Source organism: Kogia breviceps, chromosome 19 (assembly GCF_026419965.1).
Source record: "Kogia breviceps isolate mKogBre1 chromosome 19, mKogBre1 haplotype 1, whole genome shotgun sequence".
Lineage (NCBI taxonomy): Eukaryota > Metazoa > Chordata > Mammalia > Artiodactyla > Physeteridae > Kogia > Kogia breviceps.
In genome coordinates this window covers 12,833,149-13,057,088 of record NC_081328.1, presented here as the reverse complement: position 1 = coordinate 13,057,088, position 223,940 = coordinate 12,833,149, and the positions used below count along the sequence as shown (strand labels likewise).

Genomic DNA, 223,940 nt, shown 5'->3' with positions numbered 1-223,940 from the left:
GTAGGGGGCTGCTCTGTCAGCTGGGGGCTAGCGGAGACCGAGAGGACCACTTTCGCCTGACTTTCATATAGGCATTCGGTGATGTTTTGTGTTGGCTTTCAACTTCTCCTGAGTACACTGTATGTCTTTACCTCCTTGGAAGGTAGGAACTTCATCCTAAATGTCCACTCTGTCCCCCTCGGGGCCTGCACTGTGCTGGACACAGGTGTCCGATGCTACCCCAAAGACCACCTCTATCTCTTGGAACTTTCAGGCTGCTGCCGCCCCCCCCCCCCCCCCCCCCCCGCCTACTGGAGCTGAAGTTGCCCTCTGGTCCACGTGTGGCAGGCTGGAAATGCCGGGAAACCAACCCCCCCAGGACCCATCAGCCAATGCTTCTGGGGAGTATAACACCCCAGCTCCCTCACCCTGTGCGGGGATAATACTGAGTGTTTCCCTGTGGGATTGAGGCCCTGTTGCCCACCCGGTATGGAAGCTGGTTTAATAGTGTCCCTGGATTGGCCGTCTCCCCTTCCCTGCATCCTCTCCATTGAGATAATCTACTTGCAGTGCAGTCTTTGTCTGCTTCTGGAAGAACCCAAACTAAGGCAGCACGTGGCCCTCACTCAATATTTGTGGAAAGGAAGACTATTAACTTAGAACAAGTAGTTTTGTAGGGCCCTTTTAATGCTCCAGAACTTTGCTTGAAATGCTGTCTGGGGGATTAGAGGAGGCCCATATTGATAAGAGAAGCAATATTCCTTTTGAGACTTTCCATAATAACCTCCCAAAGATGACGTTCTGGAACTCACTTATTTTGAAGGCCACATAGGGCAGGGAGTATATTTCATTTTTTTTTTAAAAAAAGGCCTTAGGGAATTCGGGGCATTTTCCTTGGGCTTCTGAAAGCATACTGTGTGAGGAATTTTACCGATGAAATTAGTTTAAAATTTAGAATTGATACAATCTACACACTTTCGCATTTTTTGTGGGTGGGGGAGATTATAGACATCTAATTGTGATGGGAAATTGAATAACAAAGAGATGCCAGCTTATGTGAGAAAAAAAGGACATTCGGAAAAGAATTTTGTTCATTAACTTGCTTCCACCCTAAGGAAGGAGCCGTGGCTTACGGGTCCTCGAGCAGCGTTTTGGTGGAAGGTGAGTTGAGCTCAACACACCAGACACAGGCTTCCTTCAGAGGTAGGTCTGATTTCCTTTTATTTTCATTCTTCTCTTTTTAACACATAACTGTGTGGTAAGGATAAATGATAAGCTGTCCGTGTCACAGGTGGGCTTTCACTCAAGTCAGGTGGAGGAACTTCGGGATAAGGTCTCCTTCAAAGCAGGGCTGCCGGCCGCCGCTGCCGCCCTCTGGTCAGAGAGGTAGGCTGCGTTCTCTGGGGCCTCCTCGTCACCGGGGTTCAGAGTGGAAGCCCTTCAGGGCCCAAAGCCGGTACCGCTTCCTCCGGTTCCGCTGGTAAATGCGAATCCTTTCCTCTTCTGCCTCTGGCTCGGCGAGAACGCCATCCCAACGCAGACTTTCGTTGATCTGGTCGGAAAGGGTCTCTTCTATTTCGGCAAAGCGGGGGAGACATACGGCAGAGGAGTAAGAGGGGGTGAGCTTGCTTTCATCCCTGTCCTGTCCGTGCTCTGGCCCCAGGCCATGATCTTTGCTGGGACTTAAAATGTCACGGAAGGATGGAGACAGCTGCTGAGTCTTCAGGCCTCGACCCCGATGTGTATCTGCTGAGCAGACGGTAGTGTTAGCGTTTGTGATGTCTGCCCTCAGCCTGCTCGGGGGTGATGCCCAAACCACTAAAGATGTGAGGGGGGACCTGGAGGCCCCTCCTCACCTGGGGCCTCAGGTGGCCAAGCCCACCAGCCCCGTCCACATCCACTGCCTACATGCCTTGGGTGGTCATTTTGGGGAGGGAGGAACCATTTATTGAGCGCGTACTATGAGCCAGGTCCTCTGGGTAAAGGCTGTCAGCCCTATTTTCCAGGTGAGCAAACAGACTCCCAAAGTTTCAGTCAGTCGCCGATGTCACAAAGCAGGTAGCAGAGCCAGGAGGTGAACACACACCCGACTGCCAGGGCCCTGTCCTTTCCACGCTGCCCCCCACCTCACCCACCCACATGCTCACCAAGGTACCGCCCAGTTCTGGGAGCCTATGACTTACCCCTATTCTAGACACTTTATGATGGAAGAAATGAAGAACAACAGAAAAGCTTCCTAAATCTGACTGTGGAAAGCATTCTGCCAAGCCAGGAAATACTTTTTCTGTGTGGCTTATACTGATTTTTAAAAATATTAACAGCCCTTCTGAATTATATAACATGCATATACAATACTACAACTTGTGATTCTTTAATCAGCTCATCCTATTTCTTTGGGAGAGAAGAATCTTCCTCCTCCCACCAAAAAAAAAAAAAAAAAAGAGAGAGAAGAAAATAAAAAAAAATCCTCTCTTGGCATTCCTATACCTTCCTACTCCCTGAAAATTATTTGGTGCCCCCTGCTGACAGTATGAGGTACATGCCACTGTAATCTTTAGAGGCAGAAGCTAAGCTAAAAGGATAAGAAATTTCCTCATTTGGTTTGGCAGATACACATGGAGCTTATTGACCTAAACTCCAGAATTGTTTTCTTGCCTTTTTCTTATGATCCCAGCTGGAGAAGTAATTATAATCTGCGCGTCGCGCCTTCTGCCTTCAGCTTGTCAGGGGAGCTGGTTCTGCATAAAGAGGGCCAGGACCCAGAACCGTGAACCCAGGACTAGTCGTGCTGGAGGTCAGGGCAGCTGTGCCAGGGTCGGAGAGAGCCACCTCCCTGACAGGCAAGAGCCACCGAGGTGAACCACACAAGGACAGTGGAGACCTACAGCTCCCGTGGACGGGTGCGTTCTAGGCCACTGCTGCGCTCTCTCCACAAACGGGTGCTCAGGGCTTTTGTCGAGCTGCCAGGGCGTTCCGTGAGGGGAGCTCGCTGAGCCATAGGGCTCTGTGCTTTTGTGGCAGCTGTTAGTGGGTGTACGTCTGTGAAGTGTCCACAGGAGGGCCTGGAGTGAGAACCCCACGTGTATGGTCATACGTGTACTGGAGAGGTCTAGGCATGTGAGTATGTAGCAGAGTGTCTGCTTGTCTGTGCAGACTGTGAATGCGTGTGCCTGCTGGGCTATCTGTGCTTTAGCTTTATTTGGTGATTATATTGACAGAAGGGGGTGTTGTTGAGGGTGTCAGGGATTATAAGAGTGTGTAGCAGTGACTGGTGTGATGGTGTTTGTGTGCAGTCGAAGGGTGGCCTTGGTAGATGAGGGTGGTCTGTACAGGGAGCATACTTTATATGCACATCCTGGGTGTCTACATAGCAACCAGAGGCAGGTGCCCGTAACAGATGAGGGTGAAAGGAGGGTGTCCAGGCGGAAGGCAGGAGCCTGTGATTCTGTGTATGGGTGAGAGCATCTGTCACTAGTGCCTTAGTATCTGTGGATGGGGACAGTCTCTGTGTGAGGATGGGGCATCTCTGTAGGAGGGCTTGAGATTTCTTTGGGGAAGGTATAGATGTTCAGGATTTTAAGCTTGGACTGAGGGATGAGGAAGATGAGTGAGTGTCTGTGTAAAGCTAGGAGTCACAGTGTGGGGCTGGGAGGCTCTGTGGCGTGAGAATTCTTGACGCAGGATTTGGAGTCTCTGCGGACATGGATGGTCTTTGTGCGGACGGCTGGATCATCATCGTGCGGAGAGAGGGAGGACCTCTGATTGGGACTGGCGAGTTTCTGGGCTTAAGGTCCCCAAGTAGGTGGGGGTCTCAGGGGTGGGGTGGGTGTCCTCGGAGAAGAATCTCAGGTATGGGAGCTGAGGCAGACGCGCTAGCTGCTTCTCTTACCGTCCCCTTTCCCAGACCCCTTGGTCTTCCTCTTCTTCTTTTTCTTCTTCACCTTCCGTTTGGTCAGTTCTGAGGCGCAGCCCGAGATGGGGAGCAGTCTGGACCCCTGCGAGGCCGCCGTGCAGCCCTCTCGCTCCTCCTCTTCCTCCTCCTCCTCCTCGCCATCCCCCGACGCCCCGCCCCCACCGCCGCAGTCCATCCGCCCGCGGGGCCGCCCCCCGCGCCTGGGGCAGAACGAGACCCGCTGCGGCTGAGCCGGAGGTTCCGTGCACAGAGGGTCAGGCTAAGGCCAGGCTAGGGCCAGGCTAAGGCCAGGCTAGGGCCACGCGTCTCCACGGCGACCGCCGCACACCGCGCGCGTGCGCAATCCGCAGGCTGCTGCCCCGGAGCCGCTGGCGGAGGAGATGTGCGCATGAACATTTCATCCTGCGCGCTTGCTAGTTGGCGGTGATAAGAGGAAGAGTGGATACTGAGATTCTGAATGCTCGTGTTGACACTCATTTTCCACTCCTGTGCCCTTTTATTATTTATTTATTTTTAACTCATTTATTTATCTAACTATCTATTTATTTATTTAGGCTGCCTCCCGCCTTAGTTGTGGCAAGCAGGGGCTTCGTTGAGGCATGAGGGCTCTTCGTTGCGGCACGAGGGCTTCTCTCTAGTTGTAGCACGCGGGTTCCAGAGCGCGTGGGCCCTGTAGTTTGCAGCACGTGGGCTCTCTAGTTGAGGCACGCGAGCTCAATAGTTGCGGCCCGCAGGCTTAGTTGCATCCCCGTGGCATGTGGGATCTTAGTTCCCTGACCAGGGATCGAACCCGCGTCCCCTGAATTGTAAGGTGGATTCTTTACCACTGGACCACCAAGGAAGTCCCCTGTGCCCTTTTAAATGCTGTGTGTTCTCTCCTAAATTTTTATCTCCCGAGTTCCAACCTCATATGTCTATCCTGGCCTTTTAAGCCCACTGTGTCCAAACTCATTTCTCCATCATTCTTCATCTCTGTGAACAAAAACAGCTGGTCAGTCCAGAGCCCTGGCAGTCTTCCTTACCCCCACTCTCTCCCTGTACCCTCACCTAGGCTGGGGCTGACCACCGTGTCTGGGACGTGAACTTCTGCACCCCGTTCCTAAATGGTCTCTGCTTCCAAATCCACATAGCTGCTAGGAGGCACTTTTCTTTTTTAATAATTGTATTTATTTTTGGCTGCATTGAGTCCTTGTTGTTGCGTGCGGGCTTTCTCTAGTTGCGACAAGCAGCGGCTACTCTTTGTTGCGGTGCACCAGCTTCTCATTGTGGTGTCTTCTCTTGTTGTGGAGCACGGGCTCTAGGGGCGCGCGGGCTTCAGTAGTTGTGTTAGCCAAAGACTTGCTCCTGGAGACCTGAGCCTCCTGCTAAGACATCTGATGTTTGAGTACCCTGAGGCCACCATGCTGTGAGGCAGCCCAAACTAGACCACATGGAGAGACCCCCAGACTATGTAAAAGGAGAGAGAGATGCCCCAGCTGCTGCAGCCCCCACTTTTCCACCTGCAGCCATAGTCTGACTATAACAGCAGGAGAGACTCCCAAGCCAGCCCCACCAAGCCAAGCCCTTCCTGAATTCCTGACTCAAAGAAACTGTGAGAAATAATAAAATGATTGTAATTGTTTAAGTTACTAAGTTTTGGGGTGATAAGTTATGGAGCAATAGATAACTGAAACATCAGTCTTTGATTTTAGCCATTCTAGTGTGTATGAAGTATTTCCCTGCAGTTTTAAGTGCCATGTCCCTGATGACTAATGATGTCGAGCACTTGGTAAACTATTTATTGGCCATTTGTGTAACTTAGTTTGTAAAGTGTCTGTTCAAGTCTTCTCCCATTTTGTCATTGGGATATTTATATTTTTATTGTTGATTTGTAAAAGCTCTTTACATGTCTTGGATATAAATCCTTTGTCACATATATTGCTGCAGAGATTTTTTTTTCCAGGTCTGTAGCTTGTCAATTCATTTTCTTAGTGGTGTCTTGTGATAAGCAGAATTTTTATATTCTGATGAAGCCATTTTATGTTTTTTTCTTTTTGTATACTGGCCAAGGAATCTTTCCCTACTCCGAGATCACAAAGGTACTCTTCTGTTTTCTTCGAGAAACTTTATGGTTCTGGGTTAGGTCCACCGTCCATCAGTAACTCATCTTGTGAATAAAGTCAGATAGGGATCGAGATTCATTCTTTTTCCAAATGGATTTCCAGCTGTTCTAGAAATTTTCATAGAAAAGACATTTGTCGTTGTCCGAATGCGGGTTGGAAAAGAATTTCCAGACACAAGGCAGAATGTAAAGAAGATAGAATTTATAAGAGGGAAAGGTCGCTGCCAGAACAATGGGCCGACTTCCTCGTAGTCTGGTGGAGTCAAGCCTGAACATGTGCTACCGATCAATTTTTAGAGCCAGAAAATGAAAGAACGGTCCGAGGTGAAAATTTTGTTTCCTGATTGGTCGAGGCACATATACCTTCCGTCTATAGGGTGGGAGTGAGACAGGGCAGATGCCTTTCCTTATTTGGGACAGGTTCCGTTGCCCAGGGGGGCGTCACCCAGGTGGACTCAGGAATTTCGTAAAAATCGCAACATGGTAGGGAGGGCGAGTGAGAGTCCGGTGGGGGTGTAACGCCGACACGTTTTCAGGCAGGGTCGTCCTTTGTCCTTGGAGCGCCATTGTCAACATTCCTTTCCCACTGACTTGACTTGGCACTTTGGTAGAAGATCAACTACTTGTATATGTGTGACTCTATTTCTGGGCTCTATTCTGTTCCATTGATCTATTTGTCTTTCCTTACAGCAGTACTACAGTGTCCTGATTATTGCAGCTTTATAGTAAGTCTTGATATTAAATAATGTTAAATCCTCCAGCTTTGTTCTTTTTGAAGACTGTTTGGACTCCTCTAGAGCCTTTGCTTTTCCATATACATTTTCAAATCATCTTGTCTGTTTTCTTCAAAATAGCCGGCTGGGATTTTGATGGGAATGGCATCAAATCTGTACATTTGGGCACTCTTAGTACTCAGCGAGGATCGTCATTAGTGCTGATCCATACACAGGCACGCGTGAACACATTGCTCTGTAAAAGACTTTTCTGTTCTTCTATTTTCCTCCGTCTCTCACCTCCTGTCAAGCTCCCTAAAGTATCCCCTACAGCTCTGCCCACAGCGACTGCTTGTAATCTGCCCCTTGACTGTCTGCTTTTGTCCCTGGGAGCTAAGCGAAATGTAAATCACAGAGGTCCTTTGTGCAGGTGACCACCTGCTAATGGAGATGTCTGGGTTTTGCTTTCCAGAGACCCTACCCTGCTAACCCTGGTGCTCCAGACGGGTGCTTCCAAAGACCGGCTGCCCTCCGTTTCCAGGAAAGGCTGGCCTGTCTTCCCTCTCAGCTGGTCCTCTTTGCCTGGATGCTTATCTGGCAGGAGGCAGCTTGGCCACTTCTCTTCCCGATCTTCGTGAAGGTTGCATCAAGGTTATGTTGAACCAGCCAATCAGCTTCGAGAGACAAAATTCACATCCAGCAAAGGAATACATTTTTGGGAATAATCAGAAAAATCCCTTGCAAGTACAGAGAGAGAGGGCCAGTATATGCCTGTTTGATAGATGAGGAAACAGAGAGATGCAGAGTGACTTGCTCACCTCTCAATGCCCATTAGCCTCCCAGCTGGGCCTGGAGTCCACCTTCCCAGTTTTACACATCTAGCATATTGCAGGAAAACAGTTGACTTTACAAAGATGTTCACTGACCAACAGAAGAGTTGATAGTGTTTTCATGGTTTGTTTCAGCTTCCTTGTTTGTACTTTCTCTCTGTGGTTTCAGTGGCTGTCATAGTTACGAGCTGGTAGGAGCTAAGGTTTCTTTCTCTGCAAGGATCAGGTTGTCCCCTTTGGCCAGTGCTGACGTAGGCACGCTTGGGTGGAGCTTGCAGCTTTGTCCCTCCCTGATGCCTGCTCAGCCTTGGTGCCCCCAGCTGGCTGGGCTGTTGGTTCCAGCTCTTTGCTCTTTCCTGCCCACTTTCTCCATGCTGTCCGTTCCTTCCCCAAGGTAGACGGGCAGTGTCCACTCTTTAGCATCACCAGCCTTAGACTTGGGCAAGTGGGGTCCCTGCCTTGGGCCTTGTGCTTCACAGGACACTGCTCTGACTCTCCCCCCACGACTATATCCTTCCCTAAGGGACAGGAAGTCTGTGGAATCAAGGGGTCCTTCCCACCCAGCACCTCACATTCCTCCTCCAACTTGTGGCCCAGAGTCTGAGTACCTGGCACCTTGGAATTTCTTGCCCATATGACCCCTGCCTGCTTGTAGGGGTCCGGGCCTCACTCCTGAGTCCATCCTCCTGAGTAGCCCTAGGCCAAGGGAAGCATAGGTGGAAACTCAATAGGCAGGCTGAGGTGTCCAGACCTATGTATTCAAGGGCCTCCTCAGTGCAGGATGGAGCTGGGTGTCGGAAGAGGAGGGGACAGGCCATGGGCTGGGTGCAGAACCTCAAAGAGCCAGAAATTCTAAATTTAAATCTGGTCTTCCAGACTGGTATGAAGGTCTGTTTGTCAAGGTAGAAAGATAGTATTTATTTTATTTAACAGTCTGTCAATTTATTTTACCACTCTTCATATTTAGACATATGGTAATGTGGGCCTCCATCTACTTTTGCCCTGGGCTTTGCAACTGTTGAGAGCAGGCTTGCTCTTTATTTTTCCTCCTTTTATAAGTCACTCCAACTGCTTCCTGATTTTCACTTCGTACCTCATGGTAACTTAAAAAAAAGGAAAAGAAAAATCCTACAACCTGTTAAGTAAATCACATTATAGCCATATGGCAGACTACTTGGGAGTTTCTAAAACAGAATGAGGCAGCCTGGGTTAGGCTGATTTGGGACAAAGGCAAAGAGAGTGTCCTTGGAGAAGAAGTAGAGCAGTGTGAAGGGGTGGCTAACACCTACTACCCTCTCCTCACTCCCCTCCAACCACGCTGACCCACTGACAGCCTAGCTGTTTCTCCTGCACATCCAAACATCTCAGCCCAGGTCTTTGACTTCCTGCTCCCTCCCTCTGAATACTCTTACTCTAGATGTCCTGCCTTCATCCTGAAGGGTAGAAGAATATGTCACCCCCAAATATGCCTCTTTACACAGGGTCTGGGTGCTTTTCGGATATGATGGTCTGTTCCTCACGTCTGGGCCGTTTCTGCTTGTCTCTTCATATGACAAACCCCAGGAAGCTGGGACCCACACAGGCAATTCTGTTTGTACAGCCCCTTCCCCACACCATCTGTAGGTAAGTGCTACGCTGATGAGGATGCTGGAGCCTCTCTTGGGACTTTAGTTTCCTTCGGAACGTTCGTTGATTGTTCTACATCTTGGCGCCCAGTCTACTTCCAGAACTCAAAGATCTAAATTGCTGCCCCCATGTTTGCCTTTGTGGGCTGCTATTTATATCTCTTTTTTTTTTTTTTTTGGTACACGGACCTCTCACTGCTGTGGCCTCTCCTGTTGCGGAGCACAGGCTCCGGACGCGCAGGCTCAGCGGCCATGGCTCACGGGCCCAGCCACTCCGCGGCATGTGAGATCTTCCCGGACCGGGGCACGAACCCGTGTCCCCTGCATCGGCAGGCGGACTCTCAACCACTGCGCCACCAGGGAAGCCCTGTGGGCTGCTATTTAACTCTGAGTCCTGGACGCCTGTTGGTTCTGAGGTGATGAGGGAGCCCCAAGGCTCCGACTCACCAGGAACGTTTCTAGGAAGTGTTAAAGAAAAACAATGCCGGATAATAATTAATGGCGGTAAAGACAGATTTTATTCAGTACTACTGCAGCAGGGGAAAGAGAATTCTTTAGAACAGAACCGAGCTTGGTGCTGATCTATGTAGAGGGCACTTGGCCTTTAAAGGGAGAGTAAGGGAGTAGGGAAGGGGAGTGAGTGAGGAATCAAGCAGGGTCAAGACAGTGAAAAATTACAAAAAGCAAGTAAGTGGTCAATGTCAGTATGATTAGGGCCATCTTAGTCTGGTGACTGGCACTCAACCAAGATACCTGCCTAAAGAGATTGAGACACAGGGGCATAGTTCAGAGGAATAGCTCCCAGGTCCATGAGAAAGACACTCCTGGGTTCCAGGAGGTACACATACATCTCAAAGGCACAGAGAAAGGATTTACAATAAGTTTTCAAAATAAATGCTCTAAGGAAATGGAGGCCAGGAGCCTGTCAGCAGGCGTTGGCTGGAACAAATGGTAAATTCCCTTGGCAGACGAGCTTTCTCAGACAGAAACTCAAGAGGGAGGGAGGGGCCGGGTCATTGCAGGGACACCATGGCCTTAGACTGCTAGAAGCCGGGCTAGATTTTTTTTTTTTCAAGTCTCTGTGTGTGGGAGAGTGGACGAAATCATTTGTGTTGGGAGTTGCAGTTCTCACAGGCCAAGGTTGAGGCCTAGTTGAGAAGTGGGCTCAGAGGTACCCGATGGAAGTTTGGTCAAGGAAAGAGCCTTTGTCAAATGGAAGGTGGAAGTCAATGAGGTCATCCCTGTAGTTTGGGAAGCCAAGAGTGAGGGTTTCTGGGTCTTCCTCCTGATTAGGTGGCCAGAGGGTGGCAGCCAATGTGGTCCTGGATCACTACAGACACCCAGAAATCCTCAGGCTCTTGGGGGTGTCCTGCCACCTAACTTGTCCACACCGCCTGCTCCCCATCTCCAATCTTCTGAAAATGCCATAGGAGACATACAGAAGGGCTGTGGTTTACTGGACCAAAAGAACACCACATGCCTTGAAGTAAGAAGAGAGTTGGAGCTTTAATCACTAATTTGTGCCAGTGTGTCTCTGGGCACATAAGCACGTCTATAACCTGAGGACATGAATGTCTATGCCACAGATTATTACACCGATCAGTGGCACTTGGAAATATATAAAACTCTATAATGAGGATGTATTTTATTCATAAAGTGTTCCATTAGCAAGCAGTCCCATCTGTGGGAATGAATCTGTGTAAGCCAATATCTATTTACCTTTGTCTCTTAGACTCAATTGAAAAGAGGCATGTCTTCTTTACACACACACAAATAGATTGCTGATTCTCTCTACTCCTTGATGGTGCCTCAGAATTCAACGATACGAGACTGGAAATGATTGGCCAGCTGTAATCCACATCCTTGGCCAGGTGCCCGGGACCCTTCTCCCACTGGTCACTACCTACCACTCTGGGCTCATTTTCTGCTCTGCCTCACCATTCACCACTCCCAACCTTTCAGTATCCCCTTTCTTGCCTTCTCTGTGCCTTTGCACCTGCTGCTCCTTCTACCTGAAATGTCCTTCCCTATCTGGCCCACCTGACAAACTCCTAGTCCTTTGGGAGGCTGAACAAGGGTTTTCTCTGAAAAGCCGGATCTGAGCCCTGCCACACTGTAGTTCACTCCTCTCTGTTTCTTTCGTATCTTATGTAGCCACAGGGGTAAGGTGGCATAATGGCCCTGCTACTACCTGCTGTATGACCTTGGGAAAATTAAGGTGTTTATGTCTCAACTATCATAGCAGTAAAGTAGAGATAAACAATGTCCTACTTCCATGGCACCTGTCTACCATGAAATCAGAACACAATAGGCAGCATGTTACAGCCTGCACGCCATTGTCCAGAGATGATTTCTTTTAAAATTTATTTATTTTATTTATTTGTTTTTGGCTGCGTTGGGTCTTCATCGCTGCGCGCAGGCTTTCTCTAGTTGCAGCGAGCGGGGTCTACTCTTCGTTGCGGTGCACAGGCTTCTCATCGCTGTGGCTTCTCTTGTTGTGGAGCACGGGCTCTAGGCACACAGGCTTCAGTAGTTGCGGCACACGAGCTCAGTAGTTGTGGCTCGTGGGCTCAGTAGTTGTGGCGCACGGGCTTAGTTGCTCCGCGGCATGTGGGATCTTCCCAGACCAGGGCTTGAACCCATGTCCCCTGCATTGGCAGGCGGATTCTTAACCACTGCGCCACCAGGGAAGTCCCCGAGACGATGTCTTTATGTTTCTGTTTTCCCAGTTGAACTATGAGGTTCTTGAAGACCCAGTATTTTACCCATCTTCCTCACGTAGCAGATTTCAATGGTCCTCCAAGTCACACACCCGCTGTGGTCGCAGGAACACTGGGCCTTTTTGGCAGCACGGGGGCGGGGGTGGAATTTGCAGAAGCAACCAAAGAAAATTTGGGAAAGAACTCTTAATAACTAGGATGTCAGCTGGGGCTCCTCCAAGCCTGCTTTGAAATCAAAGCAGGACTCATCCATAATGTGAAGCACTTACTCTCTTAAGGCTCCCTGCCTTGGGCCCTGTCCTTGCTGTTGTGTGAGGACACTTTCTTTAAAAAACTCAACACTTTCTTTGAGTTGTCCACCAACATCAACTCACACAAAAGTGTCAGCGAGTTGAGTAGACTCCACTGAGGGTTTTGTAGGGGAGCTACCCATTTTTTCTTCTGCAATATCTAATCTGCCATTAATCCTATTCAGTGTGTTTTTCATCTCAGACATTGTAGTTTTCATGTCCAGAAGTTCACTTTGGGTCTTTTATTTAAAAAAACAAACAAACAAACAAACCTTCCATATCTGTACCTAATGTATTCAAGCCTTCCTCTAGCTTCTGGAACATATAACTGTTTCAGTGCCTTTGCTTATTCTATCATCTGTGTCATGTCTGAGTCAGTTTAAATTAATTGAGTTTGTTCCTCTTTATGAGTTGTGTTTTCCTTCTTTTTTTGTGTTCTGGTGATTTTTTGTTGGATGCCAGACTCTGTGAATTTTACCTTGTTATATTTCTGAATTCCTATAAACATCCTTGAACTTGGTTGTGGCAGTTAACTTCCTTGGAAAGAGTTTTTATCCTTTCCAATCTTGAATTTCAGCTTTCTTAAGTGGGACCAGAAACTGGATTTCTGGATTTAGTTTAAGGTTAATTTTTCTCTAGCCTCAAAGCAAGACCTTTCTTGGTATTCTAACTAGTGGCCCCTGAAGTGTCATGTTTTCCACGTTGGCTCTTGGGAACAGGCATTATTCCAGCCTTGTGTGAGCGCCAAGCACTATTCCCACTAATCCTTTTGGGTGGTTCATCCCCCAGCCTCGCATAATTTTCTCACACACATGTGCTGAGCAGTACTCACTGAATACTTGAGGGGCAACTTCCGCAGATCTCTAGATTTCTCTCTGTCTGTGTATCTCTCTCCTCTCTAGTCCTCTGCCCTGAGAATTCTAACTGGTTTCATTTCCCCGGAATCCAGCTCTGTCTCCTCCATTCAGGTAGATTTCTCCTTCTCTGAACCATGGTCTGGAAACTCTCCAGCCAGTGCGCTGAGCAGTGCAGGCTTCACCTTGCTGTTTCCTCTCTCCCAGGGATCACTTTGCTTTGTTGCCTGATGTCCAATGTCTTGAGTATTGTTGTTTCATATATTTTGTCTGATATTTTAGTGGTTTCAGGCCTGAAGCTAACTCTGGTCCCTGTTACTCCATCTTGAACGAAGCAGAAGTCAGGGTAAAAATATTATTATTTGATTGTGTAATGCATTTGTTGAACAAATTCAACTTGACGATGTCAATCCAGGAAATACCCTTGTTTTTCTCAAGGGAGGAAGTAGGAGAGCTCTCTTCTCTCCCTCCCTTATCTTTTTCCTGCTTTGATCTCCGGATTAGGGCATTCGAGGGTTTCTCCAGGAGCCCCTATGTGATGCATTCTCTTGCTTCCCTCTAAGAACCTGCCTCCCAAGCAACATCCTGCAGCTTCAGACAGCTAGGGGTCCCTTGTCCCGCCAGCCACTTTCTTGGACAGGAACTTCTTCAAGACCAAACACAGCTCTCTTCCACAGTTTCCTCTTGGCCTCTCCCCGGCCTAATAGTGGAAATGCAGGCCTACCTACCCTATCCTGTTTGTCTCACTACTGTAAGCACAGAGCAGTTTCCTGCCCTCCCCTCCATAATTCTCTAGGCTAAAAAGATACACCAGGCTCTGGATCAGTGGTTCTCAATGACGGGGGGTGGAAGATAGGAGGGTGGACCCCCCCCACCCAACCCGGGGATAAGTGACAAGGTCTGGAGGCATTTTTGTTTGTCATGACTGGGGAGTGGGTGGCTAAGGAAGCCACTCCATATCCTACGAAGCACAGGACAGCACCCCCGGCCAACAGCATAGGATTAACTGGCCCAAATGTCAACAGAGCTATGGTTGAGTGACCCTCTTCTAGGTTCATGTTGGCCCCCAAAGTCCAGGAGGCAGAGTCAACTCCCCTAAACTTCTTCTCTCACCATACTCTGCTCCTGGAGCTACCGAGAGCCACCAGCTCAGCCAGCGTCCTCCTGAGGAGCGAGATGCTCCCCTCATAGGCACCCTTGATTTCTAGAAGGGGTTTTCTGTTTTTGTCGTCCGTCATCCCGTAAATCCATCTGAAGAAAGAGGAGACGTGAGCTTATTTGGACCAAGTTGCAAAAAGAGAGGAGAGGAGGCCATTCTGAATTTGGCTGCCGAGGTGGTGCAGGTAGGGTGCTCTTCCTCAGGCTATGGGAAGAGGAGTTGGTCCAAAGAAAGGGCCTCAGCAGCAGACTCCTGCCATGACATTGGACTGAGAGGCTGTGCAGCAGCTCGTGGCTGCTCGAGGGCGGTATGTACCTGTGTGTGTCGGTGTGTGCCCACGTGTGGAATCGTGTGTCCCTCTGCAGTGAGCATGACAGACCCAACACCAAGAGGATGAGGAGGTTATGGTGGAGGGCGTCGGGGGAGAAATGGGCCCGGACCAGTGTACTGCCTTGCGGGCCAAGGGAATGAACACTGGGCCAGGAGAGCAGGAAATGGCTTTTTCAGCGAGCTGGGAGGCTGTGTCTGCTCTCCCCTGTGAGTCACCCCCGGGGCATGGGGCAGAGCCCGACAAAATGCTGTTTTGTTACTGTCACTGGGACAATGTGGTGAGGCCTGGGGAAACGACAGTTCAGTGAAATGAGTGCGAATCCCCAGTCTAGCCAGAGCCTGGCACAGAGCAGAGGACAAGCACTGCTTTGCTGAAAGCTTTGATACTAAAGGGATGAAGGCTAGCGGGGTTCACTTTTTCTGAGCCCCAAAGAGGTACAGCTTCAGCCAGGAAGAGGTGCTACAGGGAGGCCACTTCAGGTCAGTGTAGAGATCTTTCTCCCGTGGTCAGCAGTCCAAAGAGAGGCTAGGTCCCCCCAGAGGTGGTGAGCGCTGTGTCACGGGCTGTGCAAACGGTGGTGTGAGCGACTCCTGCCTGCAGGGGCGGCTGTAGGGCAGGTAGGTGGCCTAGAGCCTGTAGAATCCCTACAGCCTTGAGGTTTCAGGCTGAGTGAGGTGATGATGGTGATGAAGGTCATGCTAATGACTGAGCCCCTCCAGTGAGCCAGGCCTCGAATCGGGGGCTTCTCCTACATGATCTCATTCAGTCCTCCCAGTGGGACTATCACATCCCTTTTGCACATAAAGAAACTGAGGCTTAGCCACCAGCTACACTGGCGAAGTAAAATTTAAATGAAATAAAATTAAATGAAATTTAAAAGTTCATCCCATGTGACGGGTGGCTAGGGGACAGCATGGCAGTACGACATTTCCATACTGGCAGAAAGTTTACTGGACAGTGGTCGCTTAGAGAGATGTGCTCACCTACCCAGGATCATCTCTCCCATGGGCAAGATCCAGAGCCCAAACGGAGGTCTGACCCAGGTGCTGGTGGAGGCTGCTGTGTGAGTCTGGAAACCAGGACTTCCAGATCTGGTCATCACTCAGCAACTGGTCCTGGAGTTATCTCAGGAAATCAGTTCATAAACAGGTTTTGGGTCGAATCGTTTTCCTGATAGAGAATGAAGGGTAACAGGGCTCTAGCACTGCCCCTCCAAGCTTCGCGCTCCCACCCCACCTGCATACAAAGCCAGGCACCGCGGCTCCGAGTGGGTGGAAGTGGAGAATGTGGCAGATGTTCTTGAAACCGGGGAGCCAAGACACAGGGCTGATGGGTCTTTTTTGTGGCCGGTTTCCTTTAGTGACTGAGCCAAGTTGCCACAGCTTGTCCGGCGTCCGTCAGTGGAGCGTTCATTTATTCAACAAATACACGTTGAGCTGCAGCAGTTGCCCGGTCCTGTTTCAGGCCCCAGAAGTCATACCTGCCCTGTTTTTGCACCTTGGGCGGTTAGAATGGCTCATTTGGGGGCTTGGGGACTTGGAGCTGCTTAGGGAACAGACAGTGATGTTCGTTACCCAGAAACAAGAAGGGGCCGTTGAGACTGGTTCGGCGGCGAGGACAGTCACCCAGAAGGTTCCTGGCCTACAGGGTGATCTCAGGCCGGTCCTCCGCCGGAGGCCTCAGGTCCCGGGCCGGGAGGGGCGGGGCGGGGTGGGGCGGGGCGGGGCGGGGCGAGTCGAGCGCCGGGTTCCCGCGGCCGCCGCCAGAGGGCAGTCAGGGAGCGTGCCGGAGGCCGGCCGGACCGCGGGTGAGTCTGGCGCCCCGGGGGCGGCCCCCGTTTCGGGGCCCGGTCTGCGAGCGCCGGGGCGTGCGTTCGGCTCGGTGGCGGGGACCGCGGGGGAGCGTGGGGCGGCCCTGGAGCGGCGGGTGGGTCCGGGGAGCTGTTGCGCGCGGGGTGGGAACGAGCCTGGGGGGCGCGGGGCGCGCGCAGGGCCCGAGCCGCGTTCCCTCCCGCCGTGCCCGCCGCCCGCCGCCCGCCTGGCCTGGAGCCCGGGGCTGGTCTCGAGAGGCTCGGGGCAGCGCCTGGGCCCGGCCCCTGGAGCGCCTGGTGCTCAGCGTCTGGCCCTTGGCCTGTCTGGGGCCCTCGGGGGGTGGGGGGCGTCGTGCGCCCGCGTTGGGGAGGCCGCGAGGAGCGAGTGGGCGGCCGAGAGCGGCGCGGACTGTGGGCGGCGCTGGGGAGAGCGCTTCAGGCGAGCGCGTCAACAAGCGCGGTATTTACCGACCACCCGCGGGGCGCGCACGTGCGCGGGAGGGGCCCCGCGGGGACTGCGCGCACCACCTCTCCGCGCTCGGCCTGGCCTTCGGTGAGGATCCCAAGCCCCAGATGGTGGGCCTGGGCCCTGGCCATCGGGGCTTTCGCTCCCAGTTAGGTGGTCAGGAGTGGGAATCTTGGTGCGCAGGAGGGTGTGAGGAGGGCGGGATTGAGGTAGCTCTCGCTGGCCAGACAGGATTCCTCACCCTGAGCACCTTTCAGCCTGAGAATCGTGCCCCGGGTTTGTTTTCCAGTCTCCCCAAACCCTGCTCCCAGCATTCGGGCCAGGCTCTGTTTTTCTCAGCCGAAGGTTTGGAGGAAGTGTAGAAATCCATCGAGGGGGGCCCCCTGCCTTCAGGATGAAGCCTCAGGGCTCACACTGGTGCCTGTGACACCTGCGCTGTGGGTGTGGAAGCCCCCTTTCTTGGGCTGCAGCGAGGGCTCTTCTGGGAAGTCTGGGAATTTTGTCCCCTGCTTGGGACTCAGAAGGCTGAAGACCTGATTTTCCTACCTGCGTGGTCTGTGACATGCCCACCGCTGGAGGTGGCCCTGGGGAGAGGTGTGATGCGGGAGGTGGGCACATATCCTCTGTGAGTTCAGGGCTGGAGGGGGGCAGTGATCAGGCTCCATCTGTGCAGCTGCCTGAGAACCTTTGATCCCCCAGCATTTGGAGGTCTGGGGGAGTCAGAGTGTCCCGGGACACCCTGTTAAGAGCATTGGCCGAGCCGGGGCTGCAGTCTAGTCTCTTCCCCCCCCCCCCCCACACACACACCTTCAGAGATTGTGCCCGTCTCCGGGTGCCCCTCCATCCTCCTGCCTCTGACGTCCACTTGGCCTCCCATCTCTTGGGGGGGAAAACCCATGCACTGGAGCAGAAAGCTTCGTTTCCTCTTTTCTCTCACTGTCACATTTTCCCGGCAAGGGCTCTGCACCTGCTGCCTGCCTCTTGGCTCCATGCCTCCCCTCTTACTCCTGCGCAGCCTGGGCTGCTGTCCCCACCACGTTGCTGAAGCTGCTTCCCTGAAAGTCAGCTTGTTTCCAAACACCGATTTTTTTTGTCGGCCTCATCCTGCTGCCAAGTTCTTCTGCCCAGGAAGCAGGCCCCTCTTTGCAGCCTTCTATGCTGTGATTTCTCTCCTCATTTTGTTCTTGTTTCTCCATCATTTCTTCTCCTCTTCTGATGCCCCTTCCCTCTTTTCTGGGATGTTTTGTGAGGCCCCGTGTTTATCTTCTCCAAGAACTTGCTTCGGGATCCCTCAGGGAACCCCCCACCACCACCATTCTAGCTCTAGTCCTGGCTCCTTGGATGCCCAGTGACACCCCAAACTCACCATGTCCTCCTTACTCCCCAGCAGTGGGTTTCCTTCCCTTGTGTCACACTCACTTTTCCCTGAAGCGTCTCGCCTCTCTCTGCCCCTTTGTGACCAGGCTACTGTTCCAGGCCTTGAATGTCTCAGGCAGGAGGTCAGAGGCCCCTTCGCTGGCCTGATGCCAGAATCCCTTCCAGCTCCCACAGTCCATCTGGCATGTCACCTCTACACCAATGGTCTCTGGATGACTATTGCTTTTACCCTGTTGCTGAGCCTTCTCCCCTAGGAAATCTTCAGAGGCTCCTGGTCTCCTTCCACACGAAGCTCAGCTCCTCCACCTCCTGTAGCTCCTCAGTCGTGTGGCCTCACCCTCCAGAGCCACTTTGTCTTTGTTGCTGCGTGCGGGCTTTCTCTAGTTGTGGCGAGTGGGGGCTACTCTTCGTTGCGGTGCATGGGCTTCTCATCGCGGTGGCTTCTCTTGTTGTGGAGCACGGGCTGTAGCCACGCGGGCTTCAGTAGTTGTGGCACGCAGGCTTCAGTAGTTGTGGCACATGGGCTCAGTAGTTGTGGCTCACGGGGTCTAGAGCCCAGGCTCAGTAGTTGTGGCACACGGGCTTAGTTGTTCCGCGGCATATAGGATCTTCCCAGACCAGGGCTCAAACCTGTGTCCCCTACATTGGCAGGCGGATTCTTAACCACTGCGCCACCAGGGAAGCCCCTGTACCAGGTCTTAGTTGTGGCAGGTGGGCTCCTTAGTTGCGGTTCACCGGCTCCTTAGTTGTGGCATGCAAACTCTTAGTAGAGGCATGCAAGTGAGATCTAGTTTCCTGACTAGGGATCGAACCCACGTCCGCTGCATTGGAAGGTGGATTCTTAACCACTGTGCCACCAGGGAAGTCCCCTTTAGGACACTTTTAAATGCTTTTTCTTGTAAACAAAATCAACCCTATCCCCAAACAGTACCACCTTCAACTAATTTTCCTTAGGAGCTATCCTCCTCTTCCCTCCACAGGTCACTATCATACAAAAATGAGTTCCTGCTATGAAATACAGTTGCCACGGCAACCAGTAATGCGAGGCCTGGAGTCTTGCTCCTAGGTCTCTGCACCGTATGCTTCTAGGGGCTTTTTCCATCTTTGTCGCCTAAAAAAATGAAATACTCCATTTGACTCTCCTTTTGCGGGGACATTTAAAACATTTGTTTTTTTCAGGCAGCGATTTCTGGGCACTGTTAACACCCCAGCAGCTTGTCACCAGGCTGCTGGCACACCATTAATAATGACCCTGAATGGTGCCTCTGGTTTAGGTCACATTTTGAATGAAATCCAGTGCCCTGTGGGTAAAAGGACAGTAGCTGTGGCCTCCACGCAGCCTTGATGGCTGGAAAGACAGAGAGAAAGAGCATGGTCTGGTGGAACAGAGAACCTGAGAACAGAGAACAGAAAAAGAAAAGGCTTTTTAGAACAGTTGTGTGGTTTTTTTGTTTTTTTTTTTTGGCTGCACCACGCGGCGTGTAGGATCTTAGTTCCCCGACCAGGGATCGAACCTGTGCCCCCTGCAGTGGAAGCATGGAGTCCTAACCACTGGACTGCCAGGGAATTAGGGAGGGCTCTTTGGTACAGCTTCGTTCCAGTTGGAGGTAGTGAAATTGTTTGTCTTTAGTTGCTGTCTCCTCCTGTGTGAGAGCCTTGCTCAGCTATCCTGGCAGAGGCCACCCAGAACAGGGTGCCTCAGGGGTGAGAGAGACAAGGTGCCTTTGGCCATAATCATAGCTATAACTCTGATGGGTGCTTATTTTGTGCAGCCCTTATTCCTTTATTTAATCCTCAACCAAATGAAGGTAGAAGTACTATTGTTTCCCCCATTTTACAGGTAAGGAAAATGATGCACAGAGAGGTTAAGTGCTTGCCCAAGGACACAGAGCAAGTAGGTGGTAGAGTTGGGCTTTAGTACTAGGAAGTCTGACTCCTGTGGCCAATGCTCTTTACTTGGTACCACGTAGATAGTGGAAAGACTGCGTTTAAAGAATGAGGGTGAATTGGAGAGATAGAGCAGGTTGGCTTTCTCAAGATTTGATTTAAAGCAGTCGTTTTCAACTTTTTATAGCTTATGAGAGGCAAAAGGCTGCAGTGAAAAGGCATGCACTAGAGTGTTCCCAGCAGCACTATTTTTAATAGCCGCAAAACTGAAAATCACCCAGCATCCTTTGGCAGTAGAATGGACAAATACAGTGGGGAGAATACATGCAATAGAACACTGTACCACAGAGCAGTCTGCAGCCACACGGAACATCATGGAGGCATCATGCAGACACCACTGAGCAAAGTAGCCAGACGAAAAAGAGCATGTACTGTAGGATTCCATTTATATAACGTGCAAAAAAGGCAGAATGAGTATAAGGTGTTAGAAGTCAGAGTAGTAGTTCCCAGGGGCACAAGGAAGGCTTCTGGGAGGCTGGTGATGTTCGGTTTCTCTATCTGGGTGTTGGTCACATACATGTGCTCATATTTTCAAAATTCACCAATTTTAGTATGTGTACTTGTGTGTGTGTGATACTTCAATAAAATTTACTGAAATAGAGAAAAAGGCAGCAGTGACCCTCAACCCAGGACATGAATACTGACGCTCCACTCCCTTCTAGGGGCCACACACTTGACACTATACCCGGAATCTTAGATTTCTTGTGAGAGGTGGGAGGTGACATGAGGGTAGGCACCCAGGTTCTGGGGCAGACGGCTCTGGGGATGTGGGAGCAGGGCCAGGGTCAGCTCTGGTTTTCTCCCATCCCCATCTACTCTGGGGGGTTTGGGGAGAGCTTGCTAAGCTCGGAGGGGGCTGGTCGGGTTCTGCCCATGAAGCAGCCCTTTTCTCCCTGCCGTGAGGCCTGGGGGTAAAGAGGTGACGTGGATCGTCTTCTGCTGGTCGGCGGGGTGTCAGGTTGGCCTGGAGAAACCGCGGAATGTGGCTGGTGTTGCCACCCTCTGCACAGACATTCTCACCCCTCCAGCAGCCTGCAAAACATCAGCGTTTCAAGGACTGCGCCCGCCTGGAAAGTGAGCGGCATTCACGGGGAGATCAGCTCCTCCTTTCACCTGGCAGTTATGTGCTGCTAAAAATACTGGAGCACCTTATGTAAGACCCCAGTTACGTCGTTAGCACCTTATGTAAAGCACTTAGTACACCGCAGACAATTAATCGGTCAGGTGTTTCGGTGACCTTGGGGGGCATCACAGAGTTGGCGGTTGGCTTGCCTGGTGAGGAGGGTGAACGATCGTCCATATCCAGGCCTGCCTGACTCACTGGGCTGCACTCACACCTAATTTACGTGTTGATGCTTTTTTTTTTTTTCCCAATGTGTTGACTGCATTTTCCTCTTTAGGCCCAGCCCATCCGAGCAGTTGAGTTGATGCCAGAGTTTGTACAGTTTCTTCTTGCTCAGCCCTCATCCCCTTCTCATTTACTGGTAGAGCATCTTCTGATTCACAGAAGCTTAGAAGGGCCTCCTCCCCATTCAAGAGGTCCCCTTCGTGAGTGGCCAGGAGGGTGGCCACCGGCTTCAGTGCTGCCAGTGACCGGGGCAGCCCATCTCATGGTTGGATGATGATTGAACAGTTATGGAGAGCAATGGAACAAAACCAAGGTGCAGAATATGCTAGGTAGGCTGAAATGCTGAGCTGAAACTGACAAGAAGGCATTTCACAGGGATCGGGTTTTTAAAGCCATGGGATCTGAGGCTAGGACAGCAATTTGGCAGGACCTGTCAAATTAAAAAGCATCTGCCCTACATCATAAGGATTCTACTTCCCGGGGTCTGCCCTAAAGGAAACCTGGCATGTGTGCAGAGGTGGAAAGTTCTGGGACAACCTTTGTGGCAGTTTGCAGTCCATGGTGAAAAACTCTACACAGTTTGAATGTCTGCTGGTGGTGGAATAGCACCCACTACATCAGCTCACATTTTCATACCTGGGAGTCCTATGCAGCTTTGAGAAAGAATTAGTTGGATCTCTCTATAATAATAATGATTGAATCTCTCAGATTATAAGGTGAAGAAAGCAAGTTTCCAAGTGATGAATACATTATGATGCCTTTCATAGAAATGTTTTCACGTAGTCCTTCATACTTTATATGAATACAAATATAAGGAACACATACCTACATGTAAAAATATAAAAAGGTCTAGAAAAAGGCATTCCAAACTTATAATAGCTATTATCTCCAGGGAAGGGGAAAGGGCATCAGGATTGTGTGTGTTTTGGGGGGGGATCAAAGAGAAATTTAGCCTTCTCTGTGATATTTAAACTTTTAAAAATAATTTCATTGATGTATAATTTATATACCTCAAATACGTCATTCATTTTAAGTATACAATCTGTTTTAAATTTTTAAAAGGAAAAGTAATTACATAATTTAAAATTAATGTCTAATTTAACCCCCTTCCTCATACAAGAAGCCTTCTTCCATCTATGCCTGAGTCATGGATGGACCGTGACACGAAGCTCACTGTATGGTGTTTTGCATTTAGGGGCAGCTCATAGAGGTAGAAATTATTCCCTCTTTTGAGCTGAGATCTTGAGACCTGTCTCTGTCACTTTGCTTCTGGGTCTGTCCCTTTCGATCCATCTCAAATAAGTCTGTTTTCCTTGGGGCAGGATTTTCACTGGTGCAAGATCCCCATCATGCCTGCCTCCTCCAGGGAGAAGGACTTGCTTCTTTCAGGGGTTCCTTGTAGAGTCTATAGGGTGATATGGATCACACTCCAGGCCGTGCTGGGCACCTGGCCCATCAAACATCCTCCTAAAGTTTTGCAGAACTGGACCCTATGCCCACGATGTTGCTTGAACATGACATAACACTTTTTAGAAGTAACGGTAATTTTTTTGAATCTTAAAAGTAATTCATATTCAGTATGGAAAATTTAGAAAATACACAAAAACACAAAGGAGAAAGTAAATATCTGTGATTCTCAGCCTCCAGAGATAACCATGTTTCCTGTTTAAAAATTTAGATTATTCTATATGAATGATTTTATTTTATTTTTTTAAAGTAAAAATTTATTGAATTTGTTATAATACTGCTTCTGTTTTATGTTTTGGGGTTTTTTTTGGGGGGGGTCACAAGGCATATGGGATCTTAACTCTCTGACCAGGGATTGAACCTGCACCCCCTGCAATGGAAGGTGAAGTCTTAACTACTGGACGGCCAGGGAAATCCCTGAATGATTTTATAACCTATATTTTATTTAACATTTATTTATCCATAAGAATAGTGACTGACAAATTTGTAATACATTTTTTCTCAGTTCAGTGTTTGTTTTTCTATTATTATTATTATTAAACATAGAGAAGTTTCTAATGTTTATGTGGTATTGTGAACTGAATGTTTGTGTTCTCCTGAATGCATATGTTGAAGCCCTAATTCCAAGATTTGGATAATATTTGGAGGTGGAATATTTGGGAGGTATTTAGGGTAAGATGAGGCCCTAGTGCCTTATAAGAAGAGATGGCCAAGAGCTCTCTCTCTCTCTCTCTCTTTCTGTCTTCACACATGCACTGAGGAAAGGCCATGTGGACACACAGCAAGAAGGCTGCTATCTACAGGCCAGGAAGAGAGCCCTCACCAGGAACTGAATTGACTGACACCTTGATCTTGAACTTCCAGCCTCCAGAACTGAGAGGAATAAATTTCTGTTTTTTAAGACTCCTAGGGCTTCCCTGGTGGCGCAGTGGTTGAGAGTCTGCCTGCCGATGCAGGGGATACAGGTTCGTGCCCTGGTCCGGGAGGATCCCACGTGCCGCGGAGCGGCTGGGCCCGTGAGCCATGGCCGCTGGGCCTGTGCGTCCGGAGCCTGTGCTCCGCAACGGGAGAGGCCACAGCAGTGAGAGGCTCGCGTACCGCAAAAAAAAAAGACTCCTAGTCTATGGTATTTTGTTTTCTCAGCCCCAGCAGACTGATCCATGTGGTTAAGTCTATCAGTCCTTTCATTTTGTGATTTCTTCCTTTGCTTTTGGGTTTGAAAGGTCTTCCTCACCTCAAGTTCAGATAAATATTCACCTATATTTTCTTCTCGTTCTTTATTTGGTGTCAGGTTTTCCACTCAGCTCTCTCTTTTACATTCAACTCTAATCCTACCAAAATTTATTTTGGTTTATGGTATAAGATTAGAGCCTGCTTTTATTTCTTCTCAAATTCCGCCAGTTCTTTTAGTTCAATTTCTTTTCCTACCAACTACATTTGAAATTGAAATTTAATTTTTTTGGACTATTCAATTGACCCTTGAACAACATGGGTTTGAACTCTATGGGTCTACTTAATACATGGATTTTTTTTCACTAAATAAGTACTACAGGTCTACACAATCTGTTGTTAGTTGAATCTGAGGATGTGGAACCACAGATATAGAGGGCTGACTATAAAGTTATGCAGGAATTTTCAGTTACGAGGGGGTTGATGCCCTTGACCCTCCCCCACCATGTTTAGCGTCAACTGTACATTACAACCGTGTTGCTCAAAATTCAAAAAGGCAAAACATGAGAGTCTCCCTCCCCCCTCTCCCTTAGCCTCCCAGGTCCAGTAACCTGTGTTACTAGGTTAATAGATTTTGGTCTTGGACTAGATTTCCTTCACCCTTCCCCCGACTGACTCTAAATGGTAGCTTTATTACTGTGCACAAACATAGGAGCTTCCAGGTTTTCTCTTTTTTCATTAACTGATCTCTTTTTCTTCCACTATCACATTTTTAAAATTATGACTTTATAAATTTAACCCCTGGCCATGCAGATTCTTTCTCAACTCTTCTTTGGTTAATGCTTGCCCATTTAGTCATTCTTCTCTATGATATTTATAATCATTTTATAGCTCTTCTGCACATATCATTAGAATCTAATTTGGAATAACAATAAATTTCTAAAATAATAATGATATTGAGTTTTCCTCTGTAGAAATGTGGTCTGTCCCTTACTGATTCGTGTCTTCCTTCCTGTCATTCTCTTTTTTTATAGCACCCACTTAAGTATCATAGATTTCTTTATGAGTGTTGTGAACATTTCTTGTTTGTCCCTAGGTGTTTTATGTTTTTTGTTGCTAGGGAATAGGATCATTTCCCTCCAGTCTTACCTTTAACTGGATATTGTTGGAATACAAGAAAGTATTTGATTTAAAAATTATTGTGAAATAGATATATATGCATATAAAACAAATATGTACAGTTTAAAGAAGAGTAACAAAGCAGACATATGCCCAGCCGAATGAAGAAACAAGAGTATCAACAGCCCTTTAGAAATTGTTTTTATGCCTCTCCTTAGGTGGGTTTTCCTCTCTCCTCATCCCCAGGGGATACACTAACCTGAATTCTGTTATCATTATTAGCCTGCTGTTCTCTATAACTTTACCATGTAGGTTTATGTCTTTAAACAATATGTTTTAAAATTTTGTATACTTTTGAACTTTTATAGATGGAGTCACACTGTATTCCATTTTTTAATAGATCCATTTGCGTTTGTGGTTTTTTTTTTTGGCTGCATTGGGTCTTAGTTGTGGCACACAAGATCTTTGTTGTGGTGTGTGGGCTTCTCTCTAGTTGTGGCACGTGGGCTCCAGAGCACGTGAGCTCTGTGGTTTGCGGCACTCGGGCTCTCTAGTTGAGGCGTGGGGGCTTAGTTGCCCCGCAGCACATGGGATGTTAGTTCCCCTACAAACCCGTGTCCCCTGCGATGGAAGGTGGATTCTTTACCACTGAACCACCAGGGACGTCCTTGTTTTTATTCAATAGTTTATTTACTATAAACTTCACCATTTCTAAGTATATAATTCAATGGTTCTTAGTATATTCACAAGATTGTACAACCATTACCACGAACTAGTCCCAGAACATTTTCATCACCCCAAAAAGAAGCCTGTATCTTTGCATTCACTCCCCTTATTCTCCCAACAACCTCCTCAGCCCTAGGAAACCACCTATTTTTTGTCTCTATGGATTTGCTTATTCTAGACATTTCATGTAAGTAGAATAATACAATATGTGGTTTTCCCTAACTTTCGCTTGTAATGTTTTCAAGGTTCATTCCTGTTTATGGCTAACTCATATACCATTGTATGGTTATGCCACATTTTGTTTATCCATTCATCTGTTGATGGACATTTGGATTATTTCCACTTTGGGCTATTATAAAAAATGTTGCTATGAACATTCGTGTACAAGTTTCTATGTGGACATATGTTTTCACTTTCTCTTGAATGTATACTTAAGAATGGAATTGCTGGTCATATGGTAAGTTTGGGGCTATTATAAACGGAGTGGCCATAAGTCTTCTTGTTGACATGTTTTCATTCTCTTACATGTATTATTTCTCTTCCATGTTTGACTTCTTTTAGGAGTGGAATTACTGATTAAGTTTATCTTCATTTTTTTTTTTTGACGCGTAGATCCATTCAGAAAACGGCATAGATTCTAAATGTACTGCTTGTCTAATTTTTACAAAGTGAACACAGCCATGTAGCCATCACGCAGGTCAAGGGGTGGGATGTTGGCCCCAGCTGGGCTACTCCGCTGGGCCGTTCTTTGTGAGATATGAAATCTAAGCAGAGTGAAGCAGGAAGGGAAAGGGTACTGGAGCCACTTATTCCCACAGTGGCAGCTGATGAGACCTTGAGGCCCAGACTACAGCTGCCGGGGTTCCTGTGTTCTTCCACGTCAGGACCTTCAGCCTTCCCATCAATTCTGAGCGTCCAGGTAGCCTGCCAGTAAATCACGTTCTGCTTAAGTCAGCCAGACCTGGTTTCTGTCGCTTACAATCGAAGAATCCTTTTGGATACAGTGTGCCCAACTGCTGGCACCAGAACTTTGGTGGAGTGTGCCCCTCCTATTGCTAAAAACCCAGAGTAGAAGCTGCGTCTAGCTAATCCTTGAATTTTTACATGACCTTATTTTTTTTTTAAATATAACTTTACTTATTTATTTATTTCGGTTGCATTGGGTCTTTGCTGCTGCATGCGGGCTATCTCTAGTTGCGGCGAGCAGGGACTACTCTTCGTTGTGGTGCATGGGCTTCTCATTGCGGTGGCTTCTCTTGTGGAGCACGACTCTAGGTGCGTGGGCTTCAGTAGTTGTGGCACACGGGCTCGGCAGTTGTGGCTTGCAGGCTCTAGAATGCAGGCTCAGTAGTTGTGGCACACGGGCTTAGTTGCTCCGCAGCATGTGGGATCTTCTCAGACCAGGGCTCGAGCCCATGTCCCCTGCATCGGCAGGCGGGTTCTTAACCACTGCACCACCAGCGAAGTCCCATTCCCCCTAACTTTATATTTAGTTCCCAGTTTTGAAACAATTTTCTCTCAGTCCCCAGTGGAAAGTTAATGGCTTAAGTAACTGGCTTAATTTAGAAGGTGAAATGTAGGCGTCTGTATTATTTTCCAGACTTCATTTTTGGAAACCAGGTTTATTTCTCTTTGATGTAGAGCACAGGGGGGTTGGATGGGGGTGTGTTTGGTGCCATGATCAGCAAACAAGGGCTAGACCCCAAGTTCTTTTGCGCCATCCCTCAGGGACCCTTTGCCTAAGAAGGCTCAACGTTGACATTGGTCTGCTCTAAGTGGGGCCTCATTTACAAGTAAAAAAAGAAATGAATTCTCTTCTGGTTTCTTTTTTAATGTCATTGAATCACACGGGTTAGTGACAGGGAGCGACCCAATTTCGACTGGTCTCAGCATTGTCAGTGCTTGTCCTCATTAATGCCAGGGTCTGGGCAGGTATTTGATCAGGGGTCGGTGCCATGAGTGAGGCTCGTCAAGAAAAGGTCAGAGATGACTGTGAAATTCTTTCTAACCCCAAGTGGTAGTGATCAGCCCAGGCCGTGTCTCGGAGCAGCCACAGAGCTGCTTTCCATGTTTCCCAGGTCTCATTCCTTGGCTTTTCTTGACAGCCTGTCCCTGTGGTGACCTTTTCTACCCGCCAGTTCTAATCCTGCTGGCGGTTTTCCTCATTTGCAGAAGCCACTGCTTGGGGGCCGATGACCCCAGCCTGGACACGAAGACCTCCCGTTCCTGGGGCTTGTTAGGACCTTCCACTTTTAATGTGAGCACAGCAGAAAGTGAGCGTGATTCTTGACCACGTGGTCTCCGTGTCTGCAGGGTTCTGCGGAGCAGGAAACTAGCTGCTTTGAGTATCTTGCTTGGCCAGAGCTGCCATGGCTGGGGACGCAGCAGGTCTGCCAAAGTCATTTTTGCGGGTTGGGAGCCATACGAGGGCACTGCGTGGAAGAGGCTTTCCATTGTGGTTTATGATGGCGATTTTCTCACACGTGGCTCTGAAGCATCTTGTTTTAGCATTATCAGTTTATGACAGCGATTTTCCAACAGGTGGAAGAGACACGCCTCCACCAAGGGTCGCCTCTTCTCGCTTCATGTAAAAAGGGCCTCGTGGGCTGGGACGGCCTCAGATTTCCCCAAACTCATCTGCAGGTTTGGGTGTCGTGTGGTGAACTGGGTCACCCCTGACAGGGTGAAGGGGGATAATTTAGCAAAGAGGGTAACTCAGGAGTGAGAGTTCCCTGTATGGAATCTAAAATACCTTTACAGAATTCAGACTTTGCATCCAGGACACTCTGAGGTCAAGGCAGAGAGGACAGGCCCAGGGGGCAGGCAGGACCCAACTGTGGGCTGGCCTCTCTTGGTGCAGACCTGGTGTCCGGAGCGTGGGCTCACACGGTAGCTAGTCAGGGGCTGAAGGCTTGCACTTCAGGGGTCATGGCCTTAGAGGACACTCACTGTACATCACTCTCAATGGTGGGCTGACAGATGTAGAACGTGGACTCTTAGAGTTTGTGTTGGAATATGGAACAGGCGTGTGGATGGATAGCAAATTGTGGCAGGTCGGAGGAGCTGGAAGTTGATATACACTTTGGGGAGGGCTGGGTGGCAAGGGGTATGTTCTGGGAGTGCAGCTTTAGGTGTGGAGGGAGATAAGGCACATCTCCAGAGGGTGGCAGGTGGGAACCGAGGCAGACCATCTGCAGGGACTTACCAGGAGGTAATGGGGTCCTGACAAACAGGCTAGGCTAGCGACAGATCTTCAGAAGCGTGGGGGATCAGGCCTCAACAGGGAAGAAGGTCGGCCTACAACCAACTCAGAGCCAGAGGCCCAGTGATCAGGGTCTCCGGGTTGTGGCTGGGCCCAGCGTGAGCAAAGCAGAAGCTGACTTGCTTAGTGGTTAAGGGTTCTGGGCTCAGACTTGCAGGCTTTCATCCTGGCTCTGCCCGTCCCTCACACTGTGCCCTTGAGAAGTTGCTTTGCCTCTGTTTGCTCATCTGTAAAATGGAGATAATAAAAGTATCTGTCTCATTGTTCAGAGGACTCCATGAGAAGTCATGTACAAAGCACTTAGAACAGTGTTTGGTGCATGGATGGCGGTTACTATTGTTAATATTGAGGTCTCCCCAGTTTGGCCTGATGCATGTCCTTTGGCCTCAGAGTTGCCTGCAAATGGGGTTCACACCCAGGCTTGAGGGCTTATGCTTTCATTATATTGAATTTTGTAGCCCGCTTGCTTGTCTTGTTTCTACAGCTGCTGGAAATCACAGAGTCTGATGTATTACATCAGATTTCTGGTGCCACCTCCTCTTTCTGCTCTCTGCCTGGGCTCTGTTCTCTTTGATCCTCAAGTTGTTTATTTTTTATTGTGTTCAGCCCCTAAGCTGCCTCAAGCCCTCCTTGAAATAGGCAGTTATAAATTTCCAATGAATAAATATAATTTTAGATCATACATGGAATCAGAGTTACAGTGTAAGGAGGTATGCTCTACCTCCCACATCCCTGTCTCCTCGTCTTACCCGAGTCTGGGGGATCAGCTGGCAGTAAGAAGGGCCAGCCCCTGGGACGGTTTAGGGTGCACAGCAGAGAAGAGGCTGCAGATATTCTGGCTGTGAAGGTGCACTCTCAGGCCCAGGGGTGGAATGGGTGAGAAGGTGGAGGAGGTGGAGGAGGACAAAGACTGACTCTTATCAAGTACCCACTCTGCACCTGTCACTGTGTAGGTGCTTAATACACTTTGGGCTGCTCCAGGAGGCTGGTAGATGAGTATCCCCATTGTGGGACTGTCGAATTTGGGGAAGTTTAGTCTGTAAGTTAGAGACGGGATGTGCATCTGATTGTAGAGTCAACCCAGACCCAACTGCGGGCCATATGAAGGGTCAGTTGCGAGACCTTCCCCAGGACTTCCTCCCACTCTTCAGACTTGCCAGGGCATACGTCTTAGTCATCTTTTGCCACAATATTGCTATGTAACAAACCAACCCCAAACCCGCTGGCATTTGGCAGTAAGTATTTATTCATCCCTCATGTATCTGTGGGTTGGGTGGGGTTTGGCTGACCTAGGCTGCTCTCAGTGGGACTTGGTTGGCTTTAAGCTGTGAGTCGGGTTTAGGCCTGTTTCATGTGTCTCTTATCCCACTTGGACCAGTGACCACCAAGGCATGTTTGTGTCATAGTTACAGGCAGGAGTGCAAGAGTGCAAGCTCAGTTGCACAAGCACATTTCAAGCCTCTGCTTACATCATCACCACTGACATCATTTGGCCAAAGCAAGTCACATGGCCAATCTTAAGCCAAGGGGCAGGGAATCACCCTGCCTACCATTGAGCCATGGCAGAGTGTGGCTATCTCATACTCATAGAGAGAAGAATTGATACCAATAATTCAGCCTACTTTAGGATGAGTTTCATTTATTCGCTCAGTAAATGTTTTTTTGAAAGGCTGCAGTATGACTGGTACTGTGTTGCCTCTGGGGATAGAGTGGTGAAAAAATGCAAGCTTGGTCCTTGCCTTACAGAACTTACAGTCTAGTGATAGAAACAAACTGGAGAGCTACTTCTCTCATTAATTATTTAATTACAGTTGTGATCATCTCTACAGGGGACAAGTACAGAGCAATGGGCATGTACCAAAGAGCCTGACCTAGTCCAGGGAGGAAGAGATGGTTGAGCTCAGAACTGAAGGGTAAATAAGACTAATTAGGCAAAGCATCCTTAATAAGATTAACAATTGACTTCTCACCCGAAACCGTGGAAACCAGAAGGCAATGGAATGAAAGTCTAAGTGTTGAGACAAAAAGACCATCAACCAAGTCTATATCCGGAAAAAAGTCTTTTTTTTTTTTTTTGCGGTACATGGGCCTCTCACTGTTGTGGTCTCTCCCATTGCAGAGCACAGGCTCCGGACGCACAGGCTCAGCGGCCATGGCTCAGGGGCCCAGCCGCTCCGCGGCATGTGGGATCCTCCCGGACCAGGGCATGAACCTGTGTCCCCTGCATCGGCAGGCGGATTCTCAACCCCTGCGCCACCCAGGAAGCCCAGAAAAAAGTCTTTTAAAAATGAAGGATGGGGCTTCCCGGGTGGCGCAGTGGTTGGGAGTCCGCCTGCCGATGCAGGGGACACGGGTTCGTGCCCCGGTCTGGGAAGATCCCACGTGCCACGGAGCGGCTGGGCCCGTGAGCCATGGCCACTGAGCCTGCGCGTCCGGAGCCTGTGCTCCGCAACGGGAGAGGCCACAGCAGTGAGAGGCCTGCGCACCGCAAAAAAAAAAAAAATCCAGAATGACTTTGGGGTGCTTTAAGGGCAGTGGCAGGGAGCAGCGACGCCAGGAAAGGTGAGTCTGAGCCAGCTGCTGGAGCTTTGCCCACAGGCTTGATTTGGGCAGCAGATTTGTGAGTGGAGCAGAGATGGGGTGGGAGGGGCCCCAGGCAGGCAGGGGCAGGCTGGTGGGAGAGCTGGGGAAATTAGGGAGGGCCCAGTTTGGCCTGGGGGTGGTGGAGGCAGTGCCTGGGCTCCCTGGACTTTGTTTACTTCCTTCCTGTCCTGTGCCTGTTGACCCTTGGGGACCACCCTCTGCAGGTTCTGGCCCCAGGACTCAGCCCCAGCCATGCTCTGCCCTCCCCTGCCCCCAGCCTGGCCCAGCTCTCTAGGGGGCTCTGTGTAGCTGATTTACCCAATAGCACTGTGGCCAACATATTTCTAATTTTAAACAGAATGTGTATTGATCACATGTAGCATATTATCTTTTTTTAAAATTAATTAATTTAGTTTTGGCTGCATTGGGTCTTCGTTGCTGCCCACAGGCTTTCTCTAGTTGTGGTGAACGGGGGCTACTCTTCGTTGCGGTGCGCAGGCTTCTCATTGCGATGGCTTCTCTTGTTGCAGAGCACGGGCTCTAGGCGCACGGGCTTCGGTAGTTGTGGCTCGCGGGCTCTAGAGCACAGGCTCAGTAGTTGTGGCACACGGGCTTAGTTGCTCCGCGACATGTGGGATCTTCCCGGACCAGGGCTCGAACCCGTGTCCCCTGCATTGGCAGGTGGATTCTTAACCACTGCGTCACCAGGGAAGTCCTAGCATGTTATCTTGAGCATAGTCTTTGATCTTCCAGATAGAGCTTTGTTTTCCTAATTTCCTTCCTCCTGAACTCTTTAAGGTGTGTTTTCTGTCGCTTACCTAGGGAACTTTTATTTCCTATTTATATTAATTATCTAATTATTCCATTTCACATCTGGGTCATTCAGTTTATTCCTTTTGGCCTCCTTCTTGCACATCTTATGCGTGGATTTGTTAAGCAGTTTGGCGCCTACTTTCACTGTTCAAGCCCACCCGGTGAGGTTTTGACTGGAGAGTGAGGAGATGCAATGGCAATGGGACCTTGTTGCTTGTGATTCCTGGATCCTAGGGTGATGCAGGGTGGAGAGATGCTAATGGATGCACACGCTCCTCACGTGTCAGTGCTGAAGGTTCTCGAGCCAGCATGCGAGGCCTCCTTTCCACGTTCATTCTGGTTGCATTAGCCCAGAAGACCGGCCAACCTGGGGTGGCCAGAGGTGGCCAATGGAGCCTGAACTTGGAACCTGGGAGATGAGCCAAGGGTCTGGGATGACCCGGGGCATCTTCCTGTGTCCCTGGAGGTGTGAGCAAGTGCGTCAGCTTCCTGCAGTGGTCTGGTGGATGCCGAGATGGGAGGCTTCCACATCATCTAGGGACCGTGGAAGAATCCCTCAGTGGAGGGGCTCCCTGTGGACCACGTGACTGCTGCAGAGAAACCAAAGTAAGCCTAGGAATGAGCACTGGGTGCTTCAGAGGAAAGCAACTGCCTCCCTGACATCCCTGAGCCAGGCAGCCACTGGCACAGGCTCCAAAGGGGTAGTTGACATGGGAGCAGGAAGCTTACTTCCAGGGCTCCTGTCATTTCTGTTAAGACATCAGGCTCACTCAGGTTAGTACATGTGGTGCATTCTTACCCCTTCCCGCTCCTGGATAGGTGACACACCCAGGACAGTTGATTGCAAATGACCAAGACCCAGCTCAACTAGTTTAAGCAAAAAGGGGACTCTGTGGGCCTAGCAAGTTGGGAACCAAAAGAGCGGTCCAGGCATGGCTGGATCCAGCAGTTGACTACCTCCATCTCTCGGCTCTGCTTGGCTTTATTCTCAGGCTGTTTCCAAGTGGCAGCAAGATGGCCATTGGCCATCTCAGGCCAGCATTGCTCTCATGGCTTGCTGTCACAGAGAAAGAGGGTACTTCTCAGTAACTCTGGTGAGAGCCCAGGGAAGCTGGATCTGGGTCCGTCACTGTGCCCAGTGGGTGGGGATATCCTAATCAGCCGGCCCCAGTCACATTCACCCTGAGAAAGAGGAAGGAAGGGCCTGTTTCTCCCACCCAGAAGAACTGGGCATGATTTCCTCGGCCCTGAGGGGGAGTCGTTCTCAAAGAGAGGAGTGCTGGGCAGACAGGATGTACGTCCGTTGTGACAGGCCAGCAGCGGCCCCGGCCGTCGGGAGGCAGCTTTCAGGGCGCCAGCTGCGTAGCAGGGCAGCAGCACACCCGCTGTTCTCTGTTGAGTGGGGCATGGACACCCGGGCCTCTTCACATCCTCAGGTCTGGTCCATCCTGGACCTTCAAACAAAGTCGGCCTTTACGTGCAGCAAGCTGCTGGGAGCACGTGGAAACCAACCTCTCTCCACCGTGTGTGTCCCAGAGGCCGCCTCCCGTCACTGACACCGCTTTTCACTTCTCTTTGGCCTCTGGTCCCTGGATCCACAGATCTGCCTCTAATGTCTGCATTTGGCCCCCGTCCCTATGGAGTCTCTTATCTGGACGTTAGAGTCAGCTCAAGGCTTGGCCTGATCGTGCCTGCAGGAGAAGGGTAGAGCAGCCAGGCTGGACCTGTCGCTTCTCCTAAAGTCAGAGCACCCACTCAGGATGAAGGACCGGCGGGTTCCCGGCACACCTGGGTATGTGGCGACTGCTTTCCACAGACTCAGAGAGACTCACATCACATTCTGCTACGTGATACAACCGGGATCACACATGAGCACTTCTCAACATTCTTAGCTACAGAATCTTCTCTTCAAAGGCTGTCTTCCCTGAAAATCCAGTAGAGGAAGCTGACAAGAGCAGCGTCGCCCTGGACGAGGTTGGAATGCATCCCCGTTATCCACCTCCCCCTCATTCCACATCAGCAGCCCCGGTGGGGTACACGGCCCCCCCCAAGGCTCCTTGGAGCCCAGTTTGAGAACCTCTTCATGATTATGTCCATCCATCCCTCTTTGTAGCACCTGATTTTGTCCCCCACGAGGGATACTTGCTAGATGTGGTGTTTTTCTTCTCACCAGCACATTTATTTCTGTCATTAGCTTGTTCACACCGTGAAAAGGGCAAGAAGGGGATCCTTGTCACCTTCCTTCTCCCTGCAGGCAGGTGTCAGGCTGTCCCTTCATGACCCTTGTCCTCCTCGAGCTGCATGTGGGAGGCCACCCCATTTGCGGCATTGGTCACATCGTCTGGGCCTCAGTGAACCTTCTTCCCGGGGAGCTACACCCAGATGGCTGCCTCGGCCCCAGCAGTTGAAGTTTCAGGAAGTCATGAGATGCTGACACCCCACATATGACTACGGCCTGGAATGAATGGTTCTGATACCTTTCCATAAAATGTGCCCTTTTTAGAAACAACAACAAAAAATAAAATAAAATAAAATGATAACCAAAAAATAAATAAATAGATAGATAGATAAAATAACAACAACAAAATCCTTGAAATTTGTAAAAGTGGCAAGACTTTAAAAAAAGAAAAAAAAAAAAACCAAAAAGAATGCAAACGTTCCCAAGGGAGGCCTCCCGCTAATAGAAAGTGTCCCTTATCTGTTCAGTTTTAGAAGATGTCATTAGGGGGACTTGGTCACCCACGATTGGCCGTGGGCGGGCTTCAGCTGGGCTTCTGTCCACCATCCACCGAGGAGAATCCAGGCCTTGGTTTGGCTCCAGCTGGGCCTTCCCGCAGCTGCCGCTTATTGACTTAAGTCCCAGTGATTCATCTTCATCAGGGTCGCCCCTCACAGCACGTGGTGGGCGGGAGCAGGAGCTCCTCTGCCTGAGGTGCCAGCAGGGCCAGGCCCCCTCGGTTCCCGGTAGGTGTTTTGGGGTCTTTGGCAACGAGGTGACGGGAAGATTTTGTATTTTCTGGAGACAGGAGTTTTCCCAGAACTTGGCTAACACCGGGGAAGGGTGTGTCTATGCTGGGAGAGTGTCGTTAATGGTTGACTTGCTTTTTCCTGGTTACCCCAGGGCCTGCTGCTTCCCAGGAAGAGGTGGCAGGGGTCGGAGAATGGGGGGAGCCCCCCAGCACCTCCCTGACAGTTGCCACGCTCGCTGTACCATCCTCTGAGAGACCCCAGTGGACAGGGATGGGTTTAGGGGTGGCTGGAGGAGGGGATGTGTATTTTGGAAAGTTGAGAGGAGGATCGGCCCAGGGCCGGGTGGAGAAAGGGGCCATGTTACTATAACTGAGCAAATGGAACTTTCATTAAATACTTTTATTGCACGTCACGCTGTGTGTAGGCACTGGAAGAGGGGCTGCAGCCCCCCAAGTGCTGTTGTTCGGGGTCCACTAGGGTAAGACTGTGACAAGTCCTCAGATGTGGGACAGGACCAGAAAAACCAAGAGCCAGAAGGAGACAAAAATAAAGAAACGCCAAGGCGGCGTTTCTTAGAGTGTGAGAGGATTTTTAAGTGTATTATACAGTAATATTAAGTTTCTACAGATGAGCACTTAAAACCTTTTAATGACTGTATTTTCATGTGCATTAGAACGTAACTTTTTAAAGTTCCCTTCTATTTATAGCAAATGATATGCTTTTCTATTTATGGTGGAGATATAAAGTTTCATTTGAAAATAAATTTAAGTAAAAGAGTATGTTGATTTAAAGGAAAATATTAAGTAAAGAGTAAGTACGGATGGCAGGTGGCATGGGAACGCCTGAGGTTTGGGAAGAGAGTGCTGGAGAAATTCAGAGGCTTGGAAAGGAAAGGGCTCCTGGAAGAGTGAGCTGGGGTGGGGGAGGGGGAGGATCCAGCCAGGTGGAGGTGGGAGAGGGTGCATCTGAGCTGGCAAGTGTGCAAAAGCGTGTGTGCAAATCTTGGTATAATCCATTTTAGTTGTGACGTGTGAGTCGTGTCGGGAGCGGAGGGTGGCTTTGGACTGTATCGTGGAGGGTCTCGAGTCCCAGGATACAGACCCCAAACTTAATTCAGGGAGCGGTGGGAGCCACGGAAGGTGCTTGAGGCGGGGAGTGCTTCATGACCGTCCGAAGAGACTCACTGATGGGTAGTGGGTACCAGGACTGGAGGCAGGAGGTCCAGGCGGGGGCCTAAGGAAAGAGAGCATAAGCGGCCAAACTGGAGCCACGGCTGAGGACCAGCGGCTCAGCCCCCCCCCCCCCCTCCCGGCCTGTCTCCGGCTGGCTCTGGCTGCCTAGAGGCAGGTCTGGGGCAGAGGAGCCAGCTCTGGGTCTCTCTGTAGGGAAGCGGGGGGAGCCGGGCAGGGGTGCGGCTCAGAGGTTGTGCATAGCGGCCTGGAAGGGAGGTGCCTGCCTCTCCTGGCTGGGCCCAGTGGGGGAAGCGGGTGGGGTCGGCTGAAGGAAGCTCCTCTCTGGGTCAGAGCGCTGATTCCTGCCCTACAGTTAGGCCCAGGCAGCCTGGCTGGCAGCCCTGGGCCAAGATTTCATTCATCAGCTGGACCCGTGGTCATCTGGGTTACAGATTGTTGTTGTTGTTTGTTTAATTCTCCCATTTTTACCCCTTCTAGTGCAGAGAATCTCCCCAGGAGTTGAGAGACAGGCTTGGTTTAAAAAACAGGGTTTTGTTTTTCTTCCCTTTGAAGGCCTACTGTGTGCCAGGCACTGTGTTTGGAACTTTCACTGTGTTCACCCTGGACAAAACCTGCGTTGTACAGAGAACGAAGCAGGGTGTGGGGAAATAGGACTTGTCCCAAATTATACAGTCGGTTCACTGCAGCGCCTGATTCCAAACTCACACACTTGTGTCATTGTAGGAATGAGACTGTGGACCAGATATGCCACCTGGGAGAAAGAATTCACTGTCCGTGCTCCCCTGTCTGGTGTGGGGCTGCTCCATGCGGTGTGCTGGGGTGTGTCTGTAAAATAGGGGTGCTGGCACCCACCAGTGTTGCTGCAGGGATTGCATGAGTTATGATATAGCTAAGGTGCCATGTACGTGTTAGCTGCTCTTAACTGCTGTGAGACAGAAAACTAGAGTTGCAATCCTGAACATCAGTTTTACTGGGGGACAATTTTGGGAGGATATCACTTAGGGTTGGGGAGAAACATTGTTTTGATTTTAAAATAATTAATACATATGGCTTAGAGTGGGAGAATTTGACCTTGGAGACATTGTGCCTTTGGCCTGCCTGTTTCTGGCCACACTCCCTGTCCCTGGATGTCGGGGGATGTGCGTGTAGAGAGAAGGGGAAATCTGTGTTCTCTTTCTTCTGTTGTTAGCCTTACTTAGGTGAAAGCTTGAGAATAAAGGTGCACCTTGTTGTTTCCCCTGGCTCCAAGGAGGCCCCAGGTCTGTGATCTCACCTGCCCTAAATTAGTGCCCGAAATCTGTGTCCTAATTGCCTATGACCTTAACTAGCCATTCTCTGAGTTAGTTTCCAGCTCTAACATTCAGACAGGCTTCTTCCTTTCCAGCACTTCTACCAGGATGTCTCTCTTCCTGGAATGCCTGCCTGATGCCTTGCCAAGACCTTACTTTTTCCTTTCAGCTCTCTGCCAGACTCTCCTCCACTTGGAAGCCCTCTGGGATTTCCACAGAAAGAAATCCTAACTGAGACGGCTCTTTGTTCCCACTGTTCTTTGTGCAGTCCCAGCATCTATTAGAGCCATTGTCTGATTCATTGAGAATTCATCACGCTCATGTATAGTCCACACTGGGTATTCACAGCCAACAAAACAGAGGTGGCCCCTCTCCAGAGATTAACAAGTAAACAAAGGAATAAATGCACACATTCAAATTGTGATACATGCAATGAAGACCTATCCATCTTCAGCACTAGGCTGTGTCCCCCACCCATGAGGGCCACGTGCTGTGGACAGACAAGACGTTTGTGGACTAAAGGCCCAAACAGCATGCACTTTCCTTGTTTGCAGATGGGATGAGATCAAACTGTTAATCAACACAAAAACAATTTGAAAGGTATGACACGTTATACAAATCTAACTGTAAAAATATTAATATCTCAAGATTCTTTCCCATTGATGAAGATTAGGGAAATATTTTTTTTCTCTGTAGAAGAAAATTTAAAAAAATTTTTTTTTCCATTGTTTGGTAGCATTTGACTTAAAAAGAAAGTTTTACGTTTGCAGAAAAAAATTGAAATGTACAGAGTTCCCATGTACCCCCTACTTACCCCAATTTCTCATTATTAACATCTTGCATTGATGTGGTACATTTGTTACAGGTGATGAGCTGATAGTGATACATTATTACTAACTAAAGCCCATAGATTTCAGTAAGGGGTCACTAATGGTGTTGTACATTCTGTGGGTTTTGACAAATGTACAATGACATGTATCCGCCATGACAGCATCATACAGAATAATAGTTTCACTGCCCTAAAACTCCCCTGCGCCCCACCTATTCATCCTTCCCTCTCTCCCCCGAACCTCTGACCTTTTTGCTGCCACCATAATTTTTTCTTTTTTAGAAGGTCACACAGTATGTAGCCTTTGGGATTGGCTTCTTTCATTTAGCAATATGCATTTAAGGCTCTTCCATGTCTTTTCATTGTTTGGTAGCTCATTTTCATTTTTTTATTTGTTAATTTTGTTTTAATTTTTGGTGGCTGATTTTTATTGCTGAATTTTATTCCATTGTCTGGATATACCACAGTTTATTTATCCAATCACCTATTGAAGGACGTCTTGGTTGCTTCCAAGTTTTGGCAATAATGACTAAAACTGGTATAAATATTAGTGTGCCTGTGTGTGTGTGTGTGTGTGTGTGTGTGTGTGTGTGTAGGTTTTCAGTTCTCTGGGTAACACTAAGAAATGTCATTGCTGGATCATATGGTAAGAGCATGTTTTGTAAGCTACTGCCTTCCAAAGTAGCCGGACCGTTTTGCAGTGAATTAGAGTTCCTGTTCTTCCACGTCCTTGTCAGCATTTGGTGGTGTTAGTGTTCTGGATTTTGGCCATTTAATAGGTTTGTAGTGGTATTTCATTGCTATCTTAATTTGCAGTTCCTTAGTGACATGTGACATTGAGCATCTTTATGCTTGTTTGATGGTGATAGTGATGATGGTGATGGTGATGATGATGGTGATAGTGGTGATGGTGATGGTGATGGTGGTAGCGGTGATGGTGATGATAACGGTGATGATGGTGATGATGGTAGTGGTGATGGTGATGATAGCAGTGATGATGGTGATAGTGATGATGGTGATGGTGATGATGGTGATGGTGGTAGTGGTGATGGTGATAGTGATGATGGTGATGGTGATGGTGGTAGTGGTGATGGTGATGATAACAGTGATGATGGTGATAGTGATGATGGTGATGGTGATGATGATGGTGCTAGTGGTGATGGTGATGATAACAGTGGTGATGGTGATGGTGATGATGATGATAGTGGTGGTGATGATGATGACGGTGACTGCAGCCCTGCACCGAGAGTGCACAGTGTTACAGGTCCTATGCTAGGTGGGTTACCTGAACCATTTGTTTTTATTTTTTTATTTTTTTATTTTTTATTTATTTTGGTTTTTGTGGTACACGGACCTCTCACTGTTGTGGCCTCTCCCGTTGCGGAGCACAGGCTCAGCGGCCATGGCTCACGGGCCCAGCCGCTCCGCGGCACGTGGGATCTTCCCGGACCAGGGCACGAACCCGTGTCCCCTGCATCGGCAGGCAGATTCTCAACCACTGCGCCACCAGGGAAGCCCACCTGTACCATTTGAATCAGGATTTTTCTAACTTGGCGCTTCAACATTTTCAGCTAGTTAATGTTACGTTGTTGGGGGCTATGCTGTGCATTGTAGGATGTGTAGCAGCATCCTGGCCTCTACCCACTGGGTCGTAGCCAGTGGCACTCCTGCCCCTGAGATGTCTCCAGACACTGCCAGATGTCTCGTGGGGGAACAAAATCACCCTGATTCAGAACCATTGATCTAATCGGGAGGCTGCTACTCATTTTACAGGTGAGGCAGCCGAGGCTTAGAGAAATGAAGGAAGCCACCCAAGGTCACTGAGCTAATAATTCACACAGGGCGAGAATGTAGATCCCAGACACCTGCCCCAAAGAACAGACTCAGAAGGAACCACCGCCCTTTATTTTTTGGCAGAAGAAGAGAATTCATCAGCCATTGGCATGGCCACCTAGGGTATGTGACCAGGTTGGGACCTGCTTGGTCAGCCCGGGCATCCATTGCCAAATTCATTTGGAGCTAACAAAACCTGTGGCTGCTACCCATTCTCTGACTTGGTTTGAACCCAAGGAGCTGAATGTATTTATGTGGAGACTGTGCCTATAGGCCTCCAGCCTTGGCCATGACGGGGACGTCCCACTGTTTCTCCTTCCTTCAGACACAGCCCTGTCGCCTGCAGACACCTGCGGGGAGAAGGAACAGGTGTGCATGTGTTCTTCTGCAAGTGGAGCCTCCTAGATGCATTCTCCCACTGAGGCTGTGAATCTGGGTTTACAGTTTGTATGCCCCAAATACTCATTTGTAATTTTACTTTTTTTTTAACACTGGTTTATTATGAAAAATTTAAAATATAAAGCGAAGTTGAAAGAAGTTTGCAGTGTACACCTATATGCCCACCACTTTAGATTCTACTGTTAACATTTTATCACACTTCTGTTTCCCTTGTCTGGACCCCAGTTCAGTGTCATCTCTGGCTGGTGTGTCAGTGAACACACTGTAAATTCTCCACGACGAGAACACATTCATAACATAGACAGTGGTAATCAGACAACATGGCCTTCGTTAACCAGGTTAATGGGGGTGGTAAAGCGTCGTGGAAGACCCTACTCACCGTTAAAGCAAAAACTAGTGAAAACAAGTTACGAAGTAGATTGGAAATGTAGTTTAAAATGTCGTCTAGTATTTAATCCGGGCCATCTGAAAGTATAGAAATACTACAAGTGCAATAGTTTCAAACAATAAAAGTCATACAAATTGTCAGACACAAAGAAGGCCACATGTGTGAAATTCTAGATGACGTCCTCTTTCCCTTCTGTGGAGTCATCCTTTGTCTCAGGAATAAGCAAAGACCTTGGCAGATACTCTCACCCCTTCCTCCACTAACTCCTGCTCCCTCCAGCCCAGATCCCATGCGGAGAAGTGGGGGCCCTCACAGTCACCCCTTCAGTCCCCTCTCACCTCCCCCAGGTGGGCCTCAGCTACTGCTTTGGGCAGGGAGGGGATGTTACCCCAGCTGGCACTGTCCTACGAGGCCACAGCACATGATGTATTGCTTGGCATATGTGATTCCAAACAACAGAGACCTTTCATCAAAACTGCTGCTTTTTAATTATGAAAACTTTTTTAAGCTTTTTATTTTGGAATTATTTTAGGCTTCCGTGAATGTTGCGAGAATGGTTCAGAGAGTTCCTGCATACCCCTGACCCTGCTTGCCCTGTTAACATCTCATGTAAGAATGTAACCGTTCTCAATTTTTCCTTATCGTTCATGACCTTCATGTTTCTGTAGAGTCCTGGTCAGTTGTTTTCTAGTATGTCCCACTGTTTGGATTCGTCTGGTATTTTTCTCATGATTAGATTGCAGTTAGCGTTTCTGGCAAGAATACCGCCTAAACGATGTTCTTTCTGTCTTTCTCAGTACATCGTTTCAGGAGGGATGTGATGTCCGTATGTCTTATCACTGGTGATATTAGTCTTGATCACTTGGTTAAGGTCGTGTCTGCCAGCTTTCTCCCCTGTAAATTACTGGTTTTTTTATTTTGTAATTAATAAATATCCAGGGGAGATACCTTGAGACTCTGTAAGTGTCCTGTTTCTCCCCAAACTTTTGCCTACTAATTTTAGTATCCATCCATGGATCTGGCCTGCAACAGTTATTACTGGGGTGTTTTAATGCTGATTCTTCTGTCCCTTCATTCCTTCTATACAAGACAGACTGCAGATATATTGCAGGTTCAGTTCCAGACCGCTGGGATAAAGCAAATGTAGAAATAAAGTGAGTCACAAATTTTTTGGTTTCCCAGTACATATAAAAGTTATGTTTACATGATACTGTAGTCTATTAAGTGTGCGACAGCATTTTGTCTTTAAAAAAAAAAACAATGTACATACCTCAATTAAAAATACTTTATTGCTAAAAGATGCAAACTATCATCCTTCAAACTATCAAACCTTCAATTTGTTAAGAAATACGATATCTGCAAAGCGCAATAAAGTGAAGCGCAACGAAACGAGGTGTGCCTGTATTTATTAATTGGTGCTCTCTGTAAGAGTTGTCCTCTTTCCCTATTAATTTATTATATACTTATTAATTAGTTATTATTAATTATTAATTTATTTATTATATACTTATTCAGTTATTTATATCATAAAGACTCACAGATATTTATTTTATCTTATGGGTTATAATCCAACACTACTGTTATTTTTTTGCTGTGCAAAGTGTTCCAGCTTTAGCCTTTGAGAGCTCATTATGGAAGTTTTACTGTGAAAGTTTTCGACCCTTACAGAAAAGCTGGACAAACAGCACAGAGAAATCCCTCCACCTAGATTCAGTCATTCTTAGCATTTGACCATATTTGCTTTCTCTCTCTCTTTCTCTCCCCTGCCCCTCTCCCGCGGTGTTTTCACAAATGCACCATCTGTTGTTTTGTCTTACTGAGGTTAATTTGCAGTTAATCTGTCCCCAGGCCACCAGAGGGTGACAGTAAAATGTAAGTGGCCAGTTCCTTGTCCCCTGGAGACTGTGTAGCTGGTTGCCCTGTCCAGACCCCCGATTCATTCTTCACTGTGCCCCACGCTTTGTTTGTTAACAGCTTTATTGAGATACAATTCACATACCTTAGAGGTCACCCATGTAAAGTGTACAATTTGGTGGTTTTTGGTATATTCGCAGATGGGAGCAGCCATCACCACAGCCAGTTTTAGAACATTTTCATCTCCACAAAGAGAAACCCCGTATCCTTTAGCTATATTACCTGTCCTCCTCCCCATTAAGCCCTAGGCAACTACTAATCTATTTTCTGTCTCTATAGATTTGCCTATTCTAGACATGTCATATAAATGGAGTCATATGCTGTGTTGTCTTTTGCAGCCAGCTTCTTTTAGTGTAATGTTTTTGAGCTTCATAGGTGTTGTAGCATGAATCAGCACTTTGTTTTTTTATGGCCAAATAATATTCCATTGTTGGTTACACCACATTTTGTTTATCTGTTCACCAGTTGATGGACATTTGGGTTGTTTCTACCTTTTGGCTAGCGTGACTAGTGCTGCTATAAACATTTGCATACAGGTTTTTGTTTGAAAACCTGTTTTCAGTTCTTTTGGGTAGATACCTATGATTAGCATTGCTGGGTCACGTTGTAATTCTATATTTGACGTTTTGAGGAGCTGTCAAACTGTTTTCCACAGTGGTGGCACCACTTCCTGTTCGCACCAGCAGTGAACGAGGGTTCGCATTTCTCTACATCCTTGCTAGCACATATTATTTTCCATGCTTAAAAGTATAGCCGTCCTGGGCTTCCCTGGTGGCGCAGTGGTTGAGAGTCCACCTGCCGATGCAGGGGTCACGGGTTCGTGCCCCGGTCCGGGAAGATCCCACATGCCGCAGAGTGGCTGGGTCCCGGAGCCATGGCCGCTGAGCCTGCGCGTTATAGCCGTCCTAGTGGATGTGAAGTGGTATCTCACTGTGGTTTGGGTTTGCATTTCCCTGATGGCTAAGGATGTGGAGCATCTTTTCCTGAGCTTTTAGGCATGTGTATATCTCCTTTGGAGAAATGTCTGTTCAAGTCCTTTACCCATTTTTTAAATTGAGTTATCTTTTTATTGATGAGTTGTAGGAGTTCTTTATATTTTCTGGATACTAGCCCTTTATCAGATATGTGATTTGCAAATATTTTTTTTCCGTTCTGTGAGTTATCTTTTCACCGTCTTTTTTTCCATTTTATGAATCATTTCTGTTGCACTCTACATGGCCATTGGAAACTATTCCTGTTTGGGTGCATTAAAGACAATTTAACTACAAACATACTTATGCATATCTTTTGTTGCACAAGTGAACACATTTTGAGGAGTGAAAACATTTCCAAGACCAGAGTGGCAGCTTTTTTAGCATCCTTACCTTCCAGGGTTACATAGTCACACACTCAACTTTAAAGATTCACACCCATGAGAAAAAGGTGGGTTGTGCTGGCTGTATGGGCCTGCGTAGCAAGGTACCGGCAACGAAGCCACCCATTTTGTTCAAAATCTTGAAAGGCAACGTTTATTAATAGACATTTGTATTTTTCTCTCAAATACCGGAGATAGACCTGAGCTATAAAAAATCAGGACAATAATTTGAATCAGGTTTACAGAAGTAGGGAAGTTATAGAAAGTAAGAGATGGAAAGCAATAATAATTCTGCTGTTTATGAAATTTAATAAAAGGTGTATACGGTGTGCCTTTGTTCTTTTAATATTTTTCTATAAACATATCATGAAAATATTGAAATAGACGTATGTTCAGGAAAACATTTAGGATTAGCATTGGTTCTTTGGTGCACAAAATTTTTGAATGTCGATGACATCCACTTTATTTTTTTTCTTTTGTTGCTTATGCTTTTGGTGTGTGAAGGGGTATCTCACTGTGGTTTGGGTTTGCATTCTCATATCTAAGAACCCACTGCCAAATCTGAGGTCCTGAAAATTTGCCCCTCTATTAACTTCTAAGCACTTTATAGTTTTAGCTCTTACTGTATAGTTTTAGCTCTTACTTTATAGTTTTAGCTCTTACTAGCTCTTTGATCCATTTAGAGTCCATTTTTTAAATGGTGTGATGTAAGGGTCCAACTTCATTCTTTTGCACGTGGCTGCCCAGTTTTCATAGCACCATTTGTTGAAAAGACTCTTCTTTCTGCATTGAGTGGTCTTGAAACTCTTGTTGAAAAATCAGTTGATCACAGATGTATGGGTTTATTTCTGGACTCTTAATTCTATTCTGGTGCATGTGTGTTTGTTTTGTTTTGTTTTTGTTTTTGTGGTACACAGGCCTCTCACTGTTGTGGCCTCTCCCGTTGTGGAGCACAGGCTCCGGACGCGCAGGCTCAGCGGCCATGGCTAACGGGCCCAGCCGCTCCGCGGCATGTGGGATCTTCCCGGACCGGGGCACGAACCCGTGTCCCCTGCATGGGCAGGCGGATTCTCAACCACTGTGCCATCAGGGAAGCCCTGGTGCACGTGCTTTGAGTGTCATCTGAGCACGAGGTTTATCCTGCTCTCAGGGAGTGTTTGGTCCAGAAGGCGAGGTCAGATGCTTTCATAAACCACCGAAACTGGGAAGTGCTGAGAAGAGGTAAAAAGTGTTTGTGGAGATGCTGAGGAGGGAGTCATTGCTTCAGGCTGGGGCAGTGGGTGTGGACAGGGGAGCAGCAGGGGGGCTGTCTGGAGGAGGCCTGGGCTTAGTCACAGGATATGATGCCAAGTGTTTCTGTTTGTCTGGAGATAAATTTGGCAAGGTGGCATGGAGCCTGTGATTGGCCATGCACTCCCAAGTGAGGACACTGGGCTTGATTTGGAAGTGCCTGAGCAGAGCCGGGCCTTTGCAGGGCCCCTCCGGTGGTGGGGAGGGCTGGGTCGGGGGGGTGGGTAGCCAGGATGCAGGGGAACCACTTAGGATCATAGGGTGACTGAGCTCTGGGTGAGCTCCTGGGTCAGGCAGTGGGAATGGTGGGGAACCAGGGGCTGTCAGAGAGCTGTGGCTTCAAGCCGCTCTGCCCTGTGGGCATACGTGGGGCACAGCAGCGCTTGAGCAACTGCTGCCCATCTCCCGGGCCTCACACCTCTAATCCCAGCCACTGGCTGCCTGCTCTGGGAAACCCACGCCAGCCTGCATCCTCTGCGGTACCTCCAGCGCTGCTCCAGCCCAGGTAACTCTGAGCCTTCTCAGAACTCCTGTTGGTCCAGTTCCTGCAGGTCTCAGTTTCTGTGAATTCCTGGCACATTCCTGAGTGCTGGGAGCATGGGAGAGGCTTGGAGAATGCGCCCTGGCTTATTGCTTTCATTAGGTGCCACACGCTGCAGCCAGGGCTCCTTGGGGGCAGAGAGGGTGACAGAAAGTGCCAGGAGCCAGCTGCGTGGCCTTGAGCGAGTGGCTGCAGCTCTCAAGCATCAGGTCTCGAGCCTCTTCTCTGGGAGGGGATGACGGCATGCCGTCCCCTTGGGATTGTGATGAGTTTCACTTGGTCAGCCTGTGGCCAGCACCTGGCAGGTAGGCAGTACCCTGTAAAGTCAGCTGCCTTCCTAGTTAGGCAGCTCAGGGCCAGGCTGCGCATATGCAGCGAATTTTGATTTGCGGGCTCCTTCTAAAAGCCTCCAGAACTACCTGCAAAATGCCGGTGGTCCTGTTTGGCCTTTTCCCCACTCACCTTCTCTGTACCAAGCCACGTTCTGGGGGTGGTCCCCTCTCTCAATCTCAGATGGCCCTCTGCCTGGCTTGAGTCTTTGGCAGTCCTCACCGTGGTCGTTCGTGATGGGCACCCCCAGTTCTTTAGGGTCTTAGCCTCTGCCAGCGGAACAGGGCACGTGAAGAGAAGGTGACAGCTGGCACCTGGGCAGCACGTACTTAACCTTGGAGCTGGAACAGGGAAACGTCTGTTTGTGTTTCCATGAACGAGAGAGGACAGCTGGCCACAGATAGCAGCAAGGTCAGCAGGGGTTGCCTTGCCTCCTGGCTTTATGCAAACACTCAGGGCCAGGGTCCCTGCCCCGGCTCTGGGGAAGTAGGCGGAAGAAGTGGGCTGAAGGCCTGGCAGAGCCTGAGAAGAGCCTCCTAGAGCTGGTATCCTGGCAGGGCTGTCAGAGGCTGCTGCTCCCAGGGCCTGAACACACGGAGGACTACCCTGCCGTCACTCCTGAGGTTTGGGTGAGAAGGGGTGGGCCTCTTTTCCTTCCAGAAGCTTCCCTGCTTCATGGAGAGGTTTCTCTTGGGCTCCTCCAATAAGCAGCTCTCACGTGTGAGCTGAAATCAGATTTCCTTTGTAAAAACTCTGTTTGCTTGGGACTTTCCACACAAATTGCTAAGACGGAAACAGGCTTATGTTTTTGCGTGAAAAGACAAATAGCCTTCACACCCCTCAGTGTGCACCCCAGGCCAGGTGCCTGGCAGCCCCTGGGATGGACGACTTGGGCATTTTCTGAGCAGAGTCCCCCGAGCCACCGACCCCTGCTTACCCTGAAGGCTTGATTTTATTCTGGTAACCACTGAGCTGAGTTTCAATTCCATCTCCTGTTCTTTATTTTTTGTGCCATCGACTTCTTTTTTGTTTTGTTTAATTTTTTTTTTTTAAATATTTATATCTTTGGCTGCATTGGGTCTTCGTTGCTGCACTCGGGCTTTCTCTAGCTGCAGTGAGCGGGGGCTACTCTTCGTTGTGGTGCGCGGGCTTCTCATTGTGGTGGCTTCTCTTGTTGCGGAGCAGGAGCTCTAGGAGTGTGGGCTTCACTAGGCACATGGGCTCGGTAGTTGTGGCGCACGGGCTTTGTTGCTCCACGGCATGTAGGATCTTCCTGGACCAGGGCTCAAACCCGTGTTCCCTGAATTGGCAGGCAGATTCTTAACCATTGTGCCACCGGGGAAGCCCACCATAGACTTCTTTTTTGACAGTCTGGTGAATCCTATGGAATGTTTCTCAAAATAATGGCTCTAAATGCACAAACAGGATTACAGAGGATGCCAATTATATTGACTTACCATTATCAGAATTTTTTTTAAAAAAACAAGCTTTTGATACAGTAACCTATGTACTTTTTTAAAAAGATTTATTTATTTATTTATTTAGGCTGCACCAGGTCTTAGTTGCAGCTTGCGGGATCTTTTAGGGGCAACATGCAGGCTCATAGTTGCAGCATGCAGACTTCTGAGTTGTGGCATGCGGACTCTTAGTTGCAGCATGCATGTGGGATCTAGTTCCCTGACCAGGGATTGACCCCAGGCCCCTGATTGGGAGCGAGGAGTCTTACCCACTGGACCACCAGGGAAGTCCCTGTGCTTCTTTTTTGAATCATTAAGTAAACAGCCTTGCAGTAGGTCTAATAACGATTGTAATTTTAGAGTAGTGGTGAGCATAAATAATATTTCGAGGTATCTGCAGCTCAGTATTGTGGTATGAAAATATCTGTGATTCTACCAATGACTAAGACATAGGTACTTTTAGAATGACTGTGGTGTGTTGACTATATTCATAATGAAAGGAAATAGGTAATTTCAGTTATAGGTTAATGAAAATGAAGATACAGTTTGTTCCCATCCAAGTTCATGGCTCCCTTGTTAAGAACTCCCAAGACAAGCAACGACCAAAGGAGATTGTTTTCCTGAATCCACTTTTTGCATCAACCATGACAGCTCCGTGTTTTAGAAGTAAACCCCTCTCCTGGCCCTGAGGCCCCCAGGAACTCCAGGGGGCATTTTAGACCAGCTTAAACATCTATGCGTACATAAAGGGCCCACCATGTCTGCTGTGCCCACCCCCAAAGTAGGGCTCTGGGTCCTCTTTTCCCCCTGTATTATGGGTTGAATTGTGTCCCCCAAGGGGACACGTTGACGTCCTAATGCCCAGAGCCTCAGAATGTGACCTTATTTGGAAAAAGGGGCATTGCCGATGTAATTAGTTAAGATGAGGTCATATCGGAATCTCCTTTGGTCTTAGTCCAACATGACAGAAACACAGGGAGACGGCCACGTGGAGACACAGAGGGAAGAATGCCATGTGAAGCTGAAGACAGAGACTGGCTCGAAGCAGCCATGAGCCAAGGAACACCCAGCATTGCCAGCAAACAGCAGAAGCTAAGGGAGATGCTTCTCTAGACAGATTCTTCTCTGGACCCTGCAGAGAGAGCTTGGCCTTGCCCACATCTCGGTTTTGGACTTCCAGGCTCTAGGACTGTTGTAAGCCTCCCAGCTCGTGGTACCTGGTTACAGCGGCTGTCGGAGACTAATACCACACGGTCCAACGGGGACTGGAACACTGCTTTGGGCCCAGCAGCCAGCCTACGAGACTCCCCTCCTTCCCGCGTGTTCAAGGGTGAATCCGGCCTGACGAGTCTGGTTGCCCTGGAGTTGGCCGGTTCTGTGATCGTCTTGATCTGGGACCTCCACCTGCTCTGTTTCGGGCCTTTTAGAAACGACAGAGGTGAGCTGTGCCTCTGGGGACATGTAGGCAGATCTTGTGGCTGTTAAAGTCGGAGGGCTCGCACCTCAAGTAAGAGGGGTAAGAAGTGGGATGCTTTGCATCTCATTTCGGTTGGAGGCTGCGAGTACTGTTTCAGCCTGGAAGTGAGAAAACAGTTTCAGCGAGTCTAAGAGACGGGCAGGGATTCGGGTCCACTGGAGTGGGCGTTTGGGGTGAGGATTTACTTCCCCAGGGAGAAGACCCCTGCAGCGGTATGCGGGGCTCCTAGCTGTGCACCTTGTGAGGCCTTCTAGGGGGTACAGGGAGCTGCCCCGGCTCGCCCTGCAGTCAGCTGAGAAGTGGCGCGTGCCTGGTGCAGGGCCAACACTCAGAGCTTGTTTGCTGAATGAAAGAACGGGGGCGGCGAAGCCCAAAGCAGCACCATTTGTTCTTCTGAGGTCAGCAGCACACTCAGCCCTGTGCCTCAGTGCGGACGTGCCCTGGGGCATCTAGGATGGACTGCTTTTTGCAGGGCACAGACAGGAAAGGCTGCAGGAATCTGAGCGAGGGCTGAGGGGTCTTAGCGAGCCCCACCCGAGAGGAGGAACCGGAGTGGGCCATGAGGACAGGTAGGGTGCCCTCACTCGTCTGACTCTTCCTAAGTCATCCTTAGAAAAATGCTCCAGAAGTAAATTCGCCTGTAATCCCAAACCCTACTCTCTGACACACGAACTCGGCATTTTCCTTGTGGGCCCACGACTGTTAATATTGTGCTGTCAGTGTGTCTGTGACGTGGTCTACACATCTTGCACTTACTCTTGCTTCTTGCTGTAAACCCTTTTCCAGGTCATTTGACATTTTTAACATTGATTGTGACATTGTGCCAGATGGGCTACTGTTGACCATTCAAGAGTTAGAGCCCTTTGGGGATTTCCAACTTTTTAAATATTTATTTCTTTATTTGGCTGTGTCGGGTCTTAGTTGCCGCACGCAGGATCTTTAGTTGTGGCATGCAGGCCCTTTTAGTTGCGACATGCATGCGGGATCTTAATTCCCTGAGCAGGGATCAAACCCTGGTTCCCTGCATTGGGAGTGTGGAGTCTTAGCCACTGGACCACCAGGGAAGTCCCTTCCCGCAGTTTTAGTTGGTATAAACGGCTTTGCAGAGTGGGCCTGAGGCAGGATAGGTGAGACCTGCTCGGTGCAGGGGCCTGCGTGCGGCTGGGAGGAAGGTTAAGGGGGGGGGGGGGTCACAGTGCCCAGCCTTTAATTCTAGGCTAGGGCTGCTGGGTTTTATTCCGTGGGCTGTGGTAAACTCTGGAAGGTCGGTATTCATTCTGTAAAGGTGGACCTGCGTCCTGGGTCCTGAGAGCTGCATTCTTCGTGGGATTAACAGAAGTAAAAGACCCACCCGCTCCAGGACACGGAGTGGAGTGAAATGCTGAGGGGAGACAAAGGGGGCCAATTCCGAGTTGGGGTTCGGTGGGGAGGAGAATCCCCAGAGGGTCCGTGCTGGGCCTCTGCAGGTACACAGTGTACAGGGAAGGCGGGTCACGGGAGAACTTCCAGAAACAAAGCTGAGCAGCCAGAACACATCCAGGCTCCCAGTGACGAGTGTGTGGACCTTGCAGAGGGATGTGGTGGCAGGTGAGACTGGAAGGGTATTTTGGGCCAGATCATGGATGGCCTCAGTGCAGCTTGGGTTTTTCCCTTTGGCACTGGGGAACCATTGAAGGTTTAGAGCAAGGGTCTGACCCTTGCATGGTCTGACCTACACTTTAAGGATGATCTCTCTGGCTACAAGTGAAGGGGGTGAGGTGAGCCTCAGGAGGTCCAAAGGCCAACTGGGAAGCTTTTGCCAGAGTCTGGGCAAAGGTAGGGGGAGAATCGAATGGGGAGGGGGAGAGAAGTCACCCAAGGAAGCAAATCTGGCACGGTGCCCGCTGATAGGGTGACTCCTAGGGACGTTTGTCAGGCAGTAGCTTCCCCGGGACTCCTGTCTCATCTCCTGAATCCTCTCCAGCCTTGCTTCGTGTATAATTAGCCCAGGAGAAGTTCCCTTGGGTTTCAGACAGGCCTTTGAGGCTTCCTGTCTGAATCTTTCATCCTCCGAGTTCAGTGTGACAGGTGGAGGAAACATTGATGTCTCTGCTCACCGTATCTTGCTGCTATTATCATGTTTCCCGAATCATAGTAACAGCAGATGTCAGGGCCTGTTGCTAAGGTTTCTCTGGAATATTAATACCCTGGGTGTGGAACTGCAGGCTCTTAGACGGTGTCTTTGAGGCCTCGGGAAGCACGGGCTGGGTGGCCAGTATGCTTTTATATTCGTCCCTGCTTTTTCTCCTTCCTTTAGACCCTCATTTCCTCCCCCTGACCCCCCCCCCACCACCGCCCCTGCCCAGGCACAGTTAGTTGTCTGAATGGAAAACCCAGCAGCAGCAGTGAATGGGCAGCCACCCTCCCCTCCCACACCCAGGGCAGGCATGACTAAAGGATCACAGAGTTCTTTCCAGAGGCTGATGCAGGCTCCAGATCCTTTCCTGCGTGACTCTCCAGGCATCAGCTCAGATTTGGCACTGGGATGACACCCCTTTTCCAGCCCTGCACAGGCCACCTGAGATGGCTCCCGGGCCCTCCCCCAGCCCCCTCTCCTCCGAGCTTTTCCTCTGGCACGTGGGTGGGGAGCAGAAAGGGTTTTACTTGCTTCTTGTGCCTCCTGTTTTTCCTCTCTCATCTGGCCTTTTGGCTTTTCCACTTCTCACAGTTTGCAAATCAAACTCCACACAGCTCTGGGAGGTTGGACTGAGCAGGATATTGAGGTCAGGGTTGGGATTTTGTCTACCAAATGCCATTTGTATCAGTTATCTATTGCCATGGTAATGCCACGTAACATCCATTCCCTAACTGGGTGGTTTATGACATTTCTTTATTGCCTCTGAGTCTGTGGGATGGCTGCTGCTCTTGGCTGGGCCTCATGTCTCCTTCATCCTGGTTCAGCCACTCCCAGAAGACCCACCTGCACCTGTGTGGAAAGATGCACTTTTGTTCTCTCTCAGTGGCTGTTTGCACCCGGTGTCCTGCACTTGTTGGTGACTTGTGTTTGCCTTTACACGTGGCGTCCCCTCCTAGACCCTGCGGCTCCTTTCAGCCCTTCCACCCCCCCTGCCTCTTGCTCACTGTTCTCCCTGTATCATCTCTGCTCTTCCCACAAGGTCAGACCCTACGGCTCCATGAAAATTCTTCCGTTCACATCCCAGCCTGGGGCGTCAGACACGGCTCAGTTGTATGTACCAGTGAAAGTTTCCCTGAAATAAAACCAAGGAGGTGAAAACACCAGGGTCTGAAGGTGGAAAGAGAACCCCACCAGGAGAAGGTGCGGGCGATGAGGAGCTGTCCTTGCTTGGTAGTGGCCTTTGTCCCTGTGGTCCTGTAGGCAGGGCAGAGCCTCCGTGGGTGGGTGTGATCCTCTCAAGGGGCAGGTTGTTTTGCCCTCCAGTATCTTTTTCAGAATCTGGTACATCTCAGAGACAGCTGCAGGCTAGAAACGGTTTCCAGGCTGTGTTAAAAGGGGCTGTAAGATTTGGAAAGTTGAGTCAAACGGCCTTGTTTTCCTGGGTTAGTAATGGTGTGAGCTGTTCTTTGGAGTTTACAGGCTTGTGTTTTCATTTCATCTTCTCTGCGGGCCTTTGTGGAGGTGGAGACCCTGGCCCTCTGTAGAGAGAACTCGGCTGGCGAGGTGTTGTTACCTGACCACCAGGTCACCGGGCTCTCAGGCCAGTGTGGCTTCACCAGATTCTAAGCCCACAAAGTCCATTAAGAGGGAGAAGCCTTCTTTTAAGTAGACTTGAATGTTTGCAGAGAAGAGGTCTTTTTTTTTTTTTTTTTTAAGTGATTAGGACTGTACACATTATTGAAAGCAACTTGTTGGAGATTTACAGGCAGATTCTTCCATCTCCGAGTTCTGAGTTTGAAAATACAAAAGTCCACATGAGGCCGACGGGACACAGCTGCCTACAGCAGAACTTTTTGTAGTGAATCATTCTAGATGCGCTTTGGAGGTGCATTTCAAAAAAAAAAAATACACTGCCTTTCCCTTTGGGGAATTTATCCTAAGGAAATAATCAGAAGTGGGCACAAAGGTTTATCTCCCAGGATATCCATTTTAGGGCTGAATATAATAGAACAAAATTGGAAACAATCTGTGTGCCTCCCCCAGGAGGAAAATGATGAAATATATCCAGAATACTAAGTTACAATTAAGAATCATGTTCTTGAGGACTTTTAATAAGGTGAGAAAGTGCAGTATGATACGAAAGCAGAGCAAACAGCGTGTGTAGCAAGAACCCAATTTTATTTAAAATCTGTATACGGATACCTAGGAAAACATGGGAAGATCTTAGACGAAGATGGTGAGTCTTCATCTGGGGGCGGGTGCTGAGTGCGTTTAGGGTGCATATTCAGCAGTGCCCGGGAGAGACCCCGGGGGTTTGCATTTTGACTGTGGCCCAGTGGAGTCGGCTGAGAGTCCATCATTTGCCTGCAGCAGCTAACGCCAGGGTGACACGCTTTTGGCTTTAAGGAGCGGAGAGTTGATCTCCTTGTGAGAATGTTCACTTTCATAGATCTGCCTTGAAAGTTTCCTGGGGCTCACAAACCTCTACCCCCTAGGAATTTTCTCAGGAAACCAGCACCAGGCAACTGGTGACTCTGTCCCCGCAAGGGTCCCCCTGAGCCCTTGTGCTGCAGGGTTTAGAAGCGGTGGGGAGGGTGCTGCTCAGCTTGTCTCGCCCAGCGGGGTGCAGGCGGCACCCGGAGGCCCTGGTGGGCCCCTCTGCAGGGAGGTGGCTCAGACAGAGCACCTGGGCGCTAACTACCACGTGGGGAGTCCTGAGGAACAGACTGCCTGGGAGCGACCACGCCACAGAACATAGTGAGAGCCCAGCCCTGCTCCGAGCACGGCTGGCTTGTTGTCTGAGCTCCTGCTTGTCTGGGAAAGGCCGTTTGTCTGATGAAAGCAGCTCCACTGCAGTTTATTCACTAAACACCTACTTTGTAGCCGGCCCTGTGCAGGGATGGAGAGAGGATGCAGGCCCCCCAGGGAGCCCACGAACACGTGCGCGTGCGCACACACACACACACACACACACACAGCCCCATCCTTCAGCCCCTTCCCTCTCACAGCTGGAAGGACCTCCGAGGCAGGCCTGGCCCCAGGCGCCGCTTCTCCCCTCATTAGAGCAAAGCCAGAGCCCCCACGCAGCCCTCCGCCTGCAGACCCTGCCGCCTCTGCTCCACTCCAGGCTCTGGGCCTTTTCCACCTGTGCATGTGTGGGTGTGCCTTCCTGCTTTTTTACTTACCTTCTTTAAGCCCCTGTTTTGGTCCCTCATCATTTGATTTTTTTATTTTTTATTTTCCAAATTGGATCTATACCTCTCTTATGCAAAAATCCCATTCTTTTTTTTTTTTTTTTTTTTAATTACTTTCTTTATTTGGTTGCTCCGGGTCTTAGTTGCGGCTTGCCAGCTCCTCTGTTGTGGCGCGCGAACTCTTAGTTGCAGCATGCATGTGGGATCTAGTTCCCTGGCCAGAGATTGAACCCGGCCCCCCTGCCTTGGGAGTGCGGAGTCTTACTCACTGTGCCGCCAGGGAAGTCACTTCGTCATCTGATTTTTGTCCAGGACAGATCGAAGTGTGTCGGTACAAGGGTGCGGTCCGTATTCGGCTCACGTGGACTGCTCTTTGGAAGTTTGAAGGATCCAGCTCTTCAGAGGACCTGGACCTTGGGAAGGGCACCTCCTGCCCTGCTCTTCCTTGAGGCCCCCGCCGGAGGTGGAGCAGAGCCCAGGAGGTGTGTTGGGTGGTAATGAGCGCACAGCTTGGAAGAAGAGGGGGTGCGGGAAGTCGGGGACAGGGGCCGACTGGCGGGCGAGGAGCTGGCAGCCAGCGCAGACTGCAGAGGTTTGGGGAACCCAAGCTGACTCTGTCGGCAGTTTCCTAAGACATGTTTCCCCAAGCTGCCCTTCCCCTCCCACCACCTGTCCCGAGATTGCTCCGCGTGGGCGAGGGACGGCTGTGCCTTCCGAGGTGCCAGCCACAGCCCGGGGCAGGCACCTCAGTCCCTGGACAGGGCCTGAGTTCTCGCTCGGAGCCACCGCTGTGGACATGCTCGGCTGCGAGCTTACCATCGTCGAAGACCCTGCCAGCAGCGCCCAAGGCCCCAGGCCCCGGGAGGGGACATCTCTCTCATCTCCCTGGACCTCTCTGAGGTGTTTGGCTCCGTGGGCTCGTCTTCCTCAAAGCTCCAGAAGCGAGAAGGGTGGGGGGCCCAGGATGCCTCCTCCTCCCTGCCCCGGGGACCAGGCTGGGGTGGGGACTCAGATCCCCCCACCAGGTTGGAGCAGCGACCAACCTCCCAGCCCAGGAGCCTTCTCCAGCCCCCCGCCTGCTATCCCTGCATCCCGCTTGCTATCCCTGCATCCCGCCTGCTATCCCTGCACCCCGCCTGCTATCCCTGCACCCCGCCTGCTATCCCTGCACCCCGCCTGCTATCCCTGCATCCCGCCTGCTATCCCTGCACCCCGCCTGCTATCCCTGCATCCCGCCTGCAACTCGGCGGGGGGGAATCTGTTGGAACTGCCCAGGACAATCCCTCCAGCCTGTCTGTCTCAGCTCCGTCGGGTACCGATGGGGAAACTGAGGCCCAGGGAAAGTAACTGATTGTTCCTGGTCTTCCAGTAAGTTTGCATAAAAGCCAGACTTTCCAGGTCTTTTCTCTCCTAGTTGAGTCATCTTCACTGCCACGAAACCTTTCCCTTCATACTTAGAGCGCAAGGTGACCCGATGCAGAAACAGTCGTGTTGGTTAAGGGTTAGCAGACCCGCATAGGCGTGACCTTTTCTCAGTCTCTCATCCTCATTCTTTTTTCTTCTGCCCGACAAAAAATCATTAGATTTGAGGAAGAACAGAACAGAGCCTGTGGGTGGTTGCAGAGTCATTTTGGCTCGAGTTTAAAAAAAGAAAGCAAAGGAAAGGAATAGACCTCAGACGGGTCAGAGGACAGATAAGTGTTAGTTTGGGGGTTCTCTTGTCAGTGATCCCCAAACTCTGGCCCCCTAAGAAGTGGCCCAGGGACCTCCCTGGCGGTCCAGTGTTTAAGACTTCGCTTTCCAATGCAGGAGGTATGGGTTTGAACCCTGGTCAGGGAGCTAAAATCCCACATACCTTGCGGCCAAAAACCAAAACATAAAACAAAAGCAATATTGTAACAAATTCAACGAAGACTTTTTAAACGGTCCACACCAAAAAAAAAAAAAAAAAAAAAAAGAAGTGACCCAAAGGGGACAAAAGAAGTTCATTCTTTAGAGGTTCATTTGGGGGTGATGTGTTTGGGGCAGTGAGGGGCTGCTGCCTCTCCACCTGTGTTCGCTGCTGTCTCCTGGATGTCCCTACCTGTCCCGCTGTAAAGGACGTGAAGGTTCAAGCATGAGAGCACAGGGTCCCTTCTTTCTTCCCACCTCCTCCCCCGGCTCAGCTCCACTCCCTTTTGGTTCAGAAGCTTCTGCACATGATGGAATTCCCACCCTGAGATTCCCCGGCTTGCCCCTCCCTCTGGGTCACCACTGGTGCATCCCTGCTTTTGTGAGGGTGCCTGGCAGAGCAGAGGGGCCACCTGCATACTCACTGCACCCAGCTGCACCAGGGTGGGCAGGAAGGCTCAGGGCCTTCTAGTGCTGGGAGCAGTGGCCCGAGACACGGTGCCCCCTGCAGGCCACGGCCGGAATAGCAGTGCCTAGGAGGTGATGGACACCTAGTTAACCCTGGCACAGCCTGTCCCGTTAGGGACGCCCCATCACTTCCATTTCTTGAAGCTCCCAGAATATTTTTTAAAAATAGTAAGGACTTTGTTGTAAAGGAAAAACTAACACACTATTGTAAAACAGTTATACTCCAATAAAGATGTTAAAAAAAAAAGAAAAGAAAAACAAGTTTTTTTGGAAAAAAAAATAGTAAGGAAACAGGGCTACCGAGATGAGTGTGTTTTAAATGTTTACTAGGAACAGAGTAACGCTTTTCACACCCATGCAGCAGTGTGACTGCACTATTCACAAGATAACAGAACTTATTGAAAAAAACAACAAAACAAATCGTAGCTGAAATGGGACTGGTTTAAAGTTGTTTGATGAGCGTGTCATTTTTGAGCCCACCTGTGTTTTCCTGGACTGGATGCGAGTCTCCTTTGGGAGAAAGTCAAGACTTTAAATGTGAGGAGGCCTTTGGTGACCGTGGCACCAGCAGCCCTCCCAGCACTGGGCCTGGCCATGGGGACTCCACACGCGACTCTTTGAGGCCTGGGTTAACTCAGGTCTCGCTCTCAAGGTGGCTGGCAATGGGGAGTGGGTGCCTGGATCAGCCGAGTGGAATAGAGAGCCCACTGCTGTCAAGGTAGTGGGCTTGGTCCCTGAGTGGGTCAGTTAGCTGCAGTCTGCACGCTGCCCCCTGCTGGTCATCACAGAAATAGGTGACATTGGTCTAGAACAACAGTTCTCAAACCACGGTCCAGGGATCTCTGGGCGTTCCCAACGCCTTTCAGGGGGTCCACAAAGTAAAAACTGTTTTAATAATAAGAAGAATACACTTGGTCAAGTTCTCTCACAAATATACATGTAAAAAGTTCATTGGCATGAATGCCACAACTGGAACTAATCTTTTAAGAAACTACCATCTGTTGAGTTTGGGTACAGTATGAAAGAAGAATGTCCACAATTATCTGGGAAGGCTATTAAAATACTCCACCCTTTCCCAGCTATAGTAGCATGCATCTGTGAGAGTCTGGATGTCCTTCATGTACTTTAACAAGTCTACATATCCCAAAAGATCGAATGAAATGTCAGATATGAAACTGACTTTTGTTTAGCCAAACATTACATAGATTTGTAAAAATGCAAAACAATACCATTATTCTAACTTTTCGTTTTGAAAATATAGTTTTTAAATAAAATATGTGAGCATCTCACGGGTTTATTATTTTTTGATGAATTGACAATTAAAATTTTTTCTCAGTGTTAATTTCTAACATGGTAAATATCAGTAGATATAACCCATATCACGTGGGGTTCTCAAGAATTTTTTACAACAGTTTAATGAGATGTAGTTCACATGCCATAAAATTTAGACATTTAAAGGGTACAATGCGTAGTTTTAGTGAATTCACAAAGTTGTGCAACCATCACCACTATCTAATTCCAGAACATTTTCATCATCCAAAAAAGAAACCCTGAGCCCGTTAGCAGTCACCCCCATTCCTCCCTCCCCTCCACCCCCAGCCACTGGCAACCACTAATCTACTTTCTGTCTCTACGGATCTGCCCATTCTGGACATTTTATATAAATAGAACCATACAATATGTGGTCTTTTGTAACTGGCTTCTTTCACTTAGCGTGTTTTCAAGGTTCATCCATGTTGTGTAGCCTGTGTCAGCACTCCATTCCCTTTTATGATTAAACAATATTCCATTGTACACATTTTATCCATTCATCAGTTCGTGGACATTTGAATTGTTTCCACTTCTTGGCTGTTATGAATAATGCTGCTGTGAATATTCATGTACAGTTTCATATGTGGACATGCATATGAAATTGTTCTCTTGTGTTTATACTTCAAAGCCCTTTCTGGGTCTTATGGTAACTGTGTAACATTTAAGGAACTGCCAGACTGATTTCCAACCTCAGTGATTTTTTTTTTTTTTTTTAACCTCAGTGATTTCTAAGAGTGTAAAGGAGTCCTGTGTTTGAGAACCACTGGTCTGGAGGGAATTAGACCAGGGGAGTGTGGGTAACTCAGTACTGCCCCTCGTCTTTGCTCTGGGACTGGGATTCCCTCAAACTCAGGCCTCTCTCCCCCTCCTTACTCTCCCCACCAATACACATCCTTGGTGGCAAGGAGAGAGCCAGCTAAGCTAGGCTGCACAAGTTAAGCCACCAGCAAGCTCTGGAGCAGGGTCTCCTCCCTGCAGGATTCCCAAGGGGGCCATTTTCATTGTGGCCCCCATGAAGTAAAGCAGGGGTAGTACTTGGAGAGTGCACGGACCAAAAACACCCTTGGGGCTTGCCCGCTAAGTTGAAAACTGCTGAGGTGTGCCTCTTTTCTCCTTTCCGATTCTGTGCCTTTGACATCCTGCCAGTCAAGTGCAACCTTGTCACTGAGCTGCGCGATTCACCTAGCTACCCCTCCCAGAATCACGAGTCTTTTGAAAGAGGGGCTTTGAGGGAATCGCATTTAGCTGGAGGAGTGATTCTGCTGGGGAGATTCCAGACATCCTCGGGGGGTGGGGATGGGGCAGGGGCCGGCAATGGACAGGGATAGGTTGGAAGTACCGGTTTGGGGTGTCTGAGGGACCCTGTCTGCCGTCTGTACCCCAGCCAATGACATGCTCTTCCTTCTTCCCTCTTCTCCCCTCAGATGTGACTGTACACCCTGGCTGGCTGTCCCGAGTCATGGCCGACACCATCTTCAGCAGTGGGAAGGATCGGTGGGTTTGCCCCAATGATCGGCAGCTTGCCCTGCGAGCCAAGTGAGTACCTCTAGGGCTTGGCCGGGCCCTCCCTTCGCTCCCCGGTCCTAGTTCCCCTCCTTTCTTTGACAAGATTCAATCCCAGGCCTCCAGAAAGAGCAGTTTGGAGACAAGTGCCCGTCTAATACACACCGCACTCCTGGCGCCGAGCTGGGCGCCTAACAGCCATTCACTCGTGTAACTGCCATATGGAACGTATTCCCATTTCTCAGATGAGGACAGTGAGGCTGAGGCCCTCACCCAAGTCACCCACCTTGTCAGTGGCAGGGCTGGGACTCCGCTGGGTCCATCGGACCCCACGCCTGCGTTCTTTAGATCACAATAGGCTCCAGGGAGCCAGGCCACTCCCGTTACCTTCTCTGTTGAGTATAAATCCCCCATCACTGAGCCTTCAGTCCCTGAGTCCCTGGCAGCGGGGAGCCTTTGATCTCTGGATGCCCACTTCATAGTCGAGTTGGCAGGGCAAAGGCTTGTCTACTTTATGAAGAGCTGCCCTCTGGGCTGAAGCACACAACCAGCCTTGAAGCATCCCAGGTCTCGGCCATGCTCGTGTCAGGGTCTCTCTTGTTCTGGTTTGCCCCCTGTTTTCCTGTTATCTCTCAGCCTGGTGACCCCTCGGCTGTAGTTAGATCGGCCCATCTCCACCCACTGCCCCCCTCCGTGGCTGGAGACCAGGGACTCCCAGATGCCTCTCCAGCCTTCCAGTCTCTTCCTGTTCCTCCAGGGAGTTGGGGGTCCCTGGGGTCTAATAAGCCCAAGAGTGCCTCTTCATCTGTCAAGTCGTGCTGGGTACAGGAGCCAGCATTTCCCAAATGGGACCAAGTTCAAGAAATTTGCAATTAAACATTGTGAGCCTGCAGGGGACAGAGCTGAAACATCAAAAGAGGATAGAAAAATTAATCTGAAATGCCCAAGAAGAGTGGAGTCCTGCGTGATTTTCAGGACTCTTTTTTTTTTGTGGTATGCGGGCCTCTCACTGCTGCGGCCCCTCCCGCCGCGGAGCACAGGCTCCGGACGCACAGGCCCAGTGGGCACGGCTCACGGGCCCAGCCGCTCCGCGGCATATGGGATCTTCCCGGACCGGGGCCCGAATCCGCATCCCCTGCATCGGCAGGCGGACTCCCAACCACTGCGGCACCAGGGAAGCCCAATTCCCCTTATTTTTACATCCTCCTCACGCCCACCTGTGTGGCCTGCCCAGTGGCTCATCCCAGCACCTAGCGAGCCTGGCATCACAGTGGATGCTGAATTAATAGGTATTGAATGAATCGCTCTCCGAACTTTTCAGTAAATAAATATTTTTGTAACTGACCGGGCATCCGTCTCCCCCAGAATATTGTAGTTCTGCAGGGCATTGACCTTGCCACCTTGTCCGTCTCTGTGTTCCCACCACCTGGTGCAGAAAGTCTGCGAGAAGCTGGGCCCCAGGGCCGGGAGTTGGGGCTTGGCCCACTGCTGCCACTCTCACCATCCAGAAAAATCGAAAGGGTTGGAGTTCTTCCCCTCAGTCCTGGGGCTCTGGGCCGGGCCCCAGCCCCGCCTCACCACTCGGGCCGGCCCTCACCACTCCTCCTGTGCTGCTGTTACCCTCCTGCCCTGGATCCGTCTAGTTTTCAAAACGCTGCGTGAATACCCTTTTATCCTCAGCGCTAGTTTTTAACCTAGTTACCAGTCTTTCCTGTCCCAGAGGAAACTTCATCTCACTTTCTTGTACACCTCAGATCTGGGTGTTCGTTCTTCTCTTGGTCATCTTCTGTGCTGTTCCCTTGAAACCGCTCATGCTGTGGCCATGTCCTTCTGCGCATTCCATGCTCCTGTTTCCCCCCCCCCCAACACCCCCCCCCGAGGTGCTAATGGGGTGCTGCTATCCTTGTGGGACCCGGGAGCTGGCGGGTGGCAGAGGCAGCGTTTGGAGGCTGGTGTCTGAACCCCTTGCCCCTGACACGCAGACTGTGCTCAGGGGACCTTTGTGGAAGTGGCGGGGATGCCAGTTTGCACTGGGGTTGCACTTCTGTGTTGTTCTCTCTCAAGGCTGCAGACGGGCTGGTCTGTGCACACCTACCAGACAGAGAAGCAGAGGAAGAGCCAGTGCCTCAGCCTCGCCGAGGTGGAGGCCATCCTGCAGGTCATCCAGAGGGCCGAGCAGCTTGACTTCCTGGAACAGCAGAGAATCGGGTAAGGGCTGCTCCCAAGATGGGGCAGGAGCGAGGCCGTGGAGAGGGAAGCGAGGGCATTTAGTGCCAGATCGGTGTGCTGGGCTTCTGGCGCCCTGGCTCCTAGTTCCAGCTTTTCACTGGGAGTGAGTCAGCTCTGCCTGAACACCCCTGGCGTGCAGATTCCTAACCCAGCCTGTCCAAGCCTCAGTATACCCCTCTGTAAATAGGGATAGCGGCTGATGTATGGGCCCCAGGCTGTGGGGAGAATGAATGAGTGCCGTCAAACACGTTAAGGGCTGTTTAGCTCTGCACAAGGGAGGGTCGCTGTGGTTCAGCCAGGGGAGGGATTGACGTGGAGGCTGAACTGTGGGTTCTCCCATCAAAGACCAACAGGAGCCGCTCTCCAGCTTATTCTAAGCTCTTCCGGCCTCCGGCATCCAGAGCTGTCTCCTACATCGTCTTCAGTTTTGTCGTGTCTTTTTTTTTGTTTAATTACAAAAGCAATTCATTCTTCCTAGACAATCTGAAAAACACAGGCAGGCACAAGGAGGAAAACATAAATGCAGGGCACCGGCAGGAATTAATTTGATTCTGGTCTCCTTGTTCTTTTTCTATTTATCTTTTTCTATTAAATTAGATGATCACTTTTAAAAAGTCAGACATTGTAGAAATGCACAGTTCTAGAAAGTGAAAGCACCGCTGCAAAGACCACTGCTGTCCAAACAGTCTGTTGTCTGTGCCTCCGTAATACTGACATATTACTACCATTTCATTACAAAAAGGGTTTGTATCTGACAGACGAATTGCCTTTTGCTCTTTTCTCCCCACCACACCTGGCTGGGACCCCTCCCTCTCTCAGGCCTAGCCCGAGGGTCCTGCAAGGCTCTGCGGGTCTCCGAGGTGCCTGTGCTGGTGACTGATGGGCCAGCACCACATGCCTTGGGCTCCCCCAGGAGGGCGTGCTGGGAGCCGGTGAGGGGTGTCCCCCGTGGGCTCCCCGCAGCTGAGGGAAGCATTTGCGCTCCCCACCCCCACCCCCCATCCATCTGGGCTGCCCCCTTTGCCTTCCTTGTGCTGCTCACAGCGTCTGGCCTGGCTGTGAGCGCTGCGTTTGGCTGGGGCAGGAATGGCCCAGGAGGCAGTGAATCATCTCAGAAGGAGGAGGTGCATCCTGTGTGTTTCCATGAGTGGGAGTCACAGGGCTGTAGGGAGAGGGGGTCCCCCAAAAACAAGTGGGTCAGGCCAGGGCCAAACTCGGCTTTGCTCCCGGAGCCCTGCAGGTCCCTGGAAGAGGGACAGCGATTCCTGTGGAAGTCAGGAGTGCCAGCTGGAGGGCAGGTAGGCCGAGGCAGCCTCGGCGCCCAGTCCGCCCTCCGTCGGCCCCCAGGCAGGGCCTGATCACCCCAGGGGAGAGGGTGGAGTTGCCATGAGACTTGGGGTGGCCTGAGTGGGGCCCTGGCTCTACCTCTGAGGAACTGTGCAACGCTGGCAAGTGGCTTCACATCTCGGAGCCTCAATCTTCTCACCTTTAAAATGGGGGGAAAACAGCATCCTCTGCGCTGGGCGGTTGGGAGAGTTACAGGACATAACGTACCCACACCCTGTCTTCCATGCATTCAAGAATTTTCACCGGGAATCCACTGGGCGCTGGAGACACAGCGGCCAACGCAACAGAAGCAGAAGTGGCCGCCCTTGTTGTGGGCGTGGCAGTGTTGTATGACAGGTTGTCATGAAACAGGGGTCACGGTGGGCTGAGGGGCCGTGGGACTCAAGGAAAGGCACCTATCCTGGGCTCAGCGGGGTTCAAAGAGGACCTCTTTCTCTCTCTCCCTCTAGCTTCTCCGTCCACCCAGGTGCTTAAGCCAAAAGCCTCTACTCCATCCTGGATCTTTCTCTTACCTCTCCTCCCGCAAATCCATCCATGATGACTCTGAAATACAGCCCGTCCTGCTCTCCGTCCTCCTTCCGGAACCAGACCTCCCGCCGCCTCCTGCCGGCGTCCTCACTGGACTCCCCCTGTAATCCCAGCTTCCCGCAACAGCTGGAGGGAGCTTTTAGAAATGTCACTTAGATCAGATCACTCCTCTACTTAAAGCTCTTCAGTGGGTTCGCGTTGATCTTAGAAAACAACCCAAACTTCAAAAACCAATCCAACCCACAAGGCCCGTGTAATCTGGCCCCTCCTCGCCCCTCCAGCTTCCTTTATCTCAGGCAGTATAGCCCCCCTGGCCTTCTTACCATTCTAATGCGCCAGGGCCTTGCTCTTTGTACCTGCTGTTCCCTCTGCCTGGGGTGCTCCCCCAGCTCTTCACATGTTTGGTCCTTGTCATCCTTTACCTCTCAGTTCAGATGTCCTCAGAGAGGCCTTCACTAGTCACCATCTAACATGCCCTGCTCCCTCCCAGCCCCACTTATTTTATTTCATAACACTCCCCCCTCTGAAGGCAGTTTGCTTGTTTATGGACTTTCTCCCTTTATTGAACATAAATTCCATAAGAACAGGGACCGTGTCCATCTCTAGCCTGTTTGCTACAATATTCCCAGTGTCTGGCATGTTGTAGGTGCCCAGTTAATGGTTGGTGAGTGAGTGAATGATTAGGAGTTAGCCAGGGGAAGGGATGGGGCAGGGAACAGTACCCCAGGTGAGAGAACAACCCCCAGGAAGTGGTTATAGTATTGGGGCCCCTTGGCAGCCACGCCTGGGCAGGGGTCCGGTTGGAGACAGGAAGCACATGCCATCTGACTCTGTGTCCTGTGCTGCAGGCGGCTGGTGGAGCGGCTGGAGACCATGAGGCGCAATGTGATGGGGAACGGCCTCTCCCAGTGTCTGCTCTGTGGGGAGGTGCTGGGCTTCCTGGGCAGCTCGTCGGTGTTCTGCAAAGACTGCAGGAAGGTAAGGCCCTGCTCTGGCTTCCCAGCCTGGACCAGCCCTGTTACTCTGTGGCTTTGCATCCTGGCTCCCAGGAGTGTGTGTTTGTGTGCATTCGTGCATAAATGTGTGCACACATGATATCCTATGCTTCTTGGCAAGAAGGATTGGGGCCTGAAGGTCAAATGGCCAGGCTTCTAGTGCCAGCTCTGGGGAGTGGACCTCTGGATCTCACAGGCCTGGGTGTGAATTCAGCTATTCCACTAGCTATATGACTTCAGAAAACTTATTTACTATGTCAAGCCTCACCTTCCTCATCTATAAAATAGGGATAATGATAATATGTACCTTAGAGAGTTGTGAGGATTAGATATTATATGCAGAGCTCTTAAAACCTTGTTTGGGGGCTTCCCTGGTGGCGTAGTGGTTGAGAGTCCGCCTGCTGATGTGGGGGACACGGGTTCGTGCCCCGGTCCGGGAGGATCCCACGTGCCACGGAGCGGCTGGGCCCGTGAGCCATGGTCGCCGAGCCTGCGCGTCCGGAGCCTGTGCTCTGCAACGGGAGAGGCCACGGCAGTGAGAGGCCCAAGTACCACACACACACAAAAAAAAAAAACCAAAAAAAACAACACCTTGTTTGGCATATAAGTATTCAGGATGTTATTAGTTGTCATTAAATAAATACAATTTTCCTCAGGGCCAAACAGTTTGCTAAGATTATACTTCCTATTCTATTGGTCTGCTCTCTTGATCCCTGGCCACTCAAATGAGAATGATCTTTGCAGCAAGGCCAAGTGGATTTTCTCCTTTTCTTATACTCTACTGATTGTTCTAAGTTATGCCACATATTAATATTGAGTCCAAGACTTCTTAAAATAACCTTCTGTTTTTCCTGGAGTTTCTAATTGCCTTTCTTTTCTCATTGACCAAAGAATAATGTGCTTTCCAGTCCTCAAGGTTATTTAGCATCTGAATTTTACTCTCTATTGCGTGAAGCCTACTTTTTTTTTCCCTGCCAGAAACTCTTCTGGACTCTTATTCCTGCTCTAGCCTACAGTAGTTACTGCATAGCTGTCATCATGGGACTTCCCTTTACTGCCCTCCTAGGTTAGAAGCACTGTTCCCAAGTCACCATGTCTTTTTCTTTTTTTGTTTTTCACTCTAGTTTTACTAGAACCGATTCTCAAGTAACTTCCACGTGCTAGTCATTATTTTAAGCCTGGAGTTATTTTGGTGAACAAGGCAGAGAAAGAACTTTCTGTCTTGAGGAAAACAAAAAAAAGTAATGTAATAGATAATAAATAATAGTAAATAGGGAAGTAAATAAATAAAGTAAATAGTAAAGTAATAGAGAAGAAGATTTCAGGAAGAAATAAATTCTGGAAAGAATTAACAGGGAATAGAAGACCGAGGGTGGGGTGGGGCGTTAGGAGTTGAGAGGACTGTAAAATACGGGAACATCAAAGAAGTAAACATGGATTTGGCAGCAGAGGCCACTGGCAGCTTTGACAAGGGCATTTTCAGTGATGTTCAAAATCTGGATGAGAGAACCAAGGTGCAAAGAAGTTAATGTACCAAATGAATAGGAAAGCCAGAATTTCAGCTAAGGTCCCTTTTCCCCTGTTCTGTCGCATGTGGTGAACTGGGCTGAGGAATGTGGATTAACTGGTGAGGGGTCCCAAGAACAGTGGAGGTGTGGGAGGGGCCTGAGGGTCAGGGAGGGGGTGGGCACTTTGGTGCCGCTCCTCCGCAAGCCTCCATAGGCCTAGACTAGATAGATGCCAACGAGGTACTGGGCACAGGGACTCAGGAATGCCTTGCTCCCAGCACCTGGGCAGGTGGGGTTCTAGTATGTGACTTCTGCCTGGGAGAATGAGGCCCAACAGCCTGTTTCCTCCTCTGCCCCCCAACTCCATGACTACTATAAACGTCCGGGTTTGCGGGACCGTGAAGAGGCTGTCAGAGCCTTGTCTCCTTTCCCCGGAAAAGTTTGGGGCCTCTGCCGCAGAGGCAGCCTGCTGCCCCTGGTGCTGAAGGGTTAATGTCCGCTGCCCCTTGCAGAGCCGTTTCCTAGGCAACAGTGGGAGTCCCAGGGGAGAACCTCAGTGGATGTGGGGGTCCGGGGAATGCTCTTCCAGATACTCTCACCACCCCCACCCCATGGCTTTTCTTTTCGGGAGGACATTTCCACTTGAAATTGTTCTTATTTCACAGCAGGCTGAAGACTTGGTCCTGGCTTGGATGGTGAGATCAGGAGCCCTCTGAGTTTCTGAGGGGGACTTGTTCTGGGGTGAGAGTGGGAGGAGTGTGCCAGTTAGGGCCACAGCTGAATGATGGGCATTTGGGTGGGGGGGTTATCTTCATCCATCCTTGAGAAGACTGTGTCATTCAGTCAGTCATTCATTTCCTCATTGTGCAAATAGTAGAGGGTCTACTGTGTGCAGGCCCTGTTCTAGGTTCTGGCAATACCATGAACAAGATAAAGTCCTTGCTCTCATGGAGACTGTTTTCTAGGGGCAGGAGAAGACAGACAGTAAGCAAATATAAAATAACGTTAAATAGACCTAGGGCTCTGGAGTGAATTAAAGCAAGGTGCTCAAGTTGAGTCTCTGTGAGCTCAGACGTGACCACAAGCGGGAGCCAGCCCCAGGAAGGTCCAGGCGGAGGAGCGTTGCAGGCAGGGGACCAGCAAGCACCAAGGCCCCGAGGCAGAAATGAGCTGGGCACGTGTTCAAGGAACTAATGAAGGCGTCTGGAGCAGAGGGAGGGAGCGGTGGGCATAGCCAGTCACCCAGAGCTTTGCAAGTCAAGGTCAGGAGTTGAGGTGTGATTCTAAGTTTCATGGGATGTCAGTGGAGCGTTTCAAGCAGGGATGTAATGTGATCTGGTTTGTGTTTTTAAGAGGTGAGCCTAGCTGCTGTCTGGCAAGTGCGTTACAGGGGGACACAGAAGGAAAGCAGGGGATGAGTTAGGTGGCGATGGCTGTCACTGGAAGATGATGAGGTTGGGGACAAGGCAACATAGGGACAAAGGCCATATGCTAAGGGAATCAGTCTCTTCAGTGTATTCTAAGCAAATAGGGAGGGGTTAGGGGGGTGATTGAGGGTCTTAGGAAGGAAAGCGTGTCCTAGATTCCAAATGGGCCAGGGCTAGAGGTCACTTGGTCCTGCACGGTGAGGGGACAGAGGTCCTCCTGGGTTGCCAGTAAGTGCTGTTCTCATGCAGAGAGACCTGGGTTGTGCTCCAGCTTGGGCACAGTGCAGTGACCTTGTATGAGCCACTTAACCTCTCTGGGCCTCTGTTTCTTCATCTGTAAACGGGGGAATAGAACTACATCATCATTGGGTGGGTGTGAGGAGTAGATGAGCTAATGCAGGGAAGCCCTTAGTGTCGGGTCCATTGCAAACACTCAGTAAAGGATTCCTGTTATTATTATTATCACTATTATTATTAACTCACTTCGAGGTCCTAGCTGTTCAGACTGCCCAGGTGTTACAAGAATAGAACCAACCTCACATACATCTCAGAAGACGTTTAGTGACATCCCATGGATCAGTCAGCTCAGGCTACCATAACAAAAGACCACAGACTGGGTGGCTTCAACAACAGAACTTGATTTCTCATAGTTCTGGAGGCTGAGAAGTCCAAGATCAGTGTGCTGGCCAATCTGGTTTCTGATGAGGACTCTCCTCCTAGCTTGCAGACGGCCACCTTCTCACTGTGTCCACACATGGTGGAGAGAGAGCTCTGGTCTCTCTCCTACTTCAGATAAGGACACTAGTCCATTTGGATCAGGGCCCCTCCCTTATGACCTCATTTAACCTTAATTACCTACTAAAGACCCTGTCTCCAAATACAGTCACATTGGGGATTAGGGCCTCAACACAAGAATTTTGATGGGACACAATTCAGCCAATAGCAACCTATATTCTCCTTTTTACAATTCATGTTTTCCCTCCTTCCTTCTTCCTTCCTTCCTTCCTTCCTTCATCCCTCACTTCCTCCCTCCCTCTTTCCCTCCCTCCCTCCTTCCCTCCCTCCCTCCTCCCTCCCTCCCTGTCTCTCCCTGTCTCTCCCTCTCTCTCTCTCTCTCTCTCTCTCCCCCCCGCCACCCCTCTCCCTGGGATCTTACTTCCCCCACCAGGGATTGAACCTGGGCCCCAGCAGTGAAACTGCTGAGTCCTAACCACTGGACTGCCATGGAATTCCCTGCAGTTCATGTTTTCTTGAACTGAAAATTGGAGTTCCCACAGTTAGTCCCAAATTTTTTGTAATTTATATAAAAGCCTCTGGAAGCCTTTGTAGCTCTCCAGGATTGGATGTCTTAAGCAGGGAAACCAAACTTGATTTCTGTGCAAGTTCTTCAGGTGAGTCACTTATTCAGCCTGTTCTGGGTTAATTCTGGGTTAGGGGACTCCAAAAGGAGAAGGATCGAGGACGGCCACTACCCTCTGGTCCTCATGGTCAAGGTGGGCAGACAGTACCCTCTAGAGTGATGCTGACTATCGCTGGGACCAGGGTTTCCAGGACTGAGAACAATCAGGAGGGCTGCCTGGAGGAGCTGGCTCCTGAAAGTTGGTTAGGTTTCTGAGAGGCTGAAAGCAGAGTCGGGGGCATTCCAGGGATGGGAGAACAGCACAGCAGAGGCATACAGCTGGCAATGGGCTGGGCAAGTGCCTGAATCTGAGGATTCAGGCCCAGAAGACAGGGAGCACACCCTGGGCCACTCTGCCAGGTGGTGGTCGCTTAGGAGCCAAGTCTCTGGAGAATTAGGAGGGAGGCCCAGGCTTAACCTCACAGCCCCCTGTAAAGCTTTAGCCCTTGTACAGGGGCTCTCTGGTGTCTGGGAGGGATAGACAATGTCATCTATTCACTCTTTCAACAAATACGTGTTGTCATATAAATATGATAATATACTGGTGCAGGCATTGGGGATACAGTGTAAAGACACATAGATGCCTGCCCTCTAGGCAGTGGGTGTTAAATGATTATGGGTAATTAATTATAGTTGGGTTTGGGGTTACAGAGGCAGCCCTCGGGGACTAAGAGAGATCTAACAAGGTAGTGACCAAATTGGGGGTATCAGGAGCCCTCCACTCTGGGCTCACCAATTTCCGGGGTGCCTCCCTATTTATTTCTATCTCTCCTCTCCACCTCCCCACCTTTTGCAATGGCTATAGCGCTGGCTCCCAGGAGGTGTGTGGACAAGGGCAGGCTGCAGAGAAGGGATGCTGGGGAGATCTCTGACATGGGGAAGCATCCAGATCCATGTCTGGGGGACAGATCCTCAGGTGCGGCTGGCCACACGGCGGCGTCCCGAGCAAAAGCCCTGGCAGTGTTTGGCGGCCACAAGCTAATGAGCGTGCGGGTGGAACCCATGATGCTGGTCCTCGGAGCAGCGTCCCCTCTAATGACGCCTGCCTGCCCAGGCTGCCTGCTCTCATTATCAGAAGGCTGTGGTGGGAAGGGAGAGGGGCTGACTGGTTAATTAGAGAGGCCTGGCACTCCTAATTGCTTAGGATCTGAGTCTGCCAGCTTTCACTTCAATTGAGAGTCTGGCTTCACCAATAATAGGGAGGCTGGGCAGGGCTGCTGGAGAGCCCGCCTGAGCCCAGGATGGCATTGTCACTGTGCGGGGGAAGCAATCAGATTTTTCTCTGGTCTCAGCTAAAATATGCTCCACGTGTGGGAGCAGAGGAGCCTGCCCATGAAATAATGGTCTCGGTAATGTGTGCTGCGTCCTGGTGAAAAAGAGTGAGGCAGCCCCACTCTTTGCTCAAAGCCTTCAGGGGACATCCAGCTTGTGGGATCGGGGTGGGGTGGGGTGGGCAGGCATCCCCGACCCAGGATGGGGGGCCATTGGAGGAAAGGGACTAGGCCAGACCCTGATCCCTGTCCCCAACCCTGCTCAAGGCTCTGAGGAGCGGTATCCTGCTGAGGTCATCCCAGACCCACAGCAGGCAGTAACCCTGAAGCCACTAATCCCATCACAGGGGCTGCACCCGCATGACCTCTCATTGAACTCTAATCACCTCCCAAAGGCCCACCTCCAAACACCATCACATGGAGGGTTAGGATTTAAACACACAAATTTTGAGGGGACACAAATACTTCATCCATAGCACCTACTGAATAGGAACTCTGCCCACATAGGCAGTATGTTTAACAAACAGCACTCCTGGGGATTCTGATCCTCTTTGGGCTGGAAAACCCCTGCTCTGGGAATTCCCTGGAGGTCTAGTGGTAAGGACTCCGTGTGCTCACCGTTGAGGGCCTGGGTTCAATCCCTGGTCGGGGAACTAAGATCCCACAAACTGCATGGCATAGCCCCCCCTCCAAAAAAAAAAAAAAAAAACAACAACCCTGCTTTAAGGTCCCAGCCTCAGGCCCAGCTCAGGGTGGTGGTGAAGGACATCAAGTGACCGCCTTCCCCCTGCTTGTCTTGCTCCCCTTGCCCTCCCCATGTTCTCCCCTGCACCACACCCCCAAACCCTCCGCTTAGAGTCTCCTGCATCCTCCCTCAGGCCATGCTTGCTCTTGCAAACAGTGAACATGGAGGCCACTGTCTCACCTTGCGGTGTCCTTTGGAGTTTATAAAGCACTTTCACAAAAGTCATCCTTCTGGGTCCTTAGGACAAAGCCATAAGGGAATCAGGGTCGGTGAGTCTGTTCCACAGTCACAGATGGAGAACAGGGGCTCAGCTGAGGTGATGTGGGCTGCTCAGGTCACCTGGCCAGATAGTGGGGAGCTGGGTCCCCCAGGGTGAGTTGCTGTGCCATGCTGCCGCTCCATTGCTTCAGACCAAAGCATTCATTATCTCATGCTTTCCCTTCCTTGGAGAAGCAGGGATATCTTATTAAAGAACACAGGAGAAGAAACATCATACTCAATAGTTATTGAAAATTTTTCTCATAAAGTCTGGTATAAGACAAGTTCTATGTATCTTTATCACCACTTCTATCCAACATTGTGCTGGAAGCCTAACCAGTGCAATCAGGCAAGAAAAATAAATGTGTAGCATAAGGACTGGAGAATAGCTAAGACTGTCATTATCATGAAAACGTGATTGTATAACTAGAAAATCTGAAAAACTCTAAATACAAATGGTTAGTATTAATTGGTGAATTTAGCAAGGTGGTTGTATACAAGTTTAGTATACATACCAAAAAATCCGGACAGGCATACCTCAGAGATACTGTGGGTTTGGTTCCATACCACTGCAGTGAAGCAAATATTGCAATACAGTGACAAATTTTTTGGTTTCCCAGTTCATGTAAAAGTTATATTTACACTTTAGAGTCTTCCTTTCGTGAACAGTTTCTATGCAGTATGTGATGCTGTTTGATAGTATTTTACCCATAATAGAACTTCTTTTAAAATTGGAGTCAATCCTTTCAAACCCTGCCACTGCTTTATCAACTAAGTTTATGTGATAGTCTAAATCCTTTGTTGTCATTTCAACAATCTTCACTTCAACTATCTACTCCCTTCCCTGGGAGTACATTCCGCCTCAAGAAACCACTTTCTTTGCTCATCTATAAGAAACAACTCCTAGGGGCTTCCCTGGTGGCACAGTGGTTGAGAGTCCGCCTGCCGATGCAGGGGACACGGGTCCGTGCCCCGGTCCGGGAAGATCCTACATGTCGTGGAGCGGCTGGGCCCGTGAGCCATGGCCTCTGACCATAACAGTGAGAGGCCCACATACCGCAAAAAAAAAAAAAAAAAAAAAGGAACAACTCCTTATCTGTACAAGTTTTATCATGAGACTGCAGCAATTCAGTCACATCTTCAGGCTCCACTTGTAATTCTAGTTCTCTTGTTATTTCCACCACAGAAGTCTTGAACCCCTCAAAGTCATCCATGAGGATTGGAATCAACTTCTTCCAAATTCCTGATAATGTTGATATTTTGACCTCTTCCCATGAATCATGAATGTTCTAGTGGCATCTAGAATGGTGAATACTTTCCAGAAGGTTTTCAATTGACTTTGCCCAGATCCATCAGAGGAATCACTATCAATGGCAGCTATAGCCTTATGAAATGTATTTCTTTTTTTTTTCTTTTGCGGTACGCGGGCCTCTCACTGTCGCGGCCTCTCCCGTTGCGGAGCACAGGCTCCGGACGCGCAGGCTCAGCGGCCATGGCTCACGGGCCCAGCCGCTCCGCGGCACGTGGGATCTTCCCGGACCGGGGCACGAACCTGTGTCCCCTGCATCGGCAGGCGGACTCTCAACCACTGCGCCACCAGGGAAGCCCGAAATGTATTTCTTAAATAATAACACTTGAAAGTCGAAATTACTCCCTTATCCATGGGCTGCAGAATGGATGTTGTGTTAGCAGGCACGAAAACAGCGTTAATCTCATTGTACATCTCCATCAGAGCCCTTGGGTGACCAGATGCATTGTCAATGAGCAGTCATATTTTAAACAGAATCTTTTTTTCTCAGAAGTAGGTCTCAACAGTGGGCTTAAAATATTCAGTAAACCATGTTGTACACAGACATGCTGTGATCAGGCTTTGTTGTTCCGTTTATAGAGCTCAGGCAGAGTAGATTTAGCATAACTGTTAAGGACTCAAGGATTTCAGAATGGCAAATGAGCACTGTCTTTAACTTAAATCTTCATTAGCCCCTAGCAAGAAAGTCAGCCTGCCCTTTGAAGCTTTGAAGCCAGGCATTGACTTCCTCACTCTGGCTATGGAATCTCCTTCCAGTTAGAGGGCTGTTTCATCTATGTTGAAAATCCGCTGTTGAGTGTAGCCACCTTCATTAATTATCTTGGCTTGATCGCCTGGATTACTTGCTGCAGCTTCTGCGTCAGAACTTACTGCTTCACCTCTGCTCTTTTATGTTACGGAGACGGCTTCTTTCCTTAAACCTCATGAACCAACCTCAACTAGCTTCAGACTTCTGCAGCTTCCTCATCTCTCTCAGCCTTCATAGGATTGAAGAGAGTTAGGGCCTTGCTCTGGATTAAGACCTTCCTTAAGGGAATGTTGTGGCTGGTCTAATCTTCTATCCAGACCACTCAAACTTTTTCCATATTCATAATAAGGCTGTTTCACTTTCTTATCATTCATGGGTTCACTGAAGTAGCACTTTTTATTTCCTTCAATAACTTTTGCTTTTTATTCGCAACTTGGCTAACTGTTTGGTGCAAGAGACCTAGCTTGAGTCTGGCTCGGCTTTCTTTTTTTTTAAAAAAAAAAAAATTATTTATTTATTTATTTGGTTGCACTGGGTCTTAGTTGCGGCAGGCGGGCTCCTTAGTTGCGGAGAACCAACTCCTTAGTTGCAGCATGTGGGCTCCTTAGTTGTGGCTCACAGTCTCCTTAGTTGTGGCTCGCAGGCTCCTTAGCTGCAGCTTGCCAGCTCCTTGGTTGCATCACACGGGATCCTTAGTTGTGGCATGCAAACTCTTAGTTGCAGCATGCATGTGGGATCTAGTTCCGTGACCAGGGATCGAAGCCCGGCCCCCTGCATTGGGAGCGCGGAGTCCTACCCACTGTGCCACCAGGGAAGTCCCCTGGCTTGGCTTTCGACATGGCTTCCTCACCAAGCTTAACCATTTCTAGCTTTTGATTTAAAGAGAGAGACATGTGACTCTTCCTTTCAGATGAACACCTATAGGACGTTGGAGGGTTATTAAATGGCCTAATTTCAATATTGTCGTGTCTCAGGGAATAGGGTAACATCAAAGATCACTGATCACAGATCACCGTAACAAATATAATAATAATGAAACAATTTGAAATATTGTGAGAATCACCAAAAGGTAACGCAGAGACACAAAGTGAGCAAATGCCATCGGGAAAATGGCGCCGATAGACTTGCTCAACGTAGGGTGTCCACAAACCTTCAATTTGTAAAAAATGCAATATCTGCCAAGTGCAGTAAAGCAAAGCGTGATAAAATGAGGTGTGCCTGTATTTCTATACACCTGCTGCAAAAATGAGCGAAAATAAGAATTCCAGTGTATGGCAAAGGAGACACGGATGTGCAGTGGGAAAAGAATGGTCTTTTGGATAGACAACACATGGGCATTCGGATACTGACATGGAAAAGATGGATCTTGACTTTTACCTCCCACTAGGCACAAAAGTCAATTCCAGCTTGATTTCACATTTAAATGTGAAAGGTAAAATAATATTGGGGGAGGATAAATAAATAAGCAAACAAATAACAAAGAAAGAACACACTTTAAGGTGCAGCAGTGGCAGATGTGAGGACCCCAGGCGCACCCACATGGCCTTGTCCAGAGCCCACCCTCCCCCTGTATTCCCTTGATACCAGCAGTGGCCGGCTAGCTGCCCTCACCACCACTGGGGGGAACCAGCTTTTCTACCTACTTTCCCAAGACCTTCAGAAGCAGCCTGAATGTTCTCAGGATGTTCCCAATGCAAAAGCTAAGCACCTGAGGCTGGGTTGAGCCCACCTCAAGAGGCCCAGGCCTGAGTGGGCAGGAGAATGGAGCAGCCCTCTTGGGGGACTTTTACCTCCTTGGGAGCTGACTCAGCTCCATAGGCCCATCCCTGAAACTGAAATTGAATTTCATGAAGGTCTGATCTCTCTGCAGAATTTTTTGATTCATTCATTCCTTAAGGTTTTCTTGGCTGCTGACTCTATGCCAGGCCCTGCAGGTACCGTGACGGGCAAGGTGGACCTTGTCCTTGTACCCACCACTTGTCACAGTGAGACCCCATACTTCTCTCTTCTCAGTACTGTGCCGGACTCTGTTCTAAGGGCTTTTCACTTGTTAACTCATTCCTATCACCCCGACAGTCCTCCTGTCAACCCAGTGAGCTCAGCACCTTTATCATCCCCCCTTTACAGGTGGGGAAACTGAGGCTCAGAGTGGTTAAGTACCTTTCCCAAGATCACTCAGCCGGTCAGCCGTGGAGCCAGGATCTGATCCCAGGCAGTCTGGCTCCGAGGATCCTTGCCATTTTACCGCCCTACCACATCACCCCCACGGAGTTGATGAGCTAGAAAGGCGAGATGGACGAGAATAAGAAAATACAACAATTCCAGAAAGTGGGAGGCAGAAACCTAAAAACTGAAGGTGGGGGGCACTCGAACAGCCGGTGGGACGGGCGTGGGAAGGCAGCTCTTTTATTTCGGATGTGCAGCATGGGCCTCTATGAAGAGGTGACGTCTGAGCTGGGACCGTGATGAGGAAACGCAAGATCTGGCAGAAAGTATCCCAGGCAGGGGGAGCGGCGTGGGTGGGAAAGAGCACAGCGTAAGTGGGGACCGGAAAGGAGGCCAGGGAGGCAAGGGAAGGGGGAGGCCCCACTGATGACCCCTCACATCTCCGTAGCCTGGCCCTTGCTGGGTCTGTGTGGTGGCAGCTGCCCCACCCTGCTCCTCGGATTAATTTGGATCCCCCCAAATCAGAGGCAAAGTTAAAAAATTATTTATTTTTTAATTTGTGGTGAAAAATGTACAAACCTAAAATATACCATTTAAATCATTTTTATGTGTACAGTTCAGGGGCGTTAAGTACCTTCACATTGTTGGGCGGCCGTCACCACCATCATCTCCAGAGCTTTTTCGTCTTGCAGAACTGAAGTCGTATACCCATTAAATGGTAACTCCCCATCCCCACCCACCCCAGGCCCTGGCACCCCACTTCTTTCTGTCCCTGTGTTTGACTACTCTGGGTACCTCATACAAGCATTCATGCAGTATCTGTCTTTCTGTGACTGGCTTCTGTCACTTTGCATAATGTCTTCAAGGTCCATCCACGTGGTAGCACGTGTGAGAACGCCCTTCCTTTTTAAGGCTAAATAATAATATTGTGTATGTAACACGTTTTGCTGATCCATTCATCTGGCAATGGACACTTGGTTTGCTTCCGCGTTTTAGCTCTCGTGAATCGTGCTCCTGTGAATATGGGTGTGCAAATATCTCTTTGAGACCCTGCTTTCAGTTCTTGTGGGTGTATACCCAGAAGCGGAATTGCTGGATCATGGGGGAATTCTGTTTAATTTTTGGAGGACCCGTCATACGGTTTTCCCCGGCGGGTGCACCATTTTACAATCGCACCAACAGTGCGCGAGGGTTAGGAGGGGGCAGGTTTTTGCAGGGGCCTCCCTCCTGAATGGGAGGTGCGGTGAAAGTCATCCTTGGCTCCCTGTCCCCTGCTCCCTTTCTAGACCCAGCGCTCAGCATCTCTGTCCCTCAGGTGCGGCTGCAAAAACAGCAAAGCTTCTTGAGCAAGAGCTGTTTCATCTGAGCTGCCTCCAAATTGGCCCTGCAATGTCCTTTTTCCTCCTCGACCTAATTCAGATGTTAGGAGACGTGTGTTTGTGCCTCATTACGGAGATGGATTTTTCATTCAGCTACTGATGTTTCCTAAATTCCCGGAAAAAGTCACTTAATTCATCTGCCCCGAGGGTCCTCTCTGACTGCTTGGCAGGAATTGACTTGGCTGCCGTTGCCGGGATGGGAGGGTTGGACCAGACCCCACACAGCATCTTGGAACATCTGCCTCCATCAGGAGTCTGACAAACAGAACGTCTCCGTCAAGGCACCCTTCTTCTTTCTTGCTGCCCTGGTGCCTGTGCTGTGGCTTTTCCTCCCCCAGAGTAGCTTCTTTCTTTCCACTTTGTGCACTTCAGAGCCCTTCTGATAGCCGGATCTGACACTGACCTCCAACTCAGGGTCATCAGGACAAAGGCAGCGGAGGAGCTGCTGAGAGCCAGGCTGGGCTCCCGGTGGCAAGGCCCACAGTGTCCTGGAGAGAGACCAGCGCCATGGTCATTGGCCATCTTGATACCCTGCCCACTAAGCTCGCCTTCCAGCCAAGCCCTGCCCTCTAGGAGCTCACCTGGTGACAGATAATGCAGCTCGGTGTGACAAGTGCTGTAGACGCAGACGGCATGGAGTGATCCCAGAGTGGAGGGGCAAGGGTGGCTGGCCCCTGACAGGTACGGGAGGCTGCAGCGTGGAGCTCACTTTGAGCTGAGCCTGGGAGGGTGGATACCCAGGGGGCAGGGGTGGTGCGTTTCAGGAGGAGGTGCAGGGACTGGTGGGCGTTTGGCAGAGCTGGCGGATGTCGGGGAGGGAGGGAGAAGGAGGGGGTGATGGCGAGAGGCAGGCTGAGGAAGGGAGAGAATGAAGCGAGGAGGATCCCGCAGGGGCCCCGTGTTCCGGGCTGTTGGCGGCAGAGCCCTCAGAGGGTGCTGAGCAGGTGATGACTGTCAGGTGGGCCTCTGGGGAGCTTAAGTCCAGAGGTGGATTTGGAGGAGGGAACGCGCGTAGTGGGTTGGAGAGAGCCCGTCAGATGCTGAATTATCCAATTAGCAATACTAAAGGCCTGAATTCAGGCAAGAACAACCAGAATGGGGGCTTCAAAGACGGTTAAGAGTCAGAAATAACAAAATCTGCCCGTGATCAAGAGCTCACTGCGGGCCAGGCCCCTGCTTAGCTATCAGCCACCCTTCCCTTCCCTGCAACTCCTTTCCCGGGCTGCTCACACACCCTTCAGGGGCAGGACTGGGGTGGGGACACTGGGCCCGGGCCCACCTTCTCTTGCTCCAGACGCCTTTCATCCTGCTCCCTGTTAGGCCTGGCCTCTCCCCTCGTCTGCATCTCTCCCAGGGCCGCAGACCTCTGCACTTGGGCTTCTGCTGCCGTCCTTCGCTCAGCACTCTCCCCCGATACACACATCCTACCCGTGTCTGAGGCCCAGTTGAGGGCGCGGGTCCCTGTGTATGTCAGAGGATGGACACAGCTAGTGGGGTGGGATAGGGGCGGGGCCGGTGTTGCCTAACTCCTCCTGCCTGCTACACCTGCACTGCGCTGAGTGGACCGGGCATCAGGAGTGCAGGAGAGCTCTGCCCTGGGCTCCCCCTGTGACCTCGGGTTAAAATCCCTTCCCTCATGCTCCCTGTGAAAGGAAGCAGTTGGAGGGGTTGGAGGAGAGGGTCTCCCGGGCTGTCCAGCAGTTTCCTCCCGTGACGCTCAGGTCAGCCCAGTCCTTTGCAGGATCAGCACCCCGGAACCTGCTCCGCAGGGGCCTGCACAGGTCAGGGAGCAGCCGCCGCCGCAGCTGTGAGCTAAAGCTCATTTCTCTGCATCTCCGGAACACAGCTCGGTTTGTTGTTATTTTAAAGCCACGGCAGGTGTGCTTCCCAATTGCCTTTGGCTCAGGCTGTGATTGAGTCTGTGTCCTCTCAGCAGAAGGAAGCCAGGGTGGGGGTCGGCATGTGCTTCTGAAAGCCCCCTCTGCCCCTGATGTTCCTAGGATGCCATAAGTCCCTCAGAGCCCCCTGGAGGTCAGTAGGCAAAAGGCGGTAATTATACCCATTTTCCAGATGGAGAAACTGAGGCTCAGAGGGATAACTTGCTCCTGGTGGCACAGCCAGGGCCTTGCAGTTCCTCCTACCTCTTGGTTCAGAACTTTGCCCACATGCCCTTTGGGAAGTAAAGAGAGCTGAAGACACGCAGGAGACCCCCGAAGGAAGGTGTTGTCTGGTGCCAGCTTGTCCATGGAGTGCAAAGGCCATTGGCTAAGTGCCCACAACACTGGGGAAGGGATGGTAGCCCCAGCACTAGGGCTCACCATCCATAGTCGGGTGTGGCACCCTGAGCACCCCTGAGGCAGGACCCCGCCCCCCAGAGTTTGTCACACCCCTAAGGTGGCTGAGCAGCAGCTGGACACACGTGGGGGTGTTTGTAGTTGTTGAGTCACGGACTGGTCAGTGTGAGGCCAGCCCCTCACTGAGCGGGCAGAGTGTCTGTAGGCTTGGGCTCGGGTTGGGTTTGGGGACACCAGCCGGGCCTCCCCACTGAGACATCCATCCGTCCGGCACCCCCTTGGGCGCCTCGCTACCCCCCCCCCCTCAGTGGCTCTTCTCCCGGGGTCTGGTCAGCGTAGCGAGCCCGCCGGCAGCAGGAAGCCGTGTTGGCAAATCTGGTTAGCGGCTGTTACCAGGAACAGTAATTTTGTGCAGCCTCTTGTCCTCTGTTGCAGTAAATAACAGATAATGACATTTCCAGTCCGAGCTGTGGCCAGCACTGCCCACGTGGCCCTCGCCTCGCCAGCTGTGCCCCGCAAGCTGCCACCCTTCGCAGGCCCTGCGATTCTTCATCGCTCTCAAATTGCCCCTGTTTTTCCTGCTGCCGTCGCTTCCCGCACAGCTGTTTGCTGTTCACTGACCTTAACTGGAGGCGGATTCAGCCTGTCCTTCTGTTTCCCCGCGGGGAAACCAGGACGCCGCTCTTGCAGATAGAGGGAGCAGAGGGGAGCACGGGAGCCGGCTTCTCACCAGGGCACCCTTTAGCCCGGGCCTCCAAACCAGGCAAGAGCCAGCCAGGCCTTTCTCAGAGGGCACTTTTGAGCTCTCTCCTTCCAAACCCTTTCCTCACCCTTGTCATCCTGCCTTCCATAGGAGGGATGACTCTCCCAGGTTACAGATGCAGGAACTGAGGCTGAGAGGGGTTATGATCTGCCAAGCCTTCCAGAGACCCCGCTGCCCAAGAACCACATCAGCCTCGCTGAGTTGCCAGGCACAGACAGGAGTGTAGTCTGGGCCCCCCAGGGAGTGAGGCCTGAGCACCAGGCTGTCGCTGCGGGGCCTCCCCCCCGCCCCCCCGGCTCCTGACTGCCTGCAGTGGAGTATCATCCGCTTTCTAGCTCATTCTCTGCTTCTCTGCTTCTTCGTCTTGCTCAAGTGTGGCTTTTTCCCTCCGGTTGAAGTCTTCAGTGTCTGTCTACTGGCCACTCTGTTCTACTGCCTAGAATAGAGTCTAACCGCTGCCACTTGGTATCCAGGGCCCTCAGTCCATTCGTGGCCTGAGCACAAGCTGCTCACCGTAGCAGCATAAACTGCATACCGGGCTGGGAGTCCCGAGGCCTGAGGTTCAGACCTGACTCCACCTGGCCCAGACCTGTCGCCGCGCTCCCTGGAGCTCTGTTCCTGCATATCACCAGGGTCCTTAGCTGATCATTAGTGCTGTCGCTCCTGGAATGTGAAGAAGCCCTAAGGTGTTTGTCAAGTCCGCTGTATTGTTCAAATTTAAAAAAAAAAATCAGTTCCAGCGACAGGTACTTACTGGCTTCGAGGGCGTTTACTGTGTCCTGGCACTGGAGTGGGCACAGAGAAGGGAGAGGGTATTTTCACATAAACTGACCTTTTGAGAGTTGGGATAACCCTGGAAAGTGAGAGAAGACGGTGCTGACCCTGGGACAGGTGAGGCTGCCGAGGAGCTGAATGTCCACACTGGGCTGGTGGGGGGAATCTGTGCTAACTTGGCTTCCTGTGGACCCTGGATTGGCCTTCTCTAGTCTCCCCAAGCCCTCCGCACTCCCCACCCTGTTCTCTTTGGCCCAGCAGCTTGAATTTGTTGTCTGGTCGACTGTCTGCATCCAGCCCTGCTCCTCTGGTTCTGCGCTGGGGCCCCTCCTGCTCCCCCCGGTCCTGGCCCCACCCCCACAGAGGCCCCTCCCCCTTCTTATGCCCTCCCCCTCCACCAGCTCCTTCAGAGCCCAAATGCTCATACCTCCTTCAGCCTAAACAAACATTTATTGAGCACCTACAGTGTGCCAAGCACCAGTCCAGGTTCCAGAGTGACCTCAGGGTCAGGCCAAGCCTCGGCCCCTCCTGAAGCACCTGTTCTAAGGGTGGTGAAACTGACAGTAGATGCACTGAGACCAATATCGAAAGTTCACCCGTCTACACGGCCTCTCACTTGCCTTGCGTTCCCAAGCTTCAGGCGACGCCGTGTGCTGGCCCTCCCTCGTCTCTGTCCCCTGCCTTCCTCCCAAGCTCTGGACTTGGGTGTCACCTGCGGCGGGACGACTCTTCCAAGGAGTCCACTCGCACTGCAAAAGCATCCGTGTGTCCAAAGCCGAATATTTTGCCGGCCGCTCGTCCCCACTCTGTTAACATGACCACCGTCCATCCTGTTGGCCAGCTGGCAGCCTCTAGAATGAACCAGAGTCCTTCCTTTTCCTCACCTTCCATACCCAGCTAGGATTGGAATTCCATAGGCGTCTGGGAATGTTCTGGAAAAAGAGCCTCTGCTGAGAATACAGAGGACAAACTGACCAGGAGTGACTGTATCTGTATTTTCAGCAAAGGCGCTTTTTCTGAAACTCAGATCTGGTCGTGCCCCTCCCCTCCTTAAAAACCACCATCGGCCCCCAGGTTTCTGCAGAATCCCAACCCCACAGTCCATGACGCTTGTCAGTCAGCCCCTCCCTTACTTCCTAGCCACCTACACGCCAGAGGCCTGCGAAACTTGGGGGTTTAAACAAGAACAACAATGTCCTTTTTCTAGAGGGAGCATAGTCCCAGGATAGACAATTTCAATATGATGCCATTAAGACTCCTCTAGAGATGCTGACCCATATTGGGAGCGCACGGGAGGGAGTAACCAGTGCTTCCCCTGGGGGGAAATCAAGGAAGGAGTCACAGAGGAGGAGACATTTGAGTTGTTCCTAAAGGATGCGTAGGAGTTCGCTAGTCATGAGGCAAAGCCTGGGTGAAAGCATGGAGACAGGGAAGTACCTAGAGTGTTGGAAACAGGCAGTGAGGCGTTTGGGGCTGGCATGGTGGGCTTGGTGAGGCTGGAGAGTTAGGCAGGGGCCGAGGAGGAAGCCTCTCACATGTGTGTGCATCCGTCTTCTTGTTTCTGTGCCCTCAGCCTGTGAGCCTCGCTGTGTTCTCCACCCAGTCCAGGGCCTGGTAGCAGCAGGGCCTTAGGAAGTGTTTGCTGAATGCTCTTGACGTCATTGGCCCAACCTGCTGCTAAAGTTGCTGCCCACCGAATTCGAGGGGGAGGGCTGGTGAAGGTCCACTGGAGACCCCCACCTGGCCTTCCCATGGAGATTTCAAGCGTTCCAAAAGCACGGCTCCGACTTCGGTACCTTTGGGGATCCGTCCCACAGGCTGGTCGCACACCCTAGAGCCACAGAATTTCGGAGCTAGGATGTGCTCAGCACACCTGGCCAGGGGCTCCTTGCCTGGCCCTCCCTCCAAGTTATGGCTTTGCGGCAGCCCCAGAGGAGCCACGCTCACTTGTAGCCTTAGCTGGGAGGCTGCTGATAGGGGCAGGGTGTTTTTAGGATGCTGATTGTGAGGACAGAAAGCCAAAATGATCCAGCCTCTCCCTTGGCTGTGCTCTTGTAACAGAGCCTGGGCCAGGTGGCTACCAGGTGGCAGGCACGCCCCTGGGTGAGAGATTATCTGTGGGAGGCCCCAGCCCAGTGCTTCGGGAAAACAGAGGTTGGTTATGCAACCATGGCCTGGCTGGGGGAGGCTGGAGCTGGCTGCGTCTGGGGCCTTTAATTGCCCGAGTTCACGTTCCCGGGATGGCCAGTGTCTGTCTCGGCCGTGTGTCTTCAGACCACCACTGTGCACTGGAGAACCCCATCCGCTTCCTCTCTCTCAGGACATCCGTTTCCTGGCCCCATCGGCATCCTTCTCAACTAGGGTGGGGGTCATAGCGGGCATGGGTGAGAGGCAGATGGGGAGTGGGACCCCAGTCGGGCCCTCCACTTACTCTCCTTGGGTGGCCCCAGACAAGTTACCTGTGCTGTCTGCCCCAGTGCCGTCGTCTGAGTGACAGGTCCGTGGGAAGCACTCCTGCCGTGCCCAGCAGCTCGGTACGTGTTGTATAAGCTCTTGCTTTTTATGATTATGAACCTGGGCCCCCGTCCTGGCTCTGCCACCTCCTGGTGACATGAACTTAGCCAAGCCACCCAAGGTCTCTGAGGATGAGGACGCCTTCCTCATCCAAGGCACTCGGATCATAAAAACTCCCTCGCAGGGCTGTTGTGAACATAAACGCGATTAAATGTGATAACGTGTGTTGAGCGCTGAGCGGGGTGCCAGGCATGGAATAAATGCTCAGTAAACGGTGCCTGTTATCATTATTATGAGTTGTAACTCTAAGTAACCACCTGGCAGGGAGCAAGAGGATGTGAGCCCGCTTCCTTCACCACCTGGGCCCTCCTCTGCCCTGACTCCCTCCCGGCCAGAGTGGGGTGGGAGAGCTGCAGGCCGCCATGGGATGTGGTGGTCCCGGGAGACCGCTGGGCCAGGGATTGGGATGGAGCCACGTGGACCCGCGGCTGAGAGGCCAGAGGACTTGATGAGCTCAACCATGGCCCAGGCCCCGTCAGTTCCAGGAGCGAGGGGTTTCTTCCTTTAGGGCTGGAAGGAGCTAGTGAGGGTTCAGGAGTGGTCCCCAAGGGACTAGCAGGACCCAAGCGGGCAGGAGCCGGCCACGTTCAGAGCTTCAGGAAAGCTCAGCGCGGGTCAGGGAGCCCTCGCGTGCACTGGGCTCCATCTACCCGAGTCTTCCCCCTCGGCAGGTTGGCCAAGGGACGGGGGGCCCCGGGGTGCACTCCAGGCCTGGGAAACTTTAGGAGGGCTGTGCCCGAGAACCCCTTATAGAACCATTCACTGGGCTTCCCTGGTGGCGCAGTGGTTGAGAGTCCGCCTGCCGATGCGGGGGACGCGGGTTCGCGCCCCGGTCCGGGAAGATCCCACATGCCGCGGAGCGGCTGGGCCCGTGAGCCATGGCCGCTGAGCCTGCGCATCTGGAGCCTGTGCTCCGCGACGGGAGAGGCCACGACGGTGAGAGGCCCGCGTACCGCAGAAAAAAACAAACAAAAAAAACGAACCATTCACTGATTACTTTTTTTTTTTTAATTGAAGTATAGTTTACTTACAGTGTTTCAGGTGTACAGCAAAGTGATTCAGCTATATATATATATATAGAGAGAGATATATTCTTTCTCGGATTCTTTTCCATTTAGGTTATTACAAGACATTGACTATAGTTCCCTGTGCTATATACCGTAGGTCCTTGGTTTGTTTTTCTTTTTTTAATTTTATTTTAGAGTATAGTGGATTTACAATGTGTTAGTTGCAGGTGTACAGCAAAGTGATTCAGTTCTATATACACATATTATATATGCATATAACATATATAGATATATTCTTTTTCGGATTCTTTTCCATTATAGGTTATTACACGATATTAAGTAGAGTTCTCTGTGCTATACAGTAGGTACTTGTTGTTTATCTGTTTTATACATAGTAGTGTATGTCTGTTAATCTCTAACTCCTAATTTATCCCCTCCCACCCCCTTCCCCTTCCGTAACCATAAGTTTTCTTTCTGTGGGTGACGCCCATTGATCTCTACCCTCATTCACCCCTGGGGAGAGTCAGTGCTATCGCCTGTCCCCACACAGGCCCCGTGAGACCCAAGGTCCCCTTAGAGGTTGAGAGGGAGAAGTGTGGAGTCCCCACCTGTCCTTCTTCCCCATCGGGACTTCAGAGCAGTTTCGTTTAGCCTTTCAAAACCCAGACTCCCTTTAGATAAATGTAGAAACCTTCCACCTTTTTTAATGCTGTTTGAAATTTCAAAATAATGTTTTATGTTTGAAAAAAGCACGCATACTGTTGAGTGTGCTTTTCCCGCTACAAGTGCCCTGTCCTCGGCCCTGGAGGGTCTGGCACCCCCTCAGAGGGGCACACCCCAGCGTCGGGGGTCGACATTGGCCCTCGCCGGAGGCGCACCGGCTCCCCCGGTCATCCCCTCAGCCCTCAGCCCTCCCATGATTTGTGCATAATTCCCTTCCACCAAGTGCTTCTGCCTTGTCGCGCCTCGGTCTCACCAGGAGTCAGTGCTCCGTCTGCGCAAACCACTGTTTGTACGTCTCTTCACCCCAAGGGGCTGAGTACCCACCATGCCCCGCACAGACGCTTGCTGAAGGAATGAATGAATTCCTCGAGACCCAGGGCTGTGTCTCACGTGGTCTCCCTTTTGATCGTATGTTATGAGACTTGCTGGTCTGTAAAACCTCCCTCTCAGCTTCATACTGAATAACCCGTCTCCGCTCCTCTGCCCAAACGCTCATCTGCGGCCGTGGTGCATCCACTGGCCCTCCCGTCGCCCACCGTGCATGCCCCCAGGGCCTGTCGAGGCAGCTCAAATCTTTGCTTCCCACGTTTGCCTGGGAAAGAGGCAAAAACCGAGCATGGAGTCTCCGTTTTGAGAGGTGATGCTGAGGATAGGCAGGACCAGGAAGAGTTAACAAGGGCAGGTGGGGGTGGAGAGCCAGCGGTCCTCCCACCTCCCAGCAGCCTGGCAGCTTCTTCCTGCCCGAGGTACCCCAGGTCCCGTCAGACACGCAATGGGGCACAAGCACAGAGATGATCCAAAGCCACCTCCTAGGCATGCCTCTTTAGTGTGCGCTTATGAATGTTCATCTCGAGCTCCTGCCGTTGCCTTTCTAACCCTCCTCTGCTCAGGATGTGGAGCTGACGGTAGCCAGTGGCAGGAGATGGAAGGCAGTGCTTTGGAAGCTAGTCCTGAAGTCTGCAGTGCTGCCTTCCAGCCGGGAGAGGCGGCTGGGGGCCGCCCAGGGCTGGGGGCTGCAGGTGGTCCCCACGTAGCATCAGTGGCTCATCTGGTGGGGAGCTGGGGAGGGCTCACTCAAAGGAGGCGGTGCAGCCTTCCGGAGACCGAGGTGAAGACTGGCTCTGCGTAGTACACCTGCCACCCGCAGCCGGGACACAGGAAGGCTGGCGTTTCCCCGGCGTGGCACCAGTGTTGGAAGCACAGAGAGACTTCTCTTCCTTCTGAAATTCTTCTCCGGGCGCCTCCTGGCTTCTGTCTCAGGCCAAGCAGCAGGTGGCTGGCATTCTTAAGGCTGTGCGTCTTTGGGTGACTCAGTATTTGCAGTGGTCAGGGCTCAGGTCAGCGTGCCCTCAGCCCTGCTGGCCCCCAGACTATGTCCTAATGAACAGAGGAGGGCCCCGGCTGTGCCCTCTCCCACTTGAGGCTTGACCGAGTCTGGTGTTCTGGAGGAGGAGCCGGGGCCCAGGGAGCCAGCCCTGCCTTCACTTGAGCCCCCGGTGGAGCAGGAAGGCTTGGATGAGTCTCTTGTCTGAGCAGAAACCTGGAGCTCAAACAGCACAAGGTTCACATCCCAGCTCCCCGTGGTCAGGTCACTTAGCCTCAAGCCTCAGATCCTGAGTTGATAAAATGGGGACCATAGTACCCACTGCTTAGTATGGTTATGAAAATTAAGTGAGGTTCTACCTAAAGCACATACCTCGATGCCTGGTGTAGCACCAGGGCTCGAGAAAGGATATAAATATTTATAATATGTACATCGATATCTAAAGCACATAAATATTTTTAACATGTACATCAATATCTAAGGTACTGAAAGTCATTTGGCAGCAGAACCTGGGTTCCAGATACTGAGTCTGTCTATAGGGAGGAGGCCACGTCTAGCCCCTGCAGTCCCGGCCCTCCAGGGCTGGCTGATGTCTTGGGGTTGAGCAGGACTGATCCTGTGATCAGAGGGGTCAGTGACCCGTGGACGCCACCTGCGCAGGTGGAGGGGGGTGGAGGCAAGGCTGACTGTGTACATTTGAGCCGCACTCAGCCAGTAAGTCCAGTCCCCCTCCCGTTTGTGCCTGTGCCTTCAGCTGGCGTCCATCCGGACCCACAGAAACCCAGAGAGGGTCAAAAAATGAAGTCGGGGCAAGTGATTTCCCAAAGCATTTAGCATAGCCTTCCTTTAAATAGGAATTCTGCTTACCCATTTAAAATAGATTTCGACTTAGCACAATTCAATTTATGTTTTGGCCGGTCTCCTTCCAGATACTTGTCTGTGCATATATCTACTTCTAAATATATATAGGCACATATACATATTTATATGGTAGAGAGTCACACTAGGCTTACTGTCTATAACATGCTTTTTAAACTTAATTTATTGCGAACGTTGCTCCATGTCGGTAAATACACGGTTCCGTCGCGATTGTTTTTATTCTTTCTGTTTACGTCGTCATTTTTATTGCCGAGTACCTTTCTCCAAAACACAATCGGATTGTTTTCCTTGCTGAAGGTGTGAGCTCTGGCATGGGGAACACACTGGGTGGCGTGAGATGCACGCTCGCGGGCCGATTTCTTCACGTTGCTCGTGCCTGTGCCGTGATGGTCTGGACACAGCCATTTCTTTGCCCTGCTTCCCTGGGGTGAGGGTCGGGGGCAACCACCCCGTGAGCATCATTGCTGCCTGGTTCCTAAGGAGAGACCGTCTCACTGACAAACTTCAGTCGGTGAAACGTGAAGCTCTCCGGCCAGCCCTTTTCCGGTTTCAGTCCTGAAGCTCTCGGGCCAGCCCTTTTCCAGATGAGTCTTGCTCGTTCATCAAGTCCTCCGCTCGACGGAACCCTCGTTGAGGACAAAGGGCCCTGCCTTGTTCATCCTCATCCTTCCTAGAACAGCACCTTCCATCTAGGACTGAGTAAACGTTTGTTGAACTGAAGCACCAAATATTTTCAAATCGACCATCTCCATTATTCATTTCTGCAGCACAGTGTACGTTTTTCTGGCCTCCTTGTACGGAACATCTCAACACAATTTCGTCTTTCTTTGGTCGGCGGAGTGTCAGGGACACCGCTTTCTGTGCGATGGGTGATGCAGCGAAGCCTTCGGGGCCTGTCACGGAGGACGTGGCTGATTCCCGGGTACTAAGTGCTCTGGAGGGGTGCGAGCAGTTTCGTTCCCACCCCCGCGAGGGCACCGCACCTGCTCCCCTCTACTAGTGGGCGGCAGCTTAGGGACTCCGCCGTGGAGCGTGAGGGCTCTGCGTGGAATGAGTCGAGGGCTCACGGTGAGGATAGGAAGGCCGGCCTGGGAGTGAGGTGCCCGAGCTCTGTGGTCTCCCAGGCCTTGTCGTGCCTCGGACTCTGACCTACAGTGTGGGAAGGTGAAGGTGACGACGTTGGATGGAGAGGCGGGGTTCCAGGGAGCCTTGGGTATGAAGATGCTCAGGAGGGAACCCCACAGACCCTGGAAAGAGTCTGAACACACGGGCAGCCTGCAGGATGCCCCCCTGGGGAGGCAGGCAGGAGTGGCCGCGTGGAGGGCAGGGCACACATCTCTGCCCCCACCCTTAGCAAAGGACCCTCAGTGTCATTTCCTCTGTGGCCAGCCTGGATTCATGCCCCGCCCACTGAGAGTGAGGCCCACCGGGCGGCAGTCCCATCACCCCTGACACCCCACCCCAGGGGAGGCTCTTCCTTGTCTGATCTCCCGTCTCCTGACCAATCAGCACCACTCAGTGCGGACGGGGGCACCCGCTGCCCCCTGCTGCCCAGTGAGTGTTTCCTGTTTCTGTGCGTCTCTTCCCCCCAGCAGTCTGGCACGTTCCAGGAGGGGCCACATCTTGCCTTCTCAGGTGTAATGTTAAAAGTAGCTCTCTTGTTCATTCGTTTATTCCACAAAAATTCATATGCCAGATACCAGAAACAGGAAGGTGAACAGAAACAGACGCGGCCTCTGCCCTCTGGTTGTTGACAGCCTAGTAGGGGAAGTGACCGCAGTTACACAGCCACACAAATGAGGGTAAGTCTCCGTGGAGGAGAAGAGGCAAGAGCCTGTTAGGGAAGCTCCAACCAGGTAAGAAGGCAGGGAAGGCTTCCTGGAAAAAGTGGTGCTTTTTGCTTTTGCTGAGGTCTGAAGGATGCATAGGCTAATAAGGAGAGCGTGTGATCAAGTACATCCCAGACAGAGAGAGCAGCACATGCCAAGGTCCGGTGGCAGGAAAAGCAGATTGAGGACCAGGGACTGAAGTCAGGCCAACACAGCTGGGGCTTGAGATGGAGAACGAGGCAGTAGAGAAGGGGAGAGAGGTGCAAGCTGAGGTCGCAAGGAGGTAGGTCTACCCTGAGCAGGCATCATGCATCATCTGAAAGGGTGTGGTCTTCATCCAGAGGGCAACAGGAAGTCTCCGGAGGCTCTTAAGCTGGCAAGGATGGTAGACAGGATGTGATTAGATTTGCATCTTGAAAAGGTCACGCTGGCTTCCATGCTGGGAACCAACTGGAGGCTGGCCAAAGTGGGGTGGGGCCATGATGCAGGCCCCGGAGATGGCAGTATGGACAGGGAGGGTGTTGGAGGAGAGTGGACAGTTCTAGTGAGACTTGGAGCTCTTGGAGATGGACCATTTGGATGGGCAGGAGGGAGAGTGGTGACCAAGGATGAGTCTGGGCTTTTGGCTTATGTGAGTGATGGGTGTGGCATCCTTCACTGAGACAGCCGTGCAGGACTGTGGTTGCTACCTGCTCCTTCCCGTGTACTGTGCTGAGCACTTTCGTCAGTCGTCTCCCTTGACCCTCCTAACTGTGACATGAGCCTGCATGTTACCACCGTTTTCAGGATAAGAAAATGAAGCTCAGAGAAGGTTAGTAACAAGTCCAAAGTTGCATCTAAATGGCCGACTCTGCGCTCCCCTGCCCCAAAGCCTGTGTCCCGTGGGCAACAACACCCTGAGGCCCCCCTTTGCCCCATGCATGTTCTAGGATGGGATGCACATTTGCAAAAGGAATGCATGGAGCGTCTGAGTCAGGGCCAGAAGCTAGACTTGGTTTGTTTAACGCTCAGACACAGTTTGAGGCTGCAGGAAGCATGAGAGAGCCAAGCCCGGGAAGCCAGCACTCCCTCACCCGGGGGCAATTCCGCTCAATGGAAACCCACTTGGCAGGGAAGCTGGTGGCCACCCCCAGGCCTGGCTGTCCTTGACACTGGCTGTGCAGTGTTCCCTTTGCACTGAGTTGATGTTGTGGCCGACTCACACTCTCTCTCACTGGCTTTTTAAAATACCACCTGCTTAATTTTCTTTATTGGAACCTGGAACAAAGACCAAGCCCATAAGGGGAAAAGGCTCATCATTCTCTTCTTGGTCGAGACTTAATAGGACAGCAATTGTGTATTATTTGAACTGGGGCGTGTTATCTTTTTGCTGGCCAGGACTCCCCAGCTGGAGACGCTGGAGCTTGTAAAGACGGACCAAGAGATGGCCGGGACTGACCGGGGGTTCCACGAGTGATGGCTGGTAGCCTGAGAACAGGGCTGCCCGTGGGCCAGGGAGGGTATGCCCTGTCACGTCACCCCCCAACTCCTTCCAGAACCCCACAGGACAAGGGGAGGAGAGAACATATGGGACGTGCCATCCATCCCTCCCCCACCAGGACTGGGAGCTGACCCAACAGCCTTTGACCCTGCCTCTGGAAGGCGACTGGTCCACACGGCTCCTGCCCCCAGGTCAGGTGGTTCCGTGTGCTGTGTTCTCTGGGTAGGAGACAGGACACAGCTTTCAAGCACTCTCTCCTAGCTTCTTTCCCTGCCGCCCAACAGCATAGATGATCAGTCAGTCAATCAGATGCTATCTATCGAGGGCACGTGCACGCCCACCCTTCATACCCTGCTTAAACGTCACTCCTTCAAGGCAGCCAGACATGCCCTTTGGCCTGGCAGGCAGGCCGACCTGGAACTGAGCGTTGGATGCCTCACCGGGCCCCACCCTCCAGCCCAGGGCTGCGCTCCACATGGGTGCCCGGCTCTCCTAAGGTCCAGAAGAGGGGAGCTTCCCAAATCCTGATTATCGCTACCTGACTGTGGGACTGCGGGCAGTCTTCAGCATCCCTGAGCCTCATTTTCTTCACCCGTATGATGGACATCGTGACACCCGCCTCCTTCGCACTCTGTTGCCAGGGTGGCAGGGCCTGGTGCTCCATGATAGGAGGAACTGGTCTTCTCTCCCGATTCCCAGCAGCATTGTCTGATTCAGCAACCTTGGGAGGGGGTTAGGGCACACTGTGCGCTTGGAGGGCGAGCTGTCATCGAACCCTACAAGCCTGTAGAAAACACAAGAGGAAGATCTCACCTCTCTGAGATGGCTCCACTAATTTTCCCGTGTGTACCCTCTATACGGGATCATGGGAATGAGCGGGAAAGACAGCCAACTGGCTTCCGCGCCTCCTTCCTCTCTGTACCCCAGGAAGGAGGGGCCCGTGTTTGTTTCTTGAGGCCCATCTTATGGGCTTATGGGGGGCTCCTGTCCTAGAGGTAGAAGGGTTGGGGTGAGCATTGGAAGGGGTAGCAAGAGGCAGCTCTAGTGGGGAAGGGAGAGTCTCCAGACTGGTGGCTTGGGGCTCCAGGGGGACAGACTGCTGGCCCCCAGAGAGGCAGTACCCCAGCCTGGCACAGATCCCAAACCCAGGCCTGACACAGAAGTGGCCAGGCCCCTTCCCCCTCCGAGGGACCGTGGGAGCTCAGGGGGAGAGCAGCACATCGGTGAGCAGCCCGGCAGCACCCAGGGGACCCTTCCCAGACGTACTGCGCCACCAAAGACCCCAAGCCTGGGACCTTCGCGAGAGCCGGGCCCAAAGAGACTGGGATGGACTTTCCTGCCAACCCAGAGGGACAGGAGCTTGGAGCAGATTACAATTTATTTGGAGAAATAGAAGAAAAGTGACATTTCTTGTACCTGCGGGTCTGATGGAAGCGAATGCATAGCCCCCACGAATGTATCATAGCTTCCCTTCTGCCACCAGCTGGTTCCTCGCCTCCTGTGGCTCCACTGCCCAATCAGGCGGTGACAACATGCTCTGAAAAGCCAAGTTGGTGACATTTCCCTGTCCGTGGAGAGGTGTGCTCCTTGCTCAGTTGGCCTTTTCCTGCAGAAAAGGCCAAGCCGCAGATGTAGCCTTCCCTCGACAGGAGAGAGGAGGAGAGAGCCCCAAGCCCCGCAGGGACCGGGCAGCTTCCACGCAGCGGCAGAAAGACGGATTGATTAGCTGGTGTGACTGTTCTCCGAGGAGGACACGCTGTCCCTGAATCAGACTCGGCCTGGGTTTAGCCCAGAAGAGGTCTCAGCCCCACCAAGTGCCCCTCTGCCTACTGGTTCTTTTCATCTGGCTTTTTCCCACCAGGGCTTGTGGCTGTGCGTCTCGGGGAAGCAAAACATGTACCGAGAAGTTATATGATCTTCAGCAGCTCTGTAGAAGGAGAAACGCTGCAGAGACTAGGTTCTGGCTGCTTACGTGTCCGGGGGCAGTTATATAGCAACTCTAGAGGCAGACCTGAGTCTGTTACTTACTTGCTGTGTGAACTTGAGCAATTCTCAAACTGCTGCCTGTAAAATGGGCCTAATTCTTATATAATAGGAGTCCTGGGATGCTTAAATGAAGGGCCTTGGCGTGAAGGAAGTGCCCAAGCGGTCACTGGTATTTCTCACCATATCATTGTCTTACCTTGTCAGGCACACAAGTGAGTTTTTTGCATGGTTATGTACAAATGTCTGTTTTCTTTGCTCCATGTTCTTTTTTTTTTAAATTTTTTAAATTTATTTATTTGTTCCTGGTCTTCCCCTTCCTTTCACTATTCCATGCTCTTTTTTTTTTTTTTTTTTTTTAATGTTTTCTCTGTTGAATAACATCATTTCCTGCCCACATTTCCAGGGACCAACACAGCCTGCTGTGTTAAGGCCGTATCGCATATTCAGTTGTGTTTGCCTGGATCGGCCTCTGGTATTGGGCGTTCGGGTTGTTTCCAGTTCCTTGCTATTGAAAACGATGCAGCTGTGACTCTCAACAAGCTTATTTTGTTTGACGTGATCCCAACAGGATGTACTTGTGAGCGTGAATTTCTATCATGGAGATCCTTGGATGCGCACACCTGTTGTGCCCCAAAGCCAGCTACGGGTTTTAGATGATCTGTATCCTTTGGGTTATCTCCCCTTGGGGCCTGAAGCAAAAGCCATCCCCTCAGAAGGTGCCAGAGGGCTCCTTGGTTATAGTTTTCCCAGCCCCTCAGCTGAGGAGGAAGGGGCTGAGTGTTTACATTCCCGTGTCCTCTCTCTTGTAGAAAGTCTGCACCAAATGCGGGATCGAGGCCTCCCCCGGCCAGAAGCGGCCCCTGTGGCTGTGTAAGATCTGCAGTGAGCAGAGAGAGGTAGGGTACCCGGGGCGGCGGAGTCTGGTGGGGGGGCCAGGGCGGGGCCGGGCCGTGCACAAATTCGGGGAAGTTCATGGTTGGTCACGGAGAGGGGCTTCTCAGAAGGCCAAGGAGGCGCCCGCCAGGGGCAGCCCGGGACGAGGGTGGGGAGGGCAGCCGGCTGGCTTGCCCATTCCCCAGTGCAGAGGGGGCAATGGGCCCTGGTTCTGCTCTGCCTGGGGTCCGTGGTTTCAGTGGGGAGCCCCTCACACTGAGTATAGGTCACAGGTGGCATTTCATGGGCGTCTATTATTATCATAACAGAAATGGCTGCCCCGGGTTGAAGGTTTACTCTGCGCGTGGCACCATGCTAAGTTCTTTACACGAATGAATTCATTTCATCCTTATGCAACCCCACAGACCGGTGCTGTTATGATCCCCTTTTAATGATGGGGAAATGGAGACGCAGGAGGTTAAGCATCTTGTGGGCACCGAGCTAGTTAGTGGGTCTGACCGTGGCCTAGCCGAGGTCTGCTGTAATGGCGCTGCCCCCAAAGTCCCTTCTGGTTCTAAATTTCTATCATTCTACTTCTGATCCCATTTGCAGGGAAGAAATCAAGGCTCAGCAAGGACTGAGGCAGTATCAGATGGGGGGCTCGAACCTACGTCTCCCAACCCCAAACCCAGGGCTTTCCTCACTGTGCCAGGATCAGGAGTGGGGCTAAAACAGTGGAGGACATTGTCAGGCAGCTCCTGGGGAAGGTCGTGGGCCAGGGATCTCAGGAACGGAGGAGTCGGGTAGAGGGAAGATGCCCCAGGTTTTCTAGATATGGATTTGTTTTTTTTACTTATCTGCTTGGTGATTAATATGCGCCTTTCATCTGAGGCTCCATAAAATGTCTTTAGTTAGGGAAAATCCTCAGCCATGATATCCTTGAATATTGCTGCCCTGCCGTTCCAAGTCTCCTCTCCTGGAAACCCCGGGGGATACAGTTCTGAGCCTCTCCATCCATTCTCCATAGCTCCCAACTGTGCTTTCTCGGTTTTTTTCTTTACCTTTCTGAGATACTTTCTGGGTAAATTCTTCAGTACTGCTCTCCAGCTCGCTACATCTTTGAGACTCTTTGTTGGTTGTCTCTCGCGGCGACAGCTTTCCTCGGGTGTTCTGGAATTGGGGTTTGTCTGCTTATCTTGAGTGGGAGCCCGTCTCTCTCTCTTTCTCTCCTTGCTCATCACCTCCACCCAGCTCTCCTTGCCGAGTGATTTCAAGTTGCCTCCACCCAGGTCCTGGGTCCCCCGGCGCAGGGCCAGCTGTCTTGGCTTAGTGATGAGCCGCATGTTCACAGCGATAATGGGATTATTCCTGGAGCCAATGTCAAAGCCATAGGCAGCCTGGCCAGGCCCTGGCTACGTGTGTGCTTCTCCCAGCCTCTATCACTATTCACATTCACAGATAAGCTTTAATCTTAGGAGGGTGGGGAGGTGGTACCTCTGCTTTTTTCAGCTTTCTCCCTCAGATGGAAAATGCCTTCACCAGCCCCCATTTCAGGGACTGGTCCCCCACTTCCCATGGGAGACGTTTAGTCCCTGTACCCTTGGAAAACCAATCTTCCAGCTTCCTCCACCTGCTTCTGGGTTCTGAGTCAGCAGGCTGTGCCTTCAGCCCCTCAAAATAGTAAATATTTGGAGCTTCTGATCCATCGAGATATATATCTTACTTCTGAGCACAGTTGAGCTTCCTTGCTGGAATCTTTTCATGGATCACTGCCGTGTCTTTGGAACAGGGAAAATAGTAGGCAGGGCCTCCAAGAGTGAACTAACATTCTAGTCTGTCTTGCCCAGAGGTCCCTGATTTCTCCTCCTGAAATGGAGACGATCATACCTATTTCATGGAGATACTGTGAAAATTCAGTAACATCATTTATAGTAGACAAAGTGTCCAGCCTAGAATAGGCACTCCATCAATATTAGAAACCTACCTTTCCTACCCAGCTGGAAATTCCCCCTCTGAGCTTGAGGTCCTTCTGGGCTTCAAGGGGTCCCTTTTAAGATGCAGACATCCACGAGAGAGGAAAATTCCCTGAAATACTATCTTGTAGGGGATTCCTGAGCAGGATTGCAAGACGTGGCTGAGCTGTGGGGAGGACAGAGATGAAGGAATTGTCAAGGAAAAGGAGGGGGATGAGAGGAGAGACCAATTTAGCAAATGTAATAATTTAGTGGAGGCCTTGGGTGGGGGTCAGCTGCCCCCGTCCAGCCCCACCGTGAGTTACCCTCACGCTCACTAATAGTCCTGAGCTACCGCAGGCGGCGTCCACCACCAGCCCGTCCTAATCTCCAAGCGCTCCGATGCCCAGAAAAGTCTGAAATAGCTTAGGATGAATTTTCTTATCTTTCCCAAAGTAAAGAGCATGAGGCTGTGCACTGTGCTATCAGTTTGTCCTTGAGTTTCTAGAGGCTGATAAAACTGAGCAGGATCAAGGAGGCTGTTTTCCCTTCTCTGCAGGACCAGGCAGACCGTGGACGTTTAGGAGGCGTGGGTGGGCCCTGAAAGTATGTGTGTCTGTCTGGGTGCCTGTGGATACCATACGCAAGTGCTGCATTTTCCTGCCTGCTTTTGGGGTGGGAGAGTGCCAGGGAAATTGGTTTCCTAATGGCTTTTTTTTTTTTTCCGTAGAAAAATATCTAATCTCAACAAAGAGACAGCTAAATAGAAAGAGCATTTGAAATGTCATTTTAAGTGCCACATAGAGCTGGTTCTGAGTCTGTGATAAAAATGTGGAGTTCTGTCGTGCAGCAAAAACCATGTCCTGATGGAAGATCTTGCTTTTTTTTTTTTTTTTTTTTTTTTTTTTTTTTTTTTTTTGCGGTACGCGGGCCTCTCCCTGTTGTGGCCTCTCCCGTTGCGGAGCACAGGCTCCGGCCGCACAGGCTCAGCGGCCATGGCTCACGGGCCCAGCCGCTCCGCGGCATGTGGGATCTTCCCGGACCGGGGCACGAACCCGTGTCCCCTGCATCAGCAGGCGGATTCTCAACCATGGCGCCACCAGGGAAGCCCTGAACCTCTATTTTAAAATTAACATTTTATCGTAAGCAGTTCTCAGTGTAATCAATAACTCTTTGTAAACATTCTGTCATATGGATATTCTGCTAGTTTAAGCCATCTGAGTTATTTCTTTTTTTCCTCCTCATTGCTAATTGCTTTATATACCTGTGTGCATAGCTCTTTGCCTACATTTGAGATTATGTCCTCAGAATGGATACTTAGAAGGGAAAAATAAACATCAGTGTGTATAGTCCCTCTTTTCCTACAGACCCTTGAGTTATTGTTTTTGACTTATAATTAGCTGGCTATGTGATCTTAAATAATGACATGTGGACAGTGTATTTTCTGAGTCTTTTGCTGTCTGGTAATAGCTGTTGCCTTTATTACAAAAAACACAGTGACTTGACTGATAATGCAATTGATCATAATCTTTCCCACTCAAAATTCAGTGAGTTTGGCTTCTGTTGTCTAACCGACCACACGTGAAAAGAACCACCATGAGGGAGAGTAGGCAAATGTAATGACTAGGAGAATCAGTGCCCAGGGAACTAGAGATAATAGTGAAACTGTGAAAGAAATATAAATAAGTGGGGTTTTTTGGTCTCACTGCACAGCATGTGGAAGCACGGAGTCCTAACCACTGGACTTCCAGCAAAGTCCAAACAAGTTTTTAAATTAAGTAAAAGAGATAAGAGAAGCAATAGAAGCCAAACTGAACAAATAGGACATTTGAAAAAAGAATGAGCAAATTAGAAAAAGAACCGAATGAACCATTTTCATTTCTAAAAATGAAAAATGTTATTAAGGAATTCACAAACTCAGTCAAATGATACTTCAGTAATTTTTTAGAGCAGTAAACCTTGTCATTCCCATTAACAGACACAGATGTTTCCTCATCATTTGCTTCTTATTCATTGTTTTTTATTTTTGATCACTGGTTGGCACTCCCAACAGCTTGGAGTCCCTGGCCCCTGGTATCCACTGCAATGACTGCCATGAATATGATGTTTTTGTGACCACACGGAACTACAGTCTTTACCTAAGTAAACCAGCTGCTTATACAAGTGTTCAGCCTCCCAGCTCCCTGTCCCACCTCATTTCGATTCCCTCTGTGGATGGGCACGTTCTTTGGTCACTTTCCTGGTTTCCTTGTCGGCAAATTAATAAACTCTGATATAAGTTCAAGATTTAAAGACACAGAAAAGGGAATAAGGGACTTCCCTGGCAGTCCAGTGGTTAAGACTTTGCCTTCCAATGCAGGGGGTGCAGGTTCAACCCCACATGCCTCATGGCCAAAAAAACCAAAACATAAAACAGAAGCAATATTGTAACAAATTCAATAAAAGACTTTAAAAATGATCCACATCCCCCCAAAAAAAATCTAAAAAAGAAAAAGAAAAGAACGAAAAGGGAATGAGACATCCCTCAGTGGACTGGTTAAATAGCAAATCAGGCACACCTGCAGAACCCCAGGGAAGGACCTTGTGAACCAGAAGACAGTTTCCAGGACGCAGTGTAGGCAACAGGCAGGTGTAGCCCGTGAAGTCAAAACTGAGAACAGGAGAAGGCAGGCTGACAACATCTGATGCTCAGCATAAAGTAGTTTTGAAGGCAAGAACGGAGATGTGGGGGAGAAGTCTGAAGCCAGGCGTATGCTTTTATTCCCTTTTAAATAACCTGGTAGTATTATTTATGCCTATATTTGAAAGTGAATAATTTTATCTGGATATGCCTAGGTCATTTTCACTGATTTTTGTCTAGGACAAACATGTGGATCTTCCATTCAGAAAAGCTTGTCAATTATGTTTTTGCTTATTGCTTTGCTCCTAAACTAGTCTGGTCTCTTCTTGGGAGCACTTGTAATTTGAAGAGTGCATTTCCATTCTCTGCCTTCTGTATTTATCATCTTCTACCAAGTTATTTTCAAGTTCTTTTCATTTTTCCCTCCATTCCGAAGAATCTTAGAACTTTTCTTCCATGTCACTGATTCCTTTTTTTTGGTCTGACTTTGGTGGTTTCCTGTGTTTGGTCTTGGTGGTTGCACATGTGCCTTTATCCGCCTCCTGATGCTGTGAGAGCTGCAGGCCCAGGGTTTACCAGAAGCAGCTCAAGCACTGCTCACAGCCCCTTTCCTTTATCTGGGATTCTGCTCCACGGAGGAGGTACCTGATTCTCCTGGGACCTGGCCGTCTGGCCCTCAGAACTAGGGAGGACTTGGAAATCTGTAGCCCCTAGTTTGGCTCTCCCCGCTCTCCCCACTCTCCCACGATTGAGCTTTACTTAAGGAAACACACCTTCCCAGATGCAGTTCACTGTTGCCAGCTCCTTCCTGCTCCTGCCTGGTTGTTTGCTGGGAGTCTATCTCCCATCCATAAAGACAGACGCAGAGGAGGGAGGACAGCCCCTGAGCAGCACCAGAAACCCGCAGTCATGCCACGCCAGGAAGGCTGCCCTGGGGCAGCCCTGATCCTGCACCCTGATCCCTGCTAGGCAGGCAAGGGTGGGTGGGCCAGTGACCCCCGTTGCATCCATCCCATTCGCCTGTCTTCAGAGGGGAGACTGACTGTAGGTGAAATGTCAGGTCCCACCTGTGCTGGTGTGCCCTTTATTCACGAGCTTTCTTGGGTGTGTTGGTGTGAGCTTGGGAAGGCCCTCATCAGGGGCTTGCTTCTAAACACATGAGGTTGCAAGCCAGAAATTCACGTCATTGATTGTTTAGCCTTTAATCCGATTCATTTTTTAAAAAAGAGTGACTCACTCAAAGTTATACTGTAATCAGGGAGAAAGTTCATTGGAATCCAGATTCCAGGATTCTAGAAACCATTCCTTCAGCCTCTAAAATGTACCTTTCGAGTAGTAAGGCTTCTTTGAGGATGCAGGCATTCTCTGAGGCAGATGAGCTAGAAAGGGGAGAAGGCCAATTTGTAAGTAATTGGAAGCTGATTAATACAATTAGAGCATTCTTCGCTGCTCGGCGTCAGCTGTGCCTTCCCCGTTTCACTCCGCATCCTGATTATAGCTCAGTGGAGACCCGGTGCACCAACACTTGCTGTGTTTCCTGCAGTGCTTTTCATATAAAAGGTGTTCGGGAAAGGTTTGCTGATTGAAAGAGACATTTGCAAAAGAGGAAAGCGTGTTCCTTGTTTAGATCACTTTAGAACCTTTTCCCAGCAGGGGGCTTTTGATTTCCCTGTAGTCTTATCACGGATGGCCCTGGCTGGGGTCCCACGGTGCCCATGGATGCTAGGTCTGTATTCCTGCTTCTGGCCCCTCTCTCCTTGTTGCTTGTTTGATTGACTGAAAGGGGAATTTGTGGAGTAGGAAAGTGGCTTCACATGGCGGTTTTTAAATCATCTCAACCCCCCGCCCCACCAGGCTGGAGGGTAACCAGTAGCCCAGTTAGGGCCCCTGGGGAGGGTCCACCTTGGCACAAGCCTGCAGGAGGCTGGGAGATTCAGGGGCTCCCTCGCTCCCAGCTGGAGCCCGTGGGAAGCAGCCATGCCAGCCGAGCCCAGCACCCTCATGGCACTTGGCTCCCAGGGGGGCAGCCCGTGCTCACCGCAAGCTGCCGTCTGCTTCCCGCTCTGGTTCTCTTCTGGCCCTGCTGTTACTTGCAGTTTGGATTTTCGCCACAAACAGCTTTGCCAGAGGGCCGCCCCCGGAGGCCCGGGAGTGCGCTCAGGAGTGGGTGGCTGGCGCACGGGCGGCTGCCTGAGCACCCCGCCATCTGTCTGGCTCGCTCTGGGCTGCTGCCACTGCGGCCCCAGGGGACCCGGATGGTCACACTTCCTCAGTGGGTTGGCCACCACCCACGTGCCCTGCTTTGCCAAGTGGAGCGGCTATCAACGCAGGCTCCTGGCCTCCCACACAGGCGGAAGCAGCAGGAGGAGGAGGGTCCTGGGGCCCAGCAGCCCCCCCTCCCTCCTGTGGGGAGGCAGAGCGGTCTCCCACCCCTCCCTGCCCCTTATTTGGGGTGCCTACCTGAGCCTGTGTCCGTGCACTGGAGAAAGAACTTTCCCCTCTCAGGTGCTGCCTGATCCAAGAGGGAACTGACTTTCTCACCGTTGCACTCCAGTCCGCTGAGCCTGGTGTCCTAGCTGCGGAGTCCAGTCTGGCTCTGAGTAGCAGGCATTGACGCAGCACCCACTGTGGGCCAGTCAGTATCTCGCCTCATCCTCGCTGGAGCCCGGTGAGGTATTCACTCTTGTCCTCGTGTCACTTGCCCAAAGACACCAGGTAGTAATTGATGGAGCAGGGGTTGAAGCCAGGTGTGTCTGCCTCCAGAACTCCTTCTGACAACTCTACTGTCTGCTCATGCATTCATTCATTTATTCATTCATTCATATAATAGTCATTGAGTGTTTACTATGGGCTGGGCACGGTCTTAGGCCCTTGGAAAATAGTGATGAAAAAATCAGCCAAATATCTCTGCCTCGGATTTACATTTTAGCAGGCACCAGGGGAGGAGAGAAGGAACAGACAGTAAACATAACTGTTGCAGGAAGGGGGACCCCTTCCAGGGCCCAAGAGTGGGCTCTTGTCTAACACTTGGAAGTGAATCGTCCGAGGAGACACACGTACTGACAAAGCAAGAGACTTAATTGGGAAGGGGCGCCCGGGCAGAGAGCAGGAGGGTAAGGGAAGCCAGGAGAACTGCTCTGCCGTGTGGCTCGCAGACTCGGGTTTTATGGTAATGGGGTTAGTTTCCGGGTTGTCTCTGGCCACTCATTCTGACTCAGGGTCTTTCCTGGTGGCGCTCGCATCACTCAGCCAAGATGGATTCCAGCGAGAAGGATTCTGGGAGGTTGGTAGGCCATATGGGCTGGCGTCTCCTCTCTCCTTTTGACCTTCCCCGAATTCTTCCGGTCGGTGGTAGCTTGTTAGTTTCCCGTTCCTTACCAGGACCTCCTGTCCTTAAGGTAACTCATGCAAATGGCTACTATCTTGCCTGGCCAGGGTGGGTAGTTTCAGTCTGTGGTTCCCCTAACAAAACCAAACTAATAAATGAGCAAATTATACAGTATATTAGATGTTGCACGGGAAGAGGAGAGTAGAAGAAAGCAAAGAGATCAGGAGTGTGGGGTGCAGGGTGGGGAGGGAGGTAGCCGTGTTGAAAGTAGGCCAGCCACCATGTCACACCCATTAGGATGGCTAATATTTAAAAAGCAGAAAATAGGGCTTCCCTGGTGGCGCAGTGGTTGAGAGTCCGCCTGCCGATGCAGGGGACACGGGTTCGTGCCCAGGTCCGGGAGGATCCCACGTGCCGCGAAGCGGCTGGGCCCGTGAGCCATGGCCACTGAGCCTGCGCGTCCGGAGCCTGTGCTCCGCAACGGAAGAGACCACAGCAGTGAGAGGCCCGCGTACCGCAAAAAAAAAAAAAAAAAAAAAAAAAAAGCAGAAAATAGCAAGTGTTGGTGAGGATGTGGAGAAATTTGAACCCTTGTGCGTTGATGGTGGGAAAGTACAATAGCGCAACCACTATGGAACACAGTATGACAGCTCCTCAAAAAAGTAATGATCTAGCAATTCTACTTCTGGGTTATATACAGTGTTGCTTACAGCATTATTCACAGCAGCCTAAAGGCGGAAGCAACCCAAGCATCTACCATTGGATGAATGGATAAACAAAATGTGGTCTATGCCTGTTATTATTCATATTATTCAGCCTTAAAAAGGAATGGAATTCTGACACATGCTACAACACGGAAGAACCTTGAGGATATTATGCCAAGTGAAATAAGCTAGACACAAAAGGACACATATTGTAGGATTTCCTTTTTTTTTTTTTTTTTTTTAATATTTATTTATTTGTTTTGGCTGCACCAGGCCTTAGCTGCGGCATGTGTGATCTTCACTGCGGCGTGTTTTAGTTGCAGCACACGGGATCTAGTTCCCGACCAGGGATCGAACCCGGGCCCCCTGCGTTGGGAGTGCAGGGTCTTACCCACTTGACAACCAGGGAAGTCACCAGGATTTCCATTTATATGAGGTCCACAGAATAGATTCATAGAGACAGAAAGTAGAAGGGTGGTTGCCAGGGGCCGGGGGTGGGAGAATGAGAAATTATTGTCTAATGGGCACAGAGTGTCAGTATGGGAAGATAAAAAAGGTCTGGAGACGGATGGTGGGGACAGTAGCACAGCAGTGTGGATGCACTTGATGCCCCTGGACTGTACGCCTAAAAATGGTTAGAAAGGTAAATTTTATGTTACGTATATTTTACCACAGTTGAAAAAAAAAGGGTGCGGGTGGAGACTGGCCAGGGTCGGCCTCTTTGAGGAGGTGAGATGTGAGCAAAGACTTGAAGGAGGTGTAGCGGGGAGGCCAGTGGCTCTCTGGGGAAGGAGCAGCCCAGGATGGGGCCACAGCCAGTGCCCTGTGTTCACAGAACAGCACGGAACCAGTGAGGCTGCCCTCCTTCCACGGGAGGGGGTCCTGGGTTCCCCTGAGGCAGGTGGGGGAGGGGCTGGTCCCCGGAGGCTCTTTGGCCACAGGGAGTAGGGAGGGGGGTTGATGTGCTCCAACAGTAAGCCCTTGGCCCACCCGGAACAGGGCCCACAGGTCCTCGCATTTGGCCGTTGCACCAGCGGCTGCCCCTCCGCCACTTACTCAGCCACCCGGGTGTGCGCAGCGGTCCACGGGGTTGGGAACCCTGCGGTCCCCGTGACCAGGCTTGAGAATAACAAGGTGTGGACCAGCTCCACTGACCCCGTGATCAGTTGGTGTGACACCATCCTGACACCACAGCCCGCTTACGCCCCACCCTCCCCCACTGTTGGGCCCGCACAAGCTGGCTTTCCCTGCTGTGATACCCTCTTCTACATGGCCCTGGGGAGGCAGGGGAAAAGCTAGGGAGAAAGCATCTGAATGTGGTCCTTTTCTTGCATTAATTGGAATAAAAATTTGGATAATCGGCTTTTCCCGCACGTTTTCCAGATGCCAAATGACATTGGCTGGCACGATTGTTCCCCGTCCACTAGCCGGCAGTCTGGCAGATGGGGACCAGGGAGTAGAGAGAGACTCCATCCTTTAGGAGCTATTTATTGAGCTCCTAGGTGGTGCCCAGCCCTGGAAATACTCAACCATCCCCTCTCCTAAGGAAATAACTTAAGACACGTGTCCTCTTGCTATGCCAGAAAATCCTTCTAGAAGGAAGAAGAAGAGAACCAGCCTTTGCTGGGGTCCTTGTCTGGGCCAGATGTGCGGCCCTGTGTCCCCACTCCTCCCACCAAACGGAAGCTCTGGGACCTTAAGTGACAGGTCCAAGGTGACACAGCAGGACGTGCAGAACCTGGGCTGTCTAAAAGGCTACTGCCACTAGACCAGCTTCCTCCTGATTTCTACCAAGCTGGTGACCACTGCCTTCAGGAATCAGCCTTCCTATTCCAGGATGGCCCACAGGCTGGAGGAACACGGGAGGTTTCACCCTCAGTGGCCAACGTAGTAATCCCTGACTGTCTGGGGGACCCCTGGGTCCCTGCCCCGCTTCTCCTTGCCCTGAGTTTGTAAGTTACTACATCCAGGCGAACGCACCCACAGCTGAAGCCCAGCCTGGCCCTGAGTGTTATCTAACTACTTACATCCCTGAACCTGGTTTTGGGTCCCAGCACCCGATTGTCCTCTTGACCCTTGAACTTTGCCTGCTGCTCCCCACCCTGCGTCAGCCCCAGGGTCATTGTCATAGGCCTGCTCCGGATGCTCCCTGTTGGCAAACTAAATGAGAGGGCCATTCTGCAGGCATCCCGGCGGGTTCGCCTCCACGTTGCACTTGGCACCTCCTGAGTGTTGCCTGTGTACGACGTTCAGCCTCACACGCTACTCCTAGCTGTACAGCCTGGAGAAACTCTCACACACGCCTCCCAGGAAACATGACCGAGAATGCACGTAGCAGCATTCGTTGTAATAGCAAAAAACTGGGAACCACCCAAGTGAGCTTTCATGGTGGAATAGACAGATACATTTCAAAGGATGAATTAAAAACCCAATGAGCAAAAGGGGAAAAAAGCAAGTCACTAAAGAATACGCAGTGATTCAAAAAATACGATGTTCAAAAACAGGTAATAGTAAATGTTTTACTTAGAAATATACATATAAGCAGTTTTTAAAGATAGAAAGAAAAGCAAAGGATTGCTTCACACAAGATTCCAGATGGTGGTTACTTTTGGAAGGAAGACAGGGAGGGCCTACGGGGCCTTCCCAGATCTGGTCATATTTAATTTCTTTTTTTTTTTTTTAATTATTTTTATTTTTTTGGCTGTGTTGGGTCTTTGTTGCTGCGTGCGGGCTTTCTCCAGTTGCGGTGAGCGGGGGCTACTCTTTGTTGAGATGCACTGGCTTCTCATTGTGGTGGCTTCTCTTGTTGCAGAGCACGGGCTCTAGGTACATGGGCTTCAGTAGTTTTGGCGTGTGGGCTCAGTAGTTGTGGCTCGTGGGCCCTAGAGCACAGGTTCAGTAGTTGTGGCGCATGGGCTTAGTTGCTCCGTGGCATGTGGGATCTTCCCAGACTAGGGCTCAAACCCCTGTCCCCTGCATTGGCAGGCAGATTCTTAACCAGTGTGCCACCAGGGAAGCCCTTAATTTCTTAAAGAGTTCACGGGTGTTTACTTCAGTGGGGTTCTTTGAAACACACTGTGTTTTCATACGGTTTTGTGTGTACGCTAAATTTCACAGGCACACACCCAATAGGTAACAGGAGATCACCAAAAATCAGACCCAAAAAAGCTTGAATCAGTGATATGGAGAAAAACCTTTAAAATCTCCCAGAATGCAGGGGGGAAAAAAACCCAAAGAGCTAAAAACAATAACGGAGACAATGATGAATCTGGAAGACAGAGAAGGCAATGGAACCTCAGAATTATAGGTTTTCCCCAAGAAGGAACAAGACCAATAGGAAATGAAGCAATAATCAAATCCATAACTGAAGAAGGTGTCCGTGATTCGAGACCACACACCGGAACACTGGAAGACCCACGAGCTCTGCCAAGTAGGGGTCAGCCCAGAAACCATTTCATGTTGGCTTTGGAGTATGTTTCTGAGAGTGTGTTTACACAGAGGCATGTTTGTTGTTCTGGGAACTGAATCAAAATCACGAAGCTCCTCTGAAAAGACCTGGCCGGGCATAGCCGGCCTGTCCAGTTTTCTGACTCCAGCCCTATTCATCTGCTGTATGTGGCCCACTCCACCTGGGGGCAGAGGCTGGCTTCGCAGCCAGACACCGCCACGCACGCTTGCCTCTCTCAGGTCTGTGCTGGAACGAGGAAGATAGTTAAATATTCGGGATTCAAAGGGATTTCATGCTGCGTGCAAATAAAGACGGAGAGGCGGCGGGCGTACAGTGTTGCTGAAGCAAGTAATTAAGAACAGTAGTGAAAGCATCATTCTCCTCCGTGGATTTGTTAAACTTGCAAGACCATTCTAGACAAAGGAGAAGACAGTCTCTCTGGGACCAGAGAGAGAAGGAAGATAGGGGGTCTCTGTTCTCAGTGACTTGTAGGGACCTTTCCATGTCACAGATCATCTGGGAGATGCAAGGGCTAGCGGGGCACCCCTGGAGGCCATGGGAGAGGGTGAGGCCAGAGCTGGAGGTTGGCCCGCCCGCCCCCAGAAATCCTCTGTGAGCCCGGGGCACATGGCCCTGCAGCCATCACGAGCCTTTATTGGATGCCACCTCCCTCTGAAGCCGGCAAACGCTCCTCACCAGTAATTGTGCAGAAACCTCGCCAGAGGAAACCCCTCACCAGGGGTTAATGGAAGCCAAAGCATTTCCTCCGGTTCTGAAATAATCTAACCAAGGGGTTTAAATTATCTGTCCAGAAAACAGGCAACACCCTCAGAATATTTCTTCTCACTGCATTTTTTCATTTCTGCTATGTTAGCAATTGCCTGCCGCCCAAGCTGACCTGGTTGAAATAGAGACACAGATGTAGAGAACAAACGTATGGACACCAAGGGGGGAAAGTGTCTGTGTGTGTGTGCAGCGGGGATGAATTGGGAGACTGGGATTGACATATATACACTAATATGTATAAAATAGATAACTAATAAGAACCTGCTGTATAAAAAATAAATAAATGAAGGCAAAAAAAAAGAAAAACACTTGAAATGAAGGGGAAATTCGCTCAGGCCCTGGGTAGGGCTCTGGCTCCTGGCGGGGGGCGGGCAGGGGCGGGCATTGGAAGAAGGGGCAGGTGCGTGCCCTCTTGTCTTTGCTGGGGCTTAATTTCTAGCCCATCTCCTGGTGAGGCTGGGGCCTTGGCCCTGTGTAGGGAGCCTGAAAGCAGCCAGCAATACGGGGAAGGGTGGGGTGAGCAGATGAGCTTGTTGACTCTTGCCGGGGCCTAGGGTGGGTGGGAGGATGGTGGAGACCTTCTCACTGGCTCACCAGCACCACACGCACACGCACACGCACACACACACACGCGCGCGCGCGCCTGATTTTTTTTTTTTTTTTTTTTTTTTTTGCTGTGTCGGGTCCTAGTTGCGGCACACAGGATCTTTAGTTGCGGCACGCAGGATCTTTAGTTGCGGCATGCAGGATCTTAGTTCCCCAACCAGGGATCAAACCTGCGTCCCCCTGCAGTGGAAGCATGGAGTCTTAACCACTGGACCACCAGGGAAGCCCTGCCTGATGTTTTTTAAAGTGTTATCTTTTCAATTACAAATATGCAAATATTCCTGGGAGGGGTCTCATTTATAGCTTTCCCCTAACACCTCAATTCTTAGTTAGCCCTTTAGAAGGGATTAGTGGAGAGCCAGAAGCTGGTGGGTGGCTGGTGGGTGCCTGGGCTGGGAGGGGAGCTCTGCTCCGCTGCCCTGGCTTCCCTCTGGACTGCTGACTTGTGCTCTACACCGCCAGGTTGAGGATTCCACCCCAGGTGCTGGGGGGATGGAGACAGGGCAACCCTCCCAGGACAGAATAGCTTCTGAGGGCAGGCCATGAACACACACTCTCATATGACAGAGAAAAACAGAGTCATAGACCCCAGCGCTTTGTGGATTTAGGTCCCGGGGCCACCCATCTGCGAGGACATTTGATCTTTTCTCTCCATTGCTCAATCTTACACATAGGAGGTACTGAATGAAAGCCGTTCGAATGAATGAATATCTGCAGACTCCCTCTTCAGAAGTTGTTTCTAAGCTTCGCCTTTCTGCGGGAGGGGAAGCAAGCCGTGAGGAAAGACGACTGCTCTCAACTTAATTCCTACCAAAAGAAGAAAAAGGAAACAATTTTTAAAACAAAACAAGAAAGTGAGAGAGGAAGAGATGAAGGAAAGAAAGAAGAAAAAACTGTCCGAAAATCAAGTATTTCAGGCTGAAGAACTCTCTAGTTTTAATTCTGCTAGTTGTCTTAGATGGGCAGGCAGACAGATAGGTGTATATATGCATATATAGCTTTTTAATTATTCCAACCAATATTTGTCTAATCACTTACATTGCAGTAGAAACAGTGCCTATTAACTCCACTTGCCGTGAAAAATGAGGAACCCAATGCTTTTTTTCTTTCCAGCCACTTCTTGCTTTTTGTTGAGACAATCTGAAATTTGGGGACAGATTATTATTGTTACCTATTTTTTTTTTTTTTTTTTTTGCGGTACGCGGGCCTCTCACTGTTGTGGCCTCTCCCGTTGCAGAGCACAGGCTCCGGACGCGCAGGCTCAGCGGCCATGGCTCACGGGCCCAGCCGCTCTGCGGCATGTGGGATCTTCCCGGACCGGGGCACGAACCCGTGTCCCCTGCATCGGCAGGCGGACTCTCAACCACTGCGCCACCAGGGAAGGCCCCTGTTACCTATTTTTAAGCATCATTTCTTTCACATTTTTATTATCTTTCAGCTATATTTACATTAGTTATCTAGACTGAATTCTACCTTTCATTTATTTCACCGATGCTGGTGACTTTTCTGGTACCATTGAGTCCCCCCATCCTGGAGCTTTTTGTTTTCATTCATCTGTTTGTCAACTGAGTAATTTTTCAGGAAGACTGGATGCACCTCTGTTTTCAGTTTTTGCCGATAAGATCCACGCACCTTTGGGGGATGAGGATCACAGCCCCCTTCTGATTACAGAGGCAGGTGGAGGCGTCATCCTAGGCACACAGGACGGCAGGTGATGGATGCCATCTCCACAGGCTGCCTCTGGGTACACATGTGTGACACAGGCTTGTGACCTGCTTCTGCCCCGCTCGCCCCTCACCCTGAACGAACCTGCACAGTCACATCCGTGCCACGGCCACACACGTCGCGTAAATGCCGCAGCTCCGTCCTGCTTGAATAGGGTAGCAGATAATCCAGCTGTAAAGTCGTATGGTCCTAATCTGGTTTGACTGGACAGATAGCATTTCCGGCGTAAAGTAATGCTGCAAATAAATGTGCACGTTACATTAGCACACCTTGTGTCGGCCCGCCTTGCGCAGTGTCAGCTTGTTGCCCTCGGCAGGAACCATGGCTTTTCATACTCAGCTTGTCACCACGGAAACCTGGCCTCTGAGTACTGCCCAGCAGTCTTGAGAGAAGCATCTCTTCCAACTCACAGCATGATGCCCTGGGCCCTTCCTCTTTTCAAAGGGATCCAGCTCTGCCTGCCTTTATGCTGAGAAGCCCTGGTTCCCTTTGAAAAGTTGTCCACGGTTTTCCCATTATCAAACTTCTGACTCCTGGAGGTTAGGGGTGGGCGGTGACCTCAGGGGGGGGAGCTTGTCTTTCTGCAGGGGCAGAAATGTCAGTGTTGTGAACTCGTCCTGGTGTTTTCAAACTAACCATCACTTGACTAAGCCTTTCCTATCCTGCTCCACTACAAAAAAATGTAATTACCGCTTGCTTTTCCTTCCCCACCAGCACATCCAGACTCAACACACCAGCCACAGACCGTTCCAACGCCACGTGTCAACCCGCCAAGCAGCCCAGGGGTTTAATAACATTGACATCCAATTACCAAACTGTTATACTTCAACTGAAATCAAAGTAATACATGCACGTGCTTTTAAGAAAAAATCCAATTGTTCTGAAGAGCTTATGCTGGAGGATGGCAGTCGCCTGTCCCGCCCCTCCCTCACCCAGCCCATCACATATGGACTGCTGCTTTAGTTCACATGCTGACTCCTGCCCTGACTCTTTTATTTTTTTTTAACAGATCTTTATTGGAGTATAATTGCTTCACAACACTGCGTTAGCTTCTGTTGTACGCCAAAGTGAATCAGCCATATACATACGTATATCCCCACATCTCCTCCCTCTTGCGTCTCCCTCCCACCCTCCCTATCCCACCCCTCTAGGTGGTCACAAAGCACCGAGCTGATCTCCCTGTGCTATGCGGCTGCTTCCCACTAGCTAACTCTTTTACATTCGGTAGTGTATATATGTCAGTACTACTCTCACTTCGCCCCAGCTTTCCCCTCCCACCCCATGTCCTCAAGTCCCTTCTCTATGTCTACATCTTTCTTCCTGCCCTGCAACTAGGTTCATCAGTACCTTTTTTTTTTTTTTTTTTAGATTCCACATATATGTGTTAGAATACGGTATTTGTTTTTCCCTTTCTTACTTCACTCTGTATGAAAGACCCTGAGTCCATCCACCTCACTACAAATAACTCAATGTCATTTCCTTTTAAGAATGAGTAATATTTCATTGTATATATGTGCTACTTCTTCTTCATCCATTCATCTGTCGATGGACATTTAGGTTGGTTCCGTGTCCTGGCTATTGTAAATAGTGCTGCAGTGAACATTGTGGTACCTGGCTCTTTTTGAATTATGGTTTTCTCAGGATATATGCCCAGTAGCGGGATTGCTGGGTCATATAGAGCTGCCATATGACCCAGCAATGCCCTGACGGTCTTGATTTATCAATTTTAGGTACTCTCTTTCGACTTGACTCCATGCTCTGAAAGATGAGGCGCCGGCTAGCTTGGACTACTTTGCTTCCCCTCTCCCCTCCTGATTTTTAATACTGTTATTATTTTTTAACTCTTTGATTACATTTGTAACTTTCTATACTATCTGCCTCTTTCTTCTTCCATCAACTTTAGCATTCACACCTCCACTCCTTCTGCATGAGTTGTGGGTACGAATGCCTCCATTCTTCCCTCCCCTACTCTCACCTCCCTCCTTTTCTAGATGACACCCTAATAGATTGCCAGGATTGTACATTTAGATTGTTCTGTTGCTGTAGTTAATGCTTCCATGCTTTGTGATTTATGCCTGAATCTTCGTTTACAAAGGTGGCTGAGTGATGACAGGAAGAGGCTAATGCCATTGAAAGAAGAATTTATTGCTTACAGTTCCCAAAAGAAGGGGGCATTCCACGCCGCTCAGGGCCACATGGGGAAGCACCAGAGGCAGAAAGGAGTGAAGGGAAAGCAAGCGCCACAGCCTTTAATGGGGTTTCTACGGGAAAGGCAGGGCAGGGCAGGGTAAGTATCTTAGGGCGGGCTAGGTTGAATTGTATCAGCGGTCGCTGGGGCATAGAGGCTGGCCCTGGTTGCCTGGTACCTGGCCCTGGGTTGAGTTAGAGCAGGGGGAATATTGGCTTGGTGAGTGAGAGTTAGGTAAAGGGGGTGGTTAGAGTGTGGACTCAGGATCGGTTGGAGGGTTTGTAATATGACTTTCACATGCCTGCAAAAGCTGCATCACAGGGGAGATGTAAACAGCTTTGGCCATTGGTTTGGCCCTGCGATTAATGGATGCCAAATAGAGAAATACAGAATCTAAGAAAACAACACTTCGTCTCTAGGTTAATTAATTCTAAGAGCTGAAAATCAATAAATAGCATTTAATTTCACAAACGTATATATGATTTTGTAAGAGGGTGAAAAGGACAGGTTCTGGAGCTATACTGCCTGGGGTCCAATTTCTATTTTGTTCTTCCCTGTTTGTGCCACGTGTTCTTGAATTCCTCATCTGTAAAATAGAGCTGTTAACACTACCCACCTCATCGGATTTTTGTGAGAGTTAAGTAAGTTATATATAAAATTCTTGGAATGGTGCCTGACACATACAAAGTGCTCAATAATTATTAGGGATTTAAATTTTTTTATCATTTTGTAAACATTAAACACCTCAGGGTCAAATGATATGTGAAGATCACATTTTGGTAATTTGTGACACCTCGACCCCTGGACCATCCAAAGGAAAACATTCCTAGTATCATGATCAAATGGATTTCTTTTTAACTCTTTATATCTTAAACCACGTCACAGTTTAAGTTCCCTAATGTTTGGACCATGGCTTTCTGGTATGATTTTCGTTTTCCCTTGGAGTTTTTTATTGCCCTTGGTTCTCATTGACAAAAAAATAATGAAACTCTATGTCCTTTCATGCAGCTCCTTGATTTTAACTTCTATTGCGTGCTGCCTTCTCTTTTCCTGTCAGAAACCCCTGCAGACCCTTTTCCGGCTCTATCCTGCACTACTTACTGAAAGCCGTCTTCATGGCATTTCCCTTTGACTCACCTCCTGAGTTGGAGACACTGTTTCTAGGATCTTGTCTTCCTCTTTCTTGTTTTTCACTTCTGTTTTGTTGGAGCTCATCCTGAAGTAACTTCTTAAAAAGAGACCATGTATAGGAAAATTGGAGTCCTTGCAAGTCTAAAAATGTCTCTATTCTCTTGTTTGATTGACAGTTTGGTAGAATTCTAGATGCAAAGTCTTTTAGTATCCAGTGTGCCGATGATAAGTCTGATGCTGTTCTAATTCTGGTTTCCTTGTAAGAGACCTATTTTTCTTTCTGGAAGTTTCTAGGATCTTTTTATATTTATAACTAAGTGATTTTATGAGTATATATTTTACTTTCCTTTTTTTCTGCCTTAAATTCAATTAAAAATTTTTTAATCTGAAGTCCTCTTTCAGCTCCTGGAAATGTTTTTCCATTGCTCTGTTTCTGAGGAGTCTATTATTAGGAATTTGACCCCTCAAGTTGAGCATTTTTGTCTTCATCCTTTCTTCCACTTTTTTCTGTTTCTTCATCTTTGTGCTCCACATTCCAAATCTTCTCATTTTTATCTTCCGGCCTTTATTTTACATTTTTATATTTCTGCATTATATTTTTAATTTCTAGGGGCCTTTTCTTGTTCTCCAATTGTTCCTTTTTTGTAGCATGTTGTTCATATTTGATGAATGAGCCTATATATATTGTAAGTCCCTGAATTTAACTTTCCTACTTTATTCAGTTAATTACCAACCTATCCGGTTGTTTCCTTTTTCTAGAAGTGTGTAGAGGTTGGATGTCCTACCAGAGGTGTGGAGGCTTAAATGCCTTAAAAAAGCAATCATTTATTTGCTCATCTGCAGCTTGGGCTGGGCTCATCAGGCTGATTCTTTTGCTGGTGTCTTCTGGTGTCATTCATGGACCATAGTCATCTGACAGTTTGACTGAGGTCAGGGTCCAAGAAGCCTCACTCCTCTGCAGCCAGTGCTGGCTGTTGGCTGGGGTGTCTTGGTTCTTTTTCCGTGTGGCCTTTTGTCCTTCGTACACCGGACTAGGCTCTCTCATGATGGCAGCAGTGTTCCAAACTGGTCAGAAGTTTTCACATGTTACTTCTGCCACATTTTATGTGTCAGAGCAAATCACAAGCCTAGACCAGATTCAAGGGGTGGGGAAAATAGACTCCACCTCTTGATGGGAAAAGAGGAAAATAATTTGGGACCATGTTTAGTCTACTACAACCTCCCAGGCAATGTCTCCCTCTGTCTTAACTCAGGCTGCCATAACAAAATAACATACACAAGGGGCTTAATAGGAGTTTATTTCTCACAGTTCTGGAGGCTGGAAGTTCCAGATCTGGGTGCCAGCACATTTAGTTCCCAGTGAGGGCTCTGTTCCTGGCTTGCAGACTGCCATCTCACTGTGTCCTTACACAGAGGAGAGAAAGGCAAGCTTTCCGGTATCTCTTCCTATAAGGACATTAATCCCATCGTGAGGGCCCCACCCTTATGACCTCATCTAAACCCAATTACCTCCCAAAGACCCCCATCTCCAAATACCGTCACCCTGGGGTTTATGGCTTCAATATATGAATTTGGGGGACTTTCCTGGTGGCGCAGTGGCTGAGAGTCCGCCTGCCGATGCAGGGGACCACGGGTTTGTGCCCCGGTCCGGGAGGATCCCACATGCTGAGGAACGGCTGGGCCCATGAGCCATGGCCGCTGCGCCTGCGCGTCCGGAGCCTGTGCTCCGCAATGGGAGAGGCCACAACAGTGAGAGGCCCGCGTAGCGCCAATATATATATATATGAATTTGGGGATGGGGCACAGTTCAGTCCATAGCACCCTCTAAGAGCCAGTGTTTCTGTTAAGTAAGCTGAGTTACTTAAAGCCTTGAAATTTGGATATGTGTTCAGTAATCTCAGCTGATGGGTATTTGTCAGGCATCTAGCAGGTGCTAGTAGGTGCTGGGGGGCCTGGGGAGCTCCTGCTGTCATGGCGCTTTCAACCTGGTGCAAGAAACAGACATGTAAACAGGCGTTCGTAACAATGTGTGTGCACTGCAGTGGGAGACCTGCGTGGTTCTGTGGAAGTTTCTGGATAAAAGTAATTTCCTAAAGGCTGGATTTCATTCTCCCAGCCCAGGGAAGGAGGAAGAATCAGCATGTACAAAGGCCTGGAGGCGTGAGACAGCTTAGTGTGGTCCAGGAGTGGGAGGGGCTATGTTTGGCTGATGCCCAGTGTTGGGGAGAGAGGCAGGAGCTGGCGGAGCTCTGGGGTCTTATTTGCCACGTTGTGGAGGCTAGCTTGCCTGTCAGAGCTCCTGGGAAGCCAGCACTGTGTGTGTGTGTGTGTGTGTGTGTGTGTGTGTGTGTGTGTGTGTGTGTGTGTGTGTGTAGGTGTATGTGTGTGTGTGTTCAGGTAATGGCGTAGGGAGAGCTATGCTGTCTCCCTGCCAGGGTGGGTGGACCCTTTAAGAGACATTCAGTAACAGGGCATTTCCCATGGCTTTTCAAGACTGGGGCTTGTTAAGCAAACAGAACATGGTCCCCCTGAAGGCAGAGTCCCACACTCTGTCCCCCGGGGACAGTACCTTTGCTTTGCCAACTTGGTTTGTTCATTCAGTCACTCAGTCAGCAACATTCCTGCCACGTACAGCCTCCTAGCTGGGTCCTGGGAACACAAGGATGGCTCCAGCACAGCCCTGCCCTGGAAGAGCTCACAGCTTCTTAGCTGGGTGAGGGTCTGGGGCAGCAGCTGCTCTGATTATGCACAAAGTGGCACTGAAGGCTTCCTAGGGGAAGTGTTCCTGCCTCATGGAGCCGAGGGTGAAGGGCACTCCAGGTGCAAGGAACAGCATGTGTGAAGGCCAGACTGTCCCCCCACGCCCACCCCTGGGGTGAGGAGCAGAGAGCGTGGTCGCCTCCCGAGTTGACGCTGGTGCACTCGGACCTGCCCTTCTGCCCAACAGGTTCTGCCAGTTACCACCTTCTCCAGCCACAGCCATTCAGGAAATGCTGATGATTAGCGATTGTTATCATGGTAATTAAAATTCTCTGGGAACAGCTTGGCGAATATCCATCAGTATCTGCTGTCAGGTTGGCAGCGAGGGGAAATTGGAATGAAAGAGCGCGGGAGCACGGAGCGTGAGGCGGAGCTCGGGGCGCGAGGCGGAGCTCGGGGCGCGAGGCGGCGAGGGGAGGATTTAAGGCTGAAGCCACCCCACACCCTGGCTTCCTGCAAGTGCCATGGGGGCTGTGTGGGTTTTTTCTCAATAAATGGCATTTTCAAGGCTAGCTGTTTTGCTGGCCTTATCACAGTGAACCACTCGTGGGGAGCAGAGCGCGGCTTTGCAGAATCACACGGCTTCTCCAAAAAGCAAAGTTTTTCCTCATCTGCAAACCCCCGACAGTGTCTTGAACGCACCTCTACACGGTGTGCCCCCCATACCAAGTGATGCACCTGTGGGCCCTCGTCCCCCTGTCTTGGGGACTCAGAAAATGTTGCTCTTCCAGCTGGTCCGGGATCACCAGCCAGTCTGGTCTGGCCTCTGCCCATCACAGCAGTATCCGGCCTTCCACCCGCCAGCACGAGAGAAACAGACAGACCAAGGCCCCGTTACAATGAACTCACCTGCCTTCTGGACCCCAGGGAGGCGCTGCACGCCTGGCAGACCCGTGTGGGGCCGTGGCCCCTGCTGCGCATGAATATCGGGGTGAAGTGAATGAAACTGACAGGGGCTTTTATAGGTCAAGAATAGTTGAACACACACACACACAAGGTTGAATATCAGTAGTTTCATGCAATTCAACCTAATGCTTTGGATCTTGTGCTCTTCATCCCGTTTTCCAAAAGCCCTTGACTGATCAGTGTTTTTTAAGTGGGTGGTAGGGGTGGAGGTGGATCGTTGCAACAGGAAACGAAGCTGATGTCATGGGGCCCGCTGGCTGTGATATGCCAGGGTGGGCAGGGGCAGCCGGGGCTGTGGGTCTCACTGGTGCTCGAGGAAAGACTGGGAGCACGTGGCTGCCTTGTGCCCTGAAGTTCAAGGTCAGGGATGTTCACCTTGGCACGCCCTGCTAGGCACTCCCTCTTTCTCCCCCTTTTAATCCGAAGTGGTAAATCCACTTGATTAATTACAAGAACTTGGGTGAAACCCTCCGGCCACTTCCCCCAGGAAGGTGACAGACTATATGGATTGGGACACGCTCCCGCAGACAACCCACGGCTGCCAATTCAGTCATTCAGCCAGTGTTTACGGAGCACCTACTGTGTGTCAGGCGTGTGCTAGGAGCTTAAAGATCCAGTGGTGAGCAGAGACGCCCTGGGCCTCCTTCCTGACTGGTAGACTCTGGTGGGAGAGACAGACAAAAATAAAGGACCAGCCAAAAGGTGGAAGCAACCCAGTGTCCCTCAACGGGCGCGTGGCTAAAGAAAATGTGGCGTGGGCTTCCCTGGTGGCGCAGTGGTTGAGAATCCGCCTGCCGATGCAGGAGACACGGGTTCGTGCCCTGGTCCGGGAAGATCCCACATGCCGCGGAGCAACTAAGCCCGTGAGCCATGGCCGCTGAGCCTGCGCGTCCGGAGCCTGTGCTCCGCAACGGGAGAGGCCACAACAGTGAGAGGCCCGCATACCGCAAAAAAAAAAAAAAAAAAAAAAAAAAAAAAAAGAAAATGTGGCGTATACGTAAAACGGAATATTATTCAGCCTGAAAAAAGGAAGAAAGTTCTGACACATGTTGATGAACCTTAAGGACATTATGCTCAGTGAAGTAACAAATACCGTATGTACGTCAAAAAGGCAAGTACTGTATGATTCCGCTTAGTTCGTAGACAGAAAGTAGAGCAGTGGTCACCAGGGTTTGGGGGAGACGGGCATGGAGACTTGTTTAATGGGTAAAGTTTCAGTTTTACAAGGTTTAAAAGAGTTCTGGAAATGGGCTCCCCACCAATGTGAATGTACTTAACATACTGACCTGTACACTGAGAAATGGTTATGATGGTAAATCTTGTAGTGTGTGTATTTTAACACAATTGAGAGTGTAATGTGGGGTCCCTGCCCTGAAGTCACTTAGTGCCCCGCTGGGAATTTGACTTTTCTTCCTGAGGGCAGTCTGACCATATGCGTCATCATCCGTGTACACTATACGTCATCATCTATGTATACATATCCCTTGACCGGGCAGTTTCACTCCTGGGAATATTTCCTAAGACGGCAACCGGAAGCCGTCTGATGATGGATGTGCTACAGTGGTGTTTGCAGCACTGTTCAGAAGAGTGAAAAATCGGAAACAACTTAAACTCCCATCAGTGGGGGGTTGATTTCATTAAGTTTAATAAATCCAAACTATAGAACCATGGTTTCACGTGGAGACCGTTACTTAGTAACACAGTATAACTGCTGTGATATATAGTTAAGTATCATATAATAGCATCTACATGACCCCATTCTTCCAAAAAGGAAGGAAGGAAAGGCGGGAAGGAGGGAGGAAAACTGAATTGTATATATGCCCAGGAAAGGGGGTAAGAAAATTCACAACACGGTGTTAAGCAGGGCTCTCTCTGGGTGACCTTCCTCATTTTGCTTTTTTGTCATTGTCCTAATTTTGCATGATATGTATGTATTTCTCAGGGGGAAAAGGGCAAAGCAACATCCAGGGTGGGGGTCAGAGAGGCAGTGCACTGCGGGTCCTAAGCCCACCCAGACCCCACCATTCACAGATGGCTTTTGAGGGCTTGCTTCACTTGGTACCCCCGAGGCCCAGACATGTTGGGGGCAGGAGGCTGGCGTGCCCAGGGGAGGGCAGGCAAAGCCAGCACCGATGGATGCTCAGGCCTTCGCTTAGCAGAGGGAGGCCGAGTGAGCCCCTCACCAGCCCCCCATGGCCCTGGGCTTGGACACCTGGTCTCAGGAGCCACACAGCAGCTCTACAAGGACAGGGTAGCCTTGGTGGCAGCTGTTTTTGTTTATTTCCTCTCCCTATATGGCACTTCCCTGCCCTCTAGGCATCTAGACACTTAGCATCCCTGATGGTGACGTCTGACCCGCTGAGGATTTACCCCCTGCTCAACCACAATTTAGCAAGCCCCTACTTCACATCTATAGACTGTTGGGATGAGGCTCTGGGAACCTTCGGTGTGGAGTAGAGGCCAATAGAATGGTAGGCTGGCCTTGGGCAAGTTGCTTAACTTGTCCGAGCCTCAGTTTTCCCATCTGGAAAGTGGGAATAATAATAGAGCTTCCTCAAGGAACCGTTTTTCACCAGATGCCTCTGGGAATGGGGAAGGAGACTTTTTAATTTCGCACTTTGTGAAGTTTAGATCATGTGCATGTATTACTGATTCAAAGAAATAACTGCATATCGTAGGAGGGCTGGGAGAGGATCAGAAAGGGTTTTCCAAGGCGGCTCCAAGAAGCCTTCGTCTCTATGTTATTCAAGAGCCACACACAAAAGCAGGCCCTTCTGCACAGGGAAGCTGGGAGGGAGGGCTGAGTGACTCGTGCCCAGGACAGTGTTTGGACTCAGTGGTCCTGTGCCTGGCACTCTGGAGCATAAGGAGGTGACTGCCGTCTGTCTACTTGGAGAAAAAGATACACCTCACTCCACGAGGGAACAGTAAGTGCTACAGTTAAGGTTCTGCAGACCCATTACTAGGGTTGAGTTCCTCTAGGAAAACTTGCTGGGTAGGTTCCAAGTGGGAAGCACTGTCTGTCCTTTTGCTCTGTTGGAGAGCCCTGTGCACATTGGTATATTAAAGGCTCTGAGAAGTCCTGCAGTAACAGAGCTTGGTTTAACTTGGTGCTTCTTGATGGACATGATGGAGAACGCTTCTCTTTTTTTTCTTTCTTTCTTTTTTTTTTTTTTTTCTGGCTTGGTCCCTGCTAACATCCCACAGATCCAGTTGGTGTAGAGGAGTTGAGGAGTGGGAAACACTGTCCTCTAGAGAATCAGGGCAGACTCTGGCCTTTTGATTTGATTTGATTTGGGTTTTTTAACATCTTTATTGGAGTATAATTGCTTTATAATGGTGTGTTAGTTTCTGCTTTATAACAAAGTGAATCAGCTATACATATACATATATCCCCATATCTCCTCCCTCTTGCGTCTCCCTCCCACCCTCCCTATCAAAGCACCGAGCTGATCTCCCTGTGCTATGCGGCTGCTTCCCACTAGCTATCTATTTTACATTTGGTAGTGTATATATGTCCATGCCACTCTCTCACTTCGTCCCAGCTTACCCTTCCCCCTGCCCGTGTCCTCAAGTCCATTCTCTACATCTGCGTCTTTATTCCTGTCCTGGCCCTAGGTTCTACAGACCTTTTTTTTTTTTTTTAGATTCCATATATATATATGTGTTGGCATACGGTATTTGTTTTTCTCTTTCTGACTTACTTCACTCTGTATGACAGACTCTAGGTCCATCTACCTCACTATAAATGACTCCGTTTTGTTTCTTTTTATGGCTGAGTAATAGTCCATTGTATATATGTGCCACATCTTCTTTATCCATTCGTCTGTCGATGGACACTTAGGTTGCTTCTATGTCCTGGCTGTTGTAAATAGAGCTGCAATGAACGTTGTGGTACATGACTCTTTTTGAATTATGGTTTTCTCAGGGTATATGCCCAGTAGTGGGATTGCTGGGTCATATGGTAGTTCTGTTTTTAGTTTTTTAAGGAACCTCCATGCTGTTCTCCATAGTGGCTGTATCAGTTTACATTCCCACCAACAGTGCAAGAGGCTTCCCTTTTCTCCACCCTCTCCAGCATTTATTGTTTGTAGATTTTTTGATGACTGGCCTTTTGATTTTAAATTGTCCCTTTTGAGTAGGGAACTTGGTTCCCTGGCTGTAAAGCTGTGCACGTTTGTCAGACGACAGGAGGAGGGTGACAGTGACGATAGCGGGCGCCACGTCTGTCGAGTGGCTGCTCTGTGCCTGGCACCAGGCTATGGGAATTTACATTCACTTGCAAGCCTGACCCTCACGGCCGCCCTGGGAGCCAGCACCGTCCCTGCCTTCCACCTGCCGATGATAAAACTGAAGGTCATGAAGGTTGATGCGTCCAGATCTCCCGGCTGCGGGATGACAGATCCAGGATTCAAACCCACACATCTGCTCTGAGCCGCCAAGGCTTCCTCTTCTAAGAAAAGGTCACCTCCTTCCTTCTCACACTCCCACTCTTCTTATAAATACCCTGAACACATTTCTTTCATCAGAAAGAGATTACAGAGCACTTGACAAATTTCTGAAGCAGGCGTTAAGGGTTCAGGAACCTTATTGCACGCACTGCTCTGAATTCTAATCTGTGGCTCTCTCTAAGCTCCGGGCCCGTCTGTGCTCCCCACATCCTGAGAAACTCTCCAAGACCACGGTCAATGCCACGCCGTGGCCAGCCCAGCTCTTCCTCTGACCTCTTGTCGCTCTGCCCAGACTCTCGGGGCGAAGGGGCAGGCCGGAGGAATGCAGAGGCTTCTTGAGCGCCTTCTGGGAGGCAGGGCCGGCTGGGAGCAGGGTACAGGGACGACTGCTCTGCATCCTGTGCTCTGAGCAGATGTCTCCCCTTCCAGGTCTGGAAGAGGTCGGGGGCCTGGTTCTACAAAGGGATCCCCAAGTATATCCTGCCCCCGAAGACCCCCGGCCAGGCCGATCACCCCCACTTCCGACCGTTGCCCGTGGAGCCAGCAGAGCAAGAGCCCAGAAGTACTGAGAGCAGCCGCGTCTACACGTGGGCCCGAGAGAGAGGTGAGTCCCCACTGCCCGCTCTCCCGGGATGGCAACCAACATCTGAGCCATCAGCCAACCAAGTGGTGCCACATGCACCAGGCCAGGACCCACCACCCCTCCATGTGGCTCACACTGGTCTTGGTCCCTCTCTGTGCCCTTGGCTCCCCGCCTGCACCACGTGGGGGGCTGGTCCTCAGCAGGGTGCTTGCTTGTATCAGGAGGGTCCCCTGGGGGCCGTTTCACCAGCAAGCACTAATTTGGGGGCGGGAATGCCATGGACAGCACTGTGGATCTGTGCAGAAGTGTGATGTCAATTGAGGTTGTTTGCAAAGTGTGAAAATGCATCTTTCTAAGGCAGGTCTGTACCACCTCTTCTCAGTGCTCGTCTATGTCTCAGGAAGGGGGACTCCTGGCTTCCCTGGTCTTAGCAAGCAAAGCGATGGTGTGTGCAGGGCCCCTTGGTGTTTGTGGTGACTGCGCCGATGTGGGTGTGTCCTAAGTGGCCACCACCAGAAGGGGAACGCGCCCCATGGGTCATGATAACAGTGCTTGGGGTGGTGGACGGCTCTCCCCTGCTTGCATGATGCTTTAGTGCTTGTGATTTTATTTTCAAAGCTCCTGGTCTCACAACAGACTCTGGAGGTGGACACAACAGGTATTTTGTAGCCCCATTTTGTAGATGAGTAGCCTGAGGCCCAGAGAGGAGGAGGGATTTTCTCAGTTCGGTGTGGCAGAGCTGGAACCAAAAGGTGGGGTCCTGCCCTCGGGGCTTTGGCTTCTTCTGCCCTGAAGTGTCGGAGTTTCAGCCCAAGACTCAGGGTCGGAGGGTCCTACATGAGACATGGCAGCCAGAGGGCTGAGGGCTTCTCCTGTTACTGGGGACGATGGACCCAAGAGAGTAGACATGGCGGCTGCTTCTGAGGGGCTCTCCAACATCTCCATGTTTGGATTATGACCTGGCATTTATCTTCATGTCATTTGGACTTTGGTTTTCTTGTTACAAACGTAAGGCATGTTTATTAATACAGTTTTTTGAAAGTTGTCAAATGATATAATTTAGAGGTAAAAATCCCCTGTAGGTAACTAGCATTAACAGCCTGGTGACTGTTCTTCAGATATTTTCTCAGCATCACTCGGGTTTTTGCAGCCAGCCTTCCTGCCTAATTCTCCTGGGCTCTGTTTGCCCTTCTAATTCCCATGAGTTCACCTTCCCTGCCATCACTGCCACAGAGCAGCCTCCGTGGGGACCACAGCAAGTGCAGGTGCAAGCTGGGTAGTCAGGGGGCAGCAGGCGGCCGGAGGGGAGTCCCTTTTCCACCCTCAGCGCTGGGGCTTTCTCCTGCCCCGGCCCGGTCTGGATTCATCTGTGTCCCTCAGACCGAGGGAAGAGATACGGCTGTGGAGGCTGAAGCTGTGGGACACTGGTGGGTCTAGAATGTTGTTTCCCATAGATTAAGGAGGAGAGACCTTGAGGCCTCACCCCGAGGGGCCTCAGTGCCCTGTCTGCTCCAGCACCAGTGCAGCACACGTGAACACACACACACACACACGCACACACGCACCCACATCCCTAGGGAAGGGCAGGACCTTCTCTCGTCTCCTCCTCAGCCACGCAGACGCACAGATGCCCTTTTAACTATGTGGGCAAGGAGGCCAGCAGCCCACACACTTGGAGTTGGCACCGTTATTAACTGACTTTGCAGTGCGGCCGGGCCAGGCAACGTGGAGGTCCCCCCGACCCCGGTATGAACTCGGTCTCCCTCTGCAGACTGGGTTGGAAGCCCCCCAGGCCCCCAGAGCACGAGGCCGCTGGAAAGTGGCTTCCCCTCGCCATCTGCAGCCCCATCATCAGTGGTGCGGGGTGCCAGGCAGCAGGCTGGGGTCAGAGCTGCGGTCTGTGGTCCAGATCAGAGCCTGTCTGCTAAGCCTGGCCCTCGTAGCACCCCATTCAGCCCCAACTGAGCTTGGGCCAGACAGAAACAGAGTGACCAGCACTGGGGTGTGGGCTCCCCCAACCATGCTGGAAGCTGTCTGCAGGCAGGGCCGTGTCTGTCCTGAACAGGCCGATTCCTCAGCACGTAGCATGGGAGAGGCACGGGGTAGATGCTTATTAGGTGATTGAGTGGAAGGATGAAGGAATGAACTAACCACCTGCTCCAGGATGTTTGAAAGGCCTGTGGAGGGATTTTTTTTTTTTTTTTTTTTTTTTTTTTGCGGTACGCGGGCCTCTCACTGTTGTGGCCTCTCCCATTGCGGAGCACAGGCTCCGGACGCGCAGGCCCAGTGGCCATGGCTCACGAGCTTAGTTGCTCCGCGGCACGTGGGATCTTCCCGGACCAGGGCACGAACCCGTGTCTCCTGCATCGGCAGGCGGATTCTCAACCACTGCGCCACCAGGGAAGCCCTGGAGGGATTTTCATTAGGACCTCAGGCTCCCCTGGGCCAGGGGTCTGGTGGACAGCCCAGGAGGCTGTGAAGGCCACCTTGCTCTCCTGGGGCAGCTCTCCTCCCGCGTCCCTGTCCCCAGGGCTAGCCCCTCAGTCCCTGCTCCCTGATGTGGAAGCTGATCCTGACACCAGCTCCCTCTCTCTGACCACCCCCCCCCCACCGGCCCCTGCCACACTCTCTCCTCTTCCCTTCACTCTCTCTCTCCCCCCACCACCTTCTTCTCTCCCTCCCTCCCTCCCTCTTGGGCAGGTACACCTGTGTCTCCCAGCTTCTCCGCCCCCCCCAATCCCAGCTCACTTCACTTGGAAGAGGAAGGGGAATCAATAGATCGAAGCCAAGAATTCTGCAGGCCACAGAGCAATCAAGTGAAATGTATTGATGTTTTTGAGGCAGGTCCCTGTTCTTCCTCCTTTAAATTGTCTTGGTTAATTTTTAATTACATGAGCATACCTGATAAATTTTTAACAAGTTAAACAATTCAAAAGTCTCTGAAGAATTAAAATCTCTCCTGCCATCATCTCCAAACCCCTTTCTCCCTATTCCTACCAACATATACTTGATACAGGGTTATGTTTTCTTTTGTTTTTATTTTAACAACAAAAATAGCCTCTTACCCATAGCTCTGCATGTTGCTTTTTTCACCTAAAAGAATATCATGGACATCCCTCCAGGTCAATAGATATATAGATTTTACTTTATTCTTTTTAATGGCTGAGTAAAATCCCATCCTATCATATATTGTGATTTAATTATTCACCTGTTGATGGACATTCAAATGATTTCTGGCTTTTTGCCACTGCAGGCAGTACTGAAACATCCTTGTATGTATATGATGCTTCTATTTCCATAGGGCAGGTCTCCAAAAACAGGTTGTGTGTTTTAAATTTCAATAGATATTACCAAACTATATTCTGAAAATGTTACAGTTTTTTATACTCATCTATACCTGCATCCTTGCCTGCCATGAATATTTTTGGTGTTTATCATTTTGGCCAGTAGGCTAGAAGAAAAATGATATTTCATTTTTCTAATTTGTACATTTGAACGTCTCTTCATGTCTTATTATTTATTGATTATTTAAGCTTCCTCTTTTAAAACTTGCCTGTTTCAATTCATTGCTCATTTTTTATTATATTGTTTATTTTCTCTTACTGATGTGTAGATGCTCCTTAGGGGTATTAAATGGATTGCAAACCTTTTTCTCCTTGACTTTATATTTTGTTTGACTTTAGTGTTTACTTATAGTATTTCACCAGTTAAAAACAATTTCTTTTCATTTTTGTGAAGTCAAGTGTGTCTTTCTTTTGCTTTGTGGCTCATAGGTTTCCTACCTTGCTTTGAAATGTCTTCTTCTACAAGGTTAAAAAAGTCTGTTAAATAAAAAGTTTCAGTAGTATGAGAATAAAAGGAAATACTTAAATATGATAAAATTACCCAAAAAGCAGAAATGTAACACCAAATATATTAACTGATAAAGCACTGAAGCCACGTTCTATCAAAATACAAGTCAAGAATACCTCCATCACCATCATTCAACAGTATTCTGTAATATTTAACTAATGTAACAAGGCAAGAAAATAAAATAATCTGTCACTATTGGAAAAGAAAAAATTCTCTTATTTGCAGGTGATGTAATTGTATACCAAGAAAACCCAAGAGGGTCTACTAAAACAACCCACCAGGATTAATAAGAGAATTTGGGAAGTGACAGGACACAAAGTAAATCAATAGTTTACACCAAAAAATCAACAGTTTTACTCTATACTGACTCATTAGAACTGGAAAAATCCATTCATAATTGCAACAAAAATTGTAAAATGCCCAGAAACAAATTTTTTAAAAGAAGTATAGGTCAAACATGGAGAAAATTATAGGATCTTATCAAAGGACACACAATGGAATATTACTCAGCCATAAAAAAGAATGAAATAATGCCATTTGCAGCAACATGGATGGACTTAGAGGTTATCATACTAAGCGAAGTAAGTCAGACAAAGATAAATATCATATGATATCACTTACATGTGGAATCTTAAAAAATGATACAAATGAACTTATTTACAAAACAGAAATAGACTCACAGACATAGAAAACAAACTTATAGTTGCCGAAGGGGAAAAGGAGGGGAGGGATAAATTGTGGATTTGGGTTTAACAAATACACACTACTGTATGTAAAATAGATAAACAAGGACCTACTGTATAGCATAGGGAACTGTATTCGATATCTTATAATAACCTATGATGGAAAAGAATCTGAAAAAGAGTGTGTGTGTGTGTGTGTGTGTGTGTGTGTGTGTGTGTGTGTGTGTATATATATATATATACATAAAACTGAATCACTTTGCTGTACACCTGAAACATTATAAATCGACTGTACTTCAATTTTTTTTTAAGTTACTATAGTCAAGAGAAACAGTGTAGTATTGTCACCAGAATAAATAGAATATTTATATAGATAAGCAGAACAGAATAGAAAAATAATAGACCTAAGGATGTATGGAAACTAAACATAGGTAGCTTTTCAGTTCAATGGGAAAATAACTGGTTTATTTATCAACCAGGGCTAACATAATTAGATTTCCGTCCCATTCCATCTTGTATCCAGAAACACATTGCAGACAGATTAAAGACCTAAATGTTAGAAATAACACAATGAATGTATTAGAGAAAGATTAAACGTGTTTCTTTCCTCTGTGTCAAACTCAGAGATACTCTGGCGCCTACAGGACAGGTAGGCTGACTACCTGAGCTGGCTATGCTCTCCCTCCTGTGGACACTGGCTGTTGATTTTGGTCCAGGGTTTGCGTGCAGACCCCTTGGTGAGCCCCCTACAAGCTTGCTCATAGCAGGACATTCTTTCTTTCTCCAGGATGGGGTAGGGAAATAGTGTGACCTGAGTTCCTCCTGTGACTGACCCTGGGTCTGACCTGGCTGCCTCTGGGGAAGGGGCTCCACCCTCCCCCCCAATCAATCCAACTGGAGTGCGTGCTCCACGCCACTTTCCCTTGGCAGGTCGTCCCTCCAAGTTTATGGCAGCAATAAATATAGTCAGCTTTTGTGTACTCCCAGGCCTCTTTGTTCCCCTGTGAAATATAAGGTGTAAATAGTGGAACCGGTACTGTGGGCTCTTAGGTCTTAATCTCTTTCGAGTTGGACCCACCCCTTCTGCCGGCATCTTTTCTCTCAGCTGGATTCTCACCCTCGGGCAGTGTGTGGAAAGATATTTGCTGGGTGTAGGGATATTAATCTGGCATATTTGGGTAATAAGAGATTACACTTTTTTTCTCATATACTTTTCTTTTTTTTTTTTTTTTTGGCTGCGTTGGGTCTTTGTTTTTGCACGCGGGCTTTCTCTAGTTGCGGCGAGTGGGGGCTACTCTGTCGCTGTGCGCGGGCTTCTCATCGCGGTGGCTTCCCTCGCTGTGGAGCACGGGCTCTAGGCACACGGGCTTCAGTAGTAGTGGCGCACGGGCTTAGTTGCTCCGCAGCGTGTGGGATCTTCTCAGACCAGGGCTCGAACCCGTGTCCCCTGCATTGGCAGGCGGATTCTTAACCACTGCGCCACCAGGGAAGCCCTTCTCATATACTTGAAAGCTCAGAGGAGGCAACTGCAGCTTTGGTTCAGCAGCTCAGTGAGGTCAGGACAGATGTCTTGATATTTCTTGCTCTTTCCCTCATGGTCATAAGATGATTGCTACGGTTCCAGCCATCACTGTAAGGAAAAGAAGAAAGATTAAAGAGGAGGCTGGAAAATTAAGCTTTTCCCTTCTGCAGCTTTGCATTATAATAAAAGCAGGCCGGTACTCGTGCTGGAGGAGCCTGATGCCCGATTTTTTTTTTTTTTTTTTTTTTTTTTTTGTGGTACGGGGCCCTCTCACCACCGTGGCCTCTCCCACCACGGAGCACAGGCTCCGGACGCGCAGGCTCAGCAGCCATGGCTCACGGGCCCAGCCACTGCGCAGCATGTGGGATCTTCCTGGACCGGGGCACGAACCCGTGCCCCCTGCCTCAGCAGGCGGACACCCAACCACCGCGCCACCAGGGAAGCCCCCTGATGCCCTATTGATGGAGAGCTGAATTGACCTGACTGAAGTCATTATGTGTGGCAATTTTTCTCAGATAGGACTTTGTGCTTCTCTGCCTCCAAGGCCAAGGACACTTAACGTGATGGCACTTATTTTCTTCAGCCCCCAGTGCTGTGACTGGGAGACAGTACTGCCCTGGGTCTGCTCTGTGGCTGGCCTGCCCCGCCTTTCCCAGCTGTGGCTGCACACCTGCGGTGGGGTGGGGGCAGCGCTGAAGCCCCAAGTCTCAGGTCCATACAGTGCTCCGGGGGTATTTTAGGATGTGTTTCCTTTTCTCAGATGGGAGCCAGAGAGCCGAGGTTCCTAGGAGACCGACTCCTGGATCTGTGAGGCTTTGCTGTATTCACCTCTCTTAGGGAGCCTGGGGCCAGACAGGGGTTGGGGGCCGGGGGGCCATCGCCGTCTAAAGCTTTCGTCACTGCCCTGTGGACTGGCCGGACTGGGGAGGCCTTTCCATTCTGCCCGCCCCGCTAGACCCCAGAAAGCCCCAGCTGAGCACAGGCAGGTGCCCTAGCTCCCAGTAGCCACGAGGCAAACTCCCTTTCCCCTCCCCACTGAGGCCCGGGCGCAGTCCCTCCCCAGGACCCTCCGCAGGAACCCTTCCTCCTCCCACCGCTGTCATGCCCCTGAGCAGAGCACAGGCTTCCTGGGTGGAACTGAACAGAATGACACACTGGTCACGTCAAGGTCTGTTCCGGAAAAGTACTTCGGGGTTTTGGATTTTTTTCCAGCTGGGTAGTTTTAAGAAAAATCAGAGTTTCATTATCACTTTATTGGTTCACTAGGTTTTAAACAAAATTTTTTTTTAAAATCCTGAACTGTGGCTCTGTTTGCAGTCCAGTGAAAGCAAGCTTCGCGGTTGTTTGGGTTAAGCAGTCTGGTCCAGCTCAGCTGCAAATGTTTTCCTGGGGCCGCCCTTCCTGAGTGAACCCTCAGCCAGCCTTCCGGCCCCTACGCCGCCATCTCCTGTCCCCCTGGAGAAGCGGAGTCATTGGTACTGCATCGGCCTCAGCCAGAGCTCCTTGGCTCACAGCCGTTCTCTCATCTGATGCTCAGAACAGCCTATGGGGCAGCTAAGGACGTGAAATTGCCTCTAAGTGATGGATGAGGAGGGGGATGTCTGCCCAAGGTCACATAGATAGGCTGCAGCTAAGAGGGCCTGGGATCCAGGCTTCTGAATCCCAGCCCACTCTCCTCCCCTCTGGGTGTAGCTTGGAGTAAAGCTGTTGCCCGAATCGCCACACACACACACACACACACACACAAACTGGCTTTCCCCTTTCAGACTTGGTTCAAGGGTTTTTGGTTGCCAGGCTGCTGAGAAAGTTCTCCCAGAAGCAGGGATGGAGAGGTAGGCTTTCAAGGCCCGTGGGGATGGGGACATATGGCGGCATCTTCTTCTGCTTCTCAGGGAACTCTCGGGTCGGCTCTATTCCCCAGCCTCTGCCCGGCCAGCAGCCGGTACTCAGCCGCAAGTCTGCATGCCCTTCAGTCTCAGCCTCTGCCCCCACTCTCAGGACCCATGTCCACACTTGGGGAGGACGTGATTGGCCCAGCTCCCTCCTGCTCAAGATGCCCTTTATGCATCAAGCCTGTAACCTGTCAGACATTATAGATGGTGTGGCCCGTTACGCCCAGTTGAGGCTGCTTTCCCCAAAAGCAGAGCTGGGACAGAGCAGGGAGAAATTTGTATCTCTTGCTCAATAGCCATTCAATCACAGAATTGGGTGTTTTGTATCCTACAGGGCAGTGAGCTCCCTGTCACTGGGAGCATTCAAGCAGAGGCTGGATGTCACAGTAGGGATACTATGGCTTGGAAACTGGGGGAAGCTTACTATGGGGCTTGTTACTTTGTATCCAGAGGTATGACCCCATATTGTGACCAGGGCTGGGGGGATGGGGACGCAGTCTATGGCCCAAGATTGAGAAAGCCACATGGCTTTGAACCCGAGCCCTCTGTCTCCTTAGCACAGAGCTGCAGCCGACTGAGCTAATAAGCAGTTTCGCGGCAGCCGTTTTTCCATCAAACGCATATGCTGTTTCCCGACTTCTTAACGCAGCATGCTATTTATACCAGTAGATCCATTCATTCTTAATGAGCCACGGTTGTGGATTGTAAAATGTTTTATTTTCAGACAGGATTGCTCACTGCCCAGAGCCAGTTGTTGCTATGCCGCCTTCCTTCTTTCTCTGTTCCTGAGAAATGAGTGTTTTGGAAGCTCCTCGGGGCACTCACCTGCCCTCTCCCCCACTCCCTACTCACCCCCAGTGTTTCCCCAGCAGACTCAGGACTTGCCGTTTCTACCACATCAGCCTGGACATGGTACATGAACTCCCTGCAGCCTTCAGAGCAGCTGGGAGTGTGTGTTGTAGGGGGCAGGTGGGGGGCAGGCTGGCCGAGGCTTGGAGAAGGAGGCAGAGTAGAGCAGGAGGGCTTCAACGTTTGCAGGTGGGATGCCATCTGTCCTGGGTGGGTTGGACATTTGCCAGTGTTACAGGTTGCAAACTGATGGAACAGTGACTCAGTCCGACTCACTGCTTTAAATTCATTGACAACTTTTTTAAAGGTAGAGAGTGTTCATTAAAAAGAATATGGGGGCTTCCCTGGTGGCGCAGTGGTTGAGAATCCGCCTGCCGATGCAGGGGACACGGGTTCGTGTCCCGGTCCGGGAAGATCCCACATGCCGCGGAGCGACTGGGCCCGTGAGCCATGGCCGCTGAGCCTGCGCGTCCGGAGCCTGTGCTCCGCAACGGGAGAGGCCACAACAGTGAGAGTCCCGCATACCGGGAAAAAAAAAAAAAAAAAAAGAATATGGAGTTCTGGCTTCCTTTTTGAAAATCAGAACGTCTGGCAATACTGCCCCTCCCTGGAAAAATTGGTCAGGCTAAGTGTCGGCTTCCCCCTTCACACAGGCCTTGCAGTCTCTGGTTTGCTGCAGTCCCCGCCCCTCCCTATTGTCTCTCATGCTCTTTGAGCATCACCCTTGCTGGGTTATTAAGGAGGAAGTGAAATAGTTCTTGTTTCCACATCCCAGTGAAAGAGAGAGACTAGAAGTTAGACCAACAGGGACACCTGTTGCAAAAACAGTGGGCGCACGTCTCTGTGGAAGTGAAGGCTTCTCATATCCAGCCCACCTCACTCACTGACCCTTCACCTGACCGGTGGGAGACAGGATCCTGACCGTGGCACATCTGGGCGTCCTTTCTCCGACCTTGACCCCACAAATCTCGCCCACAGCAGTTCTGCGCCTTCTGTGGAGGTGACCCACCACGGGTGACCCGCCCCCAGGGCCTCGCCAATAAGGGCTTAAGAGGTGAGGCCTTGCAGAGCTCCTGTGTTTTAATAGGGGATCCTCGGGCAGGAAAACTTCAGTTTTTTAAAGTCCTCCTTCCTCTCTGGGCCTTGGTTTCCCCGTGAGGAGGATGGGGATGTCGGAGACTGGGACAGAGAGTCCGTTCTCTTCCAACTTTCGTATCTCTTGGTTCCAAATCCAAGGGGATGAGACTTTACAGAGGAATTTCTGACAGGTGGTAAAGCAGCTCCCAGACTGCGTCTACCGGAAAGACCAGCCCCATTTTATCAGTGGCCCCGTCTCACTCCCTCACACACACACACACACACACACACACACACACACACACACACCGGGTATGTGCTGCCAGTGAAATCCCCTCCCCCTTCCCCCCACCTCATGCCCTGTGTTTGTGGTAAACGGTCACTAAGTGCTTATGAACTTCCTGAATCTTCCTTTCGCGGTCCTGTCCCCGGGATTGTCTCTAATGCTTCATTATCACCTTCTCTGTGTCAGTTCATCTTGTACCCTGCATGGGTTCTGGAGTCCTGGGCAGCTGGAAGTACCTGGGCTTTCTAAATGTATAAATATAATAGAAACCACCAAATACACACACAGATGTGAGCCAAAGAGGACTGCTCAGAGAGGAGGGAGGAGAGGCTGCTTTTGAACCACCTGGGGGGGTGCTGTGTGTCCAGCCCGGCACCCTGAAAGCCATTGACCCCGGTCTTCATGGTGTAGGTCTGCTGTTTGGGTCCAAAAAATAAATAAACAAAAACAAGTCATAGCTGGACAGTCCTGTCTGTGGCTCCCACTAGCCGTTTAGGGATGGGAATGCCATCCATCCCAGCGGGGGCAGGAGAGGGGGTGGTGGTGCTGAGGTGCCCGAGCCCCCTGTGAGCCCCGCTTGGGCAAACACTGACAGTCGGTCTTCTGTACGGCCCCTGTTCTTCCAGGCTCGGCTGAGGGCCCGGGTGCCCCTTGCCTGTTGGTCTGTGCAGGTGAAAGAGGCAGGTCTCAGGCTTCAGCTGCCGTGGACTGCAGCCCATGCCGGGCTCTGTGCGTTGGTGTAATCCCCCGACACCTGTGCTGCGGGTACTACTGTCGCCCCATTTTATAGAAGAGGAAACTAAGGCAGATAATTTATATTGTAATCTCGGCGCGGTCCGAACGAGAAATCCCCATGGTGTTCGGGAAACTTTGCCCTTTTCCCAAGTCTCAGGGAAAGAGAGGCCTGGCCATGTCTTGCGCGGCTGCGTTTGGAAAGAGAAGCCCGTGCGTTACTAATTTGTCTTGACCTTCGGAGCCCTTGGTGAAGCCAACCTCTAGCTTGGTGCTGGCGTGTGTGAATGGAGGGGCCACCCCCAGAATAGAAGCCCTGAGCTTCCAGGAGCCACCATTGTGCCCACTGCTGCGCCCCACCCCTGCCCCCTGCAGCCCTCTTGCCTGTCCCGGGCATCTTCGCTGGCCTGGGGGTTGATTTTCCAAGAGCAGGAGGCCCTCATTAGCCGTACCACAGAGGTCAGGGGCATGGCTCTCGCTTCTAATTTGCCCCAACTGGATGACAGCCTCAGCTGATTGGATGACTCCAGCTGCAAGGGGAGGTCTTGGGACTCCTTGCCCCCCGCCAACCCTGCAATCCCCATCTGAGCTGAACTGGGGAAACAGGCCCCACCCCCAGGCAGCCCGGCTTCAGCGGAGCAGATGACCGCAGAACTCTCGCCAAGTGCAATACAGCGCACCCCTCTCCGGCCGCTCACCTGCCTCACCGTGTGGACCTACAGCTTAATTCCGCCCACCCGAGATTTCTCGGCCCTTGGGGACCCGGTGAAGTGAATAAATCTGGGCCCGCCTGCCCTATCTGATTCCAATAAAGCCCTCGGAGATAACAGTGCTGATTCCACTCGGCTCAGCAGTCCTCTCCCCAGGCCTCTTGTCCATCACGGGGTGGAGGCCCCCCCACGGGTGGCGCCAGGATGATTTCCGCTCGCTGGTCCAGGAGTGGTGGCAGAGGCTGGGAGAAGCTGTCTGTCCGGTGATCTCCATACAGAAAGGAGGGGCCGGGCCGCCCCTGCCTCAGTTGTTGCCCCTGGGGTCCACATGGAGTCCGGGCAAAGCTGGCAGCCCAGCCCCCCAGCTAGGCTCTGAGATCAGATACCATGGGCCTGAGCGGGGACTGAGATTCCAGCCCCGGCGAGGGAACCTGAGGGTTACACCCTGAGGCCAGACTCTGAGGGGACGTGATAGACAGAGACAGAGACGGAGACCCAGAGACAGATGGACAGACATGTGCAGAGACTGGAGAGTGAGAGAAGCCGACCAAAACAGAAACAGGGACCCAGAGACAAACCCAAGAAGACTCAAAACACACAGGGACACGAAGACACACAAGAGAGGGAAAGAAAGACAAGAGAAGCAAAGGCAGAGAGAGAGCTTTTTTTTTAAAACCATCAACAAGAGCGGCACAAAGAGATGAAGTCAAAGACAAAGGCCCCGAGACACACAGAGACCTAAAGAAGGACAGAGAGAGAGCACTGACGTCATGGAGTGGATGAAGATGCATTTTGCATCCCAGCAAAGGAACTGTCAGGAGGTGTGCACCCACTTTGCTTCATCTCTGCCGCAAATCAGAAGCAATAACCTGCCAGAGAGAAAGCCAGACCAGCCCCTCGTCCCCTAGGTGCCTGAGTCTAGAGCCTTCCTTTTGAGCCTATCCTGGCCCTGGAGAAGCCCACCACCTGGCCTTTGTGTTTCCTGTTCTCTGTCAGGGATGCCTGGCACACCCCAGTCCCAGCATTTCTATCTACCAAAATCATGCCCATCTTTAAATTCCACCTCTTCCAGGAAGTCCTTCCTGACTTCTCCTTTCCCTGAACACTCTCCACCTCCCCTACAGAGTATCATGTTCTCTCTGGAAGGAGCTGTTCTTCTTATCTTCCATCCGTCCATCTCCCATTCTATCTGGAGCTCCTTCAGCCAGGGCAGGACCACAGGATTTCAGTGCTGGCTACCACATCACTATTGATCTGAGTATTCATGTTCATTATCTGGTACCTCCTGTCTGTCTGCAAGCCCCAAGGAGGGAGTTAATTAAAATCAATGGCAAATGAATAAGCAAGCACAGGAAACCCTCCACTCCCCAACTCTCAGTTCCTGGCCGGGTCTGTGCTGTCCCTGCTGAGGTCCCAGGTGGCAGCCTGGAAGGGGGACCAAGGAAGGAGAGCTCCCGGGTCCCACTCCCCCACCCCTCCTTCTGTGGTGGTCCTGTGACTATCCCCACCTCAGAGATGAGGAAACGAGGCCCAGGGCGATCAGGCAGCTGGACAGGGAGGGTCGTCCGGATCTCCTGACTCTGAGTCCAGGAGGGAGGGAGGGAGGCAGGCTCTGAGCCTCTCTGGCTCCACCCAGCCCATCCCTGTGAGGACAGGCCCCCTGGCCTTGGGACTACCTTTCTTATTGTCCAGACTCTGACTCTCTGGGACCCTGGAGGGAGTTTCCAAAACAAAGGAAGAGCCTGTCCTCGGCCCGGGGTTTGGAAGAAGAGAAGGTTTTGCATGCACAGTGCACTCCTCTCCCCAGAGCCCACTCATCCCGTGTCCATGGCAACGGGCCTCCGACAGCCCCTCCCCCCATTAGTCTGTGCCTAGCTCAGGCCGAGGCCACCATCGCCTGGCTCTGTCGTCCCACTTGAGTGTCCTTTTGGGAGAGGCTGCAAAGAGGCGCCTGCTTGGTGGAAAGCCCGGCCCGAGCTGGCTCTCCACCACCTTGCCGACCACCGTCAGTCCTGCTCTCTCTGCACCGTGCCTCGTTCTCTCCCCGGGGAGGCTTTTTCAGAAAGCCGTCAACCCGTGTTTGCTGAGTGCCTGCTTGGCCCAAGGCCCAGTGATGGGGGCTGAGGGGAGGAGCCAGACACCAGTTAAGACGTGAGCCTGCCCTGAAGGGGTTCCTGGTGCAGTTGGGGAAGTCGAGGCAGGTGTCTGTAGGAAAAGAAATGCAGTGCCAGGGGTTGTCTGAGAGGGACCAGAAGAGCTGCCCCAGCAGTTGTGGGGAGAGTGAAGGAGGGCCCTGTCTTCCATCCTTGGGCTGGAGAAATTTTCCGACAGAGGCACGGTTTGGATGGGTTCCTGGAGGATGAATTGGAATCTAATTTTCAAAAATATGTATAGGCTCGTACAGCTTTTTGGACTTGCAGTGCTTTTTGTCCTACTTGATCTCTTGATCTTATTTTATTGGTAGTTGTTATTGTCTCCATTTTACAGATGGGAAGATTGAGGTTCAGAGAGATGAAGGTATTTGTCCCGGAGTGTCCAAAGCAGAGCTAGAATTCAGCCCTAGCTGTTGGGAGTGGACTAGACGTTTTTCTCACACGCACTGTAGCCCCTGCCTCTGGCGGGAAAAGGCATGTTGAGGAGACAGAGGATGAACTGACCTGCCTGCAGGGGACCAGAGCCCTTGGGGTGAGGCCAGACCAAGGGGTGCCCTGCATCCTGGGTGAGGAGGAAAGAGCAGAGATTCCAACAATAGTTAGGCCTGGGTTCAAATCCCAGCTCGGCCTCCAAACAGCCTCTGAAGGCACCTAGTGCCTCCAACGTCTTAGGAAACACAACTTGGAAATCTGAGCTCCCCTGGAAAAGGTGAGTCCACCCGTGTGAGGTTGGCCCGGGCACGGAACATGGTGAGTGCAGAGGCCAGCTCTGTGCCAGATGGTGTGAGCCATGAGTTCAGGATGCCCCCCATCAAATAAAATAGCTCCCTCCCATTCATCAGGCACCGACCATGTGCCAGACAGTGCCTGTGTTATCGCTATTAATACAACAACCCAGGAAAGGATCCATCATTGCCCCATTTCATAGGTGGGCCTGCTGAGCACAGAGAGGTGAAGAAACCGACCCAAAGTCCCACCGCTGGGAAGTGGCAGAGCCAGGACACTGTGTGACTCAGAGCCTCTTCACCACCACTGCACCTCGCTCCTGCCGCCACCAGACAGAGCCCCAGACCTGGGAGGCATCTTGCTGGGATTTCAGGCTGCAAGCCTGGCCCTACTCCCGGGTGGGGCAGCCCTCACCTGTCCCCATGGGGACAGCTCTGTGACTCTTCTCTGCAGCCGTGCCCGCCTGGTGGGCTGGGTAAGGCTAACTGGGGATGTCTCTGCATTCCCCAGGGCCTTATCTTTCCTTTACATTAAAAAAAAATTTTTTTTTTTTGCTTTCAGTATGCAAAATTTTCCACCATCTGCTTTGCCTTTGGCAGAATGTTTGCTGAAAATATCTCTCTCCCTCTCTAATTCCCGTAATTTCTTGGGGCTTTGGGAGCCTCCAAGCAGAGCAGCACATGCTCACAAGGGCCTCCCAAGCTTACAGGCTGCTGGCTGTCCTTGCGCCAGGCAGGAAGATGTTGTGTGGCCCAGAAGTGACATCTCCCCGCCTCTCAACCAGAGTGGGGCACTGGGGTCTCTCCACTGATGGAACAAAGCTGACCGCAAGTTGAATCCTAGGATTCAGACCCAGAGTGGCTGTCTAGGTTGGCCTCTTTTTGTGTGTGATGAAGCCCTGAGAGGGTCACAAAGAGAGATGGTGGCAGAGCAGAGGCAGGAAGCAGGTCCCCCAAATCCCAGTGCAGTGCTGTGAGGTCAAGTGGCCAGCATCCTGCCTGTCCCCTGGACCGTCCCAGGCAAGGTATCTCTACAAGCCAGCAGCTGCCACATGTTCTTTGAGGCAGTCAGGAAAGACTTTCCAAAGGGGAAGACGTCCCCCAACCTTCATGTACCAAAACTCTGAGTTTCCATGGTGACAGTCAAATTGCAAATCCATCCAAGAGTGAGCCAGGGGGAAAAAAAAAAAAAAGCTGGCCTCTTCCCAGAGAAGCGGGCATGGCTGGGGCTGGGGCTGTGCACTTCTGAGGATGAGAGCTGGGCAGAGTTGGGTAGCCCTGCTGCAGCATGATGGGAAAATCTCAGGGACGCCAGGTCCCCAAGCAAGTGGTCCAGGGGCTCAAGGCACTGCAGAGGGGGAGGCCCCCCTCCTCCCTGCCTCCTGGCAGAGCCCGGGTGAGTCCATTTAGTGACACCTCCTTCTTGGGGAAGCTATCGGGACAGTCTTCTCCCTGGTGTTTTCCCATTTTCAATCTGAAAATCAGGCGTGGGCAGAATACAAGCGCTGGTCACTGACCAAACCATCCTAGACTCAGCCTTTGGGGAATTAGAGGAAAAAAATCAGCCTTCCGACACACAGAGGGTTTTGCTGAGGATGGAAGAGCAAGAGCCAAGAGCTTTATGAGCCTAAAAGCTTTGTTAATAGACCTGGAAGATTTACGATTGCAGCTGCCTCGGGTTTTACAGCAACATTTGGAGGGGGAGGAAGAAGAAAAACTTCTTCCCTTGCTGCCGGAGGAGTATTTGGATAAACAGCTTTTGCACTGGGCTGTGTCCAGGGATGTTCTCTGCAGTGTCTCCTTGGTGCGTTTCTTTCCCACTGACATAAGTGCCGAGGCCAGGTGTCAACACTGCCGACTTCCTTGGGTTTATTCCTTTCGAGTGGGGTTTATTAGAGTGGACTAGAAATGGGATTGAGTTTGCACCACAGAGACCTCTAAGCTGAGGCTTGGCCCCCTGCTTGAAATCGCAGACACAGTGAGCAAGGATGCTTGAGCCGAGGGAGACGTAGCCAAAAGGGATGAGTTGCTGGCCGGCTGCTTCGCTGCTCTGTGATGTCTTTGTGAGCTCAGTTGTCATGTGGGGCTGTTCCCCTCTTCCATGGCTGTGGCCCTTGTCTATAAGAGGAGACAAAAAGCAAGACAACTGACTGTCACTTGGGGAGGTTTATTATTTCTAAACCTTGTACCGCGTAGGCACCAAGTGGGAACTAGGCAATATGGCCCCCGAACCCCACCTCCAGGGTTGGTGCTTGGACAACACATACCCCTCCCAACAAAAACTGCTCCCGCAACATAGCATAGCAGTCTTCTTGCAGCTTAAGCCCACTCCTAGCCCAACACTGTGACCACGTACCGCAGAGGACAGAACGGGGAGTGGAGTGAAGAAATAGGGTGAATGAGTAGCCACCATAACCCGAGGCCTGGGATGTCCTTTCCCATCGTCTCCTTTCAAGCTCTTGGTATGTTGTGCCCTGTGGCATCTGCGCGTGAGCACCAAAGAATCCAGGCATTCTTTCCATACCATGGAGCCCCATGTCATGTTCCCTACCCGCCACTGCTTCAGCCTCATATTCTCCACCCTGCCCCGGAATTTTGAAGGTCCTGCATATCAAACATGGGGGAGACGGAACATTCCAAGTCAGGAAAAAGGAATAAATTATCCGTAAGCATCTCTGCCAAAGAGATGGGGAAACCAACGTAGAGCACAGTAACCGTGTTCCGCTCAGGGATTTCCCGCTGCTTAACAGGCTGCTGGACACCCCCCTCCTCCTTCTGCGGGAGGGGGCAGAATCCTCCCCAGTTCCTTTGCATCTGCCCCAAGGGAGACGTGGGGAGCTGCTCGCTACCTCCTGCCACCTCCCACTCCCTTCGTCTGGGGACCCACAGAGTTGGCATTTAGTCAGTCAGTGAACGAGCCAAAAATACGTAAATGCTTATAAAACTGATGCCCATAAAATCGGGTCTCGGTGGATTCATAATCAGAGAAGCCCAGTCTGGGACCTAAAAAGCAGTTGCAAAATAAGTCAGGCCTTTACTGGCGTTTCTCAAATATTGTAAAGGGGGCATGTGGACCACAACCCCTCCCATCCCCATCTCTTTTTGATTCTACATCACAAAAGCCCAGAAAGCCAAAGCAGAACTCTTCCTTGAGGGCAAGAAGGGAAAGAAACAGCAGAAGAGGCAAAATCCTTGAGCAGACAGAGGAAGGCAAAGCTGGAGACAATCCTGTTAGCACCGTTCTTGTCCCACCCCCACGGGTCAGGCTCTGCGGAAGCACGCTAGCCTTAACTGTGGTGCAGTTTGTCCCCTGCCCTCCAGGAGCCTCTCGGTCTGCTGGGGGAAACACACACAGAACACTTAAAGCGGGAAGCAGTTGCTGCAGGTGTAGCAGAACACACAAGGCATTCAGCCAGACAGGTGGGAGCCATAGGGAAGGCTTCCTGAAGGAGGTGGTACCCGAACTAAGCCAGAAGAAGAGGGGTGGGCAGGGCATTCTGGGTAGAGGGAAGCCAGTCACTGCGGGAGGTGCTGACCAGCAGTTTGGCAGGAGCCCCAGGCCGTGTGGGGCCAGAGGAGCCCCAGATAGGAGAGACAGTTGTGCGGGGTGATGCTGAAGAAGTAGTGGAGAGCAGGAGTTCAGGCTTGATCCTGCAGGTCCCGGGGAGCCTGTAAAGAAGGGTGAGCCAGGATCTGTGTGTTAGCAGAGCCTGTGCAGAAGGAGGTGCCTGTGGATGGGGCCCAGCTGGGAGGTGTCACAGCAATCCAGGCTGGAGACGATGAGGCCTTGAGTGAAGCAAGGGCAGCGACCAGGGTAAGGAGGCCACTGATTCAAGAACCGCTTAGATGAAACTGGCAAGATGTGGGGATGAGGGAGGGAGAAGAGCCAATTAGTCATTAAAGCTTTCGAAGCACCGCTGCCCTACTGTGGAAGCACAGGGTCAAGGATCTCTTAGGCTGATGTGGTCCTCCGGCTCCAGCCCCTCTGGTTGCTTGGTTCTATGACTTGTGACTTTCCTTAGCTGAAAGATGACACAGGCTGAAGGCATGAAGACCTTCCAGAAGGCTCTAGATCCAGGTGGAAGCTACATGGCAGAGGTCCTGCCATTTCCCTTCCTGTAACCACTGTGGGCTTCCCTAACTGACCAGACCCTCTCCCTGGTGGGCCTTAATGCAATTTCAGGATTCCCCTCTGCACGCTGCTCCAGAGGGGCCTAGAGCATCAGATGAAACCTATTAGCCGCCCTTGATATAGACTGATTTTGTTTACAGTATCATCTCCCACCAAACATGTCCCTATGGCTCAGGCTCGTTCTACAGATCAAGTAAGATCGTGCTTCCCAGGGGCCTAGCACAGTGCCTGGCGGAAAGCACTCAACTCCCTCTGTAACCAGCATATTGCATTCCTGGGGAAGACGCACTGACTCTTACCCCACCCGCTGAGTTAGTCACCTATGCGAGCTGGTTACCTGCGATCCCAAACCTTTCTGTGTGGTTATACTTGCTATTATAATTACATCATTTAATTAAATGTTATATAAATTGATGAAAAAAGTCAGGAAGGACACAGAGTCGTTTCATTAAAACCAAGACTTGGGAAAGACTTGGTAGAAGTCACTTGCTTAAAAAAGCCATTGAATTAGGTGTAGGCAGCACAACTGTAAAAAAAAAAAAATGGGAGAAAGAAATGGAAAAATAGAGGATTCTTGCTTGCCCATGTCTTCAAGATCTGCTCCAGTTTAAAGAAACTGAACCTGAGAATCACAATGCAATATGGATGCAGTTTAGACACAAAAGACCATGTGGGTTGGTCTCAAAGAAGCACCCAAGCCCTCCATCAAAAGATTGGCGAATGGATGTACATTTCTATGCTCAAAATTAAAATGGAGTGTTTAATGTATGAATAGATCCTGTATTATGACTCCCACTGTTGATTAACCAGCCAAATCTGGTTGCATTTAGTCCAGAAAAGAGGGTTTCCACCACAGCAGGTGCCCGCTGTGGGGGCTCCCCTTCCCCTCCCCACCACCGGGGCTCCAGCCCCACCAGCCTTGCTCCTTCTGTATTCACAAGACCCCACTGGGAGTTGCTGGAAGAGCTGGGATGAGAGCCCAGGCCTGCTGGCTCCCAGTTCAGTTCTTCTGGTGGAATCAGAGTGGTTACAGACACAGGCTGTGGAGCCAGGCCGCCAGAGTAAGAATCCCACTGTGGGCAAGGGCCTCGGTTGCCTTGCCTGTGAAATGGGGCCAATGCTATCTCCTATCTTGCAGGGTTATTCTGAAGCTTCCTTGAGTTAATGTATGTCAGGGGCCTGGAGCCCTCCATCAGGGTCAGCAAGGACTGGAATTATTCCTGCAGAGCATATGGCCGGGCACCTTTAAACGTTGCCAGATGCAGTTGGGCCCGCACCAAAGGGGGAATCAGCTCCTCCCAGCAAGATGCTTCTGATCCAGCCACAGGGAGGGGGTGATGGGTGGAGATGGCTGCCTGAGGACTGAGCCCTCCCTGCCGGTGCTGGTCATACTGGGCACCCCCCCCCCACCCCGAGTCCCAGCCTCCTCACACCGGGACTCACCTCTTCGACTGCCAGAAAGGAGTACGCTGCCATCCCCATCCCTGGACCACTGTCCCCGTGCCCCAAACACCAGGGCCGGCGGAGGTCCTATGCCACTTTGTCCTGGAAGGAAGAGGCCTGCCCTGGTCCCCTCTGTCTGACACGCCTGCCGGTGGTGGCCAGTGGGGGTGACATCCTATGCTTGTGTCTCTTTTCCAGTGGTTTCCAGCGACAGTGACAGCCACTCAGATCTCAGCTCCTCCAGCCTGGAGGACAGACTCCCACCCACTGGGGTCAGGGACCCAAAAGGCGACAAACCCTGGGGGGAATCAGGTAAGTGTGGGAAGCAGCACTGTTCGTTTCCCAAGCCCCCGGGCCAGTGGCTTTGCTGCTTCCTCAGGCCACCGCTCCCTAGTGGCTCCCCAGCGGGTGGGTCTGTGGAGTTGTTCTAGGAGGCAAAATGGGCCTTCAGCTGGGAGGGCTAGGAGCTAAAGTGTTGGCGCCACCCAAGAACAGATGGAAAGGGGAGTTCCCTGCCGGCCTATGGTTAGGATTCCGGCTTTCACTGCCATGGCCCGGGTTCAATCCCTGGTCAGGGAACTGATCCCACAAGCTGTGTAGAGCAGCCAAAAAAAAAAAAAAAAAAAAAAACACATATGGGAGGGAAGCTCAAGTATATATGCAGAGAAGGCCTGGGGGCACATTTTCCATTCCTTTCCTTTAGACACATGAAGGACCTTCCCAGGAGAAGGACCAGCTTCATTCAGAGTTACTCCAAAGGTTAGAACTGGGATACTTAACATGACATTTCAGGCTGAATTTAATACCTAAGAAGAAAGCTTTTCAACAACTGCCTCAAACTGGAAGGAAATGGAAGGCTGGGTGATCTTCTGCCAGAACTGATACGGAAGGAATTCCTGCCGGGGGTGGCAGTCTGGACTAGGTCAGAGATGCCAATGCCTGGCACTCCTGTGCCCATGGCAGACATTACCAGTTGATCGTGATACTCTCTCCCACAGAGCCCGACATGGCTTCAGAATCCTCCTCCATGCAGTTTCCCCAGGGATCAGTACCAGTAGGCAGGGCTGATGCATGAGGTGAAAACTGTCCCTGGACTAGATGATCTCTTAGGCCCCTTCAAGCTGCAGATTCTCTTTTAGAAAAGGATGGAGGACACTTACCTGCCAGCCTTGGTTGCCAGGGCAGGTTTTACACTGCGCTCCTCCCACTACCGCAGCTCTTGTCCCCTCTCTTCACACCAGCTCTCAGCTGCAACCAAGGGGTCAGGAGGTGGAAAGATGGAGTGCAGTCTGCAGGCCCCACCTCTGCTCTCTGGGCCAGGCAGGGGCTAACAACCGTGTCTGAGTGAGGATCCTTTAGTTTACAGAGGCAGCAGTGAATGTCCCTCTTGTTGGGTTAACAGAAATTCACACGCTTCCCCACAACACCCTCCTTCTCCGAGGGCAGGACAGGCCCATCCTCACTGCCAGTTTGCATGTGGGTAACTACTTGTTCCTTAGTGAAATGATCTCAGGGCCCATTCGATTGCCTTTGTAGGTTGTGGACCAGTCGGCAGTGGCCAGAGGGTGGGGTCCCACTAGAACATGGCAGCCATGTGGATGGGGAAGAGGGGGTGGTGGTTCCTAGGGGAAGGGTCTCTGGCAGATGGTTCCATAGATACAGGTCACAATTCCAAATGAGGAGACTTTAGATCAGTTCCTTGTCAGGCTGAGATGGTCCCTGTCTCAGTTCAAGGCCCAAAGGACCCAGCCCTGAACCATTCATGTGGTTTCTTGCAGGTGGTGGCGTGGAGTCATCAAAGATGGGGCCTCCCCGCCCACCCAGCCACCTCTCAGGGAGCCAGAGCAGCCTGGCCATCGAGACCGGACCGGCTCTGCCGACCTGCAGTGGGGGGCCCCACCCTGGCCGGACCCTAAAGGCCACAGTGAGTACCAAGCTCCTCCTTCCAACCTACCCACCTCCTCTCTATCTGCCCCCCGCCGGGGGGTGTTTTCAGTTGTCTGCGCTGGAGAGTGCTGGGGGGTGTTTTCAGTTCTCTGCATTTTCGAGCCCTGTGCCAGGTGCCCATCGAACAGAGGCAAGCCAGACCCATCCGTGCCCACAATGAACAGAGAGAGGGACCCAAAAGAACAGTGGTGACCATCCCTATCCATTCTCAGTAACTGTAACAATGGCTGTTTCCATCCTCTGCTTTATGAAATGTATCATCTTTCAGAGCATTTCCCTTCCTGCCTAACAGTCACAGTAACTCCGTTTTCAGAGCACCTGCTGTTCGCCAGGCAGTGCGTGTTCAGGCTGGGCCGGGTGCGGTGGGGGACGGTCCCTGACCTCCAGAAACCTGCTGCGTAGCCGAGGAAGGCAAATCAGCTCACCCAAAACAGAGTCCAGGCCAGGGCAGGCCCAAATCCTAAGAGGGAGGGTTCAGGACCCCTAGAGCTGACGGCATGGAGGCCGGCCGGCCCTTGCACTTCCAAGGTCAACTTTCGTTCTCTTGGCCAAATAGACAGGAGGCTTATTATCCCCATGTGATGGGTGTGGAAGCCGAGGGCAAGAGTCCAAGCTCACAGCTGCCCCAGCCAACCTGAGGTCACCATGCACCTGGGGGACAGGGGAGTTCTCACACTCAAGCGGGAGAAAATTGTGCAGGTGCACGATCGGCGCCTAGCCTCCTTCCAGAAAGAAACGCCAGCTGGACTTAGTGCGTCTACAGCCAGAGCATCACTGTGGGTCGGCGCAGCAGCTGGTGCCCCTGCCGCGCACGGGGACGGCTGCAGGCCCGCTGGGGTGGGGAGTGCCCACCAGGAAACCCTGTGGGCGCGCTCCTCCCCTCCCCTCCCTCCTCCTCCCTCATTTCCCCTCTTGATGGTCATGAGGGACAGAGACAGACTGTGACACTGGGTGGGCAGGTCTCAGGGAGGGAGGCGCCGTGGGCCTGCGCCCTTTCCCCACTACCCTCGCCTCCTGCAATCCCCCCAGAGAGGGCAGTTTGGAACCAAGCAGGCCCAAGCTCCAGTCCTAGCCCTGCCACCTGTACCCATGGGAACTTGGGCAAACCATCAGGTCGAACCACATGAAATTGCATTTTTGTAGATCAAAAACAGTTAAATATTGGCAAATCCGTAAGATTCAACCTAATATTTGATCTCTCAGTGCCCAGTTCCATTATCACTGAAATGGGGACCACATCGTGCCCCTTGCAAGTTGCAGGGAGGGTAAGATCCAGGGTCCATGTGGGGTACCTACCTGAGTGGGTCTTGAGGAACTGTCCAGTAATCGCAGGGCAGGCTGTGTGGCCCAGCACGTAGACAGGGTTCTAGGGCTTAAGTTGTTACTTGGAAAGGACTGGCCTAGAGGAAGGTTGTATGTTCCCATGTCCATTTGCTCCTGCTGGCATCCCAAGATCACCTGCGTTGACTAGCCCAGGCATCAATGGCCACACTGAAGCACAGGGACTGGGCGACCTGCCTGCAAGGACGCAGCACAGCGGAGCAGGGCTGGGCCCAGCACGCAGCCGCCGGCCCTCCCGGGCAGCCCCCCGCTTGGTTGCAGATAGGGCAGCTGCTTCAGGTGCGGGCCGCTCCAGCAAGGAGTCAGCCTTCCCTGCATTTCATTCCCAGAGTTCACACTGTCACTGGGGTGGGACTCTGCCTCTACTCCCCCTATAGTGGCCTTTTTTCTCTCCCCCAAAGGTAAAAGGCACACCTGGGCGAGCCCCTGCTGCTGACGTGGGCTGCGACGGGCCCCTCTGCCTGCCCTGAGCAGAGGCGTGCTTGGTGTGTGAGACAGACTCTCCAGTGGAAGAGCTTGAGAGAGAAAGAGCTGGAGCCAGACCCTCCCCGGCTCCTTCCCGACCAGTCCCAGGGCCCCCCACCGCCAGCCCTGTCGGACGTGACCTCTGACTCAACCAACCAGTGTTTGCGGGGGCTGAGTCTGCTTCCCCCCACCCAGTGCCTTTCTGCACCCCTTCTCTCCTGGGAGCCCCCCTCTCCGCCGCCACCCCAGTCCCTCCCCTCAGCCGTGACCTTTATTTATTGCCCCCAGCCCCACCCCCAGTCTACCCCTATGTTCATTTTAAGTTTGCTCTCGTCTTAGTTGGACTGGAAGGGCCTTCAGACCCACCTTCTGGGGCCTTCCCCTATGCAGTGCAATTTCAGAGGGTGCCAGGCAGGGCTTTCTCCATATTCGTATTCATGGAAAAAGAAATCAGAGCCTGAGCGTGACCCTTCACGCCTGAGCGTGGCCCCGGGAGAGGAACCCAGAGCACGTGGGATGAGAGATCCACCCATCCTCCCCCTTCCCCTGCGGCTCTGAACATGGATGCAGCCTCCTCCCTCGCAGCGCAGGAGCCGCTGTTGAACCTGGCTCTGTTAGGTTTCTTGGAAGGCCTCCTTGGCCTCCCGGAGGGCTGCTGGAGCTGGAAAGGGTTCTGGTGAACACTGTGAATTCACTCACTGAAGAGCAAGCAGCCTTCAGCTGAGCCCCCTGCTGGGCGTGAAACTCCCTAAGCCATTAATTCACTCCTCTTCAGTAGGCTCGGTTTGGCAGAAAAACACTTAATTCAAAGTGTGGGCAGATGCTTCTGGAAAACCTTTCCTGGAGGAGAGAGAATTCGTGATTCTGTGTGTTTGGCGTCCACACCCTCCCTCCTGACCACCCCGTGCCTGGTCCTCGAAGGGCCTTCTTCTCCAGGCCCGCAGGCCCCCACCATTAGCTCTTTTGCCCTAGTCGCTGGCAGACAGTTAAAAAAAAAAAAAAGTAATAAAAACACTGTTTCCCTGTGACGAGTTATGCTTCAGGATAAAAACAATAAAGATGAGAATTTGCATTGAGCCAGCGCGTTGATCAAAAGGCCACCATCACTTGTGTTTCTGAGATGCATCAGTAGAGAAATGGGTGGAAAAAGATGTGGTACGTTGGTTGCTGGAACACTTGCTAAGCCACAGTAAAAGGAATGAGCTAGATCTGCGTGGGTTTAGAAGGGCTCACAAACCTAACGTTGAATGGGAAAAACAAGGCCATCTAAGTAAAAAGTAAAAATACAAGTAATCAAAATGAGTTACATGAACTTATATATAAATGTGTCAAAATGCGTGTAAAATGGGCAAGGATTTGTGGTTAAACACTGTGGACTGAACACATCTGTATCTCCTCTGTCTCCCCAAACCCCACCAAAATGACATAAAGGAATGAAAATGGCATGAACTGCAAAGATGGCAGCAGGTAAGAGAGGTCTGAAAACTTCGGAAGATGGAAGAATATAAATTGTTTAGTCCCAGCTTCCCCCACTCCCCAAAGTGTCTAAGGGAGCTGGCCACCCTCAACAAGCCCATTTTCTCTGCAGAATCCCCCAAACGCTCAGAACATGGAGGGACCAGGTATCCCTAAGGCGGAAGTTCAAGACGGTGTGAAAATAGTATTGGTTGGAAGAAGTGGTTAGGCCCGAGCCCAGATGGCACATGACTGCCCTTCTCTGATCCTGGTAGAAGACAGGTGTACAGCTGGCCAAGGTTGAACTAGAAGGATTCTGGATTGGGAATGGTGAAGCGATGGTTAATGGGGAGACCCTCAGCCCCCTTCCTCTGCTGACAGATGGGCCTGTTTCCATCCAGCCACCCCAAGGCAGGACATTATTGAATTTCTCTCTGGGAAACTGAGCAAAGAGAAAAGACTGACATATCCTGAAACTGACAATTCCCCAGTCTCTACCCAGTCACCACTGTGAGGCCCCCATTCCCAAGCCCTACCCACATGTACAGAGCTTCCTGTTAGCTTTGCTGTGTTACAGTCATAGTGGCAACAGCCAGGGGCACCAGCAGTTGGCCAAAACCAACAGCCGAAGGTACAGAGACTCCAGTACACAGAAGAAAGGGGTCAGAGAACAATCCTCTGAAGATATTTGCCCATGAAACAGGAAGAGAGTGCCATTTTTTAAAAGGAAGTGTTAAAGCTCTTGAAAATTTTTTTAAAATATATGATAGCAGACATTTTAAAAGGCATTAGAAGGGATGGAAGATGTGAGAAAATCTCCCAGAAAGTAAAACACCGAAACAAAGAAGGAAAAGTCAAGACCATTGGACAACCAAAACAGCAGATCCATGCAGAAGGTCTAACCTCCAACTAATAGGAATTTCAAGCCAAGAAACAGAAAAGAGAGGAGAGAAAATTGTGAGCTGCCATGTGGCCAATACCTGTAGATGAAGGTGCACCTGGCCTGCAGGTGCAGTGCAATCACCTGAAGTCTCGCTAAAACAGATTCTCACCCACCAAGTCTGGGCCAGGGGCTGAGCACATGCGTCTGTCGAGTTCCCAGATGAGGCTGCTGGCCGGAGGACCACATACTCTGAGGAACACTGGTCCAGAGCAGTGGTGGTCACCACTGACAGCTCATTGGAATCACTTGGCCAGCTTTACACACACTCCTGCTGGATGCACCCCTCGAGATTCTGGTTTAATCAATTTGGGGCCCAGCCTTGACCTCAGGGTTTTGTAAAGCTCCCCAGATGACTCCACGTGCTGGCAGAACCAAGAACCATTTCCCTATAGAAACTCCTCTGTGTGTGCTCCAGAAGATGTGCACGGGATGTTGAGAGCAGTACCTTTTTATTAGCTAAAAACTGGGAACAACCTAAATACCATCGATGGAAGACGAGATCCATAAATTGTGATCTAGTCAGGCCACGCTCAGTATAGATGACTCTCACAGACAATACTGAGCAAAGAAACAGATGGCAGAAAAAATAAATATGTTATGACACCGTCTATATAGAGATTTTAAAACATGCAAAAATGTTATATATTAACATATATTTTATGCAGTGGAAGAATAAAGAAATGCATAGGAAGGATAAACAACAGCTTTCAAGATACATCTTGAGAAGAAGAGGCACAAGGAACGGTTTCAACTTTACTGATAATGTTTCACTAATCTCAGCGATGGAGAGATGGGTTTGTAATATTTATAATATTTCATTGCATGTCATATTTGAATTATTTTTATATGTCTGAAATCTTTCAGAATAAAAATTTAGGGAACTATAGCAAGCCTTATCATGAAATTTCAGGACACCAGGATAAAAATCCTAAAGAAAAAAAAGTCCTAAGACCTTCCAAAGAGAAAAAAAAATTTTTGAAACAGGTCATATACCAAGGGTCAGGGATTAACATGGCTTTGAAATTCTCAAAGCACATTTTGAAGCCAGAACATAGTGAAGAAGTATCTTCTGAATTCTGGCAGGAAATAATTTCTAATCTGGGTTTATATCCACCCAAATCTTAATGACAGTAGAATGAAGATATTTTCAGACTTGTGAAGTTTTGTTTTGTTTTTTTAAAATTTACCTCCCATGCATTCTTTCTCAGGCAGCTACTAGTGGATGTGCTCCAACCAAACAAGGGAGAAAACCAGGACACAGGAACACAGGAAACTGAGGATCCAACAGAGGAGAGGGGCAAAGACAGTCGCAGTGGCTGTGTGTGGGGGCTAGAGGCCAGGGCCAGCCAGCCCAGATTGGAGCATGAGGACAGGAGAGGTACCCAAGGATGTACAAACAGGATAAGAAGCATGCCTGTGTTGGAGAGATTGAATATGATATCATGATATTCTATATCATGATATATAATATATAAACCTGAAAAATCAAGAAGTGGAATCAGCCTGAGATTGCACTACAAAGGTAAACACCAGCAGAAATGGCTGAGTTCTAAGGGTTGCCTAGAGAGGGACTTGGGCTGGGGATGGGGGGGCAGGAGATTGCTGCCCTATGTTATAAGCTTTATAGTACAGTTTTTAACTGTGTACCAAATTATATTTCTAACAATGGAATTTTTTGTGGAAAAACATGTATCAAACAGGATAAACCCGTGGGATATGGGTGAGAGCCCTGGAGCCATAGCAGGAAAGTAAGATAAAGAGGCGATGAGGAGCTGCCTGGCAGAGAAGATACAGCCCCAGAGGTCCCTATATCCAAATGCCCAGCCTGTACGGGGCTGTTGCCTCTGCCTCCCGGCTCTCAGGAACCTCTGTGCTGGGACCGACACCCGCTTTAGACTCCTCAGATCTGATGTAGCAACAAGCCACCACACTCAGCTCCCACTAGAACCCCGTGCCTGGACCAGACCTAGTTTAGGAGAAGGACCCAATCCTTACAGCCTCCAGGGTGAATTCCAAATGTGTTTCCTAGAGATGTGTCACAGGGTTGATGGGGTTCTGAAGCAGTTTCATCATGTGTTAACCCCGGAAGCCTTCAGCTTTAGGGCAGAGATGGGATGCAGATACCCCCACCAGGGTCTGGGAGCTGCCAGGAGTCAAGGGTTCTTTATGGGGGTTCTGGGAACCAAGAAATCCTTGCTTTCTGAGTCTCAAGCATCCAACTTACAAATTACCTTTTGAACCTGAGACTCTCACAGTTAGGGGTGGAGGATGTTCTGTGTCATCTGTAAAAATCATGGAGTGCAGAAATGATTTGTCCCAAATATTAGATAACCCAAGTAGTCCCTAAAAGAGACCACAGGTGGAAAGCTCATGAACTTTGGATACCTGATTTTGAATCCCAGCTCTACTACTTAGTACCTGAAATTATGGGTACTTCTCTGTCTCAGCTTCCTCATCTGTAAAATGGGGATAATACTTCCTTCACAGGATTGTTGTGGAAACTAAAAACTTGAAAGCACTCGTAAAACTCCTACCACTGCTATTAGTCATGACTTCCGTAGGATTCAGTTGTGGCACTTGCCTCAAGAGTTGTTCAGATGATGTAAGAAGGTAAGTGCGGTGGCTGCATGGAGGCTGGGACACAGAAGATGGCCGTGCTCTTCCCCTCGGGGAATAATGGTTCATCTACCCAGTATTGACGGGGCAGCTGCTGAAGTGTCAAGTGCAGTGTTAGAGGCTGAGGTTCAGTAGTGGCCCCCACCCTTCTGCAGCATCGAAGTCACCCGGTGGGCTTGTTAAAACACAGGTCACTGGACCTCACCCCAGAGCTTCTGGCTCAGAGGTCCAGGGTGGGGCTGAGAACATGCATTTTTAAGTTCCCAGGTGATGCTGATCCTTCCCATGGGGAGACCAACTTTTTTTCTTTTCTTGGCTGCGTTGGGTCTTCGTTGCTGCACGCGGGCTTTCTCTAGTTGCGGCGAGCGGGGGCTACTCTTTGTTGCAGTGCACGGGCTTTCTCACTGTGGGGGCTTCTCTTGTTGCAGAGCATGGGCTCTAGGTGCGAGGGCTTCAGTAGTTGCGGCACGCAGGCTCAGTAGTTGTGGCTCGTGAGCTCTAGAGCACAGGCTCAGTAGTTGTGGTACATGGGCTTAGTTGCTTCGCGACACGTGGGATCTTACCGGACCAGGGATTGAACCCGTGTCCCCTGCATTGGCAGGCAGATTATTATTATTATTATTATTTTTATTTATTTGGTTACGTTGGGTCTCCGTTGCTGCACGCGGGCTTCCTCTAGTTGCGTCGAGTGGTGGCTTCTCTTATTGCGGAGCGCAGGCTCTAGGCACGCGGGCCTCAGTATTTGCAGCACACGAGCTCAGTAGTGGCGGCTCGCGGGCTCTAGAGCACAGGCTCAGTAGTTGTGGCACACGGGCTTTGTTGCTCCGCGGCATGTGGAATCTTCCCGGACCAGGGTTCAAACCCGTGTCCCCTGCACTAGCAAGCGGATTCTTGACCACTGCGCCACCAGGGAAGTGCAGGAGACCAACTTTGAAGACCCATGGATCTAGTGGAACCAGTTTACCTGTGTCTCCCTGGGCTGACACCCCTAGACCGACCCAGGCAGGGGAGCGGCGGGCGGGTGACGAGGACCAGGCTGGCAGAGAAAACACAGCGCCCCACTGGACGAGGAGACAAGCCTGGGACCAGTCGTGCTGCCGCATCCCAGCCCCGGACAGAGGCCCCGCCCCCAGCTGTTCCTTAGCCCTGGAGCAAAGAGCATCCACAGGCCCAGCAGGCGAGAGTCACTTCTACCCACAAAGATGGGGGCTGGCACCTTTCCCAAAGGAGAAAACGCCCACTTTCTGGCATCACATCCCTAGGTTCCCAGAAGCCTGAAATCTCTATCTCTTCCTGTTCCTGCCTCTCCGGTGAACTGTCTCCGACGTGTTCTCCCCAAGTGCCGTGCCGGGGAGCAGCAGGCAGTGGAGAGGAGAGCTGCCCGGCTGGAGGCCCATCAAGGACCCCAGGCGGTGCCCTCCCTCGCTTCCCTCACAGCTCCCGCCTCCTCACACCACTTTGTTTGCTGACAACAAACAGAGCCCTCAATTCCACTGAGCCAGGGCCTGGGAGAGAGGAAGCGTTTTGCTGTGTAATAATCGTCACGTCCACCATCTGTTGAGTCAGGCACCTGCTGCATGCTTTAGGGATCCTCACCCACCTATGCAGCAGATACTTCTAATGTTCCCATTTTGCAGAAGAGGAAACCGAGGCCCAGGGTGATCGAGAGTGCCTGTGTTTGAACGCAGAGCAGTCAGATGCCAAAGACCATGCTGGGTTGAGCGGGGGGTGGGGGGTGGTCTGGTCCAAACAAATCAGGATTCAGTGCGGGGAGGGAGGTGTGTGTAGGCAGAGACGGACACAGATCATAGTGTCTAGCTGAGTAGGGTAGAGTCAGCCCCTTGTCCCCCTGGGGTATTTTCCTTCTGCTAATTAACAAGTGAGAATAAAGTTCAGTCACTGCGCAGAGATTTTGCCCCCACGTTGGACGCTGTCTCATGCCCAGCGAGGCTGAGCACACGCCACGCTCTCCTGAGTCCTCCCTTATCGGGAGACCCAGGGTAGGTTCAGGGAAGCAGTTTGTCTTTTCAGGCCTGTATAAGCAGGAGGATTTGGCTTAGAGGGTTTGCAGGAAGCTTCCATCAATCAAATAGCCTCTCGGCACCTTTGGAGCCAGAGCCTGTCTCTGGACTGACCTGCAACTCCTCCCGGGGCTGTGGGAGCCGCACCTGAACGTGACCCCTGAGCTCCAGGACTGGGAGCTGCAATTAATTCCACAGCCCCCAACCCATCTCAACTGTCAAACCTCCACGACTGTCTTGTCTTCCCACGCCACCTGCCCCTCTTTCCTTCATTCTCTTTATTTTTTTTTTTTATTGTGGTAAAATACACGTACCATAAATTTTAACCATTTTTAAGTGTCCGGCTCGGCGACATTGAATCCATTCACGTTGTTGTGCAGCCGTGACCACCGCCGTCCCCAGAGCGTCCTCATCATCCCGGAGTGAGCCCTGTGCCCGTTAAACGCTAACTCCCCACTCCTCCCTGCCCCCCCCAGCCACGCCCCTTCTACTTTCTGTCTCTATAACTTAACTACTCTAGGTACCTCATGTAAGTGGAATCATGCAGTATTTGTTCTTTTGTGTCTGGCTTATTTGACTGAGCTTAGTGTTCTCAAGGTCCATCCACGTTGTAGCCTGTGTCAGAATTGCGTTCCATTTTATGGCTGAATTATATCCTACTGGGTAGATCACATGGTTTTTCCATTCACCCGTTGATGGTCGTTTGGGTTTTTTTCCACCTTTTGGCTATTGTGAGTAAGACTCTTACGAACATTGATACACAAGTGTCTGTTCGAGACCCTGCTTCTTATTCTTTGGGGTGTATTGCTGGATTACGTGGGATTGCCAGATCATATGGTAGTTCTACACTTAACTCTATAAGGAATCTCCACTGTTTTCCTCGGCAGCTGCGCCATTTTCGATTCCCACCAGCAGCGCACAGAGGCTCTGCCTTTCCTTCTAATGCAGGTTGCTGTCTTGCGTCTCTCTGCCCCCTGTGGCTCACGGCATGCGGAACAGCAGTCACCCGGGGACCTCAGCGGCTCCCCCGACGGCTGGAACCTGACTGGCCTCAGTGCCGGCCTCACGGGCACGTGCACAACAGTCACACAGGGCCTCACACTCAGTTTCAGGCTCTGCTGTCACTGTCTCGAAATTCTCAGTGACGTTGAACAGGGGGCCCCCATGTTTTCATTTTGCACTGGGCCCCGCAAATTATGTAGCTGGTCCTGGCTGGCCTGGCTGTTCTTTCTGTGTGCAGACCCTGTAAGCATGGCCAGATCCACAGTCAAGGCCTGCCGGGGAGGGTCTGCTGAGGGGCAGCCTGGGTACACCGGTTGTCTGGCCCTGCTGCCAGCCCATCTACGAGATGAGACAGCTAGACTGAATAGTTTTCTAATTTGGTTCCCCAGAGGTCCCTTGGGAGGGGGTGGAGAGACGGAAAGTCCCAGGGGCAGGGCTGGGACCCATCCCCACCCCTGCTGCCAACATAGGGGCTCCCTTTGACCTGATCTCTCTGTTTGGTTCTGCAGCAGGAAGGAAGCCTCTGGAAACTGACCGAGCTGTCTGGATCCTCCACCCCAGGCTGCCCCAGCCCTGCGCTCTGCCCCCAGGGAGGGAGAGAAGCCTCCGGCATAAGGAGACCAGGTGGAGAGCCCCACAGTGGGAGAGGTGCCCCAGGCACCAGCCAGAAATGCACTGGGAAGGGCCCTTGCCAGGGGAGATGGACAGCATGCACACGCACACGCACACGCGCACACGCACACACACGCACACGCACAGAAAGATCCAACCGTTTACAAAACATGCGTGACCAGTCGGTTCAAATTGCTTATCTGAAGGGCCAGCAAAGGCTCTTCTGCACACGGGGGGGATGAGACTGAAGGAAAACCTGGCACTGGCCTTGCCCAGACCATCTGGGGAAAGGGACCCTGCCAGACACACACTGGCAGAGCCCCCTGCAAGGCTGTCCCCTGCAGTGAAGGGCCTCGGTGCTCTAGTGTCCTTGTCCCCGTCCCGTCACCGGCAGCTGACCAGGGCTCCGACCTGCATGCGCCCCGCCCCGCCCCGCCCCGCCCGCCAGGCTGCCTTGTACAGGAAGCCAGGGAGAGCCTGGTGGCTCGTCAGTGCCAGGAGATGGGGAGGGGTGGGAGGGCGGGAGCTGCACGAGCCCTAGGAGACCTGGACAAGCTGCCCCCAAGGCCCCACCGAGACAGGCCAAGCTCTGAGCTCTTTGATGCAGACCGCAGGGTGTCTGCAGCTGCTTCAGTGCCAATTACTGGAGAAATAATTCAGCGTGCTCACCCCCTGCCTCTCAGCAGACACTCTTTGGGGATATTTTAAATCTGACTGTACCTGCTGAGCAGCTGACAAGTGAAGCCTCTCCCTCCCCACTGCTGGCTTCTCCACCTCTCTGCCCAGGCTCTTTAATGGGGAAAAGGGAACCTGAAGCTGGCTGTTGTCATCCCTGCCCCCCGCCCCCGCCCGTGGCAGAGCCTGCTCGGATCGGCACCCTTCATGCCTGCCGCCTGGGCGCAGCCTCTAGATGAGGTGCAGCTGAGCTGGGTTCCCTAGAGTCCGTCCCCCCACCCCTACCCCCAACCGCGTCTCCTTAAAGGCAGGGTCATGTCTTATGCATCTTTGAGTCCCTGGTTAGCTGTCAAGAAATATTGCTGGTGGAGAGATGGGTAAATGGGGAGGGAGGTGGGTAAGTGGGCGGACAGGGTGGAGGGAGGGAGGCAGGGAGAGAGGAAGGATGGATGGATGGATGGAAACCCTCCCAAGTCCAGGGCCCGTCTGTCCTCCATCCCTAGGGAAAGGCCAGCAGATCAGGAGCCTACCCTTTCCACAAGCTGTGGGGCCTCCTGCCTGGGGCTCACTCAGTTCCAAGCACCTGACAGGCTCCCAGGGAAGAGCCGATGTTGAGACAAACAGGCCGCTGAGGGCCCGGTCTCGGGAGCCTCCATTAGTACCCTGCCCGGGAGCCAGGCCTCCAGGCCCCAAAGCAGCTGCTGCCAGGGGCGTGGCAGAAGCGAGTCCGGCTGCCCATGTGGCTGCACCCCTTTCCTCGCTGTCCTGACTCTGCTGCCTCCAGAGCGTGTGGGTACAGACAGGTTGCCTTTGCCAGCATGAGCCTCGGTTTCCCCATTAAATAAAAGGTTGAACCAGCTGTGCTCCAGGGTCTTCTGGCCCTGAAGGTGGTGACTTTGTAGCTCCGGGGTGAGAGCCAGCCTGGGGCAGGTGTCACCTGGGAAGGAGGGCTCCCTCAACGGCAGCAGCTCTGCTACCGGGGCTGGAGCACCAGGAGGGAAGTGAATGGGAGCCCGGGAGCACTGTCTCTGAAAGAGCCAGGGAAGCAAGCCCTGCACAAGCAGTAACAGATCCCCCGTGTCGCCTTTCCCCACTCGGAGGTCCTTCCCAGTCTACACAGATCATTCAACGCAGTTCATGTGCAACAACCTGCTGTTATCTGAATGCTCGGCCCCACCATTCTTCTTGGGGAAGGAACTGTCTTTGTTTAGGAAAATGCTTTTTAAGGCTGATTGTGGATGATCCTGAGAACGTAGTCTAACCAGAGCCCAAGGCCCCAGAAGAGAGAGAAATGAACAGGGATTTAGAGGAAGGAAGAGAGGTCAGACAGTGATGCCAGAGAGATAGGGTGAGGCTGGGGATCCCCGAGTGAAGCCCCCACTGCCCCCCACATGGCCACATGCCCCCAAGGGGGCCGAAGGACTGGCCTGTCTTGTTCCCTGTGATGCTGTTTGCTCTGCAGTGATATAAGCCACTGCCACCCCACCTGAAACATCCAGTGTCACCTGCACACCCACGTACCTTGTGGAAATGGATTTGGGGGAAGAAGGGGCTGAATTTCACGTCTGAATCTCTGTGGTTCAGAATCTTAGTGTGGAAACGATATCCACTCCACAATATGGAGTCAACCCAGCCAAAGCAAGACCCCCGAGCCAGAGGTGATGCAGACAGCCAGGTCTCGCAGAAACCTGAGCAAAGGCTTCAGCCTCTCCCAGAGCACCTAAGTGGACTTTGAAGGCTCCCCTGCTGGATCTGAGGAGCATGGAGACCGCAGCCGAGACGACCACCCGTCCCAGTGCCCCCACACCTAAGGGATTTCCCAGCATGCAGGCCTTTTGGTGTCAAAGCCTGGAAAGGTCCCAGGCACACTGGGAAGGGTGGCTCACCGTAAACAGCTGACATCTGGGTGCCACGGGCCACACTGGATGCTAGACTAAGCCCCTCACACACTTCAGCCCGTTGGTCCTCACGACAGTGGGAGGCCAACATATTCCTCCCACTTCTCAGATGAGGAAACTGAGGCTGGGAAAGGTTAAGCCACTTGCATGAGATAACACAGCTAGCAAGTGGCAGGGCGAGGATTTGAAGCCCAGCCCCCCACTCAAGCTTGTGCTCATCTACACGGTCCCCGGAGGATTCTCAACTTGTCGAAAACTGAAATCAGCCTCCTCAAGCAGCCTTACTCTGTGCCCTGGTCCGGGGCATGGGTCTAGAGTCCTCTAGTTTTCTGGAACCATCTCCCTTCCTGCCAATGGCTTTGCCTTCCTGGGGCCCCCCTGGCTGTGGGTCCCAGCAGACCTCTGCCACCCACACCCATCAGCCCAGCAGAGCCCTGTGGAACTCCACCACACACCCTCCTCCGGAGTCAGAAGAAACAAAAACGCCCCGTCCTTCCTGCCCTGGTTTTTATCAGCCCCCCTCCCCACTGTGTTCCATGCCCTGCCCCCCATCTGCTGGCCGCACCTCCCTCATCTGCTCCTAGGAGGGAACCAGTATTTCCCGCCCAGCCCAGGGATTTCCAAGCTGGGAATTCAAGCAGTGCAGCGTGGAACTGGCTCAGAGTCAGCTAATGGAAATAACAAGATGAAAACTTATTCCAGGGAAAGAGCCATTTTCCTTATACCCTGCTTGACTCAGAAAACACTGTGACTGCAGTAGAAATTGGAGGTGTCAGAGCTGGTATCTGGGGAAAGAGAAATGAAGGCGTTCTGCTTGCCGCTGTCCGCGCAGCCCCAGGGGTGAGAGAGAATGTGAGGTTAATCCCAGGCCTGGCGCACAGCAGGGCCCAAAGCAGGTGTGTCCTCCCCAGAAGCCCCAGGTGGTAGGACTTGCCACCAGCTGGCTGAAGAGTCACGGGCAGAAAGCCCAGGCCCTGGAGTCAGACAAAGCTGTGTTCTTTTTCCAGCTCTGGCATCTGCTGGCTGTGTGACCTTAGGCAAGTAACTTAACCTCTCTGAGACTCAGCCTCCTGAAGATTAACAGTAGTGAAGATTACACGAAGTAATGCATGACACGTGCTCGGATTGGTGCCTCACTCATGAGAACAGCGGTGAATGCCCTGCCTCGCCTGCTCTCTCTGGCTGCGCCCACTCTACGTGATCAGTTGGGGGACAGAATAGCTCCCAGTCTCCGGGTGCAAGCTCTAGCAGGGGAGGCTGGGAGCTGCAGTTGGACACATGACCCTGGGACCATCTGAGGCACCAGGCCCGTGCCAGGAGGCAGCTCCCCCAGGTAAGCTCCTGCCCCTGCACAGCACTGCTAATTTGGCAGGGGGAGGGGGTGGGCTGTCTGACCCCCACCTCCCACCCAGCCCAGGCGCTCACCTTATAGTGTTCTCCACTCTCTCCGAAGCTTCCAGACAGCTGAAGTTTATCCTTTCCCTTGTCTCTTTGGTTTTGGTTTTGGTTTTGTGCTTGCTTTTTAGCCAGTTTCATGGAAATCTGAGGTGTCTTAGCACCCCTTTTTTTCCAGGTCAACATATAAGTGTTTTGTAAACTTTGCTTGACTACTCAGGGTGCTGTGGACGTGAGGAGATCCCTTGGCCCCCAGTACTAAATGGCCCCAGTATATTGAGCCGCTGCCTTGCCCTAAACAGACCTGCCCCAGACAGCCCTGCCGGCCTCCTTTCCAACCTCCTGCCCGCTGCCCCTGGGGGCACCGCGTTAGCTGGTGGAAGGGAGATAAACAAGCTTTACCAAACCATCGTTCTTAATTTCCATTAAGGCCAAAGCTTGGACTTCGAGCTGAGCTCTGTTCTAAAGACATTCTTTTTTACAACTCAGAGGTCTTTGATTCTTCACTTCCCAGGAACTGGCTGAGTTCCCAGGTTGAAGTTGCCTTGAAGTTTGACAACTAAAGAAGAAAAAAGTTTTCCTCTATTTTGTTGTTAACTCAATCCAGAGTCTGAGCTGGTAGCATAAAGATTTTAAACGTCCTGGACAGGACTGCCTCAACTAGATTGTTTTGGCAAATGCAAATATGAAACTGGAGAGGACTGTTACAGAAGGAGAAGTCCCAATTCCAGGCTGAGGTGGGCCGAGTGGTGGGTACCCTGAAAAGGCCCAAACTTTCAGAGGTCCATCAACCAGAAACAAAACCTCCTCCAGGTTTGGGGGCTGGCATGCAGCTGCTCACATTTTTATCTTTTGCCAAATAAGAATATAAAATCATAACCATCATGCGAGATGACTCTCACTTCAGAAAAGAAAGGGAAAAGAATCAAGAAAAGACCATCTTTTTTGAATTAAGGGAATTTAACGTTGTGAAAAAGTAACTACATTATCCTCTGTTTTTCCCATTTTGCCACAGCTGGGTAAAAACCTCATCCTGAACCTGTCAGCTTATCAGCTTTTGCAAGTCACCAGGCAGGACCAAGGCTTGGGGGCTGGATGCCAGAACTCACTGTGCTGTTGCATGGGTTGGGGGGCTGGGTATTCCCCGTGCCAAGTGGAGCAGACACACAGCCCGGGTTTGCATCCAGAGCCCACCTCTTGGTAGCTGTAGGGTCCTGCAGAAGGCCCCCAGTGCCTGGGTTTCCCCAGGTTTGAAACGGTAGGAGTCGCCGTGCACGCCTCACAGATCTGCGTCGAGGCCATATGTCAGGAACACAGCACGTGCTCACTCAGTGTTTGCTTTTGCTTTTTCAGCGGGGCTCCCGTGCCCCTCGCATGTCTGTGTAGGTTCAGATGAGTCCAGGGACAGGAATGATCTTGGGGGACAGGCAGCATCTAGGCCAGTGAGCAGAGACACGGTGGATTCGGCTCCTGGCAGCACAGGAGCCGGGCTGGCCCTGTGGCTCCAACGGCTCCGTGAAGTCCCCGGAGATCACGCCCAGCTCCGTTTCCCTGGAACTGAGACTTTATTTAGCAAAGACCCTCAGCAGACGCCGGGACAGGAGAGCGGGCTGTGGGAACGGAGGCCCAGCCCCCCCGCAGGGAGGGGCCCTGCCCCTGATGGAGCGTTTCCCAGGTCTGGACCCTGACACAGGGGCCACCGAGGGACCTGGCAAGGCTGAATCCCCCACTACACACACACACACACACACACACACACACACACACACACACACACACACACACACACACACACACACACGCTCTCACACACACTCTGACATTCTCTTCACTTTGAGCACAGGGGGCCTCTGAACACTGACTCTGGCCAGGGGAGTGTGTGCAGCTGTGCGTGTGCACCTGGGTGGATGTGCACCCGTACAGGCGTGTGCAGCGCTCTGTGCGTGTGTGGCTGTGTCAGTGTGTTCGTGGGTACATGCACGAATTTAGAAGTCGGTCCTGACCTCTCTCTCTCCTTTTCCACCCAGCCTCCCTCTCCTTTCCCTCCCTTCTCCCTTTTCTGTAATGAAAAGAGAAAAGCAGCAGAGGGGACCAGAAAGGGGGGCCTGGGACTCACACAGACCTGGATCCGAAAGCCAGCTCTGCCGGTTCCCACCCCGGGGATATCGAGCAAGTCACTTGGCCCCTCTGAGCTGCAGTGTCTCATCTGTGTGATGAAAGTGTTCACCCAATGTAGCTTATAGTAGGAAAAACGTGGAGTTCCGAGCACCCGGGGAACGGAACTGCTCTGCAGCCTGTGGGCTCAGGTGGCTGGGTTCCTGGCCTGTTCCATCGGTTTCTCGCAGAGGGACCTTGGGCGGTTCCTCACCCTCTCTGAACTCATCTTACAGAGGTTCTGCAAGGGTTAAATGAGTGACATAGGTAACGCTCTTAGAACACATGGCACGTAGTAGGAGCTTTATAGAGGGCAGATATTAAAATGTATATCAAAAAGCATTTAGAGGGCTTCCCTGGTGGCACAGTGGTTAAGAATCCACCTGCCAATGCAGGGGACACGGGTTCGAGCCCTGGTCCGGGAAGATCCCACATGCCGCGGAGCAACTAAGCCCGTGAGCCACATCTATTGAGCCTGCGCTCTAGAGCCCACGAGCCGCAACTACTGAAGCCCGCGTGCCTGGCGCCCATGCTCCACAACAAGAGAAGCCACCTAAGCACCACAACGAAGAGTAGACCCCGCTCGCCGCAACTAGAGAAAGCCCGCGTGCAGCAACGGAAGACCCCAACACAGCCAAAAATAAAAACAAACAAATTATTTTTTTTGTGACCCTCAAGCTGTGCGCTCAAAGTTGACATGCCTCCGGAGCCCCGCGGGCTTTCCCAAGACTCACCCCCGGAAGCCCAGGCTGCAGGCCCAGGGTGGGCCGGGAATCGCCCAGGGTCCCAGAGTTCAGAAGCTGGGGGGCAGGCAGCCTTCCACAACACAGCCAGTGTTTGTTAACATGGAAACCTAGGCCCAGAGAGGTGACCTGACCTGTCCAAGGTTGCTCAGTGACTCTGAGGCAAGCCAGGGCTCGTGGCTCTGTGCCAGCCACTGTCCTGGGGACAGAGAGGGTGGTTTTACCCTCTCCTGCCACTTGGGATCCTTTGGGCGCAGCCTCCAGCTCAGGACTTGAAGCACATGCCGGATACGCAAGTGGGGTTTTCCTGCTCCCTGGGCCCTGCCTGGGTTCTGGTGGCCCTGGTGGTGACTGGAACTTGACCCCTTCCCACAAGACTTTGGCAGAGGATACTTAGTCCTGAAGAGGAATCCATTTCCTTTCCTTCATCCCATCCTCCTCTGCCCAGGCCCATTGATGCAAGCCTAGGTCTGCCTCAGGGCCTTTGCACTAGCCAGCAACTCCTCCAAAATATCCTTGTACCACATCATCTCATGGGGGGCTCATTCCCACCATTTAGCCTTTTAGATTTCAGCTCAAGGCCGTCTCCTCCAGAGGCCTGACAACCCGAACAAGCCAGCTGAGTTCAGGTCCTGTTGAGGTCCACGTTCCTCTAAACAGCGTTTAGAGGAAAAGAGAGAAAACAAGAAAGCATTTAGACTCTTTTTGGAGGGATGGAAACGTTCTGAAATTGGACTGTGCAGATGGTTGCACAACTCTGTAAATTTACTCAAAACCATTAAATCGTACACTTGAAACAGTTGAATTTTGTGGTATGTAAATTATACCTCAATAAAGCTGTTTTTTGGTAAAGCATTTAGAGATGAGTGAAGAAGCAAGTTGCAGAATAATACACCCAGTATTGATGCCACTTGTGAAAAGTTTTGAACTGTATAAAACAGTATTTCTCTAATACAAGTATGCATAGTAAGAACATCAGACAGAGCCTGGAGTGATGTATCATAATTACGCTTGCCCGCTGAGTGGATGGGACTCAGGAAGGGAAATTTTTGTCTGTAATGTTTTATTGTATTTATATATTTAAAAGACCAGGAAACCTAGGCAATGGTGTCATGAAAATCAGAATTTGTAGGGGGCAAGGGAAGCGTGGAATGAGAGAGACACATCATGGACAGCTCGGGCCGGGGTGGCGATCGTAACTCCCTCCTTCGTGACTTCTGTGATGAAATGGTGGCCATCACACTGGTGTTTGCTTTATAACTATTCATTGCACTGCGCATCTGCGTTTTATGCAATTTTCTGTTATAGTTGACATTTTTTAAGCTAAAAAAAGTCTCTAAAAAAAGAGGAACATGTTGATTTGGGTGGGTATGTTTGGGGATTTGATATGTCAACCTCTATACTCTTGCATATTGAAATTCAAAATAAGTCCAACAAAATAATGACCTCCCTTGCAGGATGGGGTGAAAGTGGTATAAGGTCATTGGCCACACACTGAGGTGCCTGGGGGTACAGGGAGAGGGAGGGCATTGTCCTCCTTCCTCGGGCAGGGTGTCGCTGGGGCTGCCGTGGCTGTCCGCAGTCCCCATAGGAGCTGGGCTGAAGCAGCCCCTCCACCTGCCCACTAGACTCCCAGACGGCCAGAGCACCAGGCAGACATTTGGTGGAGGAGCCTCAGACAGCATCCCTGATTTATCAGGCTCTCCACGTCTCTGGCTGATGGATGACCCTCTGCTCTCCCTCCCTCCTCCCTCTGGACGCTGCTGTCTCCAAGGCCACCGCCTGCCCAGGGTGGGAGCTTGTGCAGGCAAGGAGAAGCCGGGCAGGCTGGCGAGGCCTCTGCTGGCCTTGCCTCCCTCCTTCCACAGCTGAGCTGCCTGTAACCCCAAGGTTTTCCCCAGCAACCTCGTCTGGTTCTGGTTGGCCCGGCTGCCAATGTGCTTGATTCTTTCCTTCAGCCACTGTGAATTGAGTGCCTGCCAGCTATGGGCCAGGCACTGTGCTGGGTCCCTACCTCCAATGAGCTCACCACCCACAATGAACAGTAAACAGGACCTGAACTCAGCTGGCTTGTTCGGGTTGTCAGGCCTCTGGAGGAGATGGCCTTGAGCTGAAATCTAAAAGGCTAAAAGGTGGGAATGAGCCCCCCATGAGATGATGTGGTACAAGGATATTTTGGAGGAGTTGCTGGCTAGTGCAAAGGCCCTGAAGCAGACCTAGGCTTGCATCAATGGGCCTGGGCAGAGGAGGATGGGATGAAGGAAAGGAAATGGACTCCTCTTCAGGACTAAGTATCCTCTGCCAAAGTCTTGTGGGAAGGGGTCAAGTTCCAGTCACCACCAGGGCCACCAGAACCCAGGCAGGGCCCAGGGAGCAGGAAAACCCCACTTGCGTATCCGGGATGTGCTTCAAGTCCTGAGCTGGAGGCTGCGCCCAAAGGATCCCAAGTGGCAGGAGAGGGTAAAACCACCCTCTCTGTCCCCAGGACAGTGGCTGGCACAGAGCCACGAGCCCTGGCTTGCCTCAGAGTCACTGAGCAACCTTGGACAGGTCAGGTCACCTCTCTGGGCCTAGGTTTCCATGTTAACAAACACTGGCTGTGTTGTGGAAGGCTGCCTGCCCCCCAGCTTCTGAACCCTGGGACCCTGGGAGATCCCCAGCCCACCCTGGGCCTGCAGCCTGGGCTCCCGGGGGTGAGACCTGGGAAAGCCCGCGGGGCTCCGGAGGCATGTCAACTTTGAGCGCACAGCTTGAGGGTCACAAAGATGGCGCCGTCCCTCGAGGCCCTCAAGAAACTCGGGGAGACGGACGCCGGAACAAAAGTCACGGAAAGTGAGATGAGCGTTGTCATGAGGCACAGGCCCAGCCACGAGGGGGCCTCGTGAAAAGAATTCCGGGCCTCGGAGGAACAACACCTGAGCATCGGGGCAGCGCGGGTGTGTGCGGTGGGTGGAGGGGGAGGAGGGCAGCAGGCAGAGGTGGAGCAGCCCGGCTGGGCTACGGGTGTGTTTGGGCACCAGGCTGGCCGTGCGAGGGGAGGCCCGAGGAGCTGTGAGGAGTCTTTGACTCCAGGAGCAACGAAGTGCTCACACCCTCACCCAGGAGGCAGGGGAGCCCGCGGGAAAGCAGCCCCCCAGGAGGGGGGCGGTGTAAGGCTCAGCAGGGCCATCGGGCCTCCACCTCGGCCCCTGCAGCGCCCCGCTTCACAGCCCAAGCTGCAGCCTGCTCAATGCCAGCCGTTCAGCCGGGACCCCTTCCTCCTCCGTCCACCTGCTTTGCTGACCTAACTCTCAGCCTTCACGTTTCAGGACTGAGGCCAAGGCCTTGCCTCCTGCGCGGGCCGGCCGGTCGCTGGGGATCTGGAGCTGGAGGCAGGGGGGGTAGGGCTGCCATGCTGCTAACCTGACTCAGACCCTGGGCTCTCCAGTGAGCTACAAGGCCTGGCCCCGTGGGAGCGTAGGCCCCTGGGCCGTTGCCCTGTGTGTGTGTGGGCGGGGGGGGCAGCCCAGAGCTGGCAGGTGCCACGAGGATGCCAAGCAAACCTCAGACAGGCTTGCCCACCCCCTGCAACGCACCTGCGCAGAGCTGTGTTCTGTCATCTTCGGCTTCGACGTGTAGCAGACTTGGCTGGTTGATGGGGGCTGGGAGAGCAGTGATGTCAGCCACGTGTTAGCTCTGCCTCTTTCTGGTTGTGAGACCCTGGGCAATTGACTTAACCTTATTTACTTAATGAAAACAATTTTATTGTAATAATTATATGTTTATTTCAATGTGCAGTAGAGAAGTATAACCAGCACGTCAATTCCCATCCCAGATTTATGGTTAGGACAGAGCTAACCTGGGTATTTAAAGCATTTTTTAATGCACGTTGACTTAAAGTAAATAATAACGCAGGTCCCAGTTGAGAAGCTGGTTCATAAGTGACAGAGGCTGGGGAACGCCAGGTTACAGGGTGTCCTCCGTTTGGCTGTGCTTTGGGCTTTTGCTGGGGGCTTGGGACCCGCAGAGGTTTTCAGGTGGAAATGCAGGGACCCGCAGGCGAGGGTCTCTGCAGCAGCAGGGAGACTAAAGGAAGCCGCTCCGCCCTGGGAACCAGGTCTTGCTTCTCTGGTGTCTGATCGCCCCACCCTGCTTGGGCTGCAGATGTGATTTAGGAAGTAGCGCGGCGACGGGGCACGACAGGGCCCAGGGTGTGGCCATGGGAAGTGGTGGCTGACGTGAAGCCCTTGGGAGGGAGGTTGCCTGTGGAGGGGTACCGGGCCGGGGGTGTCGTGTTGAGGGGCGAAGGCATCAGGAGCCGTGAGAATGGCACGGAGGCGGTGGGCGCCAGGGCACACGTTGGCAGAGCATAGACGGATCTGGGGAGACTCCAGTGCCGAGGAGGAGGGCCAAGCTGGGCAAAATGGGGGGAGAGGCCAGATCATCAGAGGTCTTGCTTACAGAGGAGCAGGGAGCTGCGAGCCACGGGGACAGGGCTGAGAGGCAGGCGGCAGTGGAAGGAAGCGTGGGGCCGGGGACCTCAGAGCTGCGTGGGACAGCCAGGCCACCAAGTTCATGGGACCAGCGTCTTGGTGGGGAGTTAGGCAGTGCTCAGCCAAGGTGAGGCCTCGGGAGCAGGCATCGCTGTCTTTTGGGGGACTCTGGAAGTCTCTACTCCCATCTGATGGAGAGCCCTGCCCACTAGATCCAGGTCCTGGCTCTCAGGTCCCACCATCCCTGCTGTGGAGCCAGGATTAGGACTTATCTGCCGGGGCCAGAGAGTCAGAAAGGAACAAAATTTTAAATAATAATTATTTTTAAAGGGTACAATTAAAATCTTTTTTCATCATGGGCTTTTCCTACTTTTTTTAAACATCTTTTCCTACTTTTTTATAGTGGCAAAATATAGGTCACATAAATATGCCACTTTCACCATGTTTCAGTGTATGATTCAGTGGGTTACGTACATTCACAATGTTGCACAACCATCACCACTAGCCATTCCCAGAGCTTTCTCATCATCCCAAAGAGAAACTGTATTTATTAAATAATAACCACCCCCTGCATCCCCAAGCCTCTGGTAACCTCTATTCTACCTTCTGTCTCTATGAATTTCTTGTTTAACGGGTAATACATATGTGTAGTGTAAATGCACAGGGCAAAAAATTTTCCCTGACCCTACAGTTCCCTTCACAGATGAACTGTTTTTATCAATTTCCTATTTATTCTTTCAGAGGTATCTTATGCATATATAAATACATGTGTATATATATCTTTATATACAAAGAGAACACACTGTTTTATGCCTCTTCCTTTTTTATTAGACAATATATCTGTGATGAAAAGATTTTAGTGCATCAGAATATCAATATATCCTCCATATTAGTGCACACAGAGATGCCTTGTCCTTCTGTGTGTGTGGGTGTGTGTGTGTGTGTGTTTGTTTTGTGGTACGCGGGCCTCTCACTGTTGTGGCCTCTCCCGTTGCGAAGCACAGGCTCCGGACGCGCAGGCTCAGCGGCCGTGGCTCACGGGCCCAGCCGCTTCATGGCGTGTGGGATCCTCCCGGACCGGGGCACGAACCCGTGTCCCCTGCATCGGCAGGCGGACTCTCAACCACTGCGCCACCAGGGAAGCCCTGCCTTGTCCTTTTTAATGGTTACAATGGTTACATAATAATATTCCAGGGCTTCCCTGGTGGCGCAGTGGTTAAGAGTCCACCTGCCGATGCAGGGGACACGGGCTCAAGCCCTGCTCCGGGAAGATCCCACATGCTGCGGAGCAACTAAGCCCGTGCACCACAACTACTGAGCCTGCTCTCTGGAGCCTGTGAGCCACGACTACTGAAGCCCGCGCGCCTAGAGCCCGTGGTCCACAACAAGAGAAGCCACGGCAATGAGAAGCCTGCGCACCGCAATGAAGAGTAGACCCCGCTCGCCGCAACTAGAGAAAAGCCCGAGCACAGCAACGAAGACCCAATGCAGCCAAAAATAAATAAATAAATAAAGTAGAATGAGTTAAAATTGGAAGCCACCATTTGCATTGTTAATATCTTCTGAACTGCATCATAATTCAAAGCTCTTTGAGGGAACATACGTGGCTATTGGCTCTCAGTTTCAAAACGGCCAGTTAGAGCTCCTGCCCATTCTAGCCCATTCACGATGCTGAAACGTTCACGCCACTCTAGAAGACACTCGAACCAGCCCCTGGGCTCCAGCAGTCGCCAGGCCTCTTAGCGTGGGGCACAGGGTGCTGCCTCAACCCTGCCGTCACCTAAGCCTCAGGCTACACACCCTGACCTTCAGCAGGTTACTTCTGGGGCTTCCCCTAAGGATTCATCATTATCCGTCCCTGGCATCTGATCTCCAGCCAGAGGCAGCTTGATCCTGGGCTAGGCCCCTCCTGCCAGGTGAGCTTCTCACCTCGGCCTCTTTCCAATGCAGCAGCCCAGACCATGGCCTGTGTGGAGAGGGAGAGAGAGCCGAAGTCCCTCCGCTCAGCCCCCGGGTGCAAGTCCTGGGTCAGCCTCCCGTGACCTTGGACCAGGTCCTCCATCTCCAGGCCTCAGAAAGTGGGAGTTGTGGGCACCGACAGACCTGTGGTCTGCAAACCACTGAACAGGTGTCCCAGGAGGAAAAGGAGACGAGCATCTCTTTGAGCCATTTAGCCCATCACGACAGCTCCAAGAACATTTGACATCTGTGAAATAACATCATTAGGTAAGTGTTAACTTTTCCCCACTGGTAGGCCCAGTGCTAGTAAATGTACTGTGACGAGTATAATGTGTTTATGAAATGTGTATAATAAATTATCAGAAAGAGCTGCATGTTTAATATTGCTTAATATATCCAGTTTGCCTCTCAGCAGCCGCGGGCTATATGGCAACCGCTTCCATCGACTCATCGTGCATCAGATTACACGCTTCCCGGCCTGAGGCCCTGGCGTGGGCTGAGGCAGGGGCCGGCCAGAATGGATGGCTCCCCTGTCCCTTCCTGATTTGCCCTCTGTCATCTGGAATCGAAAGAAAAATGGGGCTTTGTTCACCATCAGGCCCCCTGCAGGACACAGCCTGGAGCCTGTCACAGGGTAGGTGCTCAATAAATATTTGTTACAGTGTGGATTCTTAGAGAAATGAATAGACTAGAGCCCCCAGAAGGCCCCTCTCCATCAAACAGCAAGTGCTTGGAATTTTTCCATCAGCAGTTTGGGTTAAAATTTCCTATCAATACAGAGAAACTTCTATCAGCACAGCAAGCCCAGAGCTCTTCCAGTAATCAGGGAAGGGTGGAGACTGGGGGTACACGTTAGACCAGGGCCAGGGAGGGTCCTTCCTCCCAGGGCAAACGGACACCAGCCAGAAATGCCAACCAAGGACGTCCAGCCAAGTGCAGGGTAGAGGTCATTTCCTCTAAATGCCTCTCACTCACTGGAAGGAAAGGCTTTAACTGGTGGCTCTCAGCCAGGAGAGAAGTCACAATGCCTGATGTGGGGTGTTTCAGACTCCCTGTTGGGACCTTGCCAAAGCTCTCTAGAAATTCCAACCCTCCCCGCTGAGTGTTGCACATCGAACGGTGTGGGGACGGCAAAACAGGTGAGAATGTTAAACCGTTTGCACCTTCTAACCCAGCGATTCTCATAAAAATAATTGTGCATAAAAATAATCCAGGCGTGCTTGTTAAGACGCACCCTGAGTCTTCACGCACATATCTGAGTTAGTGGGTGTGAGGTAGGGGCCTGGAATCTGCATTATTAGCAGGCATCCCAGGGATACAGGTACCTGGGCTGTCCTTTGAGGAACCCACTTCTACCTTGTTGGACAGGGGCCTTTGTAGTCTGTTGTGGAGGGAGGGGGAGGTCAGAAGCCTGTTAGGAGCACATGGGGGAGAATCAAGAGTGCTGGGTTCCTGAGGGCTGTGAGTCCACCCACTTAACTTTGCCAAGGACCAGTGCAGCTGCCGAGCTGCCCACCCCTGTGTGGGCAGGGCAACATGACTGATGGGGTCTGGACACATCCAGCTGTTTAAAGATTCCCCACACGTGCCAGCCGGCACCCCATCCTTGGCCAGGACGTTCACTTCTCAAGGCACTTTCCCCAGCGTCCTCACCTGGTCCCGGCAGTGGACAGGAAAAGAAGGCAGCCAACCGCGTTTCACTAGTAGACCGAGGCAGGCATAGGGCGTGCAGCCATGGTTTGCACCGGGAAGGCAGGGCCAAGAGAATGACAGTTCACTGAGCGCTTCTTACGTGCCAGGCACTGGGCCAGACGCTTCATAGGCGTCCCTACCTTCATTTGTCACGAGGTTGTTCGTGGCCTCCCCTGTTCCACAGGTGACACTGCGGGCCTGCGAGCAACTTGCCCCAAATCAGACGCACTTAGGAGGAGGGAGACACTGGCTTTTGAATCCGTCTGCCTAACTCCCCTGCCCAGACTCCTTCTAGAAACTAGACGCCTGCCCAGATGATAACACCAATTTTACCCGTCCAGGGGGCCCTACCCCATCTCAGCTGGGCTCACAGCTGGATGAAGTCAGACCGCAGAGTGGCCCTTGACTCTGCCACCTGCTGGAGGTTGGCCTCAGATATGCCACGTGTTTCTCCAGTGGTCATCCTGGCGTTCACTGACTGGATGCTTTGGAGGCTGGGCCCTCCACTCCCACTTCTTCCAGACCCTCCTAGAGCCAGCACCTGCAGAGCCAAGAGCCGGGGGCTGATCTCCCAGAAAGCCAGACCCACAGAAAGTCAAGATGCCAGGAGGAAGTGATCAGCCCCCTCTGTCCCCACTGCCAGTGAACACACGGGTAGAGTCTTGCCATCAAAAGGGCACAGGATCGGGACATCCAGGCTCTCATTCCCAGTCACGGGACCTCCTGAAGCTTCAGTTTCCCCATCTGTAAGATGGTGGCAACACTCTTGGGCTCCTCAAGTGAATGAATTACGAAATGATGGCTCAATGCCTGTATTTTGGTACCCCGTGTCATTACATAATCGCTTTGTGATGCAGCCACCCCTAGCACAGAAGATGTCACTCTGTGCCTATTTAAGGTCTAATCCCCTTAAGCATTCCTGGAACTGGGAAATCCACTCACTGTGTTAGGCTTCCAGGCTCTCCTGTCCCTCCTTTGGCCTTTGACTCTTGGAAGGCTGAATTTCTCTCCTACCAGGATCCCAGATTGTCCTTAGGGAGCCCCCAGGCTGGGTCGTTCCCACTGTAACCCCTAAAGCTCTTGGCCCCCTCTCTCTTCCTCCTCAGTTTGGGCTGTTCCCAGCCAATAAGCCTCAGGAAGAGCTCTGGAGAGCAAGATTCTACCTGTGTCTCCAGCTCTGCTCTCTAGGGGTGAGGGGGGAGAGGCAGGGACGGGGGCAGTGGAAGCCTCCAAAAAGTCAGGACCCCAGCTCTGCCACCAGCCAGCAGTCACCTGGGCAAGTCACTGTTTGTCTGAGCTTTAATTTCCTCACCTGCAAAATGGGAACATTGTACCCTGCCTACATCGTGGGGCGATAAAAGGAATCAGTGAGCTAACAGCTGTGGAAGGCTCTTGGCAGAGTATACCATAGGTTTCAAGGGGGGGGGGGAGTGACCTTTACCGTCCATTTCAGAACTTGTCGTGAAACAACAGGCGGATCTCCATCACATGTCTCACCAATGAGTCTCATTTCCCGAAGGGAAGGGTGAAGAGAAAGCCGACGCTGGTGAGCACCTCTTATCTGCCACGCTCTGTGCTAGAGGCGGCCTCCCCACGATGCTGTGAGGTTGGAAGTAGCCCCATTTCACAGCTGAGGAAACTGAGGTTCAGAGAGAGCCAATGTGATCCGCCAGAATGATGCAACTGGAAGTGATGAAGGTGAGGCCTCCTCCGTCTTCTCTCTGCTCTCCACACCTCCACAGGGGTTTTGGTGGGTGGAGGGGCACAGGCTTGGGGTCCTGCGTTCAGTTTTCCTGGAAGGAACCCAGCCAAGAAGATAAGCATTTCTGATGATCAGTGGAAACCAGAGAGTGAACAGGATTCCGTCCGTGGCCAGGGCTTTCTGGGGACACACCTGTATAAGCAGCAGCTGTTCCCAACTGAGCGTTGTTCCCGGGAAAGCAGGACGGCAGCCAGGGCTGGCCATTTGTTTGTTATCCGGCCATGTGGGAAGCCTGAGCCTGTGGGCTGGCCACACCCTGCCGTTCCACCTCTGCCTCGCTCATCATTCCCTGGGGATGCCCAGGCCTGCCTGCCCTCATCCTCTCCTGACCACGGCTTATGGTCAAGGTCTTCACCCACCGGGGGGCGGGGGGGGGCGGTGTGCTGGGTCCCTCAGCTTACTCACGGACCAAGTGAGAGACTGACTCCTGGTTACAGAGAGTGTGTTCGTATGTGACCTGAGAGAAAGGGTGAACAGACTGTGCCAGTAGTGGCCTTGCACGGCTGTGGATGTCTTGCTCGTGTGTGAGCATGCTGTTCGTATGTCCCAGGAGTGTGGCTGTGTGTCCTGCTAGACTGGGGGTTGGGAGGTGCCTTGAGTCCCCTGATCACTTTTTGGGTGTGTTCGTATGTCCTGTTACGTGTGCTGGGGACAGGGGTGCCCTGGGTCCCCTGACCGCCTCGACGAGTGCTGTTTGTGTGTCCTGTTAGGGATGTGTGTGTACTGGGGGCTATACGGTGCCACCGCAGCCTCAGGCAACTCTGTACGGGTACGTGTGTCCTGCGGGTGGAAGCAGTGGGAGCTTCCGCCCAGTTCTGCACACGTTTCTGTGCGCTGGGAGTGTCCTTGCACACCGGTATGTGTCCTGTGCGAACGGAGCCCAGAAAGTGCGGGCACGCGCGGGAGTGTGCGGGTCCCTGCTCAGCTCCCCGCCCGTCCTGCGGTGCGTGAGTGGAAGGCGCCCGGTGGCCCTGCCCGCCGAGTGTGCGCGCGCGGGGTCCCGGGCCGGCGTGCGCGCCGGTGTGAGTGCGAGTGAGTGCGGCGCCGCTCAGCTCGCTCCGCGCCGCGCCGCCCTCGCCGCCCGCACTCTCGCACTGCTCGGCGGCTGCGGGTGACGCGGGCTGGGCCCGCCCCCTGCCTGCCGGCCCCTGGCACTCACTCGCGCCGGCCGCCGCCGAGCAGGCAGCAGCCGCGTCAGGGCCGTCCGGGGGCGCTGCCGGCGATGCCCGCAGCCCCCGCCGCGCCCAGCCGCGCCTGCTGAGCCGCCCCCGGGCCGGGGCCGCGCCGGGTCTGGCCGGGCCGCGCCCGGGCGGGGCCGCGCTGCCTGCATGACCCTCCGGCGGCGCGGGGAGAAGGCGACCATCAGCATCCAGGAGCATATGGCCATCGACGTGTGCCCCGGCCCCATCCGGCCCATCAAGCAGATCTCCGACTATTTCCCCCGCTTCCCGCGGGGCCTGCCGCCAGACGCCGGGCCCCGCGCCGCTGCACCCCCGGACGCCCCCGCGCGCCCGGCCGCGGCCAGCGCGGGCCGCCGCAGCCCCTCCGACGGCGCCCGCGACGACGACGAGGATGTCGACCAGCTGTTTGGAGCCTACGGCGCCAGCCCCGGCCCCGGCCCCGGCCCCGGCCGCAGCACGGCGCGACCGCCTGCCAAGCTGCCCGAGGACGAGCCGGACGCCGACGGCTACGAGTCCGACGACTGCAGTAAGTTTCCCACCCGCCGGCTTCTCGCCCCCTCTCCTGCGCGGCTGCTCGCGCTCCCGACCTCGCCCACCCTCGGTTCCCCTGCGATCTTGGTTCCCCCGGCACACCCCCCGCTGTGTCGCTGCCCCCGGCCGCGCTGTGCGCCCTCCGCGCGCCCGGCACACACAGCCCCGACACCGCCCCCGAGCAGATAGGAGAGGTGGGAAGTTTGGGGAGCCCCCCGGGGGTGTCCCATTTCCGGGGCCCAGCCCCCCGGAGCCCGCGCCGCGCCCCCTCTCGGCCCGCCCGCCGGGAGCCCTGGCGCGGGCGGCGGCTTTTGTTCCCGAAGGCAGGGCGGAACTGCGCCCCGGGGAGACACCAGTTGCTGCCGGCCGCGCGGTCGCTCCCCGCTCCGGAGCCCGCGGCGAGCCGGCCCCTCGGCCGAGGGTCGGGCTGGGCGAGAGGCGGAGGGCGCCCGGGGCCCTCCCTGGTGCGGCCGGCGGCGGCTTGGCTGTCGTGGGGGCCGAGGACCAGGGGACCGCGGGGCCGCTTGTCCTTTGCAGAAACCTTGGTGGTTCCTCCTCCCGCGTCCGTTGGTCCCGCCGCTGCGCTCGACCGGGCCGCCGACCTTCGCCCACCTGTTACACCCGCTTCCCCGGCCGGGAAGGGTCCCCCACCCTAGCCCGCGCCGCCTCCTCCGGGGCTGAGCCCCGAGCCCCAGGGAGTAGGCAAGCGCCAGGGCTCCCGGGGCCTCCGGGGCCGAGGTCCGGCCGGCTGGCGCCCCTTTCTAGGCTCTGTGGGTGCCCGCGCCGGGACTGGAGGGGAAACCGAGAACGAAGAGGTCGCCGGGCGGTGCGGGATGGGTTTACGCGGGATTGGGGTGGGGACGGGGGCAGCGCTGCTCCCCAGTCCCCCAGCCCAGCTGTAGCCCCAGCCGCGTCACTCTCAGAGCTGGAAAACCCGAGTCAGACGCTGGCCCTGCCTGGGAGGTGGACCTTTCTCGGGCAGGGGTCGCTCGCCGACTTCCCCCAGGCTCGCCGCGTCCCATCCCCCGCGCAGCGCAGCGAGGGTGGCTGCGTCTGGCTTGAATGCCCACACGGGCCTCAGGCTGGGGGTCTGGAGTTTCCCCCAGCATAAAATGTGCCTCTGGAGGCTGACAGTGGGGGTGACCACTGCGGGAAGAGGTGGGGCCCGACGTCTCATCACCCTACTTAGGGAGGCCCAGGAGGAGCAAGTGGGAGGAGGCCTGTCAGACCGTGGGTCGCTCGGAGCGGGGCCTGTGCTGGGAAGCTGCCTGCTCTGCACTTTCCCGGGCCTGGACCACAGCCCTCTGGCCAAAGTCTGGCGTAATGAGGCCCTGCCCTCTGGGCATGGGGATGGGGAGCAGTCCTCTCCCTCCACTTTCCTGCCGGCCTGGGGAAACTGGGTCAGGAGAGTTTATTGCCCTCCGGGCTGTGCCCTGAATCTTCACCACCACCACCCCCAGCTCCTGGCACCCTGGGCAAGGTGCACCCCTCACTTGCTGTGCCTTTGGGCAGGCCCTAACTGAGACCCAGGTCACCCCTTTGCACGCCCTGAATCTTCAGCCAGCTCCAGAAGAAGGGGTGAGGAACTTGTTCCCATTTCCAGCATCTTTCCTGCTATGCCAAGGGAGCGAGCGACCAGGGCAGGGCTTCTGCCTGAGCTTCAGGCCCTCCTGGTGCCACCCAGGGCCCTCTGGTGACATACGGCTAAGAGGTGAGAAATCTGGTTGTTTCTTTTGGCTGTCCCTGAACCCACAGGCGAGGAGGGGACCCGAAAGTGCCCCATCTTCAGTCCGTCAACTCAGCAGTCCTTCACAGAACCCTCTCCTAGCAGCAGAGAGGGAACAGGGCTGGGGCCCCGGACCCAGAGAGCTCACTGTCCTGCCAGGGGACAGACGCACTTGAGGTCCGCGGTACAAGGTCTGACACAGCCTTGCCAGCCTGAACCGTGGGCTGGCCGCACCCATGTCACCAGGGCACTCTGCTGAAAAGAGCCAAGGAGGACGGTGTGTGGCTGAGCCAGGGCCAGCTTGGCCCCCTCGTTCCCTTCAAGGGGCAGCCACCCTGGGCTTGGACCCCCTCGGTGGCCGAACAAACATCCCACCATGGGAGCACAGAAACCTTGGCTCCTGCCCAGGGGGGAACCAGGTTCCGGGGTGGAACCGCTCTCTGCCCAATACTCCAGGCTTTACCCCCGTCTCAGCTCTGACAACCAGATCCCTACAATAAGCCTAAATGATTCAAGCCAGATGGTTCATTACAGCTTTAGCCAGGGTTATGCTATTTGCTGCCCTAATTATTGGATTATGTCTGTTCTAACGAAAAGAAATTAGGACGGTTGCTCTGTTGTCCAAGGCCGAGAGTGAAGTGCTGTTTATTTATTTGGCCTTTTGTTCCTTCTCTTTAAAGCCTGTCCTTTATTAAGTCACCTCAGGGCATAAGCACAAAATTGACAGGTTCCAGGTTGATCTAATAGAGGAGCGCTGATGGGGAGAAGATGCAGAAATGTTATAGTTAGAAGTGTCCCCCCAGTGCCCTTCCCCTTCCAGTGGTCCACAGTGTCGCCTGGCTAAGCTGAACTCCGCTGCTCGCCGCCCTCCTGATGGGTCCTATGTCCCACCCTCCCCATGTGCTGCTCCCCTGCCTGAGATGCCCTCCCACCCAACCTCCACCTGTGGAAACAGTCCATTCTTCAACGCTGTAATGACTAGGATATTTGGGGGTTATAGGTAACAGAAAAAAATTCAGAGTGCCTTAAACAGTGAGGAGTGTCGAGGTCATGTGGCACTGGGGTAGATTCATGCAGCCGCTCAGCAGCAGCATCAGTGGTGATGGTCCTATCTTTCCACATGGCCATGCCCTTTTCCTCTTAGGCTGACCTCCCTCATGGTTCAAGGTGGCTGCTGCAGGTCCAGACATCACATGTAACAGTAAGATCCTAAATTTGATAAGGATCAGTTTCCTCTCCCATGTCTCAGTTCAAAAGTGAGGAAGCCTCTCCCAGAAGTCCGCAGGAGATCTGTCCTTCTGTCTCGTTGGCCAGAATTACATCTCTTGCCCACGCTTACACCTGCCCCTGCATGATTCACCCTGGGCTACGTCAGGACTGATCCCCACAGAGGCCTGGAGCAAGGATGGAGGGGAGGAATTGCTGTTAGGCCTGCCCAGAAGTCCCTCAGCTCGAATAATTTCCCTGTACCCAGTGGCTGTGATTCCCTTTCCTCGGAGCCAAGTCATATTCTCCCCAGAACGTATTTCTATGCACTTAACCTTATAAGACCAACTAGGTGTCGGGCACTGTGCTGAGTGTGGAGGTTCCAGGATGCCTGAGACACGATCTCTGCCATCAGGGAGTTCATGGAAACTGTGACCCACAAGAAGCCCAGCAGTGAGGACAGGGAGTCAGGAAACCGAATGGGAGGCACCGGCTTGCACAGAATTCCCCCACAGAGAGGGTGCTCTGAGGCTGGGAGGAGGGAGGACGCAGCCTGGCTTAGTGGAAGGAAGAAGAGTCGAGTGGCTGGAGCAAGGGGAAAAGGCCTCTGATGATGAGGCCGAAGCGGTCATATCACAGACGGCCTTGAATGCCACACCAAGGAGGTTGAACTGAGTCCAGGTGGCAGTGGAAAATTTTCGAACAATGTAAAGCAGGGGGATGAATAGGTTTATAAAAGTCCTAACGCTCTGCCTCGGAGCCCCTGAGAAGCAGGGCTGTATGATGTGTGGCTCAGTCCTCTTTGTACTCCCTGCAGCGCCTGGTCAGTGCCTCAGTTTCCCCAACTATGAAATGCTTTCGTCGCAGGCTTGATCATTTTCTGTGGTTCTTGCCATGGTTTTTTTGTTGTTGTTGTTGTTGTTAAACTATTTCAGAGGCTGACATTTTTCTTAACAAAACGAAACAAAACAAAACCAGGGCTGGTTTCCTACTCCCAAGGGTGTACGGGCGAGGAAAGTCCAGGTGCAAACCAAGGTCAAAATGATGCTGTCAGTCTCCATCAGCGGAGCAGAGGGATGTGCTGCCTTAGAGGAACTGACAGGGGCTGGAGCTTGATTTTCTCTGAATTAGCCCCATTAAAGCCCTGTAATTATCAACAAGCTGGTGACAACTCTCAAAGGCCCATTAGTGACCAAGCCTCATTATTTATCCAAGGATGTTAACTTTAGCCAGGAGGTGTGATTTGAGTGGCTGGAGGACAGGACCCTGTGGCTCACACAGACAAGCACCTTCACCTGCCCTCAGGGCCCGCCTCGCCTGCACAAGCCCAGGGGGTTTTTCAACTCAGAGGCTCCTCCAGGGCGGTGGCTGAGCCCTTCCCGCTCCCCACACCCCAAGAGCAATTCCGTTATTCTCTCTTTTGTTTCTCCGTTGCACCCTCTCAAGAGTTCAGCTAAACAAAGCAGCAGAAAAAATTTTTCTTCGGAAGCCACTAAGCTTTAAAGCAGGAGCTATCAGGATGGAAGTGAAGAGGCTTGGATTCTGCATCCAGCTCTGCTGTGCCACCCTGACCAAATCACCTCCCCTCTCTGAGCCTCATTTCTCCAGATAGGAAATAAAGACCTTGGGCGATGAGCTCTCTGAGAGAGCTCCACCACCAGCAAGTCTCTAAAAATGGTGACTGAGCTTGTATTTATAAACTATTATTTCTTATAAAACTTGCATTGGAGTTCAAAGAAATTCATCAATCCCATCCTGGGGCAGCACTGGGCTTGCTGTTCCTTCCTGGGAAGTGAATACCGGTGTTGGTTTCACTGAGCAGCATCGGGCCTTCCTTAAACACGGATGTCTGTAGAGCCAGTGAAACTCAGCCTGGAGCTGAGTTTCCCAGTGGGGACTCTGTCTGCTGGCTTGTCCTTCTCTGGAATTGGGAACTGGGCAGAGATCGTGGATTGTGTTGTTTCAATAGATGAGCATCACACCACATCTCTGCTCCCATGAGCAGCTCGAGAATGAGTTGGTTTGGATGGACTGGCCTTGTGGATTGAACATCTGCTCTTTGCTGGTGTCAGAGGTGTGGCCGAGGCGTGGTCCCTGCCCTCAGGAGGCTAATGTCTGCGGGGCACAAGCCACAGGTTAGGTCTGAAGGGAACAGCAGACTGATTTACTGTCGTGCAAAGCCAAGAGCTTTAGAGACTATTATTACAAAAGCCTGGGCCTGGAGAAGCTTGGGCCCATGGCTGTTAGTTGTTACAGACGTGGTGATAGATCGCTCTCTTACAGCACCTCACCTGCTTACCCACACAGAGGGAAGCTAGGATACAGGCAGCAAAAGGCCAGATACACCTGGACTAAAGTATGCATGCTCCGCTCGGGAAAAAGGACTTTAGGCTCCACTCAAAGCCTATTGACTTTTTTTTTTTTTTTTTGGCTGAGTTGGGTCTTCGTTGCTGCACGTGGGCTTTCTCTAGTTGTGGTGAGCGGGGGCTACTCTTCGTTACGGTGCGCGGGTTTCTCATTTCGGTGGCCTCTCATTGCAGAGCACGGGCTCTAGGCGTGTGGGCTTCAGTGGTGTGGTGTGCGGGCTCAGTAGTTGTGGCTCACGGGCTCTAGAGCTCAGGCTCCGGAGTTGTGGTGCATGGGCTTAGCTGCTCCGTGTCATGTGGGATCTTCCCGGACCAGGGATCGAACCTGTGTCCCCTGCATTGACAGGCGGATTCTCAACCACTGCACCACCAGGGAAGTCCCATGGCCTATTGACTTTTAGTTTAGACACAATTTTAACAAGTATTCTCACCTGGTTTCATAGAAGAAACAAGTAACTAGTGAATAGGAGGGAGAGCTGTTTATGCTACCGGGGCAAGTACTCTAACAGGAGTTTCAAGCTGATGGCAAAGGAGGAGGCTGAAAAAATGAAGAAAACCTCAAAAAAGAGTGGCCGCCTGGGATCCCTCGGTGGAGGAATCATCTCTCATGCCCTTCTGTGTCTGGGCTGGGACTCTGACACACAGAACAGTAACCGTAGTCATAGCAATGACTCAGGTTATTCCGAAAAGTGTAAGTGTGACCATTTGTGTATTCTGCTCACGAAGGCTGGGAGGGGAGTGATCCAATTTGGAATGAGTTCATTCCAGAAAGTGTCTCAAAGGGGCAAGTACAGTTATCTAGAAAAATCACTTAAATGGATCTACTCCTTCTATAATTATCTACTGAGTACTTTCTGCACCCCAGGCCTGGTGTTTAAGCACAATGCCATGAGGTGGATGCTGTTGTGTCTCCATTTTGCAGATGAGGAAACTGAGGCACACTGAGACTAGATACACTGTCTAAGGTCACACAGCAAGGAAGTGCAGAGCCAGGATATGAACCCAGGGTCAGACGTCAGAGGGCAGGTCTCGCACCCTACGGGTGCCCCCGCGAGACAGCGACAGAGACACTGAGCTGTGTGCCTGACCCTGTGTTAGGAGCTGGGGTGCAAGACAAGTAGTGGCGGGACTCGGCCAGCAGGCTGTGGTTTGCTCTAGACCCACACTGGGCACCCCTGGCCTCCCACAGAGCATCACTCCAACCACTCCGCCCCCCGCCCTCCCTGTCGGCCTGTGGTTGGAATGCCCCTCCCCCCAGCCTCAATGTGCACCGGCCAAGCCCTGCTCGTCTTGCGTGGCTCAGGTGAAGCGTCACTTCCTCCAGGAAGCCTTTCCTGATGGCCCCAGTTCACATCCAGGCCAGGCGTCCCCCCTGAACCCTCCATCAGTCCTGGCCCACTAGACTTTGTTTTTGACCAATCCTTTTCATCTGTTCCTCCCGTTAAGCTGTGCTTTCCTCGGGGCAGGAACCCTGTCTTATTGATATCTTCGTTCCTGGAGTCTGGCATATTGTAAGCACTTGGGAAAGAAAGAAAGAAAGAAAGAATGAATGAATGAATGAATGAATGAGATGCTGTTGACCAGCCCAGCAGCCTGCAAGGAGGATCTGGGCTTCTAAAGACATCCTGTGACTGTGTACCTCGCAGGGGAGAGATTTGCCCCTGAGGTCTGCTCGCACCAACAATCCCAGCCTTCAGGCCGGGAACCCTGTCGGTGAGAAAAGCCACAGCTGCCGTGTGTGATATCGCCCGAGGGTGGCAGCTGCATCCAATCACTGCTGCAGCCTCCGCCCAGCCCTTGGGAATCACTCGCTGCCTCTCAAAGGCTGGGGGTAGCAGCACGCGGGCCCAGCTCGCTCCTCACAGCCTGCCCAGGGCTCCCGGGGGACCGGGGAGACCAGGGAGCCGCAGCCCCAAGTGCTGCTGGGGGGTGGTGAGCGGGCCAGCCAGTCGGCCGGGCTGGGGCCTGCAGTTCCGCAGAGCCTGACCCCTCTGCCTTCTCGCACACTCCTGGGAGTTAAGAGGCAGGGGAGCTGAGGTGTAGAGCCCTGGCCGGTGGTTGCACCAGGAGGACGAGAACCCCTTTAGCTGAGCTCGCAGCACACGTGGCCCCAACCTGGACCAGCCACGGGCCGCAAGGCACAGCGCAGGGGTCAGGGGCCCGCTGCCTGGCTTTGACTCTCAGTTCGCCGCTCGCGGTGTCTGGAGGTGACGGGCCTAACCCCCCCGCCCCCGAGCCTCCTTCCCGGGGTTGTGGGGGTTGGTATGCGGCAGGTGCTCTGCTGGTGGCAGTCAGCGTGGCACTTCGGCCGGCCACACAGGGGTGGCTGACATTTCCCCACCGTGTGGGCCCGGCGTGACCTGAGCCCTCCCTGTCTGCAGCCGCCCTGGGCACGCTGGACTTCAGCCTGCTCTACGACCAGGAGAACAACGCTCTCCACTGCACCATCAGCAAGGCCAAGGTAGGCCCCACCTGTGCACCAAGGGCGAGGAGGGAGTTCTTGCTTCACTCATCTCAGCTGCTCCTGAGATGTAGCTGCCTCTCCTACAGCGAGGCTTTCAGGGGAAAGAGTAGAACAGAGAAGCCAGAGAGAATGGCGGGGGGCAGCTTTCAGGAGACAGAGGCCCCAGAGCTGGGGAGCTGTCGAAGGAGGGAAGGGTGGGCGGGGAGGTGACAGGCCTGCCCTGCAGGCCAAGAGGAAGGGTTGGACTTGGGTGCCTCCAGACTCCCCGAGGAGGCTTTGGACGCTGACGCCATGCCAGGCGGGGGATTAGTCTCTGCTCGCATCGGCCTGAGCTTGCTCTCTGGGTGGAGGCGTGGACGTCTGTAAACCCCACGCTGGTCCTGCCCCGGGCTGGCACCCGTCAGCTGTGTTCTCAGCCACGCTGTTCCCTTCATCCCCACACCGCGACGCTCCCCCTGGGAGGAAGGTGCCCGAGTTGATGCTCTCCCGCAAGGTAAGGGCAGCCGTGCGTCCTGGTAGACTTCCCGGTAGAGCCGTGGAAGGGCCTGGGCCCGGCTTAGAGCGAGGAGCTTCCGGCATCGCTGCTCATTCCCAGCCCCGCACCACCGGCACCCCAACCTGCGAGCTCCTCTGCCCCCGCTCCCGCCCTGCCCGTGGCTCTGCTCGCCCAGAGGGGCAGGCTGCCTGGTCCTGCCCCGGCTGTGCCCACCCGGCCTGGGCCGCCGTGGCAGGGGTGAGTAGTGTCCCTGCTGGGCCAGCACCACCCCCACCTGCATGCTCCTCTGGGAGCTGCTCGGGCTGTGACACAGGGCACGCCCTGCCTTCCTCCCTGCCCTCCTCGAAAGGGCTCCAGACCTGCCCTAGGTACAGAGCTGGGGATCTGATAACCCCCAGCTGTGCTGAGGTGGAGGGCAGGGTGCACGGCCCCGGCAGACCCCTTCCCCTCTCCCTCCACCCAGCTGTGTAGAGGTGGTCCAGGCCTGGGGACTGGGAATGGGCACTGGCTGCCAGGCTGCTCTGGCCACAGCCGTCCCTTCTCCTCCCCACCCAGACTCCAGGCCCCTGCTGTGCTGTGTGCCCCACCTTCCCTACCCAGGCTCTAGAGGGGTTATGTGGGTGTACTGGGGGGGGGGGTGTATGTGTGTGCACATGCATATGTCCACTTGGGTTTGTATCACCCAAGGCATTGGAGATGGGGGATGGGAGGACCCCGAGCCATGGTTGCCCCCACATTCTCCAGTTCATCCTCTGCTTAGATCCAGTTCTGCAGGGGACGGCGTGGTGCAGGCATGGGAGGAGCTGGGGCTGGGCTGGGATGTGGGGAGGAGCCCCAGGAGGTAGGAAGGCTGTGGCCGACAGGCAGAGCCCCTCGGGGGCCTCTGAGAGGATGCCAGATGCCCCAGCGCTGGACCCTAGATTGGCCACCCTCCCTCTAGGTGAGCAGAGCTGCCTCAGTTTGCTCATCTGTAAAATAGGGTTAATCATCCCCACCTATGTGGTGGTTGTGAGCATTAAATGAGTGAGTCCTCAGTACCTAATGCTGTCCTGCAGGACAGGGCCTAGCAGCAGACACCCCGCCCCCGCACCACACACACACGCACACACGGACACTCATATCCACAGCAGAACTGGAAAGTTCCACCTTCGTGCGAAAGGGTGAGGCGGGATGAGAGGCCTGTGTCGGGAGGGTCTGCCTCTCTGCCACGGTGCATGAAGGGCCACCCAGCCAAGCCTCATCCTGGAGCCGGCCCTACGCAGCAGGGCAGAGCTGGAGCCCAGGCAGCTCCCAGCACAGCTCAGATGCCTCCACCCTCAGCCGCTTCTCCGGCATCTTCCAAGGGGCCCGGCACGTAGGGGAAGTGGGGAGCAGATGCCCCACCAGCAGGTCCCACGTCAGCATTGCCTCCTCAGCTCCCCCCAACAACCCTGAGACGTGGGGACTGTTAACCCATTTTACAGATGATAAAGCTTGAGGCTCAGGAGGCAGATGAAGTCATCCACTTACCCAGCTGATAAGTGCAGGAGCTGAGACCTGAACCCCGGCCAGCCTGGCTCTAAAACCCGTGGGCCCCTTCCCAGTAGCGGAGCAGGGCTGGTTGGAAGTTGGAAGGCCTCACCTCAGATCTCAGTCCCTACCTGGGAGCTCCTCCGAACCAAGGTGGGGAGTGGGGAGAAGAGCCTCAGCTCCCCTGGGAGGTGGGGGAGGTGGGCTGGTCACGAGCAGCCATCTTGCAGCTCATCCTTGAATGAGGTTGTGGGGTTGCCAGCTCTACCCCACACGTGCCCCAGCTGCCTTCCTCCATCCCCGTGTGCCGTCCCAGAAGCAGAACAGACGATTATCACAAACGGGAGCAAGCGTGAGGTCATCTAGGCTCCTGTCTGTTTATGGTTCCGTGAGTTCCTTGGCTGTGCACACTTGACTGGTGGTTGAGAGTGAGTGAGGGGTGCCATCTTGTGGAGGGGCCCTCCACGTCCAGCCAGCTTGTGTGGCCTCTGGGGACACAGACTGGCAGGGGGCTGTGGCAAAGCCCGAGAGAACCTGAGCCTGGTCTCCAGGACACAGAACGTTTTCCCGTGGCTGAGCGGACGGAGGGTCACAAGGACCTAGGGTCAGTGAGGGAAGTGGCAGTGCACGGGAAGCAGGGAGAAGGGGGATCGGGAAGGAGGAAAGGGCCGACCACAGCAGGAGAACAAGGGCCTCATTCAGAGAAAGTGAGTCACCTGGCCTCCAAGATAAGGAAAACAGAGAGAGGCTGATCTGACAAAGGCACCCTGTGTCGCCTGCCCAGGGCCAGACGTTTTGGGGGGTGCGGGGGGAGAGCGCACCAGCACGGAGCCTTCCTCGCCACCCCCCATTCTGGGGGGGGTGCGGCAGGATTGCTTCTGTGAAGAGGGTCATGAATGGACCCAGCCAGGAGGCCCAGGGGGCGGGGATGCCTGCTGACCCAGGTGCCCCCAGTTACACCCTTTGCCCTTCTCTGCTCAGGGCCTGAAGCCGATGGACCACAATGGGCTGGCAGACCCGTATGTCAAGCTGCACCTGCTGCCAGGAGCCAGTAAGGTGAGGGGCCTGCCTGTTGTGACTGGGGTCCAGGCTGGGCTTGGGGCACCCAGGGAGGCCCACAGCTCCCACACCCACTCAGAGCCCAAGCAAGTTGAGGGGTTCACCTCCACCCAGAGCACCCAGTCACCCCCACACCCTCTCGGCCTCCCAGGGACCTTGAGTCGGCACTACCTGCCTACTGAGTTGGGTGAAACTCCCGGGAGAATTTCTAGGCCGGCGTTTCATAAGAAACACTCTCAGCTGGACGTTAAGACGGCACAAACAGAGGGTTCTGTGGCCACATAACACGGGGAAACATTGTTAAACAGGTTTCTTTACTGCAGGACTTACCAGAGCCTGGCACGTGTGGGCGGGCTGCTCTGTGATGCCCCACAAGGGGGATGGAGTAGTCAGCAACTGCCCAAGTTATTTGACTACAGAACCCTTGTTCCTGCGCCAGACGGCCTGACAAGCAGACCAGCCCAACAGCTGCATCTCTGAAAGGAGAGGGGAAAAAACTTTTTTAAATTCTCTCTGAAAAGCATCAAGGTGGCCTTCAGCACCGGAAGATCGGAACTTGATGAGACTTCCTTTCATACGTCTTACAGTTCAGTGTAGTTTTATTTGTAATGTCATGGGAGGTAAGGTCACATCTTTGCAGAATTGGCTCCTTCCATAGCCCACAGATATCTCAAGGGGTGAGCAGGGCAGACCCCATGCCAGGGGGGACTCAACTGGAGTCCAGCAGCTTTGTTTCCAGGTAGAGACCAGGGCGGAGGCAGAGGGACAGGGGACACAGGACACAGGAGCGTGAATAGCAGAGCCCAGTGGCTGGTGTTCTTGTCCTGGCCTCCTTCTTAGAAGCCAAAGTTGGGGAGTTCCTTCCTGGCCCTCGAGTGACCTGATAGAGGGGAAGAATCAGCAGTGGGGGCACCCCTCCCGGGCAGAGGGCCTCCCCCAACCCTGCTCAGGACAACTGCAGACCAACTGGGGGGGTCCCAACCCCAGGTGGCCACCCAGGGCTGAGGAGCCACAGGCTGCTGGGGCCTGAGTTAACTTTGGGGCCTGGGCTCCCCTTCGTCCGGGGCCGCCACCCCAGGAGGGAAGGCAGGGCTGCAGGAGAAAGGGCAGTGGCCCTCCCCCTACACCTGGAGGAGCAGGCTCCCCACTCCAGGCCTCTCTGTCCTCATGCCGCAGGGGGGACCCCCAGGGCTGTGAAGGCCATGTGACCAGGGGAAGGGGCTCAACTTGGGGGCTCAGTGACCGTGCGTCTCTAGACTCCTGGGACCTCGAGTCGGCAGTACCTGACTGCTGAATCCTAGGGACACCCCCATAGGATAGATTCCCTCGTAGGGCAGAGTTTCATAGAGCACCTTATAGAGAAGGTCCTAAAAACCAGGCTGAGAGAGATGTGTTACGCCCTGGAGCCTGACCCTCAGAAAAGGGTCAGTAACCCACTGGGCTCCACAGAGCTTATGAAAGTGGTGGAGCTGGGATTTGAACCCAGGACTGTCTGACCTCAAAGCCTGGGCCAGTTTGTGGCGGACATCAAAGGGAATCTTGGCTACGGAAGTCAGGGTCTGAAGGGTGCAACGCAGGTAAGAAGTCTGAGAACCAAGATCTCTGGAAGCACTGAGGAAGGAGGGGAGGCAGCCCCCAGGTGTCCGGCAGGGGTCAGCCTGAGCGAAGGCGGGGAGGCTGAGGGAGAGAATCTAGGTCCAAGCCAGGCTTCCCAGCCGCCCAGACCACGCCTCCTGCAGACACCCTCCCCCCCTCCACACACCTGGGCACGCGCCCCTGGGAGGCAGAACCCCCCTGTGGTAGTTTCCTAGGGCTGCGCTAACAAATGACCACCAACTGGGTGGGTTACAACCCCACAAATCTCATACCTTCCAGTTCTGCAGGGTGCGAGTCCCACATAGGTCCCGCTGCGCTGCAGTCACGTGTCAGCAGGGCTGCGTTCCGTTCTGGAGGCTCGAGGGGAGAAGCTACTTCCCATTCCTTTCCAGCTTCTAGAGGCATCCCCTTTGCTTGGCTCATGGCCTCTTCCTCCATCTTCAAAGCCAGTGTCGCCTCTCTTTCTCCCCTTGTCACGCTCCTTTGGACTCTTCTCTCGCCTCCCTCTTCTACTTTTTTTTTTTTTTTTTTTTTTTTTTTGTGATATGCGGGCCTCTCACTGTTGTGGCCTCTCCCATTGCGGAGCGCAGGCTCCGGACGCACAGGCTCAGCGGCCATGGCTCATGGGCTTAGTTGCTCCGCGGCATGTGGGATCCTCCCAGACCGGGGCACGAACCCGTGTCCCCTGCATCGGCAGGCGGATTCTCAACCACTGCGCCACCAGGGAAGGCCCCTCTTCTACTTTGAAGGGCCCTGTGATGACGTGGGACATGGCCTACCCACCTCATCCGGATAAACCCCCTGTATTGGAAGTGCAGTGCCTTAACCTCTGGATTGCCAGCGAAGTCCCCGATCGGCCCGTTTTAAAGTCAGCTGATTAACAACAGCGTTAATCCCCCTCTGTCAGGGAAGAGAGCTTACGCACAGGATCTGGGGGATTGGGATGTGTCTGGGGCCATTACATTACCCATCACCCTCTTTGACACTCAGAGGATCATTTTTGCTCTCTCCAGGCAAATAAGCTCAGAACGAAAACTCTCCGAAACACTCTGAACCCTACGTGGAACGAGACCCTCACTTACTACGGGATCACAGACGAAGACATGATCCGAAAGACCCTGCGGTGGGTGAGACCCTGGGCCGCCGGCTCCCCCACCCCACCCAGCCTTGTCCACAGGGCAGGCCCTCCCCACAGCCCCTGGCCCATCGCCTGCAAATCCGCACTGACTTTGGAAGCAAATTGAGACGCCCCTTGCCCTCCAGGATCTCGGTGTGTGATGAGGACAAATTCCGCCACAACGAGTTCATCGGGGAGACGCGGGTGCCCCTCAAGAAGCTGAAGCCCAACCACACCAAGACGTTCAGCATCTGCCTGGAGAAGCAGCTGCCGGTGAGTGGGCCACGACCTCCAGTCGTGGGCTCTGCAGCCGTCCAGGGCCCACCCTGCCGTGAGTGCAGGGCCAGGAGCGTTTATTGAGCACCTACTATGTGCCTGGCACAATTGCAGGTGTTGGGGAGACAGATAAATCTCCCTGCCCTCATGAATTTTGGGTGGGAGACAGACCAAACATGAAATAAACCACCCAAACAGATAGTCTGTTCAGCAGGGATCAGGGCCGAGCAAGGAAGCATGAGAGGAGTCAATGGGTTAGACGGGTGTTCTGGGAGGGCCTACCCCGGGGAGCAGGGAATATTCCAGGCAGAGGGAACAGCAGGTGCAAAGCCCTGTATGGAAAGGCGTCCAGCCTGTGGGAGGCACAGGCAAGAGGTCAAGTGAGAGGGGCAGAGAGAGCGAGGGGAGGGGGTCCTGGGAGCTGAGAGCAGAGGTTGGGGCTTGGGGAGGCTGGGAGGACTCTGGCCTTATCCCTGAGTGAGATGGACCACAGGAGGGTGCTAGGCAGGGGCCAAGGCATCCCAGGACATTTTAACAGGCTCCTCAGAATGGGAGGGAGTGGAGGGCCAGGGCGGGGAGACCAGCAGCCTGGAGGGAGGAGCAGGACTCAGGCCTAGGCGGGGCAGCAGTGGAGGCAGGAGAAGGGCTGAAGGTCAGCATCCTCAGGCCTGGGGCCCGAGCGCCTGGGAGGATGAAGGGTCATTAACTGGGATGCGGAGGACCATGGGAGGAGCAGCTGGGGATGCTCGGAGCGCAACTGGAACATGTTAGGCGTGAGGTGCCTGTGAGATACCCAGAGGAGACAGAAAATCATCCTTTCCTAGAAATTGCAATTGTTTGAAAACGTCAAAACCAATTTTGCCCCCTAGTCGTCTGCAGCAGCTGAGCCCTCCCAGAGCCTCTGAGCAATTTTCCCCTCCCCCTTCTCCCCCCCCCCCCAGGCCTGCCTTCACCCAGTTCAGAAGGGCTGGGAGGGGTTGGCCAAGAGGTCCCAGGCCTGGGACCCTAAGAAACCTATGCCTTCAGGAACTGCATGGTGTTCAGGGCACAGTCCCCTCCCCAGGACGATTCCCTACCGGAGGTCTGGGCAATGGGGAAGCTCAAGAGGACAGAGTCCAGCGGCTGTCCCCCGAGTGCCTGTACCCCTCCCCCATAGGGCCCTGAGACACATGCTTAGCGCAGCCTGGCCTGGAAAACAAGTGACCTGAGGTCAGACCTCCCTCCCAGAAACCCAGCTCTGTCTTTTTGCGTAAGTTGAGCAAATTGTATTCCACTGTCGCATTCTCTCCCACTCTCTCCCACAGATATTTGTGTGATGGAGATAATCTTTTTAATTTTATTATTAGTCACTAACCATAGGTGACCCAGTTTCTCCAAATGATATGTGTCACTTATAAAAGGCAACACCAAGTCCTCCTGGAGTTGTGTTGCTGAGTTTTGCTCGCTGACATAAACACCTGTGTGGTGTGTGAATTGTGTGTGAGCAGTGCGTGAGCGTGGAATGCGTGTGAGCACGTCTCATGCACGGGGGGCTGGGGGTGCGTGAAAGCACGCATGCTTGTGCACCAGGTGTGATCAGGGACTTGCTTAGCCTTGCTTGAATTTGCTAGGATCTCATCGGTCCAGTTTAGGGACCCACGATGACAAGGGTGCCGTTCAGGATAATTAATCAGCAGTAAAAATTCATTTTGATGATACCTTTTAGGTTTTACATAGCCTTGCAAACCTTATTCCTTCTCCATAAATACTGAACGATGCCCAGTTCAATGGTCTTCATGTGAAACAATCCAAAGTATATCCTACCCTAAAAAAACAGCCGAAAATATCCCGGCTCATTTATACTGTTTAATTTTCACACATCACAACTGCCACAAGAGCCGTGGTCTAGTGAGGCTGTCATACACAAAGCCCTAGGCCCGAGTGGCAGGTGGTTAAATCTCACCCGCCTCCTCTGAGCCACAGGTACAGGCTGCCTGAGCACTGTGTTGAGAAGATACTGAGGCTGCATTTGAGCTCGGGGTGGATGCAGTCATCAGCTAGCCATGTCTGCTCTGGGTGTGGGAGCTGGGGAAGGTAGTTCTTCCTTCACCTAACAGGAGCCCCATCTCCAGAGAGGTGCAAGCATGGCCCCTGCCCATGAGGGGCCACGTGAGGTGAGTTTCAGTGCCAGGCAGCAAACAGTCGAGAGCAGAGGGAGCGAGTGCAAGAGGAGCCTGGCAGATAAACCTAGGAGGGGCCTTTGGGGGTCAGAGGCTCAGGCTGGGTGGACAGAGGGTAAAGGGAAGGCGTTCCAGGTGAGTAGCAGTTGGAAGGTGGAAACAGGTGGTCTCAGGAGGGGGAGGAATGGTCTCAGTGGGCTGGCTGGGGTGGGGAGGCCACACAGTGAGGCCTAGAAGTTGAGGTCTGATCCCAGAGGCAGGCGCTAGGCTGGGCAGGCCTAGGCCACACCCCACTTGCCTCCTAGCTCCCTCTAGGGTTGGGAATGTGCCTAAGAAGCTCCAAGAAGCACCTTCCAGGGGGCCAGGGCCAGGGTGACCCCTCACCACCCACCGGGCTCCGTTTGGCCTGGGCCTGTGGTGGGAGCAGGCAAGGACAGCCGAGTGACCCCCCACCTGCCCCACAGGTGGACAAGACAGAAGACAAGTCCCTGGAGGAGCGGGGCCGCATCCTCATCTCCCTCAAGTACAGTTCGCAGAAGCAGGGCCTGCTGGTCGGCATCGTGCGCTGCGCACACCTGGCTGCCATGGACGCCAATGGCTACTCGGACCCCTACGTGAAAACGTGAGTGTGCAGCCGAGGCCAGCGGCCTCCTTCCCCACTTTCTCACCTCCAGGGACTGGGAGGTCCATGCGTCGAGATCAGTAGTCCGTGTGGCGAGTAGTTGTGTGAAGCACAGGGGGTGCTGTGCGCATGAGGTCATGCTCTTCTGCGCTCCTTGGGCAACCCTGCGGGTTGAGTCTGGCCAAACGCATTTCTCAGCTGAGGAAACTGACGTCCATAGCAGCTGAGCGGCAGCCCAGTCACGCAGATAGAGAGCAGTTATCTCCTGATGTTTGGTTCAGGTCTCTCTGTGGTCATGGGGCCCAGGAAGGGCTGTGAGCAGGTTGGAGGAAGGGAAACGAGGCCAGGAGGTCCAGTGTAGGGACTCCATCAGGACTTAGGGCTGGGCGCATGTGGGCAGTGCTCTACGGTACCACAGACACAGATAGGGGTCCACCCAGCCCTGTCCGGTGGGGCTTCTGGTAGCACTGGGGAGAGACTTAACTCAGGGGCCCCAGAGCCATGAACCTGGGTCAGGACAGGCTGTGATCCTAGCTCGGGCAGGAGCTGGTGGCCGTTTGGAGAGGGATTAAAGCCTGTGTTTTGGTGGCTACCACCCGCGCTTCGGTGCGCTCCACAAACAGAAGGTGGACGTAGTGAGGCTGTCTTGAAGGGTGGGACTTGGGGAGGAATTTGGCTCAGCAGAAAGGAGGTGTTTCTGCTCAGGGAAAGGGACAGAGGATTTAAGATAGTTAAGAAGCAGGCGCACCGCGATGAAGAGTGGCCCCCGCTCGCCGCAACTAGAGAAAGCCCTTGCACGGAAACGAAGACCCAACACAGCCAAAAATAAAATAAAATAAATAAATAAAAATAATTAAAATAAAGGAATTCCTTCTAAAAAAAATAAAAAGCAGGGGTGGTGGTGGTTCTGGCCTCAGGGGACAGTAAGGAGGCCCAGGTGACAGAGGCCATCACAAGGACTACTGGTTTTCTGCTCAAAAAAGTGTTGGGCCCCAACTTCAACCATTAGCAAGACAGTGATTTCCAGTAGATCAGAGACCACTGGGAATGAAAGTGCTGTAATAGCTCAGACTCTTAAAAACAGTGGAGGGAAAGTAAGTGATATTCGGTAACCTAGGAAGATGCATACGCCCGTGGCCGCATCGTTTCCCTTCCAGGGCTGTGTCCTAGAGACCCAGGTCCTGGCGTAAAGCTGCTTTTGCTGCATTGCTTGTGATAGCGGTAAGATGGAAATAGCCTAGTGTTCATCAGCAGACTAACAAAATGTGACATCTGCGTACAGTGGAGTACTATGCAGTTGAAGTGAATAAACGAGGACCGGGTGAATGAATGTGGACACAGCGATGCTGAGCCCAAAGCAAACTGCAGTGGGAGGCACCAGTGTGATACTGTAGTGATTGTCTCTGGGGAGGGAGGACGGTGCCTCCACCTGTAAGTGTGATGCTAGAGTTATTTTTCTAATTTTTATTTTATTTTTGGCTGCGTGGGGTCTTTGTTGCTGCACGCTGGGTTTTCTCTAGTTGCGGCGAGTGGGGGCTACTCTTTGTTGCAGTGCGCGGGCTTCTCATTTCGGTGGCTTCTCTTGTTGCAGAGCACGGGCTCTAGGCGTGCAGGCTCAGCAGTTGTGGCTTGCGGGCTCTAGGCGTGCAGGCTCAGTAGTTGTGGCGCACGGGCTTAGCTGCTCCGCGGCCTGTGGGATCTTCCCGGACCAGGGCCTGAACCCATGTCTCCTGCATTGGCAGGTGGATTCTTAACCACTGCACCACCAGGGAAGCCCTAGAATGTTCTAATGGAAGAAAATATGATCTGAAGCCACCAAAATAGTGTGAAAATTTTTTTTAATTAACATTTATTCTTGGTTGTGGTGTGTGGGCTTCTCATTGCAGTGGCTTCTCTTGCCATGGAGCACGGGTTCTAGGCACAGAGGCTCAGTCGTTGTGGCGCACAGGCTTAGTTGCTCCGCGGCGTGTGGGATCTTCCTAGACCAGGGCTCGAAGCCATGTCCCCTGCATTGGCAGGCGGATTCTTAACCACCGCGCCACCAGGGAAGGCTGGTGTGAAATTTCTAAATTGGGCTCATTTCCCACCTGCCAAGTTGATAGGAATTCCAGGGTCTCATGCTGGGTTATCCAGAAAATAGGGTCTCACCTGGTACAACAGAGGGTGCAGCCACCACCCACAGCCAGGGAGAGGTTGCCCTGGCAGGGCCTGTCCACCATGCCTGGGGCTCCCCCTGCCACAGGTGTAGTAGTTGCTGGGCCCTACCTCCAGCCATGGGCCGGGTCAGTATGGCCTTTCAAACAGGCAGCTCTGTGGATGGCCCCCTGTATCAGAGGGAGGCCCCCAGCAGCCTAGAAACCCCCACATCTGATTGAAATTCCTCGGGTGAGTTGCAGGGGCGCTCAGGCCTCCTCAGGGATCCCTATCTCTGAAAGGCCCCTTCATGGACCGTGGGCCTTCTCTTTGCTAAGAGTAGGGGAAATAAAGGCACAGGTGAGATTCCGAGCGGAGCATCTGGGGCCCCGAGAAGAGAGCTACATGCAAGTGCTAGGTGGAGGATGCCAAGGGGCAAAGCTAGATGGGCCAAGGCCTTTTGTGGGCACCCTTATTTTTATAAACTTTACCCCAGTTTCCCCAGGCTGGAAGCTGACCCCAAGTCCAGTTCTTTAGGATCTGATGATGGTTAACAAACAATCATCACTAACACGTACCAAGTAATTGCTGGGTGCCAGGGCTGTGCTAGGCCCCTTTGAAGCCCCCCAGCAGCCCTGTGCAGTACTTGTTACCCCCTCCATCTCACACCTAGGGGCACTGAGAAAGCTCAAAGCAACTTGCTGTGCTCCCCTGGGCAACCCCTTCCTTCTCCAGCCCTCTGCTGTCTTCTAGGGGCCTCAGGTGAGCAGCAGTCGCTGTGCAGAAGGGACCAGCGGTGGCACTGGTAGGGAGGCTCCATGAGTCCTGGTGACCGAGGCAGGAGGGGGTGCTGATAGGGAGGGTGAGCAGCCATGGGCGGGCCCCTGGAGCGTGGCCAGGGTGCATTTCTCGCCCACAGGCCACACCCCCTCGGGAACTCCCCTGCAGTGGTGAGGTGAGACGAGAAGGGACTCCAGGCAGGGAGACAGCATAGACAAAGGCCTAGGAGCAGGACAGGGGATGACCCCTAGCTGGGGCCTCGTGCGGATCACTCGATGGACACTGGCCGTGCAGCGCGGAGGGAGCCGGGGACAGCTTCCCTTCAGGGCCTTCCAGAGGCAGGGCTGGGAGACACTCCCACTGTGCAGGACCGCCCCCATCCCTCCTCCTCACCCCCAAAGTAAAACAGGCAAAGATGAGTCAAGAAGTGCATGGAAGCTTGTAAGGAATGCAGAAACTCACCACCTCTGGGTGAGGGTTTAAGGGAACCCCCCCAACCTGTTTAAAGAGTCATCTTTATTGAGGTATAATTTACATCCAGTAGGTTGCTCCCCTTCTGAAGTGTGACTGGCTGACGTATACAACCTTGTCACCACCACCAGGGTTAAGACCCAGATACCATCACCCCAGAAAGGTCCCCTGGCCCCAGTCAACAATTGATTTGTTTTCTATCGCAACAGTTTTGCCTTTTCCAGACTGACTTATGAAGGCAACTCCTACATAACCTAATGCTCTGGGGAGCCAGCCACGTGGTGCCTGAGCCCGGAGTTCGGTCTGTAGGTCTGCATTGCCAAGTAGTCGTCCGTCAGGTCGCTTCCTGTTGAAGTGCAGGGGGGCTGTTCCCAATTTCTGATGGCTGTATAAAGCTGCAAGAACAGGTTTTTTGTGCAGACCTGTGTATTCATTTCTCTCTCCACCCCCAACTTCTGTTAATAACATATTTTCTAGTGCTTCTATAGTGAACCAGTATTTCTTATGTAATAACAATCACAACTTTTGAAAAAAGTGCACAGAAAAGCAATAATGAGGTACCACTTTCTATGTTCACTGATCCCACCCAGTGCCAGGCATCAAGTTGGGTACCAGGAAACTGGTAGTGGGTGAGACAGATGTCCTGTCAGCAGGAGCAGGGCAATTGTCACTAGTGTCCATGCAGGGACCGGGTAAGAAGCTTTGCAAAGGAGAGGGCCTGCCTTCTGAGCACCACCCCTGTGCTGAGCAGCTGTGTGACCTTGGGTGAGTCCCTCCACCTTCCTGAGCCCCAGATGAAGACTGCTGTTCTGCATCAAAGTCTAAGGAGCTGATGCCTGTGGAGGGAGCTGGCCCGCAAGCAGGGCTTCCCTCTTTCCCTGCAGGAAGCACTGCTGTCACTGCCCAAAAGACCTTTCTTCCTTCCTCAAAGCTCCAGTGAGGTAGCGGCAATGGTTGTACAACTCAGGGACTATGCCAAAAACCACTGCATTATACACTTGAGAAAGATGAATTTTATAGCATGTGAATTCTATCTCCATAATCTGCTATTACAAAAAGAAGAGCTCTAGCAAGGGACCAACTTTGCTAAAACTGTTTTTCTGGTGAGAAATGTGAGCTGTGAAAATTAGACTTCCAGAAATAAAGAAAATCCTCTTTCCTAGGGGATAGAGGGGCTCTGTGCTGTCAGGAATGGGCTGTCAACAGAGGTCCAGGTGATGAAGGACGAACTTGCTTCTCCCACTGCACTGACTGCTCACCTTTGTCACAGAGTAGTGCTGGGGACATCCGATGGTTAGGATGAATGGGAGGCCTGGGAATCTCTCTGCCAAGCCCCGCTGGCTCCATGTGTACTCAGAGTGTCTTCTCACCCTCTGCCTATTGACTGGTTATAATTCCAGGTACCTGAAGCCAGATGTGGACAAGAAATCCAAACATAAGACAGCAGTAAAGAAGAAAACCCTAAACCCAGAGTTCAACGAGGTAAGAGAGGCTGGTGAAGCCATGAGCCACTCACTCTCCCTCAGGACAAGGGACCCCGGAGGGACTGGGTTTTTCAAGGGTCACTGTTGGAGCTGGAGGGTGGGGAGGGACTGACAGGAGAGCCCCCAGCCGTGGGGTAGGAGGACTGGTGGGAGAAGTGAGGCCAGGCTGAACCAGGCCAAGATGGTGCAGACAGAAGTGAGGAGCAGCCTGGAAAACTCTTCAGAGGATTGAATTGATGGGATTGTAGCCATGCTGGATGTGCAGGGGGTGATGTGAGGATGTGAGCGGCCCCAGGAAGGTGGGCTCAGATAGATACCCAGGTCCTCAGCCAAGGGGGTGGGTGCAGCCAGAGAGGAGCTCCGAGGAACGAGATGAGGGAGAGGAGCCTCTGACAGAGCCTGAGTGACTCGGGTGCAGGCAAAGAAGGCCGAGGAGGTGCTGCCAGGGAGTGAGGGGGACACCAGATGTTGAAGGATCCTGGAAGCTGGTGGGAGATAGGGTTCCACAAAGAAGGGAGCGGTCAGCAGAATCAGACCCAAGAGAGGTCAAGCACACCAAGGCCGCCAAGTGCGCGTTGACTTGCAATAAGGAGACTCTTGAGGATCCTGAGAAAAGCAGCTTCAGTGACAAAGGGGCAGGTGGGTCAGAGGGAAGGGGACCCTGAGGACCTCAGCTGGGCTCTGAGATGGAAGTGGCTGAGATGGGTGAGAATCCATTACCATCCACTGCTGTGCACTGGCCACCAGCCGACATACAGGCCGTGTGTCATTGGTCCTGACACTCCCCTTCTTGCCACCAGGAATTCTGTTATGAGATTAAGCACGGGGACCTGGCCAAGAAGACCCTGGAGATCACCGTTTGGGATTATGACATTGGAAAATCCAACGATTTCATCGGTGAGAGGACACGATGGGAATGCTCTTTAGCAACATGCCCATCCTGGGTTCAGCAAAGGGCAGGGGCCCTGAATCAGGCCACAGTCCCGCCTTCCTGGCCGGTGGGGAAAGTTGGGGCCATAGACATGATCCAGCCTGACCCCATGTGACAGAGAAAGAGGCCCAGAGAGGGAAAGAGGCCTGGCCGAGTCACACAGCAGTCTGTGGTGGAGCAGGGGTAAGAGGTGATGAGGGTCAGCCCCTCAGGCTGGACTCTTGAGCCCTTGTGGCCCCAAATTTCTGGTGGGCTTGATGGGTGTGTACAGTGGAGATGCCCTGGCACCAACACATGCCACTGTGCTGCCCCCCACGTACTGCTCTGGTCCTGGGTAAAGGAAGAGCAGTATCCCTGGGCCCTGATTGGGGAAGTTGGGGGGGGGGGGGCGCTCCAAGAGTGTGGCAGTCAGACCACGGTCCACCCTCAGAGCGGGTGGGCAGGGAAGAGAGTCTGGCCTTGGAGCACAAAGTCTGGGAGGGGTGCCAGGGGGTACTAGTTCCAGAGAGACCCTGAGAGTCAGAGGTCACCGTGTCCCGGCTGCCTCTCGGCTCCCCTCTGCAGGCGGTGTGGTTCTGGGCATCAATGCCAAGGGCGAGCGCCTGAAGCACTGGTTTGATTGCCTGAAGAACAAGGACAAGCGGATTGAGCGCTGGCACACGCTCACCAACGAGCTCCCGGGGGCCGTGCTCAGCGACTGACCCACCCCACCTGCCTGCTGCACCCACCCCTGCCCGGCCCAGCACAGGCCTGGCCCTGGGCTTCCTCAGCTGCCACTAAGGGCCTCGCCCCCATGTTTGGGGAGATCCAGGACGCCTGCTTGGACACAGAGCCACTGCAGCCCCCGCTTCGAGGCCATGGAAGGCCCAGCCCCTCCGAGGGACAGCGGGGGGCAGAGAGCTGGGCCTGCTTTCGGCCCCCTGGGGCCTGAGAGGGCCAGAGGTGGAAGAAGAGGACCCTGGCCTCAGCACCCACCCGGAGGAAGTAGAAGAAGACAAGGACCCTACTAGAGGTCAGCAGTGAGTCGCAGAGGACCCCAAGCTGAGAGAGCAGGGGTGGGGTGCCATCAGGGAGAGGGGCAGTAAGAGGAGGAGACTTTGGGCAGGAGCAAGACAGGACTCTGAAGAAAGTTCATTCCCAAAAGGAGGTTCTGACTACATCTGTTCATCTCTGGCATGACTGGGTGAGTGGAAAAAAGTTGACTCGAGAGCCAGGAGTCTGGTAAAGATCCTGGAGCTCCCAGTGAACGTGGGCACAGGCCAAGCGCTTCACTCAATGATTGCACAGGCCCCTGGGGATGAATGAGACCCAGGGCCTGCCCTCAGGGAGGCCCCCATCTAGTCAGGGAGCTGGAAACAAACCATTACAATGGGGGGTGTGAGGAATGCCAAGGCCAGCCTGACCCACCTGCACGTTCTGTGGATTCTGCTGACTCGGCTGGGAGAGCAGGGAGGGCTTCCTGGAGGAAGTGATGCTTTAGCAAGGCCTTGAAGTGGAGTTTCTAGGCAGACAAAGGGGGAACAGCAGTGTAAGCAGTGGGAACCATATACAAGGCCTGGAGGCGAAAGGTGATTTGGGCCAGGGGCACTGCCTGGGACCCAGGGTCTCTCTGGGAGAGGGAGCAGGGTTTGTTAGGGGCAACAGCACCCAGTCCTGCTCCCACCCCACCCCTAGCTGCCAGGCCAACTGGGCTTGTAGACATAGGGAGAGTGGCTTAAACTGATGTTGGTGCAAGGTCAAGTTCAGTTCTCAGACCCAGCTCTCCTACCTTTGATCTTACTCCTCCTGAGGAAGCTGGAAGATGGATCCTGCCTCCCGCCCCAAGCTTAAGCATCAGGTCAGCTGCAGTCAAGAAGAGAAAGAGTCTGTTTTTCTTTGCATGAAAAGAACCAAAAAGTCCTCCTTGTCCTTACCCTCCTCTCCCCTTCCCCCACCCCCCCCACCCAGGGCCCTTCTGGGTTCAGGGTTGGGAAGTGGGGAGCCCCAGGTGGCTGCCCCTGCATCCTAGCCCTACTGAGATCCCTTTCAGGAGTACTCACCAGCAGTCCAGGTCCTCGTTTCTGGGAAGGGCTGGTTCTGTCTTCCAGGAGCTAAGAGAGAGCCCTCTGCACCCTGGGTAAAGGTCTCCAGGAAGGGGTTGAGGGCATCAGAATCTTGGGCCCAGGCTTGAAGCCCCAAACTTTTCCTGCCGACTAAGGGGCCTTCAGGAATGCTGGATGAACAAATGCAGAACCCAGGAATTTCTGTGTTCAACCCATCACTGCACTGGTGGGAAACAAAGCCCAGAGAGGGAAAGTGATCTACCTGAGGCCTTCCAGCCCTACCACAGCTGAGGCAGACCAAGTTCCATGGCCCCTGCCCCACCACCTCCAGCTCAGAGCTCTGGACGCCACACCCACACCAACGCTTGCACAGGGCTCTCAAGGGGCACTGGGGCTACACCTTATGCTGCAGACACAAAGCACATTCCCATCTGAGGCCTGGGGTGATGATGTGAATCCCACCAAGTGCCCATCAGCCTTTTTCCATTTTGCAGGGGAAACGGGACTCCAGCTCCCATACAGTACCTGGCAAACTTTGCTGGTCAGGTAATCCTGGTTTTCCTTAAGGAGGCTTTGTGTGTGGTAAGGGTTTTACAACCACTGTCCTCTTGATGAATCTTCACAGCCCTGTGAGATGAGTTTAATTGCCGTCACCATTTGACAGACGAGGAAGGAGATTCAGAGAGGCCGAGTCTATTTACGAGGAACCTTGTGTCTGGGTGAACTCTGGGTTATCGTCTTAGCTCTTTGCCGGGTGGGTGGGTGGGGCTGGTTTCTCATTCAGAGAGGAGCTTCACGAATTCCCTGTAAACACACGGAAATGCTGAATGGCCAAGTTAGAAGTACACCTAGAGCCTCACCTAGTACAACTTCCTTGTTAGACACATGGGGAAGCTAAGGCCTAGCAAGCAGAAGGGGCCTACACAGGACCCAGTTGGGATAAGAACCCAGAACACCTGGCACCTAGTCCAAGGCCTCTACTGCCCTAGACTGTGCAAGAGCAGGTTTGGTCCTTAAACATGGTCCCAGCTGACCACGGGGACAGGCTGGGAGGTGGGGCTCCTGGACAGCTAGCCCGAGTGGAGGAGGGGGCACTTGGGTAGAAGACCTCCCAGGGAGAACCTTCACCAGGACCCTGGCACTGTTCTGGACCCCTTACAGGTTGTATCTGTTAGAGAAAAAGGCGTTCTGAGAAGCTACAGTGTGAGCTCTCCCTTTGACCCCAACCTGGCATCTTTCCTCTGGTCCCTCAGCCCCACAAAGACAGTGAATTTGACGCCAAACAAAAACAAAACAAGTCATTCCAAAGTCAGATGTCAATAACCAGGGGGTCACCAGGTGTGGCATCCACCGCCACCCCCAACCCCCTGCCTAGTCTCAGCACCCACCGCCAGCACTAGCCAATCCCCCACGGGCCCGTCTTCCAACCCTGAAGCGGTAACCTCCTGACCTCTAGTGGCGAGAGCGAGGAACTGCATCTCCTGGCCCGAGCACGTCCTCCCTTTGTTCTTTCTCCAACCGAGAGAACCTCCCGATGCATGGACTCTGGCTGTCTTCGACGCAGACTCGTGCACTGCTTACCACCGTTTTGCTATCATGTGATGGCTGCAGAAACTGTCCTGAAATTGCAGCCCCACACACAGTTTTTGTACTTTTGTCTGACCTACCCGAAGGTGTCCTTTTTAAGTCTTATTTGTTAATATTTATAATGACATATAATCCAAAGTAAATGGAAACGTTCATCGTGATCATATGGGCTTGGGAGACTCATCTTAATAGATTTGAATGGGTGAGCAGGAAAGAACGAGAGCCTGGCAACCAGGGCTTAATCTGCATATTGTCTCATTTTCTCCTCACCAAGAATCCATTTGAGGTAGGTGCCCATGTTACAGACGGGTAAAATATTTGTGCAGAATCACAGCTGGTTAGTGACAGACCAGGATTCAACTTATGCCTCCCAGGACATTTTATGCCATTTTATCATCTACACAGCCAACCAACAGCTGTGGAGTGTTAACTCCAAGGCCAGCCACTGGTCTAGGCACCTGGGGCAGATTCATCAGCAAGACAGTTAATAAACAGTAAACATAACGTGTTAAAAGATGACAAGGAAAAAAAGAAAAACATAAAGGAATCCTGTGGGCAGGGGAGGCTGGGCTTAAATAGGGAGATGTGGTGGGCCTCCAGAGAAGGTGACTTGTGAGCTTAGACTTGGAGGAGGTGAAGGGGTAGTTCTGGGGGAGACTTGAAGAAAAGTGCTCCAAGTGGAGGGAACAGCCAGTGCCCCTAGAGGTGGGGGCAGGCCTGGTGTGACAGGAACTGCAAGGAGAGCGATGTGGGTGGAGCAGGTTGGGGCGAGGAAAGGAGGATAGATGAGAGCATAGGGAACGGGGGACTGGATCAAGAACATTATAAAGTCTGTGGCTTTCACTCCGTGTGAGATGGGAGCAACCCCGGCTTACCTGTTAACAACCTGTGGTCTGCGGTGATCAGGCCCAGTTTGGAGGTCCCTCTGGTGGTGTGCCTGTGGGTCCGGGGTTCGAGGGCGGTATCCAGAGCAGCGGCGGCTGGGTCCTAACAAGAACCAGCTGTAGCATGATTTTCATCAGTGTTCTGGCCAACCTCCCTTAGCAACCGCCTCTGTGCTGGCCTAATTTTCCAGGCCTCCCGCCCATTCTCTGAAGTACCCAATACCCTCCCAGTGCATTCCTTTTCTGCTTAGACGTTAACTAGAGTCTGATCCTGTTATTTTCAACAGAGAAACCTGCCTGTTGATCTGGTGCTATCTGATCATCTAGGTCTCAAGCGTCACCTCTTTGTGAGGCCCGTCTTGACAACCTCAGTCACTTTCTCCCGCATCAGCCTGCTTTCTTTTCTTCACGGCACTTACCACCCAAATCACCTTGTGTATTTGCTCATTCCTTTCTCCCCTCACTAACCTTCATGAGAGTAAGAGCCACACCTGTCTTGTTTACCACAGTAACCCCAGACCAGGACTGAGCGTAGGGCAGGCCTCGAGTAAGTATTTGTTGAATAAATGGATAAAAGCTGCCAATATGGACACTGAAAGGAGCCGAGTCCATGAGTCTGGAGCATGTGGTTATGAAGACGGCGGGTCCAAGCCCAGGTGAGTATGCACAGGACTCCTGTTAGCTCCAAAGACTTCTGGGGTACAGATGAGAAATGACCCCAAGTACCACTGAGCTCCCTGAGTAGAGGAAGGGAGAGAATGAGAGGAGGAAAGGAGAGAGAAAGAAAGAGTGGGAGGGGGATCAAGATGGCAGAGTAAGAGGATATAGAACTCACCTCCCCACCCCACATCAAAAAATACATCTACATGTAGAACAGTTCTCACCAAAAACTATACGTGGAAACTGGCAGAAGGGCTCCTATACAACCAAGGCTGCAAGAAAAGCACCGGGTCGAGACCTGTGCCCCCAGGAGGGAACTAAGAGGAAAAGGGAGATCATACAGGTGGACACTCACCCTGGAGAGTGAGCAGGTTGAGAGACGGACTGGGCATTCTAGTCCTGGGGTCTTCTACAGAGGAGGCAAGACCCGTTGGCTGCCTGGAGAACAGCTGGGACACACAGAAAGGCTGGAGAAGCCTAGACTACACTGGTGAGGAGTATGCAGTGCTGGCTTGCCACCAAACAGGGCGGAGAGAGGTCTGCCCTAGCAGCTGCCACCTTGCCACACTCTCTGACCCAAGCTGAGTGAGCCCCCTGGCCCCACTCACTCCACACCACAGCTTGGCACTGAATCTAGGTAGGGCAGCCACATCCTGGAAAAAGACTCGATCTAGGGACACAGAGGTGACCCACGGGGCTGGGGTATGGTACAGGCTGAGTGACAGCCATTGCTGGCGCTTACTCAGAGCCACAGAAGTAGCCCAGACTTCTCATGACAGTGCAGCCACTTCGATTCCTGCAACCACAATGCCATGATCCCCAAGCAAACGCTCCAGCCCCACCCACTCCACACCACAACCTTACGCTAGAGCTGAGACCACCGCAATAGGGGAAAAGACAACCCTGATCTGGTTCTGAGCGGGACTGCAGATAGCTACACGAGCAGCACACTGGACATCTGTAAGCACACAAATCCTGCACTCCCCTCCCTCCTTCGGGGCAAAGGTTCCCGTGCGGCGAGAAGGAAAAACACACACTTGAAGGGAACAGAGCCAGCTCCAGCCCGACCCTCAGGGCTTCCACTCCAGCAGCTTGGGAGCAGACCCCACCCAACAGGGCGACTGCGGCCAGTGAGGAGACAGGAAGTCTCACCTCATACCCTGCACAGTCTTTGGCTCCTCCAACGCCAGCCGTACCCCCCTTATCAAGGTGACAGTTGTCATCACATCCTGAGGAAAGTAGTGGGCTGGCATCCACATCAAATTCAACCCACACACCAAAGATGTTAGGCGCACACAGTCTACATAGGGATGTTCCCACATAAAAACACCCCTTCAAGACCGTAACAGGTAACTGTTGCACCTCAATTCATAAAGACAGAGAAAGTTAAGTAAAATGAAAACGCAGAGGAACTAATCTCAACTGAAAGAGCATGAGAAAACCCCTGAAGAAATAAATAATGAAAAAGAGATAATCAAGTCTATAGACAATGAATTCAAAAAGTTGGTAATGGGCTTCCCTGGTGGCGCAGTGGTTGAGAATCCGCCTGCCGATGCAGGGGACACGGGTTCGTGCCCCGGTCCGGGAAGATCCCACGTGCCGCGGAGCGGCTGGGCCCGTGAGCCATGGCCGCTGAGCCTGCGCATCCGGAGCCTGTGCTCCGCAACGGGAGAGGCCACAACAGTGAGAGGCACACGTATCACAAAAAAAAAAAAAAAAAAAAAAAAAAAAAAGTTGGTAATAAAAATGCTAACTGAATTAAGACAGTAGAGGTAAGCACAGATCATTCTACCAAGGAACTAGAAATTTTAAAGACCCAATCAAAAATGGATAATTCAATCTCTGAGATAAAAAGCACTCTAGAAGCAATGAATAGCAGACTAAATGACACAGAAGAACGCATAAGTGATCTGGAAGATAGAACAATAGAAATCACCCAATAAGAACAGAAGAAAGAAGAAAGGAGGGGGAGGAAGGGAGGGAGAAAACAACATACAAGATCTATGGGATGATATAAAATGTGCCAATATTCACATTATAGGGGTTCCAGAAAAAGAAGAGACAAAGGGATCAAAAATGCACTTGAAGAAATTATGGCTGGAAACTTCCCAAACCGAAAGAAGGAAACATATCCAATTTCAGGAAGCAGAGAGAGTCCCAAACATGAGCCCAAACCAACCCACACCAAGACAAATCATAATTAAAATGGCAAAATTAAAGATAAAGAGAGAATTCTAAAGGCAGCAGGAGAAAAACAGCGAGTCATATACAAGGGAATCCCCACAAGACTATCAGCTCATTTCTCTGAAGAAACTCTGCAGGGCAGAAGGAAGTGGCATAATACATTCAAAGCCCTAACAGGGAAAATCCTGCAACCTCGGATACTCTATCCAGCAAGATTATCATTTAGAAGAGAAGAAAATAATTTCTCCGACAAGCAGAAACTACAAGAATTCAGCAATACTAAACCTACCCTAAAAGAAACGTTGAAGGGTCTACTCTAAATGGAAAAGAAGAACCTAAAGGAGAGGGAAAATCCCAATAGGCAAGGCAAATATATAGTAAGGATTAAAGATCACTTAAATACGCCAGTACTTAGATTTTTTTTTTATTTTAAAAAGCAACTACAATAAGCAGTAAAGGGATAAGCACAAAGATGTAAAATGATATAAAAAACTCAAAATGTGGGGGAGGGGAGCAAAAAATGTGGATCTTTTAGAATGTTTGAACTTAAATGATTATCAGTTTAAAGCAATCAGATGTAATTACAGGTCAATATATATGAACCCCATGGTAACCACAAATCAAAAACCTACAATAAGGGGCTTCTGTGGTGGCACAGTGGTTAAGAGTCTTGCCTGTCAATGCAGGGGACACGGGTTCAAGCCCTGGTCCGGGAAGATCCCACATGCCATGGAGCGACTAAGCCCGTGCACCACAACTACTGAGCCTGCACTCTAGAGCCTGCAAGCCACAACTACAGAGCCCATGTGCCACAACTACTGAAGGGCACGCACCTAGAGCCCATGCTCCGCAACAAGAGAAGCCACCACAATGAGAAGCATGCGCACGGCAATGAAGAGTAGCCCCTGCTCACCCCAACTAGAGAAAGCCCCCGCGCAGCAACAAAGACCCAATGCAGCCAAAAAAATAAGTAAAATAAATTTTAAAAAATAAAAATAAAAAAAAATTTTTTTAAAAAGGCTATAACAAAAGACATTACATAATGAAAAAGGGATGAATACAAGAAGAGGATATTATACTCATTAACATATAGGTACCCAATACACGAACACCTGAATATGTAAAGCAAATACTAACAGTCATAAAGGGAGAAATTGACAATAATACAATAATAGTAGATTTTAACACCCTACTGACATCAATGGACAGATTATGCAGACAAAAAACAAAATCAATAAGGCAACAGAAGTCTTAAATGATACAACAGACCACTCTGAAAAACTTAGAACACATTAGAGGAAAAACTTAGAGGAAAGCACTTTGTCTAAATTCAGGAACAAGACAAGGATGCCCACTCTCACTGCTTCTTTTAAAAGAAAAAGAAATAAAAGGTATCAAAATTGTAAGGAAAGAGGCAAAACTGTCACTATTTGCAGATGACATGATACTTTATATAAGGAACTCTGAAGTCTCCACCTAAAAAAAGACTATTAGAATTAATAAATGAATTCAGCAAGGTTGCAGGATACAAGAGTAATATATAGAAATCTGTTGCGTTTCTATACACAAATAATGAAACATCAGAAAGTTTTTTAAAAAATCTCACTTAAAAATCACATCAAAAATAAATACATAGGAATAAATTTAACCAAGGATGTGAAAGATCTATACTCTGAAAACTATAAAACCCTGATGAAGGAAACTAAAAATGATTCAAAGAAATGGAAATTTATCCTGTGCTCTTGTATTGGAAGAATATAATTAAAATGACCGTAGTACCCAAAGCAATCTACAGATATAATGCAATCCCCATCAAAATACCCATGACATTTTTCACAGAACTAGAACAAACAATCCTAAAATTTATATGGAACCACACAAGACCCCCAATTGCCAAAGCAATCCTGAGATAAAAGAACAAAACTGGAGACTTCAGACTATACTTACAAAGCTACAGTAATCAAAGCATCATGGTATTGACACAAAAACAGACACACAGTTCAATGGAGCAGAATACAGAGGCCAGAAATAAACCCACATACCTACAGTCAATTAATCTACAATAAAGGGGGCAAGAATATACAATGGAGAAAAGACAGTTTCTTCAACAAGTGGTGCAGAGAAACCTGGAGAGCTGCATGTAAAACAATGATATTAGAACATTCTCTCATACCACACACAAAAATAAACTCAAAATGGTTTACAGACCTAAATGTAAGACCTGAAACTATAAGACTCCTAGAAGAGAACATGGGCAGAACTCTCTGACATAAATCGCAGCAATATTTTCTTGGACCAGTCTCCTACAGCAAAAGACATAAAAGCAAAAATAAACAAATGAGACCTAATTAAACTTAAAAATTTTTGCACAGCAAAGGAAACCATCAACAAAATGAAAAGACAATCTACAGAATGGGAGCAAATATTTTCAAATAATGCAACTGACAAGGGGTTATATCCAACATACAGACAACTCATACAACTCAATATCAAAAAAACAATCTGATCAAAAAATGGGCAGAAGGTACTTCCCTGATGGGAAATAAAAACAGAACTAAAAAACTAAAAACAGATCCAGCAATTCCACTCCTGGGTATATATCCATAAAAAATGAAAACACTAATTCGAAAAGATCACCCCAATGTTCACAGCAGCACCATTTATAATAGCCAAGACATGGAAGCAACCCATGTCACCTGTCCCTGCCTCATGCATCTCAGGGTGACAGATGGAATGTGGGCAGACGTGCTCTTCTGGGAGTGGGACCACCCTCCATGGACACTGAGGCCTGGTCAGGGCATTGTTTCCTCAAAAGGACACCCTGGACAGCCCCCAAATCTCCAGGGTGCTCCAGCACCAGCAGAGGCTATGGTGGACTCTGCTCTCCCCCTAAATATTCCACCACAATAAAGGCAGCAACCCCACACATCTGCCCCTACAAGCCCTGAGCACAAGAGGAGGGAAAAAGAGAAGGACTATTTGGGGGCAGGCAATTTGTTCCTGTGCAACTTCAACATGAAGGGAATCCTTGGGACCTCCCTAGTGGTCCAGTGGTTAAGACTCCATGCTTCCACTGCAGGGGGCTCAGATTTGATCTCTGGTCGGGGAAGTAAGATCCCATATGCCGAGTGGCACGGCCAAAAACAAGGGAGTCCTTAAGGACACTAAGAAAATAACTGACTAGACAGGAGGTGCCAGATTGCAATATCAACAGCAGTAACACCCATATATAGAGTGCATATCTTTATACGGCATATCTATATACTGCATAGATACTGCATATCTCAGTAAGATATGAAGACTGCTCTACATGTTATAGTCATCTAATCCTCATAATTATATCTCAATCCCCATTTTACAGATGGGAAAACTGAGGAACAGTGGAGGATGCCCAAGGATAATTAAGGGGTAGAACTGGTATTTGAAGACTTGTAGCTCCACAGTCCATACCCTATTTCTATACTATGCAGCTAGATGAGGGAGATGGTGTTGCCAGACCTGGTAGAAGACTCTCAGGTCCCACACCAGGTCCCTTGCAGGTTAGGTCCCACTTGCCACCAAGCTCCAAAAACTAGCAGGGTCTCACTCTGCTGAGGAAGATTATCCAGGGCTCACCCTCATGGCCCTTGCTGTCAGTCTCAACCGAATGCAGCACTCATCTTTGCCCAATGGATTCCCAGCTGTCACAAGCCCCAATTCCCCTCTGTGGGTTTCCTGGCCACAGCCAGGCGAGAACTCTTATCTGGAGAAGATGTGGAACTAACTGGGGAGCACTTGTGTGGCTTCCCAGGAGCTGTGAGCCAATGTGAATTTACTGCACTATGGGAAACAGAAAACTAAGAAACCAAGATCTCGCAAAGCCTCCTCTCCACTACTCTGCACTCTCTTCCATCCTACCGCCTCTCTCAGCACACTCACTTTCGCAGCTGATTCATCAACACATAAATCCTCCAAAATAATAGCCTCGCACCAGGTTGGAGTGGCTTTCAACTTGGGTCTCCACAGGTACCGAAGAACGTTTTCTGACTCTTAGTTTAGCTTCTCTGGAAAGAAACAGCTTAGTCCAGGTTATGACTCACGTCCTTGGGTCAAAGAGCCCAAGGGTGAAGTCACAGGATAAAACCATGCCTGTGGGCAAGGCACACAGGGTCAAATGTGTCTTTCACAAGAAGTCCCTGAGCCAGTGGGAAATGAGGAAGGAGAGGTGCCAGTCAGGGAAAGAAAGGAAAGAAGCCAAAGAGCAGTGCCAAAGTATCCTAGGACAGGAACCATTCAAAAAGAAAAAGCTAGTATAAACAGCCAAGAGCAAACACTAAAAAAAACAAGAAAATGACCTAAGTGATCAACAAAGAGTGAATAAATTCCACTATGGTCCATCTGAAGGCTAGAATATCATGCAGCTGTTCCCATTTTTAATTATGAACACAGGTATCATGGAAATGTGTGATAGAAAGTGAAGGGAACAAAGGATTAAAATTTAGTGTAGATGCAATCCTTTTGTCAACGTTTTCACTGTGGTAAAACATACATAAAATTTATCACTTTAACTATTTTTAAGTTTACAATTCAGTGCCATTAAGTATATTACGATGTAGTGCAACCATCAACACTATTTCCAGAACATTTTCATCATCCCAAACGGAAACTCTATATCCATTAAACAGTAACTTCCCATTTCCCCCTTACCCCAGCTCTTGGTATCCTCTATTTCACTGTCTCTGTGAAATTGCCTATTCTAGGTACCTCATATAACTGGCATCACATAATATTTGTCATTTTATGTCTGGTTTATTTCAGGCTCATATTTCTAAGTTTCCTCCATGATGTATCATGTATCAGAACTTTGTTCCTGGGCTTCCCTGGTGGCACAGTGGTTGAGAGTCCGCTTGCCGATGCAGGGGACACGGGTTCGTGCCCCGGTCCGGGAGGATCCCACATGCCGTGGAGCGGCTGGGCCCGTGAGCCACGGCAGCTGAGCCTGCGCGTCCGGAGCCTGTGCTCCGCAACGGGAGAGGCCACAGCAGTGAGAGGCCCGCGTACCACCAAAAAAAAAAAAAAAAACAGAACTTTGTTCCTTTTTATGGCTGAATAACATTCCATTATATTAATATATCACATTGTGGTTATCCATTCATCTTTTGATGAACACTTGAGTTGTTTCCACCTTTTGGCTATTGTGAGTAATGCTGCAAGGAACACTTGTATTCAAATATCTGAGTCCAGTTTTCAGTTCTTTTGGGTATATACCTTAAGAGTAGAATTGTTAAAATATATGGTAGGGGCATCCCTGGTGGCGCAGTGGTTGAGAATCTGCCTGCCAATGCAGGGGACACAGGTTCGAGCCCTTGTCTGGGAAGATCCCACATGCCACGAAGCAACTGGGCCCGTGAGCCACAACTACTGAGCCTGCGTGTCTGGAGCCTGTGCTCCACAACAAGAGAGGCCGCGATAGTGAGAGGCCCACACACCGCAATGAAGAGTGGCCTCCGCTTGCCACAACTAGAGAGAAAGCCCTTGCACAGAAACGAAGACCCAACACAACCATAAATAAATAAACAAATAAAAGTCTTTAAAAAAAAAAAAATATATATATATATATATATATATATGGTAAAGCTACATTTAACTTCCTGAGGAATCAAAAACTGTTTTCCATATAGCAGCTACAACATAATACACTTCTACCAGCAATGCAGAAGGGTTCCATTTTCTCCACATCTTTCTTCACCAAAACTTCTTGTTTTCTGTTATCAGAATAGCCATCCTAATGGGTGTGGAATGGTATCTCATTGCAGTTTTGATTTGCATTTCCCTAATGACTGGTTATGTTGAGTGAGCATCTTTCCATCTGCTTACTGGTCATTTGTATACCTTCTTCGGAGAAATGTCCTTTCAACTCCTTGGCTCATTTCTGAATTGAGTTGTTTTTCTGTTGAGTTGTAGGGATTCTTTGTATGTTCTGGATATCGATCCTTTATCAGATATATTATTTAAAAAGTTTCTCCCATTCCATGAATTGTCTTTTTACTCTCTTAATAGTGTCCTTCAATGTGTAAAAGTTCTTATTTTGATAAAGAGCAATTTATTTTTTCTTTTGTTCTTGTACTTTTGCTGTCCTATCTAAGATATCATTGCCAAATTCAATGTCATGGTTTTCGCCTATGTTTTCTCCTAAGAGTTTTATAGCTTTAGCTCTTATGATTTTCATTCATTTTGGATTAATTTCTCTGTATAATACATGGTAAAGTTCCAACTTCATTCTTTTGCATGGGGATATCCAGTTTTCCCAGCAACATTTGTTGAAAAGATTGTCCTTTTCCCACTGAACTGTCCAATGCCCTTTTTGAAAACCAACTGACCATACCTGTGAAGGCTTATTTCTGGGCTCTCTATTCTATTCCATGGGTCTATAGCGCTGTCCTTATGCCAGTACCATTGTGTTTTGATTACTATAGCTTTGTATTTAAACTTGGAAATCAGGGATTCTTGATTTCTCCAAGTTTGTCTTCTTTTTCAGAATTGTTACGGCTATTCCAAGTCCCTTGAGATTCCATATGGATTTTAGAATGGGCTTTTCTACTTATACAAAAAAAAAAAAAAAAAAAAAGACACTGGAATATTAACAGGGATTGGATTGCATCTGGAAATCACCTTGGATAATATTGATGCTGTAACATGAAGTCTTCCAATCCGTGAAAAGGAGATGTCTCCCATTTATTTGTCTTCAATTTCTTTCAGCAATATTTATAGGTTTCAGTGTACAAGTCTTTCACACTTTTTTTTTTTTTTTTTGTCTGCGTTGGGTCTTCGTTGCTGTGCACAGGCTTTCTCTAGTTGCGGCGAGTGGGGGCTACTCTTTGTTGTGGAGCACAGGCTCTAGGCACGTGAGCTTCAGTAATTGCAGCATGCGGGATCAGTAGTTGCAGCACACTGGCTCTAGGGCTCAAGGACTCTAGAGCGCAGGTTCAGTAGTTGTGGCTCATGGGCTTAGTTGCTCTGCGGCATGTGGGAGGCTTCCCAGACCAGGGATCGAACCCATGTCCCCTGCACTGGCAGGCAGATTCTTAACCACTGGCCACCAGGGAAGTCCCTCACACTCTTCTTAAACTTATTCCTAAGTACTTGATTCTCTTTTATGCAATTGTAAGTGGAATTGTCTTCTTAATTTCCTTGTCAGATTGTTCATTGCTACTTTATAGGAATGCAACTTATTTTTGTATGTTGATTTTGTAGCTTTGCTGAATTGGTTTATTAGCTCTCACAATTTTTTGCGGAATATTTAGGGCTTTCCAATATAAGATCATGTCATCTGCCATTGTAAATCAACTTTTTATACTCCAATAAAACTTTTTTTAAAAAGATCATGTCATCTGCACAGAGATAATTTTATTTCTCCTTTCCAAATTAGATGCCTTTTATTTCATTTTTCTTGACTAACTGCTCTGGCTAAAACTTCCAGTACACTGGTCTTCCAGTGTTGAACAGAAATGGCAAAAAAACAGGGACTTCCCTGGTGGTCCAGTGGTTAAGACTCTGCCTTCCAATGCAGGAGGTGTGAGTTCAATCCATGGTCTGGGAACTAATAAGATTCCCACATGCCGCATGGCTTAAAAAAAAAAAAAGAAAGAAAGAAAGAAATGGCAAAAAAGGGCATCCTTGTCTTGTTCCTGACCTCAGGGGAAAAGTTTTTAGTCTTTCACCTTTGCTTATGATACTAGATGTGCTTTCTTTCCATTCCTATTTTACTGAATTTTTTCTTTTTTATCATTGAAGAGTGTTAAATGCTGTCAACTGCTTTGTCTACATCAACCGAAGGTATTTTTTCTTCATCCTGTGAGTGTGGAGTATTATACTGATTGACTTTCTTTGTGTGATTTTTTTAAACAGAAGTATAGTTGATGTACAATATTATATATTTTACAAGTGTACAATATTGTGATTCACAAATCTTAAAGGTTATGCTCCATTTAGTTATAAAATATTGGCTATATTCCCTGTGTAGTATATATCCTTATAAGTTATTTTATACGTAATGGTTTGTACCTCTTAATCCCCTGCCCCTATATTGCCTTTCCTGCCTTCCCTCTCCCCACTGGCAACCACTAATTTGTTCTCTGTATCTGAGTCTCTTTCTTTTTTGAAAAAAATATATTTTTAAAATTTACTTATTTTTGGCTGCATTGGCTCTTCATTGTTGTGTGGGCGTTCTCTAGTTGCAGAGAGTGGGGGCTACTCTTCATCACAGTGTGCAGGCTTCTCATTGCAGTGGGTTCTCTTGTTGTGGAGCACGGGCTCTAGATACACAGGCTTCAGTAGTTGAGGCTCACAGGCTCTAGAGTGCAGACTCTGTAGTTGTGGCTCATGGGTTTAGTTGCTAGGCAGCACGTGGGATCTTCCCAGACTGGGGCTCAAACTCGTGTCCCCTGCATTGGCAGGTGGATTCTTAACTACTGCGCCACCAAGGAAGCCCTGTGTTTCTTTTTTATTATATTCACTAGTTTGTTGTATTTTTTAGATTCCACAGATAAGTGGTGTCATACAATATTTGTCTTTCTCTATCTGACTTATTTGGCATAATACCCTCCAAGTCCATCCATCTTGTTGCAAGTGGCAAAATTATATTCCTTTCTATGGCTTAGTATTCCATTGCGTGTGTGTGTGCATGTGTGTGCGTGTGTGTGTGCATGTGTGTGCGTGTGTGTGTACACCACATCTTCTTTATCCATCATCTGCTGATGGATGTTTAGGTTACTTCCATATCTTGGCAATTGTAAATAGTACTCCTATGAACATAAGAGTTTCAAATTAGTGTTTTTGCTTCTTTCAGATATATACCCAGGAGTAGAATTGCTGGATAATATGGTAATTCTATTTTTAGTTTTTTGAGAAACCTCCATACCATTTTCCACAGTGACTGCACCAATTTACATTTCTAACCACAGTTTAAGAGGGTTCCCTTTTCTCAACATCATCGCCAACACTTGTGTTCCTTTGATGATAGCCATTCTAACAGATGTAAGGGGACGTCTCATTGTGGTTCTGACTTGCATCTCCCTGATGATTAGCATGTTGAGCATCTTTTCATGTGCCTGCTGGCCATGTGCATACCCTCTTTGGAAAAACACTGATTCAGGTCTTCTGACCATTTTTTAATTGGGTTATTTGGGGTTTTGTATGTAACTGATTTTCATGTGTTGAGCCACCTTTGTATTCCAGGAAAAAACCTAACTTGTCATGGTGTATAATCCTTTTAATGTGAGGCTCAAATCAGTATGCTAGTATTTTCCTAAGGATTATTACATCAATATTCATAAGAAATATTGATCTGTAGTTTTTAGTTTCTTTGTCTGGATTTGGTACCAGAGTAACACTGTCCTCATAGGATGAATTAGGAAGTACTCCCTCCCGTTCAATTTTATGGAAGAGTTTAAGACTGGTGTTAATTCTTCTTTAAATCTTTGGTAAAATACACCAGTGAAACAATGTGGTCCTGGGCTTTTGTTGTGTTGTTGTTAGGAAATTTTAATTACTGATTCAACTTCCTTACAAGTTATAAGTCTATTCAGATCTTCTATTTCTTCATGAATCAGCCTTGGTAGGTTGTATGTTTCTAGGAATTTGTCCATTTCATCTAGATTATCCAAGTTGATGGTGTACAGTTGTCCTCAGTACCCTCACAGTCCTTTTTATTTCTGTAAAACTGGTAATATCCTTTCATTTCTGATTTTAGTTATTAGTCTTCTTTCTCTTTCTTAGTCAATGTAGGTAAAGATTTGTCCATTTTTTAAATCTTTTTGAAGAAGCAATTCATGATGTGATCTTTTTATTTTAACGTATGCATTTACAGCTATAAATTCCCTTCATAGCACTGCAGTTCCTTCATTACATTTTGGTATGTTGTCTTTTCATTTTCATTCATCTCAAGGTGTATTCTATTTTCCCTTGTGATTTCTTCTTTGACCGACTGTTTGCATAATAGAGTGTTAAAATCCACATGCTTGTGAATTTTCCAGTTTTCCTTGTTACTGATTTCTAGTTTCATTCCATTGTGCTTGAAGGTTATTGGTATGATTGCAATCTTGTTAAATTTCTTAAGGTTTTGTTACTTAATATATGGTCTATCCTATAAAGTTCCATATGTACTTTAGAAGAATGTGTACTCTCCTGTGGTTGGTTGGTTAGGTCTAATTGGTTTATAGTGTTGTTCCAATTCTCTATTTCCTTATTGATCTTCTGTCTGGTTGTACTATCTATTACTGAAAGGGGGTATTGAAATCTCCATCTATTACTGCAGAACTGTCTATTTGCCATCAATTCTGTCAATTTTTACTTCATATATTTTGGGGCTCATCTGTTAGGTGCATGTGTTTATAAATGTTATATCTTCTAGTTATATTCAAACTTTTATCAACATATGATGTCCTTTGTCTCTTGTAACCTTTTTATATTTAAATTCTATTTATTCTGACAATAATGTAGCCATCCCAATTCTCTTACGGTTACTATCTACAGAGATTTATCTTTCTCCATCCTTTAATTTTATTTTCATTCTCTTTTGTGTCCTTATATCTAAAGTGAGTCTTCTAGAGATGGCACATATATGGGTCCTATTGGATTTTTTAATCCAATCTGTCATCTCTGCCTTTTAATAGAAGAGTTAAATCCACTTACATTTATGGGAATTCCCTGGCAGTCCAGTGGTTAGGACTCTGTGCTTTCACTGCAGAGGGCCTGGTTCAATCCCTAGTCAGGGAACTAAGATCCCTCAAGCTGTGAGATGTAGCAGAAAAAAAAAAAAAAATCCACATATATTTAATGTGATTACTGACATAGGATTTACTTCTGCTGTTTGTTTTCTATATATCTTATATGGTTTTCATTCCTCAATTTCACCATTACTGCTTTTTCAAATATATATGTAATCTTTTGTAGGTACCATTCTGATTCCCTTCTTTCCTTTCCTATATATTTTTAAGTTATTTTCATAGTGGTTACCTTGAGGGTTACTAACAACCTACTTTGAATAATACCAGCTTAGTTTCAGAAATACACATTTTAACCAAAAACCTCTGTCCCTCCCCTTTATACTGTTTTTGGTACAGATGACATCTCTGTACATTGAATGCCTATTTGCATATATTCATAATTATTGTTTTATCGTTTTGCCTATTAAATCATATAAAAGAGAAGTTACAAACCATATCTAAAATACAATAGCACTAACTTTTGTATTTACCTACTAGTTACATTTTCCAGCGTTCTTTATTTTCTTGTGTGGCTGTGAATTACTGTCCTTTCACTTCAGCCTGAAGACCTCCCTTTAGCTCTTCCTGTAGGGCAGGTCTACTGGTAATAAATTCCCTCTGTTTTTGTTTATCTAGGAATGTCTTAATTTCTCCTTCCTTCTTGAAGGATAGCTTTGCCAGAGATAGATTTCTTGACAGTTTTTTCTTTCAGGACTTTAAATATGTCATCCCATTGACTTCTTGCCTCTATGGTTCCTAAAGAAAAATCAGCTGCTAATCTTATTGAGGATCCCTCATACTGATTAATCAGTTCTCTCTTCCTATTTCAAATTCTCTTGGTCTTTGGATTTCAGCAATTTGATCTCTTGGGGTTTATCCTGCTTGGAGTTCATTGAGCTTCTTGCACATGTATATTCATGTCTTTCCTCAGATTTGCAAAGCTTGAGGCCATTATTTCTTCAAATGATTTTTCTGCCCCTTTCCCTTTTTCCTCTTTTTCTGGGATTCCCATACACATATGTTGGTATGTCTGATGGTATCCCACCTGTCCCTCAAGCTCTACTCATTTTTCTTCATTCTTTTTTCTATATGCTCCTAAGACTGGATTTTTTAAAATATAAATTTATTTATTATTTATGGCTGCACTGGGTCTTCGTTGCTGCACACGGGCTTTCTCTAGTTGCGGCGAGTGGGGGCTACTCTTTGTTGCTGTGTGCAGGCTTCTCATTGAGGTGGCTTCTCTTGCTGCGTAGCACGGGCTCTAGGCGCGCAGGCTTCAGTAGTTGTAGCACGCAGGCTCAGCAGTTGTGGCACATGGGCTTAGCTGCTTCACGGCGTGTGGGATCTTCCCGGGCCAGGGCTCGAACCCATGTCCCCTGCATTGGTAAACAGATTCTTAACCACTGCACCACCAGGGAAGTAAAGACTAAATAATTTTAATTGCCTTAATCTTCAAAAGTTCATTGGTTGTTTCTTCTGCCTGCTCAAACCTTCTGTTGAACCCCTCCAGTGTATCAGTTCTTGTACTTATGCTATTGGTGTCATATTTATTACAGCTACACACTATTAACCCCAAAGTACAATGTTACAATTTTTGCTTTAAACAGTCATATGCTCTCTTAAAGAAGTAATATTTCTATATTACTCTTTTAAACATTCACTCCTCCTTAAATATCTTCACTTCTGATATCATCTCCTCTCAGCCTGAAGAACTTTATTCAGCATTCCCTACTGTAAAATCTGCTCCCAAATAATTTTTAGTTTTCTTTTATCTGAAAATATCTTTCTTTTTTTTTTTTTTGTTTATTTATTTGTTTTTTGTGGTACACGGGCCCCTCACCGCCACGGCCTGTCCCGCCGCGGAGCACAGGCCCCGGACACGCAGGCCCAGCCGCTCCACGGCACGTGGTACCCTCCCGGACCAGGTCATGTACCTGCGGACCCCCAACCACTGCACCACCAGGGAATTTCTCACTTTCATTCTTGACAGATGTTTTCAGCAGTATAGAATTCTGGGCTGGCTTTTTTCTTCTTTGATCACTTTAATATTGCTGTTCTCTGGCTTCTGTTATTTCAAATGAAAAGTCAGTGATTTGAAATGATACTCACATGTATATGACTTGTCCATTTGTCAACATACATGTATGCTGTTTTCAATGTTTTCCCTTTGATTTTTCAGCAGAGTGATTATAATGTGAGCAAGTATTCATTTTCTTTGTATTTATTTTTCTTATTTTCACTGGACTTGTTATATATTTGTCTTCCACAAAATGTGAGAAAATTTTAGTTACTCTTTGCATACTTTTCCGATCCCATTTTTGCTTTCTCTCTCTCTCTTTTTTTTTTTTTGGCCACACTACGCAGCCTATAGGATTTTAGTTCCCCAACCAGAAAACAAACCTTGGCCCTTGGCAGTGAGAACACACAGTCCAAACCACTGGACAACCAAGGAATTCCATCCCATCCCATTTTTTCTCTTCTCTCCTTCTGGAACTACATTTACACATATGCTAGACCTTTTGATGTGTATACTATCTCACAGGTTCCCCTGAGGCTGTACTCTTTTTTTTTTTTTTTTTTTAAATCTTTTGCTTTCTCCTTCAGATTGGAAAATTTCTATTGAGTTAACGTCAGGTTCACGAATCCTTCTGTTATTTTCCTTATTCTGCTGTGAAGCCTATCCAGTGAATTTTTATTTCAGATACTGTATTTTTTAACTTTTTTTTTTTTTTGGCTGCACTGTGCAGCTTGCAGGATCTTAGTTCCCCGACCAGGGATTGAACCTGGGCCCCAGGCAGTGGAAGCACTGATTCCTAACTACTGGACCACCAGGGAATTCCCTTTTAACTTTTATTTTTTCCCAAGACATTGTATTTTTTGTAGTTCCAAAACGTCCACTTGGTTATTATAATTACAGTATTTCTACTGAAATTTCCTCTTTTAATTTGCACAAACATATTTTCCCTTTCATCCTTGAACACAGTTACACTAGAAGCTTTAAAATTCTTATCTGCTATGGTGGAAGAACAACAGTAAGACTTTGCTAATTTACTTATCTGGGTCTTCTCAGGGATAATCTCCATTGATTTTCTCTTGAGTATGGGTCACATTTTTCTGTTTATTCATGTGCTGAGTAGTTTTGGATTGTATCCATGTTATTGTAAAGAATGGGACTCTAGAGTTATGTTCCTCTGAAGACTTAATTTTTATCAGGCAGTTACCCAACTGAAATCATATTGCAAATTGTCTCACTAGCAATGGGTGGCAGCCGAAATGTCAGTTCAGTCAGCAAAGACACTTTTAAATGAGAAAATTATTGAGCATATTTTTAAAAGCTGACTTTAACATTTCAAGCACAACATAGTATAATCTGCAGAACAATTCTGTGAATTCCTCAGAAGATTCATTTCCAAATGTCAACACTGAGAATTTTCCAGCCATTTAAAAAAAAAACTAATATAAGTTCCCAAATCTCAAAATTAAGTCTTACTGAGCTTTCAACCTCTCCCTGAGAGACTTGGGAGCACAACTGCTCTTGTCCTCTCCTGCTTTCTTTTGGATTAAATAAATAATTTTTAGAATTCCATCTTTGTTATCTACTGACTTTTAACTATACCTCTTCGCATTATTTCTATATAGTGCTTGCCCTAAGTATTACCATATATATTCTCTATCTCTCAAGGTCTTCTGAGAATTCATATTCAAGTAAATGAATCACTTCATTTTAGTATCACTTCAAGTAAAATATAAGAAATTTACAATAAAATGTATCCATTTACCATCCCTTGGCTGCCTCTTAATGCTATAGTTACCATATATATGATGCGCCTACATACATTATCAATCCCACAATATAGTTGTAATTTTTGCTTTAAACACTTGTAAGATTTTTAAAGAAACTGAGAAATAAGTCTTTTATAACTTACCTTCATATTACCATTTCAAGTGTTCTTCCATTCCTTCTTGAAGATCTATTATGACCATCCATCTCTTCTATCTTGTCCTTAATGCCACAGAAGAAAAACTTTTGGTGCTATTTACATTTCATCACTCCAGAACTTTCAGGCTCATGAACATAAATGAAAAAAAAAAAATTTAAACAAAATTTTAGCAATGCAAATCCAAAAATATTTTTAAAGGACAATACATAACAACTGGGGTTTATACCAGGAATGCAGAGTTGGTTTAGTATTTTAAAAGCAATCATTGTAATTCATTATATGCATTATATTATAATTCATTATATTACACTAAAAAAGAAAACACACATGCTCTTCTCAATAAATGAAGAAAAGGCATCCGACAAATCCAACATCCATCCATTCCTGATAAAAACTCTCAGCAAACGAGCAATAGAAATGAACTCCTCAACCTAATAAAGAGCATCTATGAAAAACTTACAGCTAACATCATATTTAATGGTGAAGGAATGTTTTTCTCTGTAAGATCAGAAACAATACAAATATGTCTGCTCTTACCATTTCTATATAACATTGTGCTGGAGGTTCCAGCCAGTGCAATCGGGCAAGATAAACAAATAAGAGCAGGAGAAGAAAAGAAGTTAAAACTTTACATTAACAGAAAAGATAATTGTCTATGAAGAAAATCTTATGAGACCTACAAAAACAACAAAACACTACTACTAGAACTAAATGAGTTTAGCAAGGCTGCAGGGTATGAGATCAATACACAAATATCAATGTTATTTCTATACACTAGCAATGAGCAATCAAAAATGGAATTTTAAAATGCATACAAAAAAACATTAAAAATTATGAAATACTTAGGGACAAATATGACAAAAGAAGTGAAAGACCTATACACTGAACAGTATAAAACACTGCTGGAATTTTAAAAGCCCTAAACTATTAGAGATATACCTTATTCATGGATCAGAAGACTCAATATTGTTATTAGAATAGACACCTCACTAAAGAAAATATACAGATGGCAGATAAGCACATAAAAAGATGCTCAACATCATTAGTCATTAGGAAAATACAAATAAAAAACCACCTACTAGAATGGAAAAATTACAAAGACTAAGCCAGCTCTACAGTACAATGGATAGTGCGTTGGACTTGCAAAAAGACTAACCATACCAAGTGCTGCAGAGGATGTGGAGGAACAGGAGATTTCAAACACTGCTGGTGGAAATGTAAAATGGTACAATCATTTTGTAAAACAGTTTGGAAGTTTCTTAAGAAGCTAAATACACACCTACCATACTATCCAACCATTCCACTCCTATTTATCCACAAAAAAAAGGAAATGTATGCCCACATAAAGACTTGTCACATTCATAGCAGCTTTATTAGTAACAGACAAAAACTGGAAACAACCCAAATGTCCATCAATAGTGAATAAACAAACTGTGTATGTCATAACAGTGGAATACTTCCCAGCAATAAAAGGAATAAACTACTGACACATGCAACATGGATGAATCTCCAAACAATTATGCTGAAAGAAGCCAGACCATCTCCCCCCTAAAAAGAGCACATGAATTATATGATTCCATTTATATAAAACTCTAGAAAATGCAAACTAATGTAAAATAACAAAAAGCAGATTAGTGGTTGCCTGGGGATGAAAGAAAGGGGAAACAGGAGGGAGGAAATTACAAAGTACAACAAGGAAACTTTTGAGGTTGAAGGCTATATTGACTATCTTGATTATGATGATGGTTTTACAAGTGCATACATATCCCCAAACTTCTCAAACTGTATAGTTTACATACATGACTTTTTAAGTCAAATAAAACTGTTTTATGAAGAGAAGTTGAATCTTCCAGAAATTTCCTAAAGACAAGCTAATACACATACAGAATATTTTCCTGTTTTATACATATAAGATTATGCATATTATGTATCTTACTATTCTCATCTTAACATTGTATGCAAACAACTTACAACATCAGCAGAAATGTTTTAGCCTCATTTTTTTAAAACAGCAACACAATATATATAGTAAGGGTGAACCAAAATTGATGGGCATTTAGGTTATTTCTAATTTGCTATTATAATGCCAAAGTTAACATATTTTACATTTATTTGTAAGCATACACACACAAGCAAAGGGTGCATTCATTTAAAACTTTCATTTATATGGTCCTGTCCCAGGATCTACATAGAACTGTTAGAATTAATAAGTTAATTTAGCAAGGTCATGGAAAACAAGGTCAATATATAGTATTACTATAAGTAGCATCAACCAGAAAATGAAAAAAAAAATACTATTTAAAATAACATATACAAAAAATCAAATACCTAGAAATTTGTCCAATAAAAAGTACCAGACCTCTACAGAGAAAACCACAAAACATGGGAATTCCCTGGTGGTCCAGTGGTTAGGATTTGGTGCTTTCACTGCTGCGGCCTGGGTTGGATCCCTGGTCAGGCAACTAAGATCCCACAAGCCACACAGCACGGCCACACAAAAAAAAGAAAAAACATTATTGGAAAAAATTAAAGATCTAAATAAATGGAAGAATATACTATGTTCACGGATTAAAAGAACATAATTGTGTAAAGACTGTGTTAATTCTCCCAAATTTATTTATAGATTCAGTAAAATTCTAATCAAAATCCCAGCAGGTTTTCATTGCTGCTGTTCTATTATTGAAATTAACAAGCCGATTCTAAGGTGTATGTGGAAATGCAAAGAGCCAAGAATAATCAGTACAATCATGAACAACAAAAAAACTGGAGGACTTACGTTACCAGATATTGAGTATTTAATTATTTTATTCCTACAGTGTTGCATTGGCACTAGGACAAAGAGAACAATGGAACAATAAATGTTGCTGGGTCGACTGAATATCCATATGGAAAAATGTTATTTTTAACGTCTCCCTATTACCATGCACAAAATAGATTCTAGATGATTCTAGATCTAGATATGATAGGTCAAACCATGCTTCTAGATAAACAAAAGATTAACAATCTTGGGGTAGACAAATATTTCTTAAATAGGATACATAAAACACTTACCTTAAAGGAAAGTACAGATATATTGGACTATATTAAGAACTTCTGCTCATCAAAAGACATCAAGATAATAAAAAAGCAGGACACAGAATGGGAGAAGATAACTGCAATAACTACAAAGATACACTCTATTCTTAAATATATTAAGATGTCCTACAAATCAATAAGAAAATGACAACCTACAGAAAAACAGGCAAAAGATATCCAAATGTCCATAAACATATTAAAAAGTACTGTCTCATTAGTCATCAGGAAAACACAAATTAAATCCAGAATGAGATATCACTACACACCCACCAAAATGCTACAACTAAAAACAATGACCACACCAAATGCGAGTGAGGATGTAGAGCAACTGAGATTCTAATACACTGCTGGTAGGACTGTAAAACGGTACAACCACTTTGGAAAACTGTTTTGCAGTATCTACTAAGCTGAACACATGTATTCCCTATGACCCAGCAATTCCATTCTTAGATATATATGCAATATTCATACATGTATATACCAAAAGACATGTAAAAGAATGGCCACAGCAACATTATTTGTAACATCCAAAAATTGAAAATAATCCAATGTCCATCCATAGAACAGGTAGTAGTATACTAATGCAACAGAATACTACATAGCCATAAAAATACACCATTTTATTACAGGCAATAATATGGACTAATCCCACAAACCTAATGTTGAGGAAAAGAAAACAAGCCATTTATGTATATATGCCATTTACATCAAGCTCAAAAACTAAGCAAAATTAATCAATGGCAGTATCAAGATACTGGTTCCAGTTGTAGGGGTAAGGGGGTAAATTAATGAAGAGGGCATGGAGTGCTCTACGATGTTGGTCCTGTTCTATTTCTTGATATAAGTGGTGGTTAAATGGTGTTCCCTTTGTAAAAATTCTAAGATGTACACCTTTGATGTATTTTTTATATTTGAATAAAAACTTTACTTAAAAAAAATACCAACAATAGTCTTATGTATTCTCTACATCCTCACCATAACCAAGTATTCTATAAATCTAATCCCTGCTAACTATAATTATAATCTTAGACAAAGTAAAATTAGCATCTCGTTTTGGCTTACATATCCTTAACGACGAATGAGGTTAAGTAAAAAAAAGTTTTTAAACGTTTATTACTCGAACTCTGCTGAAAGCAAATTCTGAGGGAGTTCAGCAGTTACTGTGGCCTATTAACGCCTCAAATGTACCACTAATTAATGGGAAAGAAGCCTTAGGTGCTGAAATAAGCCCTACCACAACCCTATAGCTCCAGAATTCTAAATGGAAAAGGGTCTTTGTGGAAGACTCAGAAACAAGCAATATGGGATGGAAGCATGAGTTCCAAGACTTTTCAGCACAACTGAAAAAAACGATCAATGATAGCTTTAGACAGAGGAAGAAAGCTCCCGAACATGACTCATCCCGCATGGGTTGTGCAAGTACACATCAATTCTTACCAATTATGTGAGAAATGTCCAAAACCCAAGGAACTTTTTAAGAACAATAAGACTTAGGTTATCTGGAAAACTCAGTCACAGCACTGAAGCAACTTGACAATCCATAATCACTGGTTATCTACTTGGATTATGGCTCTACTTGTCCAAGCTAAACTGTTTTAAATTGGAAGAATTTGCTCCACCTGTTAAAAAAACACTAATTTTTAAATTTCTAAATTAAGCTACAGATTAAGAAACTGCCAAAAAAATTAATCTAGGCAGTAATCCTCTTTTTAGACGGCAGACACTGAAGAGCCCTAAATATATTTATCATTTATATTCTATTTCCTCAATTCTAATATGAATTTATACTACAGCTTAATGTCTACTATAGCTTTTCAAAAAGGCATATATCAATTGTAAACCATATACTGATCTCAGAAATGTTAAAATATATTTTTTAGATGATCACTTTAGGGTAGGGAAAATATATTTCAATAAAACACTAACAGCCTAAAAGAAAGAGAATGCTTAATGTTTAAGAGCATGGGCTCTTCACTCATACAAACCTAACTCTGAATCCTGTTTGAATACTAGCTTTGTGGCTTTGGACAAGTTCCTCAACTTCTCCCATCCCAGTTTTCCTATTTAAAAAAGCAGATGGAAAACTTACCTAATTATTGAGTACCTATGTGCTAGACACTGCCTAATGAGCACAGTGCCTGGTACATAGCTGATACTCAGTGTTAGAGTTGGCAATACCAGTCACAAGTCTAGGAACTCAAAGAAATGAGAGATATGTCTTATCTTATTAGACGGTTTAATTTTGCTGATCTGGGTTGGATCCAATATCACCACTTCCTTTAAAAGTTCACAATTCCTTTTCACTAGGCAGAGGAAGCGGGGAGAGGCATGACACAGGTAGGGAATTAAGAGGTAAACTATACATATAGCCAACATTTTAACTATAAATGGAATATCACCTTTAAAAACTTGTACATCTGAAACTCATTAATACTGCAAATCAACTATACCTCAATTTTTAAAAAAATTTCGAGGGGGAAAATAAAACTTTAAATCCAAATCAAAGAAAGAAAAACAATTCCTTTAACGAAGCATCCCAGAATTCTACCAGGGATCCCTGTGAACTTGTTAAAAATTTCAAAACAAAGCAAGATTCACCTTTATGCAATTTTTTAAGCATGATCACTCTTCTACTGTCCTAGGATCAATAGCATAGCAACTAATATGGGATTTAGTTTTGTAAAACTCTCAAGTGGCATTCGTCTGGAGCAGGAGTCACTGTTTATATTATTCCATTAACACGCCCTTACTATGATCTAACCTAAATTCTTGTCTTCCTAGAAAGCAGCAAAAGATAATTTTGGAGATCTTCTTTTCTGGCCACCCATCACAGAACCCAAGTATGGGTATAAACTCATTTATTGCTGCTTATAACATTTTAGAAAACCTTTGGGTTTAAAACTTTTTTCAAAGCAATTACCAAAAAATCAAAACAACTGCATTAAAGTTGTAATGGTAACTCAAGTTTCTATCGAAATCAACTGATCCTCACAGATGACTAAACCAGGAGCTGAAAACAACAGTCCACCTCCCAGACAACAGATAAACGAAGTAACACTGTCCTCACAGGGCTGTCACCTTTCTGCAGTCTTCACTAGCTGTCTTCCAATCTTTGATAGGGATCTTTCTAAAGAGTTGTACTAATCACCACTGTCCTTCCTAAATGCCTTCATTGGTTTCTTTGGATGGCAAGTTCTTTTCTCTCCATACCAAGATTGCCACACCACTGAAAATGCTCATGGCATCCTGAATTTGCTGAACACAAATAGAAGTCTACATAGTCAACTAAGGAACTCTTTCACTGAACAAATTCATGTGACAACCCAACTTGGCAGAAATCACCTCCACAAACCAGACTATTTTGTAAAAAGATTACCTATGCGTTCATTCAAACTCTTCCAAGTCCAGGCATTCACACATTAGTTGTGTGGGAGCGGCCTGCAAAACCCTGAATCCTATTAGCCGTTTCTTTAAAAATCTGTAATAGAGCTTAACAAATTCCTCTAGTTTTGGACCGAGATGCAGCAGACAACACTTGGCAACATTACTGCTGGAAAAAAACAAATCTGATTCTCTCTTGGAGGTATAGCTCCAAAGAGTACAATTCATATACAATCATCTCCAATTATCTGATGAAAAAACAACTATTCTACATACACTTATTTTAATAAGTACTAGTACATCACAAATCTACTGATTTCCCAAGTCTTTACTATGAAGAACTCAAGCCCAAGGTATACTTTTGGTGTCAACATCTTATTTAGCAACAAGTCAAGTGTGGTGAAGCTAGTAGTCTCATACATTGTTGATGGGGCTATAACGTGGAACAATTCTTGGACGGAGACAGTATTTACCAATTGAAAACTATGTTTTCTGACACAGGAAATCTAGAAATGTATCATACAGATACACATGCATTTACTGCAGCACCATTTACAATAGCAAGGCTGGAAATAATCTGAATGTCCAAAAGTAGTCAACTGGTTTTTTTCTAAAAATCACAAGTACATCAATGTGAGGCAGTCATCTGAATGAGACAGATCTCAATGCCTGACAATGATCTATACTAACTAAATATCTATATACACTGATGTATATGATCTCTGGAAGATATTACTTACATTGAGTGTTTCTAATAAAGGGGACTACCATGCT

General features: G+C 50.6%; 3 protein-coding genes and 1 long non-coding RNA gene across 10 annotated transcripts; 2 read left to right on the top strand and 2 right to left on the bottom strand.

The window, feature by feature from the left end:
* Nucleotides 1-1,183: 1,183 nt before the first annotated feature.
* On the bottom strand, nucleotides 1,184-14,263 carry LIAT1 (ligand of ATE1). The gene is made up of 3 exons (XM_067021498.1): nucleotides 14,144-14,263; nucleotides 3,869-4,151; nucleotides 1,184-1,725 (listed from the first exon to the last, which is right to left on the bottom strand). Exons 1-3 carry the CDS (start codon nucleotides 14,261-14,263, stop codon nucleotides 1,394-1,396), a joined length of 735 nt encoding a protein of 244 aa, XP_066877599.1. The 3' UTR covers nucleotides 1,184-1,393.
* A 2,006-nt stretch (nucleotides 14,264-16,269) lies between these two features.
* RPH3AL (rabphilin 3A like (without C2 domains)) lies at nucleotides 16,270-146,241 on the top strand. 7 transcript variants are annotated; one of them, XM_067020648.1, is made up of 10 exons: nucleotides 16,280-16,322; nucleotides 55,490-55,659; nucleotides 60,271-60,382; nucleotides 62,414-62,557; nucleotides 65,302-65,431; nucleotides 94,101-94,187; nucleotides 121,199-121,373; nucleotides 141,607-141,720; nucleotides 143,187-143,332; nucleotides 145,098-146,241. In XM_067020648.1, the coding sequence occupies exons 3-10, from the start codon at nucleotides 60,306-60,308 to the stop codon at nucleotides 145,164-145,166; spliced, it is 942 nt and encodes a 313-aa protein (XP_066876749.1). In that variant the 5' UTR covers nucleotides 16,280-16,322; nucleotides 55,490-55,659; nucleotides 60,271-60,305; the 3' UTR covers nucleotides 145,167-146,241. The 7 variants fall into 7 exon arrangements, with proteins under 7 accessions (XP_066876750.1, XP_066876749.1, XP_066876746.1 ...); XM_067020646.1 differs by lacking the exon at nucleotides 16,280-16,322 and adding an exon at nucleotides 35,466-35,567; XM_067020649.1 differs by lacking the exon at nucleotides 55,490-55,659 and having other exon boundaries at nucleotides 16,270-16,322.
* A 25,598-nt stretch (nucleotides 146,242-171,839) lies between these two features.
* DOC2B (double C2 domain beta) lies at nucleotides 171,840-198,460 on the top strand. Its single transcript, XM_059049055.2, has 9 exons — nucleotides 171,840-172,267; nucleotides 179,952-180,031; nucleotides 183,021-183,095; nucleotides 185,708-185,817; nucleotides 185,958-186,084; nucleotides 188,711-188,868; nucleotides 193,653-193,734; nucleotides 194,537-194,633; nucleotides 195,232-198,460. The coding sequence occupies exons 1-9, from the start codon at nucleotides 171,889-171,891 to the stop codon at nucleotides 195,366-195,368; spliced, it is 1,245 nt and encodes a 414-aa protein (XP_058905038.1). The 5' UTR covers nucleotides 171,840-171,888; the 3' UTR covers nucleotides 195,369-198,460.
* LOC131747140 (uncharacterized) lies at nucleotides 192,250-196,512 on the bottom strand. Its single transcript, XR_010838049.1, has 4 exons — nucleotides 196,436-196,512; nucleotides 196,075-196,168; nucleotides 193,512-193,656; nucleotides 192,250-192,647 (listed from the first exon to the last, which is right to left on the bottom strand). It is a non-coding gene; the product is annotated as an uncharacterized lncRNA (long non-coding RNA).
* Nucleotides 198,461-223,940: the final 25,480 nt, after the last annotated feature.

Bases quoted from the DNA above. Each gene is read 5' to 3' on its own strand.
- DOC2B (XM_059049055.2), top strand. From the start codon at position 171,889: ATGACCCTCCGGCGGCGCGGGGAGAAGGCGACCATCAGCATCCAGGAG. The intron at 188,869-193,652 runs GTGAGTGTGCAG...TTATAATTCCAG, and splicing joins TCGGACCCCTACGTGAAAAC to GTACCTGAAGCCAGATGTGG. The intron at 193,735-194,536 runs GTAAGAGAGGCT...TCTTGCCACCAG, and splicing joins TAAACCCAGAGTTCAACGAG to GAATTCTGTTATGAGATTAA.
- LIAT1 (XM_067021498.1), bottom strand. From the start codon at position 14,263: ATGACGGACGACAAAAACAGAAAACCCCTTCTAGAAATCAAGGGTGCC. The intron at 4,152-14,143 runs GTATGGTGAGAG...GCCTGGCCTTAG, and splicing joins TCGGTAGCTCCAGGAGCAGA to CCTGACCCTCTGTGCACGGA. The intron at 1,726-3,868 runs GTAAGAGAAGCA...TCTGCTCAGCAG, and splicing joins GGGGTCTGGGAAAGGGGACG to ATACACATCGGGGTCGAGGC.
- RPH3AL (XM_067020644.1), top strand. The intron at 65,432-94,100 runs GTAAGGCCCTGC...TCTCTCTTGTAG, and splicing joins TCTGCAAAGACTGCAGGAAG to AAAGTCTGCACCAAATGCGG. The intron at 143,333-145,097 runs GTGAGTACCAAG...TCTCCCCCAAAG, and splicing joins GCCGGACCCTAAAGGCCACA to GTAAAAGGCACACCTGGGCG.